At 46.4% G+C, this 288,358-nt stretch overlaps 2 protein-coding genes across 3 annotated transcripts; one reads left to right on the top strand and one right to left on the bottom strand.

Annotated features, from left to right (window-relative positions):
- The first annotated feature begins 1,193 nt into the window (after window positions 1-1,193).
- Window positions 1,194-38,011, top strand: LOC146812993 (uncharacterized). Its single transcript, XM_085615239.1, has 3 exons — window positions 1,194-1,303; window positions 5,685-10,942; window positions 37,860-38,011. The coding sequence occupies exons 2-3, from the start codon at window positions 5,728-5,730 to the stop codon at window positions 38,009-38,011; spliced, it is 5,367 nt and encodes a 1,788-aa protein (XP_085471365.1). The 5' UTR covers window positions 1,194-1,303; window positions 5,685-5,727.
- Window positions 38,012-91,805: 53,794 nt separating this feature from the next.
- LOC146812992 (killer cell lectin-like receptor subfamily F member 1) lies at window positions 91,806-238,374 on the bottom strand. 2 transcript variants are annotated; one of them, XM_085614662.1, is made up of 6 exons: window positions 238,249-238,374; window positions 223,278-223,367; window positions 177,260-177,445; window positions 174,351-174,514; window positions 168,706-168,815; window positions 91,806-93,283 (listed from the first exon to the last, which is right to left on the bottom strand). In XM_085614662.1, the coding sequence occupies exons 1-6, from the start codon at window positions 238,286-238,288 to the stop codon at window positions 93,133-93,135; spliced, it is 741 nt and encodes a 246-aa protein (XP_085470788.1). In that variant the 5' UTR covers window positions 238,289-238,374; the 3' UTR covers window positions 91,806-93,132. The 2 variants fall into 2 exon arrangements, with proteins under 2 accessions (XP_085470788.1, XP_085470789.1); XM_085614663.1 differs by lacking the exon at window positions 223,278-223,367 and having other exon boundaries at window positions 238,249-238,354.
- Window positions 238,375-288,358: the final 49,984 nt, after the last annotated feature.

The raw sequence follows: 288,358 nt of genomic DNA, 5'->3' as shown, positions 1-288,358 counted from the left end.
AAGCGTACGGTAAAAAAAAAAAAAATAAATAAATGAAAATCAGATTTAAGAGTTTAGAAATTAGGGAGCTCTAAAAAGAGCTGTTGTGTTTATGGAGTCATTTTTTTAGTGGTACCTACAAGTAAGTACCGATGCAGAGTCTAAGGTTCAAGAGGAAGACTCTGTTCCCTTCATCATTGAAGTGCACACCATCTCCTCTATAAATGTCTTGCATGTCGTAACGCAAGTTGTTGTGGTAAATGGCACCCATACCATAGTCACGGAGGAAAGCAGAAACAGATTTGTTGACGTGCTTTCTTGCTTTGTCAATCTGTGGACAGAAATGATTGGACCAGTTCCATTTTTGCCTTTGGCATATGTTGGAAAACACAAAGGCAGTTTTAGGGAAAAGTGTAAACAGTTGTGCAAAGGTGTCCTTCATAAGCATTTCCAGACCTACCCCAGTCAAAGTGCCTAGGTCATTGCCACCACAGTGCACTATTATGAGGTCAGGGTGTTGGATTTGCATGAAGGATTTCACCAATGGCATCAATTGGTGCCACTTTAACCCTCTCTGACCAATCCATTTAATGTCTACATTTGGCAAAGCAAGGTCTCTCACCATATCTGTTTTCTCTGCAAACTTTTCACTCCAGAAGACATAGCTGTGCCCTACAATCCACACTGTGAACATCTTCAAAGGAGAACTGGATGCACTCAGGAGGTGTCTTTCAGTAGAATGGCAATATGAAAAGAAAGACAGTTTGGAAATGGAGGCATACATATTTTTTACAAAACAAAAAGAACTGATTGGCTGTTTCATACCATTCTAGAAAAAAAACTAGGCTGTATGTGAAAATTAATAGAAGCATGTTTTGTATTGGTACAAAAAAATGTGTAACCAAAGAACAGTACTATGGATTTGCAGTTAGGTTTGAAAAGTCAAGCACTCTTGCTCTGTGGAATTGAAACATTGTGTGTCGAACTTCTGACCTAACTGCACACAGCAGTGTTCCATGAGCTGTTGCTATGGTAGCAGGCAGAAGTCAAGTTGGGGGAAGGGTACTAGGCAGAAGTCAAGTTGGGGGCAGGGTACTTTTGGAAAAGGGTTGGTTTTCAACCAATAGAAATGTGTCATTACATTTGAAAAAAAGGGGGAAGCACTGAGATTTGAAACTTACATGTATATGTGTGGAAAAATAGAGGGAAAGTTTGCCATTATCTGGTTCTGCTGAGAGGAGAGAGGTGTACAGAACAGAGATCCTGGCTCTGATAATCTGCTGTTTGAGTGACACATTTCTTTCACAACTAACTAATTCTAAAGGTGAGTTTACAGTTTGAGAGGGGATGTATGTGGTAACTTAAGAAATGAATAATAGAAATGGGAATTGTTTTTGTTGTAGTTACACATGGTGGATTCATAATGTGTCAGTCTGTAAATGAGATTTTCACTTGGCCCGAAAAAAAAAGAGCAGTAAGTGTGCTTTCAAATTGGCAAAGAAATTTCGTTTTGGCACTAATGTGAAAACATGACTGTGTGTGCATAGAAGAATTATAGGCAGAAATGTATTGCGTCTTGCTCTGGTGATTTCACAGTTGCAGTAGATGGAAAAGAGGAGCGAATTTTTGGGGGAAGAAGCAGAGGTTTAGCACACACCCATGTGCTTGCCATGTATAGTCATGCACAGTAATTAGAAGCGAGTGGGGTTTTCAGGTTTAAGTCTGTAATGCAAATACATTCAGCATCACTAAGGCTGGTTGCCCCTGCTGGAGTGTAGGCAGTCACAGAGAATACACACGGTGGTGGTCTGAAAAAAAAACTGCTTGGACATGTGCATTTAAATAAATTTAAAAAAAAGGTTTCAGAATGTGTCAGTCTGTAAAAGTGATTTCAAATTGAAAAAAGAGATATACACTTGCCCCCGAAAAAAAAAGAGCAGTAAGTGTGCTTTCAAATTGGCAAAGAAATTTCGTTTTGGCACTAATGTGAAAACATGACTCTGTGTGCATAGAAGAATTATAGGCAGAAATGTATTGCGTCTTGCTCTGGGGATTTCACAGTTGCAGTAGATGGAAAAGAGGAGCGAATTTTTGGGGGATGAAGCAGAGGTTTAGCACACACCCATGTGCTTGCCATGTATAGTCATGCACAGTAATTAGAAGCGAGTGGGGTTTTCAGGTTTAAGTCTGTAATGCAAAAACATTCAGCATCACTAAGGCTGGTTGCCCCTGCTGGAGTGTAGGCAGTCACAGAGAATACACACGGTGGTGGTCTGAAAAAAAAACAGCTTGGACATGTGCATTTAAATAAATTTAAAAAAAAAGGTTTCAGAATGTGTCAGTCTGTAAAAGTGATTTCAAAGTGTAAAAAGAGATTTTCACTTGGCCCGAAAAAAAAAGAGCAGTAAGTGTGCTTTCAAATTGGCAAAGAAATTTCGTTTTGGCACTAATGTGAAAACATGACTGTGTGTGCATAGAAGAATTATAGGCAGAAATGTATTGCGTCTTGCTCTGGTGATTTCACAGTTGCAGTAGATGGAAAAGAGGAGCGAATTTTTGGGGGAAGAAGCAGAGGTTTAGCACACACCCATGTGCTTGCCATGTATAGTCATGCACAGTAATTAGAAGCGAGTGGGGTTTTCAGGTTTAAGTCTGTAATGCAAAAACATTCAGCATCACTAAGGCTGGTTGCCCCTGCTGGAGTGTAGGCAGTCACAGAGAATACACACGGTGGTGGTCTGAAAAAAAAACAGCTTGGACATGTGCATTTAAATAAATTTAAAAAAAAAGGTTTCAGAATGTGTCAGTCTGTAAAAGTGATTTCAAAGTGTAAAAAGAGATTTTCACTTGGCCCGAAAAAAAAAGAGCAGTAAGTGTGCTTTCAAATTGGCAAAGAAATTTCGTTTTGGCACTAATGTGAAAACATGACTCTGTGTGCATAGAAGAATTATAGGCAGAAATGTATTGCGTCTTGCTCTGGTGATTTCACAGTTGCAGTAGATGGAAAAGAGGAGCGAATTTTTGGGGGAAGAAGCAGAGGTTTAGCACACACCCATGTGCTTGCCATGTATAGTCATGCACAGTAATTAGAAGCGAGTGGGGTTTTCAGGTTTAAGTCTGTAATGCAAAAACATTCAGCATCACTAAGGCTGGTTGCCCCTGCTGGAGTGTAGGCAGTCACAGAGAATACACACGGTGGTGGTCTGAAAAAAAAACAGCTTGGACATGTGCATTTAAATAAATTTAAAAAAAAAGGTTTCAGAATGTGTCAGTCTGTAAAAGTGATTTCAAAGTGTAAAAAGAGATTTTCACTTGGCCCCGAAAAAAAAAGAGCAGTAAGTGTGCTTTCAAATTGGCAAAGAAATTTCGTTTTGGCACTAATGTGAAAACATGACTCTGTGTGCATAGAAGAATTATAGGCAGAAATGTATTGCGTCTTGCTCTGGTGATTTCACAGTTGCAGTAGATGGAAAAGAGGAGCGAATTTTTGGGGGAAGAAGCAGAGGTTTAGCACACACCCATGTGCTTGCCATGTATAGTCATGCACAGTAATTAGAAGCGAGTGGGGTTTTCAGGTTTAAGTCTGTAATGCAAATACATTCAGCATCACTAAGGCTGGTTGCCCCTGCTGGAGTGTAGGCAGTCACAGAGAATACACACGGTGGTGGTCTGAAAAAAAAACAGCTTGGACATGTGCATTTAAATAAATTTAAAAAAAAAGGTTTCAGAATGTGTCAGTCTGTAAAAGTGATTTCAAAGTGTAAAAAGAGATTTTCACTTGGCCCGAAAAAAAAAGAGCAGTAAGTGTGCTTTCAAATTGGCAAAGAAATTTCGTTTTGGCACTAATGTGAAAACATGACTCTGTGTGCATAGAAGAATTATAGGCAGAAATGTATTGCGTCTTGCTCTGGTGATTTCACAGTTGCAGTAGATGGAAAAGAGGAGCGAATTTTTGGGGGAAGAAGCAGAGGTTTAGCACACACCCATGTGCTTGCCATGTATAGTCATGCACAGTAATTAGAAGCGAGTGGGGTTTTCAGGTTTAAGTCTGTAATGCAAATACATTCAGCATCACTAAGGCTGGTTGCCCCTGCTGGAGTGTAGGCAGTCACAGAGAATACACACGGTGGTGGTCTGAAAAAAAAACAGCTTGGACATGTGCATTTAAATAAATTTTAAAAAAAAGGTTTCAGAATGTGTCAGTCTGTAAAAGTGATTTCAAAGTGTAAAAAGAGATTTTCACTTGGCCCGAAAAAAAAAGAGCAGTAAGTGTGCTTTCAAATTGGCAAAGAAATTTCGTTTTGGCACTAATGTGAAAACATGACTCTGTGTGCATAGAAGAATTATAGGCAGAAATGTATTGCGTCTTGCTCTGGTGATTTCACAGTTGCAGTAGATGGAAAAGAGGAGCGAATTTTTGGGGGAAGAAGCAGAGGTTTAGCACACACCCATGTGCTTGCCATGTATAGTCATGCACAGTAATTAGAAGCGAGTGGGGTTTTCAGGTTTAAGTCTGTAATGCAAAAACATTCAGCATCACTAAGGCTGGTTGCCCCTGCTGGAGTGTAGGCAGTCACAGAGAATACACACGGTGGTGGTCTGAAAAAAAAACAGCTTGGACATGTGCATTTAAATAAATTTAAAAAAAAAGGTTTCAGAATGTGTCAGTCTGTAAAAGTGATTTCAAAGTGTAAAAAGAGATTTTCACTTGGCCCGAAAAAAAAAGAGCAGTAAGTGTGCTTTCAAATTGGCAAAGAAATTTCGTTTTGGCACTAATGTGAAAACATGACTCTGTGTGCATAGAAGAATTATAGGCAGAAATGTATTGCGTCTTGCTCTGGTGATTTCACAGTTGCAGTAGATGGAAAAGAGGAGCGAATTTTTGGGGGAAGAAGCAGAGGTTTAGCACACACCCATGTGCTTGCCATGTATAGTCATGCACAGTAATTAGAAGCGAGTGGGGTTTTCAGGTTTAAGTCTGTAATGCAAATACATTCAGCATCACTAAGGCTGGTTGCCCCTGCTGGAGTGTAGGCAGTCACAGAGAATACACACGGTGGTGGTCTGAAAAAAAAACTGCTTGGACATGTGCATTTAAATAAATTTAAAAAAAAGGTTTCAGAATGTGTCAGTCTGTAAAAGTGATTTCAAATTGAAAAAAGAGATATACACTTGCCCCCGAAAAAAAAAGAGCAGTAAGTGTGCTTTCAAATTGGCAAAGAAATTTCGTTTTGGCACTAATGTGAAAACATGACTCTGTGTGCATAGAAGAATTATAGGCAGAAATGTATTGCGTCTTGCTCTGGTGATTTCACAGTTGCAGTAGATGGAAAAGAGGAGCGAATTTTTGGGGGAAGAAGCAGAGGTTTAGCACACACCCATGTGCTTGCCATGTATAGTCATGCACAGTAATTAGAAGCGAGTGGGGTTTTCAGGTTTAAGTCTGTAATGCAAATACATTCAGCATCACTAAGGCTGGTTGCCCCTGCTGGAGTGTAGGCAGTCACAGAGAATACACACGGTGGTGGTCTGAAAAAAAAACAGCTTGGTTTCATAATGTGACAGTTTGTTATACAGATTTTCACTTGCCCAAAAAAAAAGAGGAGTTTGTGTGCATTCAAATTGGCAAAGAAATTTCGTTTTGTGACTATTGTGAAAAGAAATGTAGTAATATATTTAAATACAATAAAGAATTTTTTTTTTAGTTTTTTTGCAGGTATTGCTGAAGAACAGTGAACAAAATTTAAGATGCCTACAACATCTCGAGTTCAAAAAACGCTAAAAAAAAAACTATATTTGAGGACAACTGGAGGACCAAAGTTAGTAGAAGATGCTGATGTTGGGAAAAAGAAAAAATCTTCTGGTAAGCAAAAAAGACAATTCCTAAACAAAATATTGAAAACAAACAAAAATGTACAAAATGTCTGTTCTCGGAAAAATGTAACAAAACCTACAGAACAGCAAAAAATTGAGGATTTAGTTAATGCAAATATACCTTCTGCAATTGAAAAGTTTAACATAAACAGAAAAACAGCATTTAAAGAGATACGTAGAAAAATGTTTCAGAGAAGAGTTATGTCCAATTTGATAAAGGATATAAAGAAATATAAGCAAAAGGCTAAATATTATAAGAGAAAAAAAGAAATTGAAGCCATTGCAGCAAAGGCATTAGAATTAAAAAGGAAACTATTCATATTAATTTTGAATAGGATGCGTACATTAGATAAAATGGTTAATGTACTGAAATCACAAAGCAAAAGCAAAAGAGTAGTGAACAGAACAAATTTTTGTAAAGTGTTTTTAGGAAAGTGGATGCATAGCTCAAGTAGTGAACCTTTTTTTAATGAAGAGAGCTATTTTCAAAGTAATAGTTTGCTGCATGCAGTTGACACCAGAGGTCGTTCATACGAAGTAAAAAATGGTTGCATAATGGAGAAGGAGATAATGGTTCCAAGAGATGAGGTACAAGTGATGGCAGATGAGGCAATGGGGAGACGTCCTAAAGCCCCAGTGTACACTTGGAATTGTAGTAGTATTTGCACTGTGCGTCAGGAATCTATTGACAGATTTCGAGAGTTTCTAAGAGAATATAGTAAAAAAAGTGTAAAACAAAAGATTAAGGTGCTTCAAAGTCTGGATCCATGCAGAGTGAGAGAGAATACTGGTTTGCAGGGTCATTCTCTTGCTTGTCTATCTAGAAAAGTGTGCAATAGTGTTTTCCATCATTTTAGGATGCTGGCTGTTCATCATACTGAAATGAGAAAGTTTGTGAGACGGTTGTATTTTGCCAAAAGTCCAGCAATAAAGTTAAATGAATTGAATAGGGCTCTGTTCCGAGGAACGGTATCAGATGTAGAGAAGGTTGTTGATGAAATTCAGTTTTGTTACTTTGGTCCTGAACAAAACAGTGCAGAGAAGGACACAGTAAATGAGGCAGAAGTGGAAGAGAATGTAGAACCTTGTGTAAGTAAGACATTTAATGATCACATAACAAAATTTGCAATAGTCTCTAATGAAAGACCAAATGTTACTTGTATTTGTTGCCGCAGAACTCATTATAGAAAACAAACTAGGAATGTTGATCTCTACAGAAAGAGTGAAAATGAAGATAATTATAAGTGGATGGATTTTGCAACATATATATTTCTTGAAAATTGTTTTGAATTGGGTGAAGATCAGCGTATTTGTAAATACTGCTACAACAAGTTAGAGGAAAATAGAATGCCGACCAGAGCTGTACATAATAATTTAGAATTGGATGCTATTCCTGCTGAACTTTCTGAATTAAATACATATGAGTCTATACTCATTCAATGTGTTCATCCGTTCCAGACCATAGTACGTATGGAGCCCAAAACTGGTAAATTACCTCCTTCAGATTTACTGAGAGGTTTAAAAGGTAGAGTGGTGTATTTGCCCTTGGATTTGAAAAAAAATATGGAAACTATTGATGCGGATACTTTGGAAACTGAACCATTAATTATTCTGGTTAATGGTGTACCTACAAAGAATAAGAAGATTTGGCAGGAGCTGGTAGATGTGCGGAAAGTACAAAGAGCAAATTTGTATTTGAAAAAAAATAACAAATGGTATGAATCAATTTATATAGTAGAAGAAGAAGAAGAAGAAGATTTACAAGGAGATACAGAAACACCAAGTGGACAAATTGAAAAAGTGGACAAGTCAAAGGAAGAAGAAATTTATGAACATTTTAGCATACATCCTCTCCATTCGAAAGAAGTTATGGGAGACAATATTGATCTCTTTCAGATGAAGAAAGCAAAAGGAAATCCCGTGAGTGTATGGGAGGAGAGCTTGGAAGCTCGATGTTTTCCTCAGCTGTTTCCTAAAGGAAAAGGAGGACGATACGATGAACGTCCGGAACAGATTCCAGCTTCTGAGTATCGGACTACAAGACTATATGCTGAAGATCCCAGATTTCGACAAAGTATCCCTTATTTGTTCCATCTTTTATTTGAAAGCGACTTGTCTGCACTGTCTTATGCAGTAAATCACATTTTAAAAAGTGGAGTACATTTACAAAATGTGTCTGCTAAGGATTTTATGGAGAAAGTGCAGCACCGAGATGATCATTTGGAAACACAACTGATCAATCTGATGGCTTGTCAGCGTGGGACAAATGAATATTGGTACCGACGCCATGGTGAACTAAAATGCATGTTACGCAATTTAGGAACACCAACATGGTTCCTTACCCTAAGCTGCGCCGAGTACGCTTGGGATGATTTACTGGATTTTCTACGAGAGGCCAATTCAAACATTGAAAACATCGAATACAAGACAGCAGGAGAACTGTGCTCATTGGATCCGGTTAATGTTTGCAGATATTTCAATCATAGATTTGAGGCTATGATGTCCTTCATCTGCAATAAAAAAAATCCACCCCTTGGAGAAGTAGTGGATTTCTTTTGGAGAAAAGAGTACCAGGCAAGAGGTGCTCCTCATATTCATATGCTGCTGTGGATCAAGGATGCCCCAAAGTTTGGAACAGATACTGATGAAGCAGTGTTATCTTACATTGAAGAATATGCAACATGTGCTATACCTAAAAGCACAGAAGAGTACAAGTTAAAGGAGCAAGTTCTACGTTTCCAAAGTCATCGGTGTGGAAAATACTGTCGACGGAAATACAAGAGCAAAGAAAAATACTACACTAAATGTCGATTTGGATTTCCTAGACCTGTTCTTACAAATGGAAGAGTCAACAGTTTTATGTCAGCTGTGAGACATACTATCACAAGAAAATCACCTAAGAATACCTACAACCTTAAAAGAAAAGAAGAATCAAAAAATATAAATGACTACAACCCAGTCATTTTATCCATGTGGAACGCTAACATGGATATACAGTATGTTGCTGACAATTCCATTGCTGTTGCTCGATATGTAACGTCTTACATTACGAAATCAGAAAAAACAGAATTGAAGGAAATGTGGGAAGAGATTTCTCACGAGAAGACTGTCAGTAAGAAGCTGTACAGTTTCAGTTTGAAGATGTTATCGCATCGAGAAATTGGATCCTACGAATGTTCAGATAGATTATCTTCTGCAAGTCTCTACTCGAAGTCAAGAAGAATAATTTGGGCAAGTTTAGGCCTTGCAGCAATGAGAAATCGGGTACTGAAATCTGTTGGAGAAATTGAATATTTGGCACAGTTCGAACCTGAAAGTACAGATATATTGAAAACAAACATGTTGGACACATATTATCCCAAGAGAAGTCATCATCTGGAGAACATGTGTCTCTATGAAGTGCTGCAGAACTACATTTATTCACGGAAAGCTGCAGAAGACATCAATAATGGAAAATATAAAGTCGTTGGTGAAGAAGGATGTTTGGTGAAGCAAACCAAAGGAAGTTTGATAAATCACCGGAAGCTGAGTTGCGACACTACCGACAAGAAAGAATTTTACTACTTGGCTCTTTTACAGTTGTTTAAACCATGGCGTTCAGAGGATGAACTACTGGGAGAATTCCAGAGCTATGAAGATTCTTTTAATGCTTGCAAAGACAGCATACAATGCAGTACATTCTCAACTTATCTGCAAATGTTAAATGAAGAAATTGAACAGGAAACTACAATTGCAGCAGAAATTGCTAGAGACAGTTCTCAGGACAGCCAAAGTTCAGGAACATACAGTCAAGATCCCCTAGGACAACCAATCGTTGAAAATGAAGCATCAATAGCCATGAATGAAGTGGAAACGGCTATGAATCAAGCTCAAGAAGAATTTATAGACTTAGAAAATTTGGAAAGACAACTGAATCAAGAGCAGCAACAAATTTATGAAGAGATCAAAAACAAAATTGATCACGGATTTCTACATGAAAAAAAAGAGTGCTCATGCACATCATTTCATCCAATCAGGATGTATGTAAGCGGACAAGCTGGCACTGGAAAAAGTTTCCTAATTAAAGTCATCAGAAGCTACCTAAAGCAAAAAACAGATTCTACTTTGTCTTGTGTGGTTACTGCTCCAACTGGGTTAGCAGCATATAACATAAAAGGAATCACCTTACATCGTTTGCTAATGTTACCAGTGGAGCATGAGAACAAAATACAATTCAACAAGCTAACTGGAGAAGCATGCTTGGAAGTTTCAAGAGTATTGAAGAAGATGCAAGTTCTCATTATTGATGAGGTGAGCATGGTATCAAACTTAATGCTTGCCTTTGTGCATTTAAGAATGCAGCAAATTTTGAAGACAGACTATGACGTGTTATTTGGTGGAAAACACGTCATAGTTTTTGGGGATCTTTTGCAACTTACTCCGGTTAAAGGACAACCAGTGTTTAATACTGTGACACATGAAGACACGAAGAAGTCATTGGGAAGCATCGGTAATACAAATATTTGGTCCTTCTTTGAGTACAAGGAACTTACAACTAATATGAGGCAAGCAAACGATGAAGAATATGGAAGTATTCTGAAAGATATCAGGATTGGACTACTCACAGAAGCTGGCAAAAAAGCATTACAGACTCGGCTGCTACATAATTTATTTCCAAAGGAAGAAATAGTTGCAGAGAAGATATACAAGAACATTGCAGAAAACAAAAGTGTCATCTGCTTAATGCCAACTCTACGTGAATGCTCAATATTCAATGAGGAGCTTTTGAAATTGGAAAAGGAAGAGATCAGGAAATTGGAAGCAGTGGACAAAATTGAGGATGGAAGAATTACTGTCACAGTAACAGGCAAACTGAAAAATAAATTGGACTCACTAGAGAAGAACATCTCCAAAACAGCAGGATTAGAAAAAAATCTATATGTTTGCATGAACTGTAGAGTGTTTTTAAGGAGAAATTTGGATGTTGAAAAAGGCTTAGTAAATGGAGCGATGGGAAGAGTTGTGGGTTTTATTAATTATCAGAAAAAAGATGGAATTGAATGGTTAAAAATAAAATTTGATCAGATAGAGGAAGTTAAAGACATTTGTCGTTGTTCAGTTCGTTTCATGCTTGTGAAAGACTTATATGTACGTAGGAAGCAGTTTCCGTTTTCTCTAGCATATGCTGTACCTATTCACAAGTCTCAAGGATTGACTGTAGATTGTGCATTTGTGAACATTGGATCTAGTGTGTTCAAAGAAGGTATGGCATATGTTGCTTTGTCACGAGTCAAAACATTATCAGGTTTATTCATGATAGACTTCGATGACTCAAAAGTTAGTGCTGATACAAACTGTGTAAAGGAGTATAATAGATTAAGAAGAAGCTATGCTCCTCATTTAGGTCAGTATCCTGTGTTGGAGAAACGTGTAGTTTCTCGTAAAAGGAGAAATGAGAATATCTGTAATGAAGATGTAGAGAAGAGGAAAAAAAAGAGGAGTGATGTAATTGCAAGCAAAAAGAATAAGGAAAATGAAGAACAGGTTGTAGGATGTCATTTTGAAAATAGCTCTGGTGTCAACTGCTACGCAAATGTAGTGCTGAATGTTGCTTTTTATCTGGAAAGTTTGCAAGAGCAGATAATAATAAATCAGGGAAAAAGATTCTGTTCAGAGCTCAGTCTCCTTTTTCAAAAGCTGAGTAAAGATAAAACTCAAATAGAAAGTGCTACTGATATTAGAAAACTTTTAGATGTATGTTCAGGACGAACACAGTTTTCTCAAAATGAACAGCAAGATGCTCACGAATTTTTGATGTATTTTCTTCAGGTAGTGGAAGAAGAAGGAGTTCCCATTGACATTTTTTTTGGTCTCTCTTATAAATGGGAACATAGTTGTGATAATTGTTATAATATAAGTGGTTCTATTGTTGATAATGAAAGGTTTATTTATTTGACATTGCCAGAGAGTAAAACAGTCACTTTTGCAAACTTAGTTAAAGATGCTAATCATAGCATGAAATGTGGTGAGTGTAATTCTGACATGTTATCAACATTAATTTTAAGGGAATACGGACAGTATGTAATTTTAATGATGCAACGATGTAGAGCTGATGGATCAAAATTGGATACTTTAATAAAGAAGTTTACAGGACAGCAATTATCAATTTCAGGAAAAACTTTTGTAACTGTTGCAATAATTTTCCATGATGGACCTACTGTTACTTCTGGACATTACACAGTTTATCTAAAATGTGAAAAAGGATGGACACTGTGTAATGATTCCCAATTGATTTTCAAACAACGTTTGCCTTTTGATTTAGCAAATTCCTATCTAATCTTCCTGAAACCTAAATTTTAGAGAGACTTGGCAAGATCTGGACAAAATAATTTTACCATTTTACAGGATTACCATTGCAACTTTGTAGAAAAAAGATTTTTAAAATTATCATTTGGCCTAAAGGAAAGATAACCAATTGTAATGTGGACTTTTTAAATTTTTAATGCAATTTTGAAAAACCAATAATTTAGAGATTATCGGTAACTTCTGCACATTTTAAATTTTGGAATGTTATTGGACTGCCACTGGAAATTTTTTCAAAAATGATTTCAAAAATTACTATTTGGCCATGTGGAAAAGTAAGCAATTCTATTGTGGACTAAATAAATTATTCGAAAAATTTTCGTGAACCAAAATGTTACAGAGAATCGGTGAGATCTGGACAGATTAAACTTTAGAATTTTAATGGTTTTCCCTTGGAAATTTATTCCAGGGAAAGAATAAAAAATACTATTTGGCCTAAAGGAAATAAAATCAGATGTATTTTGGAGTTATTTGAGATATATTATTGTGAATGTACTTCTGAAACAAAAATATCAGACGGTATTTTAAAGAAAAAAGTATTGTTTTTAGATGACATTTTTTAAGAATAATATGCATTTCTGTAATGATAAGTTTAAGTGAGAAGAGATTCTGGGCTTTTTTAATACAATCTTTGAGATTGTTATTTTTTTTTGCCCGCTGTAAAATGATGAATGCAATTGCTTTCACAATTTATAGTGAAATGCAATATATTCTGAAAACAGCAAAAATAAGGCAAAAATATTTTTTGGAAAAAAATGTAAATATGTGTACTGTATTATAAAATGTTTTAAAAATATTAATACTTTTTTCTTTTTTTTCAGATCGATATAGAAAATTTTCGTAAACTACAACCATTTTAAAAACTATTTTTTAAAAAAACAAATGAATAAATATTTTTTTCAGTGAGTATGGTAAGTCAATAGTAATAATTGTAGTCTTTCAAGGACCTTGTAATGTGAAAAATGATTTTTAGTGTTTTTTTTAAAAAATAAAAAAAAAGGTACGCTTACCGTACGCGTACGGTAAAAAAAAAAAAAAAAGTTTTTAAAAAAAAAGAAAAAAAAAGATGAAAGATAAGGTTGGCTCTTAAAAGAACCGTTGTGTTCATGCAGGGACAGAGGAAAGAAAGATTGGGAATATTAGACGGTACGACAAGTGTGCTGATCTATTTTACTGTTCACCAGGGAAACACTGGTCTCCCTATAAGTAATTAGATCGTGACAAGTGGCGCACCGTACTTCAACCCTCGCAAACCGAGGGTTAATTTCCAGAGGGCCAGCAAAAGGAGATTCTCCCCCCACAGATGAAGGGCTCACCTGACCTGCAGAAGAAGGAGTCTGCCCTGCAGATGATGGTCCAGGCTGAGCTGCTGTGGATGTACTGGCTCGTCTTTCTGAAGAGTTACCTCCAAAAAGATGACCATGTGTCCTTCTGTGTACTTCTTTGAGGTGCCTCATCATGGTGTGATTCCCAAAGGAATACTTCCTGTCAGGATTACCTCTAGAAAGTACACGCTTACACAGAATGCAAGTAACTAAGGGTGCATTCACCTTTTGCTGGCCTTCTGGAAAAGTAAAAAAATCCCAAACATAAGAAGGCTTTACTTTCCTCGCTCTCTGCCTCAAGACAGTGCTGCTGGTGCTAGCCTCACTCTCAGAAGGGCTCTGCTGTTCTGCCATCGTATCCCAAAGACAAACCAGCTCCTTCTCCTAAGGGATCACAAGCAGAAATGAGGGGAATGGGTGTGGTGTAGGAGAGTTCTAGAACTGAAAGTAGTTTCAACCAATCAAAAGTTGTGTTTCAAGATCACATGACCTACCGTACGCTTACGGTACGCTTACGGTGCGCTTACGGCAAAAAGTACGCGTGCGCGTAAAAAAGACACGCGCTTGCGCACATGCGCATAACAGTCATTTCCCGGCACTTCCGCGTAACGTGCGCGTGTTGCGTAAGCGCGCACGCGTCCCACGCGCAGTACGCGCGGCTACGCAAAGTGCGTAACTATACGCAAGCAGCGTAGATAGATTACGGACGTTGCGTAAACCGTACGCTTACCGTGAGCTTACGGTACGCGTACTATAAAAAAAAAAAAAAAAAAATCTGGAAATAAATTGTACATGTTTATTTTAAAAAATATATATAAAAAAAATATTTAAGGATTTTAAAAATTAAAGCATAGTCTTTATAAAAGATAAGAAAATTAAAATAAAAATATGTTTGAAAAAAATGAAGAATATAAAAAAAAAAAAGCATTTAAAAAACCTTGCAAATTCACTGAAAAAACCATGGGTTTCACACACGTTATAGTTAGGAATTAGCATTTAAAAAACCTTGCAAATTCACTGAAAAAACCATGGGTTTCACACACGTTATAGTTAGGAATTAGCATTTAAAAAACCTTAGAAATTCACTGAAAAAACCATAGGTTTCACACACGTTATAGTTAGGAATTAGCATTTAAAAAACCTTAGAAATTTAGTGAAAAAACCATAGGTTTCACACATGTTATAGTTAGCTGGACATTTTACTCGTAAAAAACCAATGAAATTGCCCCGTTATAGTTAGTTCAGCTAACTATAACTCGCGCGCCCGCAATGCACTGCTGATGACGTCACATATTACATCACTCATGACATGGTCAGTGACATCACTCATGACATCACTGATGACATCTCAAATGACATCACTGATGACCTCACTGATGACATCATCCTTGTGATAGAGTGGCAGACCTCCTCTCACCTTAATATAAGCTTTGATACACACATTCAAAAATAGAGACTAAAAATTTCAAAACAATGGACATACCAATACCAGTTACAACAACCTCTTCAGTAATTCTAAGATCCACATACACATCCACTCATTCACCAACAGTCCTATACAGTCACTCATACATGTACTCACTCATCATATGTACTCATACATCTATACATCCTGTTACACAATGCCACTCATCCATAGAGTTACTCACACACATAGTCACTCATGCTAATAAAGAATCAAACATACATTTACTTGCATATACAGTTATACACACACCACCACACTTACTTCTACGGAAACTTACACATACTTAGTCTTTTAAACAATCACTTATAGAAACACATACTTATTCATACAGGAACTCTTTCAATCTCTCACTCTCACATATACTCACATATATACACCAATAGTCACATATACTAGTTTAAAACATATGTAGTCACTCATAAAGACACTATTGAGACAGTCATTCACTCACTAACACACCCATACACACACTCATCCACCCATGCAGTCCTGCACACATGCTCTGTTCAACACATACAAACAGTGAGTCACTCATTCATGCACCGATGCACTACGTAATACCCCCCACCGAACCATGCAGACACTCAGACTGATACTCAAAAAAACAACTAATAACCTATATAGACACCCATGTAGCTACTCACCAACCCATGCAGCCACTTATACACAAAGTGAGAGACTGATACAGATATTTACATATTTAAACATTACTCACTAAGCCATGTATTCACTATGATACACTTAATCAGTCAGTTACACAATCAATTTTTCAAAAACAAATCATCCATTTAGACAGTAATATACCCATTTATTCTTCCATCAACCTTGAGATATACATATATAAAACATATTTAATTTTCAGAAAAACACACATTCACTGGATGATGTCATCAGTGAGGTCATCAGTGATGTCATTTGAGATGTCATCAGTGATGTCATGAGTGATGTCACTGACCATGTCATGAGTGATGTAATATGTGACGTCATCAGCAGTGCATTGCGGGCGCGCGAGTTATAGTTAGCTGAACTAACTATAACGGGGCAATTTCATTGGTTTTTTACGAGTAAAATGTCCAGCTAACTATAACATGTGTGAAACCTATGGTTTTTTCACTAAATTTCTAAGGTTTTTTAAATGCTAATTCCTAACTATAACGTGTGTGAAACCTATGGTTTTTTCAGTGAATATATATATATATATATATTCACTTAAAAAACCATAGGTTTCACAGATGTTATAGTTAGCTGGACATTTCACTCGTGAAAAACCATTGAAATTCCCCCGTTATAGTTAGTGCAGGCAACTATAACTCACGCGACCGCAATCCTCTGCTGATGACGTCAGATATTACATCACTGTATTTAGACACTTATTTACCCATGTCTTCTTCCATTAATTTTCAGCTATACATATATTACAAATATTTTTTTTTCTGAAAGACACGTATGTCATCAGTGATGTAATATCTGACGTCATCAGCAGAGGATTGCGGTCGCGTGAGTTATAGTTGCCTGCACTAACTATAACGGGGGAATTTCAATGGTTTTTCACGAGTGAAATATCCAGCTAACTATAACATGTGTGAAACCTATGGTTTTTTAAGTGAATTTGCAAGGTTTTTTAAATGCTAATTCCTAACTATAACGTGTGTGAAACCTATGGTTTTTGCAGTGAATTTGTACGGTTTTTTAAATGCTAAGTTATGTATTTATTATTTTTTTTTTTTTAAGGTTTTTCACCGTGCGCGTACCGTACGCACACGGTGCGCTTCGCACACCGTGCGCACGCTGGGGGCGCACGGTGCACTTCGCCCACCGCGCGCCCACGTTACACAGTTCGCTGAATTTTTCCGTTTCTACCGAATACGCACGCTACGCGTACTCCGCGATTTTTCGCAAAAAAATTAAAGGAAATTTTGGCCCTTGGGGGTCCTTCTGGGACCCCCTGACTAAGGCTAGGGGGTCAGGAATTGTCCCTTTTCACGTTCTCCACCTTTGTTTTTCACCCCCTCAGACTACGAGAGACAAAATGGCGGCCGACACTTCCTGGTTTCGACCGATTCGAATGTTTACTAAGATCAAACAACCAATCAGAATCGCGCTCGCGCATGGCAGCGTGCGCGTACGGTAAGTTTTACCGTACGCGCACGGAGCGCGCTTATAGATATATATATGCTTTTAAATGCTATTTTCTCAGGAAATACTGAACAGATTTACACCAGACCTGCAAAAGGCACATCCCTGACCTGAGGACTACCTCTCTGCCAAATTTCAAGTAATTCTGTTCAGCCGTTCGGGCTGAAGCTTGGACTAAAGGTCATATGGAAAAATGCATGGGGAAAATGCGTTTTGGGACCCCCCTTTTTCTCAGCCCCCGCTTGACGAATCCCCCCGAGACTTTCAGGGAAGGAGCGGAGCGGAGCGCCCCACCTATTTTGAAAATTTCGCGAGGATTCGTCAATCGGCGCCAAAGTTATTCCAAATAGAATGTTGCGGATTTCCTATGGAAGCACGGTCCTAACTATAACTATCTACTGGCGACCGCCAGTAGATAATATATATATGTGTGGGTCCAGCAGTGCTTGTATGTCGGAACCATGCATGCTATCAACACGCATGTTTTTACAACGCCGTTGAAAACAAGACTACGAATTTACCATGCACTCCATTACAACAAATGTTTTTACCATGCATATGTCTTTAGCATGCATGGCTTTACCACAAAAATGTAAGTATTTCACAGGTAAGTCTATTACATTTTTGCCTCACCTCAAGGCTTTCAGACTTTTGTCCAGTCTTAAGTTCTACCTAGACTCAGCTAATGAGTACCACAACTCATAGCCCTCCACAAACCTTGCCTTTCTCCATTAAAGCCGCCATGAGCTCATGAGTGCAGCTAATTAAAAACAGAAGATTGATCACATCTCATTCTTTTGAAAATTGCTCAATTTTCTTCCGGTTGACAATGATACATTCTTAGAACTGCATATTACACCTTCAGAACTCTGCGGCATAACATCCTGACATTCTTGGCACATAAACTAAATGTCTTATATAAAGTCACAAATTGAAGAAACAAAGCCTTATTTACCCCAGAAACAATGATCTCTCTTCCATACTTTTTGAAGGGCCGCGCCAATAACCTAGCACAGCATTCCCCCAGCTAGAACAGCAAGCTCATACATTGCTTTCAATGAAGGGTTGAACGAATTCCTGTAGTGCACTGAACTAAGAGGAAGAATGCACCTCTCCCAGGGTGTCAACATTGCCTTGACATGGGCCTGGTCTGGGACATATTCCAGCAGAACATTCTATACGGTCATAGCATATTTTAGACAAATGCTTTACATTTACTGCATAGCGAGTCTGGCGAGCTACGCCCTATGTAGACAGCTCAAATGAACATCAGTAACTGCAAATAAGGCTAGTGATTTCGGGCTGTGCCTTGTGGTTAGCTGTATCACTATGCATTAGAATTGTCTCCCATTTGTCCATCATAGCATGTCCTTATGAAAAACACCATGAAACATCTAGAGAACACTATAAAACATCTCTAGAAAGACACAAACCTCTATGAAAAGCAGACCTTCCAACACTGACAATGCCACTGGGTGTCACACATATCTGCTTCCGTCACAGGGTCATCTGATGAGCTGATATAACACAGTGGAACACAGGTTGAGCTGCAATATTAAACCTCTAGGAGAGCACTATGAAAACTCTCTGGGAACAGCCAAACCTGTATGAAAACCAGACCTGCCAACACACACAGTGCCACCGTGTGTCACACGATATTGACTTCTTCACACGGTCAACTAATGAGGAGCTGATATCACAAAGTGGAACACAAGGTGGGTTTCCTGTGTTTCCTAAGTGAATTATAAGCATCATTTGAAAATCAGGATTCTGGCAGTTTCTTTGTAATTTTCTAGAGAGAACTTCAGAAAGGGGTACATTTTAATTGCTTGTGTATTGGGAGAGGATCTTCTTAAAAATGACTTGGCGTTGACCATTATGACAACTGCTCTTATATTCTACTCTTGCATATGTGCCCATTCTGGGCTTACTGAAACAAGTGGAAAAAGATCGAGGAAGCAAAATGTAAGAATTTAGCCTTACCGATAATATTAACTACTGTTGGAAAACCAGAGAAAGAACAACATTCAACAAGTGATGGGAAATTTATAGAGACACAGTTCCTGGTTTGTTGAGTAACTCATTTCCAAAGCAGGGTGTGATATGGAATGTATGTAAATATGTGTATATATGGGTGTTACCAAGGTAACTCCTGGATCCTGTGAGAATTAGTCTTTTATGTCATCTTTGCTAGGCTTAAAGGGATGATGTGGTCCTAGGGGGATGATGTGGTCCTAGGGGGATGATGTGGTCCTAGACAAAATTGATGATGAAGATGGGTGATGGCCAGCATGGACTCAGCTCTTTTCACCTAAATGCTGTCTCAAGACAGAATCACACAGTGCAGACTAAGAGTTTCAACTTTTGAATGTTGATAAAATCTGCACAAGTGAGTTTGGTGGACCACGCAATGTGCTGTGTCTTACCTTTGCAAAAACAACAATTGATGGACAGAATGCAAAACAATGACATACATTCACCCCAGTACAGAGATCTGGGCCTAAATCCATCGTTTTTTTGCTCACCATGCCGTTCCAGTTTGAACCCAGCCATATGCAAATCAGTCTTGACCCTGTGCCTCATGGGAACAGTCCAGCCCGAACTGCCAAGCCAGGTCCTCCCTGGACTGGAAACAAGCATCCTAGGACCGGTTTCTGGCATTTTAGCCGTCTTCAGCCAGGCTTTGTTGTAACGTGTCTTAACTTTGGCAGTTGTGTTAAATTAAATCCCTACTGATGTTTCAACCGTTTATTGGACTCCGTGGTCTTAATGGGGCCAGGTTCAGGTTATGTTTCCCTTTATAGACTCAACTTTGATTACCCATCGCTCAGAGCAAAACTTGGTTAAGTATCTGAAGAGACAGTTTCAGAGCGGAAACCCTGGGTTGCAGAAGCTGGTGTTCAGCTGAAGCTTTATTTTCTGTTCTGGGCCCAGAATGCAAATTATTTCTCAGCAACAATCAGATTAATTTCCCTCAGAGACATTGGTCCTCCGATGATAGTGAGGAGTAAGAAGTAATGTGTCAGATTGTTGGCCATCCAATGATGACCTATTAATTTATAGCCAACTCACAAACTAGTAATCAGATTCAAACTATACTACACTCAGTACCATACTATAAATTAATGGACGGTGACAGGGAGACTAATCCTTCTGAAAATGTTAAGTCTAATGAGAATCATGCAGACTAGCAGTTCTGTAACAGAAGTAGTAGGACCTGATGCTCTGAAAACAATCTATGATTATCTCTATAATGCATTAGAAATCAAATATTCAGAAGACCAAAACAACAATTGGACACACTTAATGAAAGACTCAGACATATTTTGAGTATTTGGTTTATTGTATTAAAGTTCTAAAATCCATACAATTTAGTTACACTTTATTTCAGTCATGAGTCTCACATTGCGTAATATAAAATTATGAGTTTATTAAAGATGTATGTATAGCTGAGTACAGAAATCCATGAAAGGATTATCAGAATTAGGATTTCCTACCACCAATAAAGACAGGAGGATGGTTTTCTTCAAATGAATTCACTAAGCATAGGAAAAGAGATCAAGTTGAAGTTCACTAGAGAAAAGTCCATGGGTATGGACAAGGGGATTGAGGCAAATAGTCAGGAAATATTTCAAATCTGGTCTCTTACCAGATACCTCCAAATCATCCAAAAGACAGGATCATCAATGAAATATCATCAGTAAAGGCAGAAGGAAAGGGGCTCTGAAGTAGAGTCCCAAATGATCTCTGAATGAATTCCAAAGGCGGTAAGCACAGGAAAGTCAGGGAAAGACCGGGACCCCCTCCCAGGGAAGTCAGTTTTTATAGTTCTATAGTCCAAATGTGACAATTCTTGTCGTACCACCAGAGTCTGATCGCCATGTGACTCCTCTTCGGATCACAAGGTACAAATTGATATGTTTCAGCTTTTATCACACAACGGTCATGGGAAACAAAGGTCCAATTTGTCCGCACAGGTTAGTCGACACAGACCGTATTTACTTTGTTGCTCTTCATGAGTTGAAGTAAGAAAAGAGTTCCCATGCTTTCACGCAAAGAGGTAAAGAAAAAGTTGCATTTTATTTAGGAATGTGGTTAGGAAGAAAAGAGATAAAATAACATTTGAAGAGTTGTGGCAAAAGACCATTAACTATGATAAATGCAAACCTGAGGGTTATAGGCAGTTCAATGCATTTAAAGTTAGCATGTCTCTCTTAGCAAAATAATAATTAAAGTCAAGCATAACGAATAAGGAAAGAATAATAATTTTGTCAACGATTAGTGCATGGAAAGATTCAACTTTAAGTATTGCCTATTACTACAATTTTAAAAAGTTCATACATGTAAGATGTTCTCAAAAGCTAATATATTTTTATTGTTCTACCAAATCTAATAGCCTGATAGTATGAATCTTCATTGCTGACAGTTGCATCCATATACAACATTATGTATTAGTTTTGCACCACTGTCTTTACTGTATGGTGCATTACAATAAAGAAGCTAAACATGCTGGGTTTCACTGTCCATCTTAGCACATTTGCTTGTGAGCTTCATTTACAATAAGAATTATTTGTTAATTTCCATTATAGCAAACATTTTCATGAACTCTTTTCATTATGATTTTGTTAAAGTAATAACATATTTTAATTCATAAAACTTGCGAAACACATTGCAACTGAATCTCTTCTATTTCTACAATTCCAATCACACTTTTACGATGCTGGTACTTCACCTTTTTCTCAGTTTCAATGTTAATTTTCTCTAGATGTGTGCAAAGTGCACATTAGTTTTGTTTGTCATAATCAGTTTTACATTGTATGAAGATTAACCAGCTTTTTGCACTGTTAGACTGGGAACCTCTGTCAGCAGTTTCTTGACACTGAAAAGAAATTGCTTGGAACGTGGTCCATGTTAAATTACCTTTCTCCTACCCCAGGTCAGTCCCTTTCCATAGCTGCCAAGGTTTCAGATTGCTTATGTGTGACATTTCCATAACTTCAGAGTGATTATGAGCAATCGCGGCCGGCATGACTCGCGGGTGGGGGTTCGGGGGGTCGCGCGGGGGGGGGGGGGAGTCGTCTTCTCTGCAACAGGAAGCCGACACAGGTAGCCTCCCTCCCCTCTCCTAAGCCAATCACAACGCTGCAATGGCCGTGTTGTGTTTGGTCGGGATGGCACCCAGCCAGGCACATATGGGAAGGCCATTTTCTCCGTGTAGGCTGCATGCACCCCTATGTGTTAGGTCATATAAGAAGAAGGGGTAGCAAATGGGGTCAGGCTCAGTGATGCACAGTGTTGTGCTGCATGCTGTGCTGAAATATAATAAGGCGAGTTCTGGGAATCCCTTGGTGAAGTACTGACATTTTGATTCATTAAGTAACTAAAAAAGGTGTACAATTTTCCTACCTCCATGGAATGCCAGAAATTGCAACTCAGAATCATGTTTGAAAAAAGTGAGTCGGAGGTATATGATTGTCTTGTATTTTTTAATCAATTACAGTAACTGAAAAAGTCTCATGTGCTTTATTTCCGAAACCGTTCAAAATTATTAATACGCATGTGTAAAATACTGCAGCACTGGCTTTCAATAGGAATATTGGGTGAGTATATATTTGGGAGATTAATATCCTATATCATTTTAAATTATTATTGCACGCTGGTTCCTTATGCTCAGATTTACCATGAACTGCACATGAGGGGTTAAAAGGGTCTGCAAAACTCCCTCTTTCTGCAGATGTAACCATCATACACATTTTAAAGCAACGAGGCAGGGAAGTGAGGTAGAAATGCACTGTCCAGGGGAATAACAGGAAATACGTGTGCTCAACACACGGCATTCTATAAAGCTGCAAAATATGTTGTTTCTTTTGCCAAAAACCTTACATTTTTGTAGCCCATACTAGCCAAATACAGAATGGCCTGTAAAGGATCAGAAATGTGTAGGCCCTTTAATGGTGTAACATGTTTTTTTTCTTTTCAAAACCTCCTGCCTTTCACAAACTTAGACAGGGGTCTGCAGAGACATGATGGAGGTGAGGAAGAAGGCTGAGCGAGTAGATACCTAACTACAACAAAGATATTATTGCACAAAGCCAGTGGTGAGAAGGGCAAAGTACACGTTACTTGAGGGCCTCACACAGAGATGCTCCAATGCGCATTTCTCAAATCCTGTTCATAATTTGCATGTTGCTGTTCAGATGCATTTGGTAATTATGAACCTGCAAGTTTGAAAGTTGTAGCTCAGCATTGACACTAAGTTGCACAAGACTTGCTTTCAAATTTCATGCAACAAAATATCTATTGACAACCCTCCTGCAACCCCAGTGATTGTTGAAAAAAGCTCTGTAAATAAGCTTCGTGTTCCACTTCAAAGAGAGTCGACAAAGCACAGGGTGAGGCGGGTTTTTATAAGTACCCCCCCCCCCCCCCCCACCGTCTGCAGGGCTGGTTAGCAGGACTCCTAAAACTAGCACTTTAACTCACACCTGTGATAACCACTGTGTGAAAGAATTAAGGTTCTGTGGCCAGTGTTTATGTCGGGTTATGCTGGCAGTTGTCATTCTGTGCCTGCCATTCACTGACCACTTTTTGTCACACTTTGATTTCTAAGGCATGTCCCAGTTTTTCGAAATCCTGCCACCCTGACCATATATATAAATATAAAGTTATATTGCATATGGCCCTGTAGAATGGAGATGCAGGCGTTGGCAGCCATATTGTCACTAACCGTGACGTCACACCAGTTCACCACCGCCGCCATGACAGAGCCCCCCCTGCTGACTCGAATATATGAAAGACTACAAAATGAAAGTGCGGCCTGCACTGAAACCTGCAGACTGAAGCTAACGTCCAACCCAAGAAGGCGCCCGAACTTCCGCTGTTTGTTGTATTTCTTGTATTTCTTTCATCCCAGACTGTTTGGCGGGAGGTCATACAGAAAGGAGGGGCCTGGATGGAAAATGCTCCACTTGACCACCCAGTGGTCATGGATAGAGGAGTTTCCGTCTGGGAAAGTACCGGACTCTGGAGGAGGAAATGAAATAAATCCATTATCCATGACAGTAATTTTATTTATGAACTTCCTCCCACAAGGGCAGGGCAGTGTTCCAACCTCGTTTCTAACACAAAGTGAACGCAAAGGCCTTGTTTAGTGAAGGGGCTAGAAGGAAATCCCATATTCTGATCGCAAGAACAAGCATTCGCAATGCAATAGGCCTCGCATTTGAGAGTTTGAGCTATTGGCATTGTAAATGACAATGCCTTTTATTTATGTGTTTTGAAAACCTGCAAGCGGTGCAAGCGTTCAGGTTTTTAAAACACAAATAAAAGGCTTTGTTATTTATAATTAGGGCTCCCGCTTTTATGGTATTTATTTTTTTGACATTTCCGTTTGTATTTATCCATATTTATTTTTTGCTAATTTTATCTGTATTTATCCATATTTACTTTGGCTTTTGTGGAAAAACTAAGCTGAAATTAGTATATTTCCACATTTAATTAACCAGTAAATATGCACTTATGATTGAATGCCTGCTAATTTTCAATGCTGTAAACACCGGCAGAAGATAAATCAATGCACTTATAAGAAAATATGCAAATTTCAGTATCAACCTTGTGTATATCTACTGCTGTTAAAGCCTCGTTACAAAAAGTCCTTTCTTTTTTTAACCCCCCTTACTTATCAATCCGCACAACTATTGGCCGGGCAGTCATGGCACACAGTATTTAGAATTACTCAAAAAGCAACCCCATATCCTTTTTTATCCACATTTAAAAATAAATGCAGACAGAAAAAATAAATGTTTTGTGTCGGTATTAATCTGTAAAAATCAGTAAAACAGAAAACAGGGAGCCTTATTTATAATGCCATAGGATCTTCACATATTGAGTATATGTATTTTGTTTTTTATTACATACCATCGGCTACGAGGCCACATTAAGAGGGTGTTGTTATGTTAAATTCACTTTAGCAAAGTCACTGTTGACTGTTTAGGTTCATATGTCTCAACTAGACTCATAAGGAACAAGCATTTGCAATGCAATAGGTCTCGCAATTACGCAAGTTTAAGCTATTGGCATTGTAAATGACGCCGCCTTTTATTTATGTTTTAAAAACAAAGATTAAAGGCATTGTTATTTGCAATGTTAATAGCTCAAACTCGCATAAATGCGAGACCTATTGCATTGCAAATGCTTGTTCTCAAGGGGGCTAAGAAGTGGTTTGTACTGCTCTGTGTCTGAAGTACATACGTCTATCTTTGACGACGCATTAGCCTGCAGTGACCCCCCCCCCACAACACACACACACACTTCCACCCTTGAGCGACACTGAGGGGATTGTGAGGGGTTCGCGAAGAATTGGTTCACTTTAGGTGTCCCGAGAGCATTTTTTGCCGAGTTTTGAAATAGGAGCTGCACATCTCTCTTTGATTACTCCAGCTCACGCTCTTATCACCAGAGCGCGGCCAGGACACGCATTTCATGCAGAGAACTGGTTTACAATTACAAAAGCCCCACTTACGCACGGCCAGGGACAGGAAACAACTCGGCCTGCCCCTGGCACGAGACAAGAAGGGATGTGCAAAAGCATCACCTCAATAGGGAGTGAAAGGGGGAGGGAGGAAACGTGCAGGAGGAAAGTGAAAGGGGAGAATTGAGGAAGGAGTGAAAGCAAAAGGGTGGCGAAGACGGTGGGAGAAGGAAAGTGAAAATGTTAAGAAACAAATGAAAGGGGTAGATGAAAGGACGAGTAAAGATAGAGGAAACGCATAAAATTGGAGAATAAGGAAAGAACGTGAATAAACAAATGAAGTGAATGGCATAAATTGAGAGAAAAGAAGAGCTGAAGATGAGAATGATTTTGTGAGGAAATAAAGCACAGGGTGAGAATAATAGAACAAGAAGAAAGAAATCAAGACTGAGAATGGAACGATGGAGAAAGAACTGAGAAGGAACAAAATGAACAATTGGGAACTGCAAGGTAGAAAGGAGAAGGAAGTAAAAGTAAGTCAAAGGAATGATTGGGAAACAGAAGGGTGTAGGTAGGTTTAGCTAGGGAAAGGTGGAAATTAGGAAGGGGAATGAAGCAATTGACCAAAAGGAGGAACCATTGAGTAAGAATGCACCGCAAATGATAAACATTTTGTTATATAGCGCCTACTATCAGAGTCTTACTGGACTGCATAATGCTGTAAAAAAGGAAAATATACTATCCAAATTACGTATGTTCTTTACATTTAAAGGAGGTTTGTTTGAGAACATAGAAAATTGGCACAAGTGTATTGCTACCCTGTCAGTTGTAGTAAGTTACTTAAAAGTAAGTTCTCTGTGCGGGGGTAGGGGAGAGAGGCACGCAGGCTGGCATATGTTGAGCACTTTCGCGGCTGCTTTGATGTCCTCAGTGGCCGCGCGGCTCACTGAGGACATCAAAGCGCCCCCGAAATGTAAGTGATCGCGATCGCGATCACACTTCAAAGCGGCCGTGTGGCCCGCGAAAGTGAAAGGAAACGAGTGCTTTCAGGCCTCCAAATGGTGCGCGCGCCCAGACGGCGCACATGCACTGTATTTGGAGGCCTGAAAAGCCACTGTTTGCACTTCCAAAACTCGCTTACTATAAGTCTCGCCAGAGCAGCGCTAAAGCGCTGTCTCAGGCGAGACCTAAAAATCATACCTTAACTCTGGACCAGTTTATTTTATCGAAGAGTGTTGTTATAATTTTTCTTAAATTACACTTAATTTTCACTAAACAACCGAGGTGACACATTTAATCATAATGATAACATTCCACAGGCTCGAGTAGGCAACATGAGCCGATCCCTCAAAGTTAGTCTGTCACAATGGGAAACTGACATTTGATGCTATTTTTGCATACCATTCATTCCCAATTCTGTACTATTGTTTGATTCTTAGCCCTGAAGAAGTCGCTGCGCACAACCGTAAGTGCGACGAAACACGTGTTTGCTAAGGCTGTTGTGAATAGACTGAAGCGCATGTTCCAGCAAAGACTCAAGTTTTGTCACATTGTTATTGATATAATTGTTATACTGTTAGCGTGTGTAGGGGACTGTTGTTCTGTTTTACCAGTGGAAATCCACGCGTTGGGGAGGAGGGTGGCTCTCCCTGCCCTTATGCACCGCAATCCTCACTCAGTACTACAGTATACTTACCTGCGTATTGCCCAGGAGTGCCAATACCCTATAGAACCACCTACCAAGCAGTTTCATATGAACAAATACAGCTTGAATACGAGTAAAGCCCAGGGATTATAAACATCCCAAAGGGAAAGTGGGCACAAAAAATGAGGGTTCCTATAAAGAGAACCCCGTGTCTTGACCAAAGGTTTTACCTTAAGCAGTGTTAGGTGCAAACACTTTTTGCCACAGTGGTGTGAAAACTGATGTCTGGAGGATATAATCAGTGGTGGCTCGTGACATTTGAAAGTGGTGAGGCATAAAAGGTAGTGATGGCTTGTAAGGCGGCGAGAAAGCACAACATTTTCTTTTGCTTTTTGCCATGTCATCATTATAATTAAAACAGAGTTCCCCCAACAAACCCATATGCACGGAATCACAAATATAACTGAAACACTTTCCCACTGCCCTGTGCGCTCTGCAGAGAGGTCCAGGATTGGATGGCCATCAAGATTTCTGAACACCTTTTCCACTCACGGGCAGGCACTGTGAGAAAATCGCTGTGCCCTCAGCCTCAGCTCTCAAGTGTGCGACTCAGTTCAAAGTATGCATTGTACATGAGTCATGTGATAGATAAAAAAAAACAGAAACAACATTGTAATATAGCTAACACTTTTAGGGAATGCAACTATGCAAAATTAACACATGCACTGTAAATAGGAACTTAATCACTGACCTGAACATTTTCAAGTTGCAATTAAATGTTTAAAATGTTGGCATTTACTTCCCTCACTGCAGCTGCATGCACCGCGCACTCAGTTTGCCATCTCTTCCTGTAGTGGCCTCACTCCAGTATCGCGGCACTCTTTATCCATGTGGCTCATCGCACACCGTGGACTGCCCCACACAGGTCACTTCAGGTCCCTCTAACCTGCATCTCTTTTCTGTTAAATCTTCCAAGTGCCAATTACCAATCATACATCTTGTTCTTAAGGATTGTTCCACAGGACATGCACAAACAAGCTTCACATGTTGCAGAATATAATTAGGAGCCGAACAGCGCAGCAGGATGCAAGCACGTTATTCAGTGCGCTGAAAGGGATTTCTGAATGGTGTCAGACTATTCTGGTTTCTGTTATTCTTACCTTTGTATGGAGCTCTTCCTTAGCCAATAGCCAGAAGCTACGAAGTGACACAAAGTCAGCACCAGAGGGGAAAACAAGCAAGTAAAAACATATGAGAGTGCCAGACAGTGGCTGGGAGCATAGGTCCCAGAACAGTACCCTATTTCCAACCTAACCAATCCAGGAGCTTGTATCATGCTGCTTATAATATTAATCAGCATGAGTGAAGTGTCTGGATTGGCTGGAGCAGGCTGGCTCAGTGCTCGGAAAGGCACTGGAGGCCTGTGCCTGCTTTCCAACCCAGATCGCAAAGGCATCTCGGTTGGAGAGGATTGAATTACGTATGTCAAGCTGGCTATAGTAAAAACTGCCGCTGATAGCCGGCCATACCGACATGCGCACTTCGAGCCGCTGTGGCCAATCCTCATTGCTTCCAATGAGCAGCAATGACTCACTGGCCCCACCCCCCCACACTCTGTTTGGCAGGGAGTAGAAAATAAAATGGTAATAAAATCATTTTATTATTACGCTTTCTGCAGCAGTGTAAAGGGGCGATGCGCCTCTGCTTCTTTGGAGGAACCGCCACAGGATCTAATGTGTGGGAAGAATGTATACATATTTGCATGTGCAGTATTTTGCTGTGGTGGTGGTGTGGTGCCTTTTTTGTGCCGTTTTGCTGCATTATTATAGATTGACATTGTACCGACTGTGCTTGTTGTGAGATGTACACACAAGCAGTTACATATCCAGCCAAATACAGCACATGCCTTTAAAGTTCCTGTGAAAAACAATCATTTTCCACTATATAAGGCGGTAAAATAGCGCTGCTCCAGCTCTTCTACTAGTTAATACACTAGTCAGCCTAAAACTGTGGCTGAGACCTGCCTTGAGTTAGAACCTCCTGTGCTCACTTTACCCGACGGTGCTATGTTATGTTCAGATTTTTATATATTGTGACTACTCACTCCCTTAGGAGCATCCTGATGCTGAAAGACCTTATCTAACTACTACTACGTACACCCACCAACGATGTTTAAAACAGCCATATTTTTAACATGTTCCCCAAACTGTGAAGATTTTTGACACATTCGAATTTTTTTGGGATGCTTGTTCCAATGAAATAGGGCTAAATACGTAAAAGACAGCTGTTCACCTCTCATGCAGATGCGACGAGGAGTGTCCAGAGCCTTATTCGATGAGCGTAACTGCATAGAAGGTTGGTATAAGTTCACTGTGTTTTTAACGTTGCGGGATCCACTCATGTGCAGGACCCGGTGAGTGTGACACAACAATTTAAACAGGCTCCTCTTTTTCACTGGGAGCCAATGTAGGGTGTACAAACAATGGGCTTGTGATAATCTGAGGAAAACCAGTTGCAAATCATCTTAGCAGCTGTATTCTGTGCTACCTGCAAGACAGATAAAGTTTCATTTATTCCAACGTACAGTGCATTGCCATAGTCCAGATTACTGGTCACTAGGGCCTCCATCATTGTCCTGTGGTCGTGCATAGGAATGCACTTGAAGATCTTTATCAACATTCAAAGGATCCCGTGGCAGGACCCACCAACTGCAATCACCTCCTGTCTCAGACTTAATGTATCGTTCAACAGCGCGCCAGATTTCGGACTATCCCTTTAGGAAAGGCGGCAGGGCTGAGTTCCTTTAGCCTTCTCAAACAACATAGTTTCAGTTTTGTCCACTGTGAGTTGGAGACAATTCTAGCACATCCATTGGGCTACTGAGAGCAAGCGATCACAAGCATCTTTCCTCGTGATGTCCCAATTGTCCCTAATAGATGAGCTGTGTACAGGCGGGCAACTAGAGCCAAATTCCGGGGGGAGGGGCGGGGGGGATGGGCTGAAAAAGATTTCGGGGGTGGCTAATTCTTCCAGCCATAGGCAGAGTGGCTCTAAGAAGGGGTGAAAACACAACAAAAACCTCATTAACAAGTAAATGGTCTTTTAAAGACCTCTGAAGTACTCAGGTGCCGCTGCAATTAGAGGGTCGCCAGCCCGCGAATCTGTCTCAGCCCGGGCTGACACACACGGGGGGTGAAGCCCGGTGAGCTCAATGGGCGTTGAGCGCCTGGCTGTTTATTATCCGCATAGGACAGAATCTCAAGTCCTAACATTTATTATTATACTGGCTAGGGGAGGCACATAGATATTAAACAATGTAGACCTCAGAGAGAAGCCCTGTGGCACTCTGCAGAAAACAGGAACAGCCCTAGATTTTAAAGGGGGATGGAAAGAGCTTGTGTTCTTTGGGACAGGAATCTGTCGAGTCATCCAAGTGCCAGTGCGTTAATGTTATGTTGTGTTATGTTAATTTATTTTTATAATGCGCACAGCTACCCAAAAAGGGTTTCCCAGCGCAGAGCTAGAAAGAGACTCTCAAGAGAAAACATAACGGAATAAAGAATGTTATTGATTGAATAACCAAGTTTTCAGTTGTTTACAAAAGTTTAAATACACAGATTCCTTTTGCATCGAAAGAGGGAGAGAGTTCCACAATCGTGGGCCAAGATAGGAGAAGGAGCGGCCGCCCATTCTTCCCAATCTGATTCTGGGAATCTCGAAGACTTCCTGAGTGGACGAGCGCAATGCACGGGTGGGTTGGTAAAGGCATACCAGATTTTGCAGATATTTAGGTGTAGTGCCATTCTTGATTTTAAACATATAGCTCAGGGCCTTGAACTTTGTTCGATTTTCCACCCTGAGCCAATGCAGATCTCTCACGGCATTAGAGATGGAAGACATTCTAGGAGTACTGCAAAGAAATCTCGCTGCAGAGTTCTGTACCATCTAAAGCTTGCGCATCACATCCTTGTTGATACCCAACAAAAAGTATTTTTCCGTAATCCAGTCATGAAGTTACCAGTGCCTGGACTACAGTCTTTTGGGTACCAGTAGGGAGCATCCAGATGATTTTTCTTAACCATCGGAGAATAGTAAAACAAGTGGCTGCAGTTTTTACTGCATGTTGTCTCATTGACAACTTATCATCTATGATGAAGCCAAGATTGCGAACCTGAGAAGAGGGCACAGGTAGAGGCCCCATTTCAACAGGCCAATGTGGCGAGCCCCAGAGATCTGTGTTTTTTCCCAGAATGAGGACCTCTGTTTTTTCCCCGTTGAGCTTGAGCAAATTGGATTGCATCCAAGATGCAATATTGCGAAGGCCCGCTTGCAGGGTAGATGGTCCAGAACTCTTTTCAGCCGATAAGGGAAAGATGATCTGAGTGTCATCGGCATAGGAAAAGAGCGACAGCCCTGCCAAAAGTTGTACGTAGATATTGAAAAGAAGTGGGCTTAAAACTAAACCTTGTGGTACCCCATAGGACGAGGGATAAATCTTAGAGGAAGCCCTAGAAGAAAATACTTGAAAAGTGCGGTTGTCTAAAAAAGAAGACAACCAGCCAAGTGCCAATCCCGAGATACCTAGGGATCGTAAAGACTTAATTATTACAGTGTGGGAAACCGTATCAAATGCGGCACATATGTCAAGCAATATCAATGCCACTGTATTACCTGCATCCAAACGTTGACGCAGCATTTCCGTTACGCCGAGAAGGGTTGTCTCTGTTGAGAACCCCGCTCTAAAACCAGACTGAGAAGGGTGTAAAAATTTTGATGTTTCAACAATCAGAGACAGCTGGGCGTTTACGTGTTTTTTCAGAACTTTAGAGAATACTGGAAGAAGAGAGATAGGCCTAAAATTGGTAGGCTGGGAGGGATCTTGAGGTTCTGGACTTTCTTAGAGTCCAGAGGTGTCAGGGAAACAACACCCAAAAGACCCCTGAGTTCCTTCCTGCCTTGGTGCACAAATAAACAGAGACACGGGCTTCTCGATGGTGGCGTCAGAGACCAAGGTTTATTTACTGCAGGGACACAGAAGTCATAGGAACCACACAAAGGCAGAATCTAGGAGACTGTTCGAATTGTACAAAGTGGGTCGCTCCTTAAATACACCAAATATGTCTTCAGGCAATGTTGCAAAAATATCTTTCATGCCTAGCCCAGTATCCCAAACAAACAATAAACATATACCAAACGATAATTATTTGTAAGTTTCCAGTGTTCGATCAAGTCTTCATGTCAGTTTTCCATTCTTCGACCGATCCTCCCCATCATAAAAATTGTATCCTCCCCATAGTAAAAGCCCAGAAGGAGAGGAGCAGAGCCAGGTGTAAAAGATAGATAAGTAGGATAAGAGATGCTTGTGGGTCATAAACGGGCATGGCTACTGTCTTCGGCCTCCTAATCGTGATCAGGCCAACGAACACAAGAACCAGTATAGCAGGATTGGCCTCAGGCAAGGGAGGCAGCTTCTGCCTAGTCACGCAGCATCAGCTTCCTTGGACTAAAGCTTACGTGTCCTTAACAAGGTGATTCAGCCAGGGTCATTGCTTGTCCATTGACTAAGTGAGGGCAAGAAACAAAATGGATGCCGTATCTAAAATGGATGCCATGAATTTACAACAGAATGCCCTATTTCTCAGTGAATCCATGCTCGTAGCACAGCGAAAACACTGTCACATACTAAATGGATCATTTACGGTTCACTGGTACCAAAATCGTGTCAGTACTACGATACCGAACACACGGGTTCGGATCGCTACAGAACCTCAATCTGCATTAGCCTTTTTTAACAAGGGAAGGACCATTGCATGTTTCCAAAGTGATGGCATCAATGCCTCACCAAGTGGCGAATGGCTGCCTGTGGTGGCCCCTGCGCCTGCGTGATCAAAGAGGCTGGGGGGATAAGTTTGCTGGCTATTCATGCGGCCGCAATTTAGACCAGTGGGGGGGGTATGGCCGTTTCTTGTGGCCCAGACGGCCGCAGGTAAGATCTGGGGAGAGGGGGGCCCAGCCGCCGAGCCCAAAACTTGTGTCACCTAGGCCAGTCCACCCCCACCACCCCCCCTAGCTACGCCACTGAATTAATGCCTGTTTCCTTAAGTCGTTTCACCAGGATCTCGGGTGGCTCGGTGTCATATGACCCAGACAGATCCGACAGGATATGGGCAGATGAGCCATGTTGATACTAATGGAGTCTGAAATCGCCAGCAAGGCTGTCTCTGTGCTGTGACCCATTCCTGAATCCTGATTGTGAAAGTTGTTTGTTCACATGGTACAGACCGTGTGTTTTTGAACTCTAGTGCAAGAGGCCTGCTTAAAATTCACCTTCTGTTTGAAAGGTGAATGCTGTTAGTCTTTAGTTGTCTTGTTTCAGTTTCATATTTTCCAGTTTTCCACTGACTTCACAAAATGACATGCCTATTGGTAACATTTTTATTTTTATTTACATAGTTTTGAATAACGCATCTCAAGGTCATATGGGCATTAGAGTGCAGATGAAGTTGGGACAATGTACATGACAGTTTGCATAAAGTAGGAGCAACAACAAAGCAAACATTTGAGGTAAGAAAAAGTCCATACTGTACGAGAGTAACAATCACTGATAAAGCTAATAGGACTGGCCTTACCAATCATACATTGTTTTTATCTTAGTGTACATTTGCCAAACATATACAATTGGAACAAAAATACAGGGCAATAAATAAAAAAATACATAAAAAATAAGGGGTGACTCGGCAGCCCTGGCACTGAAGGACACTCTTTTTCAGGTATCTGTGCACACGTGATCAGGCAAAATGTCCTCACACGCAGTTCAAGTCCACCAATAGACAAAGTGGGTTGATCCATCACCTTGTGCATAAAGAAGTAGTAAAGTTAAGATTCCTAACTTTACTACTCCTAAATGCCTTTTGTGAATACCGTAAATCGAAAAGTTAGGATTTTGTCTCAGATTACTTTTGTGAATCCGGCCCGGATACTTTTACAGTTCGCAAACACTGTGATGCACTGATTCATTGGCTGGCTTCCCTTGTCTCATTTCCTCCTTCACAGCCCAGGTGTCCCTTCCTGCACAAAAACAATCATACCAACAACACAGAAACACTTCATGGTGCAAGGGTGCTTGCATTGGTGAATCGCTGCAGTTTGGAACCGGAATGGGCCATATCCTGTAGATACAGCCCATTCCTGCCCTTTCTTTTGACATAGAGCAGCTAGATGGTTTGCAGCACTGCCCTATGCCAACATATTATAAATATGCCCCTTAGTTTTGATCTCAAAGACAGAGGGGCTTTTCAAGAGAGCCATTTGTAAACTAAACACAGGGACATATTTACAGTATTTTGGAGTAGGGCATCACCGCAAGTCTTCTAGCTGCGCTGCCCCATGTCAAAAGAAAAGAGCAGGAATGCACCATATCTACAAGATACGGCACATTCCTGTCCTTTCTGCCAGCGCCAGCAGACAGACTGCAGCCGTGCACCCATGCAGGCCCCCTTGCACCATGGTGCAAGGGTGTCTGTGTTGTTGACATGATAGTTTTAGTGCAGGAAAGGGCACCTTTCTGCAGAAAACCAATCAAAGGAGGCGTTTTCCTCGTTCTATGTGTGCTTCAGAAGGCAGTGGGTTTATTGTGCTGCGCCCATCGGCGGAGAGCAGTAAAGCTGAGCTCAGCAATGCCTTCCAACATTGTTTTACCAGTGCTGTGCAGGTTCCTAAACTAAGCTGCAGCATTAGGGTCTACGGATAAGACCAGGTCAATACATCCTGGGCAAAGACACCCTCTGAAATGTTATCACTTGGTGCAGGTCAGACTGGGCCCTTCCGACCTCTCGGCTCCGGTGCATTGTACCGGCTGCACCAATGGTCACTATGCCCATGCTATCATCCATTAAAACCACCTTTTCTTGCGTCTGTTCCTCACCTTTTGTGAAATACATGTTTACTCCTGTGTTTCTAACTCAAGAATACTCATATTGTCTCGAGCCTGCATGGCCTCGCAAGGTTTTGAACTTATGACTATGAAGCCAAACACAGATCGATGCAATAAATACATTACTCCACTGACTCACCAGGCCCTGCATCCAGTCACTCTCTCCATCATCATATACCTTGGAAATTGATAACTTTCCTGTTATTTTCTCAACAGTGCCTAGAATTATTTTAGGCTAATGGAAGTACCACCTCTCAATTCTAGATTTCCCTCCCCAAGCCACCTATCTGATGTGCTTCATCTTTTCTACTACTTCCCTGGGTTTTTTAAGCTCACCCTTCCAAAAGTTGAAAGAATTGCAGCCTACACTATGTCTCACAGATTTTGAAAGTTTTTATTCAAGTTGTAGGTACAGCACCTCCACGCCGGCCAAAGACAGCTCAGCAGCCATGGAAAGACACTGTGTGGACCCTCTGCGACACTTGCATGAAAACAAGGAAAAAACATCATCCCTCCACGCAGCACACTGACATGGCAGTTGGAAGGTCCCATTGCCGATTTACCACCAATAAATATCACCATATAAGCAACGCTCTTGACGCAGTCTGCCATTCAAAACAAATAGTGGTATGGGAATGACATATTTGCAGAACAGCTTCGCAAGTTCCTTCCCTTGTTATCGGAGGAACACAGGAAGATCACGGTGCAGGCGATGATAGGCTCGAGAATAGACTATTCCAACGTCCTCTATCTCGGCCTGCCAGAATACCTGCTTCAACGATTACAGGTTGTTCAGAATTCGGCAGCACGTGCTATTTTTGGACTATCTCGCCGTGCCAGAGCCTCGGGCCTTTTGGAGGCTCTGCACTGGCTTCCTGTCCGGAAGCGGATAGTTTTTAAAACTCCCACCCTGGCACACAAAGCCTTGCACACATCTGGAGCAAAATATCTTCAGAAAAGGCTGTCCTTTTACCGTCCTGCCAGATCGCTTAGGTCTGAAGCCTTGTTTCTTGCTGCAGTGCCCCGCGTGAAGAGAGCTCGCATCGGTGGCCGCTCCTTTAAATTATTAGCGCCTCAGCTGTGGAACAAATTGCCTGTGTCCCTGGGCAGCACCTCTAACTTGTTGGCCTTTAGGAAGGGGCTTAAAACTTGGCTCTTCACTTCTTAGTTTCAGGTCCTATTAGGTTTCCTTTTTTTCTGTTTCTGTTCATTTTCCCTGTTGTGTTTTGAGATTAGTGTGCAATTCAAAGCGTCGGGACACTCTTTCGAGTAGCCGCACGCTATACAAAAAACCTGTATAACATAACATAACATAACTTGTGCACCAAAAGTGACATCACACCTGGCATAAAATGGTACCCCGGACCATACAGCTCTTAAGGAGCATTCTGTAGTGTCTCAGAAGAACCCTGCGCATGTTTTGGAGGGTGGGAGGTGGGTGGAAATAAGGGATTCATGCTCAAAAAACTGCATCACGTTTTTTTCCCCCCTGCAGTTTTATATAGCGCTATCTCGACTGAAGATATTGGAGCGCTTTACATGAGTGTCCCTGGCTGGGCAAGAATGGCCTTCGTGCAGAGGAGCATACCAGCAGTGAACAGCATTTAATGCCAGGTGCGAGTGAGCACTTGTGCTGAATGGTTTCAGTTTCTGTTCTCTGCCGTTTTCTTCTCACTGCATGCAGGGCCGGACTGGGAACCACAACCGGCCCTGGCAAAGTGCTCGGCCGGTCCCCCTCCCGGGGGTGCCGCCGAGCTTTTTGCCAGGGCCGGTTTTCGGCCGATTTTATTACATGGCCGATTTGGCAAAACAAACGGCCCTGTAACGAAAACGGCCCCCAGGGGCCCAAAACCGGCCCCCACCCGTGCGGCGCACCGGGGGATTGCCCGGTGCCCGCTACGGCCAGTCCGGCCCTGACTGCATGCACTGTCCAGGGCAATGTTAATAAAATAATCTCAGACCTGCCGGTGTTTGGGATCTGCGCTGAATCAGGTCTGGTGACTTTGAACTTCGGGTGAATGGAGAGCAGAGTTTAGGAGGCACTGCTGGAACTCCCAGCCCAGCCTGTGGGTAGAGCGTCTGGCTCTGCTGTTCCACTCGTACACTTCTATGAGTGCATGGTTCTCAGCAGTGGGATGTGTGTTATTTATCTCCTGCTCCACTTGTATTGTTTTTGGCCACTCCAGTACATGGCCTTGCCGCTCGGCTGGTCTAGGAGTTAGTGCTCTTCATGCAAAGTATGGGTGGTGGCGCTCCTCCTGCCTCGGTGATCCAGCGATCCTTTAACCCTCCCCATGCCTGATAAAAAGTAAAAACAAGCGCAGGACTTACCAGAAGAGCCCGAAAAAAGACAGGTTAGATTGAAAGCATTCGGCTTGCACCAATTTGGATTTCCCATGCTTAATGTTTACGAATGATTCATTCTGCCCACCCCTACAATAGACCCGGCCCTGAGAAAAACGTGCCGGTGCTCAGCACCAGAAAGAACGGGCACAAATTAAGCACTGGTTAAAGGCCCTCTCACTCATGTGCTCCATCGATTTAATATTCCAAAGTTGCCTTAAGTAGGCCTGCTTTCCATTCTGCATTAGATAGTTTTCCATTTCTGCTTGCATGACAGTTTCCTTGCAGGTGCATTCACAAACATTCTTACATTGAGAATAGATGCATTATTTTACTATTGATAGAGAAGAAGAACTTGACAAAGAAACATGGAGAGCCAGAGCGTAAACTGAAGATTCTTATTCAGCATTATTTCAACATGGCTTTGTACAACAAGGATGATGTCATTCCCATGTTCAGAGTTGGACATTTTGTGAATGTTGCAGATTACATGTGAATGGAAAAGGACAATGGAAGCCCTCATGATGCAAACATTGGGGTGGTACTTGAGAGATTTTAGTGCAATTAATTGGAGTCTACACTGTCTGAGATTGCGACCACTTTCCCTTGGACTTTGAGAGGTTTAGACCTCTATGCTTATTCCCTTTAATTCTTTGTTGAGTGTGGCTTAGGCTAACACTCAAGTTTCTCTGACCAAGCTTCTGCGGTGATGACACCTTCCCTTATTTCCTTTACTTCCTGAACTTCCCTGTTTTTCCTATTTTTCTGCATTTCCCAGAATTATGAGATTCCTCAGATTATTGAACCATCCTCTCAGTTTGAATTTAACCTAGATGATCTTGAATGTAGTCATGTATAGAAGAGAGAACGAGAAACTCTTCTCTGAGCACCAATTCTTGTTATTGATCTTTTGTATTGCTGTGACTCATACTGGTACACTTAAACTTCTTTAGGAGGATGGATTTCCCAGTTGTTGTTCTGTTTCTTTATGGTATGGTGCTAAGATTCATGTAGATTAACTTGACTGCTAACTTGTAATAAACCTTCATTACTATAGTCACTGATTCGTGGTCCTTATTGTGCAGCCAAATGGGTTACACTGGTAATTGAAATTGAGTGATGTAATATTAACTCCCATCACCTCTCAGGCAGGAAAGAAAAGATCCATCACAGGACAATTGGTAACTGGGTTGGCCCAGAGCACTGGATCAGCTCTCATCGCCTTGGATGCACTTCATCTCCACCACTGCCATATGCTCTGCATCCCGTCAGACTGCAGCATCTTATGTGCAGAATGCACACACTTCCAACTTTTTAGTTTCATTAAATCTTGTTCATGGTAAGCTCTTATCTCATCTTTTTGTGTGAATCCTGGATAGTTCTTGCAGCGCAGTGATGCTTCAGAGTGTACTTAATAATCAATACAGAATAAAAATAAGAGTTTAGCTCATGTCTTGGTTTACCAGCAGTGGCAGGTATTGGCAGCATGATTACTGATTTATGCTGACAGGGTCAGTGATGGCTGCTGGTGGTGTCAGTGATGCTGGTATTGGTCGAGTTGGTGATGACCTCAGTGTGAACGTCACTATGAAGCTTCACAGCATTTTACACACCAGCAGCACCTGTTCGATTCCTACCAGCAAGGCAGCTTGTTTTGAGTTTACATTACTCCTTCCATTCAAGATTGTTGCCAGGTTCATTAATGTACCATGTTTCTGTTGAGGCACACTATGCTTATATAGCGCTTAGTCGGATGACAACACTAGTGCTTGCATAGATGTAATACTGATACACTAGTGGGGGTTCAGTGAGTGGAAAGCAAAGACAAATGGTGCACAGAAAATTACAGTGGATTTGGCGTTATTGTCTTCTCAATAACACCTAAAGGAAACAGCTTCTCAAGAAGAACACAGTGGGAAAAATTCAAATTAATGATACATTCAAAGAACCATATAATAGCCGCATATGTGTGATTATGCGACTACTTATGGTAGTGCATGGGAGGAAGTGCTATTCCCACAAAAGGCATAAGGACTATACAGAGTGGGCTTATGACCCTGTATTCCTACATTTTCCTGAACTGGCCTGAAGCTGCATCCAATTCCTAGGGTTGTGGTGGGAATGAACACAGGTCCCCCTTCCACCAAGGCGCTGGGCCCTGTGTTGGGATGCCAGAAATGCTGTCTCAATAGCTGTGTTCCGAGCCCATGTCCTATGGCTTCCATGACATCTTTCTGCACAGGGCTTCCTCCATCATAGGTTTTGAAGCGTGTTTCTCCTCCTCATGTTTCTTGTGGGTACACCGGCCCTTCTCTTCAACTCTATGGTTGCCAGCAAAGACCACTGGCTCCTCAATCGCCTATTCCTCCAAAGTGCCCTTCTTTGGTGAAGTATTTTTGCTGTCTGTAAACGGGATCCATCTTGTCATCTTCCCACCCCATCATCTTTGCCTGCTGCATCTAACTAGCCCTCGCCCTGAGAGTGACACACAAAAAGTCACGGGAATGGTGTTGGATGCCAGGAAGTGAGTGGGAGGCAGTGGGAAGTGAAAGGTCTAAGAGTAAAGAATGACAGGGGTAGGCAGGGTGGTTGGTTTCCCAAAGGTAACCCAGATAGAAGCCTTTGTACAGATAGGACCTGGGGAAAATTCTTTTGGAGCTACTTAGGGTCTCTCTCTGGCTTATAATGAGAGATTTCCCACATTCCAGAAATCTAAATTGTGATTTGGTGACCTGCCCTCCCTTCCTCAGTAGGACTGCTGTGGATGAGTGAGATCCCTAAATAAAAAGAGTTTCCCATGGAGTGCCATGATGCGCTCACTGAGCACCATTAAGGTAACTGAGTCATTCCCTTGTCTGCCTCAAGTAATCCCAGAAGACTGTCAGGCACGACTAGGATAAATAGTAACAGATGAGTGAGAAGAGGGTACGAGCAGAAACCACCTCTTAGCACATTCACCCATGAATTCACCACATTCACAGGGGAGAAATATCTATTCAAATACATTAATATTCACCACCAAAATCTGGAAAGTGAGATATAACTGATGACCTAGGAATTAATTAAGTGATAGCTCAAAACAAGTTCTCAAACACTGATTACACAGAGATTACAGACAAGTGTTACTTACACTAAGGCTTCATGTAAGAGAGAGGTGTGAATAAAGTGTGGGTCCAGCAGAGAATGTGATCTGTGGTCCAGATTCACCAAGGTAAAGTTAAACCAAAAGTTTAACTTAGCCCAAAAGTCTAACTTTGCTAATTTTTGGTATTCACAAAGGTAAGTTACTACTAGTAACTTTACTACTGGTGATCTTACCGTTAGTAAAGTGACTACTAGTAAAGTTACTACTAGTAAAATTACTTGTAGTAAAGTTAATAGTAGCAACTTACCTTTGTGAATACCGAAAAGTAGTAATGTTAGACTTTTGGTCTAAGTTAGACTTCTGATAACTTTACCTATGTGAATTGGGCCCTGTATGTTCAGTTTCCGGTTAACAGTAAATAAGCAAAATAATGCTTTAATCCCTTTAACCCAATAAATGGTGTCAGCAGTTGTTCAATACAGCGTACACTGCATCTTGGGTCAGCAATGAAAGTGGAAGAAATGTAATTGCTTAAATTTTCAGAGGGAATTTAACTTTGTGGTTTGAGACTATACAGTTTTGTTTCCTCTGGTTGAAATTACTTTGTTTCTAACAGAACACCCATATATCCATATACAGTTCCCAAAGAGTTCAAACAGTTTCAGCCACATTGCTGAGGAAGTGAGTCCCCCGTCTCCTGTTAACTAAGTTATAGCACCAGTGTGTGTGGGGGGTCATAGGGACTATATGGGAAGCACTGGCTTAGCGCTTAGAGGCAGAGAAATATCAGGTTCGACTGTCAACCTGTTGTGAAGATAAATAAATGTACATAATTATAGATTTACTATACTTACTATAGACACATATATGCACCTTGACAATATATATATATATATATGTAGGGCTGCAGAACTTTTTGTAAATCATCTTAACTGTAATGATTTAAATTTAAGGTTCATCCATACGATCGGTACACAACAGGTACCATTCTTAGATGTTGAAGTGTTTGTAGAGGCAGGAAAGTTGGAAACCGGGTTATTTAGAAAATCAACGGCTGGCAACACTATGCTGCACGCCTCTATTTTACACCCCACCCACACCAAGCAGAGCATTCCCTATGGTGGGTTGCTTCGAGCCAATAGGAATTGTTGTACATCCAAGGAATTGGCCAAATGCCAAAGGGAAATGAGTGAAAGATTCCTCAAGAGAGGATATATTGAGGCAACTATTAAGGTAGCGAGAGAAAGAGCAAACAAAAGAAAGCATGAGGAACTTTTATTCTCAAAAAGAAGGAAAGCGGAACCTCAGATGTGCTTTCTGGTCAATTATACTTGCCAAAACAGGGAATTCAGGGAGTTTCTCAACAAAACCTGGCATATCCTTAAATCGGATCCAGTTATACGGCGACAACTACCAAAGTATCCCCCACTGACATTCCACAGGGCGCCATCATTGAGAGACGCTGTGGTCAAATCAAGCCCAGAGAGTGACAGGGACCAAGGGTGGTTGAAACCACACCCTGGGTTCGAAAGATGTAGTAAGTGTAGAGCTTGCAGCATTGGGAAAAACACGACCCAGTACTCCACCCCCTTTAGCAGCAGGGAGTTCAAGATTCAAAGTGCCTATAATTGCAAAACAGATTTTGCAATATATATGCTGACCTGTATGTGTTTGTCTTCAGTACGTGGGAAGCACTACGCTGCAAGTGCATAAGAGGATTCTTCAGCACATGAGGGCCATAACCAATGCGGATAGATTGTATCCTGTAGCCCGACACTGTGAAACAAAACATCGCAGAGACCCCGCCCAAATCACCTATTTTGTAAAAGATGCGATTTCACCTCAAAAAAGAGGGGGAGTCAGGGTAAGGGCGCTGAGGAGCTGGAGACCAGATATATTCTTCTTCTTGATAGTAAAACCCCACATGGGCTCATTCATGAAGAAGAGTTTCACTCTTGCCTATGACACTGTAACCCATTTGGTAGAAGCTTAAAACAAGAAATGTGACAGAGCAGTATAACACAATGAGCGTCTGACCGGGTACATTTTATGCAAGTGTCTTAATGTAAAATGCATTAATTGGTCTCCTTGTAGAATGGACTAATACCATGTAGCAATGGACAATGCTTAATTTAGGGCACTTGCCCTAGATTGTATGACAGCCTGCGGATTGGTAATTACAAAAACGTGGGTATTGGTTTTGGCACTTGCCTTAAATTGTTGCGTAACTTTGATATGGTTACAGCAATATTTAGACATTTGTCTGTATTTTTTAATGCAGGAATAAATATGTTTAGGAAATAATTTTCCTTTCTGTAGAAATAAGGACATTTTGCCTTATCTGCTGAATGCGAACTCAATGTGGATGTGTAGTTGTAATAATGTTTTTTTTCTCCAAATGCCCAAAGCTTTTCAAAGGCGCACTCGACAGGTGAATTAATTGCACAAGGTGGCCAGCATTCATTCCAGTGTAAATATTTTAATTTCCTCCGCCGATGCGTTTCGAGGCAACAAGCTTCTTTGTCTTGGGCAGCTTAGAATGTACACAGAGAGCTCCTGGAATCATATGGAACTCACCAGAGGAATAATGTCCAATCCTTTATCTTTATCCTTTATCCTTTATCTTTCTTGTGCTGCATTTACCAGAATGCAGCACAATAAATTAAGATAAAGGATTGGACTTTGACAAGAATACAAGGCTACTAATGCCAAACAAGATGCTATGTCGAGCCAAGGTTGGAATTTGCATACTAGTGCATTCTGTGAATAGTGGTCTAAAGAAAAGGCCACGTGACCACTGGGATTTAAAATCAACTCACCTGTGATCAAGGCGCAAGGCGCGTAAATGCGTAAGGACATAAAGAGTTGTTAACATGCAGCGGCCAGATTAGTGTTGGGATGGCAAAGAAGGACCTCAGCTTCAACAGCTATGAGCATTTTGCATTGGCTGCCAATACATAAACGGGTGCTGTTTAAAATGCTGTTAATCACCTTTAGGGCATTTAACAAAACAGGACCCAAATACATTGAAAATCTGTTCCAACACTACGTCCCCGCACGATGTCTAAGATTCCAAAGTGAGAATCTTCTTACCATCCCCAAGTTCAGACTCAAAACCAAAGGAGGTAAAGCCCTGGCAGTTTTGGGGTCCAAAGCTTGGAACTCTCTGCCGCCCCCACTTCGACAAATCCACGCAGAAATCCCTTTCAGAAGGACCCTTAAAACTTGGATTTATACCTTATCCGACATAAAATGCAAAAATATGATATAACACTCTAACCCCGTAACATCACAAGAATCAATTTCATCTGGTTCTTTCACACTCAGAAGCGCAAAGATGCTCCATGGAGTGCAATCCGTGCTATACAAAACACATTTACATTACATTACATTTACAAGCTGCCACGTATTTCAGACACAATAAAGCTGTCAGCCTGAAAGGACGCCGAAGCTGTGGGCTCTTCCTTTTTCTCGTGTTGAATTAAACAGGATTCTCCATTCCTGCTTTGAGCCCGCCCTGCAGAGTTGTAAAGTGGAGATTTGAAAATGCATATATATATATATATATATATATATATATATATATATATATATATATATATATATATATATATATATATATATGACAGGATTCCGCCTGGAGCACACCTGCACGCCAACAATCCAAGAGGAGAGCGGGAACAAACGGAGACCGACCCTGTTAGCGAGTGAGTTGTTTTTCTTTATTTAGTTCACAGCACCGCCTGCATGACGCGTTTCAGCCTTCCCAGAGGCCTTGATCACATGACGCCATGGGAGTTGTGATCCCGCATTTTAAAGTGCACAATGCTAATTGATAAGATGACACCATTGGCTAATTCAAACATTGCATCAATAGACATAGAAAGGTTATATACACACATTGGAGCATGGATAAAGACGGGGAGCTGGCATCAAAGGCAACTGCGTTAAATAATTTAAAAGTGCTAAAGTGCAAATTTCATTAAATAACACAATGTATAAAAATATGCTAAAAATCATTTCCACAGGACTGGCAAGTAATTACAATTAAAAACCACGTTGTTTCAAATCAACATATTTTTGTGAAAACATGTATTATGTTGCAGACTGTTGGGAAAAGGACCCAAGTGGGTATACTCCAACTGTTTACAATTATGGTGCCCCCGGCAGTTCTAAACATTGGTCCATCGACCAGGGTAAATTGCACTGTTACTTCTGCCTGTCTCACAAACGCAGTGCCACCTATACATCCTAATCCAATGTAAAGAAGCCTTAGTTCCCTTTATAATCCAAGCTTTAACCCAAATTTTCGACAAGTGCCAAAATATGTCTAGATGCCGAAAAAAATATATAATACTCCGTGTATATCTAAAAATGTGTCATCTATACTGTGTTTAAAACCTACAATGGGTAGAGGAGGTGTGACCAACACGCAAAGCAGCCTAACACATAGGGGATGGAAATTAATGTAACCAAGTTCACAGACAAGTGAAGAAATCTTCACTGGCATTAAGACCCTGCGGTGACTTTGTGTCTAACTCGAGGATGTATCTTGTTTCTAGGGCACGGAGTAATGCTTCTCTGTTTCCACCACGTCTTAATGGGAGCACTGCATCAATAACAAAGAACTTTAATAGTTCGCTTTTGTTATTGTGTAGTTCTTTAAAATGGCGTGCCACCGGGTAAGACGCATCACTGCCACTGATTGCCCGCAGATGCTGGAGTATCCGTTTGTGGACCTGCAACTTGGTTCTACCCACATATTGCAGGCCACACGGACACTCCAGCACGTAAACCGCGTACTCGGTTTTGCATGTGAGTGGTTTAGTGATGGAGCGAGGCATGTCGCAGAACGGAATTGTGTACTGCGTCTTATTGACTCCCTGTCTACACGCTTAGCAGTTCGGGCATCTTTTGAAACCTTTGCAAAATTGCATCCAGGTTGTGTTAGAAGTTAATTCAGGACTAGATTTAACTAAAGCATCGCTCATAGAGCGAGCTTTCCTGAAAGTGATATTTGGACTGGCTGCCATTAGGTCCCCAATGACAGGGTCATTACAAACCAAGCTCCAATTTTTCCTCAGAATTTTTCTGAGTGCTTGGTGTTGACGATTGTATGTCCAAATCAGTCTAACTGGTTCCCTGGTGCAAGCTGGTGTGACAGTTGATCCCTTATTGATTAGAGTCTCCTCTCTAGTTAAACAGTTAGCTTTACGAATGGCATTATCAATCGTTGAAGCAGAGTAACCCCTAGCTAGGAAACGAGCTTTGCTTGAGTTTTGTGCCGCCAGGCAATCAGACTCCGTGCTGCAGATGCGTCTGATGCGCAGCATCTCCCCGTAGGGAATGCTGCGAATGAGATGCACAGGATGGTGACTTGCAGCATGGAGAACCGTATTACCGGCGGTCGGTTTCCTAAAGAGGCGAGTGTGGAGTTTGCCAAAATCAATAAAGATTTCAACATCCAAAAAGAACACCCTGTCTTGACTGATGTCTGAGGTGAAGCTGAGATTGAGGGAGTTGGAATTGATAACCTCGATGAAATCAAGGATCTGCTGTTTAGTGCCTCGCCAAACCATGAAGATATCATCTATAAAACGAAACCAATGGATTACATGTTCAGACAGAATATCCAGATGTTGGCCATAGAGGACCAGCTCCTCCCAGTAGCCCATATGGAGACAGGCATAGCTGGGAGAAAAACTGGCCCCCATGGCCACACCTCTAACTTGCTGATAGAATTGATTGCCAAACATGAAGAAATTATTGTGCAGGCAATAGGAAAGCATAGCTAGCAACATCTTGTTGTGGTTGACCATATGAAGAGGTCGGGTTCCCAAGTAGTGCTGGACTGCTCTTACACCGTCAGAATGATAGATGCTGGTGTAGAGGGAGGTTACATCTAATGTAACCAACCAGAAAGACGGATCCCAATCAATCCCTGCTATTTTCCTTAAGAAATCACTTGTGTCCTGCACATAGGATGGCAACGTCTTAACATGATCCTGCAAAAAGGCATCAATATATACAGATGTATTTTCACACAGTCCACCTCGCGCCGAGATGATTGGCCTGCCTGGAGGCTTCTCAGAGTTCTTATGTATCTTCGGAATAAAATACATAACAGGAGTTACTGGAAAGTCATTTTTCAAATACTTCAGCTCGTCTTGACTGAGTAATCCTGTGCTCCGCCAGGCAACAAGGTGGGAATAAAATTCAGTTCTAGCAGCCTTCACTGAAATTGCATCACAGCGTTTGTAACAAAGTGGGTCATTGAGTTGACTGTGGGCTTCCTCCAGATACAGTTCTTTAGGCCAAAGCACCACATTGCTCCCCTTGTCAGATTGACGAACAATGATATTGTTGTCAGCTTGTAATTTGCTGACCAGTTGGAAATAGCAATTGTTGCGTGCTGTGTATTTGAATTTTTCACGAAGGGTAGATGAGTAGAGTTTTTTAATCCCTGTAATTGATAGTTCATGAAAAATATCGATGTTGTTATGCAGCATCAAAGGCGTGTAGGTAGATTTGGGTTTGAATTTTGTGTGACCCGGCACATTCAAGCTTAAATGTTCTTCCATTGTATCCACATTGGAACCCTCATGTCTCAATTCCTGGAGGTCTTGCATTAAGGCCAGGTCATTAGCCACCAATCCTTGTTGAGAGTCTGATATAGGTGTAAGGCTCGGTCTCCGTGTGTTAGGATTGAGACGAAAATATTTTTGCAGCTTCAGCTTGCGGATAAATTTATATAAATCGATCCTGGTCTTAGAGTAGTTGAAATTACTCCCTGGGCTGAAAGAGAGACCAAGATGTTGTAAAGTATTGATCTCAGCCGGACTTAATTGCATGCTAGTAAGGTTAACAACAGATGGAGAATCTGTAGACTCAGTAATTTGATGTGGCACTAACATTACTTGTTCCACCTCTTGTTGTATTTCCCTTTTGGCTTGGTGTTTGCGATGGGCTTGTCGTCGCCATCTGCGCTTTTGGTTGCGCCTTTGGCGCTGTTGGGATTTTGCCTTCTGGGTCTCAAAGTTTCGCGGCGATCTTGTCGCAAACAGTCCACCTCTTGTGCCAAGGAGAACCGGGTAAACCCCAATTGTGCCGCATTCCTGCTGCGCTCGGTGTCGGAATCGCTGTCAGGTATTGAGCTGAGGTCAGAAACTGACGATTCCAGTTGGGAATTAGGCATGGCAGTCTGGGCTTGACCAGAGGAGGGTTGTGAGATTGACACTTGAGAAACTTTAATGGCATCAAATTTTCTCGCAAAGGTAAATATGCGACCTTGCTGATAGTCAATTTTGTCGCGCTGAAACTTGAATGCCTTGCGCTTTTTTATTACCTCTTCCTCTTTACGAAGACGCAGAGTCATTTCCTCTCTTAGTTTGGTACAGTCTATCGTACTGGTTAATGCCTGAATTTCCTTGTTGACATCATCGATTCTGACTTGTAGCGCAGCGCGATCGCTTTCGGCATATTTAACCAAAATAGTAACTAGCTTGCGTGACGAATCCAAATTGCATTCAGCCCACTCTCTGAGCATGTTGGGATCTGGTTGCTCATAGCTTGGGGCAAGCATTATCCTGAGCCCACGTGGAATACGACCCACCTCCAGGTAACGACTTAAGGAGCGATGCTCCCACCATTTGGATTGTTCTGCTTTCATAAGCTTCTCCAAACATTTGAAAAGCTCACGATGGTTAGGTGTCCCCGTAGCTGTGTTAGCTGCTTGCGTGGTCGACACGGATTCACCGGCCGGTGAATCGTCAAACAGGTCAATAGCCGCCTCCTCCCTACTCCACATGGCGTCAGCAGACATGGCACTGTTAATGTTGAAACCACTAATGTGGACTCACTGAGTTAAAGGGCAAACAAGGGATTAATCTCGCTGTCCTACAACTTTGCAACTCCTCTTCCGTACAGTGTGTTACACTCCCCCACAACAGCGCGTACCTTGGAGCTTCCCGAGTCGTCCGACTCTCAGCGCCGGTCCTCGCTGCCGTTCCTAGGGGTGGTGAACAAAGTCCGGGGGCTGGCGCGGTCAATCCCGACGAGGATGGAGGAACTTCCGGATCACCGAAAGGGCTGCTTCCTTCCGCAAAGCCCTACTTGAGAGGAGGGGTCGGTTTGAGGTACCGGAGAAGCAATCCCGGTTACGTAAATGACAGGATTCCGCATGGAGCACACCTGCACGCCAACAATCCAAGAGGAGAGCGGGAACAAACGGAGACCGACCCTGTTAGCGAGTGAGTTGTTTTTCTTTATTTAGTTCACAGCACCGCCTGCATGACGCATTTCAGCCTTCCCAGAGGCCTTGATCACATGACGCCATGGGAGTTGTGATCCCGCATTTTAAAGTGCACAATGCTAATTGATAAGATGACACCATTGGCTAATTCAAACATTGCATCAATAGACATAGAAAGGTTATATACACACATTGGAGCATGGATAAAGACGGGGAGCTGGCATCAAAGGCAACTGCGTTAAATAATTTAAAAGTGCTAAAGTGCAAATTTCATTAAATAACACAATGTATAAAAATATGCTAAAAATCATTTCCACAGGACTGGCAAGTAATTACAATTAAAAACCACGTTGTTTCAAATCAACATATTTTTGTGAAAACATGTATTATGTTGCAGACTGTTGGGAAAAGGACCCAAGTGGGTATACTCCAACTGTTTACAATTATGGTGCCCCCGGCAGTTCTAAACATTGGTCCATCGACCAGGGTAAATTGCACTGTTACTTCTGCCTGTCTCACAAATGCAGTGCCACCTATTCATCCTAATCCAATGTAAAGAAGCCTTAGTTCCCTTTATAATCCAAGCTTTAACCCAAATTTTCGACAAGTGCCAAAATATGTCTAGATGCCGAAAAAAATATATAATACTCCGTGTATATCTAAAAATGTGTCATCTATACTGTGTTTAAAACCTATATATATATATTTCAAGTTAAGTAAATATATATTTACACTTTAGCCTAGTAACTTGATATGTACAAATATCTGCCCCTGCAGTATATTTTGGTAGCTGATATTCTGGCTGTTCTATTTCTGCGGCCCGATCTGGCATGAATTCAAGCATTTCTTTCATATCCTTGTTGTTGGTTAACAATTTGTTTGAAGTCAAAATATTTTTGTGTTCGTTATTCAGACATAACCATTGCAACGCCTGGCATTCAAGTGACTCTGAAAACTATAATTTCTTACATTTTGTTTTGTATACAATCTGCAGCTTGGTTGAGGTGTTTATGGTCTCCTCGCCCATTCCTGACAAACAGGTTCCAAAGTAGAAGGTCACTAAGGTTTTACATTTGTGGCATTTTCTATCTTTAGATTCATAATCTGCCTAGTCGTTGTTTGAAGACAAGACTGGATGTAGGTAAAAAGTACAAACCAATTTTGAACTATGGAAGTACCTGCCTGCACTCTAGAAATCTGCAACCCCGCTGGCCTGGCCACTTCATTGTCAAACAAACAATGTAGAATGTTGCTGAGGAAGGAAGGGTAGTGTGATGGGTGGAAAGATCCGGGGCTTCCTTAATTAATAGCATGCCTGTATCTGGAATCCCAATACTCTGTTTGATTGGTGAATTCATGAGCAGTCATTGTTTGTATCCTGGGTATGTGTGTCTCATGTGTCCTTTGTCTATGTCGCTGCATCCTCAGTTCCTGTGCTGCAGTGTCATGATTATTCAATACATAGGCACAGGAAGGAGGGACACAGGGGGTCCTGCAGCACCTCTAAAATAACCATCCTGCAGTTCAGAAGGTGAACAAGCAATACAAATGCCTTTAAGTTTTGTTTTCTTCTTTTCACATTTGCTGTGTCTTCAAAGACACAGATCAAATGTCAGGCTATGTCTTTTGACAAATTAATGCTAATTCTTTTAACCACATTTGTGTGTACATTTCTTTCTCTGACTGCAAAGTGAGAGGATTTTTTAAAGTGCACCGTGCCACAATCTTCCTAGGGTACAGGGCGTTTAAAAGAAAAAACTGTGGGATGTAAAAAGTTTTGTAACGCACAAAATGTAAATACTTGCAAATGTACTGTACGAATATATCTGCAAATGATGGACATTTTTCTTGTCTTTCTGAAGTGTGAAAGAGATTTGAATAGGATAAAAACAAATCTAGATACTTTGCTTGATGAAGCATAAATGATAAATATTCACTGAAACAAGATTTCTGTAAATCATCCTTTCGTGATACATCAATTTGTCAGAAACACTGCATGCCCCTGCAAATTTTGTGGCCGTTTCAAAGGAAAATGTGCTAAAACACAAGGTCCTACGACACCATGCTTTAGTATTATATTTGTAGCAGTGTGATCCTAAATGCACCACCAGCTACATACCACATTCTTAACACGCTTCGGCTAAATAGGTGCGGCTCATTTGATACACTTTGTGTGATTCTCGAGTTTTCACAATCTCTGTGACTTCAGCGATGTAACATTCATGGCAGCACCCCCACTCTGAAAATTGTTCAGCAGTGTCAGATGGTAGACAGAACAGGTTCATATTTACTCTCCTGTTGGAGGGTGTATTTGTGCATATGATGTGTCTTTGTTTCACGCTGCAATAAATGGGGAAACAGCGTTTACAACGCTGTCATTACATCGCGCTACCATTACAACGCGGTCGTTACATCAACTGCGTTGTTAGTACGTGATGTAATAACATCGCAAGTCATTATGACTTGCATTAGGGGGTGCTCAGGTATTGGAAATAAATTCCAACACCTTCCCTACCCGCTTAACCGGTGCGGCGGTTTAGCGGAGTGGGCGGGGCCGTGTCGGCCAACGGACTTGCGCAGCACTACGAAGGTAGTGTGCGCGACGGTCGTTGGCCGACAGAAGCACGCAAGGGGCTACTGTTGCGCAAACTGGAGTAGGAATAGTAAGTACTATTCCTAAATCCAGCGCGCCCCCTAGTGCAAGTCGTAGTAATGACTTGCGATCTAATACATTGCGTACTAACAACGTGGTTGTTGTAACAACCGCGTTGTAATGGCACGCGATGTATTAGATCGCGTTGTAATGTGCCATATTCCAATAAATGCACCATAGTAAGTTCCTCAATGCAGTTCTTGTTTTAGGGATCTTTTCTTCTGTGTTGACGTTGCGGCAGGAAGGACAAATCTTTTAATCAGTTCCGGCAATAAGACAGAGTCTGATTATTGTTTCATCGCACATAAAGTTAAGAGGAACATGTTTCCATTATTTCACAATTAAATTCTGCACAGTGTTTCCGGGTGAAAATTCCTGGTAACCGGTTGAACAATAGACTGACTCTTTTCATTGTAAACTTCTACACCCCCTCTCTCTGCCACCTGCCAACATATTTTTTTCAACACTGCCTCCTAACTGTGTTTATTGGCAGAATGCCACTCATGTTAGTTCTCCAACATGACGGCCCTTTTGGGATCTGGCGCCAGCTGCAACACGGAGCAAAGAAACTGGCAGACAGATTGTCATGCCTGTGGTTGGCAATAAAGCCGAATGGATGATGTCAGACGCCCAAATGACGTAGACATTCCTTATATACAAGGGAGAAAATAAGAACCACAGGTCTGCAGCCATTGAAGGAGAAGCACAAGCCAGGGAACCTAGAGCTCCGACTGACCGACAGCAGCAGTCCAAGAAGACATTAACACAGGCATTGTGACACAGCACAAACTAATGAGCATAAAGAACACACAGATCCTATGGTGTGTGGTTCCCGCTGCTGTTACTGCACGAGGACTCAGCTTAACAATTTATTTGTACCCATGCCTAAATACCTGTTTCCATTACAGCCTTACTGAAGCTTGCCTGCCTTGGTTTCTCTATTACTACCTTGCTGTTCACAGTCCTCACTCAGAGAGGTGCACTGTGGTTTATCCCTGATACCGGCAGCACTGGAGCAGCATTCCTGGTACGACCTAGGACTTGTCAACCAACCCTTCATGAAAAAGTCTCAGCTTGTACCTCTTTACCACGCTGTACATTTTGGTCTCCAAAGAAACATTTGTTCATCTATGCAGAACCCTTCAAAGTGGATTCCACTAGCCGTTGTTATTCTGTCCACGGTGTCACTTACAACACGCCGGCCATACTGAGATGCCGGTGATTTGAACTCGTACACAGACGCTGCCGAATATAGTGCGTCATTGGCTGAGTTACTTTACAGCCTATATCACAGCACGGAGTGTATACATTTCGTGCGTGATCGATATCTGGTTTAACAAAAACTCCACTTTGGAATTTACTGCAACTTGCCCAGCCATATTGAGACTGGAACGGAATCATTAACAGTCAGAAGGCACACAAGACCTTTCCATTCACTGTAAGCCCTGAGGAAGTCGCGGGTGTCTTGTCCCGGGCGACGAAACACGTGTTGGCTGGAGTCTCAACAAGAACAATCAATAAATTGTGCTTTTGTCTGTATATACTGTTTTTGTAACTGATATTATTGATATTATTTCATTCATATATAGTGTGCCAGGTCTTGTTTCAAACACCACCATAACTCCTGGTGCTCTGGGAGCGGGAGACGGAAGCATCTGTCAACCTCTCAAGATGGCGAAGGGAGAGGTATTCCAGGAGACCCTGATGTTAAAAGGAAGCAGACTCGTAATAAAGGGTTCATAAGCTTTAATCATAACAGCCCCACACGGTGTGCGGTGTGCCAATCATGAAAGCACCATGTCAGTTGTCCGTTGGGAGTTGGTGCAGACAACACAAGGGAAGGTGGAATGTTGGGGCACACCAAATACATTCTGAATGTAAAAATGTGCACAATTAATCGCAAACAAAATCGTCATAACGTTTAGGTTTGTTGATGGTTCTACCAAACCTACCCTTGACTCTGTGAGGGTCAAATACACATTCTGTGTCTGAGTGGGAATCGTTACTGGTTCTACCAAACCTTCCACTGAGGCATTGACCCTCAGATGCAACTGCAGAGTCAGAATGTGAATCAGCCTCGCAACTCTGATTAGGCATCGGTGTGCGAGGACTGACATCAACAAAGTGGTCCGATGTGTGACAATCAGTGGAGTCAGTGTCAGGTGTGTGATCTTGTGCAAACCCATTACCAGGCATGGAACCGTGGTCTTTTCTGGTTTTGTCATAATCAACCTACAAGTCTTTGCTGGTTCTATAGTACTGAAATTGATTTGGTTGTTTGGCTTCAAGAGGATATCTGGCTAACCTATTCATGTGCCAGACCTTGCCATCACTGAGTCTTGCTGCGTTGTTGTAAAGTTTGCTGATAAGGAGGGGGGCGGAGAATCGTCTTTCTCCCTTCCTGACTTTCCTTTCAAGGCGAACTTTCACTAGATCGCCGATTCTAAATGAGTGTTCCTTTACTCCATGTTTGGAGTCATACCAATCTTTATAACATTTTTGCGCCTTTATTATGTTGTTCCTAATGGTGTCAGGTGACCATTCCAACTGTTTGGAAGCTGGCATCCAACCCAAGTCTTTGCTCAGGGGTTGTCTGCTTCTCATGAGGACAAAAGGTGCTGTACAAGTGCTGGCACATGGGGAAATCCTGAAGGCCCAAATAAGTTTGAACACTTCCTCCTCCCAGTTGAGGTTGACATTCCTCGATAATTGTATGTGTCCTTTCAAAACTCGATTAAAACGTTCAATGAGGCCATTACCTTCAGGATGGTAGAGTGAGGTGGTGTGGTGGGTGATGCAATTCCTTTCAAGGAAAGACTTGAACGCCTCAGATGAGAATTGGGGACCATTGTCGGTGAGCACATATTTGGGTAATCCTTCGCTCAAGAATAGCATGTCCAGAAATGAAATAACTGTAGAGCTGTCAATACCGGAGGCTGTTTCTATTTCGGGCCACTTGGAGAAGTGGTCCATGGCTACCAGAATATACTTGATCTCACCATTATGTCCTTCAATGGGTCCAGCAAAGTCTAATCCTATTCTTTCCCATGCCATTGTGGGGGGTATGATAGGAGAGAGAGGAACCCTGGATATTTTGAGGGTCTTGTCAGAATCGCTGCATTCCACACAGTTTCTTATAAGGACTTCAGTCTGTTTGTCAATACCAGGCCACCAATAACTGCTTCTGATTCTTTGCTTAGTTTTTGAGATGCCAAGGTGACCTATGTGGCACAATTTAAGAATTTTGTTTCTGAGCGTGGTGGGGGCTATGGCTTTGCCAATCCTGTACAACACTCCATTTTCCAAACTCAGTTCATCTCTTATTTCCCAATATGCTTTAGCATTACTGTTAAGGTGACATTTCTCAGGCCCGGAGAAGTTGATATACTTGCATAAATCTTTTAGTGTGGAATCTCGAGACATGTGTCGTTCCCACTCTTCCGCCGAGATTCCTTCATGGTCCGTATTGAACAGTAGCGCTACTTTTTCAGCTTCATCTTGGTTGTCTGGAATTTCATTGTGCGGTAGAGGTAGTCTGCTTAGGAAATCAGCCACTTTGTTCTTTACTCCAGGTCAGTATTCGGCTGTGTAGTTGTAATCCAACAATTTAATTGACATTTTACTAGCCGTGGGGAAGCACTCTGCAATCCGGAGGCAGAAAGAATCTTGATTAACGGTTTGTGGTCTATGCGAAGGTGTACATTGTATCCCCACAGGTAAGCTCTGAAGTAGTTGAACGCCCAAGCACAGGCCAGCATCTCGCGTTCAATCACCGAGTACTTTTCCTCAGCAGGGGTGAGCGATCTGGATGCAAAGGCCACAACCCATTCATTGTTCTCTGTGTCTTTCTGTGCCAGCACAGCACCCAGTCCTTTGTTGCTGGCATCAGTGGTCAAGAAGATTTCGGCCTTGGGGTCGAACCCTTTGAGAAAATGTGCATTGCTGATTTCCTTTTTGATGGTGTCGAAGGTGTTCTGGCCTTCCGGGGACCACTCGAATTTGGTTCTATTTTTTAGTAATTGTCCTAAATTGTACGTTTTTTCTGAAAACTTTCTTATGAATTTCAAGTAGTACTCAGTTAATCCGAGGAAGGCTCTCACATCTTCTTTGCTGGATGGAAAGGAAGAATTGAGGATGGCGTCAACTAGGCCTTGTTTGGGTTTGATACCTTCGTGGCTAATCCTAGGTATATCAATTTGTTTTGGGAAAGTTTACATTTGTCTAACTCTACTGTTAGCCCATGCGTTTTCAGTTTGTTCAATACCTGCCTAAGGCGTGAGTCATGTTCCACTTGGCTGCTGCCCATGACCAGGATGTCGTCTTGGAAAAACCTCACACCGTCAACGCCCTCAAAGATTGAAGTCATGACTCTTTGGAAAAGCGCTGCAGCCGAGGCCAGAACTAACGGTTCTCTGGTGAAGCGGTAACAGCCGAAAGGTGTAATAAATGTGGTGTACTTTTTGCCATCCGCATGTAGGGGTATCTGAAGATACGCGGATTTTAGATCTATAATGCAAAATACAACCATATCATTAGTGGCATTGAACATTTCACAGATGCGAGGCAGGGGGTACTGATCAATGATTATATTTTTGTTGAGGTCCCTGAGGTCTATACAAAGTCTGATTTTCCCATTGGGACGTTTGACGACAACCAGGGGAGAAACCCACTCAGCAGATTCAACTTTTTCAATTATTCCATCATGGACTAGTTTGTTCAGTTCAAGTTGGACGTCGTTTCTGACAGAAACGGGAAGATGTCTTACTTTGTGAATGCATGGGATTGCCGAGTCTTTTAATTCAATTTTGTGTTGAAAACTGTTTAGGAAACCCACTTTGCCAGAGAATACTTCCGGGTAATCTTTGTGGACGCTGTGTTTGTACGACTCATCAATGGATAAAACAGGGTCAGCACTATTGGGGTTGAGGATGATGCCAAGATCAGCTTGATCACCCCATCCCAACACCGAAGGTCCTCTTTTTGCAACAAAGAGTTTGCAGAGTGCTTTCCTGTTTTTTAATTCAAATTCTAGTTCACGGGTTCCTAAGAACTCAATGTTATCGCCTGTGTAACTTCTAGCAATAACGTTTGATTTTTCGAGTGTTGTTCCAATTTTGTCAATAAACTGTTGTTTCCAAACGTTCTCATTAATCATTGTGAAAGGGGATCCAGAGTCAGCCATAATGTTCATCGATACTCCACCCAATTTTATTTCACACATGGGTTTTTTTATCTTGGAGGGAGTGAGTTCAAGTATGTCGTATTCACTGGAAAATACATAATTGATGCTGTCAGAATCAGAGTAGTCGGAATTCTCTGACCTGGAGTCGTTCTCCTCTTGGATGTGTTTCACAGGTTTGCTGTGTTTAGATGACTTTTTCTTGCATGCTTTTGCAATGTGACCTGTTAACCCACAAGACGTGCACTTTTGATGTCTTGCAGGACATTTTATGAAGTCTGCGAAGTGGGAAGGAGACCCGCAGCGATAGCACTTGCGTTCCGTGTGAATCTTCTCATTGTTGTATTTTGATTTGTAATGATCACTTTTCTTGCGAGGATCACGAGGAGTTTCACGAGAATTAACTTTTGACCTCAGTTTGTTAGCATTGGATGAATTGATTGCTTTTACTACGTTAGGCTCATCCAGAACTGCTTTGGCACATCTGCCAGTAAGTTCTGCTTTTTTAACTAAGCGACTACTTCCTTCAAAGGGGATTCACCATTCACCCAGAGTTTGTCTTGAATGTTTGGGTTGCTAGCGTGCATGACTATTTGATCACGTGCAAACTCTTCTTGTAGTTGTCCAAATCTGCAGGTTAAGGCTCGGTTGTTCAAGGCGGAGACATATTAATCTATGCTCTCATCTTTGCCCTGTTTCCTTCTTGAAAATGTATACTGGTCCACAGCGACACATACTATTGGTGAAAAATAGGCATCTAAATCATCTAAAGCATGTTGATAAACATCATCGCCTTCCCTTACCTTTTTTTCGATGCCGTTGAAAGTTTTTATGCCACCCGGACCCAAACAATACAAGAGCATTTTTTTTCTTCACAGGCGTGAAATCCTCATCCTCCACTGTTTCTATGTAATTGCAAAAATACTCTTTCCACTCTTTCCATGGCATGCATGGTGCTCCTTTGAGAGGAAGAAAGGCTTGAGGTTGGGCCAGGTTCAAGGTACTTAAAGCACACATGCCGTATACAGATGGGAAAGAAAAAGCTAAAGGCACAATTATGTCTAGAGTTGTCGTGCGTGTGTGTCACAGAAGGAATTAGATCAACACACTGACGTATGAACGCAAAGATGACTGTACCTGATAATCTACGGTTGACAAGAAAGCGTATTGCCTTGAAGTAGAAGAATGTTTATTTTCAGTCAATGAACACCAAAAAAACTGGTTAACCAATATTGTATGCTGCAATCTTGAAATATTGTCACCTGACAGTGGGGAGTGTGCAGTATTGTGCCAATGTTCGTTTAAAACAAGCTTGCTTTGATATATTGAAGTGGTGTGCACATCACCGTGAATGTGCCGCTGTAGGAATCGAACTCGTGAAGCTGTGGGGAAATGAAGTGCAGTTCCACAAGATGGCGCCTGACGCTGCGTTCCAATGACGTAGGCGTGCGCAGATGAAGGGAGGCAAGCGTCGAAAGGCGCGAAAACTCGCTTACAGGAGGGGAACAGCTGCGCACGAAGGTGAAGGCAGGGTCACTGAGGCAGTGTAGACACTCGGTTAAAAACAACAGCTGCGCGGAGGCCGGAGCAGATAAACGTCACGGCTGAGGAGATGAAATCAACCCGAGGCACTGGGCGAGAACGCGCTGAAAAAGGTCAATCCTACCTTGAGTTCAGACGGCAGGCAGGTTGAGCGAAGAACGGAAACACAACAGATTGTGCAGGCGTGCAGCTCTCACCCAGTAAGTCCGCGGATTGGCGCGCACAGAAGGGCAAGGAGGTTGAAGTCCATCAGATGGCAGAAATGATACGTTGGACTTAACTTCAGGTAAGTCAGATCGGCTTCCGTAATGCTTGTCAAGCAGGTGCGAGTTGATTCTTGAAATTGACCAGGAATTCAGGAAACTCACGAAGCTCAGAACCAGGAACTCATCAAAATCCGCAGTGAGGGGATGTCTGTTAGTCCGCTCATCGCCACTTGTTGAAAGGAAGCAGGCTCGTAATAAAGGGTTCATAAGCTTTAATCATAACAGCCCCACACGGTGTGCCAATCATGAAAGCACCATGTCAGTTGTCCGTTGGGAGTTGGGGCAGACAACACAAGGGAAGGTGGAATGTTGGGGCAGCCAATAGGAGGAGGGGAAGAACAAGGATGCTCTCGCGCAGGAGAGCTCGTGGGCATAAGCTGCCACGCGCTGGGTACAGCACGTGCATATAACAATAATGCAATATAACACCTGAGAGCCCAGTTTGTGCTTCTCTTCCCTTCCTCCCCACCGTCTTCTGAGGAGATTATTATCATGCGTAAATTTCACAGGGAGGAGGAGAGGACTCACATCTGAACACCTGCTCACATCCTTGCCACCCCTGAAATCTTGACAGGAATGGTGTCACGAATGGAAGCCTGCACAAGAAATCATCAAAAACTGACCAGAAACCGTGATCACTTAAAGGTATTTAAGTCTAAGGCAGGGACTGTACTGAACTTTAAGCAGCCCAAAGCCTATGATCAGTACTTGATGCTCACTAAACTTAGGGCTAGGGAATAAATAAAGGAGAAATCAAAGTTTTCTGATTAAATAAAAATATGATAAAGGTGATGATAGGAGAGTTCTGTTTGAGGAAGGAAGGAGAGTGGTGGATTAAAATGAGATAAAAGCCAAAGAAGGTGTGCACAATGGGAGAAACAATAAGGAACAAGTCATCAAAGGAAATTATACATAAGTAGGAGCAGTAGTTGTATAGGCCGACTGATCTTGTGACAGTAAGCATAGGCAAAAGTGAACATGCAGACCGCTCAAGAGTCCCTAAATTTCATTCGCTATTGCTCCTGGAGCACGGTCCCAGCTCTTCACCTTGGGCACCTCAAACTTAACAAAGGACAACTAAGATCAGGTTATGGAGGACTGATGGTGGAGGTGATCAAGTAGTTCAAGGGTAGAAGCGATGCACCTATGAACTGTGTCGTTTTTTACCTGGTTTGGCCCCCTCTAATTCAGAAATCCTCTGTCTCTGTCAGATTGTTTCTCAAGTATGGGTCTTGGATTATGGCTACGCACTACCAGTCACTCAACTCGACAGCCCAACTTTTATAGTGCTGACCCGATTAGGTTGGGTATTTCCAAAAGAGCCAACCCTGTCAGCTTGGGGTGAAGCAGAACCAGCTGCCCTTCTACTTTCCTAGGCCCGGGGCTGAAGAATGAAGTTTCTATCTAGGAGCTGGGCCAGTGCATAGAAGAGTGACTAGGCTAAAAGCATTCTCCCAGTTTGTGATATCACCTATCCCCTCTGCTTCCTGTGAAGAAAGGTCTCCCTGGTTCTATGGGGTGCAGCTCTTCTGACTTGACAGTGGATCCTTCAAACTGCCCCTCATACAACTGCCCTGACAATGGTTCTTCATTCACCCGTTAACCATAGGAAAAAGCTCAGAGCACGAACCAGAAGAAGTGGTGGGTGAATCATTCTTTAGGACCCCCTCAGTAGCTGGAGGTCCTTGAAGCCTGGTGCAAGTCAAGACTGTAGAGAAGACCTCGGGTGCTGCATCTGTGATGGGAACGGTAAGGATGGACTGCTCCACCATGGAAATAACCTAAGCCTGACTTCTCAACCTGGCCTCTTGTCCAAAGGCAGCAAGATACAATGGGAAAGGCTTCCCAAGGCCAGGCAGCAGGTGAAAGGTGCCCAGGTGTGGAAGCGATGACAACCTCCCTAGTTTTCTCTTCAACAAGAGAGATGACATTTACTTTTTTAGGACCCTCTATCATGCTTGCAAAGCTTCAAGAGATCCTTTTGGAAACAACCACTGTAGGAGAGTAGGATCTGCTTCACATGGTTACCCCCACCTTTTGCTGGTGTTTCACTGTTTTTGGAGTTTAGTCTGGCTGGGGCCCTGCTATTCAGGACGCCAGCCTAGCTGCTTCCTCTCCAAATTGATTCCATGTACTTTAGGTACACTCCAGATTGGGTTCTGGGGTACCCATGTGAGTCCCTAGTTTATGGTATACTATATACCCTGGGCATAGGTACCCCAGAGGCCTACCAGGGGCTGAAGCATGTATTATGCCACCCCTGGGAAGTCCTCCAAAATGACACCACAGGTCTGCTGCTGCAGCCTTGGTAAGGTGGTGCATGCACCCCTTACTGAGGTATAGGCACCCCTTACTGAGGTATAGGTTCACTATACCTCACCTATCACTGCACATAGAAACCTATCAGTCACCCCTATGGCAGGCCTTATCAATCCTAAAGGCAGGGTGCTTGGTTATATGTGAGAGGGTGCCCAGGCATGAGCTGAGCCCCTCTACAGCCTTCGGAATCTCTTCTTCAGAGTTGTCAGTGGTGCAGCCTGACCATATACTCTTAAGTGCATTATAACCAAACGGTAAATGCTAACTTTGGACTACTTGCACGGAAACATGTTGTTTTTGGTATCAAACACCTTGGAATCATACCCCCACACCAGTAACTGGTGTGGGAGTATGATCCCACCCTTCTAGAGGGAGAGACATGGTAGCACTGGTATACCCGGTAGAAAACTTAACAAGGCCCTGGCATCACAAAATGGATGCTGCAGCCACAGACACGGGTCTGGCCTCCTGCTGCTGACCGAAACTCCGGCAGGGGAGCCTTGGATAATAGGCTTCCTGTCACCAAACAGGATGAGGTGTATGAGGGCTAGGTGGGAGCCCTCTCAGAGTGCTTTGAAGTCCTGCACTGGGGGCACATTTGGTGTCCAGCTCAAATCGGTTCAGGGGCTTCCAGTCCCTGCTCTGGTGCGAAACTGGACAACAGAAACGGGTGTAGCCACCCCTCTTTCCAAACCCTCCCATAGTTGGATCCCCAGAGCTAGTCCAACCCCTTCCTTAGGTATAAGTAAGGAACCCCTGGAAACAGGACTTTAGATCTCCCTGGACAAAACTCTGAAGCTGAATCCTGGAACTTCGACGCTCTGCTCAAGACTAGAGGACTGAAGAAATCTCCCTTGGGGTTAAGGAGTGACTCCCCTGCTTGGCAGGCACCAATGAAGCATTTTGCCGGACTGCATCTACGAAGCTCCCGCCAAACTCCGGAGTAATTGCAGCCCAGGAAGAGGATTTCCAGACTTCTCACAGGCCGACCCGAGTCCCCAGCAAAGCTGAGACCCGCAGCCCTCATGAGTAACGTGGAACCGGAACTCCTGGTCACTGTGCACTTTTGCAAGTGCATTGACTTCTCGACGTCTCTTGAAGTCATGCTTGGGGTTACTTGTAGCTCCCACCTCGGGCACCATCTGCACCGAAGATTGTGGGCCTACACTCCACGAGTGTTCCCTGAGCCCGCTTCTTGCATTTCCGCTCGAGGCTCCTTTGCTATCCCTGGTCCGTCGACTGATTGGTTCCTGAGAAGGCATCTTTGATTTTACTTGGTTTTCCCTGATTGCTCCAGACGCGCCCTGGCTCCCCACCGCGTGGAGAGTCCCACAGACCTTGCTGGTCTGCACTGAAGCATCTTTCTCCTTTCTGCGTGGGTTGCTGTCACCAAGGCTTGTTGAGTCCAATCCAGGCACCGACGCAGCAGCACTCGACATCCTTCGTGGGACAGCTCGAATCAAGCTCCTGGTCATCCTCGACGCCTCCTGGTTCTCGTGGCTGAAGAGTCAAGCTTCACCTTCTTCACCTGAAATCACCCGACTTCGGTGGGCATTCGCCTATCATGGCCATGGTCACTGGCAAGTGACCCAGACTCTGTCCCCTCTGCTTTCAGGTTCTGACTTCTCAACCCTGATCCAGGCTTGGATCTCTTTGGACACTTCGCATCTTCCCGGCAGCAGCACTTCGTTGCCAGCTCCCATTGAAAACGACGACGCGACCCAACACCATTTGACACCTATGCACCTGGCTTCCCTGGGTGAGGTAGCACGAGTACTCCGGTGCTCCCTGGGTGTTGACCCTAAAACTTCCTAAGTCCCAAAGGGTTTGGTTCTGACTCATTTCTAAGTGTCCCTAATCGTTAAAAATCTAACTGCGACTTTCCCCATAGAAGCTAACGGGAGCTCACGGCTGTGTTCTCACACTGCACACGGCCCCCGTGGGTCCCCTGTGTCACTACCTTGGGTGGTTCCTTGGGGTCCCAGTGATTCTACAGGCTGTAGGCCTTGTGTCTAGTTAAGTTGTGGTTTTTATACCACTATTTTAGTATATGGTTTGGCTCACCCCTAGGGCCTAACGTGTATTTGTGCTACTTACCTGTAATATTTGAAGTGTAGCTTATGTGTTTTAACCTCTAGTCTCATAAAGAGACTAGGAGGGTGTGATTAGAAATAAATACATATATTTTATATATATACCTGGTGTGGTTGTCTTTCATTTAGCCATTCAAGAGATTATAGACTGGTAAAACAAGCTGCTTTACATTCCTTCAAGACTTAGCCTGAAGGCTGCTCTCCATAGCTACTACTAGGATAGCTTTCAATAAAGGTTGTCTTTAACCTATCATCAATAAGGGGTTGGACTTGTACAAGGTGCCCACTATAATTAGTGGACAGCATATACCAGGCCAACTTCTCACATTGGTGTGCAGCGTGTGGGATTCCAGCTTGCTATTGTTTTACCAGATAATCTCAATTGAGTGACTAACTGAAAACCACTAAAGGTACCCTAGTTACATATAATACAAGCTTTAGAATACAGTAAGTTCTACTGAACTTAGAATTGTGTGTTACGGGCTTAGCACACCCTTTCTACAACTCAAGAGAGTTTAGTAGGCCACACTAGAGTAGGTAGTGCAATACATCACACCTCACTAGTAATGTCTTCAAGGCCAGGAACCAGTGGGTCCCTGCCAGAAGTCAATGGGCGTCTTCCCTCCAAGTATGATAACCTCCCATTCATGGAATTGAGAGCATTATGCACTACTAGGAAACTGAAGACAGGCAAATGCCCAACCACCCAGCATCTCATAGAGTTACTCAGGCTGGATGATCTCAGAAGACCTATAGGGTCTGAAGGGGTGGGCAGAGTGGTTGGGGCAGCACATGAGGAAGGGCCTAGGGGTGAAATTCCCCATGACCTGACTAATGCTGGCCAGGGAGATGACAATGATCTTGACTTGGATAACCCAGCTCCCCTGGAAGATGAGGGGAAGGGCCACAATGGTCCCCTTTTTGTCCCTTCAGGAAGGGTTGGTGGGGGGCCTAGGCAGTCTAGATCTCCCTCAGTGGTGTCTAACCATTCTGGTTCATCTATAGGAACCTCTATCTCTTCTCATAGGAGGGAAACCTCTCAGGAGAGGAGAGAGAGACTGAAGCACAGCTTGAAATCAGAAGAAAGCAGGTAGCCCTAGATAAGGAGGTCCTAGAGCTCTACAGAGCTAGAAAAAAGTTGGGACTAGAGTCCCATGGTGGCAGCAACATCCCTAGAGATAGGGAGAGGTCTCATGACCATAAGGCTGTACTGACTGTTTACCAGCCAGGACAGAAAGTATGGGTGTGGAGCCTGTGGCCCCAGCAGACCTCCAGGACAAATGGATTGGCCCCCATACAATTGTTGAACAGAAATGGGACGTCACCTACTTGGTAGACCTTGGAAGCCCTAGGAGTCCCCACAGGGTACTTCATGTCAACAGACTAAAACCATATGTTGACAGGGCAGACATGGGCTTGCTCATGACTTCTGATGAAGGACAGGGGAAGAGAGTGACCCACTCCCTGACCTGCTTTCTCAGAACCCTGTAGATGGGTAAGTAGATGGTGTAGCCTTGGCAGGCAGCCTCACTGTCCAGCAACAAACTGACTGACTGCAGGAAACTCCACAGCCAGTTCAGACATATGTTTTCTCTGCCTCCAAGTCAGGCCACCTGGTGCACTCATGAAGTGGGCACTGGGGACAGTCTGTCTGTGAAGAATAAGATCTACAGGCAACCTGACCATGTCAGGGACTGTATAAGGACAGAAGTCCAAAAGATGTTGGATTTGGGAGTCCTTGAACCCTCATATAGCCTTAGGGCTAGTCCAGTAGTCCTGGTACCTAAACCTCACACCAACGATGGCAAGAGATAGATAAGGTTTTGTGTGGATCTACTGGCAGATCAGACTAGCTGACGAGGCAAAGCAAAAGACAGCATTTTCTACCCCTAGTGGGCACTATCAATTTGTGGTAATGCCCCTTGAAGAATGCACCTGCCACTTTCAAAAGGTTGATGAATCAGGTCCTTACCGGCCTGGAAGACTATAATGCAGCATATCTAGATGATATTGCTGTCTTTAGCTCCACCTGGGAGGATCACCTGGTCCACCTGAGGAATGTTTTGGAGGCCCTGAAAAAAGCAGTCCAAACTATCAAGGCCACTAAGTGCCAGATAGGGCAGAGACAGGTTGTGTACCTGGGCTACCTTGTAGGTGGAGGCCAGGTTCAACCATTGCAGGGCAAAATCCAGACCATAATGGACTGGGTTGCTAAAACTACCCAGACTCAGGTGAGGGCCTTCTTAAGCCTGACTGGGTACTATAGAAGATTTGTCAAGGGGTATGGATCAATAGTGACACCCCTGAATGACTTAACCTCTGGAAAATGCCCAAACAGGTTCAGTGGACAGCTAGCTGTCAAAAGGTATTTGATGACCTGAAGCAGGCCATATGCACTGCTCCCATTCTGCAAAGTCCTGACTACTACAAAAAGTTCATTTTCCAAACAGATGCATCTGAGTTGGGGGTAGGGGCTGTACTGTCACAGTTGAATGATGGTCAGGATCAACCAGTAGCTTTCATAAGCAGAAGGTTGACCCCCAGAGAGAAACGTTGGTCAGCCATTGAGAGGGAGGTCTTTGCTGTGGTTTGGGCTCTGAAGAAGTTGAGGCCATACTTGTTTGGTTCTCACTGCATTGTTCAGACTGACCATAAGCCCCTCTTACGACTAAAACAGATAAAGGGTGAAAACCTAAAACTTCTCAGGTGGTCAATTTCTCTACAGGTGATGGACTATACAGTGGAACATAGACCCCTGGTTAAGTCCACTAGGGAGATCCAATGGGGTGACCCCATTGTCAGTCCCCAGCAGCCTTAAGTTAGCTGGGCCAAGTATAACACTTGGCACTGGGCTAGTTCTCCCTTCATCCTCACTACCATCTGTATCAGTACCCTTATCACTTTCATCCTCTGTAGTCTGATTCTCATCTAAGGGGTGACTATTGGAAAGGGGTACCTCAGTGGCATTTTTAGAAGGGGGGCCTCCTGTTCTAGTCCCTAAGGGGCCTAACTGGGAGGCTTTCTTGAGAGCTCTCTGATCTTCATCAGCCTGTAAGAGTTCTCTGAGATCAGTAGAGGTAGGGTTCTTGGGCTGTTTAAGACCCCTGATATTAGCCAACTGCCTGAGCTCATTTTGGTTTAGGGTAGCAAAGATGGTTGGTGCCCTCTGGGGGTCACTCTCGACAGAGATGGGTACATTGGACCCCTCTGCCCCAGCCATTGCTCTTAAGTGTGGGTGGATGTGTTGCAACTACCTACACTTGGGTTTTCCTACTAAACCTATCTAGTAGTTGTAGTCAGGGTGTGCTACTCCCTTTGCTCTACAACAACTAAGTTCAGTAGAACTTAAGTATATCTAATCTTGTTTTATATGTACCTACAGGTACCTGTGTGATCTTTCAAATGGTAACAAAGAGATTACAACGGTAAAACAGAGCAAGCTCAAATCCAACCGCTGCTCACCAATGTGAGAAGTTGGCCTGGTATATGCTGTTCACTAATTAAAGTGACCACCTTGTACCATGCCAAGCAACCCTTATGGTGTGGTTGTAAGTCAACCTTTTCGGACTAGCTGCCCTAGTGGTAGCGTAGGCTAAGCAGTCTTTGAGGCTAAACTCGTTAAAGCGCGTTAAGCAAGCTGTTTTACCATATGTAACCCCCCTTTATACCAATGAAAGGACACCACACAGATATATATTCAAAATATATATGTATTTATTACTCAAAGTATCCCCTAGACTCTTTATGAGCACAGGAGCACAAATCGTCAAACAAGAAAGTATTACAATATACAGAAGTTGCACTTTATATGGATAGACCCTGGTGGCCGATCAAATCATATACTAAAATATTGGTATAAGTACCACGAATAGGAAAGGGAAAAGGCCTAGGGCCTCTAGAATCGCTGGGCCTACAAGGAGCTAACTTCAGTTAGTGACCAGGAGGTCCACGGGTCGCGTGTGCAGTGAGGAAAGTTACACGCGGGCTCCCATAGGTTTTCAATGGGTGCGTAAAAGTTCAAAAGTTACTGCTAGAAGGGTCTTCTGGATGGACTACGAACTTAAGACTTAAAACACAGACACTAGAGATGTTTCTCTACACTTGGGCACCTGAGTGCCAGCTTTACCTCACCCACAGGAAGCGGGTGCATAGGTCTCGAAGTGCGTCGGGTTTCGTCTATGGATTCAATGGAGCCTGATGACAAAGATGCTGCAGGCAGTCGGTCCAGAAGAGATGCGGTGGATCCAAGGGTGGAGCGGAGATGTAGAAGACCTGAAAGCAGAGGAGACAGTGTTCACAGTCACTAGCCAGTGACCGGCGTGGCACCAGGTAGGTACCAGGCGATGTCGGGTGCAAACAGGTGATGAGGTGTAGCTTGTCTCCGCAGCCACGTGGTCCCTGAAGGTCGACGACGTCCAGGAGTCGGTTCACGAGCTGTCCCACGCAGGCTCTCGCTGTCGGCAGTGTCGGCGACTCGAAGGAAGCAACCAAGCCTTGGCAAAAGCAGAAGTCGTGAAGAATGAAGAAAGCTGATTACTCTGACCAGCAAGGTCAGAGGGGCTGCTCCTTTGGAGGGAAGCAGGGGCCAGTCTGGAGCAACCAGACCAGCATCGTAGTTTTCAAGGTTCGTTGCCAAAATGGCCACTAGCCAACGGGCGAGGGACCGGGCAGGCACGTCGAGATGCAAAGTGCAGAGGGGCCGCACGCAGATCGTGGAGATGCTGGAGGGCTCACCTTTGGTGCAGATGCTGCTCGGGTGTTGGGCTTCTCAGGACCCAAAGCACAACTTGGAGGGAGCCTCTGTTGTCGCGCTTGCAGCTTGTCGTCGGTTTTTCAAGATGGCTGGCTCCACGTGTCTCGTGCCTCTACGGGTTCCTTCTTTGCAGGGACTGTGGATCGGGCTGTGAGAGGTCTGGAGGTCCAGGTCTTGTCGGGCTCTGGGCTCGGGCTCCGGCGGGAGGCGGCGGCAAAGCAGACGTCGAGTAGCTGGTTGGTGCTTGCGTTAGCAAGATGGTCACTCCCTGACCATAGGGGAGATTTCCTTCTGTCCTCTGTGCAGCAGAGCGTCGAAGTTCCCGTCTTCTTCTTTGTAGTAAGTTGATTTCAGGATGTCTGAAGTCTTAGGACACAGCTCCTACCTTTAAGCGGATTCTAGGGGCCGGACTACCTGCTAGGTCCCTCCCTAAGGGTGGGACCAGGAAGGGGGGTGGTTACACCCCCAATCCTTTGTCCAGCTCGCCCCAGGTCCGGGGCTGGGGTGCCCCAGGACCGGTTTGAACTGGCATATGCACGGAGGCTCCTTGTGAGCCTCAGGCATGTCTGATTCCATTCAAGCCCTACCTGACCAATACACAAAATCCTGTCTGGGGTGGTGCTCGCACCTCCCCTGGCAGGAAACCCTTTGTCCACGTCTCCCAAGCTGGAAGGACTCCCAGCAGCAGGAGGGCAGACTTGTGTCTGTGGTGGCAGCATCCATTTTGTGGAGCTGAGGCTATGTCTGATTTTACCCGGGTTTCAGGTACCGTACATGTCGTGCCCCTCTAGAAGGGTGGAATGCTAACCCCGACGCCAGAATTGGCGAGGGGTTAGTATTCCAATTCGTATGACACCTTACTCGACATGTTTTGATAAAGCCAAACCAAAGTTAGCATTTAACCGCAAGGTTCATAATGCACTTAAGAGTATATGGTATGACGATATCTGGAAACGGTAGAAGGAAGTTGTTCCGACTACTGCAGACAGGCTCAGCTCATGCGAGAGCACCATCTCACATGGAACCAAGCACTATGCCTTCAGGATTGCTAAGGCCTGCCATAGGAGTGACTTATAGGTTACCATGTGTCCCATTTAAGGTTAGGTATAGGTATACTACACCTAAGTAAGAGGTGGTTACACCAACTTACCCCAGCTGAGTGATCAGCCAGTTGTGTCAAATTGCTAGTCCAGGCCAGGGGTGGCATAATACATGCTGCAGCCCCTGGTAGGCCTTAGATACACCAATGCCCTGGGTACCTAGTGTACACTGGTACAGGGGCTGACAGGGTGATCTAATTCCAATGGGTTATGCACCTAGGGTACATGGAGTCCATTTTAGAGAGAGAGCAGACAGACTGAGACCCTGAATGGCAGGATCTCAGGCCTACTAAGTCGAAAAACCAGCTAGACACTAGGCAAAAAGTTGGGGGGTAACCATAGTCAGATATCCACCTTCCTACACAACCCCCCCCCCCCCCCAAACGAAGGGAGATAAGGCTGTCCTTGACCAGGTAAGCCTCTATTGCCCAAGTGGCCATATAAGGAAGAACCAGCACTGGCATGATTACCCCCTGTCTCATGGTCCACTAAGCAATCCCTCACCCTAAAGGTATCATAGGGTCGCCACCATAGGGAATCTCTACCTTTGGTGTGTCTTTGCAAAGTAAAAGGCTGGTGTGGAGATGGAGTACTGAAGTGAGTGTCCTCAAAGTGAGGCCTCAGCTTCCTCCAATCATCCTCCACCATGGATGCCTTTCCTTCTTTAGCTGAGTTGCACTGTGCTCTCAGGGTCAGCCTCTGGCTACCTAAAGCTGGAGGCTGGGTCCCTTTTGTGGGCTTACTGGAGGGACAGGTCAGGTTTGGGGCCCTAAGGTCCCATGTTTGCCTGTGCCCAACAGAATCCCTCTGGGGGAGGTCCCTAACTACCTGAAAAGGAGATCCCTCAGGAATGTTTTTACCCATCACCTGGCTAGGGCTACTAGCCAGGCAATCCTCATTCTTTTGATGGGGGGGTTCTTGGGGATAGGGGCCCTCTTGGGGTCCACTGGCCTCCCTGACCTCTGCAGCCCTGGGCTGACTGAGGCAGGGTAGAGAGAGGCAGGCTACCTGCACCAGACTGGGTCCCACCTTGGAAGGGGCCACTGACATCAGAGGCTCTGCCAGGCCAGGCCTGGCTACCTCTGGGGCAGTTCCTTCACAAGGGGTGAGGTCAGCTCCCTGAGGAGGCTGACCTTTTCCTAATGTCTGGAGAGAGGGAGACTTTTCTTCCTCCCCACTACTCTCTGTTTGTGTGGAGTGATCCATAGTTTCAGGCTTCACTACACCTATGTCAGTCTGAGTATGGACTGAGATCATTACAGTCCTGCCAACCTTTTCAGGGGGCCACTCAGTTTGGGTTTGAGCTGTGACTGTCACAGCTCTGCCAGTCTCTACAGGGAAGTCTGTCTTTGCCTGGGCTGTGGCTACCACTGCCCTTCCTTTTCAGGGAGGAAATCTACTTGGACAGGGGTTGTGGCTGGCACAACCCCACTACCCTTTTGTGAAAGGCCTACCATTTTAGAATGGGTGTCTTGTTCAACTCCAGCCCAAGCTGAGAGTTCTAAGTCATTCCCCAGTAAGCAGTCTACAGGCAAGGTTGGGGACACTGCCACCCTTTTAGGGCCAGTGACACCTCCCCAGCTGAGACATACCTCTGCCATGGGATGACTGTTCTGTTTGCCATCAATGTTAGTTACCTGGTATGAGAAACCAGGCAAAAGCTGCTCAGAGGGAACTAGCCAATGGGCCACCATAGTGATGCTAGCTCCAGTGTCTCTGTAGGCCTCAGCTTTTGTACCATTGATGTGGGGCTCCTGTCTGTACCTACCCAAAGTGTTGGGACAGGCAGTGAAGTTGGCAAACCCCATGCCACCATCACAGACAAGAGTAGTTGCTGTAGGGGGATTGGTTAAGCCAGGGTCCCCCTGTGTTCCCAAGTAAACCCACCCAAATTTCTGGGGGCACTCCCACCACCTGGGGGATTACTGCTGACAGTAATAGGTGGTGTGACAGGAGTAATTGGAGGAACAGTTTTGTTTTTAGCCTTTGGGCAACTGCTGTCAGTTTTCAAATGCCCAGGAATTTTACATTCATGGCAGTAAGGCTTTTTAGCTGTGGTAGAGGAGGGAGCTTGGGACCCACCACCCTGTGTGGAGTTTTGGGGCCCTGAGGAAGATTTCTCTTTTGCTTTATCCCCACCCTTCTCTTGAGGCTTGGTGGTATCTTTCTTTTGGTCACCACCCTGGTTTTTAGGCCTACTCCTGGTTCTGACCCCTTTATCTGCCCTCTTTCCCAATTCTTGGGGAGAGGTCAAATCTGAGTCTACCAGGTGTTGATGGAGAAGCTGGTTTTGACAGTTACTTAAAATCTGCTCTCTCATCATCAAATTGTACAATCCTGTATAATCTGAAACCTTACTTCCCAGCAACCAACCCTCTAAAGCCTTAGTGGCACATTCCACATATTCAGACCAGTCCTGAGTCTGTGTCTTCTGGGTATCTCTGAACATTAACCTGTACTGTTCAGTGGTTAAGCCTAACCCATCAACTAGGACACTCTTCAGGGCTCTGTAGTTTCTGACATCCTCCTCTCTAACAGTGAGGAGTCTATCTCTGCCTCTTCCTTCAAAGGAGAGCCGTAAGATTGCTGCCCACTGGTCTTCAGGAACCTGCTGCACTTTGCAGGCTCTCTCAAGAGCAGTCATCCACTTGTGGATATCATCCCCACTTTTGTAGGGGGGCACAACCTTGGACAGGTTCCTATTGTCAAAGACCCTATCTTTGTCCCTAGGGACATTGCTGCCACCAGTGGGTATAGACCCACTCTCTCTAGGTTGCCTAGCCTTACTCAGTTTCTCTTCCATCAGAGCTACTTCTAGCTCCTGTCTCCTGATTCTCAGCTGAGCTTCCTTCATTCTGGCCTCATGTTCCCTCCTCTGAGGGCTGGTCATCCTTTTTCTGGAGTGACTGTAGCGCTCACTGGCTTCTCGACATGGGGCAGGCGGTCCTACCTGCGTTCCCTTAGGTGGAGCGCCAGGAAGAGGCATTATGAACTACATAGAACGAGTTTGGATCCCTCAGGTCATAGAACACTACAACTCCCAGAAGCCCCACCGCGGAATCACCGGAAGGGGAAGCTTGCATTTCGAAGCTACAAAGCCCCGCCTCTGGTTTAGCGCGGGGCTTTGCAAACTGCCTGGACGCCAGTTTCCAGCCTTTCCCGTTCTATGCCACAGTTCCCTGTCGCTGAGTAAACCTCCGCCGTTTCCAGTTAGCAGCCTCGTAGCGGATGGGTCAACCCGCTTTTCCGCTGCTCTGAACGTCTGCGGTTCGTAATTCCAGTACAGAAGCCGCTACCATTTTTTGCCTCATTTGATTCTTCACTACAGGCAGTGGGGACCGCAGCGGTGGTCCGGAGTCAGGCAGAGCGGATGGTATTCCCCGCAGGACTGCTGTAGCTCCGTGAGCCACGTACTTTGGTCTCAGTGGGTGTCTTCCCACACCGTGCACATATTTGGATTATTCAGGTATTTAGGTTGTATTTTACTTTTGGAGCTGAGCGCGGTTGCGCTGTTTTGTTTGTTGGGATCCTGTGTCCGGATTCGGTATAGTCTTCCTGAACATTTCCCGTGTGGACTACACTGTTCTCAGTGCTGCTTGCCATGGTTCTTGGTGAGTAACTGCCGAGGTAGAATAGTAGGCGAGGGTACGCACCACTACTTGTATTAATCCCTTACTCTCTCTCCTGTGTGCATACAGAATCTTCCTGCTCCCCCGACTTCTACACATTCCCCCAGGGCCATAGAGGGAGAACAGGAGACGGAGAACATCTGGCAGCCTTTTTCTTGTTTTATCCACTTCCCCTTTCCCCGGGGTGCAGGGTCGCCTAGGAGTTGTACATACCCTATGCGCCGCTGTGCTTTGGGGACGAGGGAGGATATTCTGCTCATCATTGTTCCCGCTGACGATCCTCAGAGGTTAGTGGCTCATCACTTGCATATGCCATTGACATCCGACAGATTGCAAAGCCCACGTTTACGTGTCAGCCTGAACAATGGATACCAATGTGGTTCTTGCCTCCCTGTTGGATAGCCTTACCGCCCTCCAACAGGAATTACACACTTCCCGGGCAGAAACCCATGATTTGAAAAACGAGGTAGGGTCATTAAGAAGAGAGGTAGCGGGTATTTCTAGAGCAGGGAAAACATATGCCTTTGGTAAATGTCCCTATATCAAGGACAGTACTCTTCCCCCTCCTTCCTCTTCTATGGGGGTACCGTCACAGGGAGCTAGTTGTCTACCCGACCCAACGTCACTACCCCCTGCCCAGGGCACTTCACCCACCGTACACATAGTGCAGAACCCCGGTATTCCTTTAGCACCCCCTGAACGATATTATGGCGATCCGAAAAAATTTGAGATATTTCTCAATCACTGTAGACTTCATTTCTTGTGTAAACCGATAATCTTCCAGGACGATGCATCAAAGACGTCATTCATGATGTCCTACATGGGGGGTAACGCTGCAAGTTGGACCATCCCATTAATGGAACGAAATGACCCGGTGCTCCATAACTTTCCTGAGTTTTGTAACGAGATGCGGAAGCTCTTTGATAGAAAGACGCACATGATGGCCTTAGACAAAGAACTGATTACCCTTCGACAAGGGTCTCAAGACTTGCTCACTTATATTACCACCTTCAATCGTCTTGTTGTTGAAACCAATTGGCCACAAGAAAAAAGGACCACTCTATTCTATCAGGGGCTGCGGAGTGAGATGAAAGACGTCCTCTCCCAAGTGGTAAGACTACCCAATACGTGTGAAGAAATGATAGAGTTAGCCGTCCAATTGGATCATCGACTGCAAGAGAGAAAGGGTGATCGAGGCCGTGGGGACTCCCGTTTCCCTACACCCAGGGCTCGTGCATTTCAGGAAGATCAGACAAAGACGGCAAACGGAGCAGAGCCGATGCAGATCGGGGGGATCAGGGGCCCCCTTACACCGGAAGAAAGGGAGAAGAGGCGCCAACGTCAGCTATGTCTCTATTGTGGCAAAAGCGGCCATTTTATCAAGGACTGTAGAGCCCGAACCAGAGGACCCGACCGTGGAACAGAGGCCAAGCCACAGAAATCTGCCCTTCAGAAGACGGAAAACTAATGAACCCAAGTATGGACGGGATCGCCTCCTTGGGTTATGGATCACACCAGATCCCCTCTATGTTAGCCAACACCATTCAGCCCTCTGTGGCACACATCAATCTGAAAGTAACAGTTTGGGTGTCCACCGATAAGGCTATATGTGTCGCTGCCTTGATTGACTCCGGAGCCACCGGGAACTTTATTGATCAACAATACGCCCAACATCTAGGAGTGTTGTGTGAACGTAAAACCATCCCAGAAGTAGTTAAAGCGGTAGATGGCAAGACATTGACTTCGGGTCCGGTACGTTTTCATACTACCCCTTTGAAAGTGCGAGTGGGCGAGGACCATTATGAACTCATTCAATTCGATTTGATAGATGCCCCGGATTTTCGCCTCATTCTGGGAATGCCCTGGCTAACCCTGCATGACCCAGTCATCAGATGGACGGAACGTACTGTTTCTTTGACTTCTCCGTTCTGTCAAGAGCATTGCTATAGGAGTGCCCCGGTACGGGACAACACCATGACATCCCAAGCTGGGTTGCTGTCCACCGGATGTGAAGAGAAGAAGTTCTGCTGCTCAACCTCCCTACCTGTGGAGTATACTGACTATCAGGAGGTATTTGACAAACAGAAAGCTACCCAGTTACCGCCACACAGACCATACGATTGCCGTATAGATCTCATTCCAGGTGCCGACATACCGTGCAGTCGGGTATACGCTCTCACGGAATCCGAAACACGTTATCTCAAGTCCTACCTCGAAGAAAACCTTGCCTCCGGATTCATCCGCCACTCATCTTCGCCGGCTTCATCCCCCCTTTTTTTTATTTCTAAGAAGGACTGCGATGAGCTCAGAACATGCATCGACTACAGAGCCATAAATAAAGTAACCATTAAAAATCGGTACCCATTACCATTGATTCCGGTGTTGCTGGATCAACTAAAAGGAGCACGTATCTTTACCAAATTGGACCTCCGAGGCGCTTACCACCTCGTAAGGGTCAAAGCTAGGGACGAGTGGAAAACAGCGTTCAGGACAAAATTTGGATTATATGAATACCAAGTAATGCCTTTTGGTTTATGTAACGCCCCTGCCGCGTTTCAATTTTTCATGGATGAAGTGCTCAGAGGCTTATTGGACACTATTTGCATTGTCTATATAGACGATATTCTCATTTACTCTGCTAATCGTCAGGAGCACATCATCCATGTGAAGAAGGTATTGAAGCGATTACAACAACACTCCTTGTTCGCCAAGTTAGAAAAATGCCTGTTCCACGTCAATGAAGTTGCTTTCCTGGGTTATATCATCAATGCCGAAGGTTTTCAAATGGACAACAACAAGGTGACAGCCATCACGGAATGGAAGGCTCCAGGAAACGTTAAAGCTGTTCAGAGATTTTTGGGATTCGCCAATTACTACAGGCGGTTCATAAAAGACTTTTCAAAAGTCATACAACCTATTTCTGGTCTGCTGAAGAAAAACGCTCCGTTTGTGTGGTCCAAGAAAGCCGACCATGCGTTCGAAACGCTCAAAGAACGGTTCACCCAGGCCCCCATTTTACGGCACCCTGATCCGGGGGCGCCCTTTGTGGTGGAAACCGACGCTTCACAGTACGCCTTAGGAGGAGTTCTATCTCAGCGACATCCTACAACCGGTCAACTACATCCGATTGCTTTCTTTTCAAAGAAACTCACACCTTGTGAGATAAACTACTCCATCACAGATAAAGAATTGCTGGCCATTAAACGGGCATGTGAGGAATGGCGTCATTATCTCTTGGGAGCACTTCATACAGTAGAAATTTACACTGATCACCGCAATCTCCTTTTTCTCAAGACTGCAAAAGCTTTAACTCCTCGCCAGTTACGATGGTCGTTATTCTTTTCTGACTTCGATTTCGTCATTAAGTACAGACCTGGACCACAAAACGGGAAGGCAGATGTCCTATCACGGAGAAATGATTCTGGAGATCCACCTGAGGAAGACCTGAAGGAACCACCAGCCATTATTCCTGTCTCTGCCTTCCCTGCACAAGTGTTGGTAACCATTCGTTCACAGGAGTTCCTCGACAAATTGAAAAGTGCTCTAACAACCCTGGACGTCCCTGCATGGGTTCAAATCAATCCAGACCAGCGGAGCACGAGCGGCGATTTAGAGTACCACGATCACGCTTTGTATGTACCCATCACATCCCTGCAACAACAAGTACTGGCCTGGGCTCATGATTCGTCGCTAGGAGGACATTTGGGAGAAACAAAAACCATCGCCTTGATGGAAAGACATTTTTGGTGGCCCACGTTGAAGAAAGATACCAAGGACTATGTCAAGAATTGTGCCATCTGTCTTCAAGGAAAAGCCAAACACACCAAACCTGCTGGCTTGCTACAACCCATTCCGATTCCCCCTTCTCCATGGCATACAGTATCAATGGACTTCATAGTTGAAATGCCACCGTGCAAGGGGTATACCACAGTCTTAGTGATAGTCGATCATTTAACGAAGATGGGACATTTCATTCCACTCACACACCTTCCCACTTCCCACAAACTTGCTTTTCTGTTCTTGCAACATGTCATCAGGGCCCATGGAATACCCCGAGCACTTATCACAGACAGGGGAACACAATTCACTTCACGGTTTTGGAAAGAGCTGTGTAGCACATTAAACATAGAAGCCCGTCTATCTTCCAGTTATCACCCTCAAACTGATGGTAAGACGGAGCGGCTTAATCAAACCCTAGAACAATACCTTAGATGCTTCACCCTCCAAAACACTTCTGATTGGTTTCCCCTTATCTGGATGGCTGAATTCGCCTACAACAATGCAGAACACTCCACCCTGGGATGCTCCCCTTTCTTCTGTATGTATGGTTCACACCCAAACATGCTCCCCTTTGACTGGCCTGTCAGATCCAATCACCCCAGCATACAAGAACATCACGCTCACTTACGAGCGGTGCTTATCGACGCCAAACACCAATTGATCTTGGCCCAATCCGCTCAAAAACAACATGCAGACACCAAAAGGGCCCCCGTACCTTCATATGCTGTAGGGGATAAGGTATGGTTGGCCACAAAGAACCTCCATCTTAAAGGGGTGGGTAAATTAGCTCCCAAATACATTGGTCCCTACACCATAGAGAAAGTAATCAATCCTGTAGCGATGCGCCTATCTCTTCCAGCGTCATGGCACATCCATCCTGTCTTTCACGTGTCCCTACTTCTGCCTTGCCCGGTTACTACACGATTACCTCCTAAACCCGTTCCCATCAACATAGATGGTGAGAAAGAATACGAAGTACACAAACTTCTAGACTCTCGCATGGTCAGGGGAAAAGTGCAGTACCTGGTAGATTGGAAGGGGTTTGGAGTAGAAGATCGAACCTGGGAACCAGTGGATAATTTGCATTGCCCTCTCTTGTTGAACAGGTTTCATGCGGAAAATCCCGGGAAACCAGGTCAACCACCGAGACGGCGGTTATTGAGAGGGGGTTCTGTAGCGCTCACTGGCTTCTCGACATGGGGCAGGCGGTCCTACCTGCGTTCCCTTAGGTGGAGCGCCAGGAAGAGGCATTATGAACTACATAGAACGAGTTCGGATCCCTCAGGTCATAGAACACTACAACTCCCAGAAGCCCCACCGCGGAATCACCGGAAGGGGAAGCTTGCATTTCGAAGCTACAAAGCCCCGCCTCTGGTTTAGCGCGGGGCTTTGCAAACTGCCTGGACGCCAGTTTCCAGCCTTTCCCGTTCTATGCCACAGTTCCCTGTCGCTGAGTAAACCTCCGCCGTTTCCAGTTAGCAGCCTCGTAGCGGATGGGTCAACCCGCTTTTCCGCTGCTCTGAACGTCTGCGGTTCGTAATTCCAGTACAGAAGCCGCTACCATTTTTTGCCTCATTTGATTCTTCACTACAGGCAGTGGGGACCGCAGCGGTGGTCCGGAGTCAGGCAGAGCGGATGGTATTCCCCGCAGGACTGCTGTAGCTCCGTGAGCCACGTACTTTGGTCTCAGTGGGTGTCTTCCCACACCGTGCACATATTTGGATTATTCAGGTATTTAGGTTGTATTTTACTTTTGGAGCTGAGCGCGGTTGCGCTGTTTTGTTTGTTGGGATCCTGTGTCCGGATTCGGTATAGTCTTCCTGAACATTTCCCGTGTGGACTACATGTTCTCAGTGCTGCTTGCCATGGTTCTTGGTGAGTAACTGCCGAGGTAGAATAGTAGGCGAGGGTACGCACCACTACTTGTATTAATCCCTTACTCTCTCTCCTGTGTGCATACAGAATCTTCCTGCTCCCCCGACTTCTACACATTCCCCCAGGGCCATAGAGGGAGAACAGGAGACGGAGAACATCTGGCAGCCTTTTTCTTGTTTTATCCACTTCCCCTTTCCCCGGGGTGCAGGGTCGCCTAGGAGTTGTACATACCCTATGCACCGCTGTGCTTTGGGGACGAGGGAGGATATTCTGCTCATCATTGTTCCCGCTGACGATCCTCAGAGGTTAGTGGCTCATCACTTGCATATGCCATTGACATCCGACAGTGACCTTGAGAGCCTCTAGAGGCATGAGAAGCATTAGAGTCACCTGAGTGATTCATTTGCCTCCCAAACCCCTGGTTAAGTCCACTAGGGAGATCCAATGGGGTGACCCCATTGTCAGTCCCCAGCAGCCTTAAGTTAGCTGGGCCAAGTATAACACTTGGCACTGGGCTAGTTCTCCCTTCATCCTCACTACCATCTGTATCAGTACCCTTATCACTTTCATCCTCTGTAGTCTGATTCTCATCTAAGGGGTGACTATTGGAAAGGGGTACCTCAGTGGCATTTTCAGAAGGGGGGCCTCCTGTTCTAGTCCCTAAGGGGCCTAACTGGGAGGCTTTCTTGAGAGCTCTCTGATCTTCATCAGCCTGTAAGAGTTCTCTGAGCTCAGTAGAGGTAGGGTTCTTGGGCTGTTTAAGGCCCCTGATATTAGCCAACTGCCTGAGCTCATTTTGGTTTAGGGTAGCAAAGATGGTTGGTGCCCTCTGGGGGTCACTCTCGACAGAGATGGGTACATTGGACCCCTCTGCCCCAGCCATTGCTCTTAAGTGTGGGTGGATGTGTTGCAACTACCTAGACTTGGGTTTTCCTACTAAACCTATCTAGTAGTTGTAGTCAGGGTGTGCTACTCCCTTTGCTCTACAACAACTAAGTTCAGTAGAACTTAAGTATATCTAATCTTGTTTTATATGTACCTACAGGTACCTGTGTGATCTTTCAATTGGTAACAAAGAGATTACAACGGTAAAACACAGCAAGCTCAAATCCAACCGCTGCTCACCAATGTGAGAAGTTGGCCTGGTATATGCTGTTCACTAATTAAAGTGACCACCTTGTACCATGCCAAGCAACCCTTATGGTGTGGTTGTAAGTCAACCTTTTCGGACTAGCTGCCCTAGTGGTAGCGTAGGCTAAGCAGTCTTTGAGGCTAAACTCGTTAAAGCGTGTTAAGCAAGCTGTTTTACCATATGTAACCCCCTTTATACCAATGAAAGGACACCACACAGATATATATTCAAAATATATATGTATTTATTACTCAAAGTATCCCCTAGACTCTTTATGAGCACAGGAGCACAAATCGTCAAACAAGAAAGTATTACAATATACAGAAGTTCCACTTTATATGGATAGGCCCTGGTGGCCGATCAAACCATATACTAAAATAGTGGTATAAGTACCACGAATAGGAAAGGGAAAAGGCCTAGGGCCTCTAGAATCGCAGGGCCTACAAGGAGCTAACTTCAGTTAGTGACCAGGAGGTCCACGGGTCGCGTGTGCAGTGAGGAAAGTTACACGCGGGCTCTCATAAGTTTTCAATGGGTGCGTAAAAGTTCAAAAAGTTACTGCTAGAAGGGTCTTCTGGATGGACTACGAACTTAAGACTTAAAACACAGACACTAGAGATGTTTCTCTACACTTGGGCACCGGAGTGCCAGCTTTACCTCACCCACAGGAAGCGGGTGCATAGGTCTCGAAGTGCGTCGGGTTTCGTCTATGGATTCAATGGAGCCTGATGACAAAGATGCTGCAGACGGTCGGTCCAGAAGAGACGCGGTGGATCCAAGGGTGGAGCGGAGTTGTAGAAGACCTGAAAGCAGAGGGGACAGTGTTCACAGTCACTAGCCAGTGACCGGCGTGGCACCAGGTAGGTACCAGGCGATGTCGGGTGCAAACAGGTGATGAGGTGTAGCTTGTCTCCGCAGCCACGTGGTCCCTGAAGGTCGACGACGTCCAGGAGTCGGTTCACGAGCTGTCCCACGTAGGCTCTCGCTGTCGGCGGTGTCGGCGACTCGAAGGAAGCAACCAAGCCTTGGCAAAAGCAGAAGTCGTGAAGAATGACGAAAGCTGATTACTCTGACCAGCAAGGTCAGAGGGGCTGCTCCTTTGGAGGGAAGCAGGGGCCAGTCTGGAGCAACCAGACCAGCGTCGTAGTTTTCACGGTTCGTCGCCAAAATGGCCACTAGCCAACGGGCCAGGGACCGGGCAGGCGTGTCGAGATGCAAAGTGCAGAGGGGCCCCACGCAGATCGTGGAGATGCTGGAGGGCTCACCTTTGGTGCAGATGCTGCTCGGGTGTTGGGCTTCTCAGGACCCAAAGCACAACTTGGAGGGAGCCTCTGTTGTCGCGCTTGCAGCTTGTCGTCGGTCTTTCAAGATGGCTGGCTCCACGTGTCTCGTGCCTCCACGGGTTCCTTCTTTGCAGGGACTGTGGATCGGGCTGTGAGAGGTCTGGAGGTCCAGGTCTTGTCGGGCTCTGGGCTCGGGCTCCGGCAGGAGGCGGTGGCAAAGCAGACGTCGAGTAGCTGGTTGGTGCTTGCGTTAGCAAGATGGTCACTCCCTGACCATAGGGGAGATTTCCTTCTGTCCTCTGTGCAGCAGAGCATCGAAGTTCCCGTCTTCTTCTTTGTAGTAAGTTGATTTCAGGATGTCTGAAGTCTTAGGACACAGCTCCTACCTTTAAGTGGATTCTAGGGGCTGGACTACCTGCTAGGTCCCTCCCTAAGGGTGGGACCAGGAAGGGGGGTGGTTACACCCCCAATCCTTTGTCCAGCTCGCCCCAGGTCCGGGGCTGGGGTGCCCCAGGACCGGTTTGAACTGGCATATGCACGGAGGCTCCTTGTGAGCCTCAGGCATGTCTGATTCCATTCAAGCCCTACCTGACCAATACACAAAATCCTGTCTGGGGTGGTGCTCGCACCTCCCCTGGCAGGAAACCCTTTGTCCACATCTCCCAAGCTGGATGGACTCCCAGCAGCAGGAGGGCAGACTTGTGTCTGTGGTGGCAGCATCCATTTTGTGGAGCTGAGGCTATGTCTGATTTTACCCGGGTTTCAGGTACCGTACATGTCGTGCCCCTCTAGAAGGGTGGAATGCTAACCCCGTCACCAGAATTGGCGAGGGGTTAGTATTCCAATTCGTATGACACCTTACTCGACATGTTTTGATAAAGCCAAACCAAAGTTAGCATTTAACCGCGAGGTTCATAATGCACTTAAGAGTATATGGTATGACGATATCTGGAAACGGTAGAAGGAAGTTGTTCCGACTACTGCAGACAGGCTCAGCTCATGCCAGAGCACCATCTCACATGGAACCAAGCACTCTGCCTTCAGGATTGTTAAGGCCTGCCATAGGAGTGACTTATAGGTTAACATGTGTCCCATTTAAGGTTAGGTATAGGTATACTACACCTAAGTAAGAGGTGGTTACACCAACTTACCCCAGCTGAGTGATCAGCCAGTTGTGTCAAATTGCTAGGCCAGGCCAGGGGTGGCATAATACATGCTGCAGCCCCTGGTTGGCCTTAGATACACCAATGCCCTGGGTACCTAGTGTACACTGGTACAGGGGCTGACAGGGTGATCTAATTCCAATGGGTTATGCACATAGGGTACATGGAGTCCATTTTAGAGAGAGAGCAGACAGACTGAGACCCTGAATGGCAGGATCTCAGGCCTACTAAGTCGAAAAACCAGCTAGACACTAGGCAAAAAGTTGGGGGGTAACCATAGTCAGATATCCACCTTCCTACAACTCTCCAGATATTTCCAGTTAGAACAAAAAGACTCAACTGGTCAAGGTTAGTTTAATATCCTTGCGTTTGGGGGGGGTGTAGGGGAGTAGGATCTGCTCTTATGGTTACTGTAGGAAGGTGGAATCTGACTATATGGCTGCCCCCACTTTTTTCCTGGTGTTTTGTTGGTTTATGACTTAGTTGGACTGGGATCCTGGTATTCAGGGCCCCAGTCTATCTGCTTTCTCTGTAAAATGGTTTGCATGTACATTATTTACATATCTAATTGGATTCTGGAGTGCCTTATAAGGCCCTAGTATATGGTATACTATGTACCTAGGGCATAGGTACCTCAGAGGCCTACCAGGGGCTGAAGCATGTATTATGCCACCCCTGGGAAGCATTCCAAAATGGCACCACAGGTCTGCCACTGCAGCCTGGGTAAGGGTGTGCTTGCACCCCTTACTGTGGTATAGGCTACCTATATCACTTTCATTGCACACGCATATAAAACCTATAAGTCACTCCTATGACAGGCCATAACAATCCTGAAGGCAGAGGGCTTGGTTTTTATGTGAGAGGGTGCCCCTGTATGAGCAGATCCCCTCTGCAGCGTTAGGAGTATCTCCTCTGATGCTGTTTGTGGTGCAGCCTGACCATATACTCTTAAGTGCATTATAACCTTGCGGTAAATCCTAACTTTGGGATGGCTGCACGGAAACATGTTGTGTTTGGTGTCAAACGCTTTGGAATACTACTCCCCGCCAGTTCTGGTGGCGGGGTAGCATTCCACCCTTCTAGAGGGAGAGACATGTTCACACTGGTCTAACCTGGTAGGACTTTCCTAAGCCCTGGCATCACAAAATGGATGCCTCTGCCACAGACACAGGTCTGGCCTCATGCTGCTGACCGAAACTCCGGCAGGGGAGGCCTGGACCATAGGGTTCCTATCCCAGGGAGGTGTAACCACCTCCCCAGGCAGGCAGATGTGTATTGGGGCTGGGCGGGAGCACTCTGTGGTGCTTTGAAGTCCTGCACTGGGGGCACACTTGGTGTCCCTGTACATAGTCCAGTTCAAACCAGTTGTAGGGGCTACCTGCCCCTGCTCTGGCGCAAAACTGGACAAAGGAAATGGGTGTAACCACCCCTCTTTCCAAACCCTCCCATAGGTGGGTCCCTAGAGTATGTCCAACCCCCAAACTTAGTATAAGTATGAGAACCCAGTCCTTGCGACTTTAGATTACCCTGGACAAAACTCTGCAACATATATCCTGGACCTTCGACGTTCTACTTTAACTAGAAGACTGAAGAAATCTCCCTTGGGGTCAAGGAGTGACTCTCCTGCTTGGCAGGCACCAAAGAAGCCACTGACCCATCTGCATCGCTGAAGCTCCCGCCGGACTCCAAAGTCTTTGCATCACCAGAGGTGGATTTCCAGACTTCCCCGAGGCTACCCTGAGTCCACAGCAAAGCTGAGGCCCGTGGCTATCGTGGGTGACGTGGAACCGTGACCCCTGGACACTGTGAACTTTTGCAGCAACACTATCTTCCTGGTCTTCCTCAAAGTTGTGCTTTGGGCTCCTAGTAGCCCCAGCCTTCAGCACCTCCTGCACCGAAGATTGCTGGCCTCCACACCACGAGTGACCCGTGGGCCAGTTTCAAGTGGGATCGCTTGAGGCTCCTTCGCGATCGCTAGCCTATTGGCTAGCAGGTCCCCACGAAGGCAACGCCTCTTCTACTTGGATTTTCCTGGTTGCTCCTGACATGCCCTGACTTACCCTTGAAGGGTGAGTCCCTCAGACCTTGCTGGTCTGCACCGCAGTCCTTTCTCTCATTTCCAGTGACTTGCCGTTGCCAAGGCTTGTTGGGTCCATTCTGGTCACCGACACCGCAGCACTCAACAGACTTCGTGGGACAGCTCGAATCCTGCTCGCGGACGTCGTCAACGCCTCCTGGACCTCGTGGCTGAAGAGTCAAGACAGCCATCAACTCACCTGAAGCACCCGACATCTGTGGGCATTGGTCCATCATTCCCTCGGTCACTGGCAAGTGACCCAGACTCTGTCCCCTCTGTTTTCAGGTTCCTTCCATCCTAGATCCAGGCTTGGATCTCTTCGGACACTTCTCCTCTTCACGGCAGCAGCAGTTCTTTGCCAGCTTCCATTGCAATCGACGACGCGACCCAACACCAAAAGACACCTATGCACCAGTCTTCCCTGGGTGAGGTAACTCGAGTACTCCAGTGCTCCCGTGGGTGCTAGCCCTAGACCTTCTTAAGTCCAAAAGGGTTTGGTCCTGACTCAATTCTAAGTGTCCCTAATCTTTAAATTTCCAACCGCAACATTGCCCATAGAAACTAACGGGAACCCGTGGTTGTGTTTACACACTGCACACGGCCCCCGTGGATCCCCTGCGTCCCTACCTTGGGTGGTTCCTTGGGGTCCCAGCGATTTTACAGGCTCTAGGCCTTGTGTCTAGTTCAGTCGCGGTTCTTATACCGCTTTATTGGTAAATGGTTTGGTACGCCTCTAGGGCCAAAACGTGTATTTGTGCTATTACTGTTGATTGCTAACTTGTCAATTAAGTACTTCGAACTCCAGTCTCATCAAGAGACTAGAGGGGTGTGTTTTATCCTAACTACATATATTTTGAATATATACCTGGGATGGTTGTCCTTTCATTTGATCATTCAAGAGAATATAGACTGGTAAAACAAGCTGCTCTACATTCCTTCAAGACTTAGCCTGAAGGCTGCTCTCCATAGCTACCACTAGGATAGCTTTCAATAAAGGTTGTCTTTAACCAATTCACCATAAGGAGTTGTTTGGACTGATACAAGGTGCCCACTAGAACTAGTGGATAGCGTCAAAAATAGGGCTAGAAGGGATAGATCTCTGTCAAGGGGATCTGTCCAGTCTAACTCCTCTATAGGGACCTCTGTCTCTTCTCACAGAGGGAGGGAAACCTCCCAGGAGAGGAGAGAGAGACTGCTGAAGTATGAGCAAGACAAGTTCAACCTCAGAAAGCAGCAGATGGCCTTAGATAGGGAAGCCCTAGAACTCTACAGAGCTAGAAAAAACGGAGGGACTAGAGTCCCTTGGTGGCAGCAATTTCCCTAGAGATAGGGAGTTGCCTTATGACCATACAAACCTAAGTAAGATTGTCCCTCTCTACCAGAGTGGGGATGACATCCACAAATGGATAATTGCCTTGGAGAGGGCCTGTAAAGTACAGAAGGTTCCTCAAGGTCAGTGGGCAGCAATCTTATGGGTCTCCTTTGCAGACAACGGTACAGACAAGCTCCTCACTGTAAGAGAAGAGAATGCTTGATGATTACAAGCTCTTGAAGAGTGCTCTGACTGATGGGTTTGGCCTAACCACTGAACAGTATAGGTTGAAGGTCAGAGACACCCAAAAAACTCAGACTCAAGACTGGGTAGACTTTGTTGATTGTGCTACTAAGGCTCTGGAAGGTTGGATACATGGCAGCAAAGTGCATGACTCTTCAGGATTGTACAATTTGATTATGAGGGAGCAGATCCTTAGTAATTGTCAAAACCAGCTTTTACACCAGTACCTGGTGGACTCTGATCTGACCTTTCCCCAAGAATTGGGAAAGAAGGCAGACAAATGGGTCAGAACCAGGGTAAGGCCTAAGAATCAGGGAGGTGACCAGAAGAAAGATTCTACCAAGCCCCAAGAAAGGTGGGGACACATCTAAAGATAAGTCCACTACAGGCCCCCAAAAGTCCTCTTCTGGGGGTGGGTCCCAAACTCCTTCCTCTCCTGAAAAGAAACCATATTGCCATGTCTGTAAAAATCTGGGCACTGGAAAACTGATCCCAGTTGCCCCGGGATTGACAATAAAGAAAATGTTCCACCAACTAACACTACCAAACCTGCAGTGCAGCGGGACTTACAGAAGGGGCACAGCACTGCAGCGAGGCAGTGCAGGAGGAGCATAGCACTGCAGCAGGGCTCACAGGAGGGGCAAAGCACTGCAGCAGGGCTCACAGGAGGGGCACAGCATTGCAGCAGGGCAGCACAGTAGGAGCACTGCACTGCAGTGGGGCTCACTGGAGGTGCACAGCACTGCAGCAGGGCTTAGTGGAGGCGCACAGCACTTCATTTGGGCTCAGAGGAGGGGCACAGTGCTGCAGCGGAGCTCACAGGAGGGGCACAGCACTGCAGCGCAGGAGGAGCACAGCACTGCAGTGCGGCTCACAGGAGGGGCACATCAGTGCAGGGGGACTCACAAGAGGGGCACATCACTGCAGCAGGACTCGCAGGAGGGGCACAGCACTGCAGCGGGGCAGTACAGGAGGGGCACAGCACTGCAGCGAGGCAGTGCAGGAGGAGCATAGCACTGCAGCAGGGCTCACAGGAGGGGCAAAGCACTGCAGTGGGACACAGCACTGCAGCAGGGCTCACAGGAGGGGCACAGAATTGCAGCAGGGCAGCACAGTAGGAGCACAGCACTGCAGTGGGGCTCACAGGAGGTGCACAGCACTGCAGCAGGGCTTATAGGAGGCGCACAGCACTTCATTTGGGCTCACAGGAGGGGCACAGTGCTGCAGCGGGGCTCACAGGAGGGGCACAGCACTGCAGCGCAGGAGGAGCACATCACTGCAGCAGGACTCCCAGGAGGGACACAGGAGTGTAGTGGGGCAGCGTAGGAGGGGCACAGCTCTGCAACGGGACTCACAGGAGGGGCACAGCAGTGCAGCGGGACTCAGCACTGCAATGGGGCTCACAGGAGGTACACAGCACTACAGCGGGGCTCACAGGAGGCGCACAGCACTTCAGCGAGGCTCACAGGAGGGGTACAGCACTACAGCGGTGCAGCACAGGAGGAGCACAGCACTGCAGTGGGGCTCACAGGCGGGGCACAGCTGTGCAGTGGAATTCACAAGAGGGGCACAGCACTGCAGCAGGACTCACAGGAGGGGCACAGGAGTGCAGCGGTGCAGCGCAGGAGGGGCACAGCACTGCAGTGGTACTTACAGGAAGGGCAGAGCACTGCAGCGGCACTCACAGAAGGGGCACAGCAGTGCAGCGGGACTCATAGGAGGGGCACAGTAGTGCACCACAGGAGGGGCAGAGCACTGCAGCGGGACTCACAGGAGGGGCGCAGCAGTGCAACAGGACAGCGTGGGAGTGGCACAGCACTGCAGCGGGACTCACAGGAGGGGCACAGCCCTGCAGCAGCACTCACAGGAGGGGCACATAAGTGCAGCGGCACTCATAGGAGGGGCACAGCAGTGCAGCGGGACTCAGCACTGCAATGGGACTCACAGGAGGTACACAGCACTACAGCGGGGCTCACAGGAGGCGCACAGCACTTCAGCGGGGCTCGCAGGAGGCGCACAGCACTTCAGCGGGGTTCACAAGAGGGCACAGCACTGCAGAGGGGCTCACAGGAGGGGTACAGCACTGCAGCTGTGCAGCACAGGAGGAGCACAGCACTGCAGTGGGGCTCACAGAAGGGGCACAGCTGTGCAGTGGAATTCACAAGTGGGGCACAGCACTGCAGCGGGACTCACAGGAGGGGCACAGGAGTGCAGCAGCAAAGCGCAGGAGGGGCACAGCACTGCAGTGGTACTCACAGGAGGGGCACAACAGTGCAGAAGCACTCACAGGAGGGGCACAGCAGTGCAGCGGGACTCATAGGAGGGGACAGCACTGCAGCGGGGCAGCACAGGAGGGGCACAGCACTGCAGCGGGACTCACAGGAGGGGCGCAGCATTGCAACGGGGCAGCGTGGGAGTGGTACAGCACTGCAGCGAGACTCACAGGAGAGGCACAGCACTCCAGCAGGACTCACAAGAGGGGCACAGTACTGCAGCAGTACAGCGCAGGAGGGGCACAGCACTGCAGCAGGGCTCACAGGAGGGGCACAGCACTGCAGCGGGACTCACAGGTGGGGCACAGTACTTCAGCTGGGCTCACAGGAGAAGCACAGCACTGCAGCGGGATTCACAGGACAGGCACAGCACTGCAGAGGGGCTCACAGGAGGGGCACATTACTGCAGCAGGACTCAGAGGAGGAGCACAGCACTGCAGTGGGACTCACAGGTGGGGCACAGCAGAGCAGCAGGGCAGCACAGGAGGGGCACAGCATTGCAGAGGGACTCACATGAGGGGCACAGCAGTTCAGTAGGGTAGCGCAGGAGGGGCACAGCACTGCAGCGGGACTCACAGGAGGGGCACAGCACTGCAGCGGGACTCACAGGAGGGGCACAGTACTGCAGCGGGACTCACAGAAGGGGCACAGCACTGCAGCGGGACTCACAGGAGGTGCACAGCAGTGGCCTCCCAAACATGATATGCACATGAGTGATGCCACCAGACTCTCTGGCCTGTATGGTCTTTTGTGCTTGCGTGTCTGATGAGCACGAGATGTGTTCGAGAGATTGAGAGTGTCCAGGGGTCATTCAATAAGTGATGACCTTTCTCTTAATGCCACCCACGGATACGTCATGTTTTCTGATCTGTATCATAGCGTAATGTATTTTTTTGCCATGATACACAAAGGTCATATGACGTCATTTCCAGTAAGCTCAATGTTACACTAATTACCATTTTTGTAACTTGACAACTCCCAGAGCTTTTTATTCCCACGGTATGGTGGCAATGATGTCATTTGGGCTAAACTGAAATGAATGTTTTATGATGAATTATGGGTGGAAAGTTCCGATGTGAGCGCTCGAGTGAGGTGATGTGTACCTGTACCGTGACTGTTTTAGCAAGAAACCCGTAAACAGAAGTGAAAGAAGAAGTGTGTTCTACCACAATCTCACCTTTGTCTCACAATGACACGAACCTTCACTATCACACAAGCTTTCACAATCACTGATACGCAGATCAACGCCCCCGCCCCCTCCCCCTTTAACAGCAGCAATTCAATCAGTAGCGAAGCAAGCGTGCCATGGGCCGTGGTGCAGGCATGGAAAAAGGCCCCTTTTACTGCTGTTGTGGTAGTAAAATACAGCAATTAGCAGGGTTCAATGGGACCCTCAGGGCTCTGGACCCGGTGCACTGCATCCGCTGCACCTTTGGTAGCTGGGTCACTGAATGCAAGCTGATACACTGCACGTGCAGAGGGAGCGAAAGAGAAAGACTTGAGTGTAATTATAGATGCCCACGAGTTTCATTCTGGGGCGTTGCACGCGAGTCACAAGAGTTTCACCAGCACACCTCAAGGGGAGATGCTGTACCGCCTGTAACCAGGCAGAACAAACAAGGTGAAGGCGTGAAGCGAACAATTTGCACTTAGAAACCATCAAAGGCATTTGAATCCAATTATTAATTCCAATCTGGTGATATTTTTCAACAGGATAATCATGTTCTGCTTGCAACACCTGATATTGGGTTTACGGTAACCTGGTACCGCGCCCCTGTGACATGGACTGCTAGAAGGATATCCTTGCAAACTACCGCCATCTGGAAGCCAGGTCCCAGCACCATAAACATCAGAGAGCAAACAACTGATGCAAAGCTGTGTGCGAGGGCTAGCGGGCAGCTGATTAAGACGCAGAAGACATACGGGCAAGATGCTGCCCAACCGAGGTCTCTTGAGACACCCCTACATTGTACTACGGAGTGAAAAGATCTGAAACTCAGCAAGAGAGTGTGACCATGGGTGAGTTAGAGAGGTGTCCACTGGTGGGTATAAATCAACAAGAGGTGGTGAAATCACACCATATGAAATGAAGAGGAAGACTGGAGAAACTGAGATGGGAGAGCTGGAACAGATGAAAGCCTTAAATTGGGGGTCCAGACATTTTCCCCAATTTGATTCAGCACAAACTGCATGGAATGTAATTAGCGATTGGCAAGAGCTGAAAGTAGGTGGAGGTGAGGTTCGTCCGCTAGGCCATGTGTGCCATCTCAATCTATGCCGTCAACAACCATGGCATTGTCAGGCACAATACCAGGTACCAGAACATAGGGCCGTCCAGAAACACATCCATAGAGGTCACTACATTCCCTGAAAGCAGTGAGTCCCTCACACACCTACCAATAGCTCAATGAATGCTTCCTACGAACATGGTCCGGCGGTCGATACTGCAGAGCAATGTATCTGAAACTCAAAATATGAGTGTCTCCAAAATGGCCAGGAGCTACCAGGCTCAAGAAGAGGCCCTTAGAAGAGGACAAAGAAGGTCAATTCATAGGCCCAAAAAGAACTCTAAGATGTAGGCTACCATGTGATTCAAGTAAATACTGCTGACATGGGACAACCTCACACGCAGACGTTCAATTCAAGGAAAGGGCAGCGACTTGGTATTATTGACGGAACATGACTGGTGCACCGCAGAGATACCTATGAGATTGAGGATTATACAACTCCACGTGAAAACTGTGACCCACGCGCATGCCTTATGCCTTCATGTTGTGAAATTGATATTTCGTAATAGACGCTTGCAGCATTTTCACAGTAGTTGTTTTGGCAGTCATGGAGCATTCCCCTGATGACGGTTGTTATACCGAAATGCATCAGGACACCATGATGCTGATTTGAAAATATTTCTTTCATTGAAAACACACAGAACAAGAAAATAAAGAAGACCTCAGTCGTTGTACTGAGACATTTGTTCCTTTGGAGCGATTTTGATGATTGCTCTTGTTTGTTTCGTATTGCTTACTAAGTTTATCATGAGCAGTGCTATGTTTATCAACTCTTCTAACATTATCTGACCGAATGTTTTGAGTCATTGTTCTCTAGAAATCAGTAATCACGGAGCATTGCTCACTATTGCTTCACTCGCTTTTTTGAAACTTTGTACAAAAGTAATTTGCACCTTATTGGGCCTGTGGACAGTGCGCCTTTGACTTCAAACAGTTCTTGTTTGAAATTCTGTTGCATTCATTTGAGCCTGATGGGGGTTAATCAGGTTTTACAAGGGCAGCACCTTTCTTAAAATACTTATACTTTTTGATAAATATTGATTATAATTGTTAAAATAATTTTGGATTGCAGGTTATCACACGCTAGCTTGTCACAACCTCACAAAAGACATACAAACTAAAAGAAGTGGATTCTGAGGTGCCTGGAAGGTAACTTCATCCGGAAAGCATGGCAACCCAGCAATAAGCCAATCAGCGGATGACGCCTGAGTTCTAAACTCTGAAATGCGCCTCAGGCTTCGCCACTGAAGGATGCAACAGTGACAGAAAGGCTATCTGCAGTGACTGCCAGAGCTTTGAAAGGTACAGCGCCTCCTTCCTCCTAAACTCTGTCTCTTTTTAGGCCAGATCCTGAACTTTAAAACCAAGATGCCAGCAGTCATTGCATGGCCATTGGGTGCGGAGAGAACAGCTAGCCAGAGTTCCTTAGTCACAGTGAAGCACTGACATGTCGCTCTCAACCCTAAAGTTTTTAGTGGACTCACTAGTTTTCCTTAGTCAGATCCACCTGTTCATAATCTTTCTCCTGAAGACATCTTAGCGGTCACACCCATACCTCTTGAAAATGTAACGCAAACGTATTCAAGAGTTTTTGCACCAAAGGGGCAGGAATTGTTAAAATGGATGGTGTGCAACAGACATAAATCCCCAACCCCGCCCTTTCCTGTTCCCACCCCTTGCCTCCTAGAAACATCATTTTATATCTCCACCATACTTCCTTTCTAAATTAGAAATGTTTGTAAGAGTTTACTCTCTGAAGTTTTTAATATTTTCTTTTCTTGTTGTTTTATACATCTTGTCTGTTGACTCTTTTGTTCTTCTAATGCTCCAAAGACCTGTAGCTAAAGAGTGTTAAATATCAAAATGACTGTAGGAAAGGTAACCAAAAGCTTTAATTGAGTGAAATGCAAGAGTTGAACAAACTACATGTTCCCTCTATGGGCTGTGTGGGAACAATCCCACCAAAGCAAATGAGTTACAAGGAATGCGCTGTAGTGGGTTCACATTGTTAACTCATTTAATTCCAATGTACTTGATTCACAACATGAGACAATATCAACTAATTTAACATATATAAATGCCATTATATACCATGTAAACATTAGAATACAGTACAATGACTAAAAACAGTAGAAAGGTAAAAAAATAGAAAACAATCTGATTGATAGCCCAGAGCTATAAAGTTCAACAAAACTTACTTTGCTTTTGATATAATAATGTTGTTAAACGTAGGACAGATTACATTTGGGCAGCTATCTTTCAGAGCTGAACAATTACAAGGGAATTGATTTAAATCCTGGATCACTCCAAGACACTAAGAAGGAGAGCGCTGCTCTAAATTTAATCTTGCCCAGGTCCACATTACAGATTTAAGGGGTTGAAATCTGCCCACAACCCAAATAAAAACATATACATTTTGTAATCTTGCAATCTTTTAATATAATTCTCCTTTTTCAATTCTTTTCCATTCCACCACTATTTTATCTTAGGCCAAGCTAGAGCAGTGGGGAGCATTTGCCTTGAAATTGTTTTTCACAGTTCTTTTTTTTCAGATCCTCTTCAGGTATTAAGACTTCCAAGAGGGAACATCTCTTACAGATACATCTAGTTGTTGCAAGGCAGAAATAAAGTTATTCAATTAATTGTTTGAGACAACATTTCAGAGATAATTTCCCCAGTGTATTAGTGCCCTTAACGCCTTAAAGAAACTACTTATATACCTATTTCAATTGGACAGCTTCAACTGGTAAAGATTTTCTTGGCACACATAATCTTTTTTATCATCTTGCCCTTGTTTTAATTAAGAAACGTTTACAATGTGAATGTGTTCAATTACATATTAAGAATGTGTGTGGTATCTTTGAATTAAAAACCAGCAGCAAATGCTGAAGTACCTTTTCCAAAAACACCTATAGAACGCTTGGATACTTGGACCGTGAGCTAAGGCTTTCAGACTTGATTGTTATATATTCCAGAGATCAGACCGATTTTGGGAAAAAGTCATATCCACCTATTTCTAGTGTGGCACACTTTCAAACACCTCCTTTCTTAACCTCCAAGCGAGGAAATATCTCTTCTACTCTTTAGGAATGTTACTACCTACCTCTTGGAAATATTAACCTTTAAAAATGTTTTCAAGTATGCCAACTCAATGTTTGGCAAGTACGCTGAATCGTTTGCAACCTGCTTGAGCCCAATTGATGTGAAGTCAAAGAAGATCCCTTCATCTGCCTATCAGCGTGCTTGCACGTGTTTAGATTATCCATGGGTTAAGTTTCCAGGGTACAGTCACCTTCTTCAGGTCATTGGCTCCACATGGTATCAGCGTCTGCCATGATCTACTACAATGTTGGGGAACTCAACGGCATTCTTCTCGCAGATCCACTTATTGGGGTTGAAGCAGCTCTCCGCAGAGAATGTGTCTTTGCCCGAAATGCAGGCATGGTCACTGGCATCATCCTTGATTGGGAATCTGCAGAGCACAGATAAAAAAACATTATTTGAAAGAATTTATTGAGTTTAGTGTTTAATGAATCTGGGGTACGCTCTACAAATGAGAGTCTGCTCCATAGCAGCTTGGTGGTTGTGCCTCAACTGACGTGGCCTAGTGGCCACATTTCCAGATGTTTAGACAGGAGACCCCTTACCTCAACTCCACCAAAAAGCATGTGGTCCCTTGGTAACTACTCTGGTAATCTGTTCTATTTCCACATATTCAGAAACACCTAAAAAAGAACTAAACGTTCTATTGACTCAAGTATAAAAAAAATCTATGTTTTTGATATAATAAGTATGTGTGTTTTTTGATGGGCACAATTATCTATGCGTGGGTATCAATAAGCTGATAGACGGAAAGATTGATTCATCAGAATATGGATGAAATGGGGAGATGAGTGGGAATTTTTAGGTGGATGAGTAGGCTCAATTAGAGAGTGAGGGTGCATGGGTGACTATCTGCATGTATGTCTGAATGAATGTAAACAGTAGTAAATGTGTGAATGAATGTTGGAACGTGTGGATCAATGATGGTGATGTATGGATGATATACATGAGGACAGACAAATCAATCTATCCATCAAAGTATGAGGATGGTTAGATGGAAGAATTAGAGTTGTGATGGGTGTGTGAATGAATGTTAGTGGGAGGATGCATAGGAGAATGCTAGTGTGAAGATGGGTGAATGAAGTATTTAGAGCGTGATACTGTGTGGGTACATTAATGTCGGCATGCATTCATGAATGACAGTGTGAGGGTGGTATATGTGAGAGCAAGGAGAACTATACGGATGTATTGATGGGTGAGATTATGATGATAGTGTATTGGGTGACTGAAATAGAAGGTGTTGATGGGCAAAACATGGTGATACATGGGGATGCAGTAAATGATGTATGAACGTCTGAGAATGGATAAATGGAATTATGCAATAGAGTGAAGGCATGGAGATGGTGGATGGACGGATGCATGAATGAATGAGATGATGGGTGAGTAAATGAAATGTGATTGTATAGATGTGTATGAATTAGGATGAGAGTGTGTGGATGCATAGATTGAAAAATTGAGGAATCAGAGCCTAAGATAGCTGAATGAATAATACATTTGGGAGCATGGACATTGACACATGCATAGATTTATGAATTAGAGTGAGAGAATGGAGAGCTCAGAGTGTAATTGAATATGAATGATTATTATAAATAAGGGGCTGACGACTAGACAGATGTATGGATGTTGTTGGATGGCTAGGTTAATGGGTGAATGAATGGACTGAATAAGAACTGATGGATGGATGAAGTGTGATGTTGGGTCATTCAGAGTGAGGATGAATGAATGCATGAAAGTGTAGATGAGAATGACAGTTCAATGAGAGCAGGAGGGTGATGGATGAATGGGAGTGTGGGGATCGAAGATTATATGAATGGATGATCACGTGGGAATAGATGAGCAGACGTTAAAATGAATGTAGTGTGAGGATGGATGGATAGATAAATACTTGTAAGAGAACATGGCGATGGGGGGGGGGGTGAGAGAAACTGATTTTAAAACAATCTAGGACAGATTTACTGCTTTTCCATGCAACACAACTCAGAAACTAAAATTGCCGTGCGGCGTTCCACAAGGCGTAAAATCAGTGCAGGAGCCATATCTACTGAGCCGGGTCTGATGCTGTTGTGATCCTCTGCGCAGGCGCTCCAGGTAGGTTGCCTTGCACAATGCATGACTTCGTACTGTGGTGCACAGGTGAGCCTGCTCTGTCTAGCATAGGATGTATACTAGAAGTATTCCATTCCAGTACAATCTTCTGTACCAGGACTAGACAAACTCAAAGGAACTGATGTTTTGCATGTGGGCTGTGCTGAGCTCCAGTTAGGTTGCCTTGCATTATGCATGACTTCGTACTGTGGTGCACAGGTGAGCCTGCTCTGTCTAGCATAGGATGTATACTAGAAGTATTCCATTCCAGTACAATCTTCTGTACCAGGACTAGACAAACTCGAGGGAACTGATGTTTTGCATGTGTGCTGTGCTGTGCTGAGCTCCAGTTAGGTTGCCTTGCATTATGCATGACTTTGTACTGTTGTGCACAGGTGAGCCTGCTCTGTCTAGCATAGGATAGATACTAGAAGTATTCCATTCCAGTACAATCTTCTGTACCAGGACTAGACAAACTCGAAGGAACTGATGCTTTGCGTGTGTGCTGTGCTGTGCTGAGCTCCAGTTAGGTTCCTTGCACTATGCATGACTTCGTACTGTGGTGCACAGGTGAGCCTGCTCTGTCTAGCATAGGATGGATACTAGAAGTATTCCATTCCAGTACAATCTTCTGTACCAGGACTAGACAAACTCCAAGGAACTGATGTTTTGCATGTGGGCTGTGCTGTGATGAACTCCAGGTAGGTTGCCTTGCATTATGCATGACTTCGTACTGTGGTGCACAGGTGAGCCTGCTCTGTCTAGCATAGGATGGATACTAGAAGTATTCCATTCCAGTACAATCTTCTGTACCAGGACTAGACAAACTCCAAGGAACTGATGTTTTACATGTGGGCTGTGCTGTGCTGAGCTCCAGTTAGGTTGCCTTGCATTATGCATGACTTCGTACTGTGGTGCACAGGTGAGCCTGCTCTGTCTAGCATAGGATGTATACTAGAAGTATTCCATTCCAGTACAATCTTCTGTACCAGGACTAGACAAACTCGAGGAAACTGATGTTTTGCATGTGTGCTGTGCTGTGCTGAGCTCCAGTTAGGTTGCCTTGCACTATGCATGACTTCGTACTGTTGTGCACAGGTGAGCCTGCTCTGTCTAGCATAGGATAGATACTAGAAGTATTCCATTCCAGTACAATCTTCTGTACCAGGACTAGACAAACTCGAAGGAACTGATGCTTTGCGTGTGTGCTGTGCTGTGCTGAGCTCCAGTTAGGTTCCTTGCACTATGCATGACTTCGTACTGTGGTGCACAGGTGAGCCTGCTCTGTCTAGCATAGGATGGATACTAGAAGTATTCCATTCCAGTACAATCTTCTGTACCAGGACTAGACAAACTCCAAGGAACTGATGTTTTGCATGTGGGCTGTGCTGTGCTGAACTCCAGGTAGGTTGCCTTGCATTATGCATGACTTCGTACTGTGGTGCACAGGTGAGCCTGCTCTGTCTAGCATAGGATGGATACTAGAAGTATTCCATTCCAGTACAATCTTCTGTACCAGGACTAGACAAACTCCAAGGAACTGATGTTTTACATGTGGGCTGTGCTGTGCTGAGATCCAGTTAGGTTGCCTTGCATTATGCATGACTTCGTACTGTGGTGCACAGGTGAGCCTGCTCTGTCTAGCATAGGATGTATACTAGAAGTATTCCATTCCAGTACAATCTTCTGTACCAGGACTAGACAAACTCGAAGGAACTGATGCTTTGCGTGTGTGCTGTGCTGTGCTGTGCTGAGCTCCAGTTAGGTTGCTTGCACTATGCATGACTTCCTACTGTGGTGCACAGGTGAGCCTGCTCTGTCTAGCATAGGATTGATACTAGAAGTATTCCATTCCAGTACAATCTTCTGTACCAGGACTAGACAAACTCCAAGGAACTGATGTTTTACATGTGGGCTGTGCTGTGCTGAGCTCCAGTTAGGTTGTCTTGCATTATGCATGACTTCGTACTGTTGTGCACAGGTGAGCCTGCTCTGTCTAGCATAGGATGGATACTAGAAATATTCCATTCCAGTACAATCTTCTGTACCAGGACTAGACAAACTCGAAGGAACTGATGCTTTGCGTGTGTGCTGTGCTGTGCTGAGCTCCAGTTAGGTTCCTTGCACTATGCATGACTTCGTACTGTTGTGCACAGGTGAGCCTGCTCTGTCTAGCATAGGATGTATACTAGAAGTATTCCATTCCAGTACAATCTTCTGTACCAGGACTAGACAAACTCGAAGGAACTGATGCTTTGCATGTGTGCTGTGCTGTGCTGAGCTCCAGTTAGGTTGTCTTGCATTATGCATGACTTCGTACTGTTGTGCACAGGTGAGCCTGCTCTGTCTAGCATAGGATAGATACTAGAAGTATTCCATTCCAGTACAATCTTCTGTACCAGGACTAGACAAACTCGAAGGAACTGATGCTTTGCGTGTGTGCTGTGCTGTGCTGAGCTCCAGTTAGGTTGTCTTGCATTATGCATGACTTCGTACTGTGGTGCACAGGTGAGCCTGCTCTGTCTAGCATAGGATGTATACTAGAAGTATTCCATTCCAGTACAATCTTCTGTACCAGGACTAGACAAACTCCAAGGAACTGATGCTTTGCATGTGTGCTCTGCACTGCAACACACATGCATTGCGTTTTAACACATTTCCTGTTCTTAACACCTGCTTCAAGAAGGCATTAGTTTTGACACAAGTCTCAGTGTCACTATGTTGATAGATACCCATGGGTGTCCATCCAAGTATTGCCCCATTGTCACAAAGTAACACAACGTAGAGCAAGCCACCTTATATAGAGAAAAGGGCCCCTTTATAATGCAAAATACCTCTTGTGGTGGAAAGTAAATACCAATGCATCACTTTGCATCAGTTTCTGATAGCTCCTTAATACAGCTGCACCCCTGTACCTGAGATGGGGGTGGAGTGGTCTTATAAAACAGCTAGGGTGTCATGGACTGGAAAGCAATACATTCACAGCACATTTGACATACATCACATCAGTGCACATATTACCCCATGGTGCAATGCAGTACTAATACTCATTTCCATTCAATTTCATTATGCCACAGTGATGTGTCGACTTTCTGCAATGGTCCAGTAAATGGACACAAAGGCGCGCATGCGCGTGCGCGCACACACACACACACACACACACACACATGTTTAAACAGACAGGCAGGCATACAAAAAAAAAAGAGCCACAGGTAGACAAGCGAAAAGATGCACTAGGAGGGAACCAAAGAGAAGCAAACACACACAGACGCACAAAGGCCCAAAACAGCCATACATGCAGACACACAAGGGCAAACACACTGCACGTGTACAGACACGACACAACTGGTACTCACAGAGTTACAGATACATCAAAAACACATTGACACAGAGGCACCCAGCCACACACACACAGGCACATAAAAATGCAGACTTTCACAATCACACAGAGGCAGCATTCCACCTCAGCTATGCAGAACCCCTTTCCAGGGCTTGTACATACAACCCCCCACTGCCGCATGGCGCCACAGCATCCCCACCAGTCTCTGTTCAGTTTCTCAGTTAATCCCATCACACACCTGGCTGTGGTAATCTAATTTGCTGGTCTCTCTCTCTAGACTCTGGCTCAGCTCAGCCCTGGCTGGCAGTGATGTTCAGGCAGCGGATGACTAATTCAGGAGCCCTTGCCCTGGTGCACACATTCATTGCACACTCTGAGCCACCACATAAATATTAATTAGGGCTCCCTGCTTGATGGTATTTATTTTTTTGAAATTTCCATCTTTATATATCCATATTTATGTTTTGCTAATTTTATCTGTATTTATTTTAGATTTTATGAAAAAATGAAGCTGAACTAGTATAGTTCCACTATTAATTAACCAATAAATGTACTCTCCTTTTCAAAAGTATGACAGGTTTCAATGATATGAAGATCCACAGATGATAAATCAATACACCTATATGAAAATATTAATATGTTAATAACAACCTTATGCATATATGCTGACGTTTAAGCTTCAATATTACATTTCTTTATTTTTTAACAGCCTGTATCTGTCAATCCGCAAATCTATTGGCCTGGCAGTTATGGCTGAGAACATTTGAATCACTTAAAAAAGAACCTAATTTTCGTTTTAATCCACAATTAAAAATAAATAGGAAATTAAATGGTTTTCTGTCTGTATTTACCTGTAAAAATCAGTAAAAACGGAAAACAGGGAGCCTTTATAACAATGAGCCGCATATTCCAGCTGGTTTACACATCCATCTAGCACTTGAAGTGTTCTTTGCTCTTGTCCTCCATAACTCGCACTGCGATGGAGGGCAAACAGCGACTAGCGCCCCCGGTGGCAAAGACACATACCACATCACCTAGCCATATTCCTGAGGGGGCTCTGGCTGTTGTAGATCTTTTGTTGTGACTGGGTTTATGGTTATTGGAACATCACTGGCAATGCTGGAATTCCTTTTTGTAGCTGTGATTTTATATTTACTCAATAGTGGGGGCGTGTTTAGGTCGAAGTCTTCCAGATAGCACAGCTGTCTGGTTGTGAAAGATATACTGGGGGCATGCACATTTTTTTCTTATTATGTGCCGGTGCAACTCAAACGGGCAAATAAAAAGAAAAAAAAGAACAGCCGCTTCACAAGCTTTGGGGCATGTTAACAATGCGGCGATGAAAAAAACGAAAAGCGGCGATAATTTTATCGCCTTATCAGCAAAGACACGCTATCGCGTGTTTTGCTGATTTTGCTCCCGTTTCCAGCACGCCTAACTTCGCATCGCTAATGAGATGCAAAGTAGGCATGTTTGTGGAAACAACATGGGTAAATATCGCGAAGGCAGCTTCGCGATATTTACAATGCGGGGAAGTAATTATTTTAATCGCGCTATGTATGCCTTAACGCAGGAATTTAACGTCTGTTAAATTCCTGACTAAGGCATACCTAACATGGGAGGTGGAGTCATGCGATACGACCACAGGGTCACATCATCAAGCATATCGCCGATTAACATGGAACATCGCTGGAAAACCTGCAATGTTTCATGAAAAAGGGCGCTATCGCTGGAATATACATCGCCATGGCGCTAAGCGTTGTTAATACAACGCTAGCCTGGCGAAATATAACCAGTGATAGAAAAAAATGCGGTATACAAGGTCAGCGAAAATTATCGCTGCCTGTTTTTTAAGCATTCAGTGATTTTTCAAATTTAAATTCAAATAATCTTTATTCGCCATATATGGTCATAAAGGAAAGCACATGACATTTAAAGACAGATGTACTAATAAATATTAAGAAGTGGATAAAACCATGGGTTACAGCCTGTTAACAGCAATACCCATCTTGAAAACACATAAGGGAACAGACAAAATGTTTGAGAACTATAACGTTAAGAATTCATGCAGGTAAAACAGAAGAAGTAACGATTAGCATAAGCAATTTGAAAAAGAAAACAGCAACAGTAACTTAGATCATGTAGAACAAGTACCAGAGGCAGTTCCAACTAGTAATACATGGCCCTTACGTTCAATAGCATGAAGGAGGGAGCCCTCACTGAGGGCCAGCCTTCCATTGATTTTCTACATCTCACTGCAGCTTTAAGGAAGGAGCCCACCCTAAAACGTAGTTCGCCGCTGTTCAACAGTTGCAAAAGAAATAACGCTTCTGTGCATTTACGATGACCTAGGTTGTTTAGTAGTGGTTTGAAAAAATGTCTCAACAAATGATAAAACTCTTTTTTACAGAGAAACATAAAATGCAACAGCGTTTGCTCTGATGAACGATCATAGGGGCAGGGCTGCTCCCACCGTAGGGCTTGAATCGTCCCAGAAACACAATAGCACCAGATCGTACCTGCTCTATAACGGAAGAGGATAGACCTCTTGTTGGACCCGGCCTCGTGGCGTGGTCCTTACCCCCGTGGATTGTGCCCGTTCCCCGCCCCGGCCTTCACGGGCCACCCTTCCGAACTGCACCGAGACCCCTCATCCCGAGCCGCACGAGGTCGCATACCCCTCAGGGCTCCGCCATCTTGTTGACATCACCGTGACTCTGTGCGCCAGCCGGCGCGACCCCGCTCAACCCGGCCTCGGCCCCAGCGAAGCCCCGACATCGAGGCACCAAGAACTGGCCAGGGGGTGCCACATGAACCATTCACCGCCCCCGGCGGAGGACAGTATCGATGGGACCCCCAACTGTCCTCCCATCCCTAGGTGTGATCGCCCTGCAACTCTCTTGGGCCTGGCGCCTCTCCTGCTGGGCGTCTGGCCACCTCCACCCGGCCTCTCCGCCCCCCCGGGCGCAAGGGTCCGGACATCAAAGGGCTCCAGACCTATATCTGGGGCGACCCCGCCACAGATCGGCAGTTGTATCCCGGAGTCGAGAGCCCTGCTGATCGAATCGCGGCCGACCCTGCGGAGAAGAACTCTTGCTTGAACTACCACGAGCCCTGCAGACTGCGTCGCGGCTCCTTCTTGTTGAAACTTTGAAGCCCCCCGGAACATTGGGGCCCCGCTGACGTTGTCACGGCCCAACCTCGCTGAAACCTCCCTCGGAGCCCTGCTGACGGCGTCGCGGCTCGAGCTGAGCAGAAACCATCTTGAGAGCCCTGCTGATCTGATCGCGGCTCCCCCCGAACTGAACGCCAGAGCCCTGCTGACGCCGTCGCGGCTCGACCCCTCCGAGATCCGGAGGTCCTCCAGCTTGAGGATAAGAACTGGGCCCCAGGTACCCTCGTACCGAGCTCCTGCCAAAGACTGTCCCGCTACCCCTACCCTTCTAAAGAGACACTGAGACTTTTGGTGGATCCCTCGATCCCTTTCGTGTAAATATTGATCCCGTAACCTTTAAGTGCTGATAAAGTATTGCTCGTCTTGAGACAACCTCCTTGAGTCCTGTGTGGTGGTGTTACTGTGCTAGTACGTGATAGGAGAAGGATCTCTCAGGAGGCTTCTCTGCAGCGCTCGGCTACTTCGTGCAGTGTGAGGGCCCCCCCTGGGTGGTCTCGCCGACTCCTCGGGGTCCGCCTTCCAACATTTGGTGGCCAGCGACGGGATCCGAGCCGAACGCAGTACGTACCAGCCAGTACCCACTAGCTACCCATCCAGTCAAACAGAAATCATGAGCAACCAGGAAAATAACGCGACCATGGAGTTCCAGCCCGAACGGTTGGAGGAATATACGCACAAGGAATTGAAACAGTTCTGCAAGGACAAAGGCATTGCAACCACTGGCCTAGGTACCAAAGAGGAGAAGCAGAAAGCCCTGAGGACCTGGCTGGAGGCCGAGGCAGGCCACTCCCAGGAAGAAGGTCCCTTGCCCCTGACTGAGGCCACATCAACCGCACTGACTCCGGCAACCGGAGGAAGAAAGAGCCTAGAAACCGGCCTCTCCGAAGAAGAAATACGAGAGTGGGAGAAGGTCCGGAACCACGAACTAGAGCTCGCACGACTGCGGCTGGACGGCGAACTCCAGCTGGCGGAAAAGAAACTGGCCCTAGAGCAGCTACGGCTTCAAGAGGAGATAGAAGAGAAGAGACGGCACCGAGAGTTGGAGGAAAAAAAACTGACCCTTGAGCACGAGCGAAGTCTCAAAGAGCTCGAAATCAAGGCCAAGAACGGGGGGACCAACACCCCCAGTACTAGAGACACCCTACCGCCTGCCGAGGCCAAGGTACATATCCCGAAAGAGGTCGTCAAGGAGTACTATAAGAATGACGACATCCAACAATGGTTCAAGGCCTACGAGGTGGCCATGACCTCTCATCGGGTGCCCCGAAAGGACTGGGGCGCCGGCCTGTGGGGGCGGTTCCTGAGTGAGGGTCGAGACACACTGCTCCAGCTGCCGGAGGAGGTGATGACCTCCTACGACCACATGAAGGAGGCCCTGCTCACCCGCTACGGTCTAACCGCGGAAATGTACCGCCAGCGGTTCAGAGACTGCAAAAAGATCCCGGGTACTACCTGGGTGGAATATGTGGACTTTTTCAGCCGGGCCCTAGAAGGATGGATCAAGGGTAGCAAAGTCACCACCTACGGGCAGCTGGTCGACCTCATCGTTTGGGAACATCTCTCCAACAATTGCTTCGTGGAGCTAAGGCAACACCTCCTCGACAGCAAGATGACCGACCCACGAAAACTCGCCGTCGAGGCCGATCGATGGGTCAACTCCCGAGTCCCCCGGAACTCAATGGGGGAGTACCAGAGGAACCCCACCGGACCCCCCCGCCAACGCGGTGGAGGGGGAGGGCTGAACAGGAACCGGGACCCCCCCGCCGGGGCCCCCAGGAGCCCCCCTTGAGGGCCACCGCAGCAACACCTCTCCCCGAGCCTAGCCCGAAGGGGGGCGACCCCGGCCAGAACCGGACCACGGCCACCAGTAACATGCTACGGCTGCCAACAAACCGGACACTATGCCAGCGACCCGGTCTGCCCCCTGAACCGAAGAAGCGGGGCCGGCGGGCCCCCGCCCCGACAGCTGGCGGCGGCCGCCCTGGGAGAAGGAGAAGAGGAAGAAGAAACCCTCGACCGAGGGACCACCGAATGGGAGCCGGCAGCCATGTCCCTGGTCTGCCTGGGTAGCCGGGAAATGGTGCCCCGCACCCCCATCCCAAGCAACACCCAGAAGTACAGGCAGCAGGTCACCGTCAATGGACAACGGGCCGAAGCCCTTCGTGACACCGGCACCAGCGTCACCGCTGTCCGCTGCCACCTGGTGACCCCCGAACAGATCCTACCCAATGTGCTGTGCCCCGTCCGGACGGCCGACAACAGCGAAAGCCTGTGCCAGATGGCCCTGGTCCCCTTCGAGTGGGGAGGGGTGACAGGCCTGCAAAAGGTGACGGTCCGCGACGACGCACCCGTAGACTGCCTCCTGGGGAACGACTTGGAGAGTTCCCCCTGGGCTCAAGTAGAGTGACGAGAGCACCTCCGAATGCTGGGACTATCAGAATGGGCCTGCGCCATCACCCGGTCCATGACCGCCCCGGCCCCCCGCTCGTCCTTGGCCCCCGGTGCCGCCCAGCCCGAGGGGCTCGCACCACCCCCCGCCTGCGGCGAGGGGGAGGCGGACACCGACCCTGGACCTAGTGAATCCTCCCCCGAGGAGATTGCTTCCCCGTGCGCCCTACCAGAACTTGCACAATGGCGACACGAAGGGGGCCCCACCCGGGAGCAGTTCCAGCAAGAACAGCAGTCCTGTCCCTCTCTCGAAGGGGTCCGACAACAAGCGTCCGCACAAACCAACGGGGACCAGACCGGCACCCACTGGGTCTACTGGGCCGAGGGCCTGTTGTATAGTGAGCAAAAAGTGGCAGAACTCGGGGCCAGCCGCGTGTTGGTGGTCCCCCTACGCTTCCGGGAGTTCCTGCTCAACCTGGCACATGACGTGCCCCTCGCCGGACACTTGGGGCAAGACAAAACTTACAGCCGTCTGGTGACCCACTTCTACTGGCCCCGGATGCGGAGAGACGTGGACAACCACTGCCGGTCCTGCCAGACCTGCCAAGCCAGCGGGAAGACGAGGGGTCGGGTCAAGGCCCCCCTCCAGCCCTTTCCAGCCGTCAGCACCCCGTTCGAACGGGTCGGAATCGACATCGTGGGGCCCCTGGACCCCCAGACCGCCCTGGGCCACCACTTCATCCTGGTCCTCGTGGACCATGCCACCAGGTACCCGGAGGCGGTCCCGCTAAGAACTATAACGGCCCCCGTGGTAGGCCGGGCCTTGATGGGGATCTTCTCCCGAGTGGGATTTCCCCGCGAAATGGTGAGCGACAGGGGCACGAACTTCATTTCCAAATACATGCGGTCCCTGTGGCAGCAGTGCGGGGTCACGTACAAATTCACAACCCCCTATCACCCTCAGGGGAACGGACTGGTTGAGCGGTTCAACAGAACCTTAAAGGGAATGATCCAGGGCCTGGAAGAGCCCCTAAGGCGGAGATAGGATGTCCTGCTGCCGTGCCTCCTGTTTGCCTATCGGGAGGTCCCGCAGAAGTCCCTGGGGTTCAGCCCGTTTGAACTATTGTACGGACATCCGGTCCGCGGACCGCTCAGCCTGGTCAAGGAGGGCTGGGAGACGAAGCTCCAAGGCGCCCCTCCTGACGTCTACCGATACCTCCTGACCCTCCGAAACCAGACCCGCAAGTTCCGAGCCATGGCCGAAGCCAACCTCGAGGCCAGCCAGGAGGACATGAAGCGGTGGTACGATCGGAACTCCTCTACCATCGAATTCGAGCCAGGCCAGAGAGTCTGGGTCATGCCCCCGGTTGAACCCGGCGCCCTCCAGGACAAGTGGACCGGGCCCTTCAAGGTGGTGGAGAAGAAAAGCCCCGTCACCTACCTAGTCGACCTGGAGTCCCCCCGGAACCCCCTCCGGGTTCTACATGCTAACAGGCTCAAACCCCACTTTGCCCGGACCGAACTGAGCCTGCTACTGGCGACCGACGAGGGGGGCGAGGACGACTCCGAGCCCCTGCCCGACCTCTTGCAGTCCAACGTCCACGACGGATCCATCAAAGGTGTCCAACTCGCCTCTTCCCTGACCCCGGAACAGCGTGACGACTGTCAACAACTGCTGCAGGACTACGCAGCCCTCTTCTCCCTCACCCCGGGGGTGACCCACTGGTGCGTCCACGACGTCGACACCGGGGAGAGCCCCCCCGTGCGACACCGAGCCTACAGGGTACCCGACCGAGTGCGGGCATGCATCCAGGCCGAAGTAGCGAAGATGCTGGCCCTGGGGGTCATCGAACCCTCCGACAGCCCGTGGGCCAGCCCTGTCGTCCTGGTACCAAAGGCCGCAGCCCCCGGCCACCCCCCGGCCACCCCCCGGAGTTACGATTCTGCGTAGACTACCGAGCCCTGAATGCGGTGACCAAGACGGACGCCCATCCTATACCCCGGGCCGACGAACTCATCGACCGCTTGGGGGCCGCCCGCTACCTGAGCACGCTGGACCTCACCGCCGGGTACTGGCAGATCCAGCTCACCCCCGGCGCCCGAGAAAGATCCGCCTTTTCTACCCCTGATGGGCATTACCACTTTCGGGTGATGCCCTTCGGAATGAAGAACGCCCCGGCCACTTTCCAGAGACTTGTAAACAAGGTTTTGGCCGGGCTCGAGGCCTTCAGCGCGGCCTACTTGGATGACATTGCCGTGTACAGCAACCACTGGGCGGAGCACCTCCGTCACCTCAAAGCCGTCCTGGCCGCCCTCCAGCGGGCCGGGCTCACGATCAAGGCCAGCAAATGCCAGATCGGCCAAGGATCAGTGACCTACCTGGGCCATCAAGTGGGAAGCGGGCAGGTGGCCCCTCTCCAGCCAAAAGTCGATGCCATTCAGGCCTGGGAACCCCCCACTACCCAGACAGCTGTCCGGGCCTTCCTGGGCCTCACCGGATACTACCGGCGGTTCATCCGGGACTATGGGAGCATTGTTGGCCCCCTCACAGAGCTCACGTCCAAGAAGCAGCCCAAGAAGGTGCACTGGACACCCCGCTGCCAAGCAGCCTTCGAAACCCTCAAGACAGCGATGTGCACTGCCCCTGTGCTGCAGGCCCCTGACTACAGTAAGGAGTTCGTGGTGCAGACGGACGCCTCCGAGTATGGGATCGGGGCCGTCCTGTCCCAGGCCGATGAAAAGGGGCTCGACCGACCAGTGGCCTTCATCAGCTGACGGCTACTGCCCCGGGAGCAGCGATGGAGCACCATCGAGCGTGAGGCCTTCGCTGTAGTGTGGGCCCTTAAGAAGCTCCGGCCCTATCTCTTCGGTACCCACTTCCGGGTCCAAACCGACCACCGGCCCCTGCGGTGGTTAATGCAAATGCGGGGCGAAAACCCCAAGCTGCTGCGGTGGTCCATCTCGCTGCAAGGGATGGACTTTGCTGTTGAACACCGGCCCGGCAATGACCACGCCAACGCCGACGGCCTGTCCCGCTTCTTCCGCCTTGACGGGGAGAATCCCCAAGGAGATGGGTGACTCTCCATGCCTTCGGCTGGGGGGGACGCCTGTTGGACCCGGCCTCGTGGCGTGGTCCTTACCCCCGTGAATTGTGCCTGTTCCCCGCCCCGGCCTTCACGGGCCACCCTTCCGAACTGCACCGAGACCCCTCATCCTGAGCCGCACGAGGTCGCATACCCCTCGGGGCTCCGCCATCTTGTTGGCATCCACGTGACTCTGTGCGCCAGCCGGCGCGACCCCGCTCAACCCGGCCTCGGCCCCAGCGAAGCCCCGACATCGAGGCACCAAGAACTGGCCAGGGGGTGCCACATGAACCATTCACCGCCCCCGGCGGAGGACAGTATCGATGGGACCCCCAACTGTCCTCCCATCCCTAGGTGTGATCGCCCTGCAACTCTCTTGGGCCTGGCGCATCTCCTGCTGGGCGTCTGGCCACCTCCACCCGGCCTCTCCGCCCCCCCGGGCGCAAGGGTCCGGACATCAAAGGGCTCCAGACCTATATCTGGGGCGACCCCGCCACAGATCGGCAGTTGTATCCCGGAGTCGAGAGCCCTGCTGATCGAATCGCGGCCGACCCTACGGAGAAGAACTCTTGCTTGAACAACCACGAGCCCTGCAGACTGCGTCGCGGCTCCTTCTTGTTGAAACTTTGAAGCCCCCCGGAACATCGGGGCCCTGCTGACGCTGTCGCGGCCCAACCTCGCTGAAACCTCCCTCGGAGCCCTGCTGACGACGTCGCGGCTCGAGCTGAGCAGAAACCATCTTGAGAGCCCTGCTGATCTGATCGCGGCTCCCCCCGAACTGAACGCCAGAGCCCTGCTGACGCCGTCGCGGCTCGACCCCTCCGAGATCCGGAGGTCCTCCAGCTTGAGATAAGAACTGGGCCCCAGGTACCCTCGTACCGAGCTCCTGCCAAAGACTGTCCCGCTACCCCTACCCTTCTAAAGAGACACTGAGACTTTTGGTGGATCCCTCGATCCCTTTCATGTAAATATTGATCCCGTAACCTTTAAGTGCTGATAAAGAATTGCTCGTCTTGAGACAACCTCCTTGAGTCCTGTGTGGTGGTGTTACTGTGCTAGTACGTGATAGGAGAAGGATCTCTCAGGAGGCTTCTCTGCAGCGCTCGGCTACTTCGTGCAGTGTGAGGGCCCCCCCTGGGTGGTCTCGCCGACTCCTCGGGGTCCGCCTTCCAACACCTCTCCTAGTGCGTAAGGTCTAAAGACAAGTATAGGTGGTAGGTCCATTAGACAAAAAGGACCTATAAAAGGTATGCACGGATTGTTTCGACAATTCGGTGCTCAGCCTTCTTGTCGTGCAGTAATCTAAAATTGGGGCTTAACCCTCAGTTTATCATCCTTATTGATGTTCTGCGTGGTCGTGAACAGGGCAGACAATCCCAATGTGTGCAAAGTTTTTGAAATGTAATCTACCCATGGGATTGAACGTCCCTTATCCAAATTGAGACAATCCAAAATGATATCTCTGCATAGGGACGCCTCTGGATTAGTCCAAACACTGACCTACAACAGAAAGGGGCCAAACTAACCTTCTCCGTTAGATAGTGCAAATGGAATATATGTCGTTACTACGCATTCCGTTGCAATGCATGCCTTTACCACGCATGCGTTACAACGGAATGTTTTTTCTACGCATTGCCTTTACCTCGATTTTTCCTTTACCCCGCTTTTTAGGTCTCGCCTGAGCCAGCGCTTTAGCGCTGCTCTCGCGAGAGCTTTTGTAAATGGGAGATCTGGAAGTGCAAACGAGTGCTTTCAGGCCTCCAAATACAGTGCATGTGCGCCGGGCGCGCGCACCATTTGGCAGCCTGCACACCATTTGCTTTCACTTTCGCGGCCGCTTGTTTTGTCTTCTTTCTCTCTTTTGCTTCCTTTCCTCCCTCATGACTCTATCCCTCCCTTGCTTCCCTTCCTCCCTCCATGAATGCCTCTTCTTTACTTTCTTTCCTTCCTCCATGCCTCGATCGTTCCCCTCCTTCCCTTCCTTACTCTTTCCATGCCTGTACCTCACGCTTGTTCTTTGAAGCCAACTGGTTGTTATTTATTAACTTATTTTTATCCTCGGCAGTGTGGCAGCTTCTGTTGCGGAAAGGCGCGGTGTAAAAGTTCATTTTCCGTCTCTCAGACCCACCCACCGAAAAAACAGCTTCCCATTTCATTGCAACTATGATTTGATGCGTGATAGATCGCCTGTCATCCGGCTGCCTTTCATCTATTCAGTCTTGATTGAAATCAATAAATCACTCACCATGGTAACCCAGGCAAGAGTGACGCAGGGCTTGCCCTCTAGATACTGTGGTCCAGACAGGCACAATTATTATCTTGTTTTAAGAGGTAACTCTTGAAGGTACTGGGGAAAGCGAGGACCGAAGCCGATTTGCACCGGGATACGGCACTCTCGTCTCTATTCTTAGCATGCTCCTACGCTGCTAGCGTAGTGATGGCATACGCTCGCCGAAGCTGGGTTGGGAGCCTCACACTTTTCGCGCAGGAACAGGTCGTTCTGCTGAGTCAGAGGACGATTCTGGCGCTAGCTAGTCTGAGAATAGCTGTATGGTGTCATTCTTTCCCCGCAGGCTGCAGGCGGATCCCCCTGCGGGGTGAGCGGAGCCCCGTCTGAAAACAATATCATGGTGTGGTATGCTGTCATCTTCGGGTAAGATGTTTTCTCCAGCGCTTGCTACTTCATTAGCCACTATAATGTCCGTCTACTTGCTGTGTGTCCCTACTCCCTTGAGCTGACCCTCACCTACTTTGGATGTTTGGGCATGTGTGCTTCACTTGCTCAGTCAGTCGAATTACATATAGGATTTACTCCCTTACAAATTTCAGAAGCTGTCAGTGAGTGAAGTACTGCAACTTGTGTCATGCGCAGTATGACTGGTATTTTCTTCACAAAGGTGACAATGCTCACCTCGTACCACCGCTGCTGCGCTTTAATGCCCACGTTTACCTGCTGTAATTTTCTAAACTCTACCTCTGTTATTAATGTTTAATTTACATATCCTCTCCATGTCCTGTATGTGACTGACCATCTGTGCTTCCCTGCCCCTACCTCTGCTCTATATATGCCTCGACTGTTTTCAATTGGTTCCCTCTGTAATGCATTTTCTACCCCTATGCTATTGTGTTCCTTATCCCCTCTTATTAAACTTCCCTGACACTGCTTTTAATCTTTTCTTCCTGCTGCAGTTAGATGCTTCCTTCCTCTGTGTTTGAACTTCAGGAACTCCCACCCCCAGCTTGGACTGTAGTTCACCCCTGTGCTCAGACTTAAGAGGTCCCTTAATCACCCTCTGCCTCCTCCCCATGTGCCCCACTCTTGGTTTTAATGTCTCCACCCTCTGTGCTTTTAACCTCAGTGTCCACGCCTTTCTCACTTAGACTTCACTGTCCTCCTTCACTTCTCAGTTGATGTTTTTAGTCTGTGTAATTTAATTAACTCAGCCTAGCCAGTCGTGAGAACCATTATCCACGACGATATTTGCGATGTCACACTCAAAAGTGCAGCCTGTTGTTTCTGTGAAAGATCCAAACGTCAAGAAGTGTATGCATAGCTGCATTGATTTGCTTTATTTTACCTACATTGCTGTTTACACTCTGTAAGTAATGCAGGAAGGGAGGTTCAGGGCGGAACGGTGGAAAAAGGCTTGAGAAGGAAGGCACAGAAGGGATTGTTTATAGAATAAACATTGCGAAAAGCATTTACAATGCAATATGGCATTGTAAATGACAATGCCTTTTATGTATGTGTTAAGAAAACGTGCAAAGTACAAAGTGTGTGTTTACGCACCGCTTGCAGGTTTTCAAAACACATAAATAAAATGCATTGTCATTTACAATGCCAATAGCTCAAATCTCGCAAATGCGAGACCTATTGCATTGCAAATGCTTGTTCTTTTTTGTGGGGGAGACACTAAAAAAGGACTGACGCATTTTTTCGGATGAGGAAGAAGACGTTCCGTGATAACGTTGCTTGCATGGTAAAGACGGTCGTGGTAGCAATACGCGTTGTGAAGACGTTTACGAGGTAAGTGTACCGTTGTAAACGTAACGTGTAGAAAAGCCTTCGTGGTAAAGGCTGTTTTCGGTGCAAATGTAGCTCTGAGTGTATGATGAAGCTAGACGGGAGTAAATACATAATCCACCAATGCATAAGATTTTCATTGGACAGAGAAGATGTTATTGTAAGCCCAAGCCCCATAGGTGGCAGCTGGGACACAATGGGGATTATGGGCATTTAAAAGTGGCTGCTATGGGGAGGGTAAGAATTGTACCATCTGTCCTGCTAAGCTTCAGACGTGAACTGGTTAATTGTTGTTAAAAATGACACCCAGATAGCTAAAGTCGTTCATGCCACTGAGTGACTGACCTATTACAGTGAGGCTTGAGATGTTGCTTTTACCAGGCCCACAAGCCATGATATGGGACTTTTCAAAATTGGTTACCAAATCTAGACTACTCGTGAAAAGGACAAAGGGATCCACTGCCATCCGTAAAGCATTGGGAGTGAGCGTCAGTAGGGCTGCATCATCTGTGTATAGCAGTGCGGGTACCTGGATGTGGCCAATCTTTGGGGTGTCTACAGGACTCATGGTCAGATGGGAACATAGGCCATTGCTGTAGATGATAAAAAGTTGCAGAACTAAAACGCATCCTTGGCGCACTCCTCATTTTAGTGAAAATGCGGGGGTCATTTCCTCATTGATGCCCAAGCTAAGTCGGTTTGCAGTGAGTGCAAAAAGTTCACAAAAAATAGCTCCGCCCCCAAGTCCAATATCATCAGCCATGTCGTGGACCTGTTCGCACAGTCGAAGGCTGTGGATAGGCCCATGAAGGCCAGGCACAGTGGGCAGCGCCTGACATAGATGTATTTGTTAACAATCAGGCCAGGTTTAAACATTGATCCACTGTAACTGCATGATCAATAAATGAAATTGGCTTATAGCATTTAGGGGAAATGCCGTCTCCCTTTGAAAAAATTGGTACGATGGTAGACAGAGCCCAGGAACGGGGGATGTTAGTGTTCAAGGAACGGTTAAAGACTTGTTAACACTCAATCATTTAGTGATTTTTTATCCCTCTCATACAAATTATTTAACATGTAATCCACTAGTTTCCCTTCCTTTGCAGAACATTTTCCTGTCTGGCTTGTGTTACTGGTGACAGCTTCCACTCGGTACGGATATACTTTAATAATGTTTTTGTAAACAAAGCTGCCTCTGAAGCTCTGATCAACCAGATGTTCACTTCCTGTTTTCCTCCTCCTCTTCTGGGTCGAGGCACCACCTGTGTTCACATTGCACAGTCGAGTTTGTTTGAGGCCAGCTGTTACCACACTGCCTTGAGATTTATCTTGGCTGCAGTACGCAGATGTTTCTATTTTAAGATATTTTTGCCTGCACCGCACCACTAAACAGAACCATTTTTGAATATGTAGAAAAGAAAGTATGATACACACAAGTGAAGTCTAAGACAGTCCTTACACCTTATTTAACCTGCTTCCGTCACAGTGGAGCAGCGTAATTTAGGCTCCACCTTAACACGTCACAGAAGTGCAATTGTATACGTGCACCTGAACCTATATTTACTGTGTGCCTTTATTTTATTAATGTGTGTGAGATATTTAAACGCATTACTGAAATATATTCACAGTAGAATTTCGAGATTTATGACCTGTATATTAATGTTCAACATACGATGAATCGTGTATTCTTTCATTTCTGTTTTATATTTACACTTCAAGTTATATTTGCTTTTGTTCATGTTTGCAGTTTATTAAACGTTACATGTGTGCATGTATAACCAAAAAGTCGAAGTGCACATTAAATGCTTAGTTTAAAGTTGGCCTGATTAAAGGTCTTCATTCTAAACTGAAATTTGTTTTGTCAGCGTGTTCTTTCTTTGCAAGTGCGCCGGGGCGGCTCCTCCTCGTGGGCGGAGGAGCGTCGCCTCACTGCTTTCTCGCAGTGCGAGAAGCAAAAACATAAAATGGTATTTTAAATATTTTTATGTTCCTGCTTCTCGCTCAGCAAGAAAGCCATAGGCAGGGTTTGGTTGGGGGAGGACGGGTGAGCATTCCTGCTCCAGGCAGGGGAGGAGCGGCTTGCCCACTGTTGTGGGCACTGACTGTTTGGTCGGCCCCAGGGCCGACCAAACCAATCATGCACACTGTGCATTTTCTCTATGTAGGCTGCATGCAGCCTACATAGAGAAAATGGCATCCCAGCCAATCACAACGCTGCCATTGCAGCGTTGTGCTTGGCTTAGGAGAGGAGAGGGAGGCTGCCTGCTTCTTGTAAGGCACAGAGAGAGGAGACGTGATGCAACGCGGGACCGGAGGAAAAGGTAAGTTTAAATGTATTTAATATTTCTAATTAACCCCCCTCCTTGCGCGACTCCCCATACCCCCACCCGCGAGTCATGCCAGCAGCCACTGCAGGTGCGTTCTCAAGGTTTCGTTAGCTAGAAAAAAAGAGTACTGTTGTCTGTATTAGTTTCTTGATAGGAAGGTCAGAGAAGAGAAATCTTGGCAAGAATCTTGAATTTCTGATGAGCAGATGAAGCCTCCTATTCATTGTGTGTCAGGAATGGAGGACTGTTCAAGGTTGCAGCAACTGTCCTAGCTCTGCAAGATGGGAAAGTCTGGTAATGTTGCAAGGTACAATGTGCAGATGGACTTGATTGATTCTTGGAGGGGTGGGAAGAGATACGACTGATGTTGAAGTGTTGTATATTTTAATTAGTGTACACACTGTTAGAGGTTAGAGCAGATGATCTTGGATCTTGAGGGGTACAGATCTCTCTGCTTCTTTTACGCTTGCAAGTGTGAAGCTACATGCTAAACACTTAAACCAATTTTGGAAGACTTCTACTGGAGTCTTCACCATGCTGACAGCGTCTCGCATTACCGAATTCCCTTGAGACTCCATTCTAGAACCCATCCTTTCCTAACCTAGAATCTTGAACTAGATGATTTAATTAATTACTACTGTTTAGGAGGGACAATTAGTTTCTTTAAGGGACATTTATTTTTTGTTTCTTGTATTGTTGTGACTGTGATTAATTCCTATCTTATCCTTCTGAGACTGAACCTATTGCAAGATTTCAGTTTGTCAGCTGAAATCCTGTATCGCAATATTCTCTTGATATTTGTATATATTGGTTTGATTATTTATTTGAAATAAGTCCTTTAACTTAAATCGCCGATTCCTAGTCCTTAATGTGTGGCCAAATGGTTTCACAAAGATTGAATTGTTTTACCTTGGCTGATTGTTAACTCCCTTGTTGTCTCAGTCAACTTAAAAAGATCCATCAGAGGAGAGATTTTAACTCACGGACCTACACACTCTCAGCAGACACTCATCCAGGGGCGCCACAGAGACCAGCAACATCAAAGCACTATCTCACCCACAATCAAAGGACTGCAAGAAAAACAGGTTCCAGGCCAGATCACTCCACTCTCCCGCTCCAGCTTCCTGATTCCTGCATCGCCGAGTTTTCCCGCCTCTGCCTGCCGAAGTATTTCCCGCTGCTGCCTCCCTGCGGCCCCGCCCCCCTCCAATCCCATTCGCCGCCCCGCTCCCGCCACCCAGCTTACCCTCCCTCCCGGCTCCTTACTTAAGGGGACCAAGGGGACTGCTGCAGTGTGACCGCTGCCTCTTCCAGGCCAGATCACTCCACTCTCCCGCTCCAGCTTCCTGATTCCTGCATCGCCAAGTTTTCCTGCCGCTTCCTGCCGAGTTTTTCCCGCCGCTGCCTCCCTGCGGCCCCGCCCCCCTCCAATCCCATTCGCCGCCCCTCTCCCGCCACCCAGCTGACCCTCCCTTCCGGCTCCTTACTTATGACGCCCCCTGAGCGACCGCGCAGCGGACGCGCACAGTGGGAGCGCCAATTGAGCGCTGAAGGTGTGCCAAAGGTAACCCCGTCTGCGCCCGTCCTCGCCTGGACAGCGCCCAGTGCCAGACCACCTGGTCCGCGTCGCCGCCGGCGCACCCGACTCACCTACGACGCCACAACCCTCCTCGCACTCAACCCCGAACAAAACAACGCCTGCCACCACGCCACCCCGAGACGCACCCACGGACCCTTCTCCTGCCTTGCCTGCCGATTCTCCTGCCCCCGAGCCTGCACCGCACCTGCCAAACCGAGCCCCAGCAACAACCATCTGAAGTGCATCCTGCTCAACACCCGCTCCATCCACCGACACGCCGTCGAACTCTGGAACCTCCTCGACTCGACATCACCAGACATCGCCTTCCTGACGGAAACCTGGACGAACGCCTCCTCAGCGCCCGACATCGCCATAGCCATCCCGGACGGATACAAGATCACCAGGAGGGACCGCGTCAACCAGACGGGTGGAGGCATCGCCATCGCCCACAAGAACACCATCCGCATCACGACCAACTCAGATGACACCCTCACCTCCGCCGAACACATCCACTTCCAGATACACTCCGACCCCAAGACCACGCTCAGAGACACCCTCGTCTACAGACCACCGGGACCATGCACACAATTCAGCGAAGTCATCACAGATTTCGTCAGCCCACACGCCATCAACTCCACCGACTACATCCTCCTAGGGGATCTCAACTTCCACCTGGAGAACAACAGGGACCGCAACACTGTCGCCCTGCTGGACAACCTTGCCAACCTCGGACTCAAGCAACTGGTAACCACCCCCACCCACTACGCCGGCCACACGCTTGACCCAGTCTTCTCATCCAGCAAGCACGTCGCCTTCAGCCACGCCACCAAACTCCAGTGGACCGACCACAGCTGCGTCCACTTCAGCTTCAGAAAAACGACGACCCACCACCACCCGCAACAAGCCCCACGAAGGAACTGGAACAAGATCCCAAACGACCAACTCACCACCTTCCTCAGCCAGAACCCCCCCACCAGCTCAATGGGCCCCAACGAAGCTGCCAACAACCTCACTCAGTGGATCACCAACTGCGCTGACACCCTTGCACCACTGAAGAACCCCTCCAGCAGACGCGGCAGCAAGAAAACCCCCTGGTTCACCGACAAACTCATCACCTCCAAGAAGAACTGCCGCTCCCTGGAGAATACCTGGTGCACCAACCAGACCACAGACAACATGACTGCCCTCAAGCACGCCACCCGCAAACACCACCAACTGATCCGCGCCACGAAGAAGACAGCCTTCAAGGAACGATTGGACAACAACACCCACAACAGCAAAGAACTCTTCACCATCGTCAAAGAGCTCTCCAACCCCGACGCCGGAAACAACGACATCACTCCCTCGCAAGACCTCTGTGACTCTCTCGCCGCCTTCATTCACGACAAGATCGCCAACATACAGAACAGCTTCGGCCCTCCTACCACGACCCCCACCACCGAACCGACGCCCCCCACCGCCACCCTCCGGACCTGGACACCGGTCAGCACCGAAGACACAACACGCACGATGAACACCATCCACTCCGGATCCCCCACGGACCCCTGTCCACACCACATCTTCAACTCGGCCGACTACATCATCGCACCCCACCTCCGCGACATCATCATCGCCTCCTTCAACACCGCCACCTTCTCGGATTGCTGGAAACACGCCGAGATCAGCGCCCTGCTGAAGAAACCTACAGCTGACCCCACTGACCTCAAGAACTTCTGCCCCATCTCGCTCCTCCCGTTCCCTGCCAAAGTCATCGAGAAGACCGTCAACAGACAGCTAGTCGCCTTCCTTGAGACCAACGGCTCCCTCGACCACTCGCAGTCCGGCTTCCGAGCCAACCACAGCACGGAGACCGCCATAGACGACATCAGATCCCTACTGGACAACGGGGAAACAGCGGCCCTCATCCTCCTGGACCTCTCCGCAGCATTCGACACTGTCTGCCACCGCACCCTGGTACAATGCCTGAACAACGCCGGAATCCAGGAGAAGGCCCTTGAGTGGATCACCTCATTCCTCGCCGGAAGAAGCCAGAGAGTCCGCCTCCCCCCATTCCGGTCAGCGGCCACTGAAGTCATCTGCGGCATTCCACAGGGGTCATCGCTCAGCCCCATCCTCTTCAACGTCTACATGAGCCCCCTCGCAGCCATCGCACGCCAACACGACCTCAAGATCATCACCTACGCCGACGACACCCAGCTCATCCTCTCCCTCACCAACGACCCGGACACCGCCAAAGCCAGCCTACACGAAGGGATGAAAGACGTCGCCGAATGGATGCAGAACAGCCGCCTGAAACTGAACTCAGACAAGACGGAGGTTCTCATCCTGGGGTCATCACCCTCCGCCTGGGATGACTCCTGGTGGCCCCCTGCCCTGGGCGCCACCCCCAAGCCAACGGACCACGCACGCAACCTGGGCTTCATCCTGGACTCCTCCCTCTCAATGTCCAGACAAGTCAACGCCATCTCGTCTTCGTGCTTCAACACCCTGCGCATGCTTCGAAAGATCTTCCGATGGATCCCCACCGAGACCAGGAAGACGGTCACCCAAGCCCTCGTCACCAGCCGGCTGGACTACGGGAACACCCTCTACGCCGGCACCAACACCAAACTCCAGAAGAAACTCCAACGGATCCAGAACGCCTCAGCTCGACTCGTCCTGGACATCCCCCGTCACAGCTACATCTCCGGACATCTGAGAGACCTTCACTGGCTCCCTGTCAACAAAAGGATCACGTTCAGACTCCTCACCCATGCACACAAGGCCCTCCACGACCTGGGCCCCAAGCTCCTCAACAACCGCCTGACCTTCCACCAGCCCACCCGCCAGCTCCGCTCCGCCAGCCTCGCCCTCGCCGCCGTCCCACGCATCCTCAGAGCCACCGCCGGAGGAAGATCCTTCTCCTACCTGGCGGCCAAGACATGGAACTCCCTCCCCATCCACCTCCGGACAACCCAGGACCATCTCGCCTTCAGGAAGCAACTCAAGACCTGGCTGTTCGAGCAGTAACTTACCCCCACCCCCCCACCGCCTTGTGACCCTCCGGGTGAGTAGTGCGCTATTCAAATGCCATTGATTGATTGATTGATTGATTGATTGATTAATCGTGGTTATGCTGGGTGTAGGAGAGTAGGATCTGCTTCACATGGGTACCCACACTTTTTACTGGTGTTTCACTGTTTCTCGACCTTAGTCTGGCTGCGGCCCTGCTAATCAGGACCCAAGCCTAGCTGCTTCCTCTCTAAAATGGTTTCCATGTACATTAGGTACATTTCTAATTGGATTCTGGAGTGCCTTAGAAGCCCCTAGTATATGGTATACTATGTACCAAGGGCATAGGTACCTCAGAGTCCTGATTACTCCAACAAGTTCATTGTCCAAACAGATGCATCTGAATTGGGGGTAGGGGCTGTACTGTCACAATTGAATGATGAAGGTCAGAATCAGCCAGTAGCTTTCATAAGCAGAAGGCTGACCCCTAGAGAGAAACGTTGGTCAGCCATTGAGAGGGAGGCCTTTGCTGTGGTTTGGGCTCTGAAGAAGTTGAGGCCATACTTGTTTGGTACTCACTTCCTTGTTCAGAGAGACCATAAGCCCCTCTTATGGCTAAAACAAATGAAGGGTGAAAACCCCAAACTGCTTAGGTGGTCCATTTCCCTACAGGGGATGGACTTTACAGTGGAACATAGACCTGGGAGTAACTATGCCAATGCAGATGGATTCTCTAGGTATTTCCACTTAGAACAGGAAGACTCAACTGGTCAAGGTTAGTTTAATGTCCCTGCGTTGGGCGGGGGGTTGTGTAGGAGAGTAGGATCTGCTTCACATGGGTACCCCCACTTTTTGCTGGTGTTTCACTGTTTTTCAACCTTAGTCTGGCTGTGGCCCTGCTAATCAGCCTAGCCCAGCCTAGCTGCTTCCTCTCTAAAATGGTTTCCATGTACATTAGGTACATTTCTAATTGGATTCTGGAGTGCCTTATAATCCCCTAGTATATGGTATAATATGTACCTAGGGCATAGGTACCTCAGAGGCCTACCAGGGGCCGAAGCATGGGAAGCACCCCAAAATGACACCACAGGTCTGCTACTGCAGCCTGGGTAAGGTTGTGCCTGCACCCCTTACTGTGGTATAGGCTACCTATATCACTACCATTGTACACACATATAAAACCTATAAGTCAATCCTATGGCAGGCCTTAACAATCCTGAAGGCAGAGTGCTTGGTTTTTATGTGAAAGGGTGGCCCTGCATGAGCAGAGCCCCTCTGCAGCGTTCGGAGTATCTTCTCTGATGATGTTTGTGGTGCAGCCTGACCATATACTCTTAAATGCATTATAATCTCGCAGTAAATGCTAACTTTGGACTGGCTGCACAGAAACATGTCGTGTTTGGTGTCAAACGCTTTGGAATACTACCCCCCCCTGCCAGTTCTGGCGGTGGGGGTAGCATTCCACCCTTCTAGAGGGAGAGACATGTTCACACTGGTCTACCTGGTAAAGACTTTCCTGAGCCCTGGCATCACAAAATGGATGCCACTGCCACAGACATGACTCTGGCCTCCTGCTGCTGACCGAAACTCCAGCAGGGGAGGCCTGGACAATAGGTTTCCTGTCCCAGGGAGGTGTAAGCACCTCCCCAGACAGGCAGATGTGTATTGGGGCTGGGTGGGAGCACTCTCTGGTGCTTTGTAGTCCTGCACTGGGGGCACACTTGGTGTCCATGTGCATAGTCCAGTTCAAACCGGTTGCAGGGGCTACCTGCCACTGCTCTGGTGCGAAACTGGACAAAGGAAATGGGTGTAACCACCCCTCTTTCCCTAGAGTATGTCCAACCCCCATACTTAGTATAAGTATGGGAACCCAGTCCTTGAGACTTTGGATTACCCTGGACAAAACTCTGCAACATATATCCTGGACTTCGACGTTCTATTTCAACGACTGAAGAAATCTCCCTTGGGGTCAAGGGCAGAGACGTTTTAATGCATGGGCAAAGTGGGCTCTGGCCCAGGGCCCCAGCCTTTCAGGGGGCCCCCTGACAGAGTCAGCTCCCTTCTCCAGAGTTTTGCCCTAATGACCTTGAATATTTCTTAAACAGATTGTTTTAAATACTGTTTTCCTTTAATTTATTTTCTATGTACCTGATGTGTGAGAGTCTTGCCATTTTGTTGTGTTTATGTTTCATTCAATATACATAAAAAAAGTTTTTTAAGATCAAAACAAGGTCTAAGATATAAGACATGGGAGGGCGTCACAGAGATTATTTGCAATAATATTGGTGAGCTGCTGATGTGTCACAATATTGAAAACACACATAACTATCCCTGAATATTTAGATGAAAAAACACATTTAGGGCCTTATTTATGAGAAGTGATGCATGGCTGTGTGAAAACAGGAATGCGTCACATCTTAGTGCACCCTCCTTGCGACATGAAGCAGCATGTCGTAAGGAGTTACAGCTACGTCAGTATTTCTGATGTAACTGTAGGCGCAGAAGTGATGCATTGCTGGGGTGTGTCTGAAAATAGATGCAACTCCAGCAATGTGTCCTTTCACATGGGGCTAGCCCCATGTGAAAGGGCCTGCATCAGTCTTACTCCTGCTGTGAGGCAGGTGTAGGATGTTGACGCAATGGCGTCCTAGAAGTGGCGCACTGAAATCTCATAGATTTCAATGCGCCACTTCTGCGAGGCTTTTTGAGGGGGAACACCCACCCTGCATTTATTATACCTGGTGCAGGTATAATGTGGTGCAGGGGTTTACAAAGTGACGCATCTACCTAGATGCGTCACTTTGTAAATAGGGCACAACATGGCACATTTTTAACGCTGCCAGTGCGTCACAAAAAGTGATGCACTGGCGGCATAAAAGTGAAGCAATTCCTCATAAACAAGGCCGTTACAATTTGGACGAGTGTTCGTTTGCACTGTCAGGGTCCTAATGAAATGAAATAGTGTATTTAATAAAGCGTGTAGCTACTCAGACTAGAGTGTCCTGACGCGTGACAGTGGGAGGAAAACATGTGTAAAAGACCCATCAGTTATTAAAAAGGAAGGTTTTTAAGTTCTTCCTTAAATATACTAGGTCTGTGGTTAGGTTCAGAGACTCAGGGAGTCTATTTCACAATTTTGCACCTAGAAAGCCGAGGGATCTGCCTCCAGTGAGGGCACGGCATATTTTCAACACGATGGCCAGGTTGGCATTGGAGGATCTTGGGTCTAGGTGTTGTGTAGCGATTAACGCGCTTATTTAGGTAGCCGGCTCCTAAGCCATGGAAAGCTTTAAAGAAGATGGTCATCGCTTTGAAGTCGATCCATTCTTTTATGCGGAGCCAGTGTAGAGACTTAAGAATAGGGGTCATACTAGATCTGGGTTTAGGTCTCAGGATGGCTCTGGCCGCCGCGTTTTGTACCACTTGTAGGCGCTGGATAAGGGATTTGGGAAGACCGAGGTACAAGCTGTTGACATGGTCAAGCTTTGATGTCACAAGAGCCTGCACCATGATCTTTCTGCTCTCAAGCAGTAACAGTGGCAGGATTTTTTTTTGCACCCAGAGTATGCCAAAGCAAGCGGCAGTTAGATTTTGGATTTGAACGCGCATGGAGAGTGTCTTGTCTATGACAATTCCTATGTTTTTTACCTTCTCCTTTTCAGCGGGCGGGGGCGGCAGATCTTTTGGCCACCAAGAGCTCCAGTCAGGCGTTTCTGGATTACCAAAGAAAACAACTTCAGTTTTGATAGGATTGCACTGCAGCTGAATGATCTTAAGCCAGTTAAAAACCTTTGTGAGGAAAGACCTAATCATTGCCCCGTCAAAGTCGGTTCCTTTTTCACATGTAAAAATCAGCTGAGTGTCATCAGCATAGGAAACAATTTTGGCGCCCTCTTCCTCTACCAGAAATGCAAGGGGGGATAGATATATATTAAAAAGGGTAGGACTAAGAATGGAGCCCTGAGGGACACCTACATTCATGACTGGAACCGGGGATGAGAAAGGGGGGAGCCAGATGTCCCGAGATCTATTTGCCAAGAAGGATGACATCCTTGTTAAGGCGGTCCCTCCAGGCCGATATTAGCAAGTCTCTCCAGGAGCCTCTTATGTGGGACTGTGTTGAAGGCCGCTGACAGATCGAGCAGTATCAGAACAGTCTTGCTTCCCTGGACCAGCTTACCCTTGAGAAATTCAGTCACTTCCAGCAGAGCGGACTCCGTACTGTAGTTAGCCCTAAAACCGGATTGGGACTCAAGAAGGAGCTTCCCATCTTCAATGTGTTTTTGGAGGGCCTTGTTTACATGCTTTTCTAATACTTTGGAGAGGGCCGGAAGAAGGAAGATTGGCCTGTAGTTGGCAGGGTCCGTCAGTTTGGCGTTAGCCTCTTTTATCAGTGGAAGAATCTTAGCATTCTTCCATAATTTCGGCATGTTGCCTGAGGAGAGGGAAGCATTAAATAGCTGTTTTACCGTGGGGTTTATGGTGGGAGCTAATAGGTTCAGGATATTTGCTGGACATGGGTCGGTAAGAGAGCCAGATGTAATGCTTTGGAGAAAGGTCAGTGACTCTTCAAGCTGAAACTCAGGGAAAGCTAGTAAAGATGGAGGATCCAATAAGTGAAATTTGCTATTAGAACTAAGGTAGAAGGTCAGTTCTTCCTCTGAGATGTTACTGAAGGCTTGTTGGATCACAGAGATCTTTTTGTCGGAGAATTGAGCTATTTGTTTAGACCATTCTTCCGTGCGTGGCCCCTCCTTTGTGCCGGCGTTTGGGACGGTAAAGGATTTAACTATGCCAGTGGTTCCCAAACTGTGTGCTGTGGCTCCCTGGGGAGCCATCAAACCTAGCCAGGGGAGCCACTCACCAAGCACTTTAATGCATTTAATGTTGAAGGGTCAGTTGGTTTCAGTTAAACTAATTAGACTTAAACACATGATGTCGATGATTTGTAAGTGACATGCCTAAAGCTGTAAACATAGCTCTTAATTGATGGCATGTCGAGGGAGATGATCTCCATATTTCACTGGATCCCCACTTCCAACACTCCCAAAGTAAGTGGAAGAAGCCTGATTTATTTTGTTAGACTCGTTAATAGTTTTGTTTTTTTCCAAATGCATTCTACACCAATGCAAGTTATCAGGAAAGAACAGTTGTCCTGGCTATTGAACAAACTAAGTATAATAATGTATTGACATTTGTACTTGAATCATAGGTACTTCCATCGCACATTTCTTTCAGTACACACACATTTCCAGACAGGCCTGCTCTGTCCTTGAGTACAGGGAAGTAAAACACCATATACAGCATAATGTCAACATTTGGAAGCAAGAAAGAGGGACGTTTAAAAAAATGTAAAATAAAAATCTGGGGAATGCATTTTACTTGCATTGATTTGGAGGCAATTTTAGGGAGGAGACAGCAAAAATAAAGCTGTATGTGGTTTAAAAAATCGTGAGTCACCCTGCTGAGACAGGTTTGTTGGCACGTATGACATAGGTAGATATGGAAGTGCAAGCAAATATTCTTCAAGCGCAGAAACTTTGGCAATGGGGCCTAGATGCACAGTGGGACAATTTAGCTCTGTAAGTGGGATAAAAAAGTTTGAGAGGATACTGTAGAAAAGGCATGGGCAAAAAAGTGTAACTAGGAATATTTTATTACGGGCGCCCCCTTAGTAATACAAAACACCCTGCGTATATGATTATAATACCTTCATCCCAATTATTTTCAGGAAGAAAAATGCAAGTACTCCCGAGGCCGAGCCTATATCCACCCCACCCTCCCAAAAAAGTAACAGTGGGGAGCCACGGGCAATGGCCAATGGGTCAAGGGAATCACGGGTCGAAAAAAGTTTGTGAACCACTGAACTATGCTAAAGATTTCCTTACTGTTATTTTGGGAATTTTCTATCTTGGTTTGAAAGAAGTTTTTCTTGGCTGCCTTCACGAGAATGTAATGAGCTTTTAAGATGTCTTTATACACCTTCCTGTGCTCAGGTACATAGGATTTATGCCATTTCCGTTCCATTTTCCTACAATTTCTTTTGCTAGATCTGAGGGAATAGTTAAACCATGGAGCTGGTGGGGCCAACCTCTTTGAGGAGCAGGAAACAACCGGTATCGCTGCACCAATGTTGGTTCGGAGCCATGAATCTATTGAGAAGGCGTCCGGGTCGGGGCAGCCAGACAACTCGGGTGAGGAACAACAAGGGCCTCTGCTAACATTGGGATGGATATTTTATGGAACGTCCTATAATTAGGGAGCCTATGCCCTGCGTTGGGAATTACACATTTTAATAGGAGGTGGTCAGACCAGGTAATGGGAAGAGGTAGGCTTACTGATATGTCAAAGTTGTGAAAGATTTGGTCTAGGGTATGGCCCTTCTCATGGGTGGCCGACGAAATAGATGGAAACATGTTGCAGGCCTGCAGCGTCTCCAACAAGGAAATTGTTTGAGGGTCTTTTCCATTGTCCATATGTGTATTGAAATCTCCCAGAATAAGGCAGTTGTTGTATTTTAAGGCCAGGGAGGTGGTGGCTGTATTAAGCGTAGTAATAAAATTACCAATTGCACCGGGAGGTCTGTAAATCAGAAAACCAGCTATGCTATGATGAAGGGATAAGGTACAGTGGAAGCCTAAGGACTCTGTGACCTCAATGTTTTCCATCGGGATGGGAGAGCAGTCTAACCTTTGATTGCAAATTATGGCGACACCGCCCCCCTTCCCACTCGGTCGGTCCATCCTAAGGATTTTATAACCCGTAGGGATGGCCGAGGTGATAGTAGAGTTGGAGGCTTCAGACAGCCAGGTCTCAGTGAGAAATAAAAGATCAGGCTGTTCTTCTAAAAGTAGGTCATAAATGTGTGGTTCATGCTTTTGCATAGAGCGACAATTTAAAAGGGTGGCCTTTAAGTCTTCTGTTTTCTTATTGTTTTTACACTTATTGTTGCGTGGGAGGATCTTGGATCCTATTTTCCTGGGCTGGAGGAGAGACCAGTTGCACTTATTGCAACTCAAGTCTACCTCCAAGCTCAGACCAACAGCTGTGCACTGACAAAATGGTAGCCGCCTAAGGCTAAGCAGTTTTTCCCTACTGTAATATAGTGGAAGAAACTCATCGGATGGGAACAGGGCAGCGTGGCCGGCACCGGACACCTCTGGGATGCTGACAGGCACAGACGGGCTTGCCTTTGGCTCGCCTTCGGCGTTCAAGCAGCACGCTCGCTGCGCACGACCATTTGCATAGGGAATATATAGGATAATGCCTATGATGCAAACTGGATCACTAACACAGCTGAGGAGCGGAAACTGCGTGGGCGGAATTGAGGAGCCCGATAGTAACCCCAGCTCTCCGCACAATCGGTGTATCAGCCGCAGCGGGACTGAAGGAAAAGTGAGATGCAAATCAGAGCAGCTAAGGAGGTGTAGGCAAGAACAATCGAGTAAAGTGCAAGTGCGCGTAGATAGGCGAAATTGTTAAAAAGCACAGAGTAATATAGCCACACATATACAATTTAAAAAGTATTAAAAACCTAGTTGCAGGCAGGAAACACTAAATTCTACCGCTGTCAGCTGCACACATCTGTTTACATCGGGAATATAGAGTAATTTCAGCCACACATATACAATTTAAAAAGTATTAAAAACTTAGTAGCAGGGCAGGAAACACTAAATCCTACCGCTGTCAGCTGGGCGCGTCCGTTTGCATCAGGAATATATAGGCTAATGCCTATGATGCAAACCGGATCGCTAACGCAGCTGAGGAAGCGGAAACAGCGTGAGAAACGGACTCAAATTGGATCATAAATTCAAAGCTGTTCTGAACAGGGGCCCCCAAAATATGTTTGGCCCAGGGCCCCCAAAATCCTTAAGATGTCCCTGGTCAAGGGGTGACTCCCCTGCTTGGCAGGCACCAAAGAAGCAACTGTCCGGACTGCAACTCTGAAGCTCCCGCCAGACGCCGAAGTCTTTGCATCACCAGAGGTGGATTACCAGACTTCCCCGAGGCTACCCTGAGTCCACAGCAAAGCTGAGGCCCATGGCTAACCTGGGTGACGTGGAACCGCGACCCCTGGACACCGTGATCTTTTGCTGATCCATCATCTTCCTGGTCTTCCTCGAAGTTGTGCTCTGGGCTTTGAGTAGCCCCAGCCTTGAGCACCTCCTGCAACGAAGATCTCTGGCCTCCACTCCACGAGTGACCCGCGGGCCAGTTTCAAGTGCGACCACTCGAGGCTCCTTCGCGGTCTCTAGCCCGTTGGTTAGTGGGTACGCACGAAGGTAACTCCTCTTCTGATTGGGCTTTCCTGGTTGCTCCAGATGTGCCCCGACTTACGCTTGCTGGATAAGTCCCCAGACCTTGCTGGTCTGCACCGATGTCCTTTTTCTATTTCCACGTGACTTGCCGTTGCCAAGGCTTGTTGGGTCCAATCTGGTCGCCGACACCGCAGCACTCGACAGACTTTGTCGGACAGCTCGAATCCAGCTCCTGGTTGTCGTTGACGCCTCCTGGACCTCGTGGCTGAAGAGTCAAGACACCCATCATCTCACCTGAAGCACCCGACATCTGGGGGCATTGGACTATCGTGCCCCTGGTCACTGGTAAGTGACCCAAACTCTATCCCCTCAGCTTTCAGGTTCCCTCCATCCTAGATCCAGGTTTGGATATCTTCGGACACTTCTCCTCTTCACGACAGCAGCACTTCTTTGCCAGCTTCCATTGAAAATGACGCCGCGACCCGACCCAATACCATTTGACACCTATGCATCCGGCTTCCCTGTGTGAGGTAACTCGAGTACTCCGGTGCTCCCATGGGCGCTGGCCCTAGACACCTCCAAGTCCAAAAGGGTTTGCTTGTAGTCGTCCTCTAAGTGTCCTTAAACTCTTAATTTCCAACCGTGACTTTCCCCATACAAGTAAATGGCGATTCGTGGCTGTGTTCTCACACTGCACTCGTCCCCCGTGAGTCCCCTGTGTCACTACCTTGGGTGGTTCCTTGTGGTCGAAGCACTTCTACAGGCTCTAGGCCTTGTGTCTAGTTCAGTCGTGGTTCTTATACCACTTTATTAGTATATGGTTTGGTACGCCCCTAGGGCACAAACGTGTATTTGTGCTTTTACTGTTGAATACTGACTTGTAACTTAAGTACTTCGAACTCCAGCCTCATAAAGAGACTAGTGGGGTGTATTTTATCTTAAATACATATATTTTAAAAATATACCTGGTGTAGTTGTCCTTTCATTTGATCATTAAAGACATTATAGACTGGTAAAACAAGCTGCTTTACATTCCTTCAAGACTTAGCCTGAAGGCTGCTCTCCATAGCTACCACTAGGATAGCATTTAATAAAGGTTGTCTTTAACCTAACACCATAAGGGGTTGTTTGGACTGATACAAGGTGCCCACTATAACTAGTGGACAGCATATATCAGGCCAACTTCTCACACTGGGTGTTCACCTACAAATGACACATTGCTTTCTGCAATGAATGGCAGAAGTACTTAACAGCATCACTTCTTGCGATGTAGGTGCTGTCTAGGATGTCACATATACTAAACAACAACACGTCCTAATAGGCATCCTGTGCCATGATCATTACCACTTTAGGGAAATAGCAAATGCAACATCAACGATAGGGTTTCATAAAACTAATATGATTACAAGTATATCTAAAATTGTATTTGCAATTATTTTTCTATTTGCTATTATTAGTAGCAGTTGTACTAGTAGCTGTATTATTATTCATTTTAGTTGTACTTTTAGTTCTTTTCATTTACCAACTCTGATCAGTAAATGAAAAGAAATAAAGCACCTGCATCATTTTGAAAGCATGCCCACAAGGCAGCAGGCCTCATCTTCGATTGTGTTTTGCTGTGTAGCATCAGGGATGTTGGGAGCATGGCTAAAAAATAATACGTCCTGTAAGCAAGAACTATTGGCCAATGCTTGTTTAGAAGGTGGAGGGCACTTTCCTGCACAAAATCAATAAATTGAAGTGATATCCCCTACCAATGCATGCTGTAGAACGCAACACGGATTAAAAGATTGAAAAAACGAGGAGAAATTAAAACATTTCTCTCGTTGCGCCTCGCCATTCTGACGCATTTCCAGGTTTACGGTTGCTCGTAAATCTGGGAATGCATCAGTGGACATGGGTTTTGCGTGGGAACACCCACAGCAATACCCACGCCCTAAAACGCAAAGTGTTGTGTAAAAAGGGGCAATATTTACAAGCACACGTAAAGCCACACAGGGTGACTTTACGTGTGCTTGTAAATATCACGCAGCAGGTTGCGCTGCCGGCGCATCACGCAACGTGACGCACCATTGGTGCAAGGGGCTTGTAAATGAACCCCTCAATGTCTACAATACTGGCGATATTACGATATTAATGATAGATCTAGTCTAAGTTTTGTGATGGCCTCTTCTGGCTGTCAGGCAGGTTCTCTCTTCAGTGTTTTGCTACATCTCAAACCTGGCAGTTTAGATCATGGAAGGCTGTCTTAACTTGTCTGGCATTGGTTTCCAAACCTTTTCCCGTGCATTTCAACTAGTTTTGGGCATAAAATGTCCCATCAGCCTGGCCTCTTCTTTCAGCACCTCCTCTGTCAAAACCTGCAAATCAGACTCACTGAATTCGTATTCTCTAAGTCTTTCAAGACCCATCCTAAGGATTTACAAAAGGAAGACAGATGGATGGCAAGTACTTCTCCCAGATCAAAGTGGATTGAAATCTACAAAATAGCTGCCACTGGCTCTTTCTTTGCCAAAAGTAGCCTAAACGTAGCAACTGTAGCAACTTGCTACTTCCACCTGCAGGCCAAACAATGAGCGTTCTCTCCAAAGCTCAGGCAGTCGCTTGAGCACAATGATGACAAAGTTGCATTTTTTCGATGTAATTTCCTGTTGATGCAGTCTTTCCGTGACTGATCTTATTCTGATCGGATTTACAGGCTGTAAAATCCGCATCTGGAAAAAACACACCTGAGAAAATCGCACAGGGAAAAATTGGTGCAGTGGGAACTGAAAAATCGTTGTAATTTAGCATTATTTTCTGGGTCCCTGAATGAATAACAAGTATTTGGAATGCAATAGGTCTCGCATTACTAAAAGTTTGAGTTATTGGTGTTGCATTATTATTTGCAAAGCCAATAGCTCAAACTTTCAGTAATGCAATAGCTATTGCATTGCCAATGCTTGTTTAAAGGGGGCTTGAAACGGGTCTCAATCGGGCTCTGTTTTGTGCCCTGCAGAACTGCAGTAACAGCAGGCACATCAATGTGCGCGTGCTCACACTGCTCACTTCTCACTAGTGGAGAAGTTACGGCATGACGTCATGCCAGGTGAGAGTTGTAGGGGAAGGGAAATCCTTTAAAGAGAGTCATTTTCTCTCTGGATTTCCCTTCTCTTTTTGAAACTCAGGAGCAGCAACATTGTGGTTGTGTCAGCAGGGCTTTAAGTGGAAGCTTTTTCAATATTATATATAAGCCATAGTTGCTGCCTATTTATCTTATGCAACTAACAACCATTGACAAAGCCACTAGTCCTGACTTGTTGTAGGTATGATGTTACTTGTTGTATCATATATCTGGATGCAATGACAGAAACCGCAAAATACAAGTTGGGCGGAACACTGTGCTAAGCACAGATTTATAGCGTACGTGTTTAAGGATAGTAGAAAGAGAAGAGGCCCACGGATTACTTGTGAAAAATTATGATCTCATTCTTGGTGGAGAGATTCACATGCATTTCTGTATTGTTCATCTAAACAACAGTGAGCATGTGAAGAAAGAGACAAAAATAGTCTACAAAAGTAAATATTTTAATACAGAATTCTATTTGTCTGTTCAGAATCCTATAAGAGTCCATGGATTCTGAATGTGGGTGTCACAATGAGAAAGTACGTTTCAGACTTTTACTACTTGGGTTTAATGAATCTTCTCGGCCCCACAGAGTATAACACCGATCAACAGACCTTTGGACCATGAGTCTTCTTCACCAACACCAAAGGGGAGAGCACCTCTAGCACCGACTCTGGCCTGCCAGGCACAGACGAGTGACTACCGTGCAAAATATCAACTGATTTACTTTAAAGGAAAGGATATGCAACCACTACAGGTCAGCAATTTGAATAACGAATTACATTATCACTCTGGAACGAGAACAACTCATGTTAATGGGCATTCCCGATACTAAAAAATGTCTGGAAATCTCAACAGTTTCATGCAGTATTGTCTAGTTTACCACTAAATGGTACTTAGAATAATTTTGGGGGAAAAGGTCACTGTGCCACTTTACATAAGGTCATTAAATGTCAAGCATCAAACGCTGTGACTGTTTTATATATTCTCGTTATTGGCTTTCACAAATACATTCTAATTCGTTTGATAACACCACATCACCTGATTAATCATTCAAAGCATACAAAATGCCTTAGAAGTAGAGACTTTAAAAGAATGGCGATAGAGTTTGTGGTGGGAGCCAGTTTCCTTAAACAAGAATCGGGGCAGAAAAAAGCAAAAGGCCTCTTGTAAAATGTCTGACGAGCAGAGTCACGAAATGATCAAAGGGCTGACACAGAGCTCAGTAGTGGATAAACCTGACTGGAGACATCCAAGCCGGCGTGCCCCCAGGGAGAGAGACGGAGCTGTAGCGGTTTTTCAAGCAAAGTAAAATGCCCTTTTTGTCGAACTATTCTGTCCTCTGCAGGGGAGCATAATTTATATTATGCAACAGCACTCGGCGCCTGGATACCATCACGGGTGACGAGCAGCGCTCTACAAATCCATCTTACATCACATTACACACTGCTGGTTTTCAAATATTTACAATTTGAAGTACAGAGCGATAAAGTGATTTCCTTAGAACAATTATCTGTGCAAAGGATGAAACCTGGTTAAAGAGACAGGGATTTGTGCCCTGTCACTTGAATGGATTTGCAGTTACAACAACTGTTAAACAAGACCTCATGATGAGTGCCTTGTCCACCCACCCCCAGCTTGCTGCATAGCGCCATGGAGGGTACTCTTAAAGCGATGTGCGGGGTTCACTTTTGGAATCGAACCTGCGACAATAAATGTGTTGTGATGCAAAGAGATGGCCGTGAAGTTAAGCTGTTGCCCTGGAGTCAGGAGTTCTGGGCTCAAAGTTCTAATACCAGCCTGTCTGATGTTGACCAGGCCGCGTTAGCCCACTGCAGCAGGGAAACCATCTGTAATCGGTTAAGGTTACACTAGCCCTGAGCGAGTGACGCAACACGCACATACCTCAGCTGTTGACTTGTTTGCTGTGTGCTTTGCCCGAGTCACCGCTTCTCTCTTCCCTTCAGTTAACAAGCCTGCGAGTGGTGCGCACGCGCGCGCCATTGCAAACCATGGCCTATTGGTGTCTATTACGCGCACCAAGCGCGTAATAGACGCCAATAGGTCGTAGGATGAGCAATGCGCTCGCCTCGGGCCAATTACGTGCAGTCTTTTACAATAAGACGCACGCAAAGGCCAATGGGGGAGCTCAAAAGGAAACGCACACCCACAAGCGTGTGCGATTCCTAGGTCAGCTCAGATTCCCCGTTTTTCACCTACAAAATTCCTCGCGCTGCGCGAGCACTGTTGCACAGTGCACCGCTAGGCGCAAGACCTAAAAATCACAGTGATTTACCACCCAACGCATAATCGGGTCCTCCTGTCCCTTCAATCAAACCTAAACACAGGGGGTCTTCAAACTGGAGGGTGGGCCCCTAGGGGGGCCTCAAGTGATCCCGGGAGGGTGGGGGGGGCACTAGGGTCTGGCTAAGAAAAACGTTATGCTGATAACAGTGCTTTGTTTTCAGTGGAAAAAAAGAGCAGCAGTAATCCACTCTGTAATGGGCCCCCACTAACATCTTTTGTCATTAATATCCTGGCTTGGAGAAGGTGTCCAAAGGGAAGGGACTCCAAATATTTTTCAAAACCTCCACCCCATTTCTCATAATCACACTGCCGATACTTTCACACATTAGTAAGCACTGCCTGTCTAGAATCGTATATTTGGAAATCATGTATTTCATGTTTAAAATAGTAACAGAAGTTAACTGCTATGTTAAAAAAAAAACTAGCGATAATGATACATTGCCAGTTTAACAGAATAACTGTGAAAACATTTGAGGGTTCCCCGATGATTTTTTTTTTTTTTACTTGTGAGGCGCGGCACTAAAAAGTTTGGAGGCCACTGCCCAAACATTTTATGGTTCCTCTGTGTACTGGTGATTTTACTGCAAGAGCTGCCCCAGCTGTGCAGCAAAGGATCAACAAACACTAAAGCCCCGCTGCTGTCTGGGGGTAAGAGGATCTCTGGATCTCAGGATCGCCCCCTTCTGAGTCCCAGCTTTGGGGACCGGAAGTGAAAGCAGCAGGAGAAGAGGGCAGGGCCGTCACTTGCCATCTTAATTTATTAAACTGATGCCTGTCAAAGTGTTTATTTCACTCTACGTCCATATGCAGGGCTGAGAGGTCCTTGCGCTGCCCTACTGTCTCCTCATTTCATCATTCTGGCACGGATGGTGTGTTTACCACACACGTGAAACATGTCACAAAACCCTGGAAGGTGCTGTACTTGTTTGTGGTGTGCCTCCCTGGCAGAGTGCGAGGCTCTCTGGACTTTAGAATCATTGTTGAAGCTTGTATTAGAGTCATGGCAACTGTTGCCAAGTGTCTTACCGAGGCCCACCCCCTTCATCCTGTATCAGGTGTTCTTAAGGTAATCTGAACCCAGCAACTGCCAGTGGCAGGTGGAGAGCCTGGGTCAGTTACACAAAGCTGCTGGCAATAATAAGATGCTGGCCATCACCAAGGCAACTGGAGGGAAGATGATCCATTGACGATGTATCAAATTTGTACTTCATATGATTGCATTTCAACATTGATGTGCCTGTTGCAAGTATATGTAATTTTCTAAAAATAACAAAAAAAAATCAACTTCTTATGAGTGTTATAGAAAACGTTTTATAATTATTTGTAATTATTTCTAGTGGCGTCACACATCACACGTGTATTCATCTTTTAGTAAGGTGCACAGATTCAAGTCAGAAAATTCACTCACCGTTTTCAAAGCTCACGAGCCGCCCCTCCTCCGTCATGCTATTTAGCTTTGGGCAATGTTCATGCCGCAGTGCGTGAGGCTGCTGGTGGAAGTGGGATGTGAACTTTAAAGAAATATTTAGGTCACTAGCACTTAATATTTCACAAAATAAGCTCTGAGTCCACGTCTCCTGCCCAGGAGCGTAGCTAGCCATAGTTCAGCAGGTGCAGTAGCACCAATCAATCAAACATTTATAAAGCGTGGAAAATCCCCCGTGAGGGTCTCGTGGCGCTGGAGAAGTTCGCTGTTGTGCGGTGGTTTTCTCATTCGACACCCAGGTCTGGAGTTCTCTCCTGAACTGCTGGAGCGACAGTGCAGTCCACAGTCCAGGTTTGCTAGGGGACCACCGCATCCCAATGATTGCAGTCTTTTACCACCCAAGCCGCACAGCTAGGGGCATTGTAGTTCTTGCATTAAGGCCTGTGAAACATTTGCTGAAACATGTTAGTTGATTGTGCAGACTCAGAGGCGCTCTTATCACTTGTTCAAACAGCCCTTACTTTTCAAACGACAATCTTTATTCCATGAAAATTGTGTTTTTCGTTTGTTCACTTTCTTGGCACGCTTAAAAGTGTAGCTGTCACCAGACGTTATGTGATTAACCTAAAAAATGACTATTGGAAGCACCACCGTGAGAGGGAGTTTGGCTCCACCCACATACTGTTTGCCATTAGTACATGTTTTGATGAGGCAGAAGGGGTGTGCTTCCACAACATAAATGTTTGTCCTCCACAAAGCTGCTTTTCTTTTGTTTGTTTACCCAGCTGCTGTATGGCTGCCCGAACTTGAACCTTCAGGGGCACACAAATGGCACTGTAATGTTATTAGAGTGTCTCAGATAACTAGATCATTTATGGTATTGTTTTTCCTCTGGCAGCAGCACAGATGGGAGGAGGGCAGTTCTGCGCATTAGACTTCAGAGTGCAGTTTTGTACTTCAGAGCCCGGGGCTACCCTCCTCTGCATGGTTTTGTAGGGTTTTCTTGACAAAGCAGATATTGTTTGACCCGGTGTGATCCACAAAGCAGAGCTTTCAGAGTCCCATTGTGAGAGGTGCAGGGTCGGACTTGTCTATTGTGTCTGAAGGGCTGGGATGACATGTCAGTGTGTGGGCTGAAGCTTTGGCTGTTTATGGGCCTGTTTTATGGTCTGGTAGGCAAGTTTTTACAGTAGATTTCTCACTACACACCAGTGCTTAATTTGTAAGCAAAAATAAGTGTCATGGCCCTCATCAGGAGGCTACTTCAGCTCCCATCAGCTATTGCTTCTGCCAGCAGCGTCAATGACAATATAAACACAGCTATCAACCATCCCACTCCTACCAGTGTGACAATTCAGGCTATTCCAGGCCCCCAAAAGGTATAAGAATGACTTGGGCAGCAGCTATTACTCATTTTAGTGTATATTTAACTAATAGACAACTGTTGCTGTGTTCATTTCTAAATAAGACAAATAGCGCCACCATGTGGCTGACTCTCATAAGTGCCAGTGTTGATAAGTGCCAGTGCAGAGCACCGGAAACCACCGGCTCAAATTAAGCACTGCAACAAACATTGCCTGCAGCATGCTTAAATGCATGCAGTCTACATTCTTTGAGAAAAAATGACTATACAACGTGTCTTTACAAGTTCAAAACTGTCCTGATTTGCAAAGGTGGGTCACGTTTTTTGAGTTGTCTGATTCACTAATGAAGGACACTTTAATTTTGGTGTCCTGGCCTATTTACTGTCCCAGACTGATGCTGGACAGCGGTTAGGATCCACACACATCTTGGTTCGCTTGAGTACAGGATTTGGTTGGGCGGAATTTGTGTTCTTCCACGAGAAAGACTGCTTGAATTGTGCTTTTTGGCTTGTTGTCAAAGTTTAAACTCAACACAGCACACCTCAATTAGTTAAGGTGGTTATCCAATGACCCTGGCTATAGGCCTATTCTGTTTATTATGAAATATTATGATAAAATCCCTATGCCTGACTTCTTTATTATGAAAAGCATATGAAATGCAGATTGTTATTACTCTATATTAAAGCAGGCTGATTGGTATTTTGTTACATGGAAATTTACAGATTATCATAGAAGGCAATGGTTTTGATGTTGGTGACCCAGTGTGACAAACCGTGGATATGGAGGGTGGGAATTGTTAGGCTGTCTTAGGGGGGATCGTATTTTGCTTCGCCAACTGGAACTTTGCATACCTTTATAATATTATTGTTGTGTGTCTGATAGACACCTTGTGGAAAAGCTTACACTCGAAACTGTAGGCCTGAGTAGTTGGATAAGGCGACAAGCTATAGCCCTGTTGGGAGCACTGGAAAAGTGTCCAATGCCATAGGCCCGGTCTGCCTCTTATGAAACATTACAGTGAAACAGTACAATCAGCCTGAATTGGTTACGCTGACGAGCCAATAACAGCTATCGGCTTAATTGGTGTGCAGGGAAACGCGATGTCCAAAGCGATAGAACTGTCCTGTTTACTATGAAAAGTTACAAACTCTGCAGGCCTGGCCAATTTATTGTGAAAAGCATATGGTGAAGCCAAGAGGCTCCTAACAGTGGCTTGTTATCACCTTATGTTACAGGCGATAGAATGTATTTGGTTACATGTAATCTCACAGATTGCCATAGTAAGCAAGAGTTTTAATATTAGTCACTCTCTCTGGGAGTGGAAGTACACTGTTAAGATTCTGTTAGGCCCCATTGAGAGGAGCTGTATATTGTTTTGCCAACTGTAATTTTGTACATATTTGTTATTTTATAGATGTATGCCCAGTGCTTTAAATGGGCCAGTGGTCACCAGTACTGAGTACCAGTACTTCTTATTTTTATCCCTTCGAGTACCGGCATTTCTCCCCCCACCAAGGACAGTACCGGTACTCATGTCTGATGTACTGTTTATTGCTAATTCTGCGGAGGCAGGGTGGAGCCTGGCTCCCGGATACCCTGACAGGTAAAGTGCCCCTGTAGCCCTGTGCTGAGCCCCTGCGGAGCTGTTCAACAGCAGCTCAGTTGCATTATGTCTTCTTGGACGTGTGGGTGTTGGAAATGTCACCTTCACGCTGAGCTTCACAGAGCAGTGTCCATACCATTTAGACACTACTCTGCCAATCACATTTACACTATGGTGTGCATTTGTGAACACCCTTGAATCCAGGCGACCCACTGAGAGCGCTAATTAAGGAAGCTACGGCAGGTAAGGAGTCCTTTATCCTGCGTGAGCCTTTTGTGTGAGTGTTTGACTGAATGTGAGTGTTTAACGACTTGTGTTCGCGTTTACGTGTAAAGGAAAGAGGAAGAGAATGTGGATACTCTAAAAAGGTGTTTTAAAGAAAGTATGCAGACTGCTTTCTATGTGCATGTGTGCTCGGGCCTGGGTGAGTGTGTGCGCTCACGAGAATATGAGTATTGACTAGAGCCCAATGCAAATAAATGATAATAATCAGGGACACTGTAATTATGCGGCAGGTTCGATAAAATTATGCAGCAACAAAAGGCAAAGTATGCGGTGTAATACAGAACATTTGCTGTTTGTATTAATTATTTTGTCATTTTTATACTTGTTAATACTGTCGGGCATGGGTTGCATTTCAGTTTAACACCCAAACATAGCAATAAGCAACAGAAAGGTGAGCAGTCAACCTTTGGAAAGGACCTTCACTACACAGCAGCATGTGTTGCTACCATTTTACTAACGTTTGAACTGTTTGGAGTAGAAACAATTTTGTTTTGTTTAAAACGTCAGATTATGCAGCAGATTATGTGGCAAATGCGGCAGAACCATTATTTATGTGAAATGGAATCGCATAATTCCACTTCCTTGACAATAATAGTGTGGCATCAAGAAGCTGCACAAGATAAACTAGTATTGGCAAAGCCATTAGGTCTGGCCTTGGTAATGCTGTTGCAATCATTAATTCTAAAAGAATATTGCACTAATATGTCACACACAAAGAAAACATACCTCCTATTTGTGGAGAGCCTAAGCATGCAAAAATTAATTTAAATAAAAATGGATTTACCATTGCATGATGGGGGTGGAGACCCAAAGGTATCAGAGTGCTTTACATGAGCACCAGTTGCATTACAGACAGACACATTATTTTTTTCGTGAGGCACAGGGAGATTACGTGATTTACCCAGAATCACAGGATGTTGAACTTCCCTGTCAAGACTTGAACCCGGTTCCCAAGCTCCGAGGTCGACGGCTCTAGCCGTTTGGCCACATCCTCTCCCCAATTGGTCTTGAACCCCTTTTTAGTTTTAATACACATCACATGGAAGTGTGATCTTTATTGGTGTAAGGAAAGGCTCCTATTGGCCCTTAATTAGTGTACCCTGAAGACCTATTTTAAACAAACACAATGACAAAAAAATTGATAAAAAGTGGAAAGAATAAAATAATTTCCAAACTAAACTACTCGCTCACCAGCCTGGCACTGAAGGACACATTTTAAGGCAAATTTGGCCATGTGATCAGGAAAAATGTTGTCACTCACGATGCAAGGTGGTTAGTTGCCTTCATGATGCTTTACCCCATGCTATTTGTTGTGGAGTGTGGAAGCAGAATGTGAATGATAGCTGAACAGACACATGGAAGAAGAGGGTGAGTAAATTTCCCTCTACATGTATGCATTTTTATTTATGGATGTATTTTAATTTCATAAGGCAGATGAGAGAGCTAAAGCTGCCTTTGACCAAGCCCAAAAATCAAAAGGGGTTAGCTGGCTTCATTTTCAGGCAGAAGCTGAAGGACAGATTTGTGATTTCTTTTACTCAATTATTGTTTTCTAATGTCTCGTGTTAAGACGAGAGAGGGCAGGGGCATGTGTGTGGGCTGTGAGCTGAAATTCCTTCTGTGCCAGAAGACACCACAAGTCAGTCTTGATTATTTGAGGCCTCAAACATATTTCCAAGTGTTACGTAGGATAGCTAGAACCAAGACCATAGAAATTCCTAGAAGTTTGGTGGCTTCAAGCAGAGGGTGGCATCTTTAGGGATAACTGAGCTAAGATAATGAGATGTGCATAGTGTTACAAAGAATGTACCCTAGAATACTTATCTACTCGCCTTCTGATACCAACGAACGACGATGTAAGAAGATCAGGCGGGAGGGAGACATGATTACACATCAGCCTTCATGCTTGGCTGTGCCACGCCTTTGCTGGTGGATTCATGACTCATAAACAGGGATACTTGAGATGTTTGAAATCCCCCTTTCAGAACCTAAAAATGTTTGTCATTGACTGGTTTCCATAGTACTTAAAAACCATGAACCAACAAATGTCCCACCCATCACTGCCTCTCCTCTGATCCGCAGACCCAGTATGACACAGTGCTTGTCCGGTGTACAGCAATGACCCAAATTCACATACTAAACTACCAACTCCCACTGCCCCACAGTGCTGAGATCTCATAATGCTGGCCTACAACACCATGCAGGCCTAGCATAACCCGCAGTGATGACCAATGTTCTCGTTCTTTAATTTGTCAAACTCTTTCTAAGGATTCCTTCGCATTGTCTGATCCGGCCAGTCCATTTAAATAGACCAGGACGCATGAATATGCCCATTGTGCATAAGAGGAAATGAGGACGAGCCCTTTAAATGAGGATCTCTTGAACACTATGGTGCCAAAGGAGGGACCATGCCCAGGACTGTACAAATACTGTTTGGGTTTACCTGGTTTAAAGAAAAAAATGGTAAAGCAGTAGTCTGAGTGTGCACGTTGAAGCTGCTTTGCCAGAGTTTTCCTCTGCAATCTCCTTTCATGTAGTAAAGATAGGTGGAAGGCCCATGACCACTTACATTACAGACCCCCAATGCATACAGGTCAACATATTGGGAATTCCCAGGAGTTAATATTAGAGAGATACGTTTCAATTTTATTTTCCGTTAGCTTTCCTGATAATGAAGGAAAAAGGATGAGAAAGTTAAAATATAATTTAAAGCTAAAAGTCTCGCCTCTGTTTCACAAGTGTTCGCATGCCATTATGAACTAAGTGCTACTCTTCATGAGCTCGTCCTGAACTTTTCGTGGTCAGTGTTCTCTGTGAGGAACAAGGCACTGAGCAAAGGTCTGCAATTCCAGAGGCAAGGTCTGATGGGGCTGAACCAGGACCCCACATCACTGGCACAAGATAGTACATTGGTGGCCCAACATCACTCAGTGATGGCCTAAATCACAGCAATGGCTCATGATCAGACAAGGAAGGTTTACAAATCACAGTGTTGAGTGGTATGCACACATTTCTGGCCAAAGACCATACAGAATAAGTCAAGATCATTTAAAGTGCATTGGGCTGCATACATATTTTAGTGGGTCATAACAGCAGAGTTATTAATTACTGTGTAATGTCACATGTGCAGAGGGAATCCGCACATATGCGAAATTTGAGATTGCTAACAAGGACAATGCAAGTACAAAATGAATACACAACAGATGGAAGTAGTGCCATTGCATCATGTCCCACCTCTAGCCCCGCCCATAGCCCCGCCCACTAGTCACACCTCTAACTCAGTTTGATGAGTACCTGCACTTACTTTTTTCCATTTAAAGCACTGTGTATGCCCGATGGTTGCCGGTTTATGCACACTTTATTAGGCATGGGTTGTACACAGTGTTAAGCTGTTGGTAAAGGTTAAATGCGATTGGTTCACTGGGAAAAGGTATGTCAGATTTCTTAGGCGTGATCTGTTTATACCGAAAAGTTATGACAAAGTAAGTAGTCCTCACATACTTATTGACAAAGCAAATGTTAAAGGCAATAGGCTTTTTATGGGTGCTTTCTTATTACACTGTGCTAAAGCCTGTAGGCATGTATTTTGGTGCTCGTGACCCGGTTGAACAAACCATGGGGATTGAAGATTTGCATTATGGTAATCCTTTATTACTAAGGGTTTTATGTTGTTTTGACAACTGTATTCTGGGTACATCTGTCATTTTTTTTATGGTATACCTGATGGGTGTCTTGTGAGAATGCTTATGCTCAGTACAGGAGGCCATTGGTTTGAGTGTCATTTACACTCTGTTTTCATCCATGGCAGTGAACTGCATGAGGCAATGGTTCAGTCTGCACCAGGTATTGGCTCTCTTGCCATGTGAATGATGTTTTTTTTTAACCACGTGTGCACATCCAGCTAACAATTAATGTGTCAGGGCTGGTTAACCAGTACTCTAGTTAAGAATGTTTCCTTTTATAGCTCCCCTTTCATGTCTTTGCATTCTCCACTTTATTTTAACAAGCATGTTTTCCTTCTTTTCTTTTTGCATTCCTTTAATTTATCTTGCATCTGTTATTGAGTTTGTATGTGTTTTATTGTAGTTGCGTCGGTGAGGGAATGCAGGAATGAGTTCGTGCATAGATGAATCGTACGGGTATCTCCTCCGCTTTTAAGCAGTGCACTTCAAAGTAAAGGAAACAAAAAACGATAATAACTTTGAGTTATTATCATTTTATGTTTCGTGCTGCTTTGCGGGCGGTTGAGTGGGGCTGCTCTGCACTCGGAGCAGGGCAGGAGAGGAGTGGTTTGCCCACTCCTAAGTACGCAGTGACTGTTTGGCCAATCATGCGCACTTTCCCTGTTCTCCATGTAGGCTGCATTACAGGCTGCGTGGAGAACAAGCCCAGGCCACCATTCCCTGGTTGAGAGGTGAACCAGAATGCTCAAAACCAATCACAATGCTGCATGGTCAGGGGAGCCTGGCTGCTTACCAATCACAAAGCTGCATTGCAGTGTTGTGATTGGTCGGGAAACCCTTTTCTATGCTTCCTGTGCCTTGGTCCAACGAGGAGAGCAGGAGCGGAGATACGGGACCGGTGTGGCAAGGTGATTCTTTTTTTTTACCATCCCCCCTCCGTGCCCGCACCCACCCTGCAACCCGCGACTCATGCCGGCCGCCACTGATAAATCGATGCAAAAGTGCTAAGATGAGGGACAGAGTCAGTGTATCAACACTTATTGAGTGACTAAACTCACGCACACAAAAGGCATGTCCATATGTCAGACCTATTGGCATCGCTAATTCTTGTTATTTACCCTTTCAATGCTCATGACGGAGCGGTTCCGTCATGAGCCACGGTGGACGTGTGCTCATGACGGAACCGCTCTGTCATGGTACCCACCCATGAGGGAAGCGCTGGCACTCCCCCATGGGCAACCAATCTAGCCCCCACAAAGGGGGATGGCAGTGGAAGAGTTTCCACTGCCACCTCCAACCCCGCCACTGGGCAATTCCATGACATCAGCGCGCATAATGGAGGTCAACGTCATCAGAAAGCCCTGGATGCGCTGGAAGCCATTTGCTTCCTGGCGTCCGACGGAGCAAGCAGGTGTTCCTGCTCCGGGAGGGGGGGTGGGGGGGGTTCTTTGGCCATCGAGGCATTAGGAGAGGGGAAAGAGTTTTTCCTCTCCCCTGATGTCTCTTTGAAGGGCATTTGTGCGGCAACATCGTGCACAGCGTCGCGATCGTGGAGCAGAAATGCCCCCACTAGGCACCAGGGATGTCTTTTTTTGTCATGGAAGCGACCCCTTTGGCAAGGGTCGCTTCCTAGGGGGTTTTAAATATTGGATGTTTTTTCGGCTCCCCCGGAGGCAGATTGGCCCGCTTTTTTGGCCTTTCTTCCCCCGGGGGTAGGACAGAAATCCCCACTAGGCACCAGGGATTTTTTGTTTAAGTATATGGAAGTGACCCACTGGGCAAGGGTCGATTCCTAGGGGGTATTAAATATTGGATATTTTTTCTGCCCCCCACCCCGGAGGCAGATCGGCTTGTTTTTTTGGCCTTGGGGGGGGGGCAGAAAACGCCACTTGGCACCAGAGATTGTGTATTCATGGTATGGAAGTGAGCCCTTGGGCAAGGGTCACTTCAAAGGGGGAAAACATTTGCTCAATGTTTATTTTGCCCCCGTGGGGGCAGTTCGGTCTGTTTTTTTGGCCTTTCTGCCCGGGCAGAAATCCCCACTAGGCACCAGGGATTTGTTTGAAGTTGTATGGAAGCCACCCCCTTCCAGAGGGGGTATAAAAAAATGTATGTTTTTCTGTCTCCCATGGAGCAGATCAGCCCATTGTTTTGGCTTTTCTGCCCCCAGGGGAGGCAGAAAACCCCACTGCGCACCAGGGAGTTTTTTTTTATTGCAGATGGAAGCGACCCCTTGGCCAAGGGTTGCTTCTTAGGGGCTTAATTTATGTATATGTATTTTTTGCCCCTTCATGGGACAGATCTGCCTGTTTTTTTGGCCTTTTTGCCCCCAGGCGGGAGGGGGCAGAAAACCCTACTAGGCACCAGGGATCTAATTCTGCCTACTGATTTCTGCCCCACCTGGGGACAGATCGGCCTGACGGAAAACCCCACCAGATCCCTTGGGCAAGATCACCCTCCATTTTCCTCGGCCCTATTTGAGGGCCCATCTGGCAGATTGACCATTTGGGTAGTGACATAGCGTGGTATAATGTTAATTGTTTTATTTCTTCTGAATTGCAATTGTAACATTTTATTTTTCCATTTTATTCTAGTTCAAGGCTTGTGTACTTTAGACTGATGCTCCAGGTTGCGGTTTCGCTACTGGTGGTTTTGCAGTTTGTGTAGTTGCATGTGTTTGGTAAGAGACTTTTTTTTGGTACTATTTATTCTAAATGAGTTTCATTTCCCTGCATGAATGTGTTTTTTGCAAATGGTGTAATAATAGCAGTATGTTTGGCTTCTGTTTTTTAAGTGTCAAAATCTTTTTGCATTTGTGCTCAATTTGTATTTTATTGTCTTGTGAGTAATTGGTTTTGTTTTTTCTTTCTAGTGGGATAGCGTTGCTTTTTGCTGTGTCTCTGCAGAGTAGGTGCTGGTGAGTGTAGCTATCTTTGGCAGGTGTGTTTTTATATATGGATCTTTGTGCTAAAGCCACACTTTGTTTATTACTTATTTTGCACAGTGTTTGTTGTTGTTGACTTGTTTGTGAAGTCTCATTTCTTTGTAGGACTATTGCTAGCCACAGGATTACTGCTCAGCAGGTTGTTGGGATGCTTTTTGAGTCTTCCCCTGACCATGGTTCAGAGACTGACTCTGCATCTGAGGCAGAAGAGGCAGTGGAAGATTCTGGCAGTGAGTTTTCTGTCCACGAGAAATAATCGGATGATGAAGCCACTGTTAGTGCAGATGAAGTGCCTGTCTTAGAGGAGGACATTGATGTGCCGATAGTGCAGCAAGAGGAATCTGGGTTGCAGCCTGTGGCTGCAAGGCCTCCCATTGGAAGTGCTGACCTTTGGGTTGCACCAGGCATGGTGCAGCTGACATTGCCAGACGTTACTGGTGTTCCAGGGTGTAGAGTGGATACTGAAAACTTTTTGCCTATAAATGTTTTTCAGTTATTTATGGACGATGTCTATTTGGCAGAAGTTGTTGAGCAGACTATTTCACAATGGTTCCCAATCTGTGTGCTGTGGCACACCAGTGCCCCGTGAAAACTAGCCAGGGGCGCAGTGCACCAAGCGCATAGATTGGGAGCCGGAAGCCTTTAGTGTACAGCATTGCACTCTTGACCTGTGTTTTTGTGAGGTGAGAATTCTCTGAAGTTTTGGCAATTAAATAACATAAGCACAAACCATTAAAACGATGATGCTTTTTGCTCTTTCCTGCTTTTGAGTTCAGATGTCACGTGCTCTTATGAATGCACATGCATGCATTCCTCAATAGATAAACAGATGTTTAGGTGGGCTGCAGCTTCCACGCAGCATGCTGAATGCTCAAGAAACCTATTTTAGGGCTACCAACCTCTTCATAGTGAGGCACAGCTGCAAAGACCAGTGTTGGTCCAATATGAAAATGATCTGTTTAAATATCTTTTGCGGAGTCTTAGAAATAAATTCTGCCAAAATCTGGGCCATACATAAACCAGTTTCTCTGAAAAATCAACATCCATTTGAGGTGCAAGGATACATTTTTTGTGGGAGATGTTAACATAATATGGAGATTTCTGTAGTCTGTTTTGTAATCTGCTTTTGTAAAGTTTGTTTCCGTGGTCTGTTTCCATGTGCTACTCCTACAGTCTGTTTTCACATGCTACTCTGGAAAGAGGTAGATGTGACTTCTTTAATTGTGGCTAGCTCATTTAATGGCCTCAAAGTGTGAGAAGAGGGTGGCAAGGTTGTGGATGATTTTTAGGCAATATTGTAATTCCTAGCTGTGGTTCTAGTATCAGTGCTCATGCTGGTAGTCTTATGAGTACCCAAGAAAGACACGCTAGTAGAGAATGGACTTTCATATTTATCTGTAGGATTTTGTGATTGCCACCACTACATTCCATGCTTCCCTAATTTCACATGCCTCATCATACAACCTGCACCAGCACACTATTCAGCCGGGATTGCCACATTTCCCCCATCTGTGCAAACAATGTAGTTTGTTGCATAGTGCAACATATGTTGGTGACAGAGCACCACACGCATATGCATGCATACATGCAAAGTCTGGTGTAAAAGCAATAGTTCTTCAAAACCCATTTGTGAGTGAAATGACTACATGGAAGTACTACCTAAAAGGTCTTACCATGACCTGTCACACATATCATAGCATGCCATCGACAAACTTTGACAGACTCCATGATTTTAATACCTAATAATCGGCTTCATCCCAATTATTTTCAGGAAGAAAATGAAAGTATCCCCGAGGCTGGGCTTACATCCCCCTCCCGCCTAAAATAAGTAACATAATAGGGAGCCACGGCCAACGGACAATAGCTCAAGGGAGCCGGGGGTCGAAAAAGTTTGGGAACCACTGGACTAATTTGTATGCTGAACAGTTTTTGAGGGACAACAGTGCCAGCCTTAGGCCCCACTCTAGAGCTACCCGGTGGACTCCCACAAATCTGGAAGAGATGAAGAAGTTCTTGGGATTAACTTTTTTGATGGGCTTGCTAAGGAAGCCATCAATGTCTTCATATTGGTCTACTAGTCCCTTGATGGCAACTGCTATTTTTCCGGCAGTCATGAGTCGTGATAAATACTTGCTTCTGCTTCGGATGCTGCATTTTGTTGATAATGGTTTAGCGTTGCCACGAGATCACCCTGATTGTGACCGTCTTTTTAAGATTCGCCCTGTTATTAATCACTTTGTAGATCGATTTTCTGAGATCTATGCACCGTGGAAAGAAATATGTGTGGATGATTCTTTGGTCTTGTTCAAGGGCCGCGTGGTTTTTAGGCAATACATTCCTAGCAAGAGGGCACGCTATGGAATGAAGATATATATGCTGTGTGACAGTAGGACTGGATATGTCTGTAATTTCAGGGTGTACACTGGTAGGGATTCCAGGATTGACCCCTGTTTGTCCGTCCACTTTTGGAGTGACTGAGAAAATTGTCCGAGAACTTGGTAGAGGACTTTTAAACAAAGGTCACCATTCATATGTAGATAACTTCTACACTGGTGTGCAATTGTTCAGGGAATTGGCCAATTGGAAACTGTTGCTTGTGGCACAATCTGCTCTAACCGTAAAGGTTTCCCGAAATAACTTGTTTGTCAAAAGCTTGTGCAGGGACAGTGCAGAACTTCTAGCTGTGAAGTTTCAAGACAGGAGGGATGTGTACATGCTGACTCCCATCCATGATGAAAGCACTTCACCGGTGACTGTTTGGGCCAGGTTGCTGAAGTGTGCAAACCTGTGTGCATTTTAGACTATTAATAGGCACATGGGTGGTGTTGATAGAGTAGATCAGAGGTTGGAACCTTTGGCTTGTACGGCTTGCATTTGGTATAAGAAGTTGGCTATCCATCTTTTCCACTTCGCAACCTTTAATGCTTTTGTTATATTTAAGGACAGTTGTCCTGGGTCAAAGATTACTTTTGCTAAGTTTCAGGAGTCTGTAATAGGCAGTCTTGTTGTAGTGGAACAGGCAAGTGTTCCTAGAGTTGGAGTGGTGGAGGATGTGGCTTGATTGAAAGATCGCCACTTTCCTGATCACATTATTCCCACGCCCTCAAAAGACTTTCTCAGTAGGAGATGTAGAGTGTGTTGGTGAAGCAGTATGCAGAAGGAGACTCATATTTACTGCCCCGAGTGTCCTTCTAACCCTGCGCATTATGTGTCTGCTTGTTTCAGAATGTACCACACACAAAATAATTTTTATGAGCATCCATGAGTGGTGAAGTGCACTGCCCGGTTTCTATTGTTTAAACATTTTGTTTCAGTTTCAAGGTTGGCATTAGTGCAATGTGGTTAGTTTCAGATTTTGTGTTAGAAGATTTGTATCTATTTACAATTTGTTTGTGTTCTCTTTTTTGTAAAAAAAAAACTAAATGTGATGGCGGTGTGTGTACGCTGCCGCTTGGCTGGCAGTGAGAGTAGGCTAGCGCCTACTCAGCAAAATTTGAGGTTTGCAGGGGATTCTGGGTAGGGAAACGTCGGTGGAGCCACGCAAGCCATACCTCACTGGACTCCCCGGGGTATCTAGATTTCAGAAATATGTGGTTTTGGTAGGTTTCCCTAGATTGCTGGCGAGCCTGGGGCCAAAAACCCAGGTGCCCCCCTGCATAACCAGGTTGTTTTATGATAGGTAGTTTTGAAGTCTCCACAATACGATTGGGGCCCTTGCCTGTTGCGGGTACTTGACCCACCCACACAAGTGAGGTACCATTTTTATCGGGAGACCTGGGGGAACGCTGGGTGGTAGAAAATTTGCATCAGCCCAGTGATCCTAACACTTTCCCAGACAAGCATTTGAGAAAAAAAAGATTTTTTCAGCAAAATTTCAGGTTTGCAGGGAATTCTGGGTAGGGAAATGTTGGGGGAGCCATGCAAGCCATACCTCACTGGACTCCCCAGTGTGTCTAGTTTTCAGAAATATGCGTGTTTGGTAGGTTTCCCTAGATAGCCACCGAGCACGGGGCCAAAAACTCAGGTGACCGCCCTTGCAAAACCAGGTTGTTTAAAAATAGGAAATATTGATGTCTCCACAATACGTTTAGGGCCCTTGCCTGTTGTGGGTACTTGACCCACCTACATGAGTGAGGTACCATTTTTATTGGCTGACTTTGGAAAATGCGGGGTGGGTGGAATTTTGTGGATCCACGCAGATTTTAGAACTTTCCATCACAGAAATGTGAGGAAAATGTTTTTTTTACTAAGTTTGAGGTTTGCGAGGGATTCTGGGTAACAGAACCTGGTGAGAGACAGACAAGCCACCCCATCGTGCATTCCCCTAGGTGTCTAGTTTTCAAAAATGTATAGGTTTGCTAGGATTCCCTAGGACCCGGCAGAGCTAGGGTTCAAAATCTACAGCTAGGCACCTTGCAAGAACAGGGTCAGTTTTCACTGTAAAAATGTGGTGTGTCCACGTTGCGTTTTGGGCCGCTTCCTGTTGCAGGCACTAGGCCTACCCACACAAGTGAGGTACTATTTTTATCTTAATACTTTGGGGAATGCGGGGTGGGTGGAATTTTGTGGATCCACGCAGATTCCAGAACTTTCCATCATAGAAATGTGAGGAAAATATGTTTTCTTTTACAAAGTTTGAGGTTTGCAAGGGATTCTGGGTAACAGAACCTGGTGAGAGCCAGACAAGTCATCCCATCCTGGATTTTCCTGGGTGTTTAGTTTTCAAAAATGTATAGGTTTGTTAGGTTTCCCTAGGTGCCGGCAGAGCTAGGGTTCAAAATCTACAGCTAGGCACTTTGCAAAAAAAGGGTCAGTTTTCACTGTAAAAATGTGGTGTGTCCATGTTCCGTTTTGAGCCATTTCCTGTCGCTGCCACTAGGCCTACCCACACAAGTTAGGAACCATTTTTATCGGAAGATGTTGAGGAATGCGGGGTGGGTGGATTTTGCGGATCCACGCAGATTCCTTAACTTTCCGTCACAGAAATGTGAGGAAAATGTTTCTTTTTTTACAAAGTTTGAGGTTTGCAAGGGATTCTGGGTAACAGAACCTGGTGAGAGCCAGACAAGTCATCCCATCCTGCATTCTCCAGGGTGTCTAGTTTTCAAAACTGTATAGGTTTGCTAGGTTTTCCTAGGTGCCGGCAGAGCTAGGGTTCAAAATCTACAGCTAGGCACTTTGCAAAAAAGGGTCACTTTTCACGGTAAAAATGTGGTGTGTCCATGTTGCTCTTTGGGCCGGTTCCTGTCGCGGGCACTAGACCTACCCACACAAGTGAGGTACCATTTTTATCGGGAGACTTGGGGGAACACAGAATTGTAGAGCAACTGTTATTACCTATTGACTTACGATGCATTTCTGTCTTCCAAATGTAAGACAATGTGTAAAAAATAAGTCACTTTGAAAAATTTCCTATAATTCACATGCTAGTATTGGTACCCACAATTTCGGAGATGTGTAAATAGCTACTGTTTCTAAACTCTATATTTTGTTCCCATTTTAGAAATATATAGGTGTCTTTCATAACGATTTTTCACTATTTATATTTTCCCAAATGAATTGCTATATACCCGGTACACAATAAAAAACCATTGCAAGACGCTGCTCAGGTATTAGCTCTGGGTTCCTCGGGTTCTTGATGAACCTACAAGTCCTATATGTCCCCACAACCAGAAGTGTCCAGCAGATGTAACGGTATATTGCTTTAAAAACTTTGTCATACTTAGAAGAAGTTACACGTGAAAACATTGGCACAAATGGCTGTTATTTTCAACTCATTTTCAATTTTTCCTGTATTTGACTGTTAGTTTCTATGAGAAAACCTTCAAGGATCTACACAAATGACCCCTTGCTGAATTCAAAATTTTGTCTACTTTTCAGAAATGTATAGCTTCCCAGAATCCATTATTGCTTAAATACCCGCCATTTGTATCATTAACTGGAAGGAGATTGAATGCACAAAAAATACCAAAATTAGGCTATGTTCCAATAAAATGGCAAAACTATGTAAAAAAGTTTGGCTTTCTGACAAGAGTCTGTCAGTTCCTGAAAGATGGTGATTTTAGCACCATAAACCCTTTGTTGATACCATTTGCAGGGGAAAAAACAGACGCTTTTATCTGCAGCACTTTTTTCCCATTTTTTTCCATTTTTAATAAAACCAAAATGTAGCTAATTTCTGGGTCCCCGCCAGGGGAATCAACAAACTCTGGGTACCTTTAAAATCCCCATGATGTTGTAAGAAAAGGATGCAAATTTGGCGTGGATACCTTATGTGGTCAAAAAGTTACAGGGCCTAAGCGCAAACTACCCCAAATAGCCAAAAAAAAGGCTTAGCACCGGGGGTGAGGGGGGGTGGGGGGGGGGGATGCCTAGCACCGAATGGGTTCACGCGAGTGCAATTGGCATAAGATTCGAGGGATAGATGATTAACAAGATAGAGTAGATGTGTGCACTGAGCTCCCTCTGCTGGCAGTTTGTGAAATTGTACGTCGGGTTCAGGACAATGACAAGCCTGGGTTCACGGCAAAATAGGGACTGTCAATGGTATTGTCGAAATACTGTTATTTGCCACGTTGTTGTTACATATATTTCTTAACATATATCGCAAACCTGCTATTTTAGCGAACCACACATTTAATCTTTCATTGCATCTGAAAACTACTTCTATAGTAAAAGAATATTAAAAATGTTCTATTAAGGTAATTTCTGTCTATATTTTCCCACAATCCTGGTGGTTTAATGTAACTCGTTTACTATGGGCCAGTTGTACAACCAGAGTAAATTGTGACTCGCAGTTTGCGCCCAATTACAAGTTACAATTTACTATGTACAACAGTGTCAAATACACTGATTGCGATTCCCAATGGGGTCGCAAAATGCGAGCCTCGTGAATATTAATTCATGAGGCTGGCCCTCCCAGGGATGGTGGCCTGCTGTGCTCAGCAGGCCTCCGTGTTTGGGACTGCTTTTCAATGAAGCAGTTTTTTTTTTAATGCAGCCTAATTTCCTTAAAGGAAAACGGGATGCATTTAAAAAAAAAAAAAAAAAAAAATTGTTTCTTTTTTTGAGGGCAGGTAGTGGTCTCTGGGACCACTGCCTGCCTCTAAAAAATATTTTCCTCTGCATTTTCAAAGGGGAAAGGGTCCCCTGGGAACCTCTTCCCATTTGCGACTGCATTAACACCCACTTGAAGACGGCAGTAAAGTGCGAGAATTTTGTGACCGCAATTGTGGTTGCAAAACATTCGTACGTGGCTTGTGAGTCGCTATTAGGAAGGGAGCGCCCCTTCCTAATAGCAAGTCGCAAAACACTATTTTGCGAGTCTCAAATTATTTGTGACTCGCAAAATAGTGTTAGTACGTAGCCCAGAGGAAAATTGCATGCGCAAACGGGTCGCAAACCCGTTTGCGCATGCAAGTTTCCATCGTACATCTGGCCCCCCATCAATACAATATTATTATACCTATGTAATTTCAAGTTATCTTTACGTCTCATGGTAGTAGAGTCCATTGTATCGATGTTATAAAATGTACGTTGCCAATCTTTCGATCGTTAATAAAATAGTGCAGCTTTAGAGTTGTGTGTCACTGTTAATTCTTTCCACCCACGTCTTATTTTATTTTCTCTAGTTTTCGGCTCTGTATTTGTCTTTATACTGCTGTAGTTTGGGTGACGATCACTGTGTTTTATTGTTTGATGAATGGAAATTATTATGGACGGATGCTGCACACATGTAGTTATTTTAAGGAGAGACTGTGAGTTCTTTCAGGGTGAAGATCACAGGTTGCTGAAAATGCTCCCTCCAGGACCAGAATCAACCACCCCCTTTGCAACGCATGGGGCCCTTTGTTACACCCCTTCCAAAACCCATCAGAAGGGGCATGTGGGGCATTACTATCCAGGTCCCACACATGTTCAGGGTCATACTCTTATGCCACAACTTTTATTTTAATATTTTAAAGCAAGCCTGTCCCACTTATTAAAGACGAGGTAGCTAACACCACCAATGCCCCGGTTACTTACAAGTAATCTTCATTACTCCGAGTCCTGGTCTTCCTGGATGCAGTCCTTACGTATGAGATACTTCTCCTTTCTGGCAGAATCAATTCCCTACCTGAAACCCAAAAAGTTCCCCCAAGACTGCCCCCATTACTCATGAGCCACCACAAAGAGGAACAAATGATCCACTTCCTGTGACATACCACTAAAAGACACAATAAAACGGGAAATAGTCAACCGCCATGCCCGGGTGTGAGGGTGGGACTCAGGTCTGCATCCAGGAAGACCTTGACTCAGAGTAATGAAGATTACCGGTAAGTAACCGTGGCATTACCTCTTCGTCCGTCTTCCTGGATGCAGTCCTTATGCATGAGACAATACCCAAGCAAACCGGTGACAATTTCCAGACACAAACGCTGGAAAGAAACACACCAGTGAAGCACCAAGGATGCAGAAGGAAATGCAGGCAGTAGAAGGATGAGAACCCTTATCGGGAAGACCAAATGTAACAAAAAGGGGATCAGCCTTACAAAAAGAAGAATGTTCCAAATAAATGGACAAAGCCAGACAAAGATCCAGGGAATGTAAATGAACCTCCTCCGCAGAAGAAGGGTCGGGAAAGAAAACCGTAAAGACAATGCCCTCCTAACAATGAAACTGAGAAGGACTCTTAGGAAATAAAGCCGGGCCAGGCCGAAGAACAACTTTATCCGGAGAGAAATGGATAAACAGAGAAACCAACATCAAAGCCTCAATTCCTCCCAGCCTTCTCTCGGAACACACAGCAACCAAAAACACCACCTTTTCCATCAGAACATTGAAGGAAAAAAACCTCATCCAGAGGCTTAAAAGGAGGACCAGTCAGTGCCCGGCGCACCAGAGGCAAATCCCAGGGAGGAAACGGAGAATGGCAAACCGGCCTTTGCAAAAAGAAACCCGAAGGAGCCAAGAGGCCAAAGGGACAATATCGGAGGGATCATCCGTACGAAAGGCCCGAAGGGCTGCCCACTGGTTTTTAAGGGTAGAAATAGCCAAACCCAAAGCAAAGCCATCCAGCAAGAAATCTCAAATCCACAAAGGAGGACAAGAGGAGGAAACCAACCTCTTAGAATGACACCACTTAACAAAGTGACCCCAATGTTGATCGTACCACTTGCGAGTCGAAGGCATGCGGGGCAACTGGATGGAGGTGGCCACAGTCTCAGAACAACCCAGATCTAACAGATTCAACTGCTCAGCAGCCAGACCCCCCAGATTGAGATGCTGTAGGAAGTAAGGTTCCAGAATTTGATGACACAGAGGAGAAGGAAAAAGAGGAAACACCCAGGGAGGGCCCACTGATAGCTGAAGAAGCAGAGGGAGCCAAGGCTGCCTCGACCACCCCGGAGCCACCAGAAGAACGGGAGCTCGGTGGGAGATCACCTTCTGCAAAACCCTGGGAATCAAGGGGATCGTCAGAAAACAATACAGGAGACCCCTTGTCCAGGGAATCCAAAGGGCATCCGTGGCCCAGGCTTCCTGAGATGGAATCAAGGAGCAGAAGAGGAAAAAAAGGGCATTGTCCTCGGTGACAAACAGGTCCAGCCAGGGGGACCCGAATCTCGGACAAACCTCCCAAAAGACCCTGGGGGAGAGACACAGAGATACCAACGAAGGAAATCGCTGACTGAGCTGGTCCGCAGACCCATTCTCCTGCCCCCGAAGATGGACTGCAGTCAGATAAAGAAGATTCTGGTCCGCCCACAACCCCACGTTCCTGGCCAAGACAAAGAGGGAAGGAAACATCCACCCTAGATGACAAACATAGACCTTGTGACCTGATTATGCCCGACCCTCGATGGAAGGGAGGAAATGAAACAGAGCTGCATGAACCACAGCCAGCTCCTTCCAGTTGGAAGAATGGAGAGATGTAGGAACGTGGGTTTCTGTTGCAGTAACCCCCCACTTTTTGCCAGACTACTGATGTACTTTTTCTTGGTGTGCCCTGGGTCCCTGCCAATCAGGTTCCCAGGGCCTGTGTTCTTTCCCCAAAACTAACCCAATTGGCATCTCTGGCCACAGATCAGCCCCTGGTAAATGGTACCACAGGTACCCAGGGCACTGTGACCAGGGAAGACCTCTAAGGGCTGCAGCACTTATTGTGCCACCCTTAGAGACCATGTACCTTTACACACACACACACACACACTGCCTTTGCAGGCTGTGTGTTTTGGTGCAGAATAAAGTGAAGAGTCGACATGGCACACATCCCTGTGTCATAGAAAAAAGTGGTCAAGTGCACACCGGTTTCTTCAAATGTTCCTTTCTTGAAATCTTATTGCAATTCTTTCACTTATGCGTGCAGCCTGGAAGCGCGATCCACCCTAGTATAACGCATTGAGAACACAACAAAGCTGGAGCGAAGTAACACTCCTTTCCAGACGCACAGCTGGGGCCATTATCCATAACAAATATACCACACTTTTATCCATGTTCGATTAACTTTATTCCATGTACTCCAATCTTTCATATTTCTCATTTCTTTAATCTTGTCACATGTGAGGTCCTTTTGTATTTCAATGTTTCTGCTGCGACAGATATGCCTATCCCGGCCTTTTTCTGAGGCATGAAGCATACATAAATATTCCTCAGTCTGTTGATCTTTGATACCCAATGTATTTTGGAGTGTTATTAGTCCTTCGTCAGGGGTCACTACAAGTTTAAAACAATACCATTAGATTGAATTGTACCCCTACAGTGCCTAAGTCCATTCTTAGACATTGCAAGTGCAGTGCTGCCATTAAGAGTATAGGGTGCTGGGAGCTTGTCATTACGAACTCCACAGCACCATAATGGCTACACTTAAAACTGAGAAGTTTGGTATCAAACTTCTCAGCACATTAAACCCACCCTGATGCCAGTGTTGGATTTAATGAAAAATGTCCACAGATGGTATCTCAGAGATGCCCCCTGAAAACTAACCCACCACTAGTGTCCAGGCTGAGTGGCTGCTTTCAGCTGCCACCACCAGACATGTTTCTGGACCCCTGGGTCGAGAGCCTGCTGCTCTCTGGGGCCTGAAACAATGCACATCCTTGGACGAGGTGCCAAGCCTCCTACCCCAGGATGGGCAGGGTTCATGAAGGGAAAGCTTCAAAGGCATGCCACCTTTGTGAGCCTCCCCAGTCCAATTTGCAGCTTTTAGCAACTGGTCCCCACTGGTTCTACCCCCCACTTTGGGTGGGAGAACTGGCGGGAAAAACAAGTGAGGGAGAGGGTTGTGCCCACCTCTGCCAACTCCACTCCTCAGGTGGGGGAGGTGAGGTGAAGCACAACTTTGAGTCCCCGCCATCTTGAGGACGGGGGGACCGAACCAACCAGGGACAGGCTCCTGCCCCCCTCCCACTGGAGGGTGGCACAATAGGGGGTGTACCGACCCCAGGGAAGGGACCCAGTGGTCCCTGCCCATTACCTACCTGTAATGCCCCTAAATCTAGTATTTAGGGGGATCCCTGAACCTTGCTTCCTTAGATCCAGAAATGACAAGAAGAAAAGAAGAAGGACCGAACAGCCATGCAGCCAGCTAACAAGAGGAAGGCACCCCCTGACTTGGCCCCAGCCCTACAGGCCTGTCTCCCCTCGAACCTGCTCCTGCGAAATCCCGGTGTGACCTGCAGCCAGCAACCTCAAAAACCCCGGAGGACCTGCCTGCTTTCACTTCCAGAGACTGCTTCTCCCGTGAAAAACGGATTTGTTCAACTGCAACCTCTGGCAGCACCTGGAGACCGCGAATCCAGCCCACTCTGGACCCGCCGAACCTGGCCCAAGCTCGAGTGGAAAAACACCACGAGGAGGTCACTACAGCGATCCTGACCCGAGATACGGCGACCCCTGACCTGCCTCAAGCCTCCAGCTGATGCCTGCAGCCTAAATCCGGAAGGCCCCCCTAACTGCGACCTGGAGCTGGTAAGAATATCCGACCTCAAAAGGCACCCCTGCACCCGACGCCCCACAGCCTTGTGTGCCCAATCCGACGGTGCCTAACCAACCCCTAACTTCCCAACTTACCTCTCGAAGTGGTGGTCGCACCCAGAAGTCCTTTGTCTCCGTACCTACAGTGCTTTTGCAAACCGGAGGTTCTCCATTGAAAACAACAGGGCACCCGACCTCGAAACAGCACCCTGCATCTGGCCGCCCTAGTGCCGCTGAGGGTGCACCTTTTGTGCTACTTTGTTTCCCCATTTGCCCTGACCTAAACCCTAGGATCTTTGCTCCCACAGCCCAGTGGCCTACTTGCCAGCAGCCACCAACCGGAGGCCCCTATCCCCCATTGGATAACATTGGGCCTCAACACTCTGCACCGGCCGCCCTAGTGCTGCTGAGGGTGCGACAAGAGTGCATCACTGACCCTGGGGGACCCCTGAGTCTAACCCCAGAACCTTAACTCCCACAGTCGATAACTTACCTGTGAACCGATAACCTGTTTTTCCTCCATAGGATAACATTGACAAATTTCTTCCAAAAAGTTTTTAAGTGTGGAGTTTTGAAATCTAAAAATATTCTTTAAAAATCGCACAAATAACCAAAATGTATTTACTTACCTGTTTGCAAGAATTGTCCCAGTGCTGAATCTAGGTATCCAGCACTGAGTTAGAAAAGTAACGTAAAAAGTAACTTACCTGTAATTTATTGAAAAAGCCTATCCATTTCAAAGTACTGTATTTGCTAAGTATTACAACCTACTGCCTCCCCTGTAAATCAAACAAAGTACAATTCCTATTGCATTTTCAAACTGTTCTACAATCAGCAACTTATTACTGTAAAGTATTTAATGCTTACCTGTGCCAGGCTTTCTTGGTTCTAAAAATAAACAACAGTAGCTTTTTTTTATCCAAAAACAATTGGCCTAGAGTTCAGTTCTTGAGTGTGTGAATTCATTTGATGACTGAGTGGGTACATCAAATGCTTAACACTGTCCTCTGACACTGCCTTACTGCTCGACCACTCTACCACAAATAGAGAGTAAGGTTCTATCTAACTTTAAACTCTGCCTACCTCTGGGGTTGCCTGGACTCTATACACACTATACCTCATTTTGGTTTAGTATATATAGAGCCAGTTTCCTACAAGAGACTTCACTCTGCTCCACAATCCCTGGGTGGCAAGATTCCCCAAGACCACTCCCCACCCCAGACCACTGGTATAGGTGCAGATGATCACCGGAGGGGGAACACACAACTGATGACCCTTGTTGAAGTTGTCCGAGTTCAACCACCACTCCAGGTCCCACACCACCACCTGCTGAGTAACAGGAACCCGGGCTTCGAAATCCTGAGACATTGGATTCCAGTGCTGCAGAACATGATGCACCAAGGAATAGAGATGCAGCTGAATCCAGGGGACCAGAGGCAGAGTGGATGCCACCTCTCCGTGTCTCCTCAGCCACAGCCTCACTGGAGCAGACGGGAGAGACAGGAGGGAAGACAGGTGTATCATCAGCTTGTCCCTCCATGCAGAAGCCAGAAAACCTTCGCCCAAGTCCATCCGGAAGAGGACCCCTATGAACTGCAGAGACAGGGATGAATAAAGGTGGGACTTAGAGGTGTTGAGCAGAAATCCATGCGTGTGCAACAGGACACACACCTCCTCAACATCTTGGCAAGCCTTAGAAAGAGAAGAGGCAATTAACCAATCGTTGAGTTAAGGAAACACCAGAAATCCCCGAGAGTGCAAAACACCCACCAGTGGAGTCAGCAGCTTAATGAAAACTCTGGGAGCTGACGCCAACCCGAAGGGGAGACGCCAAACTGGTAATGGCAGCCCTCCACCAAAAACCTAAGGTATTGCTGATGCAGAACTCAGATTGGGACGTGCAAATAAACATCCTGCAGGTGTAAAGATGCGAGGGACAGGCCAGGACTCAACAGTGGAATGATACTCTGCGGGGAAACCATCTTGAAAGTTCGAGCAACCAGGAACTGATTCAAAGCCTTTAAATCCAACACAGGTCGGTAGCCTCCCACAACCTTCTGGACCAGACAAAGAATGGAGTAAAAGCCCAGCCGGTGTTTCCTCAGGGGAACCTGAACCACTGCCCCCTTGTCCAGGAGTTGCTGAATCCCATCCAACAGGGCATGGCGATGTACTGGATCCCGTGGAAGAGGAGTCTCGCGGAAGAAGGATCCCGGACTTTCCGCAAACTCCAAGCGATACCCATCGGACATGACCTGCAAGGCCAGGCATGCAAAACGTCCTTCTGCCACTGGTCCTGAAGATCCAGAAGGCGCCCTCCCACTGGAGAGGCATGCCCTCAGTCATGCTTTGGGAGGCTGGGTGTTGGCAGCTTAGGAGGAACACTGGAACTGGGATTTGTCTAGATACGGGGTGCCCCGCCCACAACCCCAACCACGAAAGGGCTGGGCAGGCCCCTTCGCAGAGCCAGTCTGAAAAGCCTTCTTAAATGCAAAACCCCTGCCCCTTGGAAAGGGTCTCGCTAGTGCCAACAATTTCTTGTTCTCCACCGATTTCCTGACCATCTCCTCAAGCTGCTGTCCAAACAGCTTGGACCCTCAAAGGACAGCCTCATCAAAACAGCCTTCTGAACTGCATCAGTTTTCCAGTTGCGCATCCAAAGATGTCTACGAGCAGCAACAGCTGCCCCAGAAGTAGCCGCAGAAGCACACAAGCTGTCGAAGGACACAGCAGACGAAAAGCGAACCTGTTGTTCCATCAGTGCCAGCAGATCCAAACAATCAGAACCCTCAGACATATGATCTGACAAGGCCTGAAAGTCCTTTAGAAAAGACTACACACTATAAGTGTGTATGTGTTCGCACAAACAGAAAAAATTGGCGGCAGCATAACACCGTTTAACTGCACCATCCACCTTCTTTTCCACTGCATGAGGGGGGGGAAGCGTCCTCAGAAACCACATTCCCCTGAGTGGACATGGCAGCCATGAGATTATCCACCTTAACCAGCAATGGAAATTCCTCAGCAAACTTATCTACCAGAGAACAGCGGGACAGAAACTGAGGGAAGGCCGATTTATCCACTACCTTCCACTCGTGCGGCAGCACTCTCCAGATCGCTTTATGTAAAGGCATATTTTCAGGCTCCGCCTGCTGATAATTTACCAAAAAATCATCGTCATCAGCAGACGCACAAGTGGCAGGGAGACTCAAGTTTTTCCGAACGTGCTGTAAAAGATCTGCCAGCTCGAGACCTTGAACTTACTGCCCCCGCCTATACTCCTCCTAAGGATCACCCTCAGGCTTCACGAGCTCTTGCCTGGAACTTTTAGGCCTTAAGACCCGCCTCAACCGCAGCTTCAATCAAGTGTTGCAGGGACAGCAAAGAAGGCTGCACCAAAGGACCAGCAACCGCCTCACCAGGATCCATAGTATGCAAGCACCAACCAGACTAACCTCCCTGGATGCCGTAACACGGAGAAGGCACAAGCAACTACCGGCTATATATAGGTGACCCAGGCGGGCAACTAGAGCCAAATTTCGGGGGGGGCTGAAAAAGATTTTGGGGGGGCTAAGTCTTCCAGCCATAGGCAGAGTGGCTGTAAGAAGGGGTGAAAACACAACAAAAGCCTCATTAACGAGTAAATGGTCTTTTAAAGACCTGTGAAGTACTCGGGTCCGGCTGCAATTAGACGGACGCCAGCCGCGAGGCTGTCTCAGCCGGGCTGACACACATGACGGGGGGGGGGCTGAAGCCCGGTGAGTCCAATGGGTGTTGCGCGCCTGAGGTGACCTATGATCTAAGGTCACATGGTAAACGACCGTAGAGGACAACCGGAGGGAAGAGCCAGCCCCATTTAATCCCCATTCGTCACACGGGGGGAAAAATCCTGGCAAAACGCAACATCATCCGTCTCCCAAAAGGACCGCTCTGCAAGTCCTAGCAAGAGGCAAGATCAAAAAAACGCCCGCTAAAGCAGGAGAACCTCGCGCACCGCCCACCTTCTGCAGAGCGATATGGGCAAAGAACGAGAAAGCAGGTGTCCCCGGACCCCACCTACTAAAGCCGAGCACCCAGGGCCGGGGACACAGAGCCTAGTGTGCAGAAGAGCACAAAGCCCCCAACAGCCCTCTAAAGCAGGACCCCACTGGGCGCCAAAACACGCCACGCCGAAGCGCGAGCGTGAAATCATTGAAACAAAGCCCTGCCGGTATAGCAGAGCAAACGGCATAACAAAAAAACAACTAAAACATTAAAAACAAAACATATACGTACCAAAGCTGCAGCCAAGAGCAAGAATACGGTACATCCCAGAAAGAAAAAAACAGGAAGTGCTTTGTTTGTTCCTCCCTTTTATGATGGCTCGTGGGTAACGGGGGCCATCTTGGGGGAACTTTTGGGGTTTCAGCTAGGGAATTGGTTCGGCCAGAAAGGAGAAGTATCTCATGCGTAAGGACTGTATCCAGGAAGACGGATGAGGAGGTAATATAGATGCCGCTAGATGCTGGATCTGCCATGTTTAGGTCTTGCCGCCAGATAACTGTAGCTGTCTTTCTGCAAAAAGCCTATTGTGGGCTTACAGCCTGCCCACTGCTTACCATTAATTCACTTGTCCATCTTGTGTTTATCCTTCCCCTGAAGCATTATCTCTTAATCATCCTTTTGATTTGATGATTTGTTTCCTTCATGGCTCACAATTTAAGGAACTACTTAGAGAACATTTTTTTTTCTTTTTAGTTAAGCACTTTGAAAAAGTGAGTGTGTTTTCTAGCCCTCTCCTTCGTGTGCTTCTTTTGAGCTTGTTGACCCACCATGTGCTTCTCCCCCACCATTCTCCATGTTGCTGTTTCCCTAGTGTGAGGTCTGTCTCCTATGGGTCTCACCTCCCGCCCCATGCTCTGTTTTGCTGTCTTCCTTGTGTGAGCTCTGTCTCCTGTGCGTCTCGCCTTCTACTCCATGCTCCGTGTTGCTGTCTCCCTAGTGTGCTACTATGTCTCCTTCTTGTCTCCCGCCCCACATTGCTCTCTCCCTAGTGTGCGGCTTTGTCTCCTTATCGCCCCCAGCCCTATGCTCCATGTTGCTCTCTCCCTAATGTGTAGCCCTGTCTCCTATGCTTCTCACAGTAGCGACTGCTATCGGATCCAGGTGGTGAGGCTGGGGCCAGTGGGAAAAAAAGAAAGCCAAAACAAAAAAAAACACTTACTAAAGAAAACCTAAACAAAACAAAAAAACACTTAGCAGAAACAGCAGCCGCCTCCAAGCTTCGTCCTCCATCCCTCCGACATCTTCCTGCACTCCTGGCCAGCAGCAGGGAGCACCCGCCCTCCCAGCCTCCCCATAACCAATCACAATACTGCAATGCAGCATTGTGATTGGTCTGAGCGCCATGGATCGGCTCTCAGATGGGGACTACCAGGGTTGGCATGTTCCTCACCAGGCTGTGTAATGCAGCCTTTTGGGGGACATTCAAAGTGCGCAGGACTGCTTGAGGCGGCCCGAGAGTGCTGGCCAAGCAGACTCCTGCGCACATACGGAGTGAAAACCACTCCTATCCCTACTCCACCAGCCCCACCTCGCCGAGAGCCACTTACGTATATAGGAAAAATAAAATGATAATACCAGTAGCTATTATCATTGTATTTTTCCTTTTTTTCAGTGGGGTGACGCTCCTCCGCCCTACCAGAGGAGCCGCCACTGACTTCTCACTTCCAGCTTCCTGTTGCACCCTCACTTGTGTGCTTCTTTTATCCTATCCACTCAGTTTTATTTTATCTACCCACTTCTCCTACCTCCACTTATCCATTGCGCGCCCATCCTTCATGCATATTTATAATATTTAATTAACTTATTTTTGTGGGCCGGCAGCTGCTATTTACTGCTAGGCTGCTTCGCCTACCATAAGGTACTTTTGTGCTTTAAATAAATTGCATTTTCCAATCCAAGTAGCGTTCACTGTCATTGATCAGTATATAGAAAGAAGTCAATGGTTTTAGCGTCATTCCGCTGGCAGATGCATGCGTAGTGTCGCTTGCACATGCATACGCGTCATGCCAGTATACACCAGCAGAATGACGCAGCCTCCAGGAGTAACATGTCATAGCACGTTTCCCCCACAGATTTACATCATTTGCAAATACCTTTTACTGATACTGTACAAGATTGGCAAAAACATTGCCAAGGGCAAAATGCCAACAAGTTGAGATCTATTGGCTCTGCCAATGCTTCTTTCTCTTTCCCTTCAGCACATATTTGTTAAGTTTATTGACTCTACCCCCTCACACATTCTCTGAATGCCTGGGTTTGCCAGTGCGAATTTCAGCCTCCCACTGCCTACAGTGAGTTCAGCATTTGTCTCCACAATGACGTAACCCTTATTTCCTGAAGTGGAGCGGCTCCTTACACAGTATTTATAATTTAGGAGATTGGACTGATCCCAATGAACCCCATAATTATGGGACAGCCTGAAGCATCCTCATGCTCTTTATGTTATGTTATAAAAGGTTTTACAGCGCCTCCAATTACTCGAGAGTATCCTGGCACGAGCAGTTATCGGAGAGCCTCTGCCAGCTTTTCAAGCATATGCTTCATACAAGTCAGATCAGTTCTGTTAGTTCTTCTGTTCATGCACCCATTCACCACTCTGCATCCCTCCCACCTGTCAATGGGACTGGTGCACCCGGATAGGGCCTTCCCTGAGAGTAGAACAAGCATTTGCAATGCAATTGATCTCGCCTTTGGGACCTTATATGTATTTAGCTATGCAGCACATTAGCCTGGGTGCTGAAACATCTACTGTTCTTTAACATGGAGGGAAAGTAAGCACCAAACTGCATGACACGCCAGGTATGGGAACACATGGAGAGAAATATTGCCTTTCAGCGGGAAATGGTATAGTCCAAAGCTCTGTTTTTATATAAAAGCAGGGCCTTTGGTTGTCTTTTCACTGAAAATACAAGATTTGAAAAAAATATTATTGTCTACAGGTGCTTGTCGAAGACAATTTTTATGGACTGGGGTCTAGAGAATGCTAAAGTGATTCTGGTATTTTACTGACCTCTGCTGGTCGTTTTCTATCAAGAAAGTTAAATAGAGGCAATTGCCAGAAAAATTTAAAAAAAGAAAGTCCCTCAGCAGAAAGCAATTCTGTTTTTACTGACCTCTGCTGGTCGTTTTCTATCAAGACAGTTAAATACAGGCAGTTGAACAGAAAAAAAAAGTCCCTAAGCGAAGCAGACAAGTCCTAGAGATGATCTCCAGTGCCCACAAAGTACATACACATATATGTATATACTAAAGTATGTACTAAAGTATATATACTAAAGTACATACTAATGTATCTACGAGAGGTCTTGAATGCTCGACCTAAACATTTATCATGCAGCAAGGCACAAGCATGATTTGGTACTGAAAAAGGTGTAAGAAAACACCCTAATTCCAATAGTGTGCAAGATTGCAAATACTACTTGGCGCAAAGCACAGGTATGCGTGTCACAAGTACTAATCAAAAACTTAGTAAATCCGTCCCTTCATGTGCTGGCATATGAAAAATGATATAATTCTGCATAACTTATTTTCTCCTGTCCTGATATGCCCAAGATGTACTGAGCTTCAACTGCACTTAGTACATAAGTATTGCAAAACTATTTCACATTAAAATACATCACTCCTATGACATAACAAAGGGCCTGATATATTTAAATATGGGCTACTTATGTTTCACATAAATTAATTATACATTTGTATTTAAGCTATCCTGGTGAAGTATTTACCACGAGCCATGACAGTAAACATTCTTAAAGTGATACATATCCTGAATAGGCGACGAATACTTTTTTTTCAAACGTTGAGGCTGTAATACGGAAGAGTGATAGGTTTACTCCCAAAAAAACACCTGCAACTGTTTTTCTAGCTCTAAGTGTAAAATAGGAGCATCTATCTCATATAATTTGTTGGACTTGGCCCTTCTGGCAGGTTCACCCCTGAAATTTTTGCATTAAGCATATTGGTAGTGATTTTTGGCCTCTGCGCACTTTACCACTGTGGCCCAGTGTAAAGTGTGTGTTCTCTCTGAGTGCATGTGGTGAGATAGGCCTGCCCTCCCATAGGAATGCATGGGGGATATGTGTGTCCATGGTAATTCCGGATGTGAGAGAAGTGCAGGGTCAAGTTTAGTATGTGCGAACTCGTAAGAATAAATGCTGCGCAATGATGTGCGCGGATTTATTATAACTATAAGAGAAGTGCCATTTCTAGAAGTTGGCATCTCTGTGTGCTGTATGATGTGAATTGCCTGTATGGAGTTTGAGTGACAGGGCTGGGGAATCCCAGGATCCAGGGTGAGTCAGCCCAGTGGTGAATAGGGAGATCAGCAGCTAGATGGGAGGGAGGAGTTGCACCTGGGACCTGAATAGGGCTGGGCCTTCCCTCCACAATGGTGGCTCCACCCCCCGTGGTGCGTCTGATGTCCCTGGCCTGTCCGGTGAATAGAAGAGAGGGGCTGAGCAAAACAAAGTGCTCAAGTGCTCCTGAACCAGTTGTATCTGGTTCTCCCCTTGCCCTACAGTTGTAAAACAAAGGATTTAGCTGTATAAATAAGGGGTTGTGACCCCAAGTAAATGTTTTTGTTCTGGATTTGAATCTACCAGGGGCGTGCTGCTGCTGGGGCTCAGGGGAAGGCATGCCTCCCTGGGCCCTGCCGTGTCCCTGGATGCCTAGAGGACTTTTCTTTGCTGGGAGCTTTTGTTGCTCCATTTCTTTATCCCTAAAGGACTTCAAGGACTTTACTTCTAGCGCCTGGTGAGCGCTTTATTGCTTCTTCTTGCTTCTAGCACCCAGGGAGCGCTATATTGCTTTATTTTGAGTCAGAGGAGCGCTGGAGCTCCGCAGCGCTGGGCTGCCGTCTGTGTAGAGGGAATCTCCATCATAGGGATTCCCCCGTGATGTCAGCAGAAGCAGGTGCCCACCCCGCTTTACACTTTTAATTAGGAGGGAGCCTACCCCTCATTGCCGCATCTTTATTTTATTAATTTGAATGCGGGAGCCCACCCCGCGTTACTGGCCAGAAATCACCGCTGCGGCCCCATTCGGCCAAACCGGAAGTCAGGCCCGTGACGGGGGCGGAGCCTGCAGCCGGGCGGGAAGTGGCGCCAGCGTCTTGAATCTGCGCGGGGCTCCCGTGAGCGGTTGGGAGCCCCGGCGACGTAGGGAGGTGTTGGAGGCAGGCGGGAGCCCACCCCGCCTCCGAGGATGCTGCCGAAACTGCGCGGGGCTCCCGTGTGGCTGAGGGAAGCCCCGCACCCAGAGAGAACACAAGTGAAGAGAGGCGGTCGGAGCAAGCCTGCCCCACCGCCTGTGAGAAGTCCCGGCCCCTAGGAGAGGGACCGGGTGAAAAGGAGTACGCGCACCGAGAGCCGGTAGGAGTGGGCTCAATGTTGTCCACCCTTTGTTTAATCGCTGAGCGGACCCGCCGTTGCGGGCCGCTCCCTTGTCAGGCACAACGCTGGATTCCTTAGTCTAGAGCGGGCCCGCCGTAGCGGGCCGCTCCAACGTGAGGGTGCCATTATTGTTCTAGAGCCCTGAGAGGCTCCAACGCTTGGGGGAGATATTCATTTACGGAGCCAGTGCGCACCAAGGGGGCGCAGTTGCTTCCTGAGCCTACGTGGCTCCAACTTTTGGCTAATTGTTTTCAGAGCCCTGTGTGGCTCCTACGAAGGGGACATGCTTCTTTTCAGAGCCAGATGGCTCCAATGCTGGGGGCATATCTACTTTAAAAGGGGCCAGAGGAGCCCGCATTCTTTCCCACGTTTGCTCCCATCCTTTTTAGAGCCTAAGTGGCTCCAACGTTTGGTACATTTGTCTTAAGGGCTACTGAAAGCCCAGGCCGCATTTGAGTATTTACAGCTGCGCAGCAATTAGTGCCAGCTGCACCGTTTAGGCCCTCATTCTAATATTCCCAGCTGCCCAGCAAGTAGTGGGCAGCTGCAACGTTTAGGTCTGTGCTGAAGTGCGCACCTTGACCTTCGCTGCCTTGGCAGCGCGCCTTGACTTTGGGGACATAGGGCATTTGAGCCCCTTTCTGAGATGGCCAGTTGGCCAGGGGGGATTGCTAGAGTTATAGGGCGCCAGGCCCTACTGTGATTTTGGGTGCTAGGAAATGTGATCTCTGTAGAATGATTTACGCACCCTGTGTTGATACCTCTAAATGTGATTCATGATTATGAGGTTGGTTCGCATATGATGGTTTATGCTAGTAAGAGTTATTCCCTAAGGTAGTTATGCCCCCTCCGTCTCCACCCCAGCCCTGGTCCGGTGCTGGTGGTCTCTTTTATAGCACAGGTAATTAGCGCTGTGCAGAAAGAGCCCTTGTTTTACCATCCGTGCCCCTGCCCCCTCTGACGGACAGCTTACTACAGCTCTGGGATTACCCGGGATCAATTTGTTCGATCCTAATTAAACCATTCCTCTGGAACACCTGAACGGGCAGGGCAAGCGACATTCTATATAAGCACTGGGGGTTGTGGTTGTGATGCTGGCAAAAAAAAAGCGTAAATACCAAGCGGGTTGCTAGTAGCCAAGGACACTTTGTAACTGTGCCAGGGGGCCGGCTTAACTAAACTAGGGAGCAACTGGGACACACCACTGCCCGCCTCTAGTAACCACTTCTAAACACTGCCAGCCAACCAGAAGCACAGGAACTAGGGAGCAGCTGGGATACACCACTGCCTGCCACTGGTAACAGCTTCTAACACTGCCAGCCACTAACGAGTACAGAAACCAGGGAGCAGCTGGGACACATCACTGCCTGCCTGCCACTGGTGACCGCTTCTAAACAGTGCCAGCAACTCACAAGCACAGGAAAAAGGGAGCAGCTTGGACACACCGCTGCCTGCTACTAGTAAACACGTCTAAACACCGCCAGCCAACCGCCAGCACATGAACTAGAGAGGGGATGTTACACACCACTGACTGCCTTCCACTACTAACCACTTCTAAACACTGCCAGCCACTAACAAGCTTTGCCTGCTCCTGCGAGGCAGTCGCTTCGTAAACACTATGCATCTCAACTATATTGTACTTGCGTTGCATTCATATCTCGCTTACTTTCCCTGACAAGGCTTCAAAGCACTTTACGGAGGCTAGCAAGCTCCTCCTCATATTGTTTGCCACCTTTACTCATTGAATAAGGTTTCTCAGCACAGCTTGTGGGAAAAGATTGGTTAGCAGAGTTTCCCTCACATGTATGACAGGGTAAAAGGTTTGTGAAAGTGAAAGCGATCGCGATTGTAAAAAAAAACAAGCGGCCGTGAAAGCCCTCGGCAGAATTGATTCCAAAAGGTACTCGCAATGGCGAAAGCAGCGCATGCGCTGCTTTAGCCAGGTGAGACCTAAAAACAGCCGGAAATAATTCTAGCATAAAAATGGGCTATTTGTTAATTACTGCACCCAATGGTGTTGTAGCTGTAAGGATTTCAGGTAGGTTTAACCTGGTGGAAATTCTTGCTGGGAAACCAGATGCATCCCCAGTGTCACAACTCAGAACTGATGGAAGCCCATGGTAATACCTTGTTATCTCACTTTTAGGGTGTGGAACTCGCAATGAGGAAGCCACGCTGCACCTAGTACGTACCACTCCTCCTGGTAGCAGTATTTACAGGACACTGTATTACCACCCAAAATAACATGGCACATGCATTTAAATCTGACCGCGTTGTAAAAACATGCGCTGTAACGCATTCGATGTTATGGCTGTTTCCCAACCAAAGCAGCGGATTGAAACTGCCTGTGGAGGGAGGTAAAGACTGACAAGGGGGGTGGGGTTAGAGAGGATCTGTAGGACTTCACAAGTTGAGAGGCTTGCGCAAGGATCCGAAAGGAGGCATGTGTACTTGTACGGTCTAAATAGTACCCCAAAAAAAAAGCACTGGCACAGCCAATTAATTTGGTATTGGCTGCCAGGTATGTGGATTTGTCAATGCTTGTTTTGTTTTCTCATAATTTTTGAAAATCTTGATTTTTGGACTTCTGGATCCTTGCCAATATTAAAAAAAGAGGAAAGGAAAACTAGTTTTGGCCTTCAGAAGATCACAATCACCTACTAACCCCTGACTCGAAGGAACTACTTTGTATGGAAGTGATCCTTGTGAATGAGCAGACAGGCTTCAATCACAGAGCAGCTCTCCATTCCCTTTAGGTAAGGCTTATGCTATAGAAATACCATACACATCCTTACATACATACTTACATACATATAGTGAAGCTAGCGAACGGCTGAAGTGAGCTGACCCTCTGCCCCAAGCTTTATTCTGTAATGTAATGGGTGGAATAAAAATCTGAATCACAGAATAACAGACAATGGATGAAGTGAGTTGAAGGCCGATACATGTCAGTGTATATTTTTAGTAAAGTCAAAGGTCTTATCTGACACCAGACTTACAAAGAAGTCATACAGATAAGACATTATCGGGAAGGTATAGTTGATGAAGTCAATTGATGAATGTATAATGTGATATTATCTCAAATTCAGCACTTCTTTCCAGATGGATCAAAGCTGCTCCCCCCTTGATCTAATATGTGTCTGAGCTCGGTCAAGGTCGCAAGAAGGGCAACCACTGTACCACGCACAAATAAAGAAAGAACCCCCAAGAGTGTCCTTAAAACTGCATGGAAGACCTGTGTTGCATTGACTTTTACAATAGCCTTGAGCACCTTTGACCTTTGCTGCCAGAGGGGGGAGGGCAGAAATGCCTACATGAGAGATTAAGTCACACAGGCTGGCAGTGCCAGGCAGTCAGAGCATGGGCATTTCTTTTATGTTCGATTCCATACTTTCATTTTTCTAATTCAGCCAAACTTAGAGCATTATTCATTTTAAAAATTGGAAATATGCACTTACAGATTTACTAGCACCCTGTATATACTGATTTCTGAATTTTAAAACAGTAGTCGGTTTTCAGGGGTACTCCTGAAAACCCTTTGTGGAATGCTATACGCGTCTATGCAAAGGGCTTTCCGCAGGTGCAATTTTGCACAGGTTACAGTGGCCCATGCAAAAATGCTTTTGGGGTTCTGCAGTGGCACTCTTTTTGTCCTTTGTGTTTTTTTCTCTGCAGTGAGAAATCTTGTTATCTGCACCCCCACCTCTTTGGGGATATCCCAAACCATTTCGATTCTGGTTCACACCTGCCCTTGACAACAATACACGTCCAACCGTTTTCAGTGTGGGGAATGGATATGAAATTCGTTTATGAACAACTACAAACTCACAAATTTGAGTGTATTTTTTAAACTTTCCCTGCCTGGTATCCCATCCCTGATCTTCTTCCTGCCCCAGGGGTAGGATTTAAACATGTTTAACACTGCGCCATACTGGTTAAACATTAGCCACGTGTAAATCACTTTAGGGGTGCAATTTCTGGTTTTATACCAAGTCAAGATTTGCACTTTTGAAACATTCCATTTGCAAAAGTGAGCAGAATCTATGGACCTGATTCACAAAGGGCCTCCACACACATGGTTGAAGCCCGCAGTCATGGCGGGGTCCCGCACATGGGGCGGAGTCTCTGCAGTGAGCATTCTCACTGTGGGGCCTCCTCCCCACGCGCGTAGACTCCTCCACGACTACGGGTCCTCTGCCATGAGTGCGGACACCCCCATGACTGCGGGTCCTCCACCACGAGTGCAGAGACTCCCCAACAACTGTGGGGCCTCCCCCACAAGTGCAGAGACTCCCTCACAACTGCGGGGCCTCCACCATGTGTGCAGAGGCACTTTGTGAATCACGTCCTATGCATGCAAGTGGCTATAAGAGTCGAGCCCCACAGTTTTCTCCATGTTCAGTGCCCTGCAGGTGATAGAAAGTAGAAAGGGACCTACGATTCCTTGCGCAGGGCGGCTCCGCTCATCCAGGTCCACGTCCCTTCCTTCTTCTGAAGTCCGAGCCAGAAGTAGCCCTTCTTGGTGGACAGCATGTTTGAGATGAACTCCTAAGAAGGAAGAAAAGGAGGGTCGGCAGTCAGATGTCACTGTGCTTACCACAGTTCATGAAATAAGGACGATTTAGATTCATGAGTAAGTAAAATTCCTCCAGGTTTTTGGGGAAATGCTAAAGATGGAGTAAACTCTAGTAGCTGAATTTTCTCCTTTACTGGTATAGTGTGGAAGGGGTAATGTATCCAATGGCCGCTCGCGTGGCTGAATTGACTTATTTTTAAGGCCCTCATTAGTACAACTGTTAGAACTGGGGGTCTCTAGTTGGCAGAGGTAGGTACCTTTGACCAAATAGGGACCCTTGCTTCTAGTCAGGGTAAGGGGGTACACTCCTAAAATAACCCCTGCTCACCCCATTGGTAGCTTGGCACGAGCAGACAGGCTTATCTCAGAGGAAGTGTGTAAAGCATTTGTGAACACATACAGTAACCCAGTGACAACACCACAGATGGACACCACACAAGTTGTATATTAAAAATAATTATTCTTTATATAGACACAAGACCACAAATGACAAAAATCCACAATACTGTACTTTAAAAATGGTGGAAAATAGCTTAGTTCTCTTAAGATGTAAAATGCGACACTTTGAGTTCAATGTACCTTAGGATGCGTAACGCTATACAATGAAAGTGGTGCAGGGAAGGTTATGCGTCGGTTCCTTACATGCAAGAACGGTGATGTGTCGGGTCCCTTCTGATGCATAGGGGATGGGTCGGTTCTTCTCTGCGAGGGGAGGTGATGCGTCGGTTTCTTATTGCGCTTCCATGGCGATGCGGCCCGCAACGCCGTGATGCGATGAAGATCCGGTGCGATGAAACAAAGATGACGTCTTCTTCTTGATGCGATCCTCTTCTCCAGCGATGCGAGGCGCTTTTGCGTTGTGAAGTGACAGCGGCAGTTCGGCGTCACGTTTCTGGCTCGTGACTCACGCTTCCAGCTCCTTGAGACACGCAGTCCCTCAGAAAGCCCAGCACAACTGCATGCACTTCCAAAGAACTCTTGGGGAGCTGGTTGGTGAAGTCTGTTGTCCCTGCGACTTCAGCAGGAGGCAAGCTCTTTTCTGAAGCCCTTGGAGATTCTTCACAAGTTGAATAAAGTACACACAAAGTTCCTTTCTCCTCTCTTTGGCAGCCAGGCAACCACTGCAGGCCCATCCCTCAAGCTTAGGGATAGTCTCTGCTCAGTCTCTCTGGTTCCTCTCTTCAGCAAAGGTTTCTTCTTGTTTCCCAAAGTGATCTAAAGTTCTTGGGTTTGGGTCCTAATATTTGTACTCAGTTTCTCTTTGTTCTCTGAAGGCAGAGAGGCCTTTGCCTAGTCCAAACCAGTTCTGGTCAGTCCTGGAGCACTCTGTTTACATGACTCCTTCTTTCCTTTCACAGTGCAGGGCAGAGACTTCAGACGCACCACAGGAGTTGGAGCCAGCACTGTGGAGGGACGGCACAGCCCTATTCAGGTCCCAGGTGCAACTCCTCCCACCCATCTACATGCAGATCTCTCTATTCAGCCCTGTGCTGACTCACCCTGTCTCCTAGAATCCACCAGCCCCTGTCACTCAAACTCCAGACAAGGAATACACAACCTAGCAGAGGCAGGCTTGGATGGTTAGACAAGAAAATACCTACTTTCTAAAAGTGGTATTTTCAAACACAGAATGTTAAAACCAACTTCACTAAAATATGTATTTTGTCATTCTGAGCTCAGGCATACTAAACTCAAATTACTACCTAGTTCCCTGAGTCAGTTAGGATTATAAGATGTAATAATAATAGCCCATTCTGGCCTATGGGGAACAGGTAGCCTTGCAATGGTGAAAAACGAAAATGGCTGTAATTCACTATTAAGACATGCCACACACACCAGGGCATGTCCTACCTTATGCTTACAATACACCCTGCCCTTGGGCCTACCATAGGGGTGTCTGATATGAAGAAAAGGGAAGGTTTAGAGACTGGCAAGTGGGTGCACTGGCCCAGTCAGCATGGCAGTACCAGACTGCACACAGGCTCTGCAATGGCAAGCCTTAGACACACTTTAACAGGCTGCTTCTGTGGGTGGCACAAACAGTGCTGCAAGCCCACTAGCAACATTTGGATTACCAGCTCTGGGCACTCCTGGTGCACTGTACTAAGGTCTGACAAGTAAACCAAATCAGCCAATCATGGAATCAATAATCCATACATCAACTTACAATAGGGAGCACTGTGGCATTGGATAGCAGTGGCACAGTGCCCAAAGCATCTAACACCAGCAAAAACACATGAGGCAACAGCAAAAAGTGGAAGGGAGACCCACGCCAAGGTGCCAGGTCTAACAACAACTAAAAGTTTTAAATCCTGTGAGCGTCCGCTCAAACTTCAGGTAATGTGGCCTGAGGTCCCTAAGCAGATGGCACCTGCGGGCTCTTAACCGGCAATAAATGCATTTAAGGAACTTGTGTCACTCGTTGAGGAGCCCATGTACAGCAGGATAAAGCCACTGAAGGAGAAACTTTGAACTGCGGCTCCCTCTTATAATTCTAATCTTTGAGACCACTAAAGGTCTAGGTTTGCGCCAACCTCAGCAACGCAACTTTCGTGTGTCAAAACTATCCCGTGACAGATGTGAGGACCATGTTGTTGCAAGGTTTTGCAGACACCTGGATCCACTGTGGAAATGATATGTTTTATGGAAAATCTAAATTCAGCGTATTTTAATTCTTTTAATAACTTCTTGTCGGGGGCGGCTCCTCTGCAATGGCGGAGGAGCTTCCCCCCACTGCCAGGCTCACAGCCAGCAAATACAAAACAAAACGTTGTTCTGGCATTGTTTTATTTTTCATTAGCCAGCTCTGAGCCAGCTTGTGCAGGGAGGGGTGGGGTGGGGCATAGGGAGGAGGAGTGCTATGTGCACTCCCTAAGTGCACACATGTGCTTGGCAGGATGTGTCAGGCCGACAAAAACACACATGCGCACTTAGGTTTCTCCAGCCCAGCTGCATTGAAGAGCCGGGCTGGAGAAACCCCCACAGACTACCTGTCTAAAGCCTGCTAGGCCAACCCTTGCGCTGCTCACCTAAGAGCAGCGCAGGATTGGATGGGAGTCTGTGACATGGTGGTCCCAGTATCTGCTGGGACAAGGAAGAGAAGAAGTGGGAGGTGACCGGCACCTTAAGGTAAGTTATGTTTTTTTATATTCAAACACCACCACACCTGTGTGTCCTCCCCCTCCCGCGCTCTCTACACCCGCCCCACCGCCCTTTGTTTGTGGCTGCCGCCATTGCTTCGTGTGTGTCACCTCTCCACTCACACTGCATAATTCAGCCATATCACTCATACCCTGTGTACAACCCATGACCTCATGGTAGTTACCGACATTAGATTCAAAATGGCTGCCAGTCTGTCCAACAAAAATATTCCTGGCATTAATGTTCCGCAAGTAGAGTGTGGCGCCAATAAATGTAGTGAGTTTCCCTACTTAACGCCCAGCAGAGTGAATCTGTAGTTAGTAAAAAGGCAGCAAGGTAACTTTGTCTCTATCCTTACATGTTTTAATTCTCATGGACACCAATGTGCACTCCCAAGTTGTAACATAGGAGCACCGGTGCATGACCTGGTCTGGACGTGCTTGGACTATTTATGTATTTCAATGTTATGTCAAGCGCCAACTTGTCACCTTCTCTGCACTACATAGAACTGAAAGGAACATTATGAAGTTAACTCAGCGCAGAGATGGAAATGGACAGGTTGATTCCGAATGGAAGTAAGATGCCACACCCCTGCCTGGCATTACTCCAGCACTTCCTTTGTGATCACAAGTCTTCAGAGGGACGCCATCTTAAAGAGTTGACTTTTCAGACTTTCACGTTTTTTAGGAGTTTTCTTACTCAGGACGATCCAGAGTCTGGACACCCAGATACCCGCCCCAGACAGTGTACTGCAGAGTAGCTGTCAGTCTGGGTGTGCAGGGAGGAAAGGTCGAACTTTCAAGAAATAAACAGAGCCTGGGCAAAAATTGATTAATGCGTGCAGGTATTAACTCACTAAAGTACCCATAACAGGCATAAAGGAGTAACATTAGAACTTTGCCCATTTCACTTTCACAGAATAAATTCAATTTCAAAGGGATAAATAACGAAAATGCAAAAAAGTGTTGTGATATAATCGTACTCTTTATTCTCTAGTACAATTGTTTTAACACACCCCTTAATTTAGGTACTATGCAATTCTGAAGGCAAGAACTTAAAGGGCTTAATTCTCAAAAATGTGTACATTACCAAACGCACAGACATCTGTGTACGATGGGCACCAGTCTGCACAAGAACAGTGTGATTGGATGCCTATGCAAATCATGGGTTTCCATGCTTACTTCCGGTCCATCATAGTTGCTTCAGTTAAGTGTCTGCAAAGGACCATCCAATTGCTGCAGTAGGGGTGGTCCAAATGTGTAAAAGTACATTTGTGAATAGCCACAACACTACAGGTTTGTGGGTGTTCACTGTGTTTTTCATGGCCAACACATTGGTGACAGTCCGCCATACTGGAAAACTGATTGCATTTGTGAGTAGAACTTGCAAGCGGAAATGCTCCCTGTTACTGATTCTGAAAATCAGAAATAGGATATTTACGCCTGTAAATCTGATGTCTTGACCTTGAAAGTTTGGGAAATAATACCATGTGTGTCATTTCCATTGTGTATCCGGGGGGACACAATTGTCAGAACTGGAAGTCAGAACCAGACCAGGTTTGAAAAGTAGGTGGTTTAGCCGCTGCATCTGATCACTTCCTTCTGTCACTTTCACTCTCCTACTCCTCCTTTTGCCTGTTCACTTATCCTTACTTTTCTTTGTCCTTTACTTTCCTCCCTTCTTTGATTTCATTTTCTGTATTATCACCTGTTTCTTCCTTTCAGACCTATAATTCCCTTCTTTACTCCTAATAGCTCTTTCTTTCTTTTCTTTGTTTCTTTGTTTGTTTGTCTTTCTTTCTTTCTTTCTTTCTTTCTTTCTTTCTTTCTTTCTTTCTTTCTTTCTTTCTCCTTATGCTCTTTTTTCTCTTCCTCACCTCTCTTGCCTCCTTTCATTACTGCTGCTTGTCTTTTTTTTCATTCTTTGCAATCTTCCTTGCCGTCATTTCCTCTCTTCCCTCCAGAGGGCACTCCATCAATCACAGAGCCGAGCTGTGGTATGCTAGAGTCTTAAAGAAAAGGCAGTCTAAAAATGTGCTCTCATCCCCCAAAGCAGATAGGGCTGGTGTAGAGTTGCTGTGCAGTGTGGTATTACTTGCATGTGAAGAAACACTCCATCAAAGGATATTAAGTCACAAGATTGTTCATCAGTGAAATCCTCACATTTCTATTCACCATTTCAAAGGGATTTGAGTCAGTGGGGCGTGGGATATTGTCTTTTGCTGCACAAAAAGGTCTGAGGTTTGGTCATTATGTTTCCTACCATGGAACCAATACAGCCTCATCGTACCCTTAATTGGTGAAGCTCTTGAAAGAAAATGGAGGTTTGCCATTTTAGAGATTTCTGCAAGTTGTGCCATCACTCACCTTCTTGAGCGAGTCATCCAGCGACACCAAGACAGCTTTCCTCCTCTGGCAATACTTTTGTCCTTCAGCCCAGTTCTTCTTCTCCTCGGAGAAGTAGTAGCACATCGCCCGCTCAGACACCCAGTGCAGCGGGCAGAGCTTGCAGGGAGAATGAGGCGTATCCCCTGTGAACGGCACAAGATGGAAGATGAAGCTAGAAATGCGCACTCCTTTAAAGTTTCTAATAAGAGAACGCCATTCGCTATGGGGTACAGGCCATATAATATTAATTACCAATCATATAGCTGCAACAAAATGGAAACTGTAGAAACTAAAGGGGGATGAAATATGTTGAGCAAAAACTAAAACATGCTACCCTTTATAATGATAGCTCTCACATGAATCACGTACGGATGTATGACGTTACAACGCATGTTGTTACAACGCATGCTGTTACAACGAAAGTTTTACAACGCGAGTGCATTGACAACGCAGGACATTACAACGCAAATCTTTACATCGACTTGCACTAGATGGCGTGCTAACATTTATAAAGTGTAATTTACTATTCCAACTCCAGTCCACGTAACAGTAGGGAAGGTGTTGGGATAGTAAACTACACTATTTTTAATGTTAGCACGCCATCTAGTGCAAGTCGATGTAAAGACTTGCGTTGTAATGTCCTGCGTTGTCAATGCACTCGCGTTGTAACAGTTTCGTTGTAATGGTAGTCGTTGTAAAAGTTGCGTTGTAAAGGTTGTTCCCCATCAAGGATTGTTACTCAAGATTAACAGGTATTTCACACTGATTCACATGCCTGAAAGAGCCATATGGTGCACAATTAAAAAATTCAGGGTTACTCTGGTGAAAAATTGGCAAAACTAGGGATGCTTTTAGCACAGAAGGAAATGGGTGCCCCGCAAATGGGTGATCAGCTACATCTAGTCGCTAAGATAGATTGACTGAGGATCCATGGCCCTTATATGAATGTCAGCACCATTGTGAAGGACCTGAATTTGTACTAAAAGGATCAATGAAAGTTGAGAATTTACATCCAGGTTGATACAGACTTCAGACTGAAAATCGCGAAGGATCCTTTTGGGACTACAGCCCCCTTGTCAGTTGCCCACAATCTTATCAGATTCTAAAAATCTTCTAGCTGAACAAAGGCATTTTTCTCTAAAAAGTTCAATAGTACTGGAATTTTCAAAGTTCTGTGATAGTATTTGCACTATGGAATTTCAACTTTTTCTTTAACAGGTCTATTTTAGTACATTCTGGATTGTTACACTTTTGAAGGAGCTTCTAATAAAGGCTGTGATAGCTGCCAAAGGTTTTTCTTGAGCACCCAATATTTCTATCCTATAGGCTGAAATATTTAGGAAATGTCTCTATTCACTGTTTGGTAAAACAGCGGGCTCTTGACCCTTTTGCTCTTGGCAGCATTTAGATATCCATTAAGGTGTTACAGTTTTTATTCACAAAGAAGCATTATCTTATTACAAATATATGGCAAATAAATGAAGGGGTGTATATTTCTATTACATTTTATATTTTATGAATGTCCATTTCTGTTGGTTTAAAAAATCTGTATAATGTAGAAGTTTATTGAAAATAAATAAGTATAAAAAAAAAAAATTCCTAGACTTAAAACATTGTAGTGGAGCATGGGGTTAAAATGGAGTATATGAGTTACAACGACTTAAACTTCTTTCTGAGCAAAATTCCAATAGTTGGCGCAGTTCAACTCAGGAGTTGCTATCTTTTCAATGCTTTGTGACTGGATTTCAGTTGCAAAACATTATATGTGCCATTACGAACAATTATTTAGAAAGGACACCTTAAACACACTCCTTCAAAATAATAGTTAGTTATGCATTTCTATACCCATTTTGAGATTCAGTAACCTGTTACAGAATAGCAAAATGGGTTTGGTACATACTAAAGGGCCACTAAGATGTCTGTGGCACTGTGATTTAGCAAATTGTCAATTGGCTTCATACATCTGGCCCTAAGTTTGCAGAATTTTTGAGTGTCTGCTTCAGTGAGCCAGATGCAACCTACAGGACTGATGCTTGTTAGGTTAATTGAATTAGTACCATTGACATGGATAGTAATAATATTCAGTATAAATTGAAATGGACATTATAGGCACATTATGAAAAATATGGTGTCAAATAGCAACTCGATGCACATTACTAAAGACGCCCAAAGAAATAATAGTAACTTGTCTAGAGAGCAATAAAAGATTGTAACTAAGCAGTTGGGTAAAGTGACTGCTTCTGTGATGTGTAAGTACCCACCAGGGCCGACTCCTGTTAGGTTTAGAGAAGGAGTTCAGTAATAAAAACACCAAATACTAAGCTGCCTGTTATTGTGTGTGTTGCATAAATTACTTATTTAGGTGCATTCATCTTTGAACATACCACAGAGGGTATTTTATTCCATATAACACATTAATAAATGGTCACGCCATTATTCCTTATACAAAAAACCTAAATCATAGGCCTCTTTCTTATGAAAGAGATAATATGGTTGCTGCATAGAGAAAGTAGAGAATCTGAATTGTAAAAACAAAAACACCAAAAATAGCTAGGATTTTTTATGTTTGGTAACATGCAAAGAGGTTTCTGTTTTTTTGTGTAATGAACTCCAGTGGAATAATAAATAAACTTACAGGCATAGATTTCTCCTCTCTTCTAATGACTTTTAATTTTCATATAAAAAGCAGCCCAGACTAACTGCAAATCTACTTCTCCACCACAATTTGACTGCACTGCCTTATTATAATAATTTTGTTATTGCAGGTGACTAGAGATGTCATAACCAGATTGCAAACGAAAATAAGGTTTGTTTATATATACTTCAGTTGTCCCTTGCATTATATTGTGGAATTATAACAGAACCAGTGACATATTTATGACTCTCACCTGCACTGCCACACACATCTTCCTGGAATTCTTCCAAGGCACTCATGAGTTTAGTGCACTGTCTAGGAGGTGATGTTCCTTCATCTGCACCAACATCGCCTCTTGCCTCGCTCCGATAGGTGGTGCTGTCCAACAGTTCCTTTGTATCTGCCTGAGTGTTGTTGCTTTCACGAACAGGAGTCACTGCTGGTGATAAATCATGTGGTCAGAATGAGGGCTACACAGCAACACCCTGACATACAGTCTCTTGGAAACCAAAGGCCCATCAAATATAGCCAATACATATGCGATAATTTCACCAAGCGCAAACAGCTTGAGTTTTCTGATGCAGCCACTGAAATGTTATTTGGTAAATTAATTTATGAGTTGTACTACCGCTTTTTCTAAATACATAATAACTTGTGTTAGTTCATAAAATAAATCCAGCGTCAACTATTAGACTAGTGAAACAAAGATGGGAGAAACACTTGAGGAAGAGAGTGGGACTTGTGTGAAGGAGAGCCGCATCCACCAGCCTGCCTCTGAGCCAGGACGGCGTGTCCTGACTGTCCTCTGCTGCTGATTGGCAGCAGGAGGACTGGAGTAGTGGTGGCCACGCACCTCAAAGTGCGCATGTCACTTTAGCCAGTGGCCTTGGCTTGGCCAAAGTGACATGTGCACTTTGAAGCTCTCCACCCAGCTGTCCCAGACAGCTGGGTGGAGACCAAACACAGGCCTCTAGGGCCTGAAGGAGCTTTAGGCCTACCCGCTCCATCCAATACTGGTTCTGCTCTCATGCAGCATGAGAGCAGAGTCTGGATTGGTTAGGGGGTTCTTCATTCCACAGGCTTCGGAACGGACAGCGGGGAGGATGCGGAGCCGTCGGTAAGTACAATGTATTTTTATTTAATTAATATAATGTGTAATGCATTACTGTGTACTTTTTTTGGGAGGGAGGGGTTGCTTTTATTTGTGGTTTTGAGGGAGTTTTTTTTACTATGGGCTTTTGTAGGAGGGAAAAATGTGTTCATGTGTTTTTGGGAGGTGGTGGGGCACTTCGCTCGGCCCACCACTTTAAAAGGTCACCAGCCGCTCCTGGTGTAATTGCTGTGAATAACAGCAACATTTATATTCTCTGTGACATTTGTGACATAGGTTTCTACTTTGCTCTGTTGTAATTCGGGGAACTTTATTATTTGGTATTTGGAAAGACTCATAGACTCAATATTAGTGGAATATTATTTTCAGGTAATTGTGACTTTATTTTGCACCTGAGCTCAACTGTAAGTTTGCTCTTTGAATGTTTTAGTAACTAACTTGGTACAACAAACATTTATAACAGTGATTATATAGAGAGATTGATTTGAAGCTTTCTGACAGTTGTTAGGACATATTGTCCACTTAAAAAGTATAACCACTTATATACTGATATATGTTAGAATGTTTCAGTTAAATTATTAAACCATGCCTGAGCACAGTTATAGCACAGTGTTGGCGTACATTGCGTCAAAGTTTAATGAGCAACAGATTTGAATCCTACTTGTAGACTTTCTTTACCAGGTTTGGGCTATTGACACATTTTTCACTTCTTTTTAAGGATCTACATTTTATGGTTTCAATTTGCTTATATACATTTATAATTGCAATTATAGTTTGTGATGCTTTTTTAAAAAATTTAATGGTTAACATTGAATCTACATAGGCCTTGCTTTGGTTTCCGCTAATGATTTTTGATATGAAGCCACAGTGATATCCTGATGAGAATCAGAATTCTGTTTGGTGCCTTAGTTGTTGGTTATGGACAAAACTAGTTTGCATAAACTAGTTTCTGGCGCTCTCCCCCCCACTGACACGTGGTTGGTATTTTATCACTGGCCGTTACTAATTAAAAGGGATCCATATTTTTGGAAAGACTGGACAAATACTGTTACAGTTCATGCCTAATGCTATCACACCATTTGCTTGGAAAAGTTATTGCTGACTCAGAAGGCAGTCATCTTTTTTAATAATTTGCAGTAGTTAGCTTACATTTACAATTTATTCCTTTATATTTTCCTCTTTTTCCTTTTTCGTCTGCCCTAGGTAGAACATCTTATTTGCAATCAGAACATCTACTGTAAATCTATAATTAGGAATGATGGATTTATGTTCACATCTGACCTATGAATTATGCTTCTATTTAGTTATTGTTGAGTTGAGTTATTTGTCATTTTATCCAAAAGCATACATTACTCCAACATTTAATGTTGAAATAATTTTTGGTTTAATCTTGACATTCTAGGCTAACCACTTGATCAAGTATTGAGATAGCAATTCGATTTGTTCTAATTCTAATTTTAGATATTAATGTATTGTAAAACACATTTCCACTTATAATATACTGTGGATTGAATGCAATTGTCCGTTGTCCTTCATGCCGATGTAGAATTTAAGATTATGTTATATTTCAGAAATATTTTGCTTTAAGCATCCAAGATGGCCGCCTGGTGAGGAGCTCCGGCCGGGGGCTCCAGGCCAGACATATCCTTTTTGGCTAAAATCCCTGGATTCCCACCTCCTCCGCAGATAAACCTACTCACCTGGGTTTCCGTCCTCAACTGCGGTCCTCGATGCTCCATTCCTGCGCTTATGAGCATGAGATTCTCATCAGAATTTGCACTTGAGGCTTTCTCCCGCGGAGTCCCAGGACCAGCATGGCCGATGTCTGGTGGAGCCGCTCTGTTCAGCTAAAGGGGAGTCTGGCCCAGGTATCTCGCCGCAGCCAACACCTACCCAGCCGGACATTGGGCACAGCTCCCCTCTCAACTCCGCTGCTCATCTTCCTCCTCCCCACCTTCCTCTCTGAAGTCCTTGGTGACCAACGTTTGACGGAACCCTTTACAACACTGCCGATGCCTCTCTGATCTCTCCGCAGGTCCGCAGAGGAGACGGGCGGAGGTTCTACCCTCCTGACTCTCCCCCTGCCTCCGAGCTTGATTACCGCTGCCTTGCCCTTCAGTTACCTCGCCTACTGCGCCTCCTGCAAGTCAACTGGGACGATTTGGGATTTAGCATAGGTAAGAACTATCTGCACTGCTCTGCGTGGCATTCTGAGCCTGTCACTCTCCCGTGCGTGCTGGAAAAGTGCCCATGCTGGCTCCTGTTCACTTGGTCTGCTGCCCTGGCGCCCGTATCAGCTCCTCCCGTGACCTATCGACAACGGATCAGACACCGCTGCCCAGAACATTTGCACATGGACACGGCACAGCTGCGACTCTAAAATAGACTGCCCCCCCCCCCCCCTCCCCTGACTATCTGGCTCTTTTCCCATCTAGTGCCTCTCCATGAAATCAGCTCTTTTTTTTCTTTTTCCTCCAGACTGAGCCCCCCGGCTTCTGGACTTGGACCCTTATGCTCCCCCCCCCATTTTGGGACTATCTTCCACTGCCTCTCCTACCCTTGATCCGCCATTTTAGCAATCCCTGTCCCATCCTTCGTCCCTGCTGGTCTCCTGCTGGGCGACATCGCGATTGTCTCTCGTTCGCTACGGACCTGCTCCTCGTTTTTCTGTTTTTGTTGACATCTCTGGTGCGTTTTCTGTTTTTGTTTCCCTCTCACCTTCCTGACCTTATCTGCTTTCCTTACCCTTTCCTTTCTGTGCTCCCACTTTTTCTCCCCCTGCCCCTTAGGCTGTTTCTTGCCGCCGCTTAACCTCCGCTTTTACTGTTATTCCTCTTGTTGTTTGTTGCCTCATCATGCTTCTTCTCATTGCCATCCTCGAGTATTCTCATATCCTTAACTCGTGTTTTTTTTTTCTATTGTGTAACATTGTGTAATTGTTTTGTAACTTTGTGTAACTTGCTTTGTGCTGATACTCTGTAAAGCGATCTGATATCTCCGGGTCTAGCCAGCGCCATATAAAACTCAAAATAAATAAATAACATAATATGTGATGCATCTCTAACATGTTTTTGTGTTTCCTTTGTTTCTTTTTCCTGTCTGTTTCTTCAAGTGTTTTTAATATATTAGTTCATTGATTGAAACATTTCCCTGAAGATACAACACATTATAATTATCTCAGAAACCATCTGTTGGTAAGGGCCAGGCTAATTTAGTTATTACTTGTTTGATATAAAAATTTTGAAAATTAAAAGCACATGTGAAATTCCATCTGATATTGGAGGGAAATTGGAGAGCAATGGCTAATAAAGAGGAAACTTTATTATTTGGAGCAATTTACAGTAACCACAGGTTGATTGGTGTACTAATCTTCAACCACTATAAGGGAATGTTTTAGTAACATGTGGTGGACATGATTTATAAAAATTATAAATAGATATCTCTAGATAAAGTACTAAGCGACTCATCGGCCCAACATTATTTACACACGCAATCCAGCTGTTTTGTCCCTCATCTCACAAATGGGTGTATAAGGGGGCAAGTCATTGTTGAACAAACCAGGATTGTTGGGCAGGGCTTTGGCCACTCATGCCCTTTTTGGGGTGGCACCTTGTGTTCACCGTAGGGTAAGGCCATCCGGGATTGCGTGTGTTGTGAGACTCTTTTTCGTTTATCGAGGTTTTTGACTATGTCAGATTGACAAATAACCTGGGCCTGCTGTTTGAATTGTACACAGTTGTGTTGTGTTCCTCGTTGTTACTGCTGTCGTACATTTTTCAATTAGGAAATTGCTGAGGATCCTACATCTCTTTTTGGTTCAACTCTGGAATGCTAAAATCTCCTGGTATCCGGGGGTTTCTGAAACATACGCTATTCTCTCTTATGATTTGCTTTAATGTTATTTCTAATTATTATTATAATGTGATTTCATCATGATATCTTTATTTCAGCTAAAATGCCATAAAAGTGCATCTCACACATAACAATCAATATTTCTATAAAATATTCATATCCAAATCATCCACATAACAATACAATGTGTCTGATATAAAATTACAAATATAAACACACAGATAATTAAAACAGATAAAAAGAGAATAAAACAGTTGCCCTCTATCCACCTATGGTCATGGGCAAAAAAGTGATTGCTCCTGTTGAAGATTGCATTAATCTCTTAGCATGAGCTGAAAGCCATTTTGTACTTGGCAGCCATTTTAGTTAGCCATGTGCTGCCACGTGGTCACCATGTGCTCTGTCCCCCCTCAGTGTTGACTGCTCTTGTAATCTGCCTGGAAACAAACTATATTTAGCATCTTCCACCTCTACACATGCCCAGTGAGTTTTCAGCTGTCCTTGCAGCTGTTAGTAGTATGTAACTGTCAGGATGTGTTACTAGCATTGGCAAACTATTAACTCCTCCTACTTGTTGACTGTGCAGTTTCTGTATGACCATCTATGTGCATAACTCTTCTCATGTGCACTTGTACCGCCTTCGTTTCAGCCCCTGTGTGGGTATATAAGGCCCCTGTTCTCTGTACTCCTTAGAAACTGTCTCATACAGTGATTTGAGAATACTGTATGATGCATTTTTCCCTCTTCAGAGGTTAAATAAAAATATGTCTTTTATATTACAGCTTCTGTGTCAATCTCTTCTTTGTTGGTTTAAAAGGACCAGGTGTATCAGTGAAGCCCCTGAGAAGGTTTTGATTTCTACAGCTCCCACCATATGAACCAAACCAGAGCCATTTTAGGGTAAACTCGTTTACTGTATAAAAGGCTGGTACAGTTTATTTTGGGTGTTCTGTCATGAGCCTACACAAGGGAGACCTTCACTCTCCATTTCCATGCCCACAATAAAAATCTTGATTACACAAATACAACCAGCTCACTTGTGTTACTTTTCAGAATTCTCAGTGTTCCAGTAGTTACTAATCACCAATGCCTTGCATAGTGGGATAATCAATGTTTTAAGAGGTCTGTTGTATTTGGCACTTAAAAAACAGAAAATGTGCTTCCGTCTCTTTTTGTAATGGACAATGTGGCAATAGTTTGTGATATCTCCGTCACCGCCTTGAGCGCCGCTGTTCTTTCTTTCTCCGTCTGAGACGTCGTTGGTCTCTGGGTTTAGATGTCCTCTATGGCAATGTACTTTGATGTCAATGACTGATTTGCCCTTATACAGCTATGTTCCATCAAATTGTCTATGAAGCTATGTAAAAGAGCTGGGGGTTGGAGAGAAGTTGGGGACTGTTTGCATAGTCCAATTGTTTATGTACTAAAGTTGCAAAGTAACTTTGATGAATATTACCTTTGGCAGTTGTATCCTGTGAACCATCAATAAAAATCATAAAAAAACAAAAAAAAATCCCATTATTTTGAATGGTTGTGACTGGGGCAAATCACTGTGAGACTAGGGTGCAAATCCTTTTCTATTCTACCAGAAGTCATGAAAAATAATGAAAGCCACTCTCTTAAATTCTGTAAGCAAACAACATAAGCTTTTTATCTAGGACTTGAGAGTAGTCCAATACATCTATGATGGTTTGTCAAAGTACAAATCAACAATATACAACAAAATATGTTGCTATGTGAAATTAAAGGTCTGTCAGTCAAGCTTTAACCTAGGCCTTGAGACTTCAACAAGGATCCAAGGGAGTCGGATCCATGTCAGATTTTCAGGATTGCCACTGATGGTTGGATGCTACACTTTTCAGATCTTCTGTATGTAAATTACCTTTATGTGGATTTTCTAAGAATATGGAATGGATTTTCAGTTTTGCTGTGGCAAACCAAAAGTATGTTAATAATATGATTACATTTGGGCTGTAAAGAGACTTCATCTACTGAAGAAAGAAAATAATAAAATAACAGAACCGAAGATGACTGTTGATTTATGTTGACTGTTATTCAACTATACACTTTGAGCGTGTGCAGGGGATTATTGTTTCCACTTGTATGAATGCTCTTTGGTGAGGCTGGTGCAGGAATAAGAGGCTTTTCTTAGAACTGTAATAAATTAGATATATGGAATAATCTTTGCACCAGTTCTATCTATCACAGGCCCCCCAAATTCATGACAACCCCATGCTTCAGTCTGTCCTTTCATCTTATCCCATTCTTTTGAGCCAGGCACTGCAGACTTGGTGAACCTGTTTATTACAGAATGAAAGGTTTCTCCAGCTGTAAAAGACTGCTATCATCTCCCTGTGAAAAGATCCAATGCTGGAACCCTCAAGTTATTGCAGGGTTCCCAATGACTTGTAAAAGTTTGGAAAGGGTTGTGTGGAATACTAAAGCACCCGGAAGGGTAAGGCCTCCTCAGTCCAGCTCAATCTGGACTTTGCCAAAGTAATGGAACCGAGTTTGCATTAGACATGGTTGTTCCTATTACTACAATTGCTGATTTAAAGGACCAAGCCCTCCAAGCACTTCTGGACTTCTCAACTGCATTTGAGACGGCACAACTCACCCTTTCTGGGAGAGGTGGTATACCCAGAACTGGATATGTCATGGTTCCGTTTTTTTGCTAGATTGCAGCTACAAGTTAGATGCTTTCTATGCAGCACCTTGAAAGGCAAACTGCCCCACCTCCCCCCAGAGCTTATGTGTCCCCAGGTCTTCTCAAAACGTGCAAGCGTCCGTTGTTGAGTTTTATCAATTGGTGAAATCTGTAGTATAATTCCTATGCAGACTTTACTCAATGGCAGGTTGTGATTAATTAGAAGAAATGTCAGTGCGACAACCTTCAGGGATCCCCCAATCAGATCAGTACCAAGAGGAGTATCCAGTGGCATCAGAAAAGACCTAGGTTATGCTGTTGAGAATGAAAACCCAACCACCACACATGTACTACCAGAAACAAACTGTTTAGAGGCCTCATACTTCTACTAATTGATGGATTGTTCTTCACATAGGTATTGGCGGTCACCTGAGAGCAGCTCCCTCTTTGATAGTGGAATGGCGCTCACAATTTTGTGCTACAGGAACATCACCCACATTTAGCTTAATTCTAAGTCTGTGGTCCTTACTTTAGATTAAAGTCTCCATAAAGATGTCCAGGCACACCTATTTCTCTCTGAACCACTGCTGTTAATACATTACAAGTTTGCACCTGTGGATCCCAATATTTCCTTCTCATGATGCAATTTAGCAACATCATCACCTTCCAATAAGAGGGTCAATTGGTCTTTGGAGGGTGTTCAGCAGAGTTTATTTGTAAAAGAAAAAACAATGCCCCAGGTGTTCAGGGAATTCTCTCAAAGTGAGTCAGAGGGACTCTTTCATTCCCCTCTTGGAAACAGTGCCTTAGGACATCCATTGACAGTCACCCTGCCCTAAATAGGGTGGGTGCCCATCACTTTTATCTAGCAGCGCAATGGTGGACAGGCCTCCAGGTCGAAGCTAGCTGAAGATCCACAGTAGAAGCTTTATTCTTTGCCCAGCTTTAAATGAGACGGGTGAGCCATTAGATTGGAGGGGCCAAGCCCCAGATTTCTTTGGGCTCCCATTCTGCCAAAATCTAAATGAGGCTCATTCTCATTTCCACCAATTAATCACCTAATAATGTTGATTTGTACTTCGACAAACCATCATAGATGTATTGGACTTCTCTCAAGTCCTAGATAAAAAGCTTATAGTGTTTTCATACAGAATTTAAGAGAGTGGCTTTCATTATTTTTCATGACTTCTGGTAGAATATAAAAGGATTTGCACCCTAGACTCTCAGCGATTTGCCCCAGTCACAACCATTCAAAATAATGGAATCTTTTTTTTTTGTTTTAAATGATCTTTATTGATGGTTCAGAGGATACAACTGCCAAAGGTAATATTCATCAAAGTTACTTTATAACTTTAGTACATAAACTGCGGTAGGACTACGCAAACAGTCCCTAACTTCTCTCCAACTCCCCAGCTCTTTTACAAAGCTTCATAGACAATTTGATGGAACATAGCTGTATAAGGGCAATCAGTCATTGACATCAAAGTACTTTGCCATAGAGGACCCGGTACCCGGTAAACAACCATCACCCCGCATCCGTAACACTGCATGAACGCGTTGTGACCACGCATACCATGACCCTGCAAGTAGTTACAACGACTTGCGGAGGGGGGAGAAGGTGTTGGATTTAAAATCCAACACCTTCCCTATAGTCCGCACAGACTGGAGTTGGAATAGTAAATTTAACTATTCCAACATTCAGCGCCCCCCCCCCCCCCGCAAGTCGTTGTTAAGACTTGCGGGATAATGGAATGCATTGCTACAACGTGGTTGTTGTAACGACTGCGTTGTAACAACATGCAGGGTAATGGTATGCGGGGAAAAGCGTCATATTCCTGGTACCCATTAATGCCAATACACAGTGTGTTTGCTAGGTGATACATCTGTTGAAAGTTCTTTCAAGACAGACAACATGGCTGCCCACCCTCTTAAATAATTTTCCAGTTTTTCACCTTTATGGACGTTACATCCTGATTTCCTCAGCAGTCGCCAACTTGGAGACATCCCTGAGCCAGTCCACATACATTGGGGGCTCCACGCCCAGCCATTTTATAGCTATCCGGCTTTTTTCTAATAACAAACCAAGGAGGACAAACTTCCTACTAAGTTTCTTATTAAAGGGGGAGGGAATCAGTCCCAATAACACCTGTCACACCTCTAGTTGTATGTGCCAACCAGTAGCCCTGTTAAGGTTGTCTAACACCGCCTGCCAATCGGAGGATAGAACCACACAAAACCACACCATATGCATAAAGTCTGCCGCTAGGCTTCTGCAGCAGGGGCAAGTATGTGACTGGCCGGGATCTTAGCAATTTTGAATAAACAGACCAATTGGAACAAAACATATGGAGACATTGCCTCACACAATGAATCGTGATCATAAATGTCCTATGCACTATGCTTACGCACTTGAAAATTAGCACATTTCAGCACTGCCCATCAATTGATAGATTTGAGAAACAAAAATACATGATCCTATTTCTTCAGGCCATAATCAGTCTTGACTGCAGTGATCTGGATAAGTGGAAAACGTTGGATGAATTTTGCTATTGGGGCTTGAAAGACTTTAGTTTTAAAGCATAAAGGAGAAAGTGAGAAACATTAAAAACTGCCATTTGATGCCAGAATGAAACAAAAGATGAAAACAACATACCAACTTCAAATAAAATTAGCAGGTTTTTTGAAAACTGTTAGTAAGTAATTAAAAGGCTGCATGAACTAGAAATCACAGAAGAAACTAAAGCTCTGGATGGTTGTCTTCTATTGTATTGGCATGCAATAACACATGGAGATTTTGAGAATGTGTGTAGTCTTGCATGATTTGAATATGAGTATGGGAAGTCATGGTCACCGATTGCACAACATCACAGAAAGGTTGACTTTAGTCAAAGAGCTGAAAGTAATTACCAGCTTAGATATGTCTTCAAAATATCATCGAATTGAACACCTCAAACCATCATAACATTTGACATCCTTTGTGACTCTGCCACAATAGAATTCCCTTTGTTTTGGCTTTAGCTTTGGCTTTATGTCTACGAGCTTTGCATACTCTATTTTGTGAGATTGAAGGTGTCACATATATTCACAATGCTATCCTAGTATTTGGCAGGAGTGTGGCTGGGCATGACAAAGTATTAGAGAACATGTTGAACCTATTAAAAGGCAGCTGGGAGACATCAAAGAAGAAATGTGGAAACAGTGATTTACTTGGGTTATAGAGTGTAAGGGAAGAGAATTGAAGAAGGACCTACTAAAAGCAAGCATTGAGGCACCGAGTCTCAAGATTAAAGATCATTCATGGTTCTTCTGTGGTCTAACTTAGTTTTATGCACTCCTTGTGCTGACCTGTGTAGGGATTTGCTCAGGAAGAATGCCAAGTTTTTGTGGACAGAATAGTGTGAGAAGGCATGTATGCAAGTGAAAGAGGGGACAGTATCAGCTAATCCATTAAAAAGTTTTGTAACAAGTGCACATGTGCTGTCCTGACAGATGCTGGTGTGTGTGGTCTAGGAATTGCATAGATTGAGGAAATGGATAGATGATTAATGATGTGGCCTTTGTCGCTCGGACATTATGTGGTGCAAAAGCAAGCCATTCTGGTTTCAAAAGTGAGGCATTTGTGTGTTGGTTGGGGGACATTTTAAAATGTATTTGTAGGGATCAAAATGTATTCTATTCACTAATCACAAGCTGTTTAAGAAGAGTGAGTTGAGTCACCCTGCACATAGATAATTGGAAATATTGATCAGAGGAATTTTAAGTTATGGCATGTTCAAGGAAAGAAAAAACGGTACAGCAGACTTTTTATACCCCCTCCCACCTGTAGTAACCAGTAAGTACAGATGCTTATTGCCAACCTCCACAAACCAGCTACAAAATGGCCCAGTATTAAGGACGTTTATTTACATTAGCGAAACAACATAAAGAGAGTATCAAAAGGAAAGTACAGAAAAAAACAGTAAATATGAAGCAATAATCAGGCAGCTTTTTTCTTTCTTTATATTCGTTTATTCTTCTTCAGTGTTAACATCTGTTCTTATATAAGTTTGCAAACTAAAAACTCCATTAATATGGCATGCAAATTTAGTTTGCAAACGCTTGAAAATTATGTTTTTTGATTTGTTTACATAACATGTGCAGTACCGCATTATTTGTACCTCGTAATATAATTTTTTAATACAAAAACTTCCATGTATGCTGATCCAGAATGATTCCCTTTAAAATGACAGGTGGTGCAGTAAAAAGTCCCTAGCTGCTAATTTTTGTTCAGAATTTCTATAGGGTATACTAGCACACCTGCACTGATCCATACATATACAATGACGGGTTTGGATGATGAGAGAAAGGAATTGGCAAGGGATCTGTTTGGTACTGATAGTGGTAACCATAGAAATATATTAATTGAAGCAATGGGTAAGGAGGGTCTTAGGGCCAAATTCATCAAACTTGAAAAACGTAAGATAAACGAGCTGTCTAAATAGTGGGATAGGGTTACTCCTAAGCGATACCTGTAAAATAAGAAAGTTCCACTATGTTTGAGAATTCTCACCATTCCCAATTTTTATGACCTGAATCCTGACCTTTTGCAAGAGTGGGAGGACAACCTCCACAATTCTTCGTTTACAATGATGAGGATCTTAGGCTACCGTGCACCAAGCATTCTATACCGTACGGAGAAATGATCAGGATGGGGTGAAAGGGCAGCAAAGATAGCTCTTTTAAACAACACATTAAGCAATTCATACCTAGGTTCAAGGTCAGAGATGACAAAGAACAAGATCTACAGAAAGAGGCAGATAAGGCTAGGAGGGTTAGCCGTAGTAATACACATACCCAAAAAAGAAGGCTATCGATAAGCAACGCTTTTCTTTTATCACCACTTATTCCAGACATAACCATGAGATTTTGTAAATTCTGAAACAACACTGGATGTTATTGAATAGAGTCCTTGGGATCAGCACTCTTCTCTTAGAGAGACCATCGATCGTGTATAGATGGAGTAAGACCTTTAGGAAAATATTGTGCCTGAGTTACACTCTACCCAGAAAGGGTAATATGGTTACCTGGTTAAGTGACCATTTGGGTTTCACATAAGTGGTGACTGTAATATTTGACATTCACATTTGAAAGAAACAAAGGAATTCAACTTTAACACTCCAGTCAAATATACCATCAGGCATTGTTTAAATTGTCAAATCTGTCTTTTTGTATATGTAATGAGTTGTGTCTATAGCAAACTCTATGTAGGGAACACCACACAGAAACTTCGGTCTCATATCCAAGAACACCACAGAACTTGTTTTACTCTTAACACTATCTACCCCCTGGTTTCACATAACTGCCTCAGAGATGTTAATAAAGCTAATTTCAGATTCCACAGAGCAGTGTGGCAATACCTGCCCGAAGTGGAGGAGATAGGAAACTTTGGTTGCCACAATTAGAAGCCAGATGGATAAGGAGGTTGAGATCTGTAGGCAATGTACTGAATTCTGATAATGAACTGCATCACTTTTGTAGGATGTTTCTGGTTGTAATTGCGTGTGTGGGGGAGAGATTTTCTTTGCCCTCTGATTTTTGATATACCGTCCTTCCTTTTCCGTTCTTGTTTCTATAGTTCTTCGTTTTTCTCATTACTCCTACATTAGTGGACTGTGAGAAGCTCACTGCAATGTTCTGTACATTGTTGGAACTTGAGTTTTAGTCAGATATCTCATGTTGTCTTTTGACTTTACAACTTGCCCCCTTTTTGGGGGGTAGTCAGGTTGATATATATATACAGTTGTATGAAGTACTTTAGAGGTGAGTTTCTATCTAAATTGAATAGTTATATTGAGACGCCTCTTTGTGATTATCCAGACAAATTGATATGTGTTTATCTGAGCTGATTGGTCGAGGTGAGTTTATTCTTGTTCTTTCGTGCGCACGTTAGTTTGAAGAACATGCAGTACGAATTGTGGCTGTTTGTTATTTATCTGTAAATTATGGGTTTTAAATTTTCTTTGTGTTGGTGGATCCCTGGTAGGTACATGTGCTAAAAAACATTTTCTGGCTCTTTTTTCTGTAATGTTTGTAGTTCTTAGACTGTTTCTGGTCTGGATGGTGGCTGTGTCTTTGATCTTCCTTTGGGGGTGGGTACTCTTTCTTTTTTATTATGTGTTTTTGTTCTATTTATTTATATTTACCTTGGCTAAGGCGGTCTTGTGTCTGTTTCTTATGCAAGTTTATAAACTGAAGCGCTCATTAATGTGACATATGGTTAGTATATGCAGGGATTTGAAACTCGGGTGGTTAACATTTATTTTTATATAAGTTTACAAACCGAAAAGTCCATTAATACGGGTTGTGGATTTGGTTTGCAAACACTCGAAAATGATGTCTTCTGATTGATTTACATCACATGTACGATACTGCATTGCCTATACATTGTAATATAATTGTTTATGTATTTTTTTCTATGTATGCTGATCCGGAATGGCCCCTTTATTATGGTGGCTGGGGTGCATATTTTCTTCTTTCTCGTTTTCCTTTTGAAGACGGTTCCTCCTTTCTCTATGATGTTTATTATACGTAGCTTTCATTGCCTCCCTTGTTTATAGGTGCATGCACAGACACCACACACAGTTGTCTTGTCTTTTCTAGAGGGGTGTGGTCTTGTGGTATTTAAAGCGAAAAAGGACCAATCCACCACTGGACCAACCATGCTGTTCTCTACTGACCCTATTATGCGTTCACAATGGCTGAACACGAGTATGTGCAGTTACAAGATCTGCGGAACACTTTATTTTTATTTGTTTGCATGCGTGTGCCATTACTTTGACGAGTTCTGTGGTGAGACGGGGGGCACCTTTTGTCAGTCTTATGTTAGCCTGGAGTTGCCGGGTATAAGCTGTGCTCTACTTAGCCATGTGCGTGACGTAATTGTGACGCTCTTTGTGGGTGCGTACGAGCCTTGCGCATGAGCAGTTGAACTTGCGCATGATTTTCAAGAGCCCCCGAGGCCCCGCCGGTGTCTGGCCCTGCGCACCTTTTAATTTTTTAAGGGGGGCGTACTGCGCAATGCGCACCATCATGACGAAGAAGCTTGCGCTTGCCCTTGCTAGGCTCCACTGCTGAGTCTGAGTGAGGGGGCCCCTGGAGCGCGGGGCCCCCCGCAACGCGGGGGCTGCGGGGGCTGCGGCCGCCTGTGTTACGCCCCTGCTTGTTTTTTCTTATTTGAGTCCCAGATGACATGACTTGTTCCTACTGAATTCTGCATAGCGGATTTCAATGTCATCATAACCTACTGTTGCGCTATACAGTAATGGCTGGATCCGCTTACATTCAGAAATATGCCGCTCGAGAGGCGGGGCACCTTTCAGAACTGTTTAGTTTTTCCTTTCCAGATCTGACATGTCCGGTCTGGAATAGGATGTGATGCACATTATGTGGTTAATGGGTTTAGCGCGTTGCACGGGTGTATAAATTGCCCTACCCTTGTGATTATAAGTACATGAAGTTTTGATATAACTCTGTGAAGGTGTGATCACTGCTCCAATTTGAGTGTGGCAACACCTTTTTGTTTAGGTGTAATCGCTGCTCTTAATTGAACGTGACAACTCATGCAACCGGCAGAGGATGCGCGATGGGAGTTATTTTGTTATGAGTACACATTCGTGTTACTATTACAATTTATTTAGTTTAGGAACACTTGTAATTAATTCGGTTTGAGATGTGGGAGTATCTCATGTTTGTTGTTGTTTTCACTTGTGTCATTGTTTTTCTTTTAGCCTGGATGGTTGAAGTACTCATTCTGACGAACCTAACACAATTTTTGAGATTATCGCTTCCATTATCATTACTATTCGAAATTCTTTCTTTGAATACAGTACTATAACTTTGTATGCACAAGAGTAATCAGTAATAATTTTTTTCTCAATATGGTACACATTATGATCACGTGTGAAGATGGTGATTGGTTGACATGATTAATTCACAGATTTTCTGCTACTGCACTTCTCGTTGGTTTGTTTGGTTTTTCGGCTCATCCACATATTCCCTTTTACATTTATTTTTTAAGTTGTGGTTTTGATTTTCTGTGGCAATGCATTGCTGGTTATGAATTTGATATTTTAGTGTGTCTTGGAAAAGTTGCTGTTCTTACGAGATTACACAATTAAAGCCCAGTAATTTGAACACTACTTGAACTGATTTATGGTAAGAATATGGACAAGTTCCTTGTGGGGCACTTTTTATTTTTATATCTTTATTTTTGTATTACCAATTTTGGAATTAAATTGAGCTTTGACATTAAGGTGCCGATTCCGATCCGGTAAAATGAATTTGCGTACGACTCGTATCCGTATATTTTCACGTACGAATCGTACAAGTACCGTACAAACGGCGAAGTACGATTCGTACGTGAAAAATACATACGAATAGCGTCGGGAAAAGGTTACGAGAGGGAGCCGGACATTTTTACGTCCGATTAGCGTCGGCAAAAGTGTACGAGAGGGAGCCGGACCTTTTTACGTGCAAATCATAAAACAGAAGTCCGAGCGCGCAAGTACGATCCGTACCGCCCGTCCGAATACACAACCGCATGTAAAAGGCCCCGTAGGGAGCGAACGCAGTAGCACACATGTACACGGGTAAACTTGTGCCCGGATATGAGTTGTACAGCCCCCCCTCCCCCCGCATATGTCAGCACCGTACCCCTGTATGTCAGCACCGTACCCCCCCTGTCCGCACTATACCCCAGCCCCGTACCAGTATGCACCGTACCCCAGGCCCGTAGTGACTGTACGTGCCGCACCCCAGGCCCATACCCCTGCCCTGTACCTGTACGCACCGCACCCCAGGCCCGTACCCCAGCCTCACACCTATACGCACTGTACCCCAGGCCCGTACCCCAGCCCCGTACCTGTGCGCACTGCACCCCAGGCCCGTACCCCAGCCCCGCACCTGTACGCACCATACTCCAGGCCCGTACCCCAGCCCCGTACCTGTATGCACCACACCCCAGGCCCGTACCCCAGCCCCGTGCATGTACGCACCGTACCCCAGGCCCGTACCCCAGCCCCGTACCTGTACGCACTGCACCCCAGGCCCGTACCCCAGCCCCGCACCTGTATGCACCGTACCCCAGGCCCGTACCCCAGCCCCGTACCTGTACGCACCGCACCCCAGGCCCGCTCCTATATGCACCGTACCTCAGGCACGTACCCCAGCCCCGTACCTGTACGCACCGCACCCCAGGCCCGTACCCCAGCCCGTGCATGTACGAGCTGCACCCCAGGCCCGTAACCCAGCCCCGCACCTGTACGCACCGTACCCCAGGCATGTACCCCAGCCCGTGCATGTACGCGCCGCACCCCAGGCCCGTACCCCAGCCCCGTGCATGTACGCGCCGCACCCCAGGCCCGTACCCCAGCCCCGCACCTGTACGCGCCGTACCCCAGGCACGTACCCCAGCCTCGCACCTGTACGCGCCGTACCCCAGGCACGTACCCCAGCCCCGCACCTGTACTCGCCGCACCACAACACCGTACCCCAGCACCCTCACCCAGCATCGCGTATGTATGGACCTCACCTACGTGAAAAAGACTCGTACAGAACCAGGACACTGTAAAACAGCACAAGGAGGGTCCATTCGACTCGCACAACACCACAAAACACGTCTACATGACAAAATACATCTCAATGACTGACCTGCCACATCCAAACAGAGGCCCAAAATCACAACCACCTCTTATAACACACCCACCAAAATTTCAAACCCAGCCACACCCACAAATGGACCAATAAAAAGGGCCCACACACACAACCCATGAGCCTTTGCAACAGACCCACTGCTGCCAGACCCCACAGACAAACAACTGCACCTTACTTACACCGTAACTACACCTTAACTTACACACCTTCACACAACCTCCTTCACAAACACCCCCTCTTCACATTTCCACACACACCGTCACATTCACACCCACACACCCACAACCATCCACACCCACACCCCACACCATGCCCACAGACAAGAATCCAAAGTTTACAAGGGCGGAGCTGGACCTCCTTGTCAACGAAGTCATCAGAGTCGAGCCACAGCTGTTTGGAACATTGGTCAGACAGACCAGCATAGCCCAAAAAACTAGACTGTGGCAGAGGATCGTCGATAAGGTGAATGCTGTTGCGCCCATCCGAAGGACCAGGCATGAATGCCAAGCCAGGTGGTACGATCTGCGGAGGGCAGTCAAGAGGAAAATGAACGAGGAATACGCCCAGAGTAACATCACTGGAGGTGGGCTGCCCCGCAGACCCGTACATTACCATCCCTGGGAGGAGAAGGTGATGGCCCTGCTTCCGCCGGTGGGAGTACACGGAGTCGAAGGAGTCGCAGAGCCTGGTGAGTCCACAAACAACTCATGTAACATGGGGGGAATGGCATCCACACCACAAATACACCAAATGCACGCAACTTCCCCCAAGCCCTCACCGCACACAACCACACTCAAACCACGCTCATGCCACCAACGTCTCCATGCCCCATTCACAAATAAAGGCAATGCCATGTCCCAGGCCACACCAACCACAAACCCAAGACTGGATGTCTGGGATGCTGGGAGGGTGGGGCTCACACAACACATTGTGCAACTCAGAATCAGACACCAATGCCCTCAGCCCATATGGCCTAGGTACATACCCATGCACCATGCCCAATGCGCAGGGACTGGCAAAGTACTGACAAGGTAGCTGACACTTGGCCCCACTGTATGCAGCACAAGGCCCTCCTGTGACCACTTTACACTCAAACACCAACTCCACAAGCTCAGATATCTAGCACAGGAACTCACACTCACTGTCATGCCAGCATGCACCATGAGGGGACAGACACATCACCTGGGAGACCCAATGACAAATCACACTACACACATCAGCAGACCCGGTCACACACCCCCCCTTACACAAGCACACACCCCCGGGGCAGGCAATGGATTCACCCACTCTCACAATGGACATGTGACACAACAAGACGAGTCCATAGCCAAATAAGCATCCTAGCCACAATTCTACTGGTCAAACACTCAGGAGAACATATCAATCTGTCCCCCACAACATACCCATCCCCAAGTGTACACTGAGAGGACTGCTAGGCACATCCAACTACCTGGAGGATTTGTGACAACTTGAATATGTATGAAACATGGATGTGGCATGAAACAGCATTAACATTGTCTCTCTCTCACACACAGGGCAACGTCATGGACCTCCCCCCACCATGGGGGGGAACTATCACAGTCCCAGGCTCAGCGTGAAGATGATCCCACCGGCAGCGACGACTCTCACCACTCCGTGGATGACCCCGACCAACCTGGCCCCTCTGGTGCCCAAGCACCTGCGTCAGGTACATCTGTGCCAACCCCCACCCCCATTCCTGCCACATCCCAGGAGACACCCAGGAGCCCTGCTCGCACTGAACAACAGAGCCAGTCTGACCAGGAGGGACAAGGTTCTCCGGGAACCCAGGAGGAGGCAGACAACCCCGCAAATGCCATCCCTCAGGGGTCCCGTAGACCCGATGTGCCCACAGCGGCAGGCCAGGCTCGTGTGGGCAGGGGTGGTGGGAGTGGAGGCAGGCGGAGGCGCGAACCTGACCAGCCAGCTGAGGGAACCGGTATGTCACACATACGCCACATCCTGGACACATACCGGCGTGACACCAGGGGCATCAGCCAGGTAGTGGTGAGCCTCACAGAGATGAAGGGGACCCTCGACGAGATGAAGAACCTGCAGGCCGAGCAACATGCCAGTCAACAACAACACCAAGGACGGATGGAGGCAAGACTGGCTGAGCTCCTGGCGGTGCAAACGGACATGAGCCGTTCACTCCGTCGGATCGCCGACAACATGGGCAACCCTCCCTGTGCCACCAGGTGAAGACCACCACCAGCCACAGGGAGGGAGGAGGAGGAGGATTCGTCTGATGGTGCATCACCAGCATCGTCAAGGCCTGCATCTGAGGGTCCCCCCAGGAAGGTGGGTCATCCACGGAAAAGAACGTGAGAGTCAGCGGACCATGCACATCTCCTAGGTCACCTGGCCTGGCACCTGGCCCTCTGGCGCAACAGCAGCACCTCATCCAATGACATTCTCTGCCACATGGACTTGCTGGTCACAGTCTGACCAATGATGACCAACACTGTGGTCTGGACTCTGATGACTTCCAAAGCAAAGGATACCATCTCCCCCTGTGAACTTTGGATTCTATGCGCCCGGTACAGCACCTTAGTTTATGTACCAAAACACGTACCCCACCCTAAATAAAAATCTTTATTTTTTAATGAGATGTTGCTGTCAATTTGCATTAGTCCACAACATATGTGTGTGTAAATGTCAAACTATGCATGAGTGTTGAACTAACTCCACCCATCCATTCCCTGGGATCTGAGTCTGGTACAGGACACACATGGGTCACAATGTATCATTCAATGCAGACATGGAGCACAATACTCACCTGTGATGTCCTCAAGCTGCTGAGGGGGGGCTTGCAATACTGTGCGGACAGACCTATTTGGAAGAGTATCATTAAGGCGCAGAGGTCATGGCTCATGTGGAGGTTCCCGGGGAGGGAGTCCCAGGTATGTGTGGCCAGGTGGGAGGACTATGTCCTGCATGCTGGAGTAAGGTGGATGTGAAAAATGGTGTCCAGGGCAAGGTTGGATGTACGGAGATGGCCCAACGGGGTCTCGGATGACAGTGGTACAAGGTTGGTTTGGGTTTGGGGTTGTGGCCTGCCTCCTGAATGTGGGTGTGTAGTGTGAAGGTCATCCTGCAGCAGACAGTGATCCATTGCAGCTATCTCTGCTGGACGGTGATGTGGCTGGTGCGCCGGATGTTAAAGCTGAGGTGTGCAGATGCACCCTGGATGTGGACAAGTGTCCCGGGATGTGCCTGCTCAGTAGAGGGCAGGGCAGTATTTGACACGGATGTTGTCGTGGACCTGGGGGATGGTCCGTCTTTCCTTGGAGTGGATCTATCTGGGGATCATGTGCATAATGCAGAGGGTGTTGCAGGCTGAGGCACAGATGCTGGTGATTAGCATGGCAAATGTGAGCAAGCAATCCATGATGCACACCATCTTGTGTGCGTGGACATTGGGTGTTTGTGCAGGGCTCTTGTGGGTGGGACACAAGCAGTTGACCCAGCTGTAAGGGGACAATCCTCAGATGTTGACCTCAGTCCTGTACAAGTCCAGCCTCAGGTGGCTGATGTTCAGCCATTTATCAATGGATCTCATGCATTCTTTAATATTAGAACTGGCAATGTCTGCGTCCTTGGTGAGGGTGAGGAGCACCTGGCTGTCAATGGCATACGAGCTGATGATGAGGTGCTGTGTGCATGTGATGGTAGAGAGGAGGGTGCTGGACACATTGTAGATTGACACGCTGAGAGATGATACCTGTGCCAAATGCCTGACAACGACACCATACTACATGCAGAAGCCTTGAGTCCCACTCCCATGGCCTTGCTGGGGTACAGAGCCGGTGGGGAGTAGGAGGGACATGACCTGGCTGGTGTGACAGGGCCTGGAAGGCGTGGCAGCGATGTGTAGGCAGTTGGAGTTGCACACTCATCATGCAAAGGTGTTGTGTGTGCACTTAGTGTATGCCTGAGAGCAGGCGGTAGATTTGTGGATGGACATTGCTTGGAGGGTGGCTGCAACATCAGACAGTAGTGTGATGTGGGTCATGCAAGGACCTGAGGGTCGTGCAATGTGCACGTTGCATGTGCAGACGGTCCAGCCTTTGGCACCGCGTGGCCGCAACTGTTGCACAGACAAGCTGATGACAGCCAAATGAATGGGTGGAGGGAGGAAGGGAGGAGCATCTTTGATGTGTGTGTGTTGCCAAATCCGGACCCTTCGTGTGCCCTTGCTGCAGGGGCTGCAACAGCAGGCGGCATGTCCTGGAAACTATGCCACAAGTTGCACATAAAGACAAGGATGTCAGAAAGGACAACTGCAACAGGTGTATGTAAAGGAAGGAGTGTCCGGTTTTCCATGGCACACCTAGAGACAATGGATGCACAATCACCAAAGATGACTGACACCGGATCATGAAACTGAAGGCCGAGCTGCGCACAGGAAACACACCCTCAGCAGGTGTTGACGGCCCGTTGTGGGGACCAACATGCCAAAACACATACACAGCCATGGACTTCATGCACAATAGAGAATCAAATACATGAAGAACAGCATGCATGTTGCTAATCTACACATAGACTCATATGCACAATCTTTGACAACTATGCCAGAGATGCCGCATGCACAGTGGCAAGAGACCTGCATTGACAGAGATGAGGCACCTTCGAGGGTGTGAAACACCTTTATTACTCAGGCTCACACCTATGGAAATGCATCAATATGAACAGACTCACAGGTCTTTTGGATAAACATGTGGGACCTACACTGGACACCCCCTTCGCACCACAGATGCTGTAAATCCATTCAACTGGCACACAAGTGAAGGGGGTGAGCCAAACACCCCCTGCTGCACACAGAGAGGCTGCAATTCCACATTGAGCCTCTCATGGGGATGTCCCACACTATGTCCACCCGTAGCATCCCGTATGTTTCAGAGGGAAGTTTTACACACATTGAGGCCTTCATCACAATCCACAATCCCATTACAGATGACTGTCACGAAGTGTGACTATCAATTCATGTGAGTCATGCTACATGTCATGTGCCCCATGGTGAGTCGACATGTATGCATAGTAACCAAACCTGCACAGGAGCAGTGCCCACACATACAAACAACTACCACACCCAAAAAGCCTTGCTGCAATCCTTACCCAAAGGAGACTTTTCACCATGTCCGTGCATGTAACGCTGATTCAGCACACGTTGCAATACTCATGAGGAATGGCAGGAGCACAACGATGCCACGAGCAGACAGCATGCGCAACTACCTGGGGATGACAGACACACTAGAAGTCAGGAAAAAGATAGTCATCCGCATGCATGGTCATGTACTCTACATGAATAAGGTTGACAACATGCTAGTTGAAAATTGAGTGTGTCAGCTAAAATGTGTGGAATGACATCATCACTTGATTGACACATCAGAACACACCTCTAAGTCACTTAGCATACAGTCAGCTGGACACACACATTGCAACACCTGCCACACAAGGCTCCAAGCGTGCACACTCAGACCCAGGGACTCACCATTATGAGAAGAAGTTGCGTATGAGCTGACTCCGGATGTCCTCCTCCTCCTCCTCCTCCTCCTCCTCCTCACTTGCCTCTTGACCACGGCCTTCATCCTCCACGGGTGGATGTTCCTGCTCATCCCGATCCAAGATGAGTGGCACAGCTTTCTCCACTGCCATGTTGTGCAGCATGCAGCACATGAGGAAGATTTTGCAGACCTTCACCGGTGCATATGGGAGGGACCCGCCTGTCTTGTGGAGGCACCAGAATCGGCTCTTCAGGAGACCAAACGTCCTCTCAATCACTCGCCTGGTCTGCCCATGGGCGTTGTTGTAACGGTGATCTGCAGCTGTTCTGGGGTTGCAGAGAGGCGTCATCAGCCATGGCATGTTGGGATAGCCAGAGTCCCCTACATGGAAACATCATGTAAAGAAGTGGGTCAGGAGATGCCGTAACATACAAAGATACCGCTAAATACAGGACAAACAGAGTATACCCACCAACAAGACATGCTCGTTTGTTGTGCAGCCGCAGCTTCATTCTGGCACCCTGCTACACCTCATGATGTAGGCATCGTGTGTTGACCCTGGAAAACGTGCACAGACATGGGAAATCAGCATGTTCGGTAGACACACCACAAGGGCATTAATGGAGTGAAAATGTTTTCGGTTTCGATAGGCTACCTCCTGTGCCTGTGGTGGTACCAAAGCCACATGTGTCCCATCAATGGACCCAATTACATGGGGCATCCCTTCCAGGGCATAGAACTCACCCTTGATACCTGTCAACTGCTCAGGAGTTGGAAAATGGATGAATTCATCCAGGTGCTCCAATATGGCTTCTAAAACGTCATGCAGGACACGGCTGAACATGGTCTGGGACATGCCACCCACATCAGCTATGGTGAATTGAAATGCACCGGTGGCAAAAAAATGTAGGGCTGCCATCACCTTCATCTTGGGGGTCAGCGCAGTAGGATAACTGTGTCGCGGTTGGAGGTGTGTTGCCAGCCTGTTTGTCAGGTCCTCAATTAACTGTTGGGTGAATCTGTAACGGCGTATGCAGTCACGTTCCCTCATGGCACCCAAGTCTGGCGTTGGTCGGGGGAGAGGCGGTGCCCTGCAGAAATTTGGAAGTAATAACGAAGATTGAGTACATCACAACACCAATGTCAATGAACTGAGCACATGTTCAACAGCTAATACACATTTGCGAAATACAGAGTCTGGTCTGTGCAATACATCCAGGACACGTATGCCAACCAGGTGATACTCCTACGAAGAGCCAGCTACAAACATTGATTGTCAAGGTCTACATGACATGCCATGAAACTAGCTGTGGGCCAGTGTAAGTGAACAGCCAGACACATTACAGGAGTGACATACATCCACATATCTGCATGCGAAGGATGTTATCTCATTCAGACAGCTTTCGGCAAGCTAGACGCACACGTCACATGTCATTTAAAAAGTACAGATCACACACATTGCCATGAAGGGGTACATGTAAAACTGATAACACAGACATTGAAACAACGCAGATATGTCCTCAGGTCAAAATACCATGTTCGATGCATACAGACACACGTTACGTGGGATTCCACATGTGGCATGGTGTGCGTAATTGTGTGCCATGCCCATCTACACACAGACACATGTTGGATGCAGCAACAGCAGATGCAGTTGACGGAACACCAACAGCAAGCTCATGGGAACACATGACACACACATGACCTAGTCACATCGTGGCATGCTGGTAGTTAGATGTCAGGTGTAATTATCCGTGTACCTGGCATCAGGGGACAGTTGCGGGTGTTGGGGACTGTGCCATACCAGTGATGCAGTGCTTGACACGTTTGTACTACATGCAGACATGTGCAAAGTGTGAAGGGGAAGTGTGCAACATAGTGCCCCATCACACATGACATGTGTACACAGGTCACCACACATCTATTGTGCTAAAACAAGAGGAGACATGTGCCACATCACTGCCTGACACACCTAGGCCCTGCACATGAAGGACTGCACTGACAATGACTTGATGTACAGCCTTGTGCGAGTCAGACACTTCCATTCCTTCCGTTTGCGCCTCCTATCACCAGTGTAAGCCATGAAACGCAACGTACTCATGCTCTGAGGGCGTGTGTACGGTCGTATCACTATATTTGGTTTGGGTAGGAGTACGCGTGTGTGTACGGACCGTACACATGTACGTGTATGACCAGTGTGTACACATACGTGTACTATGGTTGTACACGTACATGTACACACTGATACTATCCCCATAGTAGTGTTGGCGTAGGTGTACGCCATAGTGATACGGCCCATATATGCATGTGTATGGGTCGTATGACTATGGCGTACACCTACGGCAACACTACTATAGGGATACGACCCCTACACGGGCGTGTACGGGTCGTATCACTATGGCGTACACCTACGGCAACACTACTATAGGGATACGACCCGTACACGCGCGTGTACGGGTCATATCACTATGGCGTACACCTACGCCAACACTACTATAGGGATACGACCCGTACACGCGCGTGTACGGGTCGCATCACTATGGCGTACACCTACGGCAACACTACTATAGGGATACGACCCCTACACGCACGTGTACGGGCCGTATGACTATGGCGTACACCTACGCCAACACTACTATGGGGATACGACTCGTACATGCGCGTGTACGGGTCGTATCACTATGGCGTACACCTACGCCAACACTACTATAGGGATACGACCCCTACACGCGCGTGTACGGGCCGTATTACTATGGCGTACACCTACGGCAACACTACGATAGGGATACGACCCGTACACGCGTGTGTACGGGTCGTATCACTATAGTAGTGGTGCCCCAGGGGTACGTGTGAAACGCACCGTACCTGTGTGGGGATTTGAAAATTACAATGGGGACACATAAGGGACAAGTATAAGGGCCCAAATGCATGCTGGTTGTCATGGTTCCCGAGTTTCAAGATCAAATTTTTCCATCATGTGGGCTGGAAAAAGCAGTTGGCCACATTATACATTGTTGCAAAGTGGTTGTTGACTTGACATGCTGCTGCAAATTTGAAAGATTCTAATGCTGTCACTGGTGTATGTTTAAAGGGATTGGAGGAAACGTAGGATGCAAATGAGCCTGACCAATCACTCTGTGCTCTTGTAAATGAAATAGGCCAGCAAGGCACAGATAAGTAAGGCAGAACCCATGAGGGGGCACTTGCCTGCACTACATGTCAGTCGACACCACTGCTGCTGTCTTGTCTTCCTCTGGCACCATGTCAAGGTCTGTGGAGAGGGCCCAGCCATTCACACAGGAAGAGAATGAGGCGTTGCTGGACGTCATCCTCCCACAGTACCCCAGCCTGTATGGTAGACCAGGGGAGCAGGTGAGTGCTGACTCCACTACCTTTGACTGTGCCCCTTTTTTTGTGACTGTCACTTCTGGCATTGTGTCCAGGTGTGACAGACATGCAATGTTGTTTAGAGTGGGTCCCGGGGGGGGAATGGCTTATGTCTCTCATGCAGAGCATGATGTGGTTCATGTGTGCATTCCTCACTTGCATTGTGCTTACTGTTACATTCACTGCATGGTGCATGGCACATTCAGCGTGGATAATCCTCTTGGGCATTCTTGCTCTATAGTCCTGAGGTGAATCAGTGGTCCCCCCGGTGTGACAGGTGACTGTACCCACAGATGTGTGTGAGTTGAGGGGAGCTGTGGTGAGAGTGTCCAAATGATGTGTACGCCCCCTGGACATTGATGTGTGTGAATGTTCCTTGTCATGTGGGTGAGTGTCTATGTGGAGTGGTGCACCACAGCTGCATGGAGGAGGCAACTGCCCTACCCATCTGATGTGAGAAGTAAGCCATGCTGTGTGTCTGACTTGCTGGGCTAGCCCCACGCCTGTGACACCCCCCAGGCAAGTGGCACATGTGCAGAGTGAGGTTTGTATCCGCTGTTGCCAATGGCAGGTGAATGATCTGTGCCTGTGTGTCTGTGTACTCTGCTGAGGTTGCGTCAGTGGCCTGGGGCATGGGACTGCTTGGAGGTGCTGTCCATCAGCCTTGTGTTGCTTGTGATGCACAGTGTGTGCCATGATCAGGGAGTGTGTCGAACCGCTCGTGCCACCTGTGTACGTTCAATGCCATGTAGTGCATTGGCGCTTACACAGAGGCGAATGTCCCTATGACAAAGGTTCTATTAGTTGGCAGCATACTATGCACTGTTCAACAAATCAAAGATGTTAAAATGTGTGTCTCTGTGACATGGAGCAGGTGTAGTGATGTAGTCTCACTTTGTCATCCTCACAGGTAACCGCCTACGAGAAGGGGAGAATTTGGAAGAGGGCCGGCAGGGCCGTGAATACGGTGGAGGGTCGCAGTCGGCGCCTGCCCCAAGTGAGGAAACGCTGGCAGGACATCCGGTGCTGGACCAGGAGGATCGTCCGGGTCCTGCTGGAGGACTCACCACCACAGCTTTTGGAAGTGCTCAGTCGCCTGGATACACTGCCAGGGTTTATATTTGCAGTGCATGTCCTGTTCCCCCAAGTCAACCGGTGCTGTTCTTCCTCCCTTCCCCTCCTTGACATGTGTTCCCTGGTCTGTGTGTAATCACTATTGCACATGGTCATCTAGGCTGCAAGTTATTCAAGGTGCACACTGCTTTCAGCATCATGGGTGGGGGTGGTCTGTGACATGTGTTGGTACCTTGCCTGTTCCCTGTCCTGTTCACTCATTTGGGGGTCCATAATTGTTGCCACTGTCCTGAGTCTCAACATAGGAGTGTGAGGTTTCAAATAAACAGACTTGCAGCATGCATGACCAATGTAGTGGCCTCAGACATTATGTGCATGAGTGGGAGATATGCTTAGTGCCGGGACGGTTGCTCCTGTTACAGTCAGATCATTCCAGGACCATGGAGCAGTGTGCCCACTACTGTCCCCTGAGACACCTTTTCCTAGGAATCATGTGTGGCATCAAACACTGTGCCCATTCACTGTGTGTTCAGCATAGGTTGGCCTCTGTGGCATTGTTCCATGGCCTCATTTGTATTTCCGTTAAGTGTGCTACATGTGTCCACTGTCCATGGTGACCCCATTAGGCTTGTGCATCCTCACACTGGCCAGTGCCTGTGTGTCTATGTACAACTATCTGTTGATGGTTGTTTGTCACAAATATGTGTGGTCAGCCTCACGAGGTGATGTTGAGTACATTTAGGAGTTCTGGATGCACATTTTATTAATCTCAGATTAAGAGGTGTAACTACTTGCTCTGTCTCAATCACATTGTCTCAGGTAGGGGGGGTTTGTGCAGGCAAGGCCTACATGTCCAAACCTTATGTCTCCTTGCCAGGTCTGACCTGTGTGTGATAATTGTCTGGACAGACACTCAACGTGCAGTGACCCAGGCATGTTGTGCAGGGTGTAATGTTTGTGCATTGCAGCATGTGGCAAAAGTTAAAAGACATGTTTCCTGCTCATCCATTTTTGGCACCGGTGTGTGCTCCAGATGCTACGTAGTTTGGTCTGTGTGTGCTTACATCTGTGTGGACATTCTTGGTTCCCATGAGGGTGTCTCCTCAGTGCAGGTGCTCCTTATTCCGACACAATTGCAGGGCCATTAGCTAATGCATTGTCCTGTGTCTGGACATGTGTGCCACTCCACATGACAGGTAGTGGGTCAGATGTGTTGCCAACTGTGTCATCATGGTACGGATGGCCATGTGACAGGTGGCATGATTCAAGTGCTCAGTCGCCTGGATACACTGCCAGGGTTTATATGTGCAGTGCATATCCTGTTCCCCCAAGTCAACCGGTGCTGTTCTTCCTCCCTTACCCTCCTTGACATGTGTTCCCTGGTCTGTGTGTAATCACTATTGCACATGGTCATCTAGGCTGCAAGTTATTCAAGGTGCACACTGCTTTCAGCATCATGGGTGGGGGTGGTCTGTGACATGTGTTGGTACCTTGCCTGTGCCCTGTCCTGTTCACTCATTTGGGGGTCCATAATTGTTGGCACTGTCCTGAGTCTCAACATAGGAGTGTGAGGTTTCAAATAAACAGACTTGCAGCATGCATGACCGATGTAGTGGCCTCAGACAATATGTGCATGAGTGGGAGATATGCATAGTGCCGGGACGGTTGCTCCTGTTACAGTCAGATCATTCCAGGACCATGGAGCAGTGTGCCCACTACTGTCCCCTGAGACACCTTTTCCTAGGAATCATGTGTGGCATCAAACACTGTGCCCATTCACTGTGTGTTCAGCATAGGTTGGCCTCCGTGGCATTGTTCCATGGCCTCATTTGTATTTCCGTTAAGTGTGCTACATGTGGAGGAGCCTAGCGCGCAACCAAGATGGCCGCGTAGGTGCGAGGCTCCCGAGGACCTCCGTGACCTCCTGCTTAAATCCTGATAATATCCTGTCCTAGATGAGGGGACTGTGGTGGTGAGCCCGAGCAAAGGTGATACCCGTTTTCCGCGTCCAAATTGGACCTCGGACACCGGCGGGAGCACCGATTGAGGTTTGCGGCCTTCTCCACGCCGGCCCCCCGGATTGGCGTTGTGGGGCGGTCCGGAGGCAAAGTGAACAACAGCGGCGGGCAGGGCTGGGCGACTCGCGTACCCCGCACTTTCACTTTCGCTTTTGCACCCTCCTTGCTGCCTAGGTGAGGTTGGGTTGCGGGGCGGTGTGCGGTGGTGTGGTCTCGTTGGGGTGCCCGGCCGGCCCGCCGGCTGTGATCCGTCCTGCGGACCTGTGGTTGCCCCCCCCCGGAGCCCGTGAACTGGTTTGTTGGCCTTTTCCGAGGTGATTGGCACGATTTGGGGACTGGAACCATGGCCACAAAGCAAGATGGCGACCGGGCGAAGGTGAAATCGACCCGCCGTGGCGCAGCCCATCAGTCCAACAACATGGACCGCTACACCCTCCAGAAGGGATCTCCCGAGGGGCCGCGTAGGTCCCCTGAGGGCCCGACTGATGCTCCTGCCCTGCCCGCGGATCTGACCCTCAGAGACGTCATGGGCGCTATCGCCGAGATGAAGGCCTCGGTGGACCAGCGCTTTGACACACTGGCGCAGAAGATAGACTCGGTCCTCGTGGATGTTGGCCTGGTGAGGGCCGATTTATCCAAGACGAACGACCGGGTCGATTCTTTGGCCCACACCGCCTCGGGCCTCACAACGGACGTGGCGGCCCTCCAAAAGGAGGTGCGCCGGCTTGGCCAGGCGAGCGCCCTGATGGATCGTCGACTGGAGAATTCCGAGGGTCGGGCCCGGAGGAACAATGTTCGTATTGTCGGGGTGCCGGAGGGACGTGAGGAGGCGGCGGCGGACCTGTTTGTGGAGGACCTGATCCTCACCCATCTCCAGCCCCGGGGGCTGAGTAAATTCTTTGCGGTGGAACGTGCCCACAGGGTTCCCGGAGGAAGACCTAAGGCCGGAGCCCCTCCGAGGCCTCTCATTGCCCGGATTTTCAACTTTCGGGACAGAGACGCTATCCTGCAGACTTCTAGGCTACAAGGACCGGTCAGACTCGACAATATGGACGTAAACTTCTATCCTGATTTCACCCCAGCGGTCCAAAAGCAGAGACTGAGCTTTCTTGGAGTCAAACGTCGTCTACGGGACCTGAACCTCAAGTATGCGATGCTTTTTCCAGCTAAGTTGAGGGTGGAGGTGGATGGCCGCACGCACTTTTTTGATCGTCCCGAGGCGGCCGGGACTGGTTGGACACTTTGCCCGGGGATCGGGGCCGGGGGGGGTGGGGGGGGCGCGGCAAGTGGGGAGGGCTCGCCGGATCAGGACTGAGGGACTAATAGTAGGCCTCGCTCTGGACAACATTATCGTCACTTTTGACTGTTCGTGTAAGTTCCCCTCCTGTGGAGGTCGTACGGGGTCTCTTGGGGGCTCTCCCTCCTCCTCTGGGGGACTAGTTAGTTTAATCTTCTATGGGGCGACAGGCACACTGCACTTTGGGGGGGCTGTTTGGGCTCATGCAGGGGTGCAGGGAGGGGGGAGTTCTGTTGGGATGGGTGGGTTGGGGTGGGGTGTTGTTCGTTTTTTCCGCAAGGCAATCCCTATATTATATTGGTGTTCTTAAGGTGCTCTCGGGGGGACGAATGATGGCTTCAGTATGTGATGGGGGGTAGGGACCTGACTTTGTTGTCTTGGAACGTTAATGGACTGGGGGATAGGATTAAGCGAGGTGTGGTCCTGCAGTATCTGAAACGAATTTCGCCAGATGTGGTCTTTCTGCAGGAGACACACCTTATCGGTAATTCTTTTTGTGCCATGAATCGGCGGGGCTATCGATTGGTGGCCCACTCGGGCTTCACATCGGGCTCACGGGGGGTGGGCATCATGGTGAAGAACTCGCTCCCGTTGGAGATAGACGAAGTGCGCCATGATGGGAGGGGACGCTACACTGTCTTGGTTGGGAGAATGGAGGGCAGAGTAGTCGTCTTTGTATCAGTGTACGTCCCACCGGGGCTACAGTCCACCACTTTTGCGGACCTGGGGCGCCTCCTCCTTGACCTTCCCGGGGGGCTTCTGGTGGTTGGGGGGGACTTCAATGCGGTGGTTTCCGGGACCGTGGATCGTCACCCCCCTAGGGACCTCCCCCGGGCACAGGCGTGGCTGTCCGGTTTCTTAGATACACTGGGATTGGTGGACTGCTGGCGCTTAAAACATCCCACGCAGCTGCAGTACACTTTCCACTCGGGTGCCCATGGCAGCCTCTCACGGCTCGATTATGTCCTTGTCCCTGCGGCCTATGTTGGGAGGGTGGGGGAGGTGCGCCATTTGGCGCGGGGTATCTCAGATCACTCCCCGCTCCTGTTGCACTTCGATGTCTTCCCGAGGGGGGAGGGCAGGGTAGCTCCAATCAATGCCTGGTACCTGCGCGACCCCACTATTCGCGCTGATTTGATTAAATCCTTGCAGCGGTACTTTGACGAGAATGTGGGGTCTGTTCCCTCGGCTATCTCCCTGTGGGAAGCCTTCAAGACGGTTCTTAGAGGGGAGGCCCTCTCCTTTATCTCCCATGCCCGGAGGCGCGAGCAGGAGGAGGTGACCCGGGTGGAGGCCGAAATTGCTGAATTGGAGGGTGATCTAGAGAGTGGGGTGACGGATGCTGCACTACATGTCCTACAACTTAAGCAGGCGGCATGCAGGGCCCTCGTCGCGGAGGCGGCCAGGGGCCTCAGTAGGGAGCAACAGGGGCGACTGTATGATGTGGGTGATAAGGCTGGTAAACTGCTTGCGTGGTTGGATAAAAAGGAGAGAGCGAGTCGTGTGGTCCCGCTGATTGAGAGGATGGATGGTGCACGTGTCACCGAGCCAGAAGACATTGTCTCCTGTTTCGCGGATTATTTCCGCGAGGTGTATTCCCCGGTTTCTCCCTGCTCGGAGGAAGACTCCCATGCCCTGCTTAGGGATATCGCGCTGCCTTCCCTTTCGGTGGAGGACAGGGTGTCGTTAGATGCCGCTCCCACCTCCGACGAGATTGCCCTCGCCATACGCTCGGTCGCATCCGGCAAGGCCATGGGCCCGAACGGCCTCCCTATCGAGCTGTATAAGCTGCGACCGGATGTACTGGCACCCCACCTCCGCGCGATGTTCCTGGCGGCTCACTCGCGGGGCTCCCTCCCGCCGGACCAGCGTCTGGCTACAATCGTGGTGATCCACAAGGAGGCGAGACCCCGAGACCGGGTTACATCCTATCGGCCTATCTCGCTCTTGAACGCGGAGCCCAAAATCCTCGCCAAGGTGCTAGCCAACCGGCTGGTCGGCGTGGTGGGCGATCTGGTCCACCAAGACCAGTCCGGTTTTATTCCCCATCACAACACGGCCCTTAATCTGCGGCGCTTGCACGGGGTGCTCGCGCGTGTCCCGTTTGTGCGGGAGCCGGCCATATTGGCGTCCCTAGACGCCACCATGGCGTTTGACACGCTCGAGTGGCCATACATTTGGGCGATGCTGGCGAAGTTTGGATTTGGCCCGGGGTTCATCAGCTGGGTCAAATTGTTGTATTCGGGCCCATTGGCGCAGGTAGTGGTGAATGGAAGAGTATCGGTCCCATTCGAGCTGGGACGGGGCACGCGACAGGGCTGCCCCTTGTCGCCGCTCCTGTTTGCGCTGGCCCTGGAACCCCTGGCGGAGTGGCTGCGGTGGCACCCTTCCATCCGTGGTCTCCGTTGGACCCCCGAGTATGAGGACCGAGTGTCCCTATACGCGGACGATATTCTTTTGTACCTAGCCTCCCCGCGTAAATCACTGATTGTCCTGGTTGATGTTTTGCGCTCATTCGGCCGCAATTCAGGCCTTGTCATCAACTGGGCTAAATCATGTGTGTATGTGCTTTCCGGGGAGGCTCCAGTCCTCCCTCGGGGCTGTCCGATCCAGATTGCCCCTCAGGGGTTCCGGTACCTGGGGGTCTATATTACTCTGGACCCGGAGGCCCGCTACGAGCGGAATTTGCTTCCCCCCCTCCAGCGCTTGAAGGAGGACGTCGTGCGCTGGCGGCGCCTGCCGCTTTCGCCGCTCGGCCGGGCGGCATTGTTTAAGATGATGTCCTTGCCTCGCTTCCTGTACGCTCTCCAGAACACTATGGACTTAGTCCCGGCGCGCTACTTCCGTGAGGTGGAGAGTCTACAGCGCCGCCTGTTCTGGGACGGGAGGCCGCGTATAGCCCTGGCGAAGTTGACGCTCCCGTGGTACGACGGGGGGATAGCCCTCCCGGATATTAAGCGGTATTACTGGGCCTCCCAGCTAGCTGCAATTAATCACGGCCTCTACGGGCCCGCCTTAAACCCGGCATTTGAAATGGACAAGATGCTCCTGCCCAGTGGCGACTACAATCGAGCACTTTACTCTGGCGCGCCCGACCCCCGCTTGACGGGACCTACGTGTGTCATGGTGCGAGTATGGCATGCGGCTAACGCAGCTATGGGGTGGAAGGACCGCTTGACCCGGGCATTACCGTTGTATGCGTCTGAGAGGTTGGGCTCCCTGTGGACCTCGAAGGGCTTCGAGAAGTGGGACACGATAGGCATCAGTAAAGTGGGGGATCTCTGGACGAGGGGGGGATTTAAAACATTCGAGACGCTGCAGACGGAGTTTCAGCTGCAGGGTAGTGAGTACTTTCGGTACTTGCAGGTCCGCCACGCACTGGGCTCCGTTTTCCCAGACGTCGCCTCCATCCCGGAGTCGTCCCCCCTGGAGGACAGAGTGCTGGATGGCCACATTCCGGACAGCACGATCTCCCTTATTTACAAAAAATTGATTAACGACCGCTCGGGCTTGCTGACCGGCCTCCGCGAGGCTTGGGTTGCAGATGGACTGGAGTTGGACGACGAGAACTGGATCTCCGCAGTGGCCTCTCCGAAGGAGGTGGCCATACCGGCTCGCCTTCGCTTCGTCCAGCTTAAGATACTCCACCGGGTTTACATGACGGGACCAAGGCTTCTGCGTATGGGCTATGCTGAGGACGGGTTATGTAAGCGTGGGTGTGGTGCTTTGGCGACTTTTTTGCATATTTTGTGGGAATGCCCGAAGGTGGAGCGATTCTGGCGTGGTGTGCATGAGGTCCTGCGAGTGGTTACGCGTGTCGCGCTGCTGCCTGAAGCGAGGAGATGCTTGCTGAATGTGTGGGAACCAACCGACTACTCGGTTCCGCAGACGCGATGGGTGACTCTGGGATATATGATAGCTAAGCGTGACATTGCCCAACTGTGGGGATCCCAGAGGCCCCCGGCGGTGTCGGCCTGGAAAGAACACATGGATTGGTGCATGTTCCGAGAAAAGGTGGTGTATGTGGCGAGGGGTAAGCCTGGGGCATGGGTGAAGGTATGGGGCCCCTGGAACGCCTACCGCGGGGGTATCTGCGCGCCACCACTGCTGCCTGCTGCCTCGCCAGCCCCGTCCCCCTAGTTGACCCCTTCCACCAGCCCCGGCCACAGGGTTTCCCCAGTCCTTGATCTGTTCCCCCTCCCCTCTTTAGATTCCGGTGGATGGCTGGGGTCCCCCATTTGAGGAGCACGTGCTGTTACTTTCGATAGCGGGTTGCCTTGCGGGTGTGATTTATGTGTGGTTTGTATAAAATGGAACCGTATTGTGGGATCAGAGTGATGTGGCCCACGACGTTGATACCTCCTGATTTTGCTGCTTTGCAACGCCAAGTGTTTTTTGAACGTATGTCATATGCTCCTGTCATTCTAGCGGCCGGCCGGAAGGTTGTAGGTCCATATTTGTATATTTTTGAGATTGCAATAAACGGTTTCAAAAAAAAAAAAAAAAAAAAGTGTGCTACATGTGTCCACTGTCCATGGTGACCCCATTAGGCTTGTGCATCCTCACACTGGCCAGTGCCTGTGTGTCTATGTACAACTATCTGTTGATGGTTGTTTGTCACAAATATGTGTGGTCAGCCTCACGAGGTGATGTTGAGTACATTTAGGAGTTCTGGATGCACATTTTATTAATCTCAGATTAAGAGGTGTAACTACTTGCTCTGTCTCAATCACATTGTCTCAGGTAGGGGGGGTTTGTGCAGGCAAGGCCTACATGTCCAAACCTTATGTCTCCTTGCCAGGTCTGACCTGTGTGTGATAATTGTCTGGACAGACACTCAACGTGCAGTGACCCAGGCATGTTGTGCAGGGTGTAATGTTTGTGCATTGCAGCATGTGGCAAAAGTTAAAAGACATGTTTCCTGCTCATCCATTTTTGGCACCGGTGTGTGCTCCAGATGCTACGTAGTTTGGTATGTGTGTGCTGACATCTGTGTGGACATTCTTGGTTCCCATGAGGGTGTCTCCTCAGTGCAGGTGCTCCTTATTCCGACACAATTGCAGGGCCATTAGCTAATGCATTGTCCTGTGTCTGGACATGTGTGCCACTCCACATGTCAGGTAGTGGGTCAGATGTGTTGCCAACTGTGTCATCATGGTACGGATGGCCATGTGACAGGTGGCATGATTCAAGTGCTCAGTCGCCTGGATACACTGCCAGGGTTTATATGTGCAGTGCATATCCTGTTCCCCCAAGTCAACCGGTGCTGTTCTTCCTCCCTTACCCTCCTTGACATGTGTTCCCTGGTCTGTGTGTAATCACTATTGCACATGGTCATCTAGGCTGCAAGTTATTCAAGGTGAACACTGCTTTCAGCATCATGGGTGGGGGTGGTCTGTGACATGTGTTGGTACCTTGCCTGTGCCCTGTCCTGTTCACTCATTTGGGGGTCCATAATTGTTGGCACTGTCCTGAGTCTCAACATAGGAGTGTGAGGTTTCAAATAAACAGACTTGCAGCATGCATGACCGATGTAGTGGCCTCAGACAATATGTGCATGAGTGGGAGATATGCATAGTGCCGGGACGGTTGCTCCTGTTACAGTCAGATCATTCCAGGACCATGGAGCAGTGTGCCCACTACTGTCCCCTGAGACACCTTTTCCTAGGAATCATGTGTGGCATCAAACACTGTGCCCATTCACTGTGTGTTCAGCATAGGTTGGCCTCTGTGGCATTGTTCCATGGCCTCATTTGTATTTCCGTTAAATGTGCTACATGTGTCCACTGTTCATGGTGACCCCATTAGGCTTGTGCATCCTCACACTGGCCAGTGCCTGTGTGTCTATGTACAACTATCTGTTGATGGTTGTTTGTCACAAATATGTGTGGTCAGCCTCACGAGGTGATGTTGAGTACATTTAGGAGTTCTGGATGCACATTTTATTAATCTCAGATTAAGAGGTGTAACTACTTGCTCTGTCTCAATCACATTGTCTCAGGTAGGGGGGGTTTGTGCAGGCAAGGCCTACATGTCCAAACCTTATGTCTCCTTGCCAGGTCTGACCTGTGTGTGATAATTGTCTGGACAGACACTGAACGTGCAGTGACCCAGGCATGTTGTGTAGGGTGTAATGTTTGTGCATTGCAGCATGTGGCAAAAGTTAAAAGACATGTTTCCTGCTCATCCATTTTTGGCACCGATGTGTGCTCCAGATGCTACGTAGTTTGGTCTGTGTGTGCTGACATCTGTGTGGACATTCTTGGTTCCCATGAGGGTGTCTCCTCAGTGCAGGTGCTCCTTATTCCGACACAATTGCAGGGCCATTAGCTAATGCATTGTCCTGTGTCTGGACATGTGTGCCACTCCACATGATAGGTAGTGGGTCAGATGTGTTGCAAACTGTGTCATCATGGTATGGATGGCCATGTGACAGGTGGCATGATTCAAGTGCTCAGTCGCCTGGATACACTGCCAGGGTTTATATGTGCAGTGCATATCCTGTTCCCCCAAGTCAACCGGTGCTGTTCTTCCTCCCTTCCCCTCCTTGACATGTGTTCCCTGGTCTGTGTGTAATCACTATTGCACATGGTCATCTAGGCTGCAAGTTATTCAAGGTGCACACTGCTTTCAGCATCATGGGTGGGGGTGGTCTGTGACATGTGTTGGTACCTTGCCTGTGCCCTGTCCTGTTCACTCATTTGGGGGTCCATAATTGTTGGCACTGTCCTGAGTCTCAACATAGGAGTGTGAGGTTTCAAATAAACAGACTTGCAGCATGCATGACCGATGTAGTGGCGTCAGACAATATGTGCATGAGTGGGAGATATGCATAGTGCCGGGACGGTTGCTCCTGTTACAGTCAGATCATTCCAGGACCATGGAGCAGTGTGCCCACTACTGTCCCCTGAGACACCTTTTCCTAGGAATCATGTGTGGCATCAAACACTGTGCCCATTCACTGTGTGTTCAGCATAGGTTGGCCTCTGTGGCATTGTTCCATGGCCTCATTTGTATTTCCGTTAAGTGTGCTACATGTGTCCACTGTCCATGGTGACCCCATTAGGCTTGTGCATCCTCACACTGGCCAGTGCCTGTGTGTCTATGTACAACTATCTGTTGATGGTTGTTTGTCACAAATATGTGTGGTCAGCCTCACGAGGTGATGTTGAGTACATTTAGGAGTTCTGGATGCACATTTTATTAATCTCAGATTAAGAGGTGTAACTACTTGCTCTGTCTCAATCACATTGTCTCAGGTAGGGGGGGTTTGTGCAGGCAAGGCCTACATGTCCAAACCTTATGTCTCCTTGCCAGGTCTGACCTGTGTGTGATAATTGTCTGGACAGACACTGAACGTGCAGTGACCCAGGCATGTTGTGCAGGGTGTAATGTTTGTGCATTGCAGCATGTGGCAAAAGTTAAAAGACATGTTTCCTGCTCATCCATTTTTGGCACCGGTGTGTGCTCCAGATGCTACGTAGTTTGGTCTGTGTGTGCTGACATCTGTGTGGACATTCTTGGTTCCCATGAGGGTGTCTCCTCAGTGCAGGTGCTCCTTATTCCAACACAATTGCAGGGCCATTAGCTAATGCATTGTCCTGTGTCTGGACATGTGTGCCACTCCACATGACAGGTAGTGGGTCAGATGTGTTGCCAACTGTGTCATCATGGTACGGATGGCCATGTGACAGGTGGCATGATTCAAGTTGTTAGTCAATATGTCTTGTACCTTGGCAATGACTACACTTGTCCCAATAGTTTATATGCTTGACTTTGATTTTTTGTTGTGAAGGACAATAATGTGCCTGCATGACAGATGTCTCCCAAGTAAGTGCACAAGAAACCACCTTTACACTTTTAGGGGACACGCTGGCACATTTAAAACAAAGGCACAGTTCAGTAATAAAATTGAGTATAGATTATACATATCCATGTTCCCACAGTGTGGTAGCATTAGCGTTATTCCTCGGTTGTTGCTGATACCAACTTACGGGTGTCAAGTCATCCAGACCACCGTGGTGCCATGTATATGTACTTCCTGATACGACATTTCTTCTTAACAGTGGCTTGTTTGCATTAGGCTGGCAGCTAATACAATGACTGTGTAAAAGTAGTTTTTTGTGCACCGCCTTGTGTGACTTCTGTTATCCAGGCACATGTTTGTTCTGTTCCAAAAGTGGCACTTTAACACATTCCAAACATGTCGATTGTGTAAAGTGTTGTGATTCCCCAGGGATCACTATGTATTTCTTTAGGGTTTACAGAGTAGCCACAGGTCTCTGAGTGTGGGGACACCTTCAACATTGGCGTCTGTTATTTGGCCTTGGGTACACCAATACTGTTTCTTTCACAGTGAACAAGAGGTGGCATGCCTTCATAGTCTGGCTGTGCTCCACTGTTCAAAGACACTAGCTTCTCAGTATAATTGGATATCGAGTTATTTGCTGTTGTGTCCTGATGTTCATTTTTTCAGGGGGCATGGTGGGTGAACCAACTGGGGAGTGCATGGCTTACATATGTGTGGAGTATTCTAGATGTTACTCATGATGCATTTCCTGATATGCACTGTGACCGATTTTGTTTGGACTCATGTGTCAGATGTACACAGGTGACTGATTATTTCATGTCTCTTCACCTTGCACACAGCATCATCGGGGGACACCAAGGGAGACACCTGCACGGACCAGGAGGAGGGATCGACCACCGGTGCCACCACTGCTGGGGATTCGATGGAATCAAGTGGCACGGAGGGCGAGGGGAGTCAGGCGGAGGACCTGTCTAGTACCAACACCGACTACGACGCTGACGGGTCCGAGGCTGAGCTCCCTGAGGGGGCGGAGGCTGCTCCAACAGCTGGCAGCAGCACTACAACTGTCACCGCCCCCTCCATTCCCATCACCGCCCTCTCACTTGCTCGGGTCCCTTCTGTCCGTGTAGGGCAACAACGTGTCTCCTTCGTGCAAGGCACCGCACCCCCTGCCCCTGTCTCCCCTGCTGCCCTCACTGCCGAGTCTGTGGACATTCAGCGGCAGTTGCAGGTTGGGCAGACATCGATCCTGACTGTCCTCCATGGCCACACCAGACTGCTGACACAGATGGTGTCGTTCATGGAGGGCATGTCATCAGCGATGTCTGACCAACGGATGTTGCTGAGGTCCAAGGACTCGTCACTGACGGCAGCAGTGAGTCTCCTGCAGCGCTTCGTCCCCCCCTACCCCTGCACCATCCACACTTCCCACTCCCATGCCTGTCCCAAGCACACACAGACATTCCCAGCCACGCACCCCACCAGACACAGGCAGCACACCAACAGGGAAGGGCAAGCACACACCTCCTGTCACGCACACTCAGGGGGAAGAAGGCACACCCACTGGGTCTAGGGCACACAGGCAGACACGCAGCCACAGTCCAAGTCCGCATGCCTCACTCCCCAGTCCCTCCAATGTCACTCCCCTCGGCTCCCCTGCCCCACAGTCTGAGAAGGAGACATACTTGGCTGTGCTGGGCCTCAGCCCCACTAGTTCACCATCACGCAAACGGGCAAGGCACTCCACGGGTAGGGGAGGATGGGGTCCATGGCTGTCCGTCACGTACCGGTGCTCCTTTTTCGCGTCGTCCTCAATTTACCGGGAGTTTTTGGCTGCTGTAAAATATTAGCCGTGCGGAGTGATACAGAGAGATCGGGGAACCTGAAATGCAGGCTTACCGCCAGCATGCATGTAAATGTCAAGGTACTTATAGAGCGCACTGTCACCAGACGGACACCTTGCGGGGTCGCCTTTGCGGTTTCCTGGCGCTGATACTCATACCGCTGTGGAACCCCTCCTGGCTTTCCCTGTGAAGTGTCCACTCCTGGGCACCCCCAGGGTGAAGCCAGGCATCCTTAGCGCTGTTGGGGCCGGTGTGGAGGCTAAGCAAGCTATTGCCCAGAGTTGCAGCGTGGGGCCCATGATTAGAATAGGCACCGAGGCGAGAATAGACAGGTCCGAGGAAATTGAGCCCGAGCCCCGCCGAGGCGGGAATCGAACCCTGGTCCTTGGCCAGAACTCTGCTTCAGGGTCTGCCGCTCTAACCATTGAGCCACACTCCTCCACTGCATGCAGTGCTTTTCTCATACCCTTCACATATGCATAGAAATACATCAGCAGCTGAGACTGCACAAGAGCCCCTATATCATCAGAATAAAAAGCACAGCCTGATTTCAAATACCACCTTCCTATTTTACAGTGGACGGACAAATAATGTGGCAAAAAAGCTGCATAGCTATTTAATATGCACACTTATATTAATCACTTTTCATTGAGAGAGCATTTTAATTCACCCAATACAGCCTGTGGCAAGATAGTAGTGTGCTGGTGTTGACAAGAGAAAATATGTGCGGTGCTCCGCTTGCCTGTCCCTCCTCCCTAAAACTCCCCACAATTCTTTTTCTACCTTTAATTGAGAAAAGAGGCATAAATCATCCACTTAGCTGAGGGGTTTAATAATGTGTAATTGATAATGTCACTGGAAGTGTTGTCACTGCAATACTCTTGTGCTTACATCTGTACGCCCAGTAACATATTTGATGTGGCTGTGTGGGAAGCCGTGGTGTGCTGTGGTAGCATATGTGTGTGAGGTGGCGACCGAGTTACAGGTAAGTTTATAGTAAGAGAATCGATGTATCTGCCTGTGCTGTAATTTATTTTTTTGGAACAGTCACAATAGCATGCTTTTCAGTGCAGGAAGCCTGCAGAAAGGCATAGTGGTGCATGTCGTCCTAAACTAGAGACTGGACTGCAGGAAGCCAGCAGGCGTGTGGTAAGTAGCGATGACACCACTAAGGTTTTGCCATGCTTAGCTCCGAGGCGAGCAACAAACCCTTCTTCCGTGTCTCCACCCTACATTGCGAGGAGCAGGAACAGACAGCAGTCCCTCATCTCTGAGGTAGGCGATGATTTATTGGCCCACGGAGAAACACGGGTGACCCAGCACCATGCTAACAGGATCTAGATCCAGCACAAAATTAACAAGAGGAGAACCCGCAACGGGGTAAAGTTATGGAGTGGGTGGAAAGGAAAGCAGTAGCACAGGTGGAGAGCGCAACCAGTGACTTGAGAGTACAAGGGGAGGAGACCAGAGCAGCAGCTGGACACAGGACTACTGAGGGAGCCGGGAGGAGGGGAGGAGCAGCAGCACCAGCCGGCCCGCGCCGAGGCTACGGGAGGAGGAGGCAGCCACACTGCGAAAGCGGCTTGAGTAAAATGACATTATATCAAACTAGCATGGATGGCGTGAAGCGGGCGCCGCAAGAGCCTTGGAGGTGGTCACCATTTTGCTGGAAAACGAGCTCTAGTTAAAATAAGAATAAAACACAAGCGTGCCCCGCGGCCGCGAAAGTTAAATATTAACTGAGAGGGGGAGCAGGAGGTGAGCCTGCGAGTGGTGTGCGCGGGCGCGCCTGGATGAGCGATGGCTAAAGACCCTGAGAGAAAAGCCAGATGGTCCCAGCGCGGCCCCGCGGCCGCGAAAGTTAAGTATTAACTGAGAGGCCGAGCAGGAGGTGAGCCTGCGAGTGGTGTGCGTTCCCCTGGAAGAGCGACGGCTAAAGGCCCTGAGAGGAAAGCCAGATGGTGCCTGTGCGCGTTACTGTGCATGCAACCGCATGCTCTAGGCCACACAAAAAGCTGTGGTCAGCTTTTTGAAGCCCACTTACTAAAAAGGACACATTCCTGAAGCAAGTGCCTCATACAACTTCTGAGACCATGTTGAGTGGGTTACTGACATTCATAGAACAAGCAATAAGCGTCAATCCCAAACACATCAAACAAAATCAACTAGATTCCTAGTGTAAAGTAACAAGGAGGGAAATGCTGTACAGAAAAAACAGAAGCCATTAGTATCATAGGCTTCTGAAGGTGTGTAGGACACATCTATTGCCTGGGTAGAGGCATCCTGGGATGTTTGGTAAGATGAGCCTGCATCTTTCCACAAGTCAATGTAAAAAGACCGAGCTCACTGATTTTCATCTGCATATCCAGATGTTTCATCTGTCACATGCAGTGCCAGAGATGCCTCGGTAGAAATATGGGACCAAACAATCATTGCAAACTAGGTCCAAAGGTACTACTGACAATATATGACCCACACCACAAAACACCAATAGGAATACATATACTTGATGAATAGTTTAACTGACTTAACATTTTAATAATCTGTGCCACTTTCAGTAATATATTCTAACATATATACATATATACAGAACCTCACCAACCTCGGACTCCGACAACTCATCACAACACCCACCCACTCCGCCGGCCACATGCTTGACCCCATCTTCTCCGCAAGCTCCTACGTCTCCTTCAACCACACCACGAGCTCCACTGGAGTGACCACCGGTGCATCCACTTCACCTTCCGGAAACCCACCGCGCACAACCGCACCCAACATTTGCCTCGCCGCTGCTGGAGCAAAGTCACCGAAGACCAGCTATCCACCACCCTCGCCCGGAGCCCACCCGCAGACCCGACCCTGCCGCCGCACGCAACCTCAGACAATGGATCGAAGACTGCGCCAACACCCTCGCACCGCTCAAGAAACCCTCCAACTGGTTCACTGAAGACCTCCAGGCCTCAAAGCAAACATGCCAAAAGCTAGAGAAGAACTGGATCCGTGAATGAACACCGGAAAGCTATGCAGCCCACAGGAACGTCACCCGCAGACACCACCACCTCATCAGATCCACCAAAAGGGCCTCCTTCAAAGACTGCCTAGACAGCAACGCACATAACAGCAAAGAGCTCTTCAACACCGTGAAGGAACTCTCCAACCCCAGCTCCAACACCAACGACATCCCACCATCACAAGACCTGTGTGACTCGCTGGCCACCTTCTTCCACCGCAAGATCGCAGACATCCACGACAGCTTCAACGTCGCGACAGCCCCGGCAACCACTGAGACATCCGTCCCCACCACCACCTTCCGCACCAACCGCCTGCTCTCCTGGACCAACATTGACGATGACGACACCATCAAGATCATGAACACCGTCCTCTCCGGATCCCCGTCAGACCCTTGCCCACACCACATCTTCAACAAAACCAGCACCACAATCGCACCCCATCTCCGAAAAGCCATCAACATCTCCTTTGAGACAGCGACCTTCCCGGAAAGCTGGAAGCACGCCGAGATCAACGCCCTACTGAAGAAACCCAGGTCAGACCCCAAGGACCTCAAGAACTTCCGACCCATCTCCCTGCTCCCGTTCCTGGCGATGGTCATCGAGAAGGCCGCAACAAACAACTGACCAGCTTCCTCGAGGAGAGCAGCATCCTGGACCCGTCCCTGTCCAGGTCCCACAGCAACCACAGCACCGAAACTGCCCTCATCGCCACCACCGACGACATCAGAACCCTGCTTGACAACGGAGAGACCGCGGCCCTCATCCTCCTGGACCTGTCAACTGCCTTCAACACGGTCTGCCACTGCACACTACGAACACGCCTCCACGATGCCGGAATCCAAGAGAAGGCCCTGGACTGGACCACCTCCTTCCTCTCCGGCACAACTCAGAGCGCCCGCCTCCCCCCCTTCTGCTCCGAAGCCACCGAGATCATCTGCAGCGTACCCCAGGGCTCATCCCTCAGCCCAACAATGTTCAACATCTACATGGCACCGCTCACCCACGTCGCCCGACTGCATGACCTCAACATCATCTCTTATGCCGATGACACCCAGCTGATTCTATCCCTCACCAAGACCCCCACACCGCCAAAACCAACCTCCATAAAGGAATGAAGGCCATCGCCGACTGGATGAAGAACAGCCGACTGAAGCTGAACTCAGACAATACGGAGGTCCTCATCCTCAGATCCACCCCCTCAGCCTGGGACGACTCCTGATGGCCGACGGCACTAGGAACAGCTCCAGCACCCACCGACCACGCATGAAACCTAGGGGCCATCCTCGACTCCACCCTCTCCATGACAAAACAGGTCAACGCCATCTCCTCCTCCTGCTTCAACACCCTCCGCATGCTCCGCAGGATCTACAAGTGGATCCCCACCAAAACGAGAAGAAGGGTCACCCAGGCCCTCGTCAGCAGCAGGCTGGACTATGAAACGCTCTCTACGCAGGAGCCTCGACCAAACTCCTGAAACGGCTCCAACGCATCCAGAACGCCTCCACACGCCTGATCCTCGACATCCCTCGCCGCAACCACATCACGCCCCACCTGGGAGACCTGCACTGGCTCCCTGTCGACAAGAGGATAACCTTCAAGCTCCTCACCCACGCACACAAGGCACTCCACAACACCGGACCAGCGTACCTCAACAGCCAACTCAGCTTCTACACCCCCACCCGCCAGCTCTGCTCTGCCGACCTCGCCCTCGCCACTGTCCCCCGCATCCAAAGAGTGACCGCCAGCAGCAGATCATTCTCCCACCTCGCTGCCAAGACATGGAACCCCCTCCCCATCCGCCTACAGCAGACCCAAGACCTACTGACCTTCAGAAGACTCCTCAAGACCTGGCTCTTTGAACAGTAGCAGCACCCCCCTCAGCGCCTTGAGACCCTCACGGGTATGTAGCACGCTTTACAAATGATATGACTGATTGATTAACATTTGTGGACTGATCACATTATTGGCAGTTTTATCTTGAGAACAGCTTGTTGTAATCTGAATTCACCTTTTAATGACACACATCCACAGGAAGAGAAAGGCAATAGGCACTGGCATAGTCGACAGATCTGGAAAAGACTACCAATCTTTTGCCTTTGTAAACTAAAAAAACATTGCACTATCACTGACCGTGCATGCACATCAGAGAATAAGTGGGAATCTTGAAATGTTTTTTTAAATACATTTTAACCAAAACTCTTCAAAAATGGCTGTCTTGGAATAAGCAAGCATGTACCTGCGTGTGCACTGGCTTCCATCTTTGAAGGTTTTTTTACTTTTGTAAAACATTCGAAGATAGCTACTTATACACGCACAAGCATAGGTTCTCATCTCTGAATGGTTTGTATCAAGGTGAAATGCATTACAAGATGGGTGTCCATGCAGACTCATGCACTATCTGTTAATAAATATATATTGTTTGCTTTTTATGATTAAAAACAATGTTGCTGCTAACAGTGTCAAGCAATTAGATAATACGTTTTCAGTTTATATAATGATAACACATTTTTCCCCAAGAAACATGACGTCGGCAGACTATCACCTCTTCTCGGTCGTTTCTGGCAATGACTGTCTCTCCCGGGTCTTTGGTTCTTTCCCTAGTTTCAAATCTCTGTCAGAAAGGAAAGCTAACATCTTCTGCTTCCAGGGGTAGCCAAGACTAGTCTCTTTGAAGAGTGGGTTCCTGCAGTGGATCCAGGGCCGGACTGGGAACCAAAACTGTCCCTGGCGAAGTGGTTGGCCGCCCCCCAGGGGAGTTGGGGATGTGGCCAAGCTGTTTGCCAGGGTTGGTTTCGTCCCATTTTGTTACAGGGGCTGATATTGCAGCTATGCTGCAAAAACGTCCCTGTAACAAAAACGGCCCCCCCAGGGGCCCAAAAACGGCCGCCACACTGGCGACCCACCGGGGAAATGCCTGGTACCGGCTATGGCCAGTCCGGCCCTGAGTGGATCCCCTATACCCCCAACTAGTGTTTCCAGCTGTGGACCTTGCTTGTGCCACTTACCAAAAGTAACCAGTGTGACGATCTCTGCCAGCTTCAGGAAGGATACCAGGACCAGTGGCAACCCGTAGTGAAAACAGAACCACAGTGGACCTGAAGAAGGGACGCAGAGGTAAGCGTGCAAGAGTTAGTTCTTAGAAGGCACTATACAAGCATCATACAAGCATGCAGGACTCCAGCAATGACCCACATGGCATACATGGGCACTGAAAAATCCTTGTGGTGCAACGTCAAACACGCTCATGAGCGGAACAGAAAACTGGAAAACAATCAAGTAGATTTGTTTGTAAAAATGTATTTTATGAGGTCATCTCCCATTTACAGTACCATTAATTTAAACCTGATAGAGATAGGTGAACTGTCAGTGAAGAATTTGCCTTGTTACACTATAACAATCCGAGAACTAAAAGGCTTTGTAAAAAGCATCGATTTTAGTATGGCTTTTGTTAGAAATTGGGTTTCTGGTTGGCAGAGGTATGCACCCTGTCCAAGCAGGAACCACAATCCTAGTCAGGGTAAGTAAGACACATACTTTAAATTAACCTGTGCTCACCCTCTGGTAGCTTGGAACAAAGCAGGCAGGCTTAACTTAAGAGGCAAGGTGTAAAGTATTTGTGCAACACAACACACAGTAACACAATGAAAACACCACAAAAAGACTCCACACCGGGTTAGAAAAATAGATTATTATTTTATAAATAAAACCAGACCAAAATAACAAAAATCTAATATGAAGAAGTCGTGATATGTATTTTCAAAGAATAAAAGTGTTTCTAGCACTTAGAAGCAGTAAGCCCCTGTGGAGGTTATCTGGTTGTGCTGGACTGAGACAAAGTCAAGAGTTCAGGCCACCCGCTATGGAGCTCAGGCCGGCTACAGGGCCCACGCAGGGCCCGCGGAGCAAAATTACCTTTATCTTTGTCGCAGCATGAGATGCAATGATGGTCCCCATACAGTGGGGTGTTGTGCCAAATTTCTCCATGCAACTGCTGGGATGCATCGGGCCCGTTGAGCGAAGCGCTGATTCTCATTGCGGCGGTTCCAAAAGCAATGTGCCCGGTTAATCTATGGTGGAAGGGTGATGCGTAAATCTTCTCCACACAGTGGCTGCGATGTGTTGGTTCCGTAGCAGTAGTTCTGAATGCGATATGGCAGTTCCGAGGGCAGTGCTATGATTCTACACCCTCATCAGTGTTGATGCGTCAGTTCTGCTCCAAGCAGATTGGAGATACGTTGATTTTTCTGGTGCAAGTATTTGGGTCAACTTCCAGTGAACCAGGGACAGGAGCAGGATTAGAGACTTTGATATCCCTGAGTCTGAAGCAACAGGAGGCAAACCAACAAGCTCTTGGAGATCACTCTGCTTTCAAGGCACAGTCCAGCTCTCCCTCAGCAGGGTCAGAGAGCAGCAGACAGGAGGGCAGCACATCAGAAAAGCCATTCTTCCAGAGCAACAGTCCTGCAGAGTGACAGTCCTTGTAGCAGCACAGCAAGTTATTCTGACAGGGGTTCTTTACAGGTCAAGAAATGTCTGATTTGGTGAGGTCAGAGACTTAGTACTTATACCCAGTTGTACCTTTGATTTGGGGGTGACTTCAAAGAAAGGGCTTTGAAGTACAGAGAAGCCCTTTCTTTCCAGCCCTAGCTCCCCGTGGGGAGTAATCAGTCCTTTATGTGGGGACAGAACACTGCCTATGCAGGTGTAAGTGTCAGCTCCTCCCTCCCTTCCTGCCCAGGAAGTGCTATCAGAATGCAGATGGGTACTCAGACACACCTACCTTTCCTGTGTTTGTGGCTGTCTAGAGGGAATGCACAAAATGAAGCTGTCACCCATCCCAGACTAGTATTGGAGACAGGCTGCAGACACACAGAGCTGTACGATTAGAGAAATTTCCACTTTCTAAAAGTGCCATTTCAAAAATAGTAATGTTAAATCCAACATTACACGTAAAGAGGACTTGTTTTTACCATTCCAAAGATAAAAAAACATGACACAGCTAACCTTTCTAACCTGGAATTGTAGCTTAAAAGTGTAATAAGGGAGTCCCAGTGTTAACCTATGAGAAGAGTAGGCCTCACAGTAATGAAAAATGAATGTATTCAGGACATGTAAAACTTACAAGTACATGACCTACCTCTTAGCTAGACAGCACAACCTATGGGCTAGCTAGGACGTATCTTAGGGGGTGACTTATGTGTAATGAAAGGATAGTTCAAGCATTGGCAAGGGGTTTTAAATGCCAAGTTGGAGTGTCAGTAGAATTGCACACGCAGTCTCTGCAGTTGCAGGCCTGAGACATGTTTAAGGGGCAACGTGTGTGGGTGGCACAATCAGTGCTGCAGGCCCATTAGTAGCATTTAATTTACAGGCCCTGGGTATATAGTACACCACTTTACAAGGAAATTTCAAGTAAATTAAATATGCCAATTGTGTATGCACCAATGTTACCATGTTTACGGGAGAAGCACATGCACTTTAGCACTGGTCACTAGTGGTAAAGTGTTCAGAGTCCTAAGGCCAACAAAATGAATCAGCAAAAGGAGGAGATAAGCAGGCAAAAAGTTTTGGGGAAGACCACCCAAAGGCTGACAGGTCTAACAACTCTCCCAGAGGCAGAAAGAATAATGCCTTGCTCTTGCTGTCTTCCTGCAATGAAAGAACCATGTGCCCAGGAAATAATGCCAGAATTCAGCTTTGTTAACTGGCCACACAGAGCCCTTCAAAGTCCCTCTAAGTAGATGAGCGAGGGGTTTAATCTTTTTTTGTTTGGTATCTTATGGCATGCAGTACACCTAGGGATACTCTGAGGCTCTGGTAAAGGCAACGGCTCAGACGGCAAATTACAAGGCAAAGCCAACTAACATGCGTTCATCATTCACTTATACACTCATCTTTACTTTCCTTATTTGCCTTCTTACTTTCTATTTATAGTCCTCTCTGCATTGCTTAAAACGTCTATGTTTCCTTCTTGCCATTATACATAAATTATTTCTATATCTATATATATTTTTTTTTTTATTTTCACGGAAATAAGATGCACCTAATTGGGTTGTTTCTCTGAATTGGGGTGTTTGATGAATTGTAGAAAATCACCCGTAGTAATAGGAATTTAACATTAGTCTGTTTTCAGTTGTTATTGAGGATCATGTGACCGGAGATTACGAGGTTTTAAAAGTAATGATCAAATAACGCTTGTGTGTGACCAAGGCAGTAATGCCGAAATGCATTACAGCGGATTAATAAAAGCGCAACAAGAAACTTTACTCGAGTCATACCTTGGTGTTGGTGATCTCTATCAAGGGAATTGCAATTGGACTGGAAAAAGAAAAAAAACACAAATATATATATATATATTACCTACTGGCGGTCGCCAGTAGGTAGTTATAGTTAGGACCCCTTTTCCATAGGAAATCCGCAACATTCTATTTTGAATAACTTTGGCGCCGGTCGACGAATCCTCGCGAATTTCTCAAAATAGGTGGGGCGCTACGCTCCGCTCCTACCCTGAAAGTCTCGGGGGGATCCGTCAAGCGGGGGCTGAGATAAAAGGGGGGTCCCAAAACGCGTTTTTCCCATGCATTTTTCCATAGGACCTTTAGAACGAGCTACAGCCCGAATGGCTGAACAGAATTACTGGAAATTTGGCAGAGAGGTAGTCCTCAGGTCAAGGAAGTGCCTTTTGTAGGTTTGGTGTAAATCTGTTCAGTAGATTCCGAGAAAATAGCCTTTAAATCAATATATATATCTGAGCCAGCTTACGGTACGCTTACCGTACGCTTACCGTAAGCGTACGGTGGCGTGCGCGAGCGTGATTCTGATTGGCTGTTAGATCTTAGTAAACATTCGAATCGGCCGAAACCAGGAAGCGGCGGCCGCCATTTTGTGTATTTCACTCTGAAAAAAAAGAGTGAAAACAAGAAAAGGGGGCAATGAGGAGAGTTACAGACCCCCTAACATTTGTAAGGGGGTCAAAGAAGGACAGAAAAGTACAAAAAAACCATTTATTGATTTTTTAAAAAATCACGGGGTACGCGTACGGTAAGCGTACGGTTAAAAAAAAAAAAAAAAAAAAATGAAATGCAGAATTAAGAGTTTAGATATTAGGGAGCTCTAAAAAGAGCTGTTGTGTTTATGAAGTCATTTTTTTAGTGGTACCTACAAGTAAGTACCGATGCAGAGTCTAAGGTTCAAAAGGAAGACTCTGTTCCCTTCATCATTGAAGTGCACACCATCTCCTCTATAAATGTCTTGCATGTCATAACGCAAGTTGTTGTGGTAAATGGCACCCATACCATAGTCACGGAGGAAAGCAGAAACAGATTTGTTGACGTGCTTTCTTGCTTTGTCAATCTGCGGACAGAAATGATTGGACCAGTTCCATTTTTGCCTTTGGCATATGTTGGAAAACACAAAGGCAGTTTTAGGGAAAAGTGAAAACAGTTGTGCAAAGGTGTCCTTCATAAGCATTTCCAGACCTACCCCAGTCAAAGTGCCTAGGTCATTGCCACCACAGTGCACTATTATGAGGTCAGGGTGTTGGATTTGCATGAAGGATTTCACCAATGGCATCAATTGGTGCCACTTTAACCCTCTCTGACCAATCCATTTAATGTCTACATTTGGCAAAGCAAGGTCTCTCACCATATCTGTTTTCTCTGCAAACTTTTCACTCCAGAAGACATAGCTGTGTCCTACAATCCACACTGTGAACATCTTGAAAGGAGAACTGGATGCACTCAGGAGGTGTCTTTCAGTAGAATGGCAATATGAAAAGAAAGACAGTTTGGAAATGGAGGCATACATATTTTTTTCAAAACAAAAAGAACTGATTGGCTGTTTCATACCATTCTAGAATAAAAACTAGGCTGTATGTGTAAATTAATAGAAGCATGTTTTGTATTGGTACAAAAAAATGTGTAACCAAAGAACAGTACTATGGATTTGCTGTTAGGTTTGAAAAGTCAAGCACTCTTGCTCTGTGGAATTGAAACATTGTGTGGCGAACTTCTGACCTAACTCTACACACCAGTGTTCCATGAGCTGTTGCTATGGTAGCAGGCAGAAGTCAAGTTGGGGGAAGGGTACTAGGCAGAAGTCAAGTTGGGGGAAGGGTACTTTTGGAAAAGGGTTGGTTTTCAACCAATAGAAATGTGTGATTACATTTGAAAAAAAGGGGGAAGCACTGAGATTTGAAACTTACATGTATATGTGTGGAAAAATAGAGGGAAAGTTTGCCATTATCTGGTTCTGCTGAGAGGAGAGAGGTGAACACAACAGAGATCCTGGCTCTGATAATCTGCTGTTTGAGTGTCACATTTCTTTCACAACTAACTAATTTTAAAGGTGAGTTTAGAGTTTGAGAGGGGATGTATGCGGTAACTTAAGAAATAAATAATAGAAATGGAAATTCTTTTTGTTGTAGTTGCGTTTATCATTTTCTGTTTTGGGAGAAATTTAAATGTGAGGAACATGTAAAATAATATGTAGTATGTTTTCACAATAAATTAAGGTGTACTGGAAAAAAAAAGAATAGTTTAAGGGTTTGAGGTTGGTCTCAGTAATGCAAATACATTCAGCATCACTAAGGCTGGTTGCCCTTGCTGGAGTGTAGGCAGCCACCCAGGTTACACATGGAGGTGGTCTGAAAAAGAAGTTTGGACATGTGCATTTAAGAAAATCAAAAAAAGTGGTTTCATAATGTGTCAGTCTGTAAAAGTGATTTTCACTTGCCCGAAAAAAAAAGAGCAGTAAGTGTGCTTTTAAATTGGCAAAGAAATTTCGTTTTGGGACTAATGTGAAAACATGACTCTGTGTGCAAAGAGGAATTATAGGCAGAGATTTATTACGTATTGCTCTGGTGATTTCACAGTTGCATTAGATGGAAAGGGGGAGCGATTTTTGGGGGGAAGAAGCAGACTCTTAGCACACACCCATGTGCTTGCCATGTATAATCATGCACAGTATTTACAAGCGAGTGGGGTTTTCAGGTTTCAGTCTGTAATGCAAATACATTCAGCATCACTAAGGCTGGTTGCCCTTGCTGGAGTGTAGGCAGCCACCCAGGTTACACATGGAGGTGGTCTGAAAAAGAAGTTTGGACATGTGCATTTAAGAAAATCAAAAAAGTGGTTTCATAATGTGTCAGTCTGTAAAAGTGATTTTCACTTGCCCAAAAAAAAAAGAGCAGTAAGTGTGCTTTCAAATTGGCAAAGAAATTTCGTTTTGGGACTAATGTGAAAACATGACTCTGTGTGCAAAGAGGAATTATAGGCAGAGATTTATTGCGTATTGCTCTGGTGATTTCACAGTTGCATTAGATGGAAAGGGGGAGCGATTTTTGGGGGGAAGAAGCAGACTCTTAGCACACACCCATGTGCTTGCCATGTATAATCATGCACAGTATTTACAAGCGAGTGGGGTTTTCAGGTTTCAGTCTGTAATGCAAATACATTCAGCATCACTAAGGCTGGTTGCCCTTGCTGGAGTGTAGGCAGCCACCCAGGTTACACATGGAGGTGGTCTGAAAAAGAAGTTTGGACATGTGCATTTAAGAAAATCAAAAAAGTGGTTTCATAATGTGTCAGTCTGTAAAAGTGATTTTTATACTTCTGAAACAAACATATCAGACGGTATTTTAAAGAAATAAGTATTGGTATTAGATGATATTTTTTTAGAATATTATGCATTTCTATAATGTTATGTTTATTCAAAAAGAGATTGTGGGCTTTTTTAATACAATCTTTGTGATTGTTATTTTTTTTTGCCCGCTGTAAAATGATGAATGCAATTGCTTTCACAATTTATAGTGAAATGCAATATATTCTGAAAACAGCAAAAATAAGGCAAAAATATTTTTGGGAAAAAAATGTAAATATGTGTACTGTATTATAAAATGTTTTAAAAATATTAATACTTTTTTCTTTTTTTCAGATTGATATAGAAAAATTTCGAAAACTAGAACCATTTTTAAAACTATTTTTTTTAAAAACAAATGAATAAATATTGTGAGTATGGTAAGTCAATATTAATAATTGTAGTCTCTCAAGGACCTTGTAATGTGATAATTGATTTTTAGTGTTTTTTTTAAAAAATAAAAAAAAAGTACGCGCACCGTACGCGTACGGTAAAAAAAAAAAAGTTTTTAAAAACATCAATAAAAAAAAGATGAAAGATAAGGTTGGCTCTTGTGTTCATGCAGGGAGAGAGGAAAGAAAGAATGGGAAAATTAGTCTCTGTGACAAGTGTGCTGATCTATTTTGTTGTCCACTAGGGAAACACTGGTCTCCCTATGACAAATTAGATCATGACACGAGGCACATCGAATATCAACCCTCCGAAATCGAGGGTTAATTTCCAGAGGGCCAGCAAAAGGAGATTCTCCCCCCACAGATGAAGGGCTCACCTGACCTGCAGAAGAAGGAGTGAGCTCTGCAGATGATGGTCAAGGCTGAGCTGCTGTGGATGTATTTGCTTGTCTTTCTGAAGAGTTACCTCCAAAAAGATGACCATGTGTCCTTCTGTGTACATCCTGGAGGTGTCTCTTCATGGTGTGATTCCCAAAGGAATACTTCCTGTCAGGATTACCTCTAGAAAGTACACGCTTACACAGCTTGCAAGTTACTAAGGGTGCATTCACCTTTTGCTGGCCTTCAGGAAAAGTAAAATAATCCCATACATAAGAGGGCTTTTGTTTCCTCGCTCTCTGCCTCAAGACAGTGCTGCTAGTGCTAGCCTCACTCTCAGAAGAGCTCTGCTGTTCTGCCATCGTATCCCAAAGACAACCCAGCTCCTTCTCCTAAGGGATCACAAGCAGAAATGAGAGGAATGGGTGTGGTGTAGGAGAGTTCTAGAACTGAAAGTAGTTTCAACCAATCAAAAGTTGTGTTTCATGATCACATGACCTACCGTTCGCTTACGGTACGCTTACGGTACGCTTACGGCAAAAGTGCGCATGCGCGTAAAAAAGACACGCGCTTGCGTGCATGCGCATAACAGTCACTACCCGACACTTCCGCGTAACGTGCGCGTGTGGCGTAAGCGCGCACGAGTCCCACGCGGAGTACGCGCGGCTACGTAAATTGCTTAACTATACGCAAGCAGCGTAGATAAATTACGGACGTTGCCTAAACCGTACGCTTACCGTGAGCTTACGGTACGCGTACTAAAAAAAAAATGAAAAAATAGAAAAAAAGTACTGCTAATAAATTATACATGTTTATTTAAAAAATTATATTAAAAAAAAAATTAAAGAATTTTAAAAATTTAATCATAGTCTTTATAAAAGGTAAGAAAATTAAAATAAAAATATGTTAGAAAAAATAGAAGGAAAAAAAAAAATTAGCATTTAAAAAACCTTGCAAATTCACTGAAAAAACCATGGGTTTCACACACGTTATAGTTAGGACTTAGCATTTAAAAAACCTTAGAAATTCAGTGAAAAAACCATAGGTTTCACACACGTTATAGTTAGGAATTAGCATTTAAAAAACCTTAGAAATTCAGTGAAAAAAACCATAGGTTTCACACATGTTATAGTTAACTGGACATTTTACTCGTAAAAAACCATTGAAATTGCCCCGTTATAGTTAGTTCAGCTAACTATAACTCGCGCGCCCGCAATGCACTGCTGATGACGTCACATATTACATCACTCATGACATGGTCAGTGACATCACTCATGACATCACTGATGACATCTCAAATGACATCACTGATGACATCACTGATGACATCATCCAGTGAATGTGTGTTTTTCTGAAAATTAAATATGTTTTATATATGTATATCTCAAGGTCGATGGAAGAATAAATGGGTATATAAGTGTCTAAATGGATGAATTGTTTTTGAAAAATTGATTGTATTACTGACTGATTAAGTGTATCTTAGTGAATACATGGCTTAGTGAGTAATGTTTAAATATGTAAATATCTGTATCAGTCTCTCACTTTGTGTATAAGTGGCTGCATGGGTTGGTGTGTAGCTACATGAGTGTCTAAATAGGTTATTAGTAGATTTTTTGAGTATCAGTATGAGTGTGAGTGTCTGGTTCGGTGAGGGGTATTACGTAGTGCATAGGTGCATGAATGAGTGACTCATTGTTTGTATGTGTTGAAGACAGCATGTGTGCAGGACTGTATGGGTGGATGAGTGTACGTATGGGTGTGTTAGTGAGTGAATGACTGTCTCAATCGTGTCTTTATGAGTAACTACATATGTTTTAAACTAGTATATGTGACTATTGGTGTATATAAGTGAGTATATGTGAAAGTGAGAGATTGGAAGAGTTCCTGTATGAATAAGTATGTGTTTCTATAAGTGATTGTTTAAAAGACTAAGTATGTGTAAGTTTCCGTAGAAGTAAGTGTGGTGGTGTGTGTATAACTGTATATGCAAGTAAATGTATGTTTGATTCTTTATTAGCATGAGTGACTATGTGTGTGAGTAACTCTATGGATGAGTGGCATTGTGTAACAGGATGTATAGGTGTATGAGTACATATGATGAGTGAGTACATGTATGAGTGACTGTATAGGACTGTTGGTGAATGAGTGGATGTGTATGTGGATCTTAGAATTACTGAAGAGGTTGTTGTAACTGGTATTGGTATGTCCATTGTTTTGAAAATTTTAGTCTCTATTTTTGAATGCGTGTATCAAAAGTTATATTAGGGTGAGAGGAGGTCTGCCACTCTATCACAAGGATGATGTCATCAGTGATGTCATCAGTGATGTCATTTGAGATGTCATCAGTGATGTCATGAGTGATGTCACTGACCATGTCATGAGTGATGTAATAAGTGACGTCATCAGCAGTGCATTGCGGGCGCGCGAGTTATAGTTAGCTGAACTAACTATAATGGGGGAATTGCAATGGTTTTGTACAAGTGAAAAGTCCAGCTAACTATAACACCCCTGAAACCTATGGTTTTTTCATTGAATTTCTGAGGTTTTTTAAATGCTAATTCCTAACTATTACGTGCCTGAAACCTATGGTTTTTTCTGTGAATTTCAAAGGTTTTTTAAATGCTAATTTCTAACTATGCCTACAGAGATAGGACATGTGAAGAAAGTAGAAAAAATGCACAGAAAGAAAAAAAAGAAGAGCAGAAAGAAGCAACAGAAGTCCTCAAAGACGAAGAAAAGTGCAGGAAGAAGGATAACGTGCAGAAAGAACAAAAAGAAGAGCAGAAAGAAGCCTTGTTGCAAAATCATCCTGTACCCTCAACTTTTTCAGACGGATACTGGTGGTAACTGAGTCTGACTAACCAGTCCTAGAGCCAGTGCTATGTTAAAAGACACTTAGAATACAGTGAGAACACCTACATACACTAGGGAACATTATGTGTTGGGGTCCCCCTGTGATTAGCATGACCTCCTCTGTAAGCCCCTAGTATATAATAGGGCAGGGGGATTAAAACTACCTCTTAAAACAGGCCACAGGGCGTTTTTGCACACGTTAACTCAGGCCCCGTCCCCTCCCTTCACCACTGTGTAAACACGCCCTGTGTCCGTTTTTAGTTGGGAGATTAAGTTCATTTGAATCCTGAGGGTCCCTAGGGTCCAACTAGCCCACTAGGTACCTCCAGTAAGTGCCACAGAGCTGTGTTGCAGAGAGGTGTAAAAAGTGGCACGGCCTGGACCACCTCTCTGCAATGCAGCTCAGTGGCGCTTACTGGAAGCACTTGGTGGGCTAGTTAGCCCCCAGGGGCCCTCAGTATTGAAGGGAAATTATATCCCCAATTTAAAACGTGCCATAGTGCGTGTTTGCACACGTCACCTCAGGCCCCGTCCCCTCCCTTCACCACTGTGTAAACGCGCCCTGTGGCTGTTCTAAGTTGAGAGATTAAGTCCCCTTGAATCCTAAGGGTCCCTAGGGTCAAACTAGACCACTAGGTACCTCCAGTAAGCGCCACAGAGCTGCGTTGCAGAGAGGTGTAAAAAGGGGCTTGGCCTCAGAACACCTGTCTGCAGCCCAGCTCCCTGGCGCATACTGGAGATGCCTGTTGGGCTAGTTGGCCCTCAGGGACCCTCAGTATTGAAGAGGAATTAATTCCCCAACTTACAACTCGCCAGGGGGCGCGTTTACAGAGTGCTGCAAGGAGGGGGCATGGCCTCCGGCACGATTCCAGTCTTTTATTTATTTTAATTTTTTATATATATATATATATATATATATATATATATATATATATATATATATATATACAAACAATGTGTGGTAAAGTCATGCGTTGTAAAAGAATATGCGATCTAAAGAATTGCAGGGTAAAAAATGCATGTTAAAGGCATGCAGAGTATTTCTCCGGGTTATTCCGTCATAGAAACGTTGACCCTACTTTGTAGTCCAGGGTGGTGTTTGTGGTATTGGGCTAAGAGAATTTTTTTCGAACGAATTCTGTTGCATAAATATCAAGTGTAGAAAACACTTGATTTACTGTTGCTAGACGACTGATGAAAAAGGTTTATTCTGAAAGTTTCGCATTCCAGGGAGAAATGTTTCACTCCTGTATTTATAAACTGTGCCACAATCTACTGGTTGACTTGAAAGATCCAGGGCAGCTATTATAATACTAATTTTGTGTTCCATGAACATTGATCGTCTTGTCATTGTACTTACCTTCTAACATAATTATAAGAGTATAGCTATAGAGTAGCTTTTTTACTTTTTACTGCATATTCTGCCCATCAATACAATAGTATTTTAGCCTCCATTTTTCAACTGTCTTTCTTTTCATATTGCCATTCTACTGAAAGACACCTCCTGAGTGCATCCTGTTCTCCTTGGAAGATGTTCACAGTGTGGATTGTAGGTCATAGCTATGTCTTCTGGAGTGAAAAGTATGCAGAAAAAAGAGGTATTTTCAAAGACCTTGCTTTGCCAAATGTAGACATTAAATGGATTGGTCAGAGAGGGTTAAAGTGGCACCAATTAATGCCTTTGATGAAAACCATTCTACATCTCCCACAGCCTGACCTTATTATTGTGCACTGTGGTGGTAATGACCTAGGCACTTTAACTGGGGTAGGTCTGGAAATGCTTATTAAGGACACCTTTCTGCAATTGATGTCACTTTTTCCACAAACTGCCTTTGTATATTCGAATATATGCCAAAGGCAAAAGTGGAACTGGTCCAACCAATTTTATCCGCAAATTGACAAAGCAAGAAAGCACGTCAATAAGTCTGTTTCTGCTTTCCTCAGAGACTATGGTATGGGTTCTATATACCACAACAACTTGCGTTACAACATACAAGACATTTATAGAGGAGACGGTGTACATTTCAATGATGAAGGGAACAGAGTCTTCCTCTTGAACTTTAGACTCTGCATCGGTACTTACTTGTAGGTTCCAAAAAACACTCAATAAGCACAAGGGCTCTTTTTAGGGCCACCTAATATCTAAACACTTAAACTTGATTTTTATTTCTATTCTTTTGAATGGTTTTTTTCGGGTGCGCGCAGAGTGTGCACACCTCGCGATGTTTCTAAAAAAAATTAAAATCTTTTTTTTGGCCCTTCGTGGTCCTACTGTGACCCCCTGACAATGGCTAGGGGGTCAAGAACTCCCTACCCTGCCCTCTATTCACGTTCTCCACCGTTCCTTTTCAGTGCGACAGACAAAATGGCGGCCGCCACATCCTGATTTCGACCGATTCGAATGTTTACTGACATCTAACAACCAATCAGAATTACGCTCGCGCACGGCAGGGTGCGCGCACAGGGCTTGCACAGTGCGCGCACCCTGCGCGCGTATAGATATTGGTATGCTTTTAAATGCTATTTTCTCAGGAAATACTGAACAGATTTACACCAGACCTGCGAAAGGCACTCCCTTGACCTTATGGCTACCTCTCTGCCAAATTTCAAGTAATTCTGTTCAGCCGTTCGGGCTGTAGCTGTGTCTAAAGGTCCTATGGAAAAATGCATGGGGAAAACGCGTTTTGGGACCCCCCTTTTTTCTCCGCCCCCGCTTGACGAATCCTCCCAAGACTTTCAGGGTAGGAGCTGAGTGGAGCGCCCCATTAGTTTTGAAAATTTCGCGAGGATTCGTCAACCGGTGCCAAAGTTATTCAAAATAGAATTTTGAGATTTCCTATGGAAACTCGGTCCTAACTATAACTATCTACTGGCGACCGCCAGTAGATAATATATCTATATATATTTATTTATTTATTTATTTATTTTTTATTTACAAATTCATACAGCGCATAGCTGCCCCAGCAACGGGGCGTCCCAGCGTTACCCAAAGAACAATTCCTAAGAAACTGCTCAAAGTAAACAAAAACAGTTACACCGGAAAGAGACAGGTCTTTATAGCCTTCCGAAAAGCCAAATGGTTCTGAAGTTCTCTAATGGAGATCGGGAGGGAATTCCATAGGTGGGCCACCTGAACCTTAAAAGAACGACCACCAGCTCTGGCTCTCTGAAATCGGGGGGTGCAGACCAATCCCGAGTTGGCAGAGCGCAGAGTGCGATTTAGGACGTATTGGACTAACATATCCCCTAAAATCGGAGGGCCTTGTTGTGTCAAGATTTTGTGGGCTACACACAGAGACTTAAACTGAATTCTTTTAGCTATTGGCAGCCAATGAAGCTTAGGAAGAAAATTAGATACCAAACATGACTTGGGGAGTGCCAACAAAGCGCGTGCTGCAGCATTCTGAATTCTTTGGAGGCGTAGGATACAAGATTTACTGGCACCTAAATAAAGAGAGTTGCCATAACCCAACCTGGCTAAAATTGTAGCCTGAAGAATGGTTTGGCTGATTTTTGGTTCAAAATATCCAAGCAGAGGTTTCAACCCCCTTAAGAGTCCAAAACAGGACCCTGCTAAAGCTTTGGATTGGGTATCAAAAGAAAGATCACTATCTATCCCAAAACCTAAATTCTTAACCGCCTCTTTAGGCAGTGGCGCTGGTTTGAGTTTATCAGGCCACCACTGTTCTGACCAAAGACCACTGTCTCTCCCTAGCATAAGAATTTCTGACTTGGCAGCATTAGTCTGCAAACAGTTTGCTGTCATCCAGTCAGCAATTGCTAACAAATCCTCTCTGAATTTAAAGAGGTTGTTTTTGCACTTTTTAGAGAAAGCGATAACTAGCTGTGTGTCATCGGCATAGGATACCAATGACAACCCTCTACTCTTTGCTACCATTGCTAGGGGTTGGACATAGATGTTAAAAAGCGCAGGGCTCAATATCGAGCCCTGTGAGACCCCATGCTTTATGGCATACAACTGGGAATGGTAGGGTGGTACAACAACTTGGAATGGTTCTGCCTTCCAAAAAAGAACGGAACAAGGCCAGGGCCGGATCCCTAACCCCGATATCCTGCAGCCTACATAAAAAGGATGTCATGGGAAACAGTGTCGAAGCGGCACATAAATCCAAAAGAATTAAGGCCGCAGAATTCCTGACATCTAGCCTGCTATGGATATCTTCGGGGCTGTGGCGGGGGCGAAAACCATTTTGTGAGGGGTCAAGGATTTTGTTATGCTCTACAAATTCAGCCAAGACTGTATTAACATAGGATTCTGTAGCCTTCGCTAAAAAAGGAAGCTGGGAAATCGGGCGAAAATTACCCGGGTCCGAAGGCTCTAAGGAAGGCTTCTTTAAGAGAGGTATAACTTTTGCATGCTTCCATATTGCAGGCAATGATGCAGAGGACAGTGATAAATTAATCAAATCCCTAACCTCTAGTAAAATTGAATTATGAACTTGACGAAGTTGGTCTGGTCTCAAGGGATCGGCTGGGGAGCCTGATTTGATTTTAAAAGACAAAGAGATTCAGTCATATATATATATTGTCTGTGCAATACAACCTTTCAAACCTCTTGCAAACACATAATAAGTAAGCCCACCCATGATCCCAATATGTATGTGTGTGTGTGTGTGTGCATTACTTTGTTTTATTGTCCTACCCCTTCTTCCTATATTATTTCAGATCCTTCACCCTGAATGCCACACCATCTTACCTTCCTTCTTGTTCCTTGATCCTCTGCACCTTCTCTCCATCTCCACTTCATAAGCACTGTTGATGCAAGATGAATTACCAGCAGCCCACACACAGCCGAGCCATCCTGCAGGGGAAGCTTGAAGTGAAGAACAAGGGGCTCTACATGGAGAGATGTCGACAGAACATGGGCAGGAAATCCCTCCGCCCACTGAGCGGTGAGCTCGCTGACCTAGATAGGTCAAGTGCAATAGGAAAAACAAGAAACAGTGAATACTCTGCAAGATGTAAATCAGAATAAAGATTAGCCTTAAATCACTAATTGCTATTGATTAAGGATTATGAGTTGACATTAAAACCTAATTTAGATGCATAGATTTCAAAATACATGTGATCCGACAGGCCACACGTACCCGCATTTCTATGTCCTCCTTGGCAGTAGCACTGTCTTCTTAGACCCAAGAGTCTGTTTGGTCTTGCACTCTAAATATTTTCAGATGTTTGTGGTTTGCCACCGTGAATTGTGTTATGGTTGTTGCTCTTTCTAGGTCTTCCTGGTAGGAGACAGTTTCGTACAGTTGCCACCATTTCGCTGAATAACTTCTACCCTCACCACCACCAAAATCTAGTGTTCTTCCCTTGCAGGGAGGATTATATTCCTTATAAAGAGCTTTAGTCATTCTGCCTATAATAAAGAAAGCTTCTTCTCACCCCATCTCTTCCACTATCTACCGCCCTATTTCTCAACTGTCAATGTCTCCAAGAATCTTGAACTCAATGTGTTCAACTAACTCACTCAATTTCTTGGTACATAATATCTGACATACCAATTCACACAGTGGCACACCCTGCCTTTCCTCAAAGATTGTCCGGGGGCAGACAGAAATGTAATCTAATGTCCACTCCCTCAGCCCCAAAACTCATCTGAACTACCCACAGTTTATCTCCAGTTGTATGACGTTACAACAAATGCCTTTACCACACATGCTTTTATCATGCATCACCATTTCATTGTGTGATAAAGGCATATGCCTGGTAAAGGCCTGCATGGAAATGGCAATGCATGGTAAAGGCATTGCCTGGTAAAGGATGCGTGGTAAAGTCATTCCATGGTAAATGCCACATTGTAAAAGCGGTTCCGCTTAGCTCCTCATGCTATTGGCAAGTAGTTAGTGGGGTGGAGGGGAGTGTTGGTGTGCACTGGCAGGGGGAGAGAGAGAGATGGCAGTGCAAGGAAGATAGCTGATGGGGTGTTAAAAACGGCACCGGCATCAACTAAATGTTTTTTAAACAGACTAAACTGAATGAATATATGATGTTACATCACAATCAAGTAGCACGCATGCCATTACCATGCGAATTTTACATCGCAAGTGGCATTACCACGCAGCTTTTCACTTCGGAGCATTCTACCACGCATTCAATATGTCACCACTTCCCTCCGTTTTTACATTTTATTTTTTTGGGGGGGGAGACACCCCCAAACCCCCTTTTTTTCCCACATGCATTTTTTTAAATTGTATTTATATTCCATATTCACCTGCACGCCTTGCACCAGCAGCCTTTACTTCCCCCAAACACTGAAACAAGTGTGAAAACACACCTAAGGCGACATTAAAAATCAAAAAAGGACTACTCAAATGATGTACACGCAGGACTTAGGAACGTAGAAGACGATGAAGATGGATGAAAATACTTGCGTGGTAAAGACGATCGTGGAAGGAGAACGCGCGGTGAAGACATTTACGTGGTAAGTGTACCGTAGTAAACGTACCGCGTTGTAAAGCCTTCATGGTAAAGGATGTTTCCCAAACTGAATAACTGAAGAAAACTGAAAGAGTTGGTGGTGTTTGTGAGCCATTACTTTAATGCAGACAGCTTTGTGCACCCTTGTGAAGTTTGGTGACCTTGGCCCTGCTCGCCTATGTGAAATATAGGCCCTACTGCCACTGTGAGTCATACAATACTGGCTCTCTTTACCAAATCTCACAGTGAAGACCAGATATCACATGAAGGAACACAAGGTATCATGGAAACCCCTGCACAGAGTGTGTTTCCATCTCGTGTTTGGAGTCTCTACAGAGTCGATGTATATTAGGTTTTTGAAACCTCCCATGACATTATTGGCAGCCTCACAAGTTTTAGTTTGTTTGTGTTTTTTTGGGGGGGGCAGAAGGACAGTGGGAAGAAGTGCCTCAGGTTTTGTTGCCACAAAGGCCTACCCTCTTCTACGCCCCCACCTTTTCTTCCATGGCGAAAACATTGATGAAGGGTGCAAGTCTGTCACCTACATAACCACCTCTCTTCTTAACTTCAGCCCCCTCCACTCCATGAATCCATCCATCTCTTGTGTGTCTAAATACACCTCTTCCACTCCACAGAGCCATTCATCTCTTGTATGTCTAAATACACCTCCTCCACTCCATGGAGTCATCCATCTCTTGTATGTCTAAATACACCACCTCCACTCTATGGAGTCATCCATCTCGTGTGTCTATACACACCTCCTCCACTCCACGGATCTACCCATCTCTTGTGTGTCTATATACAACTCCTCCACTCCACGAAGCCATCCATCTCTTGTGTGTTCAGTTTGTGGTATTCCTGCTGAGGGTCTCTGCACAAACCTGTGCCTGCCTGTGTCCGCCTTGTCTCCCTCTCGCCGCCGCATTCTACAATCTCGCGGCCGCTGTGTGGAGGGGGACTTCAACCCCCAGGCTCCCTAGCACCGGAAGCCGGCATTGCATCATCCGCGCCTGGAGGCGCTTTAAATATCATCACGGCCCCGGTGGAGCGGGCGCCGTGATCAGTTTGTGGCATTTCTGCTGAGGGTCTCTGCACTAACCTGTGCCTGCCTGTGTCCGCCTTGTCTCCCTCCCGCCGCCGCATCCTACAATCTCGTGGCCGCTGTGTGGAGGGGGACTTCAACCCCCAGGCTCCCTAGCACCGGAAGCCGGAAGCCGGCATTGCATCATCCGCGCCTGGAGGCGCTTTAAATATCATCACGGCCCCGGTGGAGCGGGCGCCGTGATCAGTTTGTGGCATTTCTGCTGAGGGTCTCTGCACTAACCTGTGCCTGCCTGTGTCCGCCTTGTCTCCCTCCCGCCGCCGCATCCTACAATCTCGCGGCCGCTGTGTGCAGGGGGACTTCAACCCCCAGGCTCCCTAGCACCGGAAGCCGGCATTGCATCATCCGCGCCTGGAGGCGCTTTAAATATCATCACGGCCCCGGTGGAGCGGGCGCCGTGATCAGTTTGTGGCATTTCTGCTGAGGGTCTCTGCACTAACCTGTGCCTGCCTGTGTCTGCCTTGTCTCCCTCCCGCCGCCGCATTCTACAATCTCGTGGCCGCTGTGTGGAGGGGGACTTCAACCCCCAGGCTCCCTGGCACCGGAAGCCGGCATTGCATCATCCGCGCCTGGAGGCGCTTTAAATATCATCACGGCCCCGGTGGAGCGGGCGCCGTGATCAGTTTGTGGCATTTCTGCTGAGGGTCTCTGCACTAACCTGTGCCTGCCTGTGTCCGCCTTGACTCCCTCCCGCCGCCGCATCCTACAATCTCACGGCCGCTGTGTGGAGGGGGACTTCAACCCCCAGGCTCCCTAGCACCGGAAGCCGGCATTGCGTCATCCACGCCTGGAGGCGCTTTAAATATCATCACAGCCCCCGTGTCGCGGGACAGCGCGTGGGCAGCGCTGGGCTAAGCCCGGGCAAAGGGCGGGCCGTCTGTGGCCGTCAGTGCCAGAAGGAGCCAGGGCAGGGCCACCCCCTAACATTTGCCACCTGCCCTATGGAATCCGATTAACATCTCTTGCAAGGGTAGGTTCTTCACTGTATTAGTCACGTGTATATTTTGATACACGAGGGAACTGCTTCGCCACCTATGATACTCTCAATTTTTGGGATTGGCACATCTATTCAGACATTCTGGATTCAGCTGCCCCGATTGGCAAATATATTCCCGGACTATTTTTATTGTTTGTCAGATTTAGTTTAGTGGGGTTTTAATAATTGGACAATTTCATTCTTTCTTGTTTTTGTAATTGCTTGTTAGCACGTGTCACTTTATCCCGGGCCCATTTTACCCTGCATTTGCACTTGAGATTTTGGAGGCTTGTTGTATCCTAGTACTGTATTTTCTGCTAGCACGTGACACTTTATCTGATGGTTTTACTGTTCTGTATTTTAACTTTTTGAGATTGCCTAATATTTTATATTTAATTTTATACATAATAATTACAGTGTGGGAGAATATTTTACTCTATCCTGAATTTGTATTGTATAAAGCGGACTGTGTTTTCTCTCTTGTATTGTTCTTCGTATTCACGTAGTCCGCAATAGCTGGTTGTACGGACCTTTGACTCTCAGGACCTGCCCTCATTTTGCTGGGACTGCGAGGACCAGCAGCCATATTTTTATTCATAGCTGGTGCCTCTTCCCGCAGAGCTCCCTCCCACCCGTCTGCAGTTGATTTAATAATTTAACATCATGTCTATAAGGGGCAGCAGAAATAAATTAGCTGGTGGCGGAGTACAGGGGATAGGCCCGTTAGATCATTTTATTATAAGGGCAAATGAAGCCATAGATCAAGGCATTAGTCTTCTGGAGCGTAGAGTCTCCCAAGATCTAGCTTTGGCTAAACGATCATCTCTGGGTCCTCTTGCGTTAGCCAAAACTCCAGTACTGGCTAAAGATACTGGCCCTACAGTAGAAGTGTATAGTATGCCGAATGAGGTTGATTTTTCAGCATCACATCTCTTAACAGATTCACAATTGAGTTTGGCACTAGAAAGGTCTCCGGAATTACTTATCAGCCCCACACCAGTTGAGACAAGTACTAGGCGCTTAAGGGGAAGGAGAGAGGGTGCTATACGGAAACAAACAAAACAGATAATTGTGCCAAAGGTTAAAAAGCCTTGTATGTTGAAGAGAAAGCAAGGGAAAGAATTAAATTATCATGGAAATAATGGCAGTGGGAATACACATTTAGATGTGACAAATGTAGTCTCAGATGTTGAAAGTGTAAAGGTCTCGGATACTTTGGGCGGAATATGTGATAAATGTAACAATTGTGAAACAAATAATCAATTGCTGGCAAGAATTGGGGACCTTTTTAAAATGTACCTGTCCCCATAGAGACCAGACTCACACATATAGAAAAACAACTGGATGAATTGAGTGCTCTTTCTAAAGATTCTCTTAATCATGGGGCTTCAAAGACCGGGGGAACTAAACCTATTGATTCTAATCCTTCAGTGATAATTCTGAATGTAAAGTTAAACACCTTGCAGGCCCCAGATAAGCAAATGTGCAATAAATCGGTAATTTCTACTGTGCCTAATAGACAGGAAAATATTATATCTAAGGCCCCCACCACATTTTCTAAAAGGGACCGGGACATGGGAGTGAAATAGGGCAGACTTAAATTTAATCTGCCCCCAGAAGCCAGTCCCTATGTGGTGGTCATGACAGGGGTCCCAGAAATGGTGGATCATATAGATGAACCCAGTTGGTCATTAAAGAACAAAGTCCAACATTGGCTTAACACTAATCGTCCGCTACCTCCCCATCGGTCAAGTAGGATTTTAATGGTGCGTAGAGTGCCTTGGGTGGGACAAGAGGAGAAAAAAAACCATGGCGATTGTGTAATAATCAATTTTGAGGACCCAAACACAGTAGATTACATATGCTCATGGAGAAATCAAGGGCATAATGAACGTATTGAAACAAAAAGACTCACCTTTTTTTACCCCTCTATGAGTTGTTTTGGGTCGGGTCACGACGAAAATTGGAGTAGAATAGGCCATTGGGATTGGAGAGGAGATCGGGGAGAGCGGGGAGTGTGCCACCGTAGTGATGGAGACTCTTTGGAAAATTATAGAGGGATCCCGATTTCTAATAGGTATAGTTGCCTTGAGTCTGTAGATTGACCCATAGTTTTTATTGGTTCCCCAATTAGAGAGTGGGAGGGGCCGAGAACGAACAATGGTAGAGTCAACCAGATGGTTAATAGCCATCCAAAATCAACTCTGGAGAATAGGGATACAGGTGCAGATGTAGTTGCAGCATTTACTACACAGTGCCCATTAGTAATAGGGACGAATAATGTGGAGACTGTTGTAATGGAAATTCCTGGGGGTGGCGAAGTGACTGTAAAGCCCAGACATAGGTTCTTAAATAAGGAGATTGAAAATGGGAAAAGCTAAAAACCTTGTTTAAATAAGTCGACTAAAACTGATCTTAGTATCCTTAACTGGAATGTTGCAGGGCTGAAGTCTAGATTATCGGATCCCGATTGGTTATGGATACTACAGGATAAAGACATAATAATGTTTCAGGAGACTTGGGCTATTACGGACCTTCAGATAGAGGGCTTCCATTGTAATAGTGTAATTGCAACTAAGCCCAATTTTGGCCGCCCTGTGGGTTATTGATGGGTGTTAGGACAACGGCGGGTGGAAGCATAAAGATAATGCCAACTAACAACCCCAAAATTCAGGCTATTGAATATAAAAGGAAGGCTCCCATTTATGTGATCAATTTTTACAATAATGATTTTTATTCAATCCCAAATAAAAAATTTATAGAACTTTTTAAATTTTTGTCTGACATGATTGAATCATCAGATAATAGCAGGGGTAATAGGATTATCCTAGCTGGGGATTTTAATGCAAAGATTCCTAAATCTGAACTAAATGAAGGAAATATGCAATGGAGGGGGGTTGATAGTGGAAGGATAGTTGAGCATGTCATAAACAAGCATCAACACCTGATTGATTCATGCACATTTTCAGATGGGAATAATCTAAGGGTAATTAAAGATTTTACTAGCTTATGTATAGTCATGAAATCACTCCTATCTGTCCCTAATCAAAGGATAGATAAGGATCCCAGGTGGTTTGACAGAAATTGCTCAGTTGCTAACAGGGCCTTACGTAAGGCACTGAGTGCAAAACCGAGATCCCAATCGGAGGTTAGGGTGGCAAGAAAGAAATATAAATCTACGATAGAGGTACGTAAGGCAGCGATTCTGAAAGAGCATTGGGAGGAGCTATCTGATGCCACAACAGGAAAGAATGCAATTACTTTCTGGCCTGTAGTTAAAAAAATGCGTAACATGGGAAACCAACTATCTACAATTAGCTGTATTATCCTGAGGGACCGGTGGGAAGTTCATTTTTCAAAAGTATATGCCATACCCCCAAAAGTTAATGATGAGTACACATCTGGTCAATTGTGTTCTATACAGATTAGTTTAGGTGAGGTGACTGTGGCTATTAAACAAAGTCTTGGCAATAAGGCCCCTGGGCCAGATGGTTTCCCAATAGACATAATTAAATGGAAACTTGAATTTTGGGCACCCATTTTAATGAATGTTTTTAATAGCCTACCTCTAGTACCTATGCCTGACACATGGTCTACAAGTATAGTAGTGCCAAAATATAAGAAAGGGGAGAGAACAGATACAGTAAATTATAGACCTATTTCACTTTTAGATAATACTCTGAAAATTCTGGGACGAGTCTTATACAATAGAGTAAATACTTGGGCAGAGGAATCAGGTACTTTGGACCCGTGCCAAATGGGTTTTCGAAGTAGGGTTGGGACGACAGAGCAGTGCCTAAATTTAAATTTAATCATTGGCAAATATAACATCGCCAGGTCGTCACCAATTTATCTAGCTTTTATGGACTTATCGTCTGCATTTGATTTTGTAAATAGGTCTAAACTGTGGTCTATTCTTTTAAATTACGGTCTAGATGCGCCCCTTGTACATTTTTTGGCCTATTTGCATACTGATACAAAAGCCCAAGTAAGGATTGGGATGGCGGGGGAAACCTCTGGGGCCATAAGAGTGGAAAGAGGAGTTAGGCAGGGGTGCGTTCTAGCACCCCTGTTGTTTATTATTTACATTAACGGGTTAAGTAACTCCCTAAAATCGGCAACTACGGATGTTCCAAATATAAGGGGGGGGGCTGTTACCAACATTACTTTACACAGATGATGCGGTCCTTATGGGTCTTACACCGAATGCCCTGCGTATTCTGGTTAAAAGTTTTGTACAGTATATGGATAACTTAGATCTTAAAGTAAATTTAAAAAAATCTTTTATTATGTCTTGTGGGCCAGGGAAAAGACAGCTTAGTGCTATTTCGGTGGGAACTGATAAGTTATATTCCACAAATTCTTTTCCCTATTTAGGAATGGTTTTTGCTGCGAACGGCTCGTGGAGTGGACATCTGGCCCACGCCACGAGCAAGTTCTCAAAAGCCATTAATTCTATTCTCAGTGTCCCACGGCCTAAGAAAATAGGAGCTACTAAAGCAATTTAATTTTTTTTTAAATTGCAGTGTGTACCGGTAGCAACATATGGGGCTGAGATATGGGGTTTGGCTAAGACATCTAGGGGCAGATCTATATCGGAGATGCGCCACTTTTACGCCGCCGCTGCGTCACTTTTGTGACGCAGCGGCGGTGTAAACCCTGCGCCACATTGCGCCATATTTACATCGTGACGCATCTATGGAGATGCGTCACTATGTAAAGCCCTGCGCCACGTAAAACCTGCGTCAGGTTTCACGTGGGCGTGTCGACAGAGGGGGGGGGCGTTCCGTCGCAGGAACGCCCCTGAAAAGAACGCTTTTTCTTTCCCAACGCTGATGCGCCAAAACCCTGCGCCTGCTTGAAGCAGGCGTAAGGCTTGACGCACCATGTTAGGGATAGGGTAGGTTGGAACAGTGCTGGAGTTGCGTCGCGCTTGCGACGCCACTGAAGCACTGCGCCATCCTTACGCCATCGGATGCGTCACGCATCTGTTTATTCCTGCGCCATGATGCGCCGCATTGTAAATGCGGCGCATCATGTGTGGCGCAAGGGTAAACTTGCGTGACGCATCATTCCTGGCGCATCCTTGCTGATTTGCAGGGATGCGCCAGGCAACATAAATCTGCCCCCTAGTATCCAAACCGAGGAAAATCGTTTTTGTAGGAAACTCCTTGGAGCCCCTATTGCTACATCGGAGTATATTTGTCATTGCGAATTAAATTTGCATTACATAACAGATTTTATAGCAACAAGACCGGCCCTGTTCTGGCTGGCAATTTGGAGGAATACAGCGGCCTCTTTAACCCATGAAATTATAAGAGATTGTTTAAACTGCGAGAAAGGGATGAGAATCCCGTGGCTTGCTGGTGTTTTTAAGAAATTATGCAGTGTGGGTAAAGGCCACTTATTTATTGATCCTACTAAGATTGAGCCCAAAGATAAAAATGAAACTAAGTTTGCACTGTATGCACTTTATAGTAATGTGAGACTGGAAGCGGAATTAACTAAACCAACTGTCCAGGCTTATGTGAACAAAGACCTGTATAGACAACCAATTCCTTTGTATCTCACGCTACCAATGACAAACTGGGAAAGATCACTACTGCTCCGTCTAAGGGCAGGTACTGTTAGATTTTTATAATGTTTTCCATTAGGTTATTTTTCATCGAAATCCGAAAGTATGTTATGCCCATGTGATGGAGTGAGTTTACAAAATGATTTACATTTCTTCTTTTGTTGTAAATTCTATCTTAAATATATTAAATGGTTTTTACTCCCATATTTTAAGAAACAAAGACCACTTTCCCTGGAGCAGTCTTATGTGATGTTGCTCACCCTGCATACTGATGAATTGATTTTTCGCGTTAGCACTTTCTTGAGAGTTGTAACCCATGTACGTAAAACAATGGAAAACCCTTGAAATAATCTTGTTGCCAAATAATATGAAACCCTGCAATGTGTGTTGTTTAAATATATATTTAGAATTATAATTACTTTTTGGGATTGCTTTTATGGATTTGAAAAATTCGAATAAAGATATGAAATTGAATTGAATTGTGTGTTTATATACAGCTCCTCCACTACACAGAGCCATGCATCACTTGTGTTTCTATATCCACCTCCTCCACTCCAAAGAGCCATCCATTGCTTGTGTGTCTATGTACACCTCCTCCACTCCACAGATTTATCCATCTCTTGTGTGTCTGTATACACCTCCTCCACTCCACAGAAACCATCCATCTCTTGTGTGTCTATATACATCTCCTCTACTCCACTGAGCCATCTATCTCTTGTGTGTCTATATACACCTCCTCCACCCTTTGGATCTATGCATCTCTTGTGTGTCTAAATTCACCTCCACCACTCCCAGGAGCCATCAATCTTTTGTGTGTCTATATACACCTCCCCCACTTCATGGACCTATACCTCTCTTTTGTGTCTATATACACCTCCTTCACTCGTCTTAGTGCCTGTTCGCTATTCTCATCCTAGCCTGAGATCTCAGCAGTATTACTCTGTTGACCCCCAGTTCTATTCATCTCACTCACCTCCCCTGCCATAATTGCCACAGCCTTGAATCTGTTCTCCTCATATCTGTTTATTGTCTCCTAGTGCACATACCACTCTTCATCAACTCTCCTCTCTATTTGTGTTCACAAAGCCCAACCTTGGGACGCCTCACTTCCCCCTTGAGTGCTATTGCTTTTAGGACAGATGAACGAAGGGATTCTGCATTCACAAATGAAAGGGTTTGCAAATACAAAATCCCTGTTTAGGTTTTGCCTGCACAGCGCTTGCAAAATCTCTTGCAAATAATAAAAACAAATTAAAAGGGGCTTTGAGCCTGCCCACTTCTTACCCTTAATTACGATTGGCTGGCTCCCACGTCACTCTTGCTTCCTTGCTTCCAATTCATCAGTGGCTCCTCCTGGCCTCCGGCTTCCTCACAAGCTTTGAATAATTCATCCATGTAGTGGATCTTGGACCAAGTACTGCTTCCTGTGCCCTTCCACTGATCTTCAGGCTGCAGGCACTTTTCTTTTATACTTACTAGCACAGCACTCTTAAAAAGTGCATGAATGTGCAGCCACCAGCTCACCCCCCACCATCCCCCTCCCACGTGTTGCTGATAGGATGTTAGGGCAATTTCAGACAGGCCACAGGCTGGGGTACAGCAGTGTCAGCAGGGCCTGCCATTAACTACATTCACTTTTTCTACGTGCTTTACGTTCCAATCATGGTGTCGACAAGTGGACACAAATTCTGCAATTCTGGGCAAATCGCTCCCCCACGTGTCTTACATTGCGAATGACTGACGTGTAATCTAGAAAGCAGGACAGTGTGTGTACTATCCTGTTACTGAGTAATCTCAATCCATTTTACACTTCCTCCAATCACAGATATAAATAAGCAATAAAATCTGTCATAACTTGTGTCCTATCACATGCTATATTGTAAAGCGCGGCAAAGTTGCCCTTGGCGCTTTCACCGAGTCTCACATTCTACTCACTTGAAGAGTACATATTATTTCACCCGCCCAGCTGCCTGGCAGAGACTGTGTGTATCATTTGTTACCTGCCAAGAAGGAGGCACATCCCAACAGATAGGTCACTTCGAATACACCGGCTTACAAACATTTTTTACGTCAAGTGTCTCGCATAAGCATAACATTCAATATTCCACAATTTGATGGGAAAAACTTACACTTACTTATGGCAAATTCTAACATGTTACTTGGTATTCCCCCTTTTTATTACACAAAAAACAAACAATGACAAAGTAAATAGTTTTCGCCTGTGCAACACCTATTAGCGTTCACTGTTTTTAGGTCTCGCCTTGCTATCGCGTAAGCGATCGCAAAGCGAGACTATAGGGGCTCTGAAAAGTGCTCCCAAAAAGCGGATTGCATGGCTAGCACGCGCACAATCACGCGCATCGTGCCGCCATGCAATCCGCCTTTTGGGAGCACTTCAAAGGGTCCGCTCCCCCACCCCCAAGCGCGCGCGCGCGCCACGCTCCGCCGGGCTTGTCCTGTTTTTTTTAACTTTAAGCGCGAGGCGCGCGTGCGGCCAATGCTTGTTGTTTAAGCACTCTGGGAGTGCGCCTGTTTTCCAGCGGTCTCCCTGCTGGTGTACTTTTCTTTCCGCACTTTGTTCTGATCTCTCTCCTCGTCGATTATTCTCCCCTTTGCACTTCTCCCCATTGCCCCTCGTGATGCGCTCGCAGTAATGTGCTTACATGACATGCCTGTTTCTGTCTTGCCCATTGCTTATTTCAGTCCCCCCCCCCATATTGCTCTTTGTCGTTATTCTCTCACCCTACGCTGGCCCTCTGCTTCTTCCCTTTCCACCCATGCCCTCATGTTGCTTCTGGTCAACCCGTGTCGCTTCCACCCTTCATGTCGTCCCACCCCGCCCCATACCCCCAATCCTGTGTTGCTGCCTGTCATCCATTCACATGCTTTAAAAATGTGAACCTTTTGTGTTTGCGCTAGTAATGAGACGGATGTACATAGAAAGCGGTTCAAAGTGAGTGGGACTGTGACGGTTGTTGCCCAGTGCACTTGTAGCCAGGTGTTCAGTGCTAAGAATAAACGCAGCAAAAGGGCTGGGTCGCCTCCTTGTCACGTTCTAAATCAAGCCCATAGTGTGATTTATTTATGACAGTAGCAAGTAAACTTATAAGGAGCCTGAGATGAGTTACACTGAACAAGGCAGGGTTTTGTGTTGTAAGACTCGTTATAGGCCGCCTTCGGTGCTCCCTCTCGAACCTGTGATAGTGACTCCCACAGCTTCCCCTGCTGCCCAGAGTCGAGACGCACTTAGACAGAAGCACGAAATAGGATACGGCTTGAATTGCACCCGTCAGCGAAGCGATTCCTCGCCTGCAAAGTACACAATGATAACGCTTATCAGGACCTACAAAATCGCTTCTGGGAATTAAAAACACAACACCCTCCTAACCATGGAGCCCCCTCTCTGCCTCACGGCTTAGCATGATACCTACCCGATATTGTGCTTCGTTGCCCACATTGGGATGCAAGGCGCTATGCAAATGCAATAAAACGAACTGCAGGAAATAGATCAGTGAGTGCTTCTGATGAAGATTCCTTCACAGAAACTCTCAATGAATGCAAACTTTATTCATGTATCCTAAAAGGTATGTCTTTTTTGGGCTAAATTCTATTTCTCACATCCTGTCACACCTTCGTTCAATCACGGCAGATATAACCGTTCTTGCTCATCTCATGCCTGAAGATTTGATACAAATATGGTAATTCATTTTTTTTTAGGAGAACGATTTTATAGTTTAAGGTCACTGTGATGTAGAGTCCAAAAACCAGACAAAATTAATCCAGCATAATTCCAAATGTGCACTTCCATATCAACATTGATCAAATACAATCTTTTTTTTTTTTTTTTTTTTTTTTTTTTTAAAAACCTTTATTTTTCAGGTCAGGGACACAGCTATTCAGCCGACACCCCGGAGGTACGGCAGCTTTAGAACACAACACAGGCAAGCGTCCACATTTCACTGATAGGAGAATCAAAAGGTTCTGTTTTAAATAAACACAAACCCAAACCTAAACACAAGCAAGGCGATAAGTACTGAAAGCACAAAAAGGGTTCCCAGCAGGGGGAGCGAGCCCCATTTCGTCCATCAGACATAGGTCTATAGTAAGGGAAGGAGGGGAAGGCAGAGACTCAAGAAAGCAAACACATACCAGCAAAGAATACAAAGCCGGAGAGAATGCTAAGGGGAGAGCTGCTCCTCAGGCGGGTCCGGGTCTGGGGGCAGGCATATGCCCCCTCTGTACTGGTTCCATCGCCCCCATACGGTGTGCCATTTCCGGGGGCGCCCTCGAGCACAATACACTGTCTTCTCCCTAAACATGCTCCAATCCATGTTTTCCATCCACGCTGCCAATGTAGGAGGCCTAGTAGAGCCCCACAGGCGAGCGATGTCGCGCTTAGCTACCATGTTCCCTAGGGTCACCCACTGAGATCAAATACAATCTTAAAATGTATTCCTATGCATGGGCACATAAAAGAAGGACAGATAACAAATACTGCGAATTTACTTCCAGGACACATGAATAACATCTTGTATGAATTTTGTGTTAATTCATGCTCGTGGGGAGTCCTCCGCACTAGCCCTCTACATTTACCTGACGTCTTTAGCCCTGCATCTTGCCATGAGAACGTGCGTGCTTAACCTCTGACTCCGAAGACATGTTTTTCTGCTCCTGAGGGCAGACGCTATACTTGTTGCTGACTAGCTTAGCACAGTCTCATGGCGCTCTTAATGCAATTGCTGCCTGTGGAATAAATGTGCCTAAAGAAGACATGTAAAGGTTTTCTGATCAGTGAATTACTGGATATGGGCTGGAAAACTATTCCTCAGCGTGGTTGGTTGGACTGAGTACACATGCTTGTCCTTGGAAGTGTGTTCAAATACAAGCGCATTGATAATATTACCTTTCAAGCCTCTCTGGGTATTATAGCGGCTGACTTAGTGGTTAATTAAAAATTAAATCATGCATGCAAGACTGATTTGCATACGGCCGGGTCTAAACTGGGCTGGCATGGTGGGCAAAAGAGCGATGGATTTAACCCGGATCTCTCAACTTGAGGGAGAATGTTTGATTTGTTCTGCATTCCGTCCAATATTTGTCTCTTTTGATTTCAGTGGTAAAGCAGGCATTCGAGGCTCAAAGGCATTTTAAGTTAGGCTTATTATTTTAAAGGGAACCAATTCTTTTCGGGAAGCCCTTGTAGGGGTATACTAACCACAGATAGATGATCCTCGTTTCAAAAGTTTATCATTCTAACTGTTGCATTTGAACTTCCTGTTGGCTCCGTTACAGTGTGTTTGGAGTGCCTGCATACAGGACGTTTGCATAACCCACACGAGAGTTATACGCTGCCCCTACCGCTAATTTTTCACGATGCTATGACGATAAAAGAAATTCCCCTATTTTAAAGAGTGCAGTTGAAATAATTATAACAAAGCAAATGTGCTTCCATGGTCTTACAGATGCTTTGCTTTTACGAGGAGGCCTCCATCCAGACCTGGTTGTAAAAGGAAGTGACACGTAGGTTGAAAGCCCACAGCATGTCTTGTGCACATGAAAGTGACATAGTGACCACACCGTCATCCGCTTCATTCAACACGCATGCACAGACGTCACCCAAGGATTACACTGACACTTTCATTGTGGGTGAAGAACTGCTGCAGGTTTATTTCATACAACATAAGTATGACGATAAATGGGTTATCTTACGGGCGATCCAGGGCAAGCAGCCCCTCGCTGCTCCGCCCGCCTGGTGAGCCAGCACGCACGGTGGGTCGATGCCCGGCAGTGCGGCACATATTTATTTTCAGATCATCCACTGGGTCACGTGATCTGTCTCCTACTCCCGCCCCTTCTGACAGGGGCGGAGCATGTTGTGGCACACCCCCGGTTGGTCAGGCCCCCCAACCGCCCGAAGGACTAACGGGGCGCCGTCGCGGTCTTCCCAGAACCCCCTTCGGCTCCTGGACCTTGGCTCGGGCACCCTTACTGTGCCGGACAGGGGTACCCTTACAGTACCGCCTGTCGCAGAGGTACCCTTACTGTACCCGTCTGCCTCCAGATCACCCTGTAACTCCGCCTGCAACGCAAAAGAAAAACATTAAAACATTCCAATAACGCGCTGTCTCTGCCACGCAGGGTAAGCGGAAAGGGTGGGAATACGCGTGTCCGGGCAGGAGCGGCGCGCAGGAAGCAGAGGAGGAACTGGGCGAGAGGGACGCCTATGTAGGGTGGGGGCTAGCCTCGCCCCCCTTAACGGCCCGCCTCCACCTGCACACGCATTGGGAGATCTCCTCCCTGGGCGCGGCCTCGCGCACGAGGCAGAAGAAGGGGGAGGGGGAAGGCTGCGACGGGCGGCCACTAGAAAGCTGCCCTGCTGATGTCCCACTGCGTGGGACGCGGGCAGCGGCATAGTGACCACACCGCCATCCGCTTCATTCAACACGCATGCACAGACGTCACCCAAGGATTACACTGACACTTTCATTGTGGGTGAAGAACTGCTGCAGGTTTATTTCATACAACATAAGTATGACGATAAATGGGTTATCTTACGGGCGATCCAGGGCAAGCAGCCCCTCGCTGCTCCGCCCGCCTGGTGAGCCAGCACGCACGGTGGGTCGATGCCCGGCAGTGCGGCACATATTTATTTTCAGATCATCCACTGGGTCACGTGATCTGTCTCCTACTCCCGCCCCTTCTGACAGGGGCGGAGCGTGTTGTGGCACACCCCCGGTTGGTCAGGCCCCCCAACCGCCCGAAGGACTAACGGGGCGCCGTCGCAGTCTTCCCAGAACCCCCTTCAGCTCCTGGACCTTGGCTCGGGCACCCTTACTGTGCCGGACAGGGGTACCCTTACTGTACCGCCTGTCGCAGAGGTACCCTTACTGTACCCGTCTGCCTCCAGATCGCCCTGTAACTCCGCCACAGCTCTGGGGAGGCTACCGTCGCTGCCAGAGCCCCCCTTCCTCCCTTCGCTGTTTATAGGTGCCCTGCCCCTGCGAGCCAGCTTTTAGTGGGCTAAATTATGGGTCCTGTTCTGTAACCCGTAAATATACGGCATTAATTTGCAACATTACTCAGAAGCCCAGGGCAGACTAACAAAGAATGTCTTTTGGCCCCACTGCCGCTCAGCTTAGACGTGACTGGAGTTCTCAGCTTTCTTAGCGATGCCACTGCAGATCTACCTACATATGTCGCCAGAACTGAACAATAGCTGAATTCGTCAATCCATCGATTCCCTTCATATCCTAGCACAAAGGTGTTCATTTCCACTTTGTCTACAAAGGTGGTGTATAAATAGCGTCATGGTTCCTGAATTGCTGCTGCGGGGATTGCATGATTTCTTTACCAGGACAAAACATTTTTTTTGTTTTTTTTTGTTTTTTTGTAACTGCTAAATGGATGTATTCTTTTTTCATGACTCCGGATAAAGCCAATATGACTGACTGAGCTGCCGAAGATACATCGCTCAGCTCGAGGACCCAAATTTGTGAACGTTTCCCACCTCCCTGGCTCCAAGGAAAGGCTGGGCGAGAAGAGCAACACCTAAATCTGATTCTCAGGCTGGAAAATAAGGCATCGGTAACAAGGCATTGGTGAAATAGGCGCTTATGGACCTGCAATCCTATTAAGATTTTTCAAGTGCCCAAATTAGGTGCCACCTGGCTTGGAATTGTGTTCCCAACAGCTACAGCACAATAAGCAGGGTGAAGGTAACGTGTGAGTTAACCACTTCACCTACGTATATAAACACAAGCTGACATCACGGTTACCTAAATTTGCTTCCTTTCACATCGTATTAGTCTATTGTTTACTACAAACTGACCCATATCTTAGCAACATCTCCTCGTTATAGCCTCTCTACTTGCAAATTAAGTTACCTTAAATTGGACGATAGAGTCTTATACTAGTCCCGCTTTTATCCCAATCTTTTCTTACTCTCCACTGGGACAGCGTATCCAATTTCCTCGCTTGTTGAATAGAAGCTAGCTTTGGACTTTATTGCTGCTGAAAGGAGTTAATAGGTTTGCCTACAGTCCTTGTTATACCGGTGTTGCTGTGCTATGGTAAGTCGTGGCACCGACATCGTGGCTTGAAAAGGAAACTTCTTATTTTTATCAAATAATTTGTTGTGAGCCCCAGTTATGATTTCCGTTCATATCCTCATAGATGGCAGTGTCTCTATCTTGCCAATACCTCGGTCACGTCCGCCTTAAATCATGACAATACATCTGGCTTTTCCGCTAGCCTTGCCCATTAACCTGTCAAATGTCAGTGGAGAGCAGCACAACTCTGGTCATGCTTATTTCAGAAGGTGTTAAGCCCTTTCCATTACTAGAAAGTTCAAGTGCAAAATTCAAGAGGTATGGTCGCTCTCTGCTCTCTCAATTATTACCATGTAGATGAGGGCATGCCATTCCCGGGTGTCTGGTTGAAGTATGCACAGGTAATTGACACTCATTCTGGGGTGTCTGTTTGAAGTATGCACAGGGCATTGCAACTCTCCCACGTGCAGTGCTGTGAAACGTTTGAAGTAGTTCATCAAATTCAGCCAGCCACCCCCTAGGTGGAGGCTTGCACTCCCAAACTTCTGCTAGTGTAAAACCCGGCTACACCTCCAGTTCGTGAAATAGTAATTCACGACACTGACAACCCCAGGGGCCAAATACTGGGCTGTGTAAATGCGGCCCAATATCACCATGAACAATTAGCTTGGAGTGGATGGGTGTTAACCTAGGCTGGCTGAAGGCAAAAACTTTGACAATCACTCCTGGCAAGATGTGCCAACGCGGGTAGAATAAAGCGTTATCCAGCCCGCCTTACTTCCTTTCCCAGTTCGACACAGGTCGAAGAAGAATGCCCCTTCCAGAAAGGTCATGGCCTTATCCCTGAAGCCTATCCATACAGCATTCTACCGGAACTGTACAGCATTGCTTTGTAAAGCCTTTTCTGGTTCCACAATTAATTGTGGTCGATATGCTCTCCCTCCGTTTGAACAAAATCTTAGCTAATCGTACGCCTGCCTAATTCCCAGGGCAGGCTGGCTGAATGCTTTACGCCTGGAATTGCCCTACCAAATGTGGCCTTGCACTGAAACTTCACTGGGTTGTCTAAACTTCTCTTTTGGAGCTGGAAACACCCCCCGTACTCCTTGTGCTTACTAAATGGACCCGCTCCTTAGTTTCCAGCACACAATGCACTAAAAATGTCACCTGGCCCTGGTGCCTATCGAACAACAGTGACAGGCTCTGCCACCTACATACAATACATAAACAAACCTCACAATGTCGCAGAAGCGGCAAGCCAGACTAAGTCTCGGTAAACCATGTCACTGTGCTTTCCCTGGCCTCCCTGTGAATAAGGTAACATATCTATATATACATACTCTCCCTTATCCTGGTGCACCACTTGAGACACATGACTTCGTCCCTTCAGGCATGGAACTAATGCCAAAGAGATTCCCCCCTAGTACCGGATAACCCTAATAAATGCTGAATTTGGGACAAAGATACCAGGGAATAAATGCAAAAGGGGGGGGTTCTCCAGTGCATGTGAACCCATGGCATTGCGATTAGTAACTGTTGCTCTGTTTGAGCTATAACCTGCGACTTTATTCATTTAATCAATTGATTCAGCAAAGCATGCTGGAGCTAAAGGAATATGTGGCCTGCCCCATGTCACTCTGGGCTTTACCTTGCCTCCCTGTGGAACAGGGAGAACAACCTTAAAGATGCTATGTATGACACCCAAACCCAGGCCTATCCGCTTGTCTCGAAACAGCTCGGGCTGATGACTATCCTGTCTAGACAAAGCTGACACTATGACTGTGAGTTGAAGCAAACATTACACCAGCTGTTTCCGAATGGCAAGGCTAAAGATGAAAGGCAGCAGCATCTCTTGACTAAGCGTGGAACTCCCAATAATAAATACCTTCAAGATGTCATGTATGACCCACAAACCCAGGCCTTCAGCTTGTCTCAAAAACAGCTCTGGCTGCTGACTTTTCTGGCACTATGACTGTGATTTGAAAGGACACATTACACCAGCTGTTTTCGGATAGCACGGTAAAGATGAAAGACAGCAGCACCTCTTGACTCAAACTTGGAACTCACAATAATAACCTCGGTATTCCAAATCCAAACATTTAACCAAAGTTATATCACATGTGACTATCTTAATCACCATCAGCCTAGGCCTACTTCCTTATTAAAATGGCAAGTGGCCCGCAAAAGAGTACATTTGACATATAAAGCCCTGCATTTTAAACATGAAGCCATGAATCGAAGGAGAGCTTGGGGACAATGGTGTGAATAGTGGTGGTGGCCCCAGGCCCAGGGCTTTCAGGAATGGAACATCCTCCAAGTTAAGAGAGACCACTAACTCAACTCGAGCTTGGGAACTGCCCCCATAGGTGGAGACACAGGCGGCTGCTGCAGAGATCTAGCTGTGTCAGTCCGGGCTAGGGCTATCAACTAACCGGCTGGCACAGGGGGATGCGCATACTGAAACTATTTGAGTAATATCTTGTTACGGACCCCAAATATCAAGAAAGGTATCTACCTTCAAGATGTTATGTATGACACAAACCCAGGCCTTCAGCTTGTCTCAAAACAGCTCAGGCTGCTGACTTTTCCGTATAGACTAAGCTGCCACTATGACTGTGATTTGAAAGAAAACATTACACCAGCTGCTTCCGACTAGCAAGACAAAGATGAAAGACAGCAGCATCTCCTGACTCAAGAGTGGAACTCACAATAATACATTGGTAGTCCAAATCCAAACATTTAACCAATATCTGATGTCATGTGACTATCCTAATCACCATCACCTGGGCCATTTCCTTATAAAATGGCAAGTGGCCCGCAAAGGGGTACATTAGAAATATGATGCCATGCATTTTCAACATGAAGCCATGAATCGAATGAAAGCTTGGGGTCAATAGTGTGCATAGTGATGGTGGCCTCTAGTTCAGGGCTTTCAGGAATGAAACATCCTTCAAGTTAAGAGAGACCACTAACTCAACTCGAGCTTGGGAACTGCCCCCATAGGTTGCTCGCATGGATTGTAGTTCCACCATACTTGTCTCATGCAGAATGTTCCCAATAAGAACCCAGAACCCCAATCGTTGTTGCATTTTTCTAACCAAAGTGCCATCAAAGGGGGGCATTTTCCTTGCTTGCACAATGGGGCTGAGGCAACCTTGTTACATCACCGGTAGATGCTTTGTAAAAGGTGAAGAATGAATGAACGTGACTAAAGGAGAGCGAAAGGACAACAAGGGCGGTGAAAAAACAACCGATATCATCCATGTGTGCGTTGCCCGAGCTACACCCAATGCCTCCCTCAGGACAAAGCACGCAACCACCCACTCCCAGATCCGTGCTGCATGGGAAATAACTACATGCGCTGTAGACTGGGACTACCCACCCATTCTTCGAGACAAACCGAAAAGTGCAAAGGCAGAGCTCAGGCACATGATGGCATGGGTGAAACGTGCAGCTCCGGGGCCAGTGCCCAGCGGCAAACTCGCGCGCGGGGGCACTCCTGCGGTATTATGGAGCGCTGAGCGTTCACAATACCGCCAAGGCACCCAAGTCCAGCAAGCCTCTTTAAATTTAGGCCCACCGCGACGCGAACGCGCCCCCGAGACACGAGAGGTATTGGAGCAAAATCTTGTGAACCATGCACGCACTGGTATCATGGGTCTGCCAACATGAGCCGCCGGCCATCACATGTTGCATATTTATAGACACGGAACGCTCCTCTTAGATACGTGCTGCTCCTGTAATAGTGCACGTTGTTACTACCTTCCCTCAAGTCCCTTCTCCCAACCCTTGACGCCCCTTCCTATGCCGCTGCTAGCATCGCGGGTGTGTGCACAAATCACCCCATACCTACTGGGGGCCACCTGAGCTGGGGACACAAAGACAGACGTTAATGCGCAACTCCCCCTCCATCGCGCAAGGTGCGCCCACTATCCTGCCCCTGCCCCCTGCTCCCGAGCCATTACTAGTGCTTTATAAATGCACCGGTGAAAGGAAACACCATTTTAAACCATGTGAGATATGTTGCTAAACATCTTAGCACGAAGGCCAAAGACCACCCTTAAAGAGGTGCACTAAATTCCACATTTGTGAGTTGAACCAAAAAATTAACCGAATAAACTTCGAACAGGTTGAGGAACAATGGAGCAGTGCCACCATGTGGCCTACACACTAATGCCCCGTAGGGGTAAACACTTAAAATAACTTCTCGTAATGACAATTCTATCTATTGTACCTGAAACAATCTTGAAAATTATTTACAAACATTACTCAAATTGAGTTACAAATGTATGTAAAGTTCCAATCATTAGCGTATTTAGGTACAACATTTTTTGTCTCTTTATCATGCCTGTACTCTGGAATATCAATTATACTAAGGCACTGTGAAAGCCAAAAATCATGTGCCTGCTTAACCCAATCATCATCCCTGGTACAACAACATCTGCCACATTAGCAGCCTACAACCAGCGTCCCCCGGGAACGAGGAATAAATGCCCCCTAGGGCCCAGCTGCACCACAAATTACCTACTGCTGCAGGTGCAGCTGCCCACTAGGCTGAATCAACATTGGGCCGAAACTGTGGAGGCGGCAGACAGGCTCGAGGCAGCCAGGCCAGGGCAAGGTCACGGTAGGCCCCCATCCCCGAATTACCAGCCAGAAATGTTGGGGAGACCCAGGCCAGGGATAGACGCGACCCGCCCACAGAGCCCTCCTCTCCACACCGGGGCCATGCGCACCACAGGAGGAGCCTCCAAGAACTCGGGGTAGAACAGCCAGGCCAAGACGGATGGCAGCAAACCCCAGGTACCCCACCCCTTGCAATGGGTCACAACTCTGCCCATAAACAACGACCCCCACCACCTAATGCAACAGCCACAATACTGCGATCCGAAAAGATGGAACAAGCGGCATCTCCTGAAAACCAAAGAAACCATTGCACAAGTTGGCGTTTACCCTTAACACGCGACAACTACAACATGCTCCATTCTCTTTATAATTAGCACGGGAATCAGCTGGCAGCATGGAGGCAAATGCGCCATGCGAAAACCTCTTACGGCAGTAGTGTATATAGACTGTGAGGGGGTGGGCAGCACACTTACACAGCGAACTCCTGCGCGCCCTCTACACGGTGCCGGATGTTGCCCCCAGGGCCTCCAGCACCATCCTGGAGCCCCAGTGCGCCAAGTGACGACATCACCAGCGGTCGCGGCCCCGGGGCAGCAGGTGACCACTGACCCGCCCCGCCCCAGCAACCAAATGTACGCACAAGCGCCCCCTGACCCGAGGGAACAAAAGGGGGGGGGGCACACGATCCTGAACAAACAGGCAGATCGGCACCCCCCTAGCTGGGGACTCACCCATGAAGCGACGACGACAAAACCACGACGCCAGACAACTAGTAGAGGCGGCGCATCACGAGACGAGAGGTGTAAGCAGCGGCGCATCACGAGATGAGAGGTGTAAGCAGCGGAACGGGGATGACCCACGAAGCCAAACCGCACCACAATCGGCACACGCGCTTTGCAGCAGGCACATCAACCCTCCGCACGGTGCTAGCAAGCAGAAGCCACAGGCGCCGACAGCTGCCCCGCTCTCGCTCTCTCGCCACACCAAGTTTCACTTGGCCATTACCGCCGCGCCTAACCCCGCTGACCCTGGATGGATTCGGTAGAAGGACCCCACACGGGCAACCAGGGAACCACTCACTGAACAAATCCGACCCCCACTCCAAATGGGGCCCGGGACAACTGCAAAGGCGCCCGATTGTCCCCTGCATAGCCCACACCGCCGGGAAAAGACTACGTGGGAGGGGGCAACAACACCCCTGCACTCACCGGAAAATGCCGACGCCAGGACCTCGACCGCGGAAGAACCGACGCCAGACAATGGACCCGTATCACGCGTGTCCGGGCAGGAGCGGCGCGCAGGAAGCAGAGGAGGAACTGGGCGAGAGGGACGCCTATGTAGGGTGGGGGCTAGCCTCGCCCCCCTTAACGGCCCGCCTCCACCTGCACACGCATTGGGAGATCTCCTCCCTGGGCGCGGCCTCGCGCACGAGGCAGAAGAAGGGGGAGGGGGAAGGCTGCGACGGGCGGCCACTAGAAAGCTGCCCTGCTGATGTCCCACTGCGTGGGACGCGGGCAGCGGCAATCCGGAAACAAAGCAGCCTGGCGGCTCCTTGGTCTGCAGAGATCTTATCGGCGCTATACCGTCTCCACCATCACTGGGTCCTGAACACCGTCGATCGCCCAAAGTGGCCATATGTTAAAGTGATGCTTCACGTTAATGGGTGTTTTCCACTTTGAATTCTCCCAGCTCTGCCCGGATGAGAAACATTTTCGTTTCTGCTTTGCCCAGTGACGTTCTATTCACTTTAATACTGAATGTGAAATCGTGCTTGCATACAATAATATTGTATTTGTGCACACAAACGAAATGTATGTGTTCCTAAAACCAGGGCATAAATAAATGGAATAAATGCAATTTTGAGTCTTTCATTAAGGATGAAAGCATGTGAGAGTGCCTGTGTCAACCATGAAGGCCTTGAGGACACATAGCTGTGCTTTCAGAAACTTGGTCCGAAACACGACTTGCTAATGATATGAATGTATTTTTTTTATGAGTGAATAAATTCATATTTTTGTGGCTTGGAGATGGCACACACACACATCTAGTCAGACGCAAAGGCAGCTTCCAAGAGTTAGCCCATGAAAGTCCGATGGTTTGCCTTCAGCAATGCACGTCATGAGTGTCACTGGCCTTGGACAGTTTGTGGTTCATGAATGCAGCAAACAGCTGTGTTAAGAGATAAAGTATTTGCATTAAGAGATCTATTATGTGCCAGTACTGATTACAGAATATGGGCCCTCCATATTTGCGGTCTGTGTGGTGACACAAATGTACAGCATATCTAGTTTTAAAAGCCACCTGTTTTTTCGTATTTTACAGTGGCAGTGAGCTGCACTTTAAGCAGGACTTCCCGTGCCACTGACACAGCCCCAGACCTTCCAGTGTATCCAACGCGGTAACGTGGATTTTTTTACTTTAACTAACAGGCACCATAGTTTTCACCTTTTACAGCGGCAGTGAGTTGCACGTCAAAGCAGAGTTTGCCATTTCACTAATACTGCCCCAGCCCTTCCAGTCTTTTCAATGCACATTCCCACTACAAATAATTCCAGTACACTCAAAACCACATAATTACTATCCACATAATTCCACTGCACACAATGGCACATAATTCCAGTACACACATCTGCGCTACACCACACATTTACGCATCACACAATTCCACAATTAGCAATTTCAATCCAACTCACATAATTCCACTCCACATTCATGCACTCCGCTACATAACACATGGGTAAAGCACATTGTCATTTAAAGCGCCAATAGCTCTAACTCTCGCAAAAGTGAGACCTATGGCCATTGCACACAATAAATTCAACTTTGCAGCATGCCACATAATTCCAGACAATATAATGCTACTCCACACCATGCCACATAATCCCACACAACACCACACTATTTAATGCCACACAATTCTACACCACACAACATAATTACACTCCACACAATGCCACTCAGCGCTGCATAATTACACTCCACATAATAACACTCTACTCAATACAACATAAACACACCCACATAAATGTACTTTATGCCACATACCAGCAATCCACATAAATGCTCTCCACACCATGACACATAATTCCAATAAGCATAATTTCACTCAACGCGACACAGTTCCAAGCCACACAATTCAACTCCACACATTCCCAATACATACCGCACAATTCCACACCCAACAACATATTTCAAATACACAACACAATTCCACAACACACTACATATTCCCAATCCACACCACATATTTCCACATCCTGCCACAAAATTTAACAGCTCACCACATAATTCAACTCCACAACATGCCACTCCAAAACACACAATGTCATTTTACACAATAAACTCCATAACACACAATCTCACTCTACATAATTCCAGTACACCTAAAACCATTTAATTACTATCCACATAATTCCACAGCACACCATGCCACATATTTCCACTACGCAACTCCCCACCACACCACACAATTCCACAACAAACAATTCCAATACAACAAATCTCTACCTCGCACTTCCACCAACACTGTTATCTCTCTCACACACAACCACTGCCCCTCTCATCTCCTCCTCGTGCTGCCACTACCCCCTCTTACCTTGCAATCCCACTGCCCTCTCTCATTCCTCCCTCACATTCTCTCTATACTGCCTCCTCACACATGGTGCCTTCCAGTACCTCCTCATGCAGTGCACTGGTCCACCTTTCAACTCCCCCCCACCTCTTGGTGCCTCTCCCTCTCAGCCTCTCCCTCACCCCTCTCTCACCCCCCTCTCGCTCTCTCATGCACTCCTCCTGCCTCTGTCATGTGGTTGACTTCAGGTCTTTGAGCACGATATCTTCCGGTGCCTTTTTCAAGGTTTCCGTCCGTCAAACCCACGCTCTTCTACTCTTCTTGGGGTGTGTGTTCTGCGTACACAGGTGCTCCCTCTTTATGCGTCTGTGGCCTGCTCTCCACTTATTTCTCTTTCTCAAACACTCTTTCTGCACCCCTTCCTGCAAAACTACCTATCCTTCTCTCTTCCTTTCTATCTATTCTGTGCAGCTCTCACCACATCTATTCACCATGCCACATAATTCCACTACACAAATACACCACACACCACTCAATTCCAATCAAACCCACATACACCCACTCCACTCCAAACCAAAACACATAGGTAAAAGACATTGCCATTACATCGCCAATAGCTGTAACTCTCACAAATGCGAGACCTATTGCATTGTAAATGCTTGTTTTAAGATGTTGCACAGTTCAACTTTAAGCCATGTACTGCTGTGCAACTTCCTTAAAAAGACATTAATAAAGTCAAATATCTCTGCACCTATTTTATTTTGTTGATATTGTTTAAAGTGATTGCCAATGCTTATTCTAATGTACTAACCGCATTCTGCAATTCGGAAATGGTTTTCGAATTGCCAAATGGAGTTACAGAGCCAAGGAGCACCCCTTCTAAGCTGAGATTCAGAACCTTCTGGACCACTGCCTGCTTCCGCCCAAAGCTGCTGACATGATTCATAAAGGGCAAGATGTCCCAAGGAGATACCTTCCCATTTGCAAATCAGTTACCACCCATACTCAGGGGTCGGTAACTCATCAATGGCTGCCAACCACTGTTGTAGTCACAAATAATTGATACACTGCTGTCCAAACTGCGAATGTGAAGGGTGCACCCTGTCATGCCTCCTCGTATTGGCGAGACAGAAAGGATCGCAAAAGGCCTTTTACGAGTCAGAAAGAATGACCTTTCAATCGTCTGAGAAGGAAAAACTGGCACTTATGGAAAATCAAATGTCATCTTGAAGGATCCATTCACACACAGCAGTAGTTGAAAATGCGGTGCACGAGCAATGTGGGGAAACGACTCAAAAGGCCACTAATCCTTGATTACATGTCAGTCTGTGAATGCAGATATTTTGAGTGGCCGTGATATCAGTAGCGGACAGCGAGTTGACAGAGTGGCGGGTGAGGTTGGGATGTGGGGAACAGGGACGGGGGCAAATAATAATAAAAAATAAGAAAACACTTATCTGCTCACCGCATCCCGCTCTTTGCTTTTCCAGGCACAGGCTCCAGAGTGCACTGTGGCCAATCCCGACACTGCTTTCATGCTGCTGAAAGAAGCGTCAGGATTGGCCTGAGCCCCAATGATTTGCACTCCCAACCAGACTGGGAGTCTGTGCCTGTTCTCTCAAGCCCATCAATGCAGCTTGGGTTGGAGAGAACTTCTCTGTGCGCGTAGGTTTGCCCTGCCTAAGACGGCCAAACCCACATGCGCAGTGAAGGCAGTGTTCAACTCTCCCCCTCCAGCCTATCACCACCCTGGCCCCGCCCTCAAGCCTCGGCTCAGAGAGAAAAATAAAACGATAATAAACAAGAGTTTATTATCGTTATATTTTTCATTTTTCGGCTGCTGGCAGGTGGGGCCGCGCTCCTCCGCCATAGCGGAGGAGCCGCTGCTGCCTGATGGTCTGAAGGAATCTACTTAGGAAGTCTAATTTTAAATCATTCGGATGTTCACCCGTTAGATACAGTGGAGAAACAATAAGGGTCAGTACACCCCATCTCCAGCCATTGGCTTATTGTAGCTAATTATGCTCGGTCATTGATACTAAATTAACATTGTTACAAGCAGAAGTCGAAATGTTAGTATCACATGGACCTAAAGTGGGCTGTATCTGGCTTCAATTTGTGCACAAACTATGTTCTCTCCCTGAACATCTGCAAATGTTTGTGGATGCTTCAAATTCCTCTGAATTTCAAGGGGGGAGTGGGGGACATGCACAACAAAGAGAATTCTATGGCAGGACTGGAGGCTCAGATTATGCTTCTCAAACTTTACTGCATAATAAACAGCAGCCTATGAAAAAACTGTAAAACATATAAACATTATAAATCCAATGAGACTTTGAGCCACGCCTCCTTCAAAAAATCAATCATATTAGTCCAATGTTCACAAAATAGCGAGGCACCATCTTGCTGCATCTTTCTTTGCTGCTCCGCAGTCAAGATAAGTGCCTTGTTATTTTATACACATTGGATATGTATGACATGATTTGCCTATGGATTTATGTTTATATTTAATGAATATTTGAATGAATATTTGAATACCTGATCGTGCTCATGAGTTTCCTCTTTTGCACGTTACCCCTATTATGTATTTATGTTGTCTATATTTAGAATACTTGACTTACGTCCTGTTCCAATCCCGCGTTCCCCCCCGGTGTTTCTTTTTGTCTGGCATTGGCACGTGTTGCGCCTTCCTCCCCTCACTCTTGCTTACAGATTGCCTGTGACCGTGGTCTGAGTGTCTGTACTGTGGCGGATGCGCACTGCACTCTACACCAAGGGAGTAGCCACTCCCAGGAGCGAGGTCGCGTAAGCAGCCCAATTTGGTTGCATACGTGTACCTTGGGAGCCTGCACGCACTAGTTCACGCAGCAGCCTTTGGGTATAGGCTGGTGATGCCTGACCCAGGCTCGAACAACAGGGTTCCTCAGCAGCTTGCAGTGCCTGTACCACGCCAATTTACATATTTCCAGAATCGGACGTTTTTTCTCCACATCTGCACATATTTAGCAAGTTCATAACTGCTAATATTTTTTGGAACCTCCAGCTGCTGCCTGCCTAGGCTATTAAGACCCCACCCCTCTTAAGTCCTGAGGATGCAGTTTAGGGTACCTGGGCACCTCTGCTATAGTTACTTGTTGCTCCTAACCTACGACCTATATCTAAGCTGTTAAGGGCTGTAAACAATTGGCTTCCCTCTGGGGATTTGGAGAGAGGAAGAATCTTCTTCCATACACCATGTCTGATTATGAGGTGGCTGCTTATGGTCCACAGGACGATGAGGATTTTTATTATGACAAAAATATGGAAATTTTAATTGACAAAACCCTTGACTAGAAACTTGACAAAGCCTTGTCTTCCGCCCTTTTACCCATATCGCGACGCCTTGACAAATTGGTAGGTAGAGATCCCTCCCCTTCACCATCCACCCCGCCCTCCAATCCCCTTCCTCCTTCGGAGCCTCCCAGTCACTCTTGGCCTCATGTTAAAATCTACACTAAAGTTACAGAAAAAGCAACGGATCATGACTATAACACTGACCCATTGACCCTGCCACCACAGTCTCTCCCTCTGCCTTCCCCTTACATGGACGCAGATATAGATTCTTCCTCCTCCCAAGAGTCACGACCCCGTAAGCATTCTAAGAAACCCAAGCGTCCTTCTTCTCCAACGACTCAGTCCCCTTTCACTTTTGACTCGGCTAGCATTGTTCACCCTAGATCTTCAGACTGGTCCCCGGCAGTGGCCGAATATATGCAGATTAATCTGCGAAAGAGTTTCGACAAAGAGGTCAGATCCCACCTCAGGTCCAAAATGTCCCCGCCCAGATTTCCCTAACAAAATCGCTCTCACTCCTGACATAGACGTGTCCATGCAAACTTTCCTCAAGAAATTCCGTAAAGATCTAAAAAAGGTAATCGATAGAGCCCCGAGAGCATGCCAGGACAAACTTTTAGATGTGTCCGGCCCTCTGGCCAAAATACTGGAACTGGCTCTTCAAGCTCAAGAGACAGGCACAGCCATCCACCCTGAGGTCCTTGCTGGATGGACTAAAAGAGCAATTTGCCTACTTGGCAACGCAAATTGTGCGCTCTCCTTCGAGAGGCGTGCATCTGCTCTCCTAAAGATTGACCTGCAACTAGCCGAGCTGGCATATGCAGAACCTGGTCCCTTGGTGGAGGGTCAACTGTTCGGAGAGTGCTTCATCAAAGATATCGCTAAATTTGTTAATACCTTCACATCATTGGACAAATCTCAGTCATCTCTCAAGAGAGTTTTCCATCCCCTCTCTGATAGGGCCGGTCATGGCAGAGGACGCTCGACCGACCGCTTAAACCAGCAAGGTCCTCACTGCGGCTACAAACCCAGGTGCAGAGGATATGCGCAGGATCCGGCCCAACCTGGTTTCTATCACACCAGATCACAAGGTTTCAGGGGCCGCTTCAACAGATGCGTCAACAGAGGCTTCCGCAACAACGATGCCCAGTCCTCAGGTACTGATTTGACCTTTTCTCCCTTCGATTCCCTTGGGGGGCAGATTGATGCATTTCATACCCAAGTGGTTAAAGATCACATCAGATACATGAGTCCTGCACACTGTTCAAAGGTATCAGATAGAATTGACATCTCCTCCGACCTAACATGCCCCCTCCACCTCTCCATTTTTCCCGACAAGAAGAGTCTTTTATAGACTCTGAGCACTAGATCTTATGCCAAAACAAGCCATTGCTATGGTAACCCTCCAACCAGAAGGTTTTTGCAGCAACGTCTTTTTAGTTCAAAATAAAAGAAGTGGTCAGAGATTAGTTTTAAATCTCAGAGCTTTCAATCCCTTCGTGACTTACCGTTACTTCAAGATGGAAGGTACCCATCTTCTAAGAGACCTGTTATTGGAAAAAGATGAGATGGTCTGGTTACATCTAAAAGATGCTTATCTGACAGTCCCGATCTATCCCGCTCATCAGCCTTATCTCCAGTTTCAATGGAAGGACCAGTGGTTCCAGTATCAATCCCTACCTTTTGGCCTCTCCTCAGCCCCTTGGGTATTCACCAAACTACTGAAACTCGTGGTGACTCGATAAAGAGAAATGGGAGTTTGCATAATCATCTATCTAGACGACATGCTTTTGTTATCACAGGATCTCTCCTTGCTGCTAACACACTTACAATGGACGGTGTCTGTCTTAGAGAACCTAGGCTTTGTAATAAATCTCAAGAAGACCAGGATGATTCCCTCTCAGCAGGTAGATTACCTGGGATCCCTGATCAATTCAGTGTCCGCCCAATTACTCCTCCCTCCGGCCAAAATAAAATCCATCAAGAGGGAAATCAAATCGACGTTGACCCACATGGAAGTTTGGAATGGCAAGGCCATTTTTGGAGTTTCTCCTGATGTAGTCATGGAATCGGATGCTAGTCATTGGGGCTGGGGCGCAAGATGCGGAAAATTCGCTACTGACGGGCGTTGGTCAGCAGAAGAACTGAACCTGCACATCGACTCTCTGGAGCTGTTGGCAGTTTCCTTCGCCATCAAGTTGATCTTCCCATTAAAGAGCAATTGTTGCATCTTTCTGTGGATGGACAATGTGTCAGCGGTGTGTTACATCAATCGCCTGGGAGGTACGAAATCTCGTCTGTTAGCCAGCATAGCTCAAGAATTCTGGCATTGCTATCACAGAAGATCACAGTCCTAGCAGAATACATCCCCGGCAAAGACAACTTAGCGGCAGACTGGAATTCCAGATTCCTGAGAGACTTCAGCGAATGGAAGCTCCATCCTTTAATATTTCAAGAGATGATGGCTATTCGAGGCACTTGCCTCATGGATCTGTTTGCCTCTCATCTGAATGCTCAGCTTCCCCAGTTCTTCAGCTGGAGACCGGATCCGATGGCGCTGGGAACAGACGCTTTTCTTCATCCTTGGGGACCTCAGACGCATTATGTCTTTCCCCCCTTTGCAATGATCCCAAGAGCAGCAGCCCAAGTCCGCTGCCAATTAGCATAGTTGGTTTTAGTCACACCTCTTTGGAAGACACAATCCTGGTTTCCGACTCTCTTGGAGTTGTCAGTAGATCTACCCTTTCAACTTCCTGTATTTCCACAGTTACTCCTGGACACAGTCAGTTCCCCCCACCCGCTGGTTCTGCAGGACGTACTGACACTCATGGTTTGGAAAATCTCAGGAGACACAAACAAATTAAAGACCTTTCATCAACAGCTGCCGGATTTATACAACAGGCTCAGGCTCCTTCCACCTGGAAGAGGTGTAGCGCCGCGGCAAGGGCGACTGACTCTGGAATCTGGGGATCACGGTTCGATCCCCAGCGCCGGCGGCAGGTCAGCCCAGCACCATGTGACTCTGGGCAATAGCTTGCTTAAACTTCCCGACAGCCCCCAGCGCCTAGAGACCCTTACGGGTGAGTGTTCGCGCTTTACAAATGTGGATTATTATAAACAATATTCTGCTGCTTGGAAGCTTTGGGTGGTTTGGTACCTCAACAAGAGGTGGATCCCATGGGATTTGATTTGAAAGATGTATTGAATTTTCTTTAAGAGTGTGCAGAGTTCAGGCTATGTTACAGGTCGGTAAACAGCTTCAGATCTGCCTTGTCTGCCAGACATAATCACATAGATGGAAAACTGGTAGGGGTTCAACCGATTGTTTGTAAATTATTGAAAGGCATAACGGTCGCTCGACACCCGAAACCCAGGTATAACACTCTATGGGATTTTTCTACTGTGTTATCTTTATTAGAGTCTTGACCTGAGAATAAAGATGTATCATTAAAACAACTTTCTGCGGAACTTACCATGCTTTTGTGTCTCATCTCCTGTGGAAGAGTGTCAGACTAACGTGCACTTGACCTAGCAGGTAGGTTATTCTCTCCACGTGGTGTATCATTCATTATGCCTAAGAGAACTAAGACTATGCCACCTTCAATTGATTATCCTCCATTTCCTCATAATGACAAGCTATGTGTGGTTAAATGCCTAAAAACTTATGAAGAGCGTATTTTGTCCCACAGAGCCGAACCCTTAGGGTCTTTGCTTTTATCAATTCAAAAAGCTTCCCACGCTGTATCGGCGGCTATGTTTGCTCGCTGGGTCCGATGGGTCATTGCTGAAGCTGGTAAAGATGTTTCTGTGTATGGTGCTCATTTGAGTAGGGGTGCAATGGCGTCCAAAGCCTTTGTTATGGGATCCAGACTAGAAGTTATTCTTAAAGCAGTTGATTGGTCATCTGACGCAATGTTTCAAATCAAATCAAGTCAGCTTTATTCGATTCGACAGTGAAAAATCATAAAAGCACAGATTTTTTTAAAAAAGATAAAAACTTTTCACATTATATTACATAGTATGGAGTCATAAAAAACAATCGATATATATATATATATACACAGAAAAGTACCAAAGAGCTCGATATAACAGAGCATCACATTGTATTTCGATATCTGATAACAGCCTTTAAAATGGAGGAAATAACCATGATAATTTGTTCATTTTCCAATAGTTGTAGCCTTAGGAAAGCTATTCTGCATTGTTTTAGGCCCCAGCTTTTGAGAATAGGGATTAAAAACATTTTCCTCGGAACAACATAATATTTACAAAACAAAGTGCAGTGCAAAGTTGATTGTATTGAAGTATCATCACATGGACATATAGGCGAGTTTGTCGTCGAGTCATTGGTTTCTGGGAATGTGATCATTCTAAAAAAAAAAAACACAGCGAAAACGGGCTAAAAGCATACGACAAAAACTACTCTCTAGCAATGCCAGGTAAGGTTGTAGCCCTGTACATGTCGTCATTAAATGGTTGTCCATGACTGTTTTTTTCTCTCTCTCAATTTGCCATCGTTTGTTCTCTAAGTGACTCAGGCAATATGCTTTTAACGTTTTTCTAGATACAGTTTCTAGAAAGATGGGAGCAAAAAAAAATCCCTGGTACTCCCTAAAACTTCGCCAGCTAAAACAGACATGCAAAAGGCACGAAAGAAGTTGGAGGAAGGACTTCTCCGCTGCTAGCAGAATAAAGTACCGAGAAGCAATAAAAATTTATAAAAATGACATTAAAAATACTCAAGCCCTTTACTATCAGGGAAAAATTTTATTGGCAAATTCTCCGCTTGAGATTTTTAAAATTGCCAACTCCCTTGCTCAATTGTGGTGTGACCAAATAGCTGAGTTCTTCTCAGAAAAGATTCAAATTATTTATGATTCCTTTTCCCCTATCCCTGCCCAACAAATGCCTGCCCCAAGTGATAGAATCACTCCCGATATCCCCATCTTCTTGAAAGAATTCGAGCTGATGGACCTCAACACCTTACAAAAGCTGCTCAGAGAGCTTAAATCAGGTTCCCCCTTAGATCCTGCTGCCCCTACTATCCTCCCTAAAATCTCGGAGGTGGTGTCACCAGTTATACTTGATTGTATAAACACTTCACTCAAAACTGGGATCGTGCCACCGCAATGGAAACATGCTAGGGTGAAACCACTTTTAAAAAACCCAACTTGGATCCAGATAACTGGGGAAACTATCGGCCCATCTCTTTACTACCAGGAGTTAGTAAACTAGCAGAGAAGTATATCAATTCAGTTTTATCTGCCTTCTTGGAAGACAATAATCGTCTGCTCCCTACGCAGACCGGATTTAGACCCCAACAAGGCACTGAGACAGATATCTTGGCTGCAGTAGAAGAAATTAGAAAGACTCTTGACAATGGAGGCTGCGCTGCTCTTATCCTTTTGGACCTCAGAACGGCCTTCGACACTGTCAATCATCATCTCATGATACATAGACTGCGGGAGGTCGGGGTGACTGGAATGGCACTAAAATGGTTACAGTCTTTTCTCCAAAACAGGGTCCATACAGTCTTTGAAGGGGAATGCTCTCCGAACCAGATTCCGCTGACTTGTGGGGTCCCACAGGGATCTTCCCTAAGCCCCGCGATGTTTAACGTGTACTTGAGCTCTCTGGCGGAAATAGTACACCCATTTGGGGTACAGATCGTCACATACGCTGACGACACACAGTTAATTATTTCTTTGAAGCAATCCAACCATCGAGACCCTGATCTTGCCAATTGCCTGGAGAAAGTTTTCAATTGGATGAGTGGTTCCGTTTTGAAAGTTAATGGATACAAGACGGAACTCCTTTTATTGGGGAAATCGGCTCCCCCAAATGTAGATCATCTTTGGCCTAGCTGCCTAGGTCCCGCCGCTGCTCTTAAAAAACGAATAAAGAGTTTAGGAGTTTGGATCGATTGCAACCTCGATTTTAGAGAGCAATCAAGTAAAGTGGCAGGGAATTGTTATGGCTTACTGTGAAGGTTTAGAAAGGTGCTCCCAATGCTTCCTTTCGCTGCAAGACGACTGTTGCTGCAGGCCCTCGTCTTATCAAGGCTAGACTACACTAATGCCATATATGTTAGAGCCCCCCAGGCCACTATCCAAAAACTACAAATAGGGCAGGACTGCGCGGCCCGTATGCTGCTGAACATTCCCAAATGCTCCTCCACAAGACCTGCCCTTGCAACCCTGCACTGGCTCCCAGTTCAGGAAAGAATTCAATGTTAGGCTCTATGTATTACCCATAAGACAGTGTCAGGAAAAGGTCCGCCCCTGATTCGCTCCTGGATCCAACCCTATGCACCTAATAGAGCCCTTAGGTCTGGGAATAAAGGCTTGATATCAGTTCCTAAGATTAAACGGGCACGGAGTGGAGGCCGACTGTTCATATACAACGCATCCAGACTCTGGAACACTATCCCTATTCATATTCGCTTGGAACCTGACTATCTTAAGTTCAGGAAACTACTGAAAACCTTTCTCTTTCATTAATTTCTCGCAGTATCTGACATGGTGCCTAGGGCTGGGATGCCCATGGGTAATCATGCGCTTTACAAATGTTCCTTAATTCATTCATTCAGTTTCCATGCTGCTTGGAGAGTAAAAAAACTCTGGATGGCCAATATCATGTGACATGTTTTTTATTTAACTAATCCATGATAAATTAGCCACCCTGTCTAATTTAAGACAATCCAAAATCACATCTCTGTTAAAACCTGTCTCCATTCATACCCACACCTTATGCCACAGTAATAGGGGGTTAGTCTTAATGATGTCAGAAATATATAAGAGACCAAGTTCCCTATGACAGCTAAAAGTAGTGGTAGAGCTGGGGACCGCCAGCAGGTAGTTTTTCATAGCGTTGAATTTGTTCTACTCCCTCAATGCCCCAAATACCTGCCCCATATGTGACTGTTGAGATGCATTTCGATGTATACATTTCTAATAGCTCTGGGACAGGTCTACTACCTAATCTCTTAGAGAAATTAATGACTGCTCCTATTGCTCTTGAGAAAGTCAATTTCCTTGTATTCATAGCCGCTTTCCAAGACACATTCCTGTCAAAGTTTATTCCGAGGTAGGAAAATCTGTCCGTGCTTTCAATTTTTTTCTTATCAATAAAGACGTTGCATGTTTATCTCCTTTTTGTTCCACAGCTCATTGTATAGGTCTTAGTAATATTTACCTTTAAGCCCCTGTTTAAACATTTTTATTACAAACTGATTGCACGTTTCTTCTGTTGTGGTTGGTCAGCTTTGAACCAGCATAATCGGAGCATCCGGTCCTGCCATAGAATAGAAAAATTTCCAGCATATGCGACAAGAGGTTTAGATTCTATTAAGGACACGGAGGCGAGGACTATCCCACCCGGTGGGACAGGTAAGAATGGTTCTTAACTGCCATGATGTCATATGAAATATATTTGACATCATTGTTTTCCCTCCTTGATATAAGGTTCTTGGGTTCTATGATGCTCAAACTTCTTTTTGATTTCAGGAACAGATTCCAAACAGAGCTGAATATGGAATTCTTGGTCGGGTGGCGTTCTGCACCCTTATGGATAAGCTGTCTCTTCTGGGACCTGTTCGTTGAAGTTGCTCTCCGTTGAGAGCTGGAACTGAACCCTGTTTTGACTCACACTAAAGAAAGACTGCCTGTTGCAAAGAAAGAGGCAGTAAGATGGTGCCTCACTATTTTGTAGACAAGGACTAATATGATTGGTCGTTTGAAGGAGGCATGGTTCAAAGCCTCATGGGATTTCTAGTGTTTATATGTTTTACATTTTTTTCATTGGCTGCTGTTTTATTATGCAGTAAAGATTGAGAAGCATAATCCTCGCCGCCGTGTCCTTAATAGAATCTAAAATTCTTGTTGCTTATGCTGGAAAACTTTCTATTCTGGGACGGCTGGGGTCAGCCTAAGACATGGCGGATACAGACCGGGTGACAAGTCCCGCCTCAGAAACAAAATGAGTGGGCTACAGCTTCTTTAAAAAAAACAGATATAATTGAACTCGATCAAAACTGGACACTTCCGCTTAGTAGAAGAAATAAAAATGTAAAAAAACAAGCATTTGCAATGCAATAGGTCTCACATTTGTGAGAGTTAGAGCTCTTGGCATTTTAAATGACAATGTCATTTTCCCATGTGTTTTGGTTTGGAGTGGAGTGGATGTATGTGGTGTGAAATTATGTGGGTTAGATTAGAATTATTATTTGTGGAATTGTGTGGCATGGTGCACAGTAGAATTATGTGGACAGCAATTATGTAATATTGAGTGTACTGGAATTATGTGGAGTGTGAGTGTGTGTCATGAAGTGCACTTATGTGGCTGTTATTATGTGTTGTGGAGTGGCATGTTGAGGAGTTTAATTATGTGGTGTGCTGTTGAATTTTGTGGCATGATATGGAATTTTGTGGTGTGGATTGCAGGTATGTGTTATGTAATTGTGTTGGTTTGGAACTGTGTATCATTGAGTGAAGTTATCCTCAACAGCCTAACATAGAAGCACCCACGGCTGCAGCACTCTGGTAACAGAGTGAGGAGCATTACTCAGGGGCTGGCTAGATATGCAGCATCGTGAGAGTAACAGCCATTGGCAGTGCTACAGGGGCAGCTTAAAGTAAGCGTAGTGCCATGGAACAACCTAAAATAACGCAGCAGCCCTTGCATGGCCAAGAATCTTAAAGGAGTCTAGGAAAGTCCACCTGGGGACACGCAGTAAAGAGGCAGTCCAATGGCAAAAAAAGGTGGCTGGAGAAGGAAGGGGGAAGAGAAGGAGAGAATCGAAAGACACGACCCAGACAAGGATTAACAAAAGGGGCTGAAGGGGAGTAAGCAGTGTATTAAGGTGGCTGGAAATAGAAAAGTGAGAAGTTAATGGACAGAGAGGGGCTAGAGGGACTGCCTGGATAGAAAGAGCAGAACGGGACTGGTACAAAGATGTGGCTGGGCAAAGAGGAACATGAAGTGGCTTAGCAAGAAAGTTACAGGAAGTGGTTTGAGAAGAGAGTGACAGAGGGTGTGACAGAAAAAGGGTAGAAGTGACAAGATGAGGTTTGCAGGGAACTGACATGAAGAGGCTGGGCAAAGAAAGGTCAGGGAGAGATGAGTGGTCATCAGAAACGGGAAGGCTTGTAGAGAAGAACAGAGGACGGCTGAGAAGGAAGGAACAGGAGTTGGCATGACAGGCAGAGGTGGCCTGACAAGGCGAGGCTGCATCTGATTTGGGGGAATCCGTGGCCTAGGAGTTAGAGCCGACCAGATTATTTTTGAAGGGTAGACAGTGTGTGAGCAGAGGCAAATGGGCAGGACCGAGGCTGAGCAATGAGGGACGGGCAGGCGACGGCGCAGAGTGGGGCATGAGGAGGTAGTGTGGTAGAACAAATCCAAATGCGTGTTGAAAGAGACGAATGCAGAGGGCTGAGAACTGGCTTAGTATAGGAATGTGACATGACTGGGGATATGTGGCTGTGCCGCGATCAGCAGAAGGGCTGGGAAGATTGGGCTGGTAGGGAGGGACGGGCACCAGGGACAGTAAGGGCAGTGTCTTAGCATGGATTGTGTAATCAGAGAGGAACAGAAATTAGCGGAGTAGAAGGCAATATGATTTGAATGGACAGATAGGTAGATATATAAAAGCGCCAGTTTGACACTGGGGGACACAAGGTTGAGGGACAATGTTACTGCAGGCGAGGTAGTAATAGATAGAAGGAGGGTGGGCAGACTAGGGCCGGGTGAAACTGGACGGAGGGACACCAGAGTCGTGTAGGCAGAATGTGTCTGGGAGTAAGATGCCGGAGAGGAACAACAGTCAGCTAAGCAGAGTGGACAGGCAGCTGAAGCAAACTTACTTTAAACAAGAAGAGTGGGCAGGGTGGCAGGAAGAGAGTGAACACGGGACCAGAGCCGCCGGGGTAGATCAGGGCTGTGCAGAGGGGAGCTTTGTACATCAGGAGGGTAAGCACTGGGCGCCTCAATCTAACTGCAAAGTGGCACCCTCTGGCAAAGCATTAGTGTTCACTGCAGAGAAACAGGATGGAGATGTAGCTATGAAGAGGCAGGCACGGTGTAACATTAAGGACACAAGGGTAGTAGCGTGTATGCCGCCAAGGGACGAGAAAACCAAACTGAAATGTGTCTAAAATGACACACAGCTTGGCTTAAAACCACGAAGACAGCTAAGAAACACTCCCCACCCACACGCTTTTCACCTCCTCCTCCACCGCAGGTTCCCCGGCATATTATCGACTTCCCTTGCAGCGACAGAGTCACAACAGCAGCGCAGGCCCAGACCCCGTTCTTAAGTTCTTACCGCATCCAGCAAACCAGATGCGGCCTGGGCAGATGACGCTGGTGCTACTCCCGAGGTATGCTCACCAGCAGTGCCCTCAGAGTGGGCGTGGAGGGCAGTCGATGCCTGGCTCAGTGGAGCAAGAGATGGCACCAGCAACACAGCCTTAGCACTGCAGCAGCGACGGCGCCTGACACAGGAGCAGCCCTTGCCCCCTGCCCCAGCACCCGGCCTGCACCGCCACCAGCCGCAGCCTGCCCCCGGGTGCACCAGTGCCCACCAGTCAGGAACCGCGTCCACTCTGCGGACAAACATGTCTGGAAATTTAGTGCGTTGGATGCCACACCAATTTCAGTATTATGTGGGCGCTTGCAGAAAATGGGAGAGGCGCGTGGCCTGCCATGGTTAAAGATGAAAGGGGCGACTATGAAGCGGTTGCCGTGATGATGAAGGGAAACGCACAAACGTGTGAAGAGCGCTGAAGGATTGTTCTAATTTTTTACACAGGTCTCTGAGCAGAAAGAAAATATAAACAAGTGGAAGAGGACAAGTCCTGGGGGGGGTCCATGGGAGTCAACAATTGAGAAAAATATACTACTTCATACTCTGCCCACCTCCTGTCTTGTTTTCTGCCCTACACACATTTCTGCATACATTCCGTCAATAACACATAAATAAAACATACATTATTTGTTGAGGCGATAATAATTATTCTGACTTTGATATTCAAAGTAGCACATGAACACACAGTGATGATGTATGCTCTGTTCTTGTACACACATCTTTTGATAAACTTTTTTTTAACATTAGCTGGTGGGAAAACTTACCGACGCGGCAACGTGGGCAGTAGTGACTCTGCGTCGCTGGTAAGAATTTTAGACCCACCACAGACAGCCTTTTCCCCACACTACACAGGGCCAGGGCTGAAGCAGGGGCGCGAGGGCGCATGGAGCGTAGCTACGCCTTTGGGGGAGAAGCTTCCCCCTCGCATCTCACAAGCACGGGCACGCGCACGGGCTACGAGGCTCCTGTCACGGGCCTACACAGGACATCTTCCACCGTAGATGCCTCAAGAAAACAAGCATTTTCAATGCAATAGGTCTCGCATTTACTAGAGTTTGAGCTATTGGCATTGTAAATGACGATGCCTTTTATTTACTTGTTGATTTTTAAAACATAAATAAAATGCATTGTTATTTACAATGCCAATAGCTTAAACTCTCACAAATGCGAGACCTATTGCATTGCAAATGCTTGTTTTTAAGTACCTACTAATTGATTTTACAGCACATTATTCATAAGATATTGGTGGTAAACCAATACATTTTTGGGCAGTTCTGATGAGATACTCAAGAAATATGCCAGTACAGAATTTGGTACAATATCTTTCTTCGTTGCAGCAAATAATTAAAATTTGCTTTTATATGGCTCTTATGACCGCAATTTTGCTGCTTCTGTACGTTGCAAGTGTTACCCAATTTAATTTTAGTGGTACATATGAGCCTAAAAGATGTGTGCTGCTGTACTGAAGTCACCCTTGGGTCTGCCTGACTGAATCCCCTACAGTAAACCCAATCCTGAGAGCAGACCACTGTCCTCCAACGTATCCGGATCTACCCTGTCTCCCGTGTGGGCAGCCCAGCCTTGATTGGACTCAGGGAGGGAAAGAGTATCACTCTAGTATAATAGCTGCAAGAAGACATTTTGAAACAGGAGGTGGTGGTACTGGATGCGCGCAACACGCAAAAGCTGTAATACTTATCCAATATATTTCCAACATATTTCTTTTGGACTTTTAGCAGAAGGCACCAAATACTTAGACACTGACCATCAAATTATAGGAACTAAACTGAGGACTAGGGAGACGAGCTCTGGCAAGAAGGCCTGAGGCGTTCTGACCACTTCTAGGGGGTCTCTGAAAACCAAGAGCACATTGCAAAAGAGCTTTTAAAGAAAGACTCAACAGCATTTTAATGTTTGAAATGTTTGATGTATCAGTGATAAAATAAAATGCAAAATTAGACATATTGTTTTCTTTCAAATTGTCTCGGATGATGCACATTGCACTTAACTGTAGAAAATTAAGAAAGCGCCACTGAATTTTGTCTTTATCTCGTGCAAGAACTTTCCTCAAAACTCAAGCAGAATGTTTTTACCTTGTTAGGAACATTTGACATTTAAAAAATTGAATGGTACAAAATATTAGTAGTTGTGCACTGGAGAGCTATCAATCAAATAAATTTACTCGAAACCCGGGGCCAGAGGCAGAGGGTGAATGATTTAATTTGTGTCACACCTTCCCTTTCACGAACAGCACGGCGAGCAACGCTATTGGCGGTTGTTTTCAGTCAGGGAAAGATTTCGCTTTGGAAATACTCTCACACAGCCAGCAGAGTTTATTTATGAGAGAATAAAAACGCGGACAGCCAGGCTGCCTGACTCATGACTGTGGGTCCCTTATTGTGCTTTCCTGCCTGTTGGCCTTTCTCGGCTGTTCTGGCAGGGCCGGGATAGGCCAGGTCTGCTGGTAAACTGAAAGGGTTTCCATTCTCGTGCCTTCCTTTACACTCTGCAGCTTCCGGTATGATGTGGCTTTAAAGTAATTCCGGCAGCGCACTTCCAAAGCTTCCTTTCAGATTTCAGTCACATCCGGTTTGGAGTTACACAACACACACAGCTGCGAGGTAAGGGCAATAGAGGGAACCTGAAACATGCACCATTCATGTTTTTATAACGTGTTTACAAATCTTAGTGATTCGGACAACTAGAGCTGAGGCAAGCCAGGAGAAAAATTTAAGTGACCAGTTACAAATCTCCCTTTTGGATCTAGTTGCGAAACATTGGATTTTGGACATTAAAATACGTTGACTAGCAGAACAATCTAGTACAATCCTGCTGGTTAATTAAAGCTGCTTCCTGAAACTATGGACTCCATTTTACAATGATAACAAGACAAGCCCGGCAGAGCGTGGCGCGCGCGCTTGGCGGGGGAGCGCTTTCCAGGCGGGGGAGCGGACCCTTTGAAGTGCGATGCCAAACGGATTGCATGGCGGCACGATGCGCGTGATTGTGCGCGTGCTAGCCATGCAATCCGCTTTTGGGAGCACTTTGAAATGCCCCCTTACAATAGTCTTGCTTTGCGATCGCTTACGCGATAGCAAGGCGAGACCTAAAAAGCCACCCTACGATGGGTGGGGCCTGGAGTAGCAGGAATTAAGAGATGCTACTGGGCAACTTAAATGATCCCATCAATGACAGGATATTTGGGGACAGAGGTGAAATTCGGCATGCTAGAAAGTCTGGGCTTAGTGGACTGGTTATACAGAATGGCCCCGTCAGAGGCACTACCCAGGGTTCCTAGAACTCCAATACATTCCTGACGACATGCAATGGAATGGAATGGATCAAATGGAAGGAGAAACCCACCCATCAAATTACACAATGGCACAGTAACTGGTTAGCTAAGTTACACAACTAATTCGTTTCAAGGCATAGGACATGACTGGAATCACAAGGCTGGGTGATCTATGGTAAAGGAAACCATAAAAAAATGCTACGAGCAACATACACACGAATACCAGTTCTTGTGATACCTATAGCCAAGGAATGCTCCAGAGACTCACTTTACTAGACCAGCAATTACACCAGAGCTCGGTCCACTGCAACCAAAAGTCACAATGGAGTAACTAGAAAGAAAGGGGATTTTCTAGTATGTCTATAGGTCACTAGAATTAAAAATCCTGAACCTGTTAGCCGACCTGCGAACCAAATGTGAGGGAGATGTGCAAAGGCTGGACAATGAAGAGTGGACGGAAGCTAAAATAGCAGCAGAATCGCTAGCCAGGATTTCTTTGCGCCTTCACCTCATTCAATTTAAATAATTTCATCTAATTTATTCCACCCCAAAAGGCTTTCGAAAATGAATGGAAGCCACGACCCTCAGTGCCTCAGAAGTAAAGGGGAAATATTACATTTGGGACTACCCTATTAATAAATTTTGGTCACGCACACACAACACACTTGGGGAAAAAAATCTGGGTTTCCAATCAACGTTCACTCCAAAAATAGCAATTGTAATCAAGGACGACACAAATGGGTTTTACGCACGCCTGCACACTAACAGCAAGAGGCATGATGACAGCCAAGAGAGACACTACAAGATACTGGCGCTCAGACTGCACAGCCATTTGCCGAATGATTCAGAAGGATGGACTATTGCTCAGAAGCAGAAAAAAAAACCGGTCAAAAAACACAAACAAAAAACGGGATCTGTAAACAAACCAACACATTTTGGTGACCATGGACTCAGTAATTGAACTAAATATATTTCATTTGGAAACTAACACCATGTGTCAGATCAATCGTTTCATTATACACGACGTGTAGGAACGTGAGAACAGAGTGTGATGTCATGCTGAAACTGTGTTTTGTCTTTTAAAATTAATCTGAACATTTTATAAAAGGGTCTAAGTGCTTCTGGGGAAGTTTGTTCAGTGCTTCCCGCCCTGACGTGTGAATGACTGAAGGAGAGGATCCCCCAGCTGGCCCTTCAGAGACAGTGAAGTGAAAAGGCAGAGGGAGATGGGCGGGTCCAGGCAAGCCTTCTGGAGTAGTGAGATAAAACACAACCTGACCTCAGCACAACACCAAAAGCAATAACAGTGCTCATAATAACGAGTCAACACAAATAACGAAGTGTTTTATCAACAGTATGTGGGTTAGACAAGGAGCAGGCGTATACGGTGCCACTATAGGTCCAGAGCTCAGCCAGTATCTTGCTGCAGGAGCATTTTCTTGCCCTCATAGGGAAGCCACTTTACATAAGATGGTGTGCGGAGGTGGTGTGTAGTCCTGGGATGTAAGTGTGCAGGGCTCTAGGGCTTGAGTTCTTGTGGTGGACAGTAAAGAAGGTGAGATGTTTCAAGCCACATGGTGGCAGCAGAGAGCTTACAGGGCCCACCTCAAATTCCGCGTGAGACTGTCTTTTCGCCCGTAACCTAAAGAGGACTTCTGGGCATCTCGTTCCTTAAAGGCAGCCATTTTTCTTAGATTTTGCATTGTATGCTTCATAGAAGGACATTTAAAAAAAGATAACGAATCTGTATACCAGCAGTAAGATACACATAGAGAAACATCAATGTAACCATAATTTGTAGGAGCTACACTATGCATTAGAGAAAAATGTTCAGCAAAAATCCACACCCTTGTAATATAGCTTAATCACTTAACGTATGCGCAACATTAACCCTACTCACCCCCATTATCGGTGCAAGAACAACTACAAGTAGTCACTTCAATATAGAACGTCATTCATCTTGTTTTTTGAACTTCAGTGCCATACAGAATATATATATCACGAAAGCACTAGCGGTTGCTGGGGCGCAGCCCAATCGTCGTTGGTGCCCTATTCTGGCGTCCCCGCTTACAATGGTTATAAATCCACCAAACTCCTCTGATAAAGCACAGGTTGGCATTCCGACACGGTAAAGGTTTATTAAATGCAAAATGGCACTGAAGCTGACGAGGAGGGAGTGGGAGGGGGGAGTGGGGGCGGGCGCAGTGGTGCGGGCCGCAGTTGTAAAAGGCAGGGAGAGGGTGAGATTGAGGAAGGGAAAGATAGGGATCAAAGGAAAAAACAAGGGGTGGCAAATGGTGTGCACTTTGATGTCCTCAGTGGCCCCGCGGCTCACTGAGGACATCAAAGCAAGTGATCAGGCAGTGCTTTTCAGGCTGCCAAATGGTGCGCGCGCCCAGGGCACATGCACTGTATTTGGAGACCTGGAAAGCACTGTTTGCACTTCCAAAAGTGCTTACTATAAGTCTCGCCTGAACAGCGCTAAAGCGCTGTCTCAGACGAGACCTAAACAGTGCACACGAGGCACCATAACTGAAGATGCGATTCGTCATGGGGAGAGAGGTTCCCCTCCTTAAAAGAAATAAAATAAAAGCACAACCCTTGCACACTTTAAAGATAAGTGGTCTGACTTTAAGGAACGCACACAACAGACACACACCAGCCACAGACAACACAGCCACGCGCTGGTACATGATCCCACACAAGTACTTTCACAGTCAGAAATCCCCAACACAAACGCACATTTACCCGGGCGCACGCGCGCTGTGTGCATTCACTGTTTCAAAATCGTATCTGGGGGCTGCTCACAGATCTGCTCGGGGTGAGGTGAATGTGAAAGCGGGGACGAGGGTCAGGCACACTTTTTGTCACTAATACCCTACGTGTTGTGGTATCTGGGCCCTCAGGCCCGCATGCAGATGAATGAGGGACACAGGACACAGGATTACTGGTACAGTAGAACTGGCCACGAGCACGTGCGCTCGGCCCCTTTTATTGTCAGGGTCACCTGACTGGTGACGCCTGTGGTGGGTGGGTGTTCAGTGTGGGTTACGGGGAAATGGAACACTAGACTGTATCCAGCCGGATACTACATCCCTCCCAAACTTTAATGAAAGTTCAACCAAAATGAAGTCCGAACCTGTGGGAGTAAACACAAGTTCCAAATAAAACATAAATTGGTGATCAGGACTTCCACGTAGTCTTTTTGCTGATGGTGAACTGCCAGCGAGGGTGTTCTGACAGCCAGGACCACTCGGCCTCCTTGGCACGATGCCTGAGTGCTCTACGGATGTGTCCTTTTGGACTTAACATCGTGGAAGTGCGCTTCATAGTCTCTTTCCTGTACCGCCGTCGGTGGAAGTGTGGGTGGAATGGTGGTGGACCACTGTTTGTTCTATTTTCCGCTGGGCGCCCTGGTAGAGGTGTTTCCTCCGACTAGTAGTTGAGTAGTTGTCTTCTTCCAGGACTCACCGTTGCAGGATATCCCTCTCACGGATACCCCTCTCTCGTGAGTGTCCCCTCTCACTGGACGACCCGGAGGCCCTTTGTTGCCAGGTTTCCACTGGACCAGTGGATCGCCGCCCTGTGGCTCCACTCGCGTTGGGGGAGCCGCTACGGGTCCTCTTTCCGTGTCCGAAGTTCCGCCTGAAAGGGTGCTGTTGGCACTTGGTCCTTCGCGCTCTGCCTTTGTTCTCCCAGGAGCTCCAGAGCCAGCTTCAACAGTCCATCTCTCGTCTTGGGGATCCGCTGCCACCGGTGTCCCTGAGGCCTCTGCCCCTTGGGTGTCCACGGTCCTGTTTCCGTGACGTCCCAGAGGTGGTTGTTACCAACGGACCGGCCTGCTCGCCTCTGTCATCCCCGGGTGACCTTCGGGTTTGCGCATTGACATATACTCCCAGTGGTGCTGATGTTGTTCCCAGGTACTGAGTCCGGCTGTCCATGCACCTTTTCACTTCCCTCTTCGGGTACTCCCTTTCCGGTGTGTGTTGTGTTGATCTGTCACGCACACCTCTGTGCTCTTCTCCTTTCCTCTTCGGGTGTTCCCCTTCTGGTGTGTGTATTGATTTGTCCCGCACACCTCTTTGCTCTTCTCCTTTCCTCTTCTCTTCCTCCTTCGTCGTGGCGTCGTGCCACTCAGGATCCGTCTTCCTTTTCCTTTCATTGCGACGTTATCCAGTCATCCTGCCTTCTTGCTCGTCCTTACCAGGCTTCTTCGTGTAGCGTGCACTCTACGCGTTTCCCTCTGGTCTTGTCCCGCCACTAGGACACTGTCTTCCTTTCACTCTGTGCCTGGACCGGTCGTCGCGACCTTCTGTCTCGTAGTTGCTTCTGATTTCGAGTGATGTTGATGTTGCTGGACCTCTTGTCCTTCTCCTCTGATTTCGAGTGATGTTGATGTTGCTGGACCTCTTGTCCTTCTCCTCCTGGTCCTCTTTGTGGACCTCTCATGGGGTCCTCTTCATTGACGTCCCCTCGGACTTCCTCTTCTCTCCGGCTCTGACCCTTGGCAGGTCAGTGTGCTCTCCGACCTCTTGTAGGCCTGCATCCTCCTTGCGACCAACTGGTGGTCAGCGTCGTCCTCCTTGCGACCATCTGGGTGGTTGGCTTCTTCTGTGCGACCATCTGGGTGATCGGCTTCCTCCGTGCCACCAACGGGGTGGTCGGCTTCTTCCGTGCGACCATCTGGGTCGTCGGCTTCTTCCGTGCCACCATCTGGGTGGTCGGCTTCCTCCGTGCGACCATCGGCCGGTCGGCGTCTTCCATGCCACCCTCTGGGTGGTCGGCTTCCTCCTCCTTGCGACCACTTGCTGGTCGGCTTCTTCCTCCTTGCGATCATCTTGCGGGTCGACTTCTTCCTCCTTGCGACCATCTTGCGGGTCGGCTTCTTCCTCCTTGCGACCATCTGAGTAGTCGGCTTCAACGCGCTTCTGACTGCGCCCTTTGGTATGCTTCATCGGACTCCCTTACTGCGAACTCCCTTCAGTGCTTGCATTCCTGGAGCTGTAGCCGCTGTCTCTGTGCTGTTACTCGCTTGCTTGGCGCTGGGTCCCTGAACCGCCCTTTGTCTTTCTGGTGGTGCTACTGTCTTTTCCTGCTTCTGCGACAACCTGTGGCCACCAGGTGCCGCTGCGCTTCGTTCTTACTGTGTTCAGGGCTCCCTTCTCGCTGTCAGTGGGTTCTGCAGCTCCTGTTCCTGCGCTGTCTTTCACCGCCGGGCTTGCTCCTCGTGCTCTACCTTCTGCGCATCTTCTTCTTGCTCTCCTTCTGGATTTGCTTGTGCCAGTATTCAGAGCGTGTGCACTGCCTTACCATTGGTTGTGAGTTGCAAATAGCTGCCTCTGTTGTGCATTCACGTCTTCCTGATACTCTCCTGCGCACTCTTCACATAGTGTCTTAGGTGCATTCCGTGCTGCCACCTCGGGTTGCTCTTTGCCTTGCACTCCTTATTTATTTACTTAACGCACCTCTCTGCCATCAGGGCAATTTTCTGCAGTCATCCCTTAATGGGGTTTACAGCCACTCTCCTTCATTGCTGCTGAAGTGTTCCTGTTCCTCGTGGGCTGCAGTTTGTGCGCGATCCCGCAACCGGCCACCAGATGGCAGTGCTACTCCATTTCCGATTCCCCGTCTCTGCCGATCTGTATTGCTGCGTGGCCTGGTGCTTGGAGATGGCGCTGCCTTGCTTGCTCCACAGGGACTCCGGTACCAGGATCCCCACGTACCTTCAGCTGTTCCCCTGGATTTCCCTCGTCCCGTCACATATGCAGTCCGGGTAGGTGCTTTCTTGAGTTTCCACTCAGTTCAACGTGGCTTAACTGATACCGCCAGCAGTATTACAGTTAGCCACAGCAGCTTCACACCGCCGCGCTCTAAATGCCTCCTTACGCCTGCTGTCCACTCTGCGCGCCGGCCGCTCCGATCGGCCGCGCGCTCTCTTCCCGCGGGTTTGGGGATCGGATCATGGGCACCGCTGGTCTTGGGCGCCGGCCGCTTCGCTCAGCTGCAGGCGGGACCTTGATGCTGCGCAGGGGGTGCTGGCGCCGCTCCGGTCACCGGCGGAGGACACAGGGGTCGCTGATGGATCCTCCGTACTTCCTTTACGGGGCCGCTTCACTCTACGCGGGCTGGGGTAGAGCGGGGGACTGCTGCCGGAGGCGGCGGCCTTCATTCCCTTTTGCACGGGACAGTTACTGGGCCCCTTCTTTTCTCCACCCCATGGCCGCCGGCTCGCTGCTCACACGCCGCGCGGGGTGGGGATGTTTCCGCTACACTGGGGGAAGGCTGTCCGCTCCACTGGGCATTGGGCACCGTCTCTTGTTCTTCCTTGTGGGGACGTGGGCGGCTGCCACGCTTTGTCCTTCCACGCTAGGCTCTCATTGTAGCCTCCACCGCCATCCACATTCCGGGCTCACCTCACGCCCAATATCTGCTCCGGCGTCCCTCACCTTGGGGTAGTTTGCAGCGGCGGCAGACGTCTGGGCAGTTCGGCCCCGCGCTCGACTTTCAGGGTTGTCGGCTCTTGGTCAGGGGTGGGCTCTGCTTGTGTAGGGGCTCTTCCCACGCAGGAGGGCGGCTCACAGCCGGCTCATGAGGTGCGGGGTGGGCTCCCGGTCACCTCGTCTTCTTCATGCAGGCCCGGGGATCTTCACCGTCCCCGCAGGCCTTCCGGCGGCTGGCGCCTTGCTCGCGGGGGGGGGGGGTGCCTTTCTCACGCGGCAGCTCTCTCCCCTTTTCCTCCTCTGCTGGGCTGCTTCACGCACGGGCACAGCCCCCTCGTCGCCAATGTGGTATCTGGGCCCTCAGGCCCGCATGCAGATGAATGAGGGACACAGGACACAGGATTACTGGTATGGTAGAACTGGCCACGAGCACGTGCGCTCGGCCCCTTTTATTGTCAGGGTCACCTGACTGGTGACGCCTGTGGTGGGTGGGTGTTCAGTGTGGGTTACAGGCACAATGGAACACTAGACTGTATCCAGCCGGATACTACACGTGTGACGCTCCGTGATGGTGATGGGGTGCTATAACACGCTCTTTCAAAAGCGACGGCGATCACTGAAAAAAAAAAGTTTTGAACGGCGGAATTTTAGGTAGAAGTTTCTACGAGGAGAAAGATTCCCGGTAGTTTTAAACTTTCCGTGAACATAGGTGCTCAGAAACCGGGGGTCTGCCCTGTGCTTTGGAGCGTCGGGGTCTCGGTTGCCAGCCCACCAACTACCCTGATATGACACACGAGAGAAAGCGTGGAACCGTGCACTGCCGTGCACGCCACATGCAGGGCACGACCACTGTAAATCGCCGCATCATTGCAAGATTGTTGTACCAGTATACTCATGTGATAGACCAGGTGGGATTCCCGGTAAACCAGTTACAGATGGCATGTGGGGCTACTTGTTAAAGTGTGCCATATGCGCCTTTACGCAATTGCAAATATATAAGCAGCAGTGGTCGAAGTGGGGGAAAAAAAGTAGGGGAACTGTGGGCGGAGAATCAGAG

Source organism: Triturus cristatus, chromosome 7 (assembly GCF_964204655.1).
Source record: "Triturus cristatus chromosome 7, aTriCri1.1, whole genome shotgun sequence".
In the NCBI taxonomy this organism is placed as follows: domain Eukaryota; kingdom Metazoa; phylum Chordata; class Amphibia; order Caudata; family Salamandridae; genus Triturus; species Triturus cristatus.
Note: the sequence above shows the minus strand (reverse complement) of the source record. Positions and strands in the feature narration are given on the sequence as shown.

Bases quoted from the DNA above. Each gene is read 5' to 3' on its own strand.
- LOC146812993 (XM_085615239.1), top strand. From the start codon at position 5,728: ATGCCTACAACATCTCGAGTTCAAAAAACGCTAAAAAAAAAACTATAT. The intron at 10,943-37,859 runs GTTGTTCAGTTC...TACTATTGATAG, and splicing joins GGAAGTTAAAGACATTTGTC to AGAAGAAGAACTTGACAAAG.
- LOC146812992 (XM_085614662.1), bottom strand. From the start codon at position 238,288: ATGGAGAGAAGGTGCAGAGGATCAAGGAACAAGAAGGAAG. The intron at 223,368-238,248 runs GTAAGATGGTGT...TCCCTTCTTCAG, and splicing joins ATCAAGGAACAAGAAGGAAG to GTCCACTGTGGTTCTGTTTT. The intron at 174,515-177,259 runs GTGAGAGTCATA...TGCCGTTCACAG, and splicing joins AGATGTGTGTGGCAGTGCAG to GGGATACGCCTCATTCTCCC.